Genomic DNA, 288,358 nt, shown 5'->3' with positions numbered 1-288,358 from the left:
AGCACAAACGCAATTGCCAGACTGAAAGACAGGCAACACATGTCGCACAATACCTTTATGTCGAGACTGTTTTAAGTTAATACGCCTGATGTACTGTTGCTGGGAATCAAAATCAAGTGGCAAGAATTTAACTTTCCGGCCAACGCAACAGTTTTGAAGCAGTAGGCTGTCAAGATTCCTCTTCCGCCCGCTTTGCCACACTATCACTGAAAGAAAAACCTACCTAAAAACAAAACACTTTGTGGCCCACAAAATGAATATCAATAGCATAGTTATTTTTATGTTATTATTATCAATACTCTTTCTTATAAGCTACAAAATGTTTACCAAATGCATTGTAGTTTCATACTTTGGGGTCATTATTCCTTTCTTTTTGATTCATTTGGCTGCAATAATACGAATTGGTCACAACTATTTTTCTCTGTGCTGGCATACGCATATGTGGGAGTTAGTTTTTTATAGATTAGCCGCTGGCCATGTCGGCCATAACAAGTGGCCCAATAAAGGCACACTCCACCGTTCGTTTCCAGGACTAAAAGCTGCGAGATTCTCAAGCTCAGTCGACGACTCAATGTTTAAATGTTTCGAATTGCCGACAAGGGATTTGGCATCATGGCATTCACGCCCAGATAAGCGCCAGTAGTGGGCCTTATCTTTAAGGATACTCGCATTTTCCCGCCTGGCCCCATTTTCCGTGAGTGGACGCCGAGATTTATTACAAGCCATTTCTCTCGTACAGGACCGGGATCGCACAATTAAAGCCCGTTTTTGCTTTTATTTTTCCGCCTCCGCCACTCAAATAGTTAGTGAAATACTTTCGAGTTGTTGGCCGTCGGGTTGGGTATGCAAATTATTTGCCTTTAATGTGTGCTGAGAACTCTGGCAAAGTTGCTCTCAATTTAGTCATTAGGCTTTGGGCCAAAACTTTTGATTTCTCTGCGAGTGTTGGGGAAAAACCATTTTTATTTTCCAGTTCCTTTTTACTCTGCGAGTATTAATGTAAGCAGTCAACTTAAAATATAATTAAGTCGAGCTTGAGCCTCGGATGACAAAGCAAACACATGGCCAAAGGAAAATGCCTCAGAGTGCAAGAAAATTCGCATAGTATGCGAAAGTGGAAAGAAAATAAAAGAGCTCGAGTACAAAGGAACTTGCAGCATGTGAAAGCCGGAAAAACAGCAAACAGGAAATGGGGTCGACTTTTGGATACTGAGTGCAAAAGTTCAACATTTAATTTGAGGCTACCAATTGTTTAAAATGTGTCTTCCTATTCTAAAAAGTGTGCCATTCATTGTTTTTGCCTCATCCTGGGTGAGCTTAGCTGTGAAGGAAAGTGTGAAGAATAAATGATGCTAAAGCCAGCCGCGGAATAACTTTGCAGTTTAGTGAAGTTCGCGCCATGAGAGACATAATTATGCGATTTAACACTTTAGTGCTGGCAAAGTGGAACGACCAGGCCTGCGGCAGCCTCGGTCCTCGTCCACGTCCTTGTCATCTCATCAACCTCATCCTTGCTGGCTGCCCGAGAACAAAAGGAAGCTGATGCCAACAAGAAAAGGAAATTTGTGCTAAAAGTGCACTTGCAGTAAAAGTGAGATGCGGATAACAGGGCGACCACAACGCGATTTAATGAAGCTGCAAGCTACAAGTAAATCCTGGGCTGTGGGATGAGACAGTGGGGCCGGCCAATGCAAACTGATTGCAGAAAATGGCTCATTTGCCGGGAAATCAAATCGCTTCATTTCTAAGTGGATAAACACACAAATGATGGCAAATAGCCATGAATGCATACCATCGTCAACAGCCGCCGGAAAGGTACTCCGGTGACCTGGTCAAAACGCTGAACGAATGAGCGAAATTGAATGAAAATTATGCTGCCACTCGACTCACTGGGCTTCTGGGCCCTGTCCGTGCCTTCTGCTAGATGAAAAATAATTTTATAAAATAACTTGGCCCTTTTTTGCAGATCACTGAGCTTTCTGCCCCCGAAAAGCAGGGTAGGAGGATTGCTAAACAAAATTGAATTGTATTCTGACAGACGCCGGCCCTCAAGGCTCTATTTTGTTTGCGTTCTTTTTATTTTTTGGCAACCAAATAAAATGGACGCATTTCAAACAGAATTATTAAACATCTCCTTAAGTTTGCGTGGCTTACTTTCCGCGGTAGGCAGTTGATTACTTTTTAGTTAACTCCTTCTAATTTAAGGTTATGTTCTTTCAAACCCATTTAATTGTATTCAAGACGTAAAAAAGTTGAAAATCAATTTTAAATATTTTTATAAAGTTCGAAGACATCCCAACAATACAATAAAATGGTAATTCGAAATAAACAAACTTTTACACTCACACAAAAGTAATGCAATACATTGAGGATACGTTGGAAAAAGAGGAAAGGACTCGAAATGCTTACAAATTTTCATGGGGCAACCAGAATCACCGCAGGCATCGTAAAAATGAACATTTGAAGAGCCGAAAGATGTTGAAATGTGCAAACATAAAACTGCCACCAATTGATTGAGATGTAATCAAAAAGGCGACCCAAACAAAAAGCAAAGGGATGAGAGTTTTTTTTTTTTGAAAAGCGACAAATGTGTAAGGGCATAAAAATCATTGCCGAAACGGAAAAGGAACGAAAAATCAAATTACGCATACGCAGTGCAGGCCAAAAGGAAATGCCCTTGCTGGGTTTTCCAACCCACAAGCCTCGTTCCGTTATGGAAATTCGCCGGGAAAGCATATGGGGCAACTTACTAATGCTAACTGGGGTTAAATTTGACTGCCTCTGTGCCACATACATCAACGCAAACATAAATTACTCGCCATATATGCGCATGACTGATTTGCGACTCATGTCTGGCCTTTGATGCTGCTGCCCGCAAAGTTTTAGCATTCATATTTTATTAGCCACAAGTCAGTAAGTTTGTGTTCTAAACAATTTATTAATCAAATGGTCCAGCAAACTATGCTCCATCCACAAAAAACCAGGCCAAAGTAACGTCACCAGAACTGAATGCGAATCTGAAACCGAAACCGAAACTGAAACCAAAACCAAAAGTCCAGCCATCTCCGACTCGTGTGTATATTTAATTTATGTGCCCTGTATGTGTGACAAATTGTGTGCCGTAGGCCAAGTTTCGGATTTTGTTATTTGCCTTTCTGCTCTCGCAGGGATATTGCCGCCAAATAGAGTTGCCAGTACTTAGGACGCAAATATGGCTAAAAGGTTGAAACATTTCAACGAAATCCTACGAAACTACGCACTTCTATAATAGGATTTTCTCTACTTGACTATAACTTTTTATCTTCAATTTTTAGACAACATACAAGACCATTATAATGAAGAACATATATTTATATGGCATACTCGGCATGATCATTTTTCGAAATCATATTAATTAAAATATTAAGTTAATAATATTCAGACATCAACTTTTAATGAAACCCGGAATAGTTCGGATGATACTGAACTAAAATATCCGATTTTAAACTGTCTGAAACGACACCTAAAACGACATCACTGGCGTCTGGTGGCACTTTCCCTTGTCCTGTTCCCGACTCGTCCTTCCACCACACTGCTCGTCATCTTGTCTGGATCCCCGCAAAAGTGTTACAAATTTATGACATTCTCCTTTTGCATTCGTCGACCCCTTAAAGCAACTCGCACCCAATGGCTAAATCCAAAGCCAAACAGCTTCGAAAAAGGTCAACAGAATGCTCGAGGTTAGAGACGCTGGCCGAAAAAGCAAAAAATAAAAGGAAGTAGTAAAAATGTTGTTTTCTCCTTCGTTTTACGGTTTTGGGTTGGACATTTACAAAAAATCCTAAAAAACTGTGGAGATGCTGGAAACTGTAATGGGAGGGAACGAAACCAAGACACTAATGTCGCTCATCTTTTATTAATATTTCTTTGAGATTTTTATGCTGCTGTTTTCTTGCCGCAGGGTGAGCCGTAGCTTGCGGTCTAGCAGACAGTTGAATGAACTACAAGAAAAGTAAATCCAGCCAATATTTTCTCAAATTAGATCAAATAAACAAATATCAAGTTTCTGCAGCTTGCAAACTTTTCAATGAGTTTAATACACCCACGAAAATTTCTTTCTTTATTTTCGCATTTTCCACGTTTTAGTGTGCTGAAAATCAATAAGCTTTATACTGCGCCTTCAAGTGACATAAAGCATTCGCAAAACCGGAGGAGTATGAACCCTGAGGCACTTGATTTGTTACATAAGGCGTGTGGCTTACTTTTACTGTCATACTTTCTTTTACGCTGGAAAATTTCTTCACAGGAAAAATTCTTCTCAAGTCAAATCTGCGATGACTTCCTCCCTGTTCCTTCCTGCTAGCCAAGAAAGTGATTTAGCGGAAATTGTTTTTTAATGCAGCAGACATTCCTAAACTATTTAACCTGAAGTGGCAGAGTCACTCTCTCCGAGGCAAAAAATGTCAACCATTTATCAATGGATAATCAATAGACCTTAAACCATTTTTTCGTTTCGGGCTGGGTCGATGCCGATGGGTAAATTTTATAGTTTAGCAGGCAGAAATTCGGTGTTGTGCCCGAAATAACTGCGTGGCATGCGATAAGGCTATATGTATATCCTCTTCGGGGAGAGGAAAACGCTTTCCCACGAGTTCACCCATGTCCGCACATTTGCCTAATCATCCGCTGCAGCGGATGGCGTTTTTATTCGTTTCCATGACTGGCAGACGAACCGAGAGTGACTGACAGATAGGTGAAAGTTGAAAGGGGCGATATGTTCGTATATAGTGCCTGACATTCATTAGCAACTGGCATGATGTCATTACGTGTCAACTTGCCGTTTAACCCCAGTATTGATTTTGTAGCCAAATATTATTTGTTTTTAGCTGCATTCACTGGGCTTCCAAATAGTTTTATACCCTACACACGCATCAAATTTAAGCCAAGCTCCAAAATGTTCAGAAGCGCCGCCAGCAACATTTCAATGTAAATTTAATTTGCCCGAGTGGAGATTATTAATTTGTGCACATGGCCCGGGTGCGTATAAAATCCTTTGCATTTTGCACAACCATAAACTTGGGCAAATAACTTAGTAATCATCATCAGCAGCACTTGCAGGATCATCAGCATTTTACCGGGGCATTATAATTACATAAGGATGCGCCTTTGTGGCTGTGTATGTGCGTCTGCTCTTTACAAAGGAATAAAAAAATACTAAAAACAGGACTCGTTGGCAGTGAAAACGCGCAGACAGCTTACCTTTTCGTTCTGTTTATGACAGCTCCCAGTCAGCACACACCGACTTTATATATATACATACATACGGGAAACACTTACAAGTTTTACGATTTTCAAATGATGTACGTACAAATTCATAGAATTTTATATTACCCAGCGCAGCCAACCCAATCGCAGGCCACTCCATCTGCGTGTAACTCGATTTTAGTTGTTTGGTTGTTTTCAGAGAAAACTCTGTTTGTGGCAGCCAGTCATATTTCATTATTTGCCGCTGAGTTTTCCGCACACTCGCATTAATCAAAAATTGCAAACGAACAGTTGGAATATATGATACGGTTGCCTTTCGAATGTGGGCATTAAAAACTGTTGCACAACTCATTTGAGACTATAATGAATATGGTTGTGTTTTGGCTACCACTATATTAGAAATATATTAGATTCGTATATCCCTCTTTGCCAGGTCGTCAACCAGCATGACAAGCTCATTATAATCGCATGCCGATGCCCCGAAAAACTTTTTAATTTAGTTAGGAAAGAAAATAATATACAAAGAAAAAGCCATCATCATCATCTTCGGCAGAAGTCTTTTCCAGCTGGCTGCAAATGTATTCGTGTAGGAATAACTTTTCCTGCCTACTTTTCCGCACTTTTATTCGCCCACTAAATGCAAATTTGTATAATTTGATTTTGTTACAATTCGCAAGATCCACGAAAAAGCTCTACCTTTTTGATCCGTTTTTATTTCCCCAAAGAAAATTCCGTTATAGCCGCAAAATTAATCAAGCAAAAACACAGAGAGCGAAAAATGGATTTTTAGAAAATGTTTTCTTAAATGGCATATTTCCATTTCGCAAAGAAATTCATGCGAAGCATACGGTATTTATGAAATTGTATGTTCCGTTTTATGGGGCCATCAAAAGGGCGTTCAATTTCAAAAATTGAAGAATAATTGCGACGAAAGTGGATCAGAGCGGCAAAGGCGGGCGAAAAATCTTTGCTGATTATTGACACTAATTGGTCTTTGGCTTGAACAGCAAGACGCTCAATTTAGCTACTAATTAAACGAGATGGAGAATGCGTAAACTAGAGCATAAATTAAAGGCTCCTCTTAGTAAAGATGCCATCGCATTGTATCCAGGAGATAAGAGAATATGAAAAATAATGCCAAAGAACAGGACTATAGTCCTAATATAATTATGTTGTAAGTGCTAATCAGCTGAAGATAGTTTACCTATTGATATACTACTAATTTCATATTAATTAATTAATCATACTAATTTCATATTTATTCCATATCCAATTACTCACCTTTGCTATAGTAACGATGTCCTGCAAAGAAAAAGAAAAACACTCATTAATAAACTTGTTTCCAGGCCACTTTGGACCTATTTCAATTAGCAGAAGAGCTCTGCGTAGAAAACATTTTTATATTTCAAAGTGAGCCCTCTTGGCCAATGCTCAAGTGATGCTCCAGGGATCTTGGCACATATAACATACAACATTTACATTCTAAGGCCAATGAGAGCAGTTTCACCTTGACAACGCCTTAAATTCAATGGCAAATGTCAATCTTTTCAGTCGTGTAACCTTTACTAAATATAGTAGAGCTTAAACAGCCTACGGAAAGGTGTCATTGAGTGAGTGGGACATGCATTTACAAAAGCAACATTAATTCCAAAGACATACCAGCTACGGATGCCGTAGTACGGAAGGAATTTGTTTGCTAAGGCTTTTGGGGATATATCTAATTTTGGCATACTTGTGGCAAGGAAAGATAATTTTCCAATTACCAACAGGAAAATGTTATGTAAGTCCTTATTTAAACTTTTATGAAAACTACTTCGCTTCTATATATGTAGATAGATATGTTTTATATTAATAAATAGAAACCAGAAGGTAAAATATGAAACTCTAGTGGATTTTATAGCCTTCGATATTTTATTAAATTCATTCATTTATTTTGTATCATTAAATAGTAACACAAGCAAGTGTATCTAATAGTAGCGAGGCTGGAATTTTGCGTTTGCTCGCGTTTTATATTTGAAATAATATCATGGTTGCAAACTCTTTAGGTGCGCTGCGTTACTACGCGGACTAACGTCCATAGTGAAATGGAAGATGTGGTATACTTTTAGGCAGTTTTTGTATCACTATTTCGGTGATAGTTTTTTGCTAATTTCGTTTGGGATCTTTTTCATAAAGTTCATAAAGCAATTCATAAAAGCATATGGGTTTGTTTCATTTTGAGACCCCTGATATGTGTTTTAAAGCGCAGGCATTTATCATGTGAAAATAGCAAAATTAGCCGAGCGACTAACTGACTGCCCAGTGCTATTCTCCCTTTGTGGGCGTGGCTTCACTTCGCATAGCCGCCAGAGGGCGTGCCAGTATAAATGGCCTTCACTAAAACTAGAACCAAACTAAAACACAGGGTTAAAATGGCATCACAACGACATTGACGCATCAAGCGAAAGCCCTTGGCTATAGTATCCACACGAAGGATTTAAGAGCGAGCTAGATTAAGGCTAGAAGAGGGCGTGTCTGGCAATAAAGATTTATGCTGACACCTCTGGCTAAGGTCAACACCAAGGGCCGTCTGACGAAATGCAATTGGGCTTTAATGCAGCTGCAAATGCAGCAAGCATTCCATTAAAATTATGACAGTCATCAAAATGCCGCCGCTGCACAAACTATCATTAAGCAGCAGGAGGGATGCGAGTTTAATTTTTATTGGACGCTGCACTGCGCTGGGAAAATTTAATTAGGAAGCCAGTATTCTAGGCTAAGGACTCTGGGCCAAGAGCTCGAGGAGAGAATCAAGCCAAGCTGCCGAGAGTTAATCAGTTTTGCTAACTTCATTTGAGCAACTAACGGCAGGCAACTTTTGTGCAAGGTGGGTGGCATCCTGCTGCTGAAGTTGGTCTTAAAGCTTACACCCTGCCAGCCAATTACACGCACTGCAATCATTTACAAAACTTTCCCACCACTAGACGTACTTAATCGTGAGTTTGCAGACTAGTGCTGGAAAAAGCTAAAGCTAAATTATTCATTTTTAGTATATGGAGAAAAATTCAACTAATGTCAAAGTTACTTTATTTAAATTTTAGCAAAAAAAGCCAATGATAAAAAAAAAATTGTTAAATGGGTTGTTATAAAGTTTTAATAAAAACGAGTAATATATGAAAATATCAGCGTATTCTTAACATTAAGAATTAATGTCAGCTATGAAAAAGCCAAATTGACATCACAGTAGCGTTTCCACTAGAGGTTGGCTAAAAGTTGGCTAGACAAATGTTGCACTTGCATTTCCTGCCCGTCCGAGAGGAGATTTATTGCCGGGACAAAAGAGGAATTAAAAGGCCAACTATGGAGCACACATTAACCCACATTTCAATGGGGATTTATGGCTAGCCAAATAGGCCTGAAAATAATGCAGAGTGAAAGGTATGTTCGATTAGCTTTCAGAGATATCCATGCATAACTAATTTAGTTTATTATCCGATCAACATGCGCGTGTATGTCAAAATACAAATATTTATCTCCTGCACATTTAATATGTTTTGGCCTCTGTCAATTGTATTCGATTAATGTCTCTGAGTCAACATTGCATCAGGTGTTTGCAATTTTTATGAGCCCCGTTTTTGGGTCACTCAATGGCCGTCAATCAAAGGCAGGTACTTGACCACCAATCAATTCGCCCATAAATCAGGGCTCTGTGTAGAGTCTAAACAATTACAAAACAATTAAATTGTCACACCGAACTGTGAAGAGCAAACCAAGTCAAGGTTAGTGAAGAGGGGAAAAACAGTGCTCGAAGGAAAAGCGCTATCTGCTTGGCTCCTTTCAACTCGGCGCTTTTCCTCTTTCTTCTGGACATCCGACTGCTGCTCAGTCGACACGTTTCCGGTCCAGTGTCCGTGCACTGTCACAAATTTTATGTCCTTTATTTTTAAGACATTTACGTTTTAACGTACTCTCTATGTAGAGGAGCTTTATAATTAAATTAGTTAATCTGGAATAAAATCAAAGACGAACGAAACAGGAATATAATAAGCGATAGTAGCAGAATTCCTCAAAAACATTTTTTTGTGACATTATCTAAAGTAAATCTTTTTCCCCAGTGAAACCATTCCGACTGGAGGAGGAAATGGAAAAAGTGCACAACTCGAACACAATATAAACTTCATTGGGCACCAAGGCCAAATCGAACTGGCCAGCTCAACGTCTGTTTTCATTATTTATTTGCAGCAAATTAAGCCCGGGCCCTCGAATAAAAAAGGGCGAGCAAACAAACAGCGAAAGGAAGAGCCGAACTAGCAGGGCAAGTCAAGTCAAGTGTCAGCATAAATGAAATTTCCCACCACAAACTTCCGGGAAAGCGAGGAGCAGGGTGGTCGGCGGATTCATCCCTCTGTTAACAATGCATGTGCATAACAAAGGGCAAATGTCGAACTGAACTTTTCACGGTTTCACTTTCCCATTTTCCCTTTCCATGCGGAATTTGGACCTCGGACATCGACACACTTGGCTGGCGCCATTAAGGTGCAACAAAATGTGCATACGGGAAGTGCTTCCAGCAGGTTTACTTTGCACTCGAACCCTGTTATTTCGCACAATTCAATTGCACAGTCATTTCCGGTTTCGTCGAACACCCCCAGAAAAGCCATTCGAAGCCACTTCGATTGGGGTTACTCCTTGTGAGACGATTTCCGTATTGAAGGGGTAAAAAACGCGTTCCTTATGAAGGTGTTCCCACAATTGGTAAATGTACAGGATATTGCATTGATAGCTGTCTTTATGACGTTTATTTATTTTTAACCTGGATAAGCTCGGTGCATTTCGCCAGCGGAATATTATAGTGTATTGTAACAGCATTTCAAATTGGCAAAGGGTTACCCCTTTACTGTTCGATTAAGGATAGAACCCAATGAAATTTTTAAAGACTGCCCTATTGGGATTTCTAGCATGGTCAAATGGAAAATTATACGTTTTATTTAAATGAACTCCACAGTTCCAGCAAGTCAATTCCTTTGACTTGCAACTTTATTTAGAACCCTTTATTCTCCGACAGAATTTTTTTAATTGGAAGCGTTAACCAACTGTCCTCCCCTTAACCACTGCACTTATCCCACTTCCCCTGTGCCACCACCATTTTGTGGTGGCACACAAATGAGCCGCATCATTTCCGCTGTTCCCTTCGCTTTGAAGCTGAGCACAATGTTGAAACATTCAGGGACTACTGCAGATAACAGAGTATAGTTGGGGTAGGAAAAAACTACGATTTTACCAAGTTCTAGTGAAGCGTTACATTTGCGGGGTTCCGTTCGCTTGAGCTTCAATCGCCGGGTTTTTGCCTTTTTTCTGCTGCTTTTGTGCTAACTTTTTTAATGAACTTGTTGATGTTGCGTGAGTACGTTGCTGTTCTTGCTGATTTCATTGTACTTGCTGTACGTTTTTTCCATTTTTTGCTGCCGCAGCCGGTTGTCTGTCAAATCATTTGCTCAACTGCGGCGGGATGTTCAGTGCGTTTAAATGGCTTTTGAACTCAAACACTTGACACTTAATTAGTGGTCAGCAATTACACTTCTTAATTTATCTGCTGAAGCGAAACCAAGTCAAGGTTAATTTCCATGATATTATTAGATTACTTGGTGACCTAAGAAATCCCCATCTCCCCCCAACATCGTTTTATTCCCAAGTATGTAGTTCACTCTGGTTATAATATATGATGGGTTCATATCCTATTTTTATCATGTCAACTAAAAATCTCCACTTCCCTAATTCCAACAGTTTTGGGGGTGGGTGGGTTCTTGTAATTCGCGGCTTGCAATATTTCCACATCTTTAAGCTTTCAACTGCCTTAGCATTTATTCATCCAGTGAGTGGCTGGAACGCCCCTGTAAGGTCGTGAAATATGCAACACCCTCTTGGCTCTACATTTTCGGCAGCCCATGAAGCACCCACTCCTCGACTACCGACGACTGTATTATGAATAATTAATTAAAATTTAATTAAAGCTGTCTAACTTGGCACAGGTCTCCCCTTCGTTGTAAGAACTAATGCGGCCTGCGGGCTGCCAGGTCGAGCTAATAAATCAAGAGCGCGTTAACGAAACTGATATGCCATCTCTACCAACAAAAAAGAAACAAGTACGTAGGAGTTGAAAGTCCCTTGATGAGAGGGTAAGACAAAACTTGGTGGCCAGCCAGGCGTTAAAAGCGCAAGCGACGGGCAAACTGGAAATGTAACAATTAATGTCATCAGCTTGCAATAACAACAACGGTAACAGCAGTCAAATAAACAATGGCCACGAGTGGTTAACAATGCCAAACAACGTGGCCAACTACAAAATGGTCCAGTGGTCACCCAGCATGGCCAAATAGCAGATAGAGGGATATAGGGGGCGAGATAGTGGCTTATGCGGCATGTGTGCTGTTTGCATGTTGTTTGACCAGGGCGGCAATGCAGGCTGCATAACTTGTTGACTTGTTCTGACTAATTGTCAGGCGAGAGCGAGTATCAGAGGCAAATAAAATCAAGCTGAATAACCCAGAAGAGTCAATCAATCCACTCGAGGAAAATTATATAAGTTTTTGCGCAGAAAAACTATAGTAGTCCCAATATAAGGGTTCATTGGGCCACACTGTTAACTTCCTGAAGGCAAAGCCGTCTCCCTAAGATTCTCTCAATTCCAGAATTTCATCGATACTATATAAACGACATTCCACAGCACTCGCACACATAAATTACTGACCCATCTTATTGTTTCTCAGGGATTCCACGCAGAGACCCAAAATACCCGAGTTAAATGACCGAAACTGTGCCACATTTTCTACTCATTTTCCCAAGCAACTAGCATATAAAAACGAGGCTAACTCTTAGCACTAATTAAGTCAAAACCTTAGCATTTGCCTTGGGGCAGGTGCTTGTGGACCAAAAAGGATTCATCTTGGGAGCTGTGAGAAGGATGTGTATTAATAGGAAACCCTTGTTGCGAAGGCTTCGGGGCACATAAAAATGTCATATGTCAACTACAGGTTGCCTTGTCAGCACTCATTAAGCTCTTAACCTCATTCGAGCCAACGCACACAGCCACACTTGGCCCTCTCACACGGACTCAGACATACAGCCCCACTCATACACACACACAGGGGCACTCAACATCCTGGACAAATGCAAGTGAGCGCTTTATTACCAATGTCGACACGGCTGTACGGTAGAAAGCAAAACTGGCAGGACAACAGAGTTTCCAGGACTATTGTCTCGCTTGAAAACCGGGTTCATTGGCCGGGTATCAGTACTCATTTTTCTGGGAAATTATGAATGTGCAGGGCTCGCGTAATTGGCTTTTTTCTTTCGCTGCCTTTCAAATTATTAAACTCGACTTGTGTTGGGCCCTTTCGCATTTCCTTGGACCGAAAGTATGAAATCAAATTAATTACGGAGACGACGAGGGCTGATAGAATAAGTACTCAGAAGGATACTCCGCTTCCTCATGCACATGCATGAAATTTTCTTTTAATAATTAATGCTTCTGCTTCCATCTTCTCCTTTTGTGCCAGTGCCATTCATTTCAAGGCATTTCCCAGGCGATTCTTATCTGGCCTCTTTATCATTATCAACTTCATCAGTTAGTTAGATAGGCAGTGGGCGAAGACAGGATGGGTAAACAACTCGAATGGGGCATATTCGCAGGGAAGATACTATGAGTCATACATAGGATATTAAATACCATATATCATCCTTAAAATCCCAGTTTTACTGATTATCTCAATATTAAAAAAAAAAAAAAAAAAAAAACATGCTGCATACTTTAAGCTTGGGCCTTATATTTTTTTGTCCGCTTCTGTGCATATGTCTCCAGAATTCTTTATAGGAAACGAATGTTTGCCTGGTAATAATTTGATTTCTCCGCCTCTGTTTGATTAAGAATGTCTAACACACACCCTGGACCTACCCACACATTCAGGAAAAATACGTTGGCAGTCGTAGTTTTAGCTTGCAGTCATTTTGGGCTTAGATATTGGATTTCAGTTCGCATTTCTTTCATTCCTTCACATATCGAATTTTCCGCCTTTGAAACATGGTCAGCATATTGTTAAACAAGCCTCCATTGGCCCGTCGACTTCCTTGCCTTCGTGCCTTTGGCAATTTTGGGGGGACCGATATATTTGGCAGCTTTCATTACAAATAATTTCCCCCAACGAAACACAGTTGCATTGAAGTTGGCATGGACGTTGCGAAATAAATTTATGAAAAGGGAATTTTTTTTCTCTCTAGATGTGATAGTATGATAAATGGCACAGAATGAGTGCAACTGTCAAAGCACTGAAATCTGTCACGAAAGTCAAAACAAGTTGGGGAAAATCAAATATTTGCGACAGAAACTTACCCTCCTCTGTGTGGGTTTATTGAACTTTCAACTTGGTCGTCGTCTGTCTGCAATATAAAGTTGAATATATGTTGATTAATATGCATTAATCAAGGCGAATTAAGCGTATTTAATGTTGACAAAATCTTAATCAGGGGCAAGTTATCTCTCTACTTAATTAAGCAAGTAGCAATTCAATTAGTTGTGCTGGCAAAGTTAAGGGCAAAATCACGTGGGAAAAGGATCGGCGTGTAACCAGTACACAGGTGTGCTAATAAAGACACACATACTTACATATATACATATACTCGGCGAGTTTGAGGAGGGGTCTTGGTGAGCCGCAAAATCAGAAATGTTAATTAAAATCACTGAGCGTTGAGGCTAGGCGACAGGCATGCTAAGCAGCCCCAAATGTCTGTAGGGAATTTGGTGACTCTGGGGAAAAGGGAGCAGAAAAGCCGGAAAACCCTGACCACAACGGTGAAGGAAAGACAAATGTTGCAGATAGCAATCTGACTGGGTTTATTAAATGTGGTGTAAAGATGCCAAATTAAAACAAATTAATTTGGAAGAAGGTAAGGATTGAATTGGGAGAGACGATCATGAAAAATAGTTCAGTGTTATCTATTGTTCATATTGAAAAATAATATCCTATATTTAGAGATATTTACCAAATATTGCTAAGTACATTTTTAAAATTTTATCATCTATTTAAAATGATACTGAAAATTTGTTAGGGAAATTTTCGTTTTGAGCTTTTAAAATTATTTTTAAATAACCGGATCAATTTGTCTGGAAACGTTAGTTGTATTCATCTTTTTCGGGACATCAAAGCTGCAAAATACTGTGCACTGTTGCCAAAAATAAAGGCAAAAAGACAACAAAACTGAATTGCATTTAAAATTCGTAATGGACGTACCGGAAATACAGAATTCCGATCAGGAAGCACGGGGGTCAGGAAATGAAGTAAAAAAGTGCCGCAAACGAAAGCACGAAAAGCCAAAGCAAAGCTTACAGCTTGCATAAAAAAAACCGAAGGTTACAGAATAAACAAAAGAGCTGAATATAAGTATTGTATATTGAAAAAATGCAACGCAAAGGACGCGAATAGAATGGACGACCTTCCCTTTGATCATAAATTGGGCACAATAAATTAAAAATAAATAAAAAGGCGGAAGCGGCCACCTCAGGACCAAGACAATTAAAGTTAGGAATAAAACGTAATGCACCTGGGAAATGACTTTTAATTTTCCAGCGAGCCGCTCAAACCATTGGCTTTCAATTTGGTCTAGTTGAAATTGCTCGATGATTTGAGTTCCGGCCTCCGCAACATGACTCCCGACAACAAGTTGCACTTAAACGTATGCTAACTTTCATTAAAAGCCACTTAACTAGTGCGAGGACAACGGAGACCACACCATAGCACCATCGGACCATGGGACCCCCCCTGCCCACCACTTGACCAACTAACCACTTGACCCACATGACCCACTGTGGCAACAACAAAAGCGAGCGATGGCACGTGGATACTGTGAGTCCGTCCTCTAGGATTCCTGTTAGTTGGCTTAGAGGACTTAGAAGTAGGGCGTGTCTGCCGCCCCTGAAAGAGGATGTGGCCCACTCCGGCACATCGTTAGTCATATTTTTTTCACCAGGCACTGCAAACTTTTTGGCAAACAGGAAGCTCGGAAAGAGATATTTTTAATTAAATTAAATAACAGTGCGTACTGGGAGAGCGAATGGCGGGCGACTTGTGGTTTTTGGGACGAAATGCAAAAGTCAAAACTGCTGCATACTTATGTGGTCAAAAGTTTTAACCAGATTAGAGATTTTATTTAAAATCTTAAAAGCGAAACGTCCGAAGGGTCTGTGCCACAGAAAGTTGGTGCAAATATTGTAGTACTACAGGGATTACTTTAGCAAATTGAAAGCTTCGCTTTATTCAAAATATTCCTGCATTTCAAACACATTTGTGACTAATTGTCGAGCAGTTTAAAAGTTTCTGCAGCAGAAGTTCCTCTCTCAGCCGATTAAGTGTACTTATCAAAGGCACATTGACTCACATATGTATGCTGTCCACATTTCGATTTTTGTTATCAACGTTCGCTTATTTCTATTTCATTAGCTGCTATTTTTCTTTAATTTTTCGCCGCCAAACAAACAAACAAAAATACCACAAAAAAAAAACAGTCAAAGTTGAAAAATGGCTACGCCGGGAAAAAACTGAAAAATAAAGGCCATGAGCAAAAAGGAAGAATGGGGGCACTGCAGACAAAACTTGAAAACTTTTGGTGATTCTTTCTCGCTTTTTTTTTGTCCAACTGTTTTCTTTTAATGCCGAGGCGTGAAAACAAAACTTTTTTTGCCTCTCACTAGGCACTTTCAATAGGAGACACTAATAGTCTGAAATTGAAATGGATTTTCGAGCTTGTGCAAATATGTTGTGCAGTAAAAACAAACAAAATCGAAAAAGTTCACCAAAGAACACCGTATGCATCAAAATTAGCAATAGATTTGATACAAGCGAAACTGGGTCAAATGAATCTTACCAGCTATTAAAAGTGACATATTTTGAGTCTTTCCAATCAGAAAATAAGTCACAATGAAGTTATTTAAAGCTAATTTATAATCTAGCTTTAAATAATTTCATTGTGACCTATTTTCTTTAAAACAAAAATAGAGCCAATAACAAAAAAAGTTAAAATATTTAGATAATTCTGCGATATGCCTTTTATAAAAATGTACGATTATTTTTACAACAACGATATGCAAATTGAATGAAATTGAACAGCCAAATGATAATGCCGTTTTATAAACCATTTGCCTTGTTTGTTTTATTCGACTAATATATATTTGTACAATCTATTAGGTATTTAATTAAATATGCGCTTTCAAGCGTTATAAAAAACTGAAACTGTTGAATTTACGGAGTGCCGGGCAAACATGCAAATCAAATGCTAATCAGCGACTTCCCATGAAATTCAATTTTGATATATGGTATCTATTACAAATGACTCCCAAACCAATTTTGCTTGCTTGTTTGTGTGACCCAAATAGAAGTTTCCCCAAAATTCAGCGCTCAATTTCCGCAAACAAACAATCGAACAAAAGCCAACTGTGAATGTGAATATGCAGCACAGAGCTCTGCGAGCCAGAAGTTTTGTGCATTTTGTGTCTGTTCTTGTCCAGCGCAGTGGAATTTCGCCTCCGGCTGGGATAATTAAAATTAGTAATTGAAAAGGTCCGACAGATCCACGGCGGAGGGGTATTTTACACCTTGCGCAACTCCAAAACCCCGGGCAATCTATCAAGCTCGCCTGCCAGCGCGCCAAATTCAATTTTCCGCAGCAAAAAGTTGCTAATATTTAGCAAGAGCCCTTCGATCGATGCGTTTATGGATTACTCCGCAGCCAGACAGCTGAAGCCGTAAACAGAAATTGATTGTATATTTCAACTATTGCGAAAATGTTAGCACATCTCGGCCACAACTCACTTTCCATAAATTAAATTCAATACATTTTTTCATTCTATGCAGATTTTTGCCAGCATCTCTGGTTGCCAGCAAAGGCAGTCGAAGGAAAAATATCAACGAGATCGAGCCAAAAAGTGTCTGGGTATTTGGGTCAGAAATGAATTAGAAAGTGCTGACTAACTGAAATGAATGGCTTCGATGCGATTTGGTCTACATAAATATTGTACCAAAGCTCGTCTGCCGGTAAACTTTTGTGGTCAACGGGTCGGCTAATCGATATTAAGTTGAAATTCGAGTCCGACGTGTGGTCCCCACATCAAATGTATGGCAATCTTTGATTTTTGGTCTCCGCAGCGGCAACGATTTTCAACATTAATTGAATTCAGTTCCTGGCAAATTCTGTTTTCCTTCTGTACGGGTTCCTTGGAAATTTAGCACTTGTGGTGAGTGCGGTGAGCAAAGGATGGCAAACAACGCGGCCAAAAATGTCCAAAGAATTACATTTTTGAAGTGTTGCCAAGGACTCAAGGACAGCGATGCCGCAAAATAATTTAGGGCACGTAAATATTTGGCACTGCAATAATTAAAAAATTAAATGACATTTATTTTAGAATTTAATTATGAGAATTAGTAGCTTGAAAACCGAGGGTATTAAATTGTGAGCTGCTTAGGACAAAATTTTTATGAAATAAATAAAAAACTTAAATGCTTTTTATTAAGAAACATTCCTTTTTTAAATAAAAAATTGAAACTCTCTCAGCGGAAATTCACAGACTAGTCTAGCCTGCAGTAGTAGTGCCTAATTCGCATTAACTTTGGTGTAGCGCAGTTTCGTTTTCCTGGTCGAAATTTTCCGGCTTTGGTGCTGTGCACTCGAGCACTTTGTCGGCTGCCTCATAAATCTTGAGTGAAAATTTTCGTTTGGACCATAAAAAATTAACAATGCGTAAAGGGGCAGGCCGAAGTTACGAAGAGGACTTCTGTGAGGTTTTAGCTTAGCCACGATTCCAGGGAAGGCTGGCCAAGTATGTCCCTGCTGCACTTGAGAGCCACAAGCACCCATACACACGCAGAGCCACATGCACACACACATTGCACCCGCACACTTCGGTATGCTAGTGTGTGCATGGGCAGCCATAAAGGTTTTGTGGCCCAGTTGGGCAGACTCCTTGGCTGACAGCCCCTCATATACGCCTCATCGCCCTCAGAAGTGCACAGAAAACATGAGATCTACTAGGGAGAGGAACTGATTTTAGAATCCAACTCATTAAAACGAATTGCTTCTCAGACTAAATGTTTAACATATCATCAACATTATGTTTCAGCGCTATATATTATTTAAATAGTTTAAAAATTTTGAAATAAGTGGGGTCGAACATATTTTTTATGTTTATATAACACATAACAATGTAACTTACTTCGAAATAAGACACATTAATTCACAAATTAATAACAATAATAAACATTTTTTCTTCCGGTGCCGTATCGGGTTTGGGTCCGATATTTGCGGTCAGTTCTTCGACCGTGCATTACGGAAGCCGGAACATGAGATTTCTCTCCACTCGTGTTTAATTTTGTATGAACTGGCCTTGGAGTGAATTGGATCCTGGGATGCCGCCTTTGAGTGTCTATCTGGATGTCAGTCAGTCCATTGCTCGTAAGTGCATTGGGGAGCCTCGCCTGTGCGCTCCGCAAGAAGTCCTTAATTGTGAATATGTGTTAATGTATTCCCTTTAGCACGTTAACATTTTATTTTGCCATTTTAAATACTCCCAATCTGGCTTTAAGTCCAGTAAAAGGCGAGGAATGGGAAAGGAACCTTGTCCAACGTGACACTGAACACGTTTTAATGCTGAGCAGCTTCTGGCCCCAGTCCTCATAGCTTATGCCCATAGATAAGCGACGGCAGGACCTCCTTCTTTGCTCCCTCTTTTCGTCCTTGCGGTTGCTCCGGACGTTTTTGTTTTTCCTTTTTTGTCCTGCGGTTTGTAGGAGAAATTTTTTGGTGGCGAGTGGGAAGTATACCCTCTTAATGCTGCTGGCCATTTAAGCAAATTATGAAATTTTCATAATTCTGTATTGTAATTGCTTAAAGCTTAGGCGAAATTAAAAGCGAAAAGTTTTCGAAAGAAAAATGTTAACGGCAGATTAATAATATATCTGAAGACCAAGCGGTACCTATAACTTTATATTTGCATTATTTTTGAGTTTTTGCTCTTTACTTTCTGAGTGGGCTCCTTGTTTTAGTCAATTTCCCATCAATCTGAGCCTAATCTCCTGGGAAACCACAGCAAAGAAATAGCTCAGTGATGGCAAAATCCTTTTGTTTAATAACCGCAATCGGGGCTACACACATTGCGACCGACCAGGCTTTATTTATATTTAATTGTGCTGACCACATTGTTGGCACGTTACACCTCAAATTGTAATTATATCCATGATGGACTCGTCCACTCAGTGCACGTGCCATTAATTATGAAAATATTGCCGAAACACTTCTGGGTGAAAAGACGCTTTTCCAGCCACCTCTCTCTTTCTCGCTTTATCCATTTCCTCACATCTCAGTAAACAAATACAACAAGGACATGGCTTTTCCTTTGCTGGCACTTGCATTAAATTTAAAGTATTTACCACAATATTTTCGCTACACTTGCCTCAAATTGTATTCTCAGTTCGCCATTTGTAACAATGCGGACTCACACACACACACACACACATATCAAGAATGCCTGAGTGAGTGTGTGTATACTTTATAAAATGTATTGTGTTTTTGGAGTTTTCGTCTGGGCTGGAAAACTCTGCTTTAGGTCCTGTGTGGCTTTCTCCGGTTTTTTGTATGGTTCATGTTTGTGGGATTTCACGGTAGCCAAAGTGTGATTTTTACTGAATTCCACAGAAAGAAGAGGTCTATTAGTTTTACATGATAACGAGTCCCTAAATAAATAAGCTAAAAATGTTAACGCATAGAAATACTTGGAAGAAAATAACTTGATGAAATACGGGAATATGAAAGCACTCGCAAGTTTTCAAAAAGTTGTTCAAATCGTTTCTAACTTTATTTCTAATTATAATTTTTCTTCTTTGGTTTTCTTAAATATCACAGTGCGTGGTTAGTTTATCATGTTGACTCTTATTTAAATACTTCAGAGAAACGTACACTTGATAGATATACAGCTTAATGTTCCACGTAATTAATTCAATTCCAGCTCTTATTTTACTCTGCCTTTTCTCCTTGCCAGCCAAGTGCATGTAATATTTACTGAACCAAATTAAGGACATGAAAAATTCTTGCCAAATTTAGCACGAGCCTGGTTGGAAACTGAAATTGAATAACTTCGAGGGTGGTTAGTGGGTGAAAAATGTCTTAATGAAAATTAGGTAGCCAGACGATATTTTTCGTGGGCCAACTGGCAAACTGATTTGGGTCTGACTTCTTAAGACGCCAGGACACGTAGGCAGCGGCAGCCGCAGGACATTCAAGGCAGTTAAACTTTTGGCCACCGAATAGGCTCCCAAAAACGTGCAATTATTCAAAGTACGAAAAGAGTTTTCGCATTAAACGTGTAACTTTTGCTGGAATTTGGAACGAGATGCAAGAAAATTGTTCATAAGTTGGAGACAACTTTCCGTTCACTTCTTGCGGCTGAAACGAGCCGAAGGAAACATTTTCATTTTCATTCCAGTCAGCATCTAATTTATTGCCGCAATTTGCCTAGCTGCCGTTGTTTCTGCATATTAATTTAACATAAACGGCTCACAACCATCACCAAATTGCCTCCAAAATGATTACACGACACTCAGCCTTGTTATCCTTGATATCCTTGCTGAATTTCCGACGACGTTCTGGATTTGGCAACGCGGCGCTGAAGATCAACATCAAATTACCCTAATCAAATTGTCATTACGCATATTTTAAGTAAATGAGTGCGTGAATTTAGATCAAATTAGCAGGCGTCTGCAACTGGCTGACATTCAATTTACATGTGATTTTCGGGGGTACATTTTTTACGAGCTTCCCAAACAGGAAAAGTTAATGTGGCTGATTTATTTTAAATTTACAGTCGAAGGCAAATAACAAACTATAAAATATCGGATGATAATGTTTTCGAAAACTTTAGGATAGTTTATAATTTCAGCAATTTTATGGATTTTGCCGGGCTATAATATTTTTGAACTGAAATATAATCCGTTTCCTGTCATGGGCTTTAGATTAAAGTTCAACAAAACCACGATCACAATGTACGTACGCCAAGTTAATTATTTCTCCTGCCACAAGTGCACCCTTCACTCTTCACTGAAACATGCGGTGAAATATATCCTTCACTGCCAACTTCCAAAGCCCAGTTTTGTTGAGTAGCGGAAATTAATCAGGAACGGGTTAACCGCTTGGCAGTGGAGGCGCTTAAAGGCTTCCTACCACTGGGATGCTCGGCAAACAAAATAAAGCTTAGTTAGCAAGCAGTTTAGAAAAGTTGCTAGGAAAAAATAAGTAAATATAGAGCGGAGCATATAAACTACTAACAAGACATAAATGGACGAAGAATAAGCAAGGATAACTGAAAAGTTTCTTCTACGGAGAGGGAGCATTGTGGAATAGCAGCGCATGCAGAGAACAAAAAGTTCTGGCAAAACACCTCAAGAATCGTAGGGATGGGGTGAACTTTCCACTGAACTGAAGCTGAACTTTTATTTGTTTGACTCGTGAGCAACAAACTTTGCCACCATCGTCATTTCACCCGTGCAACTAGTCTTTTGTTTCTTCGTAATTTTTTCTTTATATGTAGCTGTAAGTCAGTGATGCTAAATGTTGCATTTCAAGAAAACAAATGAAGCTTTGTAGACTAAAAATCCAGCTAAACAAATAATTATTCTATGCAAATATCAAATATTATTTTTCTCCAGCTTAGTTATAAATTACAAAAGAATCTTTATTGATTTACCCTTTTGGTGCTACATATATATTAAAAATATCAGTTTAAAAATCTCTTTCTCTGAAACTGTGTGGCACTTGCGTTTAGAGTTATTATTTAAAATAGCCAGAATGGGCTGAAAAATAGCCATGTTCGCAAAACTCAACAAGGGGCAACCCCAAGTGGCACCCAAACGAGCAGAAGAACCGCTCGCCGAGTGCACTTCAAATTACTCGAATGATACTTGATGGTTGCAATCAGCAAAGAACCCCAACCGGCAAGCAGACTTCATTATTTTGATAGCAATTAGCAAATTGAGTTCTATAATATTTCTGTTGTCCACTGCACAGCTCTCCCTTTGAGTTGTTTTAATTTTATTGTTGTGTCGTGTGTGGCGAAATGTTGTCAAGCAATTAGTGCAGCACGACTGGGTTTTTCCGCTTTCGCCGGGGAACACTCTGCGTATGCTTGATATAGGAGCAACCACGTAGGTGAATCCTTTTGGGGTCTCGCTTTTTGTGCGAGCACTTGGCATTGTAATTAACTTGGTGCATCCCAAAAATATCTGACCTCGGGGGAAACTTCAGCAAACGGCTCTTTTTAGTTGAATACCGAGCAGCTGGTAAAACACGGATTCGCTGACACCAGCTTTCGGGTGTGAAAACATTTGACAAACACCCACGTTCAAATAAGCGATATAAGAGTTGAATAAAATATATGCTGCATAATACGGGAATAAAATAAAATGTGGTCGAGAAAAGGTATTATTTACAAAATGAAAGCTTAAGAACATGTAATGGCTTAGAAATACACTTTATAATACATTATTTTTGTATGCTATTGAATGTCACCCATATAAAGTCCTTAATCTTAATAAAGTTTATAAGGCTTATAAAAATACAAAAAATGAATTGTACACTTTTATCCAACCAAACAGATTTAAATTGGATAGTTTCCGTGCAAAACACACAGCGGAGAGTTTTTTGCAACTCCCCTAACTAAGTTCCTAACTAAGTTAGCTTTACATATGGCAACGTTTAAGCGCGGTTTAGCTAAGCCTATGCCATCTGCCCATCTACACCCTCTTTAACGGCTCAATTATGTCTGCAATTGTTATGTTCCTGATCCATTTAACCTCATAGCCGGCGAAATGAACTGGAAACAAAATTTCTGAGCCCCTGATTTGTCGCCTCGTCGTTTCGCACACACACTCACACGCGAATCCCGGCGATAATCCAGATGATAATATTATAAATATGAGGGGAAATATGATACTTTAAGCTACAATACAGTGTTTTTTATGTTTATTTGGCAACGCTTACATAACCGGGCTACAATCCAATGACAAAGCGAGTTGAAAGTTTCGCCCCACATTGATCCATATTGACAACTTTTGGCGGGTCGCGGAATATAAATAAAAATGCCAAGCTATTCGCATACTTTTACACTCGGTTGCCCATTGCGTCGTGGTGTGTGGTCCCAAGTTCCAAGGATTGGGAGAAAGGAGATTTGTTTTCGGATTCGTTGCCGAAACAGTTTATTTTTATTGCCGCGCGGCGCGACTTCGATGCCATATCGATGGCGATGCCGCTCCGCAAGAGGCAAATGCACCCATTTGTCATTTGGACAACGAGCTGACAACAGTTCAGTGCCACTTGTCACTGCTGAGCCGCGGAAAAAAGCGCCGACAGCAGAAATCCCGGTGGCAGTGGCTCTTTAAAATATACACAAACCAAAAGGGAGCTGGATCCCAAGCACCCATTTCATCAAATTATGAAACCTTTTTTTTGCGTAATGGACTGAACACACAAAGTGCTTTTAATTAAGCATCGATATGTGCCTAAATGCGAAATGGCCTTACATATTTAATTAAAAGGAAATGGTATCCCGCTGCCATCTTCAAAGAGACTTTGTCCTCGTTTTTAATTGCGCATTTCATGCATTTTAATGCGACTGGCCACATAAAAGACAGCTCCCATAACCCGAAAGGAAATGTAATGAGCTCAAAACCAAAAAGAGAAATTTACACAAGCCAGGCAAAAATAAATAATATAAAAATGCAAACAAATTAAGAGCAAGGCAAACACATAAATTTTATATGGTTTTCAGCCGAAAAGATCTCTCTGCCAGCACATTGATATGGAATTAAACTCTTGGGCTGCTAATCAAATGTAAGCACATTTAATGTTTAAATAAACAGAAATGAGTTGATCTGGCGCAAATAGAACAGACGTAATGAAAAGGACTAGAGGCTGAAAGGACCAAAGCTGGCCTAAGCCTCAGACCCAACATTTTTCTTTGATTAAGTCCCGCATAAATATTTATGTGCAGCAGCAACAAAAATGCGCATTCATTCCGAACAAAGTGGTATTTAATTGAGAAGTAAAATATAAGAAGCACGTGGTGGCAACGGAATAAGGATGGTGATTTCCATTCGAATACGAGATATCCTGTGAAAAATAATTTCTTTACTGAAAATGTCTGAAATTAAAAAAAAAACCTAATGGAAATTAATTTGAATTGCCTGTTAAATTAACTAAAAAATCTTTCTGAATTCAAAATCCAATAACTGCGTTATTAAACGCATTTCAATCATCAACTCTTTAATTCGCCTCTTATTTCATGATCATAAAATTGTAAAATAAACTTCAATATGGAAGCAAACACATGCGATGTGCGATACTTCTGTTCCCGACGAGGACGCCACTTGAAAAAAATACCATAAATTGTGTTATTGAGTTAGCAGTGGGGCTCTCATCACCGAAAAAACTGAAACAAAACACAAATACGGACCATGAGAGCCACTTTCAGACTTGGCAAACAAAACAAAGTCACCGAAGACCGAGAATTTGTGTGTATTTTGGTGGGGATATTTTTGTTCCTTCGTTTTATTTCTTTTGAAGTGCCACACAACGAAAACGAAGCACACAGCTTAGAGTATCTCTGCTACTTTGGGGCATAATTCCCTTTAAAAACTTTAACGATTTTTAAATAATTTTTTATTGTCGAGAAATTCGCTGGGGTATGATTGGCATTCAAGAAGTTTTAAGTGCCAACATCGCGACTGTGCCTCGCAAACTTTATTTGCGTCTTAGTTTAATTTCTGAGTTTATTCGGTTTGTTTGCAAAGTTGTATAAACGGTTTCGTCCATAAACCAAACTCAGTGAGACCAACGACAAAACAATTCATTTGCCATCATTAAATTAGCGACATAATTCCATTAAAGCCAGGGTTGCGGCAATATTGGCAATTTATCCTATGAATACCCGTGCAAAAAACATGGACTTCAAGGACACTCCCGACATTTTTTGTCAAGTTAATCCCATTGTTCGCCAATATTGCATGGCAATATTTTTAAGCCGCATTTATGCGTTCGTTAATATTTAATTTGCATTCATAAATTTGCATAGGTCACCATTTCACTTCGGCCAAAACCAAAGGAAAATAAACTTTTGCGTTTGTTTTGCAGCATTGTGCAGTGAAAAAGCAGCGAAGTAAATGGCGCTAGGCAAATAAACTGGAACTGGGATTGAATTGTCACAGCTGCAATTTTTCAAATGCCAAATCAAAACAGAAAACCAATTACTTTCGATGATTAATTACCACGTTCTGAGGAACAAGTGCTGCAGACCGCAGAATGATTTTGATTGCGAACTGGGCTAACAGTTCGTTTGATTTATGATGCGATCAACCCTTTGCTGACAAGTCCCCGATGTGACGTGGCACTCATCCCAAATTCCCAAAGGACCCCCAACCCAAAGTTTCCTGAACTTGGTCCTGCGACATGGAAATCACCTTAAAATTCATAAGTTAGTCCGGAAGGGGGACCAGACAGCAAAATTTACTGACGATTCCTGGGGGCTCCAGGCAGAAACCGCAAGTAAAACAGCAGCTGCATGTCATTAACTATATGGGCACCCCGGCGTAATCCTCACCACTTGGCGCCGCGCAACATGGCGGATGCGTAACGCGACCAACTTTTCAGCGCTTCATTTCTCGAACATTTAGAACACCCAATTTTTGAGTATATGACACCTTTCCGCCGACACTGCGTTTTATTTAACATTTTTTGCCTATTTTTTTTTTTTTTTGTCCTCAAAGCTGCAGATTATGCGCACAAAAAGCGAAAGTTTATGTATGAAATTATGCAAACCAGACCAGCAGACGATAATGATGGTGGTTTGAAATCCTGCGGCTGATGATGATTATTTTCCACAGTCAGGACTCTTTAACCCCGTCAAGGCCGTCGCGAAAGTGAAAAAAGAGTTGCGCTTTGTTCAAAATAAAAGTGTTTTTTTTTTTTTTTGTATTTAATGATTAAAATTAAAAGTGAATTGTTGTTATATGGCTGCATGGAAAATTCATATTTTAATTACAATTTGCTTCGGCCGTAAGTGACCCAAATTTAAATGTATAAAGAAAGAAAGGGTTCCTTTCAACCCTTTGGCAGCCGACAGTGTCCTCAGCTGCATGCCTGGTTGCATAATTATGATTCCAAACTGGTTCGCTGACCAGCAAGAAAAAGCATATGAAAGGGAAAAACCCTAAAAGTCGAAAACCCAAGTTACTTGAGCATGACGAATGGCTTTGTTGAGTTTACCACTTTTTCAGGAGATTTTATTAAAAATTCCTTAGACACAGGTGCTGTTTGCAAAAGTTTTCAATTCTCCTTCTGCCAAATAAGGGAATGGATGGTTTTATTTCTTTGCCGTACTCTGTGTCCTGAACGCTGGTGAAACCTGTTGTCGAGGATTAAATATTAATGGCACCCATTAATATCATCTTTGGCCATCCAAAACCAATAAAATTTCCCTAATGTCGCGATATTTATTGGCGCTAATTTATGCTCGAGCGAGAGGAGCCCAAAATCGATAACACCTCTGTAATTACTCATTGATTTATTCTACTCAGCTATTAAAGTACGTATTTTCAGCTTCTAGGAAAGTTAATTTTTTCGCGGAAACCGTTTTAAGCGAAACCCTCTAAGAGCGGAAGTATACGCGATCCGATATGTTCGCGAGTCCACAGGTAGTGTTTGTCTTGCGGTTTCTGATTGGCAAGACATCCGAGCAGGTGTAAATTAATCTTTGCTCAGAGGTAACTACTCGTGTGCCTTCAACAGAAAAATAAACAGCAATATTCGTGGCCAGTGGGAAAGTTTTTAAATCGATTTATAAAATGGCTTTAGTAGTTGTACTTTACTAGAACTATGCTGTTTGTCGTGATTCATTATTATATACATAGGTATGTACATTCATATTTATTAGCAATGAGATCTTATTTATATAACTATAAATATGTACAAAAATTGATTATTTAATTTAAAAAAATGGCCAAAGTCGGTGTTTAAATAAATTTATTTATTATGAGAAAATAAATATTATTTTCCATCCGTAGTTTTTTAACCTGACGCGTGTAAATTTAAAAATAAATAAAATAAATATGCCTCAGCAAAAGTTTTTTTTTTCTAAAAATAACAGTTTGAAATTTATTATTAAGTGCGATATTATGGAAGCTACTGATTCAGGTTTGACCTCTTTCTCCTCTTTTTCACAGCAATAAATTACGCATAAAATTAATTCCAGGTAATGTTATAAAAACAAAGTAAACAAAATCCAGGGATCCTTCGTCAAACTTACCCAATGCACAACGGCATGTAAATCGAAAATTACCAGAAATTGTCACTTTACATCACGCCTGCTGCAGGACCTATAAATCATGCTGCACACACACTTATGCACGGGCGACACAGGAGCCACAATCTGGTCTAGTATTTTGGCAGCACAGATCCTTTCGGGTATGAGTGTGCGAGTGAATATTCAAATCAGTTGCTGGCTGCCAATAAATCAAACTTGCCACACATCTCACTCACTGAGCGCACACACACAAACACACGTCCACCCACACTCTTAAATTGAGTCGGGATATTTGAATGGTCCCGTGTATTTAGCAAATGAACCGTACTTTCTGTTCTGTTTAACTTTTTGGCAAACCGCACTAACCAAATATTACAGACTTTAGCACGGCAAAGCGATCGGCGAACGGGAATCAAGCTAAATGCCAGATGAATGGCACTGTCATTACGACTTTTGCAACTCTCGGGCTGCCATTAACTCGCCCGATAATTTAGTTAGGGTTAGGGCCTACAGGATTGGGTCCTGATGTGCTGCCAAGTCTTATCGGCCAGATCTGCGGCAGAGTAATCCTACGTATGAACTACGCTAAAAGCACTGGGCAGATTAAGCCGAATCGAACTGCAATCCGCACTCTGCGCGAGCCAAACGTACACTGAAGTCGGCCGAAAGCGCGCTGAAAGTTAAATCGGAAGTCGAGAACGCGGCTGGAGCTTCCAACGGCTCGAGACAATCCGAGCGGCACTTGCAACATGTTGCAAGTTCGTGTGTGACTTCGGGAATTCTATGTTGTTGAGTCCGGACTTTCGATCTTTGAATTTCATTCTTTGCAGGGAGTTACTACTATCTTTAGCATATTATTTAATTTTATGTTAGCATTTAATATACAAACGAGAGAGAGAGTGCTATTGTAGAGATCACTGATTTTAGATACCCCTTACTCAGCTAGTGGGAATGCGAAAATTCATCATTTTACTGGGGATCGATGGATATTGGGGAATAAAATATGAAAACATTTAAAAATTGTTCCAAGGTGTGGGCATGACCGGTTTTGGCAGCTTTAGGGCGTTATAGTGGGCGTTGCAAAAAGTTTTTGGCAAATCGATAGAAATTTACAAAACTAACAATATTATGAAAAAAATTTCAAAAATGGTTCAAAAGTGTGGGCGTGACAGTTTTGGGTGCTCTGTGGTTAGAGTGGGCATGGTAACCAGGGTAACAAACTTGCGCCTATTCTATGTAATCAAATGGAAATTCCTTCTACGTGTTTCAACTAATCTAGAATACCCTTTTACTCTACGAGTAACGGGTATAAACAGCAGTTCTTAAGGTGACAATCCTAAGCAAATATCAATTTGGAAATCATTGGAATCGGACAATGATTGTTGGCGCGTGCTTTTTATCGCAGTGTGACCCTAGGCACATAAAATACTGGTAACGTGACCTGGAACTTTCAAGATTTTTTGTTATGGACTTATATGTTCAAACAGCTTCTTGTGAAGAGAATATAATTCGTGAAGAAAAAGCAAGGAAACGGGTCAATCTGAATTTGTAAAAAGTTAAAAACTTAAACCTTAAAAAGCAGAAGATTTCAAATGGGGGACTGCAGCGACCCAGACTCTTCTAGTGAATGGGAGCAGGACCCTGGGGTTATATCCATACCAGAATTAAGATACGGCTCAAATTTGACCCCTCGCCAAAGTTCCCTGGTAAGTTCACCCAGCTCCAGAATCCATTGGTTATACACTTTATGGAACAGGCGGGACTTCCAATGGGAAATTCTGGAGTATCACAGCAAATCCATAACACCGGGCCTATTCCCGTACTCGGGCCCTCCGGAGTTAGTTCCTACTTACGGAGCTGTTCCCCTGTAAGTTATGGCTCTAGCCAGATCCAAAATTCATTGCTTATATTATAACTTCATTTAATAGGGACGGGTTCCAAAGGAGAATTACGGAGACTCGGTCTCTTCTATCGACAGAAACCCATACATGGTAAGTTCTTGTTCGTTCATCTCGATCCGGAATCCATAGGTTTTAATAGAACTTTATTGTGCAGTTCCGTCGTTCAATGGAGTATCCCAGCGACACAGAGTCAAGTGAAACCAGCAGTAGCTCCGATAGCAACATGAGCTCCAACGAACCATCAACATCAATGGGATATACATAACTCAGATTCTAACGAGAATTCTCCTACGAACATACGGATCAAATCAGATACCGAGGAGTCCACGAAATCAGTCATGCCCTACAACTGCCCTGTGTGGCTGGAAGACGTCCGCGAGAAGAAACCAGTGTCCACCAATTGTGGCCACATTTTCTGCAAAGCGTGCATTGTGAGAGCTGTCGACATGGGGAGGATATGCCCATTGTGCGGAGTTGATGAGCCCAAATTCCATCGTATTTTCTTGTAAGACGTGATATTCACACCTAAAGACACTGTTGCTCCATTATAACAACGCAAACATAAATCTTATACCAGGCAAAATACTCAAGAAATACAATGCAATCGAAAACTTTCAGCTCAGAAACTAAAACTCAAATACAGCAGACAACTTTGGCCATAAAACATGGCGCAAGGACACACTTATACTCGCCGGAAACCCCGGAAAAATGGAAGGCAAGCAATGAAAATTCCGACCTACCGCAATAAATTCCGCGGAAAAACAGAGCAAGCGATGCCAAAATAAGAGTGAAATGGCCAGCTCACACACACACACTCACATATATGAATGTAAATGAAGTGGAATCACCACCTCAGAAAAACTCAGGGACACCTCAGACACGACGCTGTAAATCGCGCTTATCCAAAACACAACATGGCATCAGGAGGCATTGGAGATTCAGTTTCATTTTCATTCAAAGATTGAATAATAAAAGGGGGTGTGCATTCCATCCCTACCCCAACAACCTATGACCTGACACAATGCTCTACATTCTATGTTTTTGTTCGAGTTGCGCGTTCGAATCGCGACTGCGCAATAATCCTGATGTCCCAAACAGCTGTTCTAGGCAAGACCCTTACCTAGGACAACATTTGCATCCTTATGGCTGCACACCGAATAACTGGAGGCTGGTCCATCCATGTTTACATTGAGGTAATCCAGGTTGGATATATTCGGTGTTGAGCTATATCACAAAGCAGTTCTTTTTGTACTTTAATTCATTTTATTATTGAACAGCTCATAATAAAAATTCTTTATGTAAACGAGAGGAGCTTGGTTGGTTTAGCCCCGGCCAAGGCAAAATGGAATTCGAACAGCAACATATTTCTCCAGCAGTGTTTTTCAGAAGCTTGATCTTTAAATTGGCTTGTTACCGCTTGCTGCCGTATCAATGCCTATGATAGCGGTTGAAGTCCATAATCTTCAGTGGGCGCTTCACCAACCGCAAGGACACGAGCTGCATCCACCACAAGGACCACAAGGACCACAGCAAGGACTACAGCAACCTCCACAGGGACCACATCCGCAATAGGGAGTTCCTCCCATCAAGGGAGCCAGGCAGCCGGGTGGGCAGGGTCCAACGTAGAAGGGATCGAAGCTGCAGCAAAGCATCAGAACCATCTTGAAAGTTTGGATTTGGTCAAGGACACTTGAATCACTTCTAAAATCTGCAGGTGGGGCTCAAAAGGTACGGCTGCAAACATAAAAAACGGGTTTTGTTATTAACAGAACATTACCAAATATTTAAAAATTACTCGTGGGAACAACAAATTTTTTACAAATTTCTGTATAAATTGTAGATCTTTTTTTGTTCAATTTTAACGAACTAGAACGTACCTGGAATCTTTTTTCTGCTGAAGAAATACGTTGAAGTTAGTCCTTGGCTACGAATTTAGAATTTTTGTTCAATTTTTCATATTTTTTTTTTGTGTTTTATTTCACGAAAGAGATGTGTTCAGTCCAAGCTGTTCAAAATGAATGAGGTCTCTAGGTTTCGAATCACAGAAAGCCCACAAATTGAGTGAAGTTTATTTCCAAGGCCAACTCGAAAATACTAAAAATTTTCTTTTATATTCTGGTAGCTTTAATTGCTGACCAGATCCTACTCCTCTTCGGGTAATTCTGCCGCTGGCGGTGTTTCAGCTTTTACTGCTACCGGCTCCGAGTCATTTTCATCCTTTTCGTCTTCCTTCGGTGAGCCCTCTGAATTATGTTCACTGCCAAACTTTGGAAGCAATGGCCCTACAAAGGCACACGCCTTGCCTCCAATACTTTGCACCACGGAGCAGGCGCCATCCATGCGATCGCCCTCTACTAGAGGAGTTTCCCCCTCGACGGCGGACAGCTGATCCGCCACTGGACCACCGCGTCTCACAAGGTCAGCGATCGGATCACGGGTTTGGTTTAACACCCTGCCACCCACTTGAGTCACCGAACGGGAAACTACCATAAACAGGGCCACTATGCCCGCAACTCCAATGGCCGTGTGAACCATTTCCATATCTTGGACAAAGGAGCAGGATCTTCTGGAGGATCAGGAGGGTCGATATTGGATTTTTCGGTCGACCACGATGACAACTAATTCTGGGGCTACTCTCCAACCATCGCCGAGATGGTATTGTAGGTCGAACGGGCCAAGTTTCGAATACTTCGCGAAATTTCATTTATCAGGTCGTTGATGTCATCCGAACTGACCACCGGCTCCTGGTCGACATGGTGCTCCGGCGTTGAATCGTTTACAATCAAGATTATTTTACGGACGGGCTGAATCATGCCGGATACATCGATCACGGGCTCCGACACATGGTGATCAACCAGAAATGCCTGATGCATGATGATCACCAATTGGCGGATAACTGGCACCACGCGATCGAGGACGTTGATTGCCATTGGGGCCAGTACGTGGTGTACCACGTGATCGACAGACGAAGACATGACCACTGTTGAGGGTCAAACCAAGAGACTTAAATTTTGAATTTAGAAAACTATTTTCACACAAATTGCGACCTGATAAAATAAAAATGCCAGGAGTTTCAATTAAAAATCTAAGCCATTTCGATTGGAATATTTATATTATTTCCCCAGCAATATTCAACAGTTTGGTGATGATGAATCAATTTTATTATTTCTCTACATAGATGTGTGCGAGGTAAATTGGTGTGCAGTTTCGAAGTTCATCCGGATTTGTTCCCGCCATTATTCTTGCATTTTACCCAGGTATTCGTGTCGTCAATAGCTGCTATAGCAACGACTGTGCCAGCCACCGGGGGTGTATCCTTTGTAAATGTCAAAGTCGCACGGACACACTGCACATCTCGGATAGGGGCCAATGTAGAAAGGGTTTATGGCCGGAGTCCAAGGACGACTTAAGTAAACCATTTTGAGCACTCGAAAGAAGTCTGTAAATCGTATTTTATAAATACATTTTGCACATTTCCTCTTTCGAAACTCACCAGAAATGGAAGAGAAAAATGAGAAATTTAAACAAATGTTTGACCGAAACAACACGTTTGGTGTTTGAAATTTGAATAAAGAAATATACGTATGATCGCCTATGGGTTATTTTGTTGACATTTAAATCCAGAATGCTGGTTTAAGTTTATTTGACTTCATTTTATATTTAGATAGAAATGAATTAATTTTGTTTGTATTTTTTATCCACAGTTATTTTGTGCTAAAATAGAAAATAGCTTGTGATTTGATTTTATTATATATTATTATTTTTATTATTTAAAGATATACATTTTATTATTTTTTTGTTTTTTAATGTTATGTTACAATATGATAGATTTATGACGGTTCGATTTCCAGGCGATAATGATCTGCATGGGTTGAGCTGAAGATGTTAGAATATAATAGCAGCACATGTGTTCAGCACATCTCCACAGGACTCCTGGTTCATTTTTGGAAGCTCCTTGCAGCTCTGCCTTTTTCCCCACTACTTCTGCTCCTGGGGCTTTGGGTCTTTTTGGGCTTTCTGGTCCAGTGGTGGCCTCGCCGCGTCCTTGTTGGACTGTGGGGCGGGATTGCATCGCGGTAGTTGGGACTCCGGGCAAACTCCGCACTCCGGAACCGTGCAGTGGCCCTCCTCCAAGCAATCGGGGTCACAGCAGGGTGGATCGGGTCCAATGTAGCCCGGATTAAATATGCAAGGCATGCTGCAGCACCTCCACTGAAAACGAAGGTCGAGGCAGATGGCAGTGGCAAATTGGGTCCTACTTTATAGATTTTGTGAATTTACATAGATGCTAACTGGGTGCAATTTTCGGGCCGAGTGAGGCTCATAAATGTTCTCATTTCCATTGGTATTGAAACACAATGGAACGGGTAACTAGATGCCCGAGTTGCGCAAATCTCTAAACAAAGCTAGTTAATTTCGAATTAGCATCGATGCGAATGGCTCCCGAAATCCAAATCAAAGCCCAATCGCCCCTAAAATCACCGGCTAGTGCGTGCAGAACGCTTATAATTATTTCATAATCGGGCAACACTTCAGTTTTATGGTGACAAAAGCCTACGGAAAGACAACTGCAACTGCAGGCCATCGAAACTAGGCCACAAATGGCTGCAGGCACAAATATGGAATTTAAGTTGAAATTAATGAATAATTAAGCTGCGTTGGGCAGACGCTCGCAGCGGAAGTACAGCATTTGCATAGCTAACACAATGAACTACATACGGCCGGACAAGACTTGGCCGTTCATAAATTAGATATGCAAATGTAAATGCGAATGGAAAACTAACGGCAATTCCTTTGTCAATTAATCAATCAATCAACGCAGCCGCTCGTTGCGATCCAGAAAGCGATGCGGAAATCACTTGTCCCACATACCTCTGCCCCCGCCCAGAAACTAAATCCATCCCATTGCCCCCTGGCCACCCCATCTAGCTGCATCTGGCTGCATCTCCATTCATCTACATCACGCATGCCAATTTGCTGCAGCACGGTTTTTGATTGCCCGCTAAGTTCCGAGCGTTGTAAGCCCCCATCGATGCTTATCCCCCGGTTTTAAGGCGATGGCAGAGTCATTAGCATCAAAGGGCCACGGTGACATGACCAGCGCTCCTGGCAGCTCATCTGCACTCTGGTCTTTGCCGTGACCCAAAGAATTTAAACCGATGTTCTTAAACTTTGGTTAATTTGTGGGCTTTCAGCTTGGAAAATATAAAAAGTTGTACAAGCACACAAAATACCGACAATGAAACCGAAAAGGAGTGCGATATACAGCATAATTTTCGTCAACACTTTAAGCTTAACATTTTTTAGTGAAAATATAAATGAATTTTCGCGTTCGACCCACTGTGCAACGTAGCGGCGTTCAATGTCGCCGGCTGCAGCCATCAAAGTCGTGTGCACTATTTGTGTAATTTATATTCAAAGCGCAACGCGGTGCGGCGAGTGCGTGTGTAGGTGGGTGGGGGAAATGGGCGGTAAGTGGGTGTTGGGGCGGAGTGCTAGGGGGACGGTCCGCTTGGTGGTTTTGGGACCGGTCAGTCCGAGCAAACGAGCTCTCCCCCGGGCGGCGGCACTTCCAGTGCCACTGAACTAAGTGCAGTCGCGCGAACTGCTTTTAAGTGGCATAAGCAGAAGAACCCAATCTCTCGATCACCAATGAAGTTAAATATATTTGCTTACACATTTTATTGCTTATTAGGCAATTTCTATAATTGATAAATTAATAGATTAAAACTAAAGTGCAAAATCAATTCATTTTTAAGAAATTCGAATGAGAAGCTCCTGTAACAACACATTACTCTCAGTGTAGCTCTTAGATAGAACCCATCCAAGCTGCGACATTGTCTATCCGACTTCCGTTTGTCGGACGTAGGTTCTATTACTTCTTGGACTCCGTTTCTGGTTTTAATAACTCAAGTTCGAGCCCAAGTAGGCACACTTGTGCCGTCGTAACTGTTTGAGAAATGTATTGGAGGCCTGACAAAGTGACCGGAAGATGATACTGCAATAAAAAATGAGCACCCACGCAGCGACATGGAACACCATAGAGTGTTTGGCTTGGAAATAGAAAACTAAGTGCTGGAAATGAACATGAACCATGTTTTATATGCTCTGTGAGTTGTTGGATTTTCACTACTCGTAGTTTTTCTTCTTTTTTTTTGTTAGCCATTTATTTACAAATGAACAATATTTATGGCCTCTTTTTAAAAGAGTTGCGCGGTCTGTGTATATATATATTTTGGGTTCCAATGCGATGGGGCCAGACTTCCGTCACAGCCAAAACATGGAAACGATCTGTTCATACTGAACATGCATAGTTGTGTCTATTATTTTGTGGTTTTATTTCGGTTTTATGCGCGGAGCATACCAAACATCTAATTTGCCAGCAATTATGGACTGTCAAATTCGATTGTCCACTGATATGTTTTCGATGGTCGCGGAAAGTGTGAACTGAAGAACAATTAATGAATTTATAGTTTTGTGGTTCCCGAATGAAGTTTAAATGAATATCATTTTGGGTTCGGTTGACGTATTTGTCTAAGCTCATTACAATTTAGTTTTGTTATGCTCACCTAAAAATGAGGGTTCAAACTTAATTTAAACTCTAAAAAGAGACTAGCTTGGATATAAATTCCTATATGTTAAACAGGCAAAATATCAATGGATAAGAAATCTAGATCTTCGAAAGCCAACTGGATTTATGACTGTATAAGTAGCTAAAATTATTTCCAGCCTCTTATGACTTCTAGCAAGTTGCAATTAGTGTTGTCACGGGAAGAATTTATGAGGAGCAATTGCAGAGGCTAAAACAGGAACCCTTAACGACGGCACTTAAGCGATCATAACTTTGCCCATGATAAATCGAACTGGAATAGCCTGCAGAGATTCCAGACTCTGGCCATGCAAAGCAACTGGCCGAGTGGACAAAGGCGGTAACAAAGGCGAGGAAGTGGCCAAAAGAACCTCGAGCAGCTGCTGCCGCTGAAAGACGAGACCGCTGAATGAATTGGGCTGTCGTTGTCTTGGCAATCAGCGCTACCGGGCATAGAAAGTTAACACACCCGAAACCGGCTTCGGTTTCAGTCGATGCAGCCAGTTGAATTTGCCAGTTCATGCACTGCAAAAATCTACTCTCTTCTATAAATACCTATATATAGAACATCTACGCATAAAAATCCATTTAATAAAAGGCTAAATCAGTCTTAAGGCGTACTGAAGAAATTTAAAAATTAAATTAAAAAAAAAGTCTACATTTTTATCACTAGTTCATCTCAGTGCTCCAAAGTTGCTGCTTGCCAGTCACAAGTGGCAGGTTGCCAGTTGTCGCTGCCGCAAGAAACTTGCCTCCATAATGCGTCGGATGTGAGTTCCTGGGGTAGCAGGAGGAGCAAGTGGTGGAGAGGGGCTTCTAAGCGTTTAGCTTGGCTTTTGCCTCGGTTCGCTGGCCCCGCGGAGCGCATCCAACTTCGAATTGCCGCAATTGCGTGTCGACCACAATCTTAACCAGCTGAAGAAGCGCCTGAAGGAGGCGAAAAACTTTGAGCCAACAAGGATACACTGAAAAAGAAAATATTTAAAATTACATTTTTCGAAAGATGTTAGAAAAACGAATATTGTCATTGTGGAAAACCAAAATTATTCTGTTTACTCTTATTATAATATTAAAAAATTTGCATCACAAATTCTCTTTCTTTCTAAAATTACCTTTAATTTAAAAGAAATGTGCGCTCGCAGCGTCAACTTGAGACGTTAAGGGAAACGGGGTGCTGGCTCAGGTTCCGTCCCTACTTGAAGCTGTTTTCTATATTCCCCTGCCTGCCGCTGTCTGTTTCCTTTTTGCTTTTAATGAATAAGTTGGAACACCTGCTCGCCGTTCGTCTCCTGTCGAGGTCTCAGTCCGTCCGAGTGTCTTGGAGCTCTGGTTCTGCTGCTCAAGTGTGACGGCGCTTGTGTGTTCTATCTCTGGATCGGACTTGGTCATTGTTAATACCCCTTGACCAAGGGTGCATTCGGCTGACAAGTAAACTGAGCAAATTCGTGCTCTGTTGCGATGGAAAATATTGTGCATGCATTAAAGTAAAATTTTAAAAAGAGAGGATTAAGATCAAAATATTTTAAAATAACTAAATAATAAAATTCAAAGATAAAGCAGCACACATAACAGTCAAAATGCAATAATTTTGTTGTCAGACTAATTCTAGATAATTTTTCTTGTGAGTCGTAAGAATCGTAACATTATTATTCTCGCGGAACTGGCTTGTCTGCATTTGATGCTTTAATTATCCAGTTGTTTGCCGAGAAAAGTAAATAGAGTCAGCCAAAGCTGAAGCTCAAACCAAAGACTCAAGGCTTAAGTCAATAAATAACCTGTTTGAATATCATTACGCATAAATCTGAGCCAACGCATGGCCCCTGTAATCTTCATTCATTAAATCGGGCTCACCTGAAATCGAGAGCCGAGACATTGACACCCGAGGAAAAGGAAGTATGGGGGGGAATGGGAGTCAATGCCACGACAAGTGCCGGCCACGTCAAGTGGCAAAATTAAAACCAATTTCCCAGGGACTCTGCCGTATCACTTGCTCATCAGGAAAAAATAAGAGAACGCAGAAGTGAAGAGTCCTCCACACACGAGTGCTGCTGTTGGTGCAATGACGTTGGAAGGGAAACAATGCGAAAGGAGGCCCAAGCGCACAACGAGATAATTGTAATGAAGAAATTCGCAGCATAATTGATGGAGGAGGGGCTCCGTAATTCGCAGTAGCCCGGGAAGTTCACATACTTGAGCACTGATGATGCATCGACAGTAGTGTAGGCCCATCACCCCCATCAACCCATAACCCCACGGCCCCACCCACATTTTCAGCAGCCCTGAATGCAAATTGCATTTCTCGTTCGAGAGCTAAAAGTAATTTCGATTGCAATTCTTTCTTTGCCACTGGCTGCCGTTGTAAGTGAATTTTATATGAAGGTAGCTCGATTTATATGGCATTACGTAAGATTCAATTTTCCAAAGCTCGTGCAGTGAGAAAAAATTAAAGGCTAATGTGTACACATTCCCGATTTATTGGCTGCGAAACACCGTTTCTATAAACATTAATTACGCTGGGCAAACAAAATATGAGCTAATAATTTTAGTCATACAAAGTAATCGCAAAAAAGTCAGTTTGGCTTTTAAACTTTGTTTAATAAATAAACAAGCTGATATAAATAATATATTTGTTATTTGCTTTCAAAAGTGTGAGATTAATTAAGTTTGATGTATTTTTTTTTTGTAAACACACGCAATTGTAATTTCAACTTGTTAATAAGGCTTTCCAAGATATTTAGTAATTGAAGGATGTGCCAGTGGTAATTAAAGAGGCGTGCAGCTAATTCAATGTCGGAAATCAAAGCACTTTTACTGTCGCACTCTCCTTGGACAATTATGTGGCACGACATGAGCCCACGGCTCAGCAAGTTTTGTGGCAAATAATTTTCTTCTGCCTGCAGTTTTCATCAGTATTTTTTCTATATATAAGTACTACTTGTATTTATATTTGAGTTCCTTTTTGCTGCCACTGCAGACATTTTTAATAAGTTGCCTGGCAGCCGTTGCACGTCTCACTTCGGCAACAACAAACAGTGCATCTGCCAAGTTGAAAATGAAATTCGTGGCACGAATAGATTTCCAAACATATATGAGAACGAAAGAGAGAGCACGTCGGCAATGACAGAAATTCGAAAATGAAGCAATTTACTTGTATACAATCCCCCGTCCTCGGACAGTTGTCAGCGATCTGGGAACGCGAATCGGAATGGGAAAGTGGAAAATGGGGCAGCACTGGCCAGTTGGCGGGCTTATTAAGTGGTTGCCCCAGCCGGACAACCACCCTTCGTGGTTGGATAATTGGCAAGCATAGTTCAGGCCCTCACTGGATACCAGCTTAAATACCAGCTTTAATGGCCTGCAAACTGAGTTCAATTATCGAGTGTATGTTGGTTATAGTTGCATACAAGTAGGAGAAAGTAATAGATTATAATCATCACTTATTTATCAGCAAGTCAGTGGAAACTATTTTATATTTTCCGGACAGAGCAGAGCCGATTTAACTATTTTCAGTACAATTAGAGAGCAATTTATGCAGGGTTATGGATTTTAGGTTATGGATCCAATAAACCAAAACGATAGAAGACGGCTTCCCCCCACGCCACTAAAACTAACCTAACATGTTGGGCCTTTCCTATTTGGTGACTATTAAAGTTGATGGCATCCAGTTGAAAATTTTGTCACCAAGAGAACAGAAGTGAACCCTTTAGACCGCCACGAGCCAAACTTGTTGAAAGTTTCGGCTGCATGGCCCAAGAAACCAATAAAGAAAACTAAGGGAAAAGTGTCGCAAAAGCTGCCATAGACCTACTGCTATATACATCTGCACCATATACACTATATATACCTTGGGCAATATGGCAGAAGGTTGGCTTAATGGCTCGATGCTGGGGACCGGGCCTTTAAGGATGACACAAATAATGAAAGCGCGACGCTAATACTACGTGCAAAATGGTTCTGGCTGCACACGCTGCGTATACGTTACGTTGGCGGGCTTATGCAATGCAATTTTCATTTACATAAATTTTGATGTTGTCTCTGCGAATTGCTCGGTGTGCGGGCGTGTTGGTACCCGAAAAATTAAACAACACAAGTTTAGCTGGCAAACTTTTACCCCGCACACAGTCTTTTATGTCAATTTGCTGGGAAATTACCTTTTTGTTAATAGTGGAAGACGCGAACTTCCCGGCGGAGCAAACATTAAAAGTAATTCAAATGTTGTAGCGCCACAAACACTGCAAGCAGCTTAGTGTAGAGCAACAATAAATGCTTATTTAACTAATTTTCCAACACGTATGCAAATATTTACAATGCAACAGCTGCATATTTAGAGAGGGCCGACTTCAAAATTTGTTCAGACAATACTTGATGATATAATAGATTCCCCCAAAAAATGTCCAAATTACGATAAAGTCGTAATCAGATTTTCCATTAGTCAGCTAGTGAGAGTGCGGAAAGAAATTTTAAAATTATTGTTAAATATTTTTGTCGGTTGGCCAGAAAAATTGCAAAATCTTCTAAATTCTAAACATTTTGGGAACACAGCTTTTTGCGATTTTCATGTATACCATCGGAGCATAAATGGATGAAAACGAATGTTTGACCAAAGCTTTTAAAGTGACCAAAGCTTATTCATTAATAATTTAGAAAGCCCTTTAAACAGTATTATAGTAACCCACATATCCCATAGGCAACCCTCGCTTTTGTGACTTGCCTGGTAAGTTGGGATGTCTGGCAAACGACTGCCATTAAAGCCTGTTGTTTAGTTTTTAGCTACTTCCCACGTGAGTTTCCCATTTTCACAGCGCCCACCTCAACAGAAGCCGGAAAACCGCGTGTCGGCTGCGGGTGTGAAAAATAAGAAGAAACCTTTTGGGTGGTGGGGAAAACTTTGCGTCTGACACTTGGGGGTAACACTTAAACGTTTTGCTTTTATGGACACTTTTGAGCTGATTAATTGCCAGCTTCGACTTAATGCCTAATTAGCGTTTGTTTGTCCGCCGATCAACTGAAGACCCGCCATCAACACCTGACATGGGCGCGAAATTTCACACTTTCGATGAGGAAATGCAAACAGCGAACGAGGCACTTAATTAATCCTTGCTTACTCACAGAAGGAAATTATATTAAAGCTGGCCGAGCGGAGAAATAATCGAATATTTCGATTGATGCATTTTTTCAGCACATAAAAGCCATGCTTGATGGGGAATTTGTGTGTTTAAGCTTCTGGCAGGACTTCGCTTAAGCCTCCTCTTTGATCGCGTATACGCCATGTTGTGCCTTTGTAAATAACTGAAGCCTATTAAATGTCTTCGCTGGACACATTTAATTAACAGACACGAACAACTTATAATTGCCACTCACTGAACGTTGCAGTGAGGTAATTGTTTCTTTTCAAGACTGAAATACTGAAAGGAATACTGACTGAGTGAGTGACCGCCTGCCGTTGCGTGCGAATATAAATATTTTGCAGGCAGGAATATTAATTACCGCAACACGCGATTTTCCACCGCTCTCGAAAGGCAACATGCCATTAAGGGTTTCTGGCTGCCAGGGAGTGCGAAAATGCATCGAACACACTTCGAGTGGGAAATGCGCTTGTCAGTTTATGTCGGAGAATAATTATAAAGTCACACCGACAGGCTCGACCTTTGCATTTTTAAAAACCAATTCGATCCCTTCGTCCAGGGTCACTAATCAACAGAAGCTATTTATGGACAGCCTCCGCTTGTTCCGGATTTCCAGGCCAAGGACAAAGAAACTTGGCCAAATTGGCCAAAAAACAGCGAAACACACAGACATTAGAATGTATCCAACTAAATGTCAAAAAATGGCCAAGCTTACGTATTAATTATAGTTTGCTTGGCCTCATATATATTTATTGTTTATTGCAGTCTACTTCCAGGCGTCGGTTGTCGAATAAAATTTAATCAAAGCAGCCCCACTCCGTAGTGCAAACTTTGCTGTTTGCTTTAATAATTTTAATTAAAAAGAGGGCTCTTTTGCAAATAAGGAGACGGGCCAAAAGGACCGCAATCAAATGGCCAAGTGTCCAATTCGCGGCTCATTGCCATGAAAGGACTCTCGTCGTTTGAGGACATGCACTGTTGACTGCAGAGGACCCGAATCGAAATCAAAATCAAAACTAATTAAAAACCGCAACCACTCGAATGCAAACACGTCGTCTCTGTCTATGACTATGCCCAAAATCCATATGTTTCTGGCGTATTTGTGCGGATTTCTAACCCCATAGCTAATGAAGCGTTCGTGTTGATTATAAAAAGGCAACCTTGATTGCCATGCACAATAGTAGAAAACGCACAGAGTTTTATCCAAATGAAAGTGTTTAATTAAAAGGCTCTGCTAATTAGCATGTGGTCAGATATCCCGTCCATAAAGTGGGCTTAATGCTAAAATCGGCTTCAAACTAATTATTGCCTCGATAGCGATACAAAGATAAAAAATATATTCAAATATTTATTAAGGATTGAGAGCAGCCAACCGAAATATATATGAAGTTAATATTTTATAAAAAATAAAATCATAATAAATTTATTTTAAGCATTGTCTGTATTTATACCATTCTCCTTTTTAATATTATAAAGAGGAGTTGTTGAGGAGTTTGAGCTCACGGAAATGTGAAATGTAGCCACTTATAATTAAGTCTTTCTTTTTGAACGTTCGGGTATAGAAAAAAAGAGGTTTTGCATAAGTTGGCCCGATATTCGCCGCCAAAATTCCAATAAACATATTGTGCGCTAATACCAGCCCAAATCGACGGGTTGCCAATCGGGCCCATTTCAATGCCAATTTCCCTTTCATGCACAACTTGGCAGAGCTTATTGCTTTTCACTCTTCATTGCGCATAAATTTAGCATGTACATGTACGCACGAGGCCAGGGACCTTTTCCCGGCTCCCCAGTGTTTTTTTTTTTTTGGACTCAGTTTGCTTTATTCTATTTTATGAGATTTTTTCTACACTCATTAGAGCTACACCAACTTCAGCCCCAAATGCAGGTAATCTGCATACAAAGCGCCAGCTCAGCTGCATTGCACACTTTCTGGCGGCGAACACGTTGCACACAAGGAGATATTGCCATAATAGAGACAGAGAAAAAATAGCGGGAAAAACGGGGAGAAAGCGGAAAATGTTGAGGGGAAACCATAACAGCGTTTAAGGCAAACTAAATGAGACCCACGTGTGCCGGCGCTTTTCCCATCGCTTTTCCACTTTTCCCACTGCGGCAAGGTAAAGCATTGCAAACGGAAATAATTCAAGTGCAATGCAAATCATGGCCCACCACGCTCAGGTAATTGTGTGCTTACCCAATGAGGAGCGGTAGCAGGAAGTCCTGGCAATGGCAATGCCAATGCCAGGAGCAGAGCAGTCCGCACGGAAAACGGAAGACGCGCAAACTGACAGACGGACAAGCAGACAGACAAAAGGACGGATGCATGGAGGAAGCGCTCTCCCCGGAGAAAGTGTTTAATCGAAAGGAGCAAACACATTGCTGGGCTTGAATCCAGTAGTGTGCCAGGCCAAAAGAACTGCATGCAACATAATGTAATTTTTAAAGTTACATGAGAAATTGATCATTAAGGTATTAAAATAAATATGATGAGTGCAAATTTTCATTAAAGCAATATGTAAATTTCACCTTTAAAGTAGTCTTACTTTGAATGGGCACTTGAAACACAATCGTTTTTGCTTCAATCGCATTGCAATCATCAATTGGGCTGCCTGCGTGCCCTTCATTGACTTGGCATAATAAATCGACAAAAATCCGAATGCATCGCTCAAATATTGGAGCGTTTATATATGCGATCCGAGGGCCCCCGACTTCCGCAGACCAACCTTATCTGAACGCTGCAGTTGGAGACGAGCAAACTTTGTTCCATTTAATTCAATTCAATCCTTGAGAGTTCAACGAGTGCGAGGGAAGAAAACGAAAACGGCGAAGGAGCGAGCATTTATTTGGAAAATAAATAAATAGACAGGCCAAGGGACGGGTGATGGTGGGGAGCCAAGAGATAGTGAAGTATAAACAAACCGACAGCCGGACAAACAAACTTTTCCGAGAGCATAAAAATGGTGTAAAAAGTACTGCGCCAAGGAAAATCGAAAATGCGCCACATTTGCCCAGCCAGAACATCTATCAAATTTTGCGTTTATTTTCACCCATTCAGGGAAATCAAATGAAATGTGTGAACCAAAGCAGATAAAACTACTGAAGAAATGCATATACGTGTATAAAATGTAGTTGAAATCCTATTTCCATGTCCGTGTATCCTTTGGCTCGGTGGCAGGTCCTTTTCTTAAGTGGATTCCAATGGCAGCTTTTTGGCTTTCGGTGATTTGCAAAAGGGGTCTCTGAATAATCGCCGAACTGACCTTTGAAATGGGAACCAGTCATAGTTGAATACGCTAAATCTCAGCAGACCAAAAAGTATCATTGTCAGATGATTTCATTTTATTTCATTTAATTTCCTCTCAGTGCTCATCATTTACAATAATGTCTACGTAAAATTAACATAAATTTGCGATTTTCCAGTAGCTTAGGCGAGTTTTTCACAACAATCAGTGCTGTGGCATAGAGTCAGGAAAACAAATAAAAAGACAAAGGAAAAGCTGCAAAGTAGGATGAATAAAATAAACGCGAAATATGCTAAAGTTGACAAGGCCCTAGCCTTTTTGCGTCTTGGCGGCGTCTGAAGAATGGAAACACCCTCAAGCTGTCAGGATTTATGTTCTTAAGGTAAAGTGACCTGGCCAAAATTGAATCGGTAATCGGAAAGTGCAACGTCTTTAATGAGAAAAGCCGTTAAACCGAATCCTAGGGCAACAATTGAAATTCAATTTATCAGCGCCTTGGAGCAGATTCCAAATAAAACCCCTGAAGCATCTTTTCGCCAATTGAAAACCAATTTCAATCGAAGAATATTCAGACAGCTAAGTGACAAATTTGTTTACGTTTAAGCATGTGGAAAATGCAAAACTCAAGCTCAATCCTCATATCAAAATTGTTTGCCGTAGCCCAACTTTAAGTGCTTAACGGCAAGCTCAATAAATTTCTCAACTTACAGCAAAATAAGTTTTGCCAAGAGCTGGGAAAGTTTCCTTGTTTTTTTTTTTATCCCCTTTCGAAAGAGAAAATAATTTTGAGTGTGCTAGAAACAGAATTACCAAATTTGCCTCTCCGGCAAACAAACGAAAAACGTGAGGATCTGGAAATCACTCTATACTCCTATACTCCTATACTATATAGTACACATACAGCTAGCAGTTATATGTAACTACATTGTAACGACTGCCCTGGGAATCCCCCTACGTACCATAATCTTCATGTCTGTTTGCAACTGTTTGCGCTGACAGCTCGGGTTGGTTTTCTGGGCTGTTTTTTTGGGTTGGGTTCCTTCTCGGGATTGCGTTAGGATGCACTCCCCCTTTGTTCGCTTGCAGCGTGAAAATTGCACAAGATTGCATGTGCTCCTGCTCCGAAAATATTTATATTTATAATATTTTTTGCAGCTGTCATTTGGCCATGTATCTGCTGTGTGTTTGGGTCTGTGTTTTTTATTCGTGTTTTTGGGCTAACACAAATTACGGTTTGCGGAGAGTGGCTGAGTGGCGGAATCGCCTGCGGTTGGCAGGGGCTAATAAATCAGAAAATATAATATTCTATGTGTGCCATATGAAGTCCAAAGTAGGCCAGTGTGGGAGTAACTTAATTGGAGTTTTAAAGCGGCTTGATAACTGGTGAGCTGCTTTAAAACAAGCTCTAAGATCTTGAGCACTAACACCAGTCGTATAAGTTATTTCACCTCTACTTTTACCTATAAAAATGCTTCCAAATTACATCCTCCAGCTCAAAGGATCTTCGTAGCCATCAAAGAACACTGCTTTCAATTTACGAATAACCGTTCAATCATCGCGGCTAATCAAGTGTTTCAAACAGGGAGCGAACGCCAAATGGAAATTGTTGCCTCCGGTGGCCAGCTTTTCGTTCCAGCTTCCCCCCTGGCAGGAGGTCCCATAAATCACTTGCAAATTACCAGGGAATCGGGAAATCCCGGGAATGAGGAGGAGGCGGTGGCCAAGAGAATCCATCCAGGCCACAGCCATTTCTCAGTGCCTATAATAAGCAAGTGAATGCGAATGTGGCTATGAATGTGACTGTGAATGCACAATTATGGCTGCTTCGTTGGTCGTAAAACAAGAAGGGATCCGCTGCCCTTTGACCCGCCCCCTAGCCATCCCTGAATCCACCTTCTTTCACTCTGTTCCCCCCACATTTCCCAACCCTGACGACTTTGTCATGGTTGCCTTTGCCTCCAGTTGCACAGGCAAAGTCAGCGGCAGCGACATCAATAAAATAAACACTGACAGTGGGTGATTGTGGGTGGTGGGTAGGTGTGGGCTGTGGGTCGGTGGGTTGGCAATCACTGGGTGGTGCTGGCCGGGAAGCCCGAACAGGCTGGGCCAACACAATTGAACACGCGACATTTGGCCAATGCTTGCTGTTTGCTATCCACGATGTTGTCTTCACTCTCGTCGTCTCCACTTTGACTTTTATCTATTGACATAATATTTTTTTATGCTCTTGCAGCTGGGGGCGCCGGGTTTTTGGGGGCGTGTCAAGTATTGGCGACGGTGGCTCACTGAAATAAGTTTGTACTTAAGCTCAGACAATATATATTATACCAAACAATCATAATTCATTTCAGTAATCAGTGCAATGGCAAGAACATTAAATAGAAATATAGCTTAGAAAATGTTTAGAGTGTATAAATATAAATATGACCCCCATTTTGGCCAGTGCAACGCTTTGGTTTTCGCACTTCAGTCACCAAGTCACTCAACGAGTCCTCTAATCCAATGGCTTAGTGTCGTCGAGGCTTGCTTAGATTTAAGAGTCACATTTGCAGCATAGTAAACGTGAAGATCCGATGTCATTAGGCTTAGAAAAGGAGATGGAAAATAGATTAAAGTGACTGAGGGATGAATTTCAAAGTGGGTTTCAATCCTATTTCCCCACATATATATGTATATGCAAAAAGAAGGCAACTGCAATGTAAAAACTGCACACACTACAATTTTTAGAGTGCTGCAAACTTCTATTGTTCCATCTTTTTTAGAACTTAGGATCTGTACCTGGGCTCGTTTTGATTGCACCCCTTAGAAATAACGAGGTGCCCACGTGCTCCCATTCTCGGGCATCTCCGGACCATTCTTTCGAATAGCTGTGCTTTTTATAACCCACACATCCGGCGAGAGCTGGGGATATCTCAGGGCATGTCCGTTTATGCAAGTGTTAAATAAAGTATCCGCCGGCCATTGTAGTTTATGCCCAGTTCACCCGAGCCGCTGACATTTATTGCTTGTTTCAAAACGGGTTAGGAAGCTGGGAAGGGAGCAAAAGAACCGAATGACAACATTTATTACGGCCCGGGCACATAAAACACGACCAGCGGAGTTTATAGTTGAGCCGGTATCTGCCTTTCAGTCCAAAGGATAATGATAAACGGCCTTTTCAGGTAAAATACTAATTAGGTTACCAATTTTGCATCACCGCACTCAGAAAAGTAATACTCTTGCTTGTATCTACAAAAATTAGAAAATAACTTAATAATCATTAGGTTTATAAAGGCTGTACGACAGAAGTTAGTTCATTTTTCGAATAACCTTTAAAGCTAAAGATTATTTATTTTTGTCAGAATGAAATGAAAACTTGGGTTCATTAAAAGTTATACAAGCTTTTTCTGGTTATTAATATTAACAAAACGCCTCAAACGTGCATTGTTATATTTCGTTCTTGTGGCCAAGCAAATATTTGGCTAAAACTTTATTTTTCAATTTCATGTAGCACTGGCTAACAAGGGTATTTAAATTTGATTTATTTAGTTATGTATTTTTATGCAGAGAACTTTTGCAAAGAAACCATTTTATCGCACCGGTGGGATTTGTAATCCACACAAGCGTTATAAGTACTCCCTCCCTCCACAGATCTCCGTTCCAATCCCAAATCCTGGAAAATATCTTGAAAGGAAATCGAAAGAGGGAGAAAAGAAATAAAGGGTTTTAGGGACTTTTGGTCCTATCCTCGCAGCATTTCAAATTAAAAGCACTCGCCGCGTTTTATTGCTGTGCCTGCATTTTTCTGTACTTTTCCTGCTGCCGGTTTCTCGTGTTGGACATACAAATTTGAATGTCCATTTGGCCTTATTTCACACTTTCTTGTTTATTATTGCTGCTGTTGGCCGGGTCGAAAGCATGAAGCGGGAAAAATTCAAGTATTTGAACCTTTTTTCACTCCACGCCTTCTATGCCCAAATAATGCTGTTGCCATTGATTTATGCAGGGACTTTTGTTAACTCTTTTTGGTGTCTGCTCCTGTCCTTTATTCGACTTAAATGCCAACTTAATTGTTGTGCCAATGTCCAGAATGGAGGCAATTTACTTATTTAATGTTCTCCTTTTTGGGGGCGAGACCCAACCTTGCATGTCAGCAATAAAAAAAGTTAAAAAAATCTAAACATTCCATTAGGGCACTTAATTTAGCGCAAAATGATTAGCGACTAGCAATTTTCATGGTAGTAAGGGTTGGAGTTTTTCAAGCGCGTTAAAATTGACTGAAAATTTAAGTAAACAAAAGGCGCACTAATTAAAAACGTGTAGGCAAATTAGAAAATAAATAAGTCAACAGCATTTATTTGATGGTCTTAATTTGGTAAACCGCAAGTGTTTGTTCTAAAAGGGGTGTTTTCGTTTCGGATAACGTAGTAAACTGTGTAATGCTCTAAACAAATGAAGTACTTAAAGAGCTTGTTGATTTCTCACACCTGAGTACTGTTCATGCAGTTCTTGGCAGTCCTTATTGGCCACATTCCTCCAGTTGCCTTGATCCATGTGATACAGTCTCACCACACCGCCGGAAAAGATATCTGTCATGGTAGCATGATATACTGAGAGGAAGGCCAGGTCGTAGGCCTCGGTATCACTGAGATCCAAGCGGTAGTCAGAGTCCAGAATTCCCAGGGCAATCGGGGCTCCACTGCCCACGGCGAAAAGCTTTCCATGGAGCCGCAGGCCGTTGGAGTCCACGTATACCAAACTGGGTCCTTCGGGCGCCCAACCGGCCAACATCATTCCCATGCAGATACCCATTCCCTTGTATTCCGTAGCCACGTTGCAGATATATTTGGCAGCAGATCGCACCGGAAGTCTCTCCTTATAGCGGAGCTCGTGCAGTCGGCACTCCCTGGTCAAAGCTCGATCCCAGTATGTGCAATCCGCTGCACCACCTGCCATGGTACCCATCATATACTGGTTCACCTGCATGACTTTATGCATGCTGTGGGATCCAATAAAATTTCCCGCCGTGGCTCTGGAATCCACACACAGGATGATGCCTCCTTGGTAAACAAAACCCACCGTGGTGGTTCCGTGGTCAAAATCCATCTGCACTTCACTTACTGCATTCAGCTTATTCACACTTTCCCGTGGATTTTCAAATGGCGGAGCCATTATGGCGAGGGGATTATCCATGTTACTCGATGCGAGTCTGATTTCATCAACTGTTTGCTTCAAGGTGCGAGATCCAAAGCTCTTCATAAATGGCATCTTATCCATACCACAAATACTTTCCAATGCCATGTTGGAGAAACAGAAGCTGACGTTTGTACAAATGGTTATATTTGAAGTTTAAATGTTGTTGGTTACACTTTAAGTATGTTGAAATCTTTTATTTCTGACTTATATTTCCTGGCACCCATGAAGCTTAAAAAACAAATTCTTTATTTGCAATCGAAAGGAAGTATCTGAACAAGCCCAAGTAGCAGCAGTTCTCCAAGGAAATCGTGAACACGAAAAAAACAGCAAAATTAAACGATATGCATAAAAATATGACAAATATCCAGCAATATATTTACGCAACCACCTAAACGGAACTCAATAAAAAGCATGCCAACAATTTTGTATTTACAATATCCTCGTGATAAATTCATGTTGCTAGATTGTATTTTTTTCGGTCGGTTTTGGCAGCATTTACCCATGTGCAGATTAAAAATATGTTAGCCATGGGTTTTATGAGTTTTTCGCATTTTATGAGGTTCCCAGGATATGACCAAGAAATGGAAGCCGAAAATTGAATATTAAATAACCTCAAGCAATAAACAGAATTACACGGCGTGTGAATGTTGTGTAGTTGGATGTGTGAATTGTTTATGATATTAATATCCGTTTGTATGTGCAATCATTTAAAAAGGATTACACGATTAGCATTTGACGGCGGACATTTATAAACGCTTGAGGCGATGCGGAAATTGTCGTTTATATTAATTTTCATTGGCTAAAATCTTAAATGGCTGCCAATGCGGATTATGTGATAGCCGGCGTTGAAGAGGAAACGTATCCAAATGTAAGAACATATTACAGCTTAAGGTAGGAATTTAAGGTACAATTTTTAAATTTAAACATGCCGTAATAGGAAAATATTAATATAAAAATTCAGACTGAAATTATGGTTGATTTTTATACCTTTGCATGGAGAGAAGGAGAAGTTTAAGTTTGACTTTGGAAAAAATGGAGAAAGTATTGTGTAGAGTATATTTTTCTTCTTTTGCAGGTTCTATTGGATCGCCCGGTTCTGAACACTATATAGCGTCTATTGAAATAATCGAAAAATAAATGAACGTAAAGAGGTCTTCGTTGTTTTTAAACATAATATTTTTATTTGTTATACCACCAGTTTTCAGCGAATCTTGTCTTCAGTATTCTTTATTCTTATGAAACTATTTTTTCTGTACGCGTCAAGGAAAACAACATTAAACTCCTAGGAGCCCGAAAATCCCAGAGTCATCCATTAACCAAATTGTTGGGGTAATCAATTTTAATGTTCGACCTGACCGTAGGACCACAAAATGCTCAACAATTGAAATGTGTGCAGCCTGTCAAAGGTTAAAGGCGATTTGTTGTATTGCCAAATTTGCTCTTGACCAACGGCAAAGGCGACAAAAGTGGGTGGACCCCTATGAAGACCACATTGTCAATCAGGAATTCCTTAAACACAGCAATGCTCCGCACCGTTTAGCCCCTTCCTCAGCGATTCTCTGGGTTATTTGCCAAAGTCGAAATGGCAAACACTTGGTCTAGTCCTCCGAATTGAGTTTGTATTTGGGTTTGGGCCTACCCACCTGATCCAAGCCGGCTGCTGTGTCGAAATTTATGTATTGCAGTTGACTTATTGGGGTCACTACATCCCACTTCGGACCCCGATCCCACCGAACTGGGCTGATTCGCTTTGATTTGGCCAGAATGCCCCTGAGCTGGCAACTGTGTGTGTCGAAGCTGCGTTTTGTATTCGGTTTTGGCCAGCTCCGGGGAAGTACCCTGTTTAATGAGAACTAATTATGTTTAATTATTCATTTGGGACGGTGACATTTTGGACTTGGAGAGGAGGAGCTCTTCTTTCTCAGCATGTGACAGCAGAAGAAATACGAACAAACTCAATAAATTTGTTAAAACACTTGGATAATATAATTTTTAAAATTTAATTTATTGAAGAATTATTTGTTGTGACGCGTATATTGGATATTTGGGAGTTTTCATAATATTCATATCATCCAAAAGAAAGATATAACGGTTAATATTATTAATCTTCTATAATAATAATATATAACCAAGTTCATGAAATATTAGTTTGTGTTATAATTTACAATATTATATAAAGCATCATTATGGGTATTTTACAAAATTGTAAATTTATAAAGAATATAAATATATATATATATATATATATATATTATATATATATATTCCGTACCGGAATGCTCATTATATTATTTCATATTTTGCCCCGAATAGGTTTTATTTTTGGTTATTATAGATTTCATATCATCAGTCACAGCTAAATCAAAAGAATCGTCGGAATTTTTAACATCATTGCACAGGTGGATTGTAACCATCGCGAAAGGTGTATCTGAAATATATGATTTTTTTCTTTCTGTTCCGGACTCAATTTCTATTTTAATGGTACTACTATTTCCTTTTTTAGAAATACTCTTTGATGGACTTTCTGTACAGTTTTTCTCATTCACGGTGTTTTCAAAATTATAGTCTCGTAAAACGTTAGGAAGCTTATATAAGTACTCATCATTTATAATTGTATCCCCTGCATTATCGTTCAGATTTTGTGATTTAGAATAGGAAAGATTATAATCACCATTTGAATGATTTACGTTCAGATTAATATTAGTGGGAACGCCACCAGTTGTATTATCTTCTTCTGTAGAGTCAAATAAAATATCATTAATAGGAGGACAGGAAACCAAGTCATTTTCACATTTTGGCTTGCACATCCCTTCAGAGGATTCATTATGTTTCATCATTTTTTCTGGTGCAGATTCCTTTTGGCCGCTCAAAGTTTTCATACCACCACTCATGTATTGATCTAGACACTCCTTTGAATCACACTCTAATGATTGGGTCCCATTTAAATCTTTCGGAAACCGAAATCCACGTTGAATACTATTGGAATTTTGCTCTGAATTGAGTTTTGAGCCACCTGACTCATTTTCTGTACGGATTTCAATAGGTTGTGTTCCAGATGTTTCTTCTTCAGCCTCTAATGTGTTTTCTTTTCTCTCAAAATCTATACTAGAAATGGTGACTTTATTGGCAGGATTTATAGAAAAATTTAAATGAAGGCAATAATTCTCCCTATAGTTAATTTCACCGGTATAATCTGCATTCGATTCGATTTTTTTTGTATTACTTTCGCTCGAGTTAACTTGACCTGAAAATTTATCACTCAATTCGCTAAGGTCAGATTGCATTTCAGCTAACCCATTTTTAGTGCCACCGGTTTTATTTGCATTATATTCAAGCAATCTGACTTCAATATTTCTTATATCCTTCAAATCGACTATCGTCGGTTCTTTTTTGTTTGTGTCTAGTGTAGGCAATTCGTGGTATTCTATTTTCGAAATATCTGTAGTAGGAGCGATCACTTTCGGAGAATTCCGAGTTCTTTGATTGCTGGTTGGGTAATTAGTCGTCTCAGCTGCTATGTTTCCCTCTCCAAATCTTTCCAGGAGCTCATAGATTTCTTTCCTAATACCATCAACTATTGTATCTGGCAAGACTTCAGAATTAAGGCTCATAAGTTTACTTAGCATACCAAGAACTTCATCTTTAAAGTTATTTATTAAAGCAGTGTCCTCTTCTGCTGTCACCATAAATGCATTTAAGTCCGGTTCACTAGGATTCACGAGTTCCGTAAGGTTATTAGGTGTCTTTACCAAATCACCATTCACTTCGGTCTGTTCCTCAGTTCCCATTGCGATTTGAGGTAGTGCCTTCTCCCCTTTGCTTAAATATTTTTGCGTCCAGTAGAGCTGTTCTTGTTGACAACTCACATAATTCTGATCAAGGACGATTTTCTTTATTGATCCTTCTAGGCCTGCTATATTCATTTGAATCCACTCCAAGGCCTCGGGCAATGTAAAGCTCTTCAGGTGGCAGCTGTTTTTTATTTTTATGCACTTCGATTGGGTTGGCGTGTACGCGATAGTCAAAAAAATTTCATTTTCGTCATTCCTAACATCAAAAGTAGTCTCGGCCCTGTTGTCTTTCACCGTTTCTTGAACTTTTTCCATAGCCTTTTCCCAAAGCTTAATCTGGTTTTGTTCTTTTAAATGGCTCATTTCCAGAATGTTCGACCAGTTATCATAGTCCCTTTTCATATTTGCTATCTCACTGTGGAGCTTCCAGACTTTATCTGCACTTGACTCCATTTCTGATATTCTGGCTGTAAAATACATTTTATTATTCATTGGTATTGTTATTTCTTACCGAATATACTTTTTATTTTTTATTTTTTTCTGGAATTAAATATGTTCTGATAGGCTACAAATCTTGATTAAGCACTTCAACTTGCTTGTTAAACGTATAACTCAAACGCTTCTTTGATCGTTTTTTTTCTTGACATGCTTTTAAAAAAGGCCCTACTCGATAAGTATCGATAATTATGAAAATTTATCAACAACGTAAAGAATACATCACGTATGGATTTCAATAGACAACTTGTGAAAAACTCCCGAACTTTAACATCACCACCACGGTATCAGAAACTTGATAGTTTGCCCACCTTTAAGAAAGAGGTATGTAATACATACTATGTATGTCCCACAAGAACGCTCCAAAGTATGCGGCAACAATTCATCGCCAGAACAAGGCTTTTAATCAAGGCAAGGACTCAGCCTCGCTTACAGGCGAGTTTGTATGTAGCACATGAATGTTAACATCTTCCTGCACATATATTCGCTCCTCGGAGACAGAGGCAACCTAATCACATGCGTAGCTGCCATTTCCGTTGCATATTTACAGGGGCCGTCTCCTTGGACCGCCCAATGATATATAACTGCGATTCGCAGGCTGTAAATTTTGACTTTCAATGCGAGCAGGGAATTTGACATTTACTAATTGCCGGATTATGCGCCTGAAGAGCCTCGTGAAGAGGCAAGGACTCGAAATGCATTCCTCAATCGAAAAACTCGCATTCAGTGTAAACTGAATGGCAAACATCACGCAAATGAAACGGGTTAAGCCGCTCTTCACTTTCCTGCCGAAGATAGTATAGCCAGAAAACTCGACTTAGTTCTATTTCCGCTCGAGCGGAGGAAATCCAGCATCTGTCATCGGCATATCGACGGCATTAATTAATCAACGTTATGCATGTCAATCGAGAAGTGTGCCAGCCATCTCTTCTAATGCTCGCTGGCATTTTGCTCCTTTTTTCTTCCGACCAGAATATCACTTTCGCAAATTGAAGTCGCCTTTCCTGTTTCTCGATTTCTGTTGTTGCATGTGTGGCATGCTTCATAACAAGTCATGCATATTCATTGTTTACAGACGCACAAGCACCCACAAACATAAACAATCACTTGGCAATTTTACCTGATTTCTTTTCAAAAACATCGAACCACTCCACCCCAATTAGTTTCCACTTCTCTTCCTGGTTTATTTTCCATTGGACTTGGCATTGTTTGGGGCGGGGTATTTGGAAATCAGCTCTAATGCACAAACCATCTAGGGCTAGTCCGATATCTATTGCTTGCCATTTGTGCAATTAACCGAAAGTTTTTGAAAATGGAAAACTCGGAAATCAGAAAGTTTAGATGGATTGATTCAATCTTGTGGCAAGCATTTTGTGATTGATTTTTGAGTTTTGGCAAAACAGAACATTTTGAGTCATTCAAAACACTCACCATAATTTATACCACCTTATAATTCTCCACAAGTATCTAAAAGCTAACGCCTTTTTATTGGCAATTTGCCTACCAATGCATACGCATTCTCCTGCTTTCAATTTATATTTATTTATCAGGTTGAACATTCATAAATTCGATGTTGTAGGGCCCATAACAATCATAATCTTCGATATAATTTCCACTTTATGGTTGCCCAGCTGCTGAGCGATAAAAATGTGCACATTGATATGCTTTTATGGTAGCAAACAATAAAATAAGGCAAGTAAACAAATAAACAATGTATGGAACATCAGAGAGCAATTTCAATGCAAAGAGACTCATACACATAATCACATGCTAGGCTTTCTTCCCATTTCCTTACTCGCTCGAATGCAAAAGCCTACAATGTGTTGACAGTTTATAGACAAAAGGTTGGTCGGAAAGGCTGGCAAGAATAACTTGTATTTTGACAAAATCCATAAACCATAAATTCCTGGCCAAACCAGCACTTAAATTGCCACATCCCCCAAAGGAAATTCCTCCATTGTCTTTGTCAGTAGATTTGTGCCAAGTCCCCAAAAGAAAACTGTCTCGTAATCGCAGGCAATAAAAAAACAGAAACACATAAAATATTATCGAGTACAGTAGAGCGAGTAGTTGGCAACCCTGGGAGCCACATAAAAATCCCTCAAGACCATAAATCGCCATCAGCCAGAAACCATCACGACTATTAGGTTAAATCAACCCAAAGACACGAGCCGAAATCAGCATTGGGTAAATTTAGTGCCCACTTTTGGGTATTTATCATGCAATAGTCGTTCCCATTCAATGAAATGTCCAATTAAGGGGCTTGTTCTGTGATTTCTTATATATAGCTTAAGCTTAAATGATCTGCAGATCATAAATTCGGAATGATCTTAACCTCTCCTCATACCTAAAGTTTGTCTTTCATTTTGTTTATGCACTTTTAAATAAAGTTAAAGAAAAGAAAAAAAAATAAAAAAAATTATATGGAAATGTAATGTTAAAAGACAAACAAATCATACAGTTAACTTGCTTAAATTACTGAAATGTGTAACAGCATTTCAAGTGTTGACAAATGTAACAGTATGAGATTTCCACAAAAAGGAGTACTATTTTGAACGGAAAAATAGGGTTTTCATGCACTTTCCCCTGAAACTAAGTTTGCTTCCAAAGAAAAGAGAGTCAGAAAAGTGAAGGGAATGATGAAAGGAAGAAGCTGGCAAACATTTCGTCGCTTTCAGCTTCAAACACATGCAGACAGCTTAAGCGCTTGATGCTTGGCCTTTCCTGAGAACCACCCGTTATCCAGAGTAGCACCCGGACCACCCAGACTGCATCGGTTATTAAATTTGCGTGGAACATCCCTTCAGCACTGAGCAGGTTGAGCCTTCGCATGGGATGTGCGGTAGCCTAGCTCATAGTTTACGGAGTTAGTTGGCCTAACTAAGTTTTGCACCAATTCGAAAAGTTTAGGCCCAACTTGGATCCCCAGCTCACCGAAAATGCGATTAGAATCTATAGAACTTTGGCCCAAGTAGAAAAGAGGATAAAGAAAATAAATGGCCGACAATTGAATGTTTAATAAATTGATATGCAATCAAGATTAGACTATTAAAAAATAATGTAATTTTTAAAAATGCTTAAACAGAAATATAATCAAAAGTAACACCTATAATAAAGTCATAAAATATTGCTTACTACCAGAGATAGTAGAAATTTATTGCGTCATTGAACATGCTCGAAGTCAGTTTAATCGTTTTGATTATTTATTGCAAAAAGTAAAGTTTTTCTGAGTAGAATTCGAGATTCTTGTTGTGACATACTACCACCTCAAACCGATCACAATACAAAATGTTGAGCTGTCACAGGCTTGAAAAGTCGCAGGGTTGACTCCTGTCGAATCTGGACATGTCCTGAGATGTGAGTCCATCCCCATTTTCGTCCTGGCTGTCTGGAGAATGGCATTTGAGCACGCCCGCACAATTCAATTAATGGGCATTCAAATTATATAAACCTGCTAAGGCATTTTTAGTGCAGCCGGCCAGTCGTGTGCTCCGTTTCATTAGCAGCCGCCCCGAGTGGATTGAGGTAATGCCAGGGGATGCATGAAAACTAGGCAGGAGCTAGTGCAAAGCACCTAACATCCCCTTACCCTCCCCTCACAAGACCCATGACAACTACAGCACGTGTCGCATGGCCAAAGGAAAACAACAGGTGCGAGGAGAAAAACCCAACAACATCCTTAGTAACAGAAACCAGTGCACTGAAGAAAACTAGACACGCTATGCCTGTCACTCGCTTGTGACAGCCATATCTCAATGGAAATGTGGCAACTCAAAGTTAATACGGACAAGCAGACATGGCAAAATGGACTCGGCTAATGATTTTGATCAATATTATATTATAAGAAATGCAAAGCTAGTTCATTCTTCTTTTCTTACTATTATTGTAAAAGTGTATTAATATTTACAAAAACGTCTAAATCTTCCCGCAGTGTAAAACTCACCACCCCTGGGGCAACATTGAACGAGTTGCCAATGGCAACCGAAAAGAATAACAAATAGTTAGGCTTTGGAAAAAGTGAAAGAGTTTCGTTGAAAACTGAAAGTTAACAGAACGCGTTGAAGGCTGAAAACCCAATTTAAGATGACCCAGCGCACAAAATTTATAATAAATACTTCCGGTGAGCAATGGAGTGTTTAAACCACTTCGGCTGGCATAAAATATATATCTTTACTATCGCATTTCCTCAGTCGAATACTTTTCCGCCCGTTTACCGGGCTCGGAACTGGATGAGCAGACGGCCATGATTCTGGAGTTTCTGGAACAGGAGGAGCTGACGGTCATATCGGCGGTGCACAGCAGATCCGATGGCAGAATACGATTCCATCATCGCATTCCCAATGAGGAACTCTGCCTGCTCTTTTACAAGGTGCCGCAGGTGGGACATCATCACAAGGAGGGTGGCAGTGAGCCCCTGCTGGGCATTTTAACATTAGAAGGGGGCATGGTCAAGTCCATTTACAATTCCGTTTCTCGGGTATTCTCGCCCTCCGCCAACTCAGCCCGGGTAAGTCTAGAGTCTGGATGCAATGATGATGTGTGTTCGCCAGTGTTTTATAGTGCAGTCTGGTGTAATATTCTACCTGGCTAATTCCCTCACTCGGCTTAACTTGGCCTGCTCTCCATTTCGCTCTCTACAATCTTAATCGCATTTGGGCATAATTCAATTCAGTATGCAATTTCATTTTGTCAATTATACTTTGCCCTGGCCTCCCATCCAATTTCTTTTTTCCAATAGCTTTATGTTCATCGTGACCTCTGCCTTACACTCTAATATTTAAATATTTCTGCAGCGCAGCGAATATGGACCAGAGTTGAGCGGCATTCTGGAGAACTTGCACCAGAATTTGGGATCCAGCTTGGGATTACCACAGAGCGGTAGGTTTCTTAAAGCAAGCTTACCTAATATTTAAGTGAACAAATTAGGAGAAGATATCCTTAAAATGATTTTTTTCTAATTTCCCCAGGCATTACGAGTCTGCGAGACGAGATCAAATATTGGCAGCAGAAGCTTGGCCAAAAGTCAAGTTCTCGATTAGACCGCGAGGCTGCGCAAGTGTTCATTGGTGTTTTGGAAAATATGGAAAAACAAATCAGGTAATGATGAATATAAAGTCACACTCAAATGTGTTCAAGAGTTCCATTGCAGTAACATAGACGGGGCCAATCCGAGTGGCACCATTGAGGAGTTCCTCGACCATGCCCACACCAATCTGGACGAATTGTGGCGACTTCCTTACAACTATCCCCAGCAGCGGATGACGGACCTCTTGGACATCATTGGCAAGCGACTATTGGAGGTCTGCCTAACACAATTGCTGGCCGAAGACGTCTGGAGCTTGAATTCCAGTCATGTTAACAACCTTATGAGTCAGAGCATCGACACTGTGGACGCTTGGATACAGCTCTGCGACTCCCTCACCCGCCTATTTTGGCCAAACTACGTAAAGCACCCGTGGCTTGGAGACTCGCATGTGCCCAAGCGAGGACAGCAATTTAAAGAGCGGCTTAGTGAGATCCGGAGCATCAAACAGCTTTACAAACAGATTGCCACCTTGCTCGAAGATACCGAGCTGCAGGAAATGTTTCAGGAACAGGCTCCATTCACGGGTAGGTTTTAATTAAATATTTCGATTGCGTATTAAATACTTTTGTTTTTTAGAATTTAACATATTTGACACATCCTCTTTGGGGCAGAATAAATGGCACAAAGCTCTGCAGCACTTTGAACAGGTTCTGCAGCCAATTGACGAGCGAATCGCCGCTGCCCTCAAGAGCCAGTTGCATAACCACCTGAGTAATCCACGGCAGGTGATCTTCATCTTCTCCAAATACGAAACTCTCATCCAGAGACCTGCTGTCCTGGAACTGTTGACCATCGAAAGGGAGCAGTTTTTGCAGTCGCTGCACATCCTCTTGCAGGATCTACGCAAGGCGATGGTGGATTCAAATATGGAACCGGATACTGGTCACCTGTCAGTGATATGTAACGAGTGCCGCTGGTTGAAGGTGGTTCAACATCAGATCCAGGAGATCGAGAAGGTTAGCCATTTGATAAGTGGACGGGAGGGTTTCGACAAGATCAACAAGGCAGTGCTGGAAATCAAGGAGGAAACCGAATCCCTGCTACGTACTAACTTCGAAATCTGGTCAGGACAGTGCTCCACTGCTGTCAAAAGCGGGGAGCTAAGGTGGGTCCCTCAATTTTGTTAATCGTAAATGGTCCAGAAGCCAGAATTGATTTACTATCATTTTAGACTTCGTGACGATCAGGCCGTGGTGAAGTTTGAAAAAGAGGGTCGTCAACTGATGCGGGTAACCTTCAATCCAAAGCTGGTGACTTTCTGCCAGGATGTGCGCGAATTTGAGAATCTAGGCTACAATGTTCCACTCGAACTGCGAGCAGCTGCCACTCATGCAGCCAAATATATGTGCTATGCGCGCCGATTGCAGCAGATCGCCACTTTCCATAACACGATCGGCGATCGGATGATCCCCTGCCAACGGCCCATTATGTTGAAGAATGCTCTGGAGCTGCAGCGTTTGGTCCAAAGCGAAACGGTCGCCTGGCAGGACGAGTCCTCCGTTCAGCGATATGTGGATATACTACAGGTAGCCGTTTCTAAACTATCCTCGGATAATACACTCCTGGTGGGATATCACGAGCAGGCCAAGAGATCGGTAGGTTCTTAATAAAAATGTAGGAATCATCCTCCCTTACCACCGTTTTTTATAGGTTTTGAAACTTATGTCCACCGATCTCTTTACACAAAACCAAATTTGGAAGGACGAACTGCGTCATCTCCGTGAACTAGTGGCCACTTTGGAGCGTCAAGGATACACCCACTTGGATGCCTTCAAGCTGCACTGGGATCACCAGTTGTACAAAGTTTTGGAATACCAGTACATCTTGGGGTTGCTCGACATGAACAACAAGCTACCAGACATACATGTAAAGCTCGTCTTGCGACAGAGAGAACTAGTCTTCAGTCCACCGGAAGAGGAAATTCGGGAGTTGTACTTTAGTCAGCTGAGGCGCTTCATAGAGAGGCCTTGTAATTTCCACGGACTATCTGAACACAGCCAGGAGCTTTTCAAATCCATGGTCACAGTAAACCGCCACCACTTTGGACCACTTTATCAAAGGGCTACAGAATTGTTCGACAAGTTGGAGGACTTCAAGACCATTTGGTTGCCCTGGATTGCCTTGGGATGTGTGGATGTGGATCAGCTCTGTGGGATTCATTTAAACGAGGCCGGGGACTGGGATCGTAACTTCAGATCCTGCAAACATTTCAGTCAACAGTTGGCGAAGCTTCAACAGGCAGAGGAATCCATCGATTGCATAGTCATCAATGTCCTGCCTTTAAGATCGGATATAGAATATATTAGCAGACATTATTGGGAGTCTCTGGCGAATAGCCTGCGCACTGCTATTCTGACGGATGTGAGTTTGATCCAGGAATTCCTACAGAGTGCCCTGCAGTTCCTGCAAAATGTGCCCATGGATGAGGGTAGCATTAGTCAATCGGGAATGAAGTACGAGAAGATAATGAGTGAGTTGCCGCAGATCGAGAAAACTTTGGTGGCGGTGCGAGCAAAGGATTCCTGTCTGGCGGGCTGGTGCAAGGAAAGGGTCACAGCTCTGTCGGGAATCCTACTGCAATGGGAACAGTTGCAGCCTCTGCTCGAGAATCATGCAGTGATCCTTCAGCGACAAGTGGATATGATCAAAAACCAGGCCGAGACACAATTACAAAACCTGAAGAACGAGGCAGAGAAATTTCTACTCAGATGGGAGTCCACAATATCCGAATTGGAGGCCAACGAGCACTCCACTCTGGACGTTTTCAAAGAGCGCAGACTCCATTGGCAACAATTGCAGGAGAAGAAGACCAAACTGTTGGAGGAGTGTTCCAAATTTAACATGGAATTTCCAGCAGAGATGCTTAGCCCCTTCATAGAAATCGAAGAGCAATTGGAGCAGCAATCGAAACAGTGGCAGGTCTACGACAGTTTTCTTACCGAACTGCAGCCAATTCTTCAGGAGGAATGGGCAATCTACAGGCGACGTCCTTACGTGCTGAACGAATTTATTGGCAAATGGGAAGGATCGGTTCATGCCTCGATTGATTTGCCATCGAAGAGAATCCGTCAGCAGGTGGAGCAGCTTCAATCGGCCATACCAATTTTGCAGCAACTGCAATTGGATTCCTTGAGTGAACGCCACTGGGCTAGGATATTTCAGCTGCTCAATCACAAGGAAACCAAACCACTACATTCCATACTCCTCCAGGATATCCTACAGGACTTTGATGTCCTGCAATCGGCTGCTCAAGAGATCAGTAGTATAGTTCGACAGGCTTCGAGTGAACAGATTGTTAGACAGGCTTTGATTGAACTCGATCAGTGGTCTGTCACGGCCCAATTAAAATTGATCATTAGGACAGATGCCTCCGGTCAGAGTGTCTCCTTAATAAAGGACTACCAGGAGGTTCTCAACAAGATAGGGGACAACCAGTCCCTTTTGCAATCAGCCAAGAACTCAGCTGCCTTTGAGAGCTTCTCGGATCAGGCTGAACTCTGGGAGAGTCGCCTAAATACGCTGGATGCCCTGCTAAGTAGCTTAAATCATTCTCAGAGACGGTAAGTCACGTCATGATCCTTAAATATTTATTACAAGTTCCTATGTATTCTAGTTGGGTTTATTTGGAACCAGTCTTTGGATCTGGAACCCTGCAACATGAACAGGCACTATTTAAACGCATCGACAAGGACTTTCGTTTCGTTATGCGGGAAATCGAGATGGATCCGCGGGTCACTTCGCTGACGAAGATAAACAACATCACCACCATTGTCAATGCACTGGAGACCCAACTGGCCAGGTGCCAGCAGAACTTGATGAGCTATATAACGGTGAGTGGCTTACGCAATCCCACAAATAGCTCATCCATCATGATGCATAATCCTCTACGCAGGATAAACGCAACTCCTTTCCCCGGTTCTACTTTCTGGGCGACGATGATCTACTCGAGCTCCTCGGACAGGCCAGCAAGGATGCGGAGGTCATCCAGCGGCACATCCGTAAACTGTTCCCCGGTTGCCACAGTCTCAGCATCCGCCAGGTGGGCCCAAATCCAGCAACATCCTCCGATGTCAATCAGTACAGTATTACATCCGTGCACAGTGCTGAGGGCGATGAGCTCAAGCTAAGTCAGCCCGTCGAGATGAAGGGCGACATCGAGGTGAGTAGCTTGGCCAAAAGCGATAATAATTTAATATTTATCATAAGTATATGTACTTAAATATATTATTTGCAGCGCTGGCTGAATCAACTGGTGACTGTAGTTCAGGATACTCTGAGAGATCAAATTTACGAGTGCTACACCGGCACCACCGGCGGAAGTGATAATCTCGACGAGAAAATCCTGAACAAGTATGCCAGCCAGGTGTTGGCCACAGCCAGAGCCCTTCACTTCACCCGTCAAGCGGAGCAGGCCATTGGGGGCATGTCCTTGGGAAAACTAAAGCAGCAGTTAAAGGACGAAATCACCCACCTCGCTGCCCTGAAACACAAGTCCGAAAACGGAACGCTGATCAGCCTCAAACTAAGAGCCATTCTTTTGGACTTGGTGCACTACTCCGGTGTGACGGAGCAGCTCCAGAAACACAATGTGGTCCACACCAGCGATTGGCATTGGCTGTGTCAACTCAGATATTACCTGGGAAAAAAGGGCGGCACATCGTTCGAAGTTAATGCCAATCGACAAGTTTGCGTCCGCATGGTTTATGCCGAATTTGAATACGCCTACGAGTTCCTGGGGCAGGCCAGTAAGCTCGTCCACACACGGCTCACCCACCGCTGCTATCTCATCCTCACGCAGGCGATGCACATGGGCCTGGGCGGTAATCCCTTTGGCCCGGCTGGCACCGGAAAGACGGAGTGCGTCAAGGCCCTCGGGGCCATGCTGGGCCGCTTGGTGTTGGTTTTCAATTGCGACGAGGTGAGTGGGAGAGAGATTTACGGTTGTATCTTTTAGCTTTTAAAATAATGGCACGCGGCTTATGTTAAAGCTTGCCTTAAATTAAAAATATTGTACTTTTTCGTTTTGAAGAACTACCAAAATGTAAGTTTTTTACCAAACGAAAGATGTATACACTTTTTTTTGCCGAGTGCATGGTAATTCCCCTGCTATACATCATTATGCCATGGATTGTTTGCAGAATGTGGACACCGAGTCGATGAGCCTCATCCTCACCGGCCTGGCGCGCTGCGGGGCGTGGGGCTGCTTTGACGAGTTCAACCGGCTGCAGGAGGCCACTCTGTCGTCCATCTCCATGCTTATCCAGCCCATCCAGAGTGCCCTGAAGGAGCGGGCCAACAGCGTCCAGATTGGCGAGCGGCAGGTGAGCAGGATGAGTTATGGAAGGGTCGAAGTTGAAATTGGTGTGACAGGAGTTATGGCTTGATTGGTTGGTTTGACTCTCTGTTGAGTGGGTAGTTTCATAGTTTCTAAGAAACTGATATTTAATTTATAAAATATAAGTAAAGTTTAGGTTTCTATCTGTTAAAAGCCGTTAATCATGTCATATTTATATACGTAAGCTCACCACATTTACCTACCAAATTATTCTCAGATACAACTGAACCAGCACTGTGGGATCTTCGTCACTCTTAATCCCGCCGGAGCGGAGTACGGTGGTCGCCAAAAGCTGCCCGGGAACATCCAGGCTCTTTTCCGACCCATTGTTATGCAGCAGCCGGAGCCAGGTGAAATCGCCCGGGTTATGCTGTTCGTCGAGGGCTTTACCGAGGCCTCCGCCATCGCATCCCGCATCGTGGAGTTGTTTGAACTGAGCGGCAAGATGCTGTCTGCCCAGCGGCATTACGACTGGGGACTGCGGGAGCTGAAGACGGTGCTCATGGTGTGCGGAGAAGGTTTAAGGGATCAATTAACCAGCGAGGATAACAACCAGTCCAGCGCTAACTTGGAGATGTCGGTGGTGGTTCGTTGTCTGCGTTCATCCACCATGTCCAAGCTGGCCCCCCACGATGTCAATAGATTTGAGATGCTGCTCCGGAATGTTTTCCCGGAGATTGGCAGCTCGCCGGCGCCAGAAACTCAGCTCCATCAATCTCTATCCGCCGCCTTTGCGCAATTGGGGCTCTGTCGAAGCGAAAGGCAAATTGAAAAAGCCTTGCAACTGCACGAGCAGCTGCATAAACGGATGGGAGTGGTGTTGGTGGGACCGCCAGGATGTGGCAAGTCCACCATCATATCCCTCCTTAAACAGGCTCTGTGTGGAAACCAGCTTAAAGTGCACACCATCAGTCCAAAGTCAATGAGTCGGATTCAATTGCTGGGACGTCTGGATGCCGATACTCGTCAGTGGCAGGACGGAGTACTGACCCACACAGCGGTGGCGGTCAATCAAGAGCCATCTCAAGTCCACTCATGGATCGTTTGCGACGGCAGCATCGATCCCGAATGGATAGAGGCACTGAACTCGGTGTTGGACGATAACAAGTAAGTGCATTTAATCTCCACTTTTTCAACACATTCACACAATTGTTTGAGGGAAAATATAAAACATTCTAGGCATACGCATAATTTAGACTTGAAAAATATCTTATATCTCCTTTTAAAACAACCCTTTTTAAACAGCTGAATTCCATTTTCAGCAATCCTTTGCTTTTTATATTTTGCTCTTTTCTGCGCATAAATTCGTAATCATTATTTTGCGGCTGGCCATAGTATATCATTATATCATATAGGTATACAGTTATCGTTAATTCGTATTGTAGATCGTATCATCCTAAACTTGCAAGTATTGTGTCTCCTATCACTTAGCTAAACAATATACGTATAGATCTAAAAAACAGAGAAATGCTTGAAACGATGACGACATAAAAAGTTATGACGGGGAAGCCCTTAAGCACTTAAGAAACGTAATGCGGATTGCGTAACGCAACATAATACGTATCGGCATTTTTAAAATGGCGTCTACTTAACATACTTTAAAATAAACATGGGTGTGTGTTCAGTGCGAGTGTGTGCGTATGAGGTTTTGGCACACATCCCTTGGAGTTGTGACAAAATAGGAATAAGAGTTGTTGTAGACAAACCAATAATCTACCAACCTAAAATGAATGAGGAATTACAGGAAAATTTTAAGTTTTGGCACCTGCTCTAAAGCTCAAGGTGCATTTTATCACAATGTGTTTTTATTCCAAAGATACAAAATAAATTATTTTTGACGACAATGTAAATAGGATTTAAAATGGCAATTTGCATATAATTCGAACAAAAAGTAGGGTAGATTTGCTGTGTCCTACTGATAAAACTGAATTGTTTTGAGAAAAATACTTTTCTTTCTACACTAAAAAATAACCTAACAAGTTTCACTTTGGAAGTATGAATTTCTTGACAAAAACAAGAGAGGATGCTATAGTCGAGTTATTCGACTATCAGATACCCGTTACTCAGGATATGGATAGATATTGGGGAATGGAACGAGAAACATTTTAAAAATATTTAAAAGTTTGGGCGTTACCGGTTTGGCGGCTTTAGGACGTTGTAGTGGGCGTGGCAAAAAGTTTTTTGGCAAGTCGAGAGAAATTTACATTCTAACAGAATTATTAAAAAATATCCAAAAAAGTTCACAAGAATTGCACGCTTAACTTCAACCGTCAAGCTTTTATAGTTCCTGATATCTCGACGTTCATAATGAAAGACGGACATGGCCAAATCAACTCTGCAATTGATTCTGATCAAGAACATATATACTTTGTGGTCGAAAACGCCTGTTGCATACTTTTCAACAAATCTAGTATAGCCTCTCTACGAGTAACGGGTATAATGAGAATAGTTTCTATTGCATTTTCAGCACCACATAGCTCTCCGCTTGAATGCTTTTTAGATTCGTAATTACAAATACCATTTTGTACTCGAGCAATTATGGCAACGTAATACATTTAGGCAAATGAAATTGCAAATCACATAGCTAATTCGATCACAACTCCAGGTGTGTGTGCCTTCAAACTTTCGGATGCGTTTAGCTGGCTAGAGGGTTGAGCTTAAAACTACAGGCGAGAATCGCTCACTGCGGAGCATGTTGCAGTTGCTGTGGCGGCGCAGGTTGCTGTTGTTGCTGGTGAGTTGTAGGTGGCGGGGGCGGCAGGGGCGGCAAGGTCAGCGAGGGGGGCGGCGGCGGAGGCGGCAGTGAGCGCATGTGTTGCATGTGCGCCTGTGGGGCCATATGCTGGAACATGTTGCAGTGCTGTTGCTGCTGCAGATGATGTTGCTGCTGCTGCTGCTGTGGCTGCTGCTGGTGCTGATGGGCGCTGAAAAGATGCTGCTGCTGCGGCGGTGGCTGGGCGGGATTTACATCGGGACCTGTCTGGAGAACTATCTCCGGTTCGAGACTAATGACCATTTCTGAATCATCCTGTTGCTGCTGCTGTTGGGGATTCCTCAGCGAGGCCAGTGCCGCCGCCTGAGCGGCAGCCATAGCCGAGGCGGAGATATCCTGTCCATACTCTTGCTTGATGCCATTTGGTGGACCTGCATACAGAGTAGCACTGAGGTTCTGATGCAGGATGGGATGACAAAGCTGCGGCATCAGCGTCACTCCAGCGATAGGTAAAGCGGGGTGACCAAAGCTGCGTGGCGGGTAGAGTTGCTGCAACTTATTCAGCTGCTGCAGGTGTGAGGCATGGGCGGGGGGCGTGGCCAGTTGAGTGAGTTGGCTAGACATCATTCGGTTTCGCTGATGCGCGAGCTGGTGACTCAATTGCTGCTCTTGCAGATGCGTGGGCGGAGGCTGCTGATGCTGCTGCTGTTGCTGTTGCTGTGGCACCTGCTGATGTTGCTGCAACTGTTGCTGCTGCTGTTGCTGCAGCTGTGGCGTGGGTTGCTGCTGGCCTGGGGGCGGCACTGGTGACACACCCACTTCGGGCTTAACCACAGGCACTGGCGGTATCATGGCTGCGAATTCCGGCGGCAGCTGCGTCGGATCCGTGACAAGCAAGCCCTTCTTTCGATCCTTTCGGATCTTATCCCTTAGCTTTTCCAGCTGCCTGAAGGCCTCGTTGGCCCTACGAGCCTTCTTCCTATCCCTGTCACGTTCCTGCTCCAGCCTTCTGTACTCCGGATTCATTCGCTTGATTCGTTTCCTTTCTCGATCCCGCTCCCTTTGGATAATTTTCAGTCGCAGCTCCTCATCGGGGGTCAACTGTAGACGTATATAGAAACAGAATGGGGGAAAACTTATTAAAGCACAGTGTTTTAGGTCACAGAAACTGTGGGAGTTTGTCTGGTTGGAAGGTTCAAGAAGTGTCAACGGTCCTGGGATCTTCTAAGCCCCTACCCCCTAATCACTCAAGCCATGTGAGTGTGTGTGTGTCGTGTGAATCGAGTGTTCGAGTGTGGGATTATGTTTATAGATAAAATAGAATATTGGAAAAATGCTACGTTAGCACGTCGTGCCTTCTTGCGGAATCGATCGCGCTCGCGTTCCATTCGCCGGTACTCGGGATTGAGACGCTTAATCCGCTTCCTCTCGCGATCCCGCTCCCGCATGATGAACTTGTGGCGGGCCTCCTCCTCGGGGGTCATCAGCTGAAATTACAGAGAGAGTGGTTGGTTGGCAAACGGCAGTCAGCAGAAGGGGTCGTGTCTCGATCTGAGTCTGAATCTCGGGCAGTGTTCTTGTGTGGCTAAGCGTGGTCTTATGCGGTAGTTTGATCTCCTCTCATTTTGTCTTGAAACCATGGTATTCCACATGAGAATAACTTCTTGAATTAAAATTGTTGTCTTGCAGGCTACTAACTTTACCATCGGGCTGGAGGATTCAGTTCGGGAGCAATGTCAACTTTATTTTCGAAACAGATGATGTGAGGCATGCGTCACCAGCAACGATTTCCAGAATGGGTATTGTCAATATGAGGTGGGTTTTGATTTTTAACTTATGAAGAACTGTTTGTAATTTCTTTGCCGATTTATGATAGTTACGACTACTACCCGGCTGATGGGATTCTTAAACATGAGCTGTCAAAAGAACCCTATGGCGACCTATTGCAAAGTTATGTGGACGGCAACTTTCAATATGCTGTGAGCTGGATCGAAAGCCAACTTTTATTAACGTGAGTTACTCAATTTATATTAAAACTTCTGGAGTTACAAATTAGCATTTTCGGCAGTCATCTACCTGGTATAAATCGGGCCCACCTTTTGCGCTCCCTGCTACTACAACTTCATGGTTCTCAATCTCTAGAGGAATATGGAGCAGCCACTCTTCGAGCTCTTTTCGGTTACATCCCCAACGATCGACAGCGGGAGTTTGCCCAACTGATTCTAAAACACGCGAATCTTTACGTTGCCAATCCTAACTACGCCGAATTGACTCACTATGAAAGCAGCAGAAATTCGCTAGAGCAATATCCGTTGGATGCAATAGAGACACCAGAAAAGGGGTCCCAGCTAATAATGACATCGTACATGAAATCCTATTTGGACATTCTAGAAACCCTGTTGAAAACTCAGGGAACTCGTTTAGCGCCCTTTATGCTCATTGGCCCAAGTGGTTCCGGCAAAACGCTGCTCCTTCAAAGAGCCGTGCTGGAGAACTCCGGCTATCAGTTGGCCACCATCAATTGCTCTACTCAACTGACTCCTAGGTATATTTTGCACACATTAAAGACGCACTGCGTCACAGTGAGTGGAATCAAGGGAAGAGAGTACCGACCAAAGCAAGCGAGGTTAGTGCTGTTTATGAAGAACTTGGACCTTTGCCAGCAGGATTCTTGGGGAGCTTGCGAAGTTGTGGAACTGCTACTCCAACTAGCTCAACGAGGAGGCTTTTACGCCGAAAATCTTGAATGGATTGGTGTAAGCGGTCTGCAAATATGCGCCTCTGTTGGCGGAAACGCCGGCAAAATCGCACCGCGCTACTTTGCCATCAATCAGTTTGTGCGAGTTTCCCGACCCACCAGCCAGGACATGCTAGAAATCGTCCAGCGGCGATTGGAGCCTCTTTTGGAAGAGCACTTCAGGGGATCGGAAAATCGAGGAAGGTCCGGGGTCAATTTGCAGCACGTCAGCGAGAGTCTAATGGACTGCTTTGAGAAGGTTTGCACCCCCACATCCTATCCATTTGGGAATTCATCATCGCAGGACCTGCTAATTGACTTTACCCTCTTTTAGCTGCAAGCGACGTTCACCAACGTGGGGGGTAGACAGGCACACTACCAGTTCAGCCCCAAATGCATCATGAAGCTGCTGGATGCCCTTGTCTTTTATCCTGCCAGTGATTTCAATGAGGTAAGTTTTGAAGTGAGAAAAACAAAAAGACTAATTCATTTAAATAAAATATTTTGTAAGCTCCTAGAAGTTGATTAGGCCTTTTAAATTTGAAATCTTACAACTTGTATCTATCAATCTTAAACCAGAATTTTTATAGTCCGATCATTTCTTAAGATAAAACATTTTTCTCAGTTTAAGGCTAATCAGATTGACAACTTCTGTCCGCTTTCAGGCTCTATACTGCGAGCTATTAGGCATGTTTCGCGACAGATTGATTAGCGAAGAGCATGTCCAGCAATTCGAGGGCATACTTAAGCAAACGATGCGCAAATACTACGGCAAGGATGTAAGTCGCAGTAGGATTTGCCAAATTAAAATCAAGCTAATGTACTGAATCCTTTCAGAAGGTATTTTTCGTACCTAAATCTCCAAAGTCACGGGGTCATCTACACTGTCTAACCCATGACGAATGGATGGAAGAGGTTCAGCGGCAAGTTACTATTTGCAGTAAGTACTAATCCTTATATCCTCGCTGGAGTCATGATATTGTTAGCCTAAGTTCTGCTCACGCATCACTTGAAGTTGCCTGCTCGTAATTCCACGGTTTCAAGACAAGAGGAGGAGATGGGTGATAGTTTGGGGTAATCGGGGATAACTACACTGGGCCTGGGCGTCAGCTTGCGGAACCGATCCCGTTCTCGTTCCATCTGCCTGTACTCGGGATTCATGCGTTTGATCCGTTTCCGCTCGCGATCCCGCTCCCTCATGATGAACTTTTGCCGCGCCTCCTCCTCAGGGGTCATCCACTGAAAGTACACAGAATCATCGCAATTCGTCTGAGAATCAGTTCTATACAAAAAGTAATTTAGTAGCAATTCAACGTCAATTATGTCTAATAAGAGAGAGCTTAGCAATATAATATTTGTTCTGTTAAATATTAAAGCTTCTAACTAAAATACGATTATAAATAGCAAAGCTACAGAAAACCATTGTTTTATAACTCCGTTAGATACCGAAAACTACAGCATCACGGCACCAATCACGGAGGAACTTTTAAGTCACGTAGCTCGAATAACACGGGTACTTTCACGAACCGATGCGCACATGCTCATTTTGGGACAATCTGGAGGACGTCATCTGGATGCCATATTCACAGCAGCCACTTTTCAGGAGGCCAAGGTGGTTACTCTGCAAGGAGGACCGTCCTACGATATCGCCGACTTCTACAATGACCTTAAGGTGGTAATGCAGACGGCTGCCCTGGAGCAGCAAATGAGCTATCTGCTCATCGAGCACTGTTGGCTAAGTTATGTTCCAGATATATTGAAACCCATAGAAGCTCTGCTTGAAGGAAGTGAAATCCTAGAGCTTTTTGGCGATGATCTGGAGACGGTGGCGAGCACTTTAAAACAGGCGGCACAGCTCGAGGGATACCAGGAATCCATGGGGACATACTTCCTAAAGCGTAAGTACATCTACATCAATTGAATTACCCAGTTCTAGATGTGATTCTCAATCTAATCCCTTTTAAGGTGCCCGTGAGTATCTCCACATCATTATAGTCTTGGATCCCAGTAGTGCCAAGGTGCAGGACTACTTCAACAATTTTCCTGCTTTGCATCGTGAGATGGATTTGCTCTACGTGAGAGGAGAATCCAGAGAAACTATTGCCATTCTGCCCAAGCAATATATTGAGTTGCTAAATGAGTCGATTGCTGGCGGAGGAAGTGGGCGTGGCAAGGTACCGACTTGCAGTCATTTTGCAGATATATCAGATGAACTGCCTTCGGAGGAAACATCGCAAAGATATTACCAACTCATCCGTACGTACTTCCACATGTACAACAATGCAGCCAATGAAATCGATCAGAGATTGGGCAAATTGCAAATGGGAGTTGATAAATTGGCCTCTGCCCACGCCTTGGTTGATACCCTAAAATCCAATGCAGCAGCTCAGGAACAGGCTTTGGGTGAAAAGCGACAACTAGCCAACGAAGCCCTGGAGATGATTTCCTTCACTATGAGAAATGCCAATGAACAGAAGTCCAGCATGTTGGAACTCAAACAACAAACACAAAAGAGCAGCGAGCAATTAAAGATTCGACAAAAGGAAATCCAACAGGAACTGGCAGAAGTAGAACCAATATTGGCAGAAGCCAGTAATGCAGTGGGTCAAATCAAATCGGAAGCCTTATCCGAAATCAGATCCCTGAGAGCTCCACCGGAAGCTGTGAGGGATATTTTAGAGGGCGTACTCCGACTAATGGGCATTCGAGATACTTCTTGGAACAGCATGAAGACTTTTCTCGCCAAGAGAGGTGTTAAGGAGGACATCCGATCTTTGGATCCAGCTCGGATTAGTCCCGAAAATTGTGAAGCTGTTGAAAGACTGCTCCTGGCCAAGGGAGATTCATACGAAGCCAAAAACGCCAAGCGCGCTTCTGCAGCAGCTGCTCCTTTAGCTGCTTGGGTGCAGGCTAGTGTACGTTATTCCAGGGTGATCCAGAGCATCAAGCCTCTCGAAAGGGAACAGAATGAATTGCAGAAAAACCTCAATGCAGCTGAGGATGAAATGCAAGAGTTGGCCAGTGGACTGGATGATGTGGATAAGCGGGTCAAGCAGTTGTCGGCCAAATTGCAGACGTACACACAAGAAGCAGCAGTTCTGGAGCTGAAACTCCAAGAGGCAAGTGGAACCTTGCAGGCTGCAGAGCTGTTGGTGGAAAAACTTAGTGCAGAATACACCACCTGGAGCCATCAGTTGACGGAGCTCAAAAAGGCTCACAAAACACTGGACGCAAAGACTTTGTTAATAGCCATAGCTATCAATTACTGTGCGGGTTTAGGCTTGGAACAGAGATGGTAAGTTAACGGCGAGCTTTTATCTCCATTTTAAATGTTATTATGTTCTCCTACTCACAGCTCCTCCCTCAAACGTCTGGCGGCAGATTTTCACTTGCCCTCAGACTTCGATCTCCGGGGATCACTGCTCACGGAGCAGCAACAGATTATTTGGGAGAGTCAGGGCTTGGCGAGGGATGCCCAAATTATTGAAAGCGCTGCCCTGCTCAGGGAAATGCTTTCTCTGCCCTATGGAGCCTGTCCAATTCCACTGCTTTTGGATCCCACACAAACAGCAGCCGCGTGGTTAACGGCCCATCTCAAAGGAAGTGGAAGACCATGCGAGTTGACCACACATGGAAACGACAGGCTGCCCTATCAGCTAGAGCTAGCTGTTCGTTTTGGAAAGACTCTTTTGGTCACTGACTGCGAGCAACTACGTCCTCCTGTTTTGCAACTTCTGCAGGGTCATGTTTATGTGAGGTTCAATAAGCGGCAACTAGCCATAGGTTCAAAGTTAGTGGATCTTCACGAGAGTTTCCAGTTGGTTTTGATAAGCAAATCTCATCGTTTGGATTTGCCAGAAGAACAAAGGAGTCAACTTAATGTTCTGAGATTTACTGTCACGGCGGCTGGTTTAGCCGATCAATTAATGTCAAAAGCCATTGTCTTAAAAAATGGGGAGTTGGAGCAACAGAGGATAGAGTTGCTACAAAAAGAAGGACATCTCCTGAAGCAGCGAATGGAAATGCAAGATAAACTACTGGAGCAACTATCAAAATCAGAAGGCGACATTCTTAAGAACGAGCAACTTTTGGAAAGCTTAAACGAGATCAAACAAGGCAGTGCCCAAATAGATGAGGCCCTCAAGCAGAGTGGACAAATTAGGGATACCTTACTAGCTCAGTTTGGTTCCTTGAGAGAACTCAGTTCCAGGGCAGCAACATTTTATGCAGGCCTCATCCAGGGCTATGAATTATCCGCTCTGGTTTACATTGAACTATTTTTGGGAGCTCTTTCCAAAAGTCAGCGAGATGAGTCCAAGGTCTACGATTTTCTTGTTCGAAGTGTTTATATGAATTTAGCTAGAGCTACTTCCAGAGATAGCCAGCTATCCTTATCCCTGTGGGTTTGCCATCAGGCATATCCCGATAGATTAAACCCCAAGGAGTGGGAGCTGTTTGTGAACAATTTCATGGGCAGCTCTGATGGCAGTATGCTGCTAAGTCAGCTTGGAAAACTGCCCGACTGCATGCCAAAGGAAGCGCAATTAAAGCTGGCTATGTTACTCCAATTGTTGCCAGATTTGCGAAGCAAACTCCAGTTGGAGAAGGACTATATCTGGCGCGGATTCATTGAGGCTCAAGCGGACGATGTGCTACGTAAGTTGTAGAAATAATTTAGTTAATTTCATCTTATTCAGATTTATTTTCGAACTTACAGCTGCGTTGGGATCCAGCTTTCAGCGTGTGCTTATTGCTCAGATTTTCCGGCCCGACTTGATGCTTCACCAACTGCGAAAAGTGAGCAGCGATCTGTTGGGAATTTCCCCAGATGCCTCCACCCAACCTTCTGTGGAGCAGTTGCTGCAGCAGAGCAGCTGTGATCGCCCGATTTTGATGGTTAGTCATGCGGAAAATGATCCAACAACTGAGTTGAGAAAGTGGGCCAATCAAAAGTACAGAGAAATGGCGATTGGAAAGGGTGCTGAGAAAAGAGTTCTCTCCGAAATGCGAGAGGCTGCCATAGATGGCCACTGGTTATGTGTTAAGAATGTCCATTTGGTGCCAGAATTTCTAACCCAAATGGAATGGGAATTGAGTGAAATTCAGAAATCGAAAGACTTTCGATTGTGGCTGCTGTGCGAATCAACCGAGGGATTTTCCGAAGCTGCCATTTATAAATGCCTAAAAGTACGTTATGAGCAGCCTAAGGGACTAAAGCAGATTGTGATGCGTTTGCTCCAGAACTTCGCTGCTGAACAAGATCAAAAGCTTAAAAACCAGCCAAAGAGCCTCAAGATGAGACTGGTTTATTTTGTCCTAACAGCTGTGCTTCAACAAAGGCGACAGTTCATACCACAAGGTTGGTCAAAATACTATGAATTCGGTGAGGCAGATCTAAAAGCGGCTCTGGGTATCCTAAAAATGATGGATCAGCAACTAAATTCAGGAAAATGCGATTGGTTGCTGCTGCAACGTCTCAGTGAAGCCCTCGCTTTCGGCGGCAGAGTAAATAATCAGAGGGATCTGGAGATACTCAGAAGCTATCTGAGCCAGTTTTGTTCAGCGGACGTCTTAAGCAGTCGTTGGTCACCTCTTGGATTATCCGTATCCATACCAACTAGCGGTCAACTGCAGGACTACTACGCTGCATTGGAGAAATTTCCTGAAGCAGATGAGCCCAGTATGTACGGTTTGGCCAACCAGGCACAACAGCAACGCGAAATTGAGCAAGCTAAAAGAGTGATAAAGGAACTCAGGGCATTGCATTACGGCAGACGATCTGCTAAAGATTCTGGAGGAGCAGGAGAGTCTAAGGGAAGCGATCAGCTCACAGGTCGTCAGAAGCTGGAACAGCAAATTAAGCCCCTACTGAATCTATGGAGGAAGCTGGCGGCTTCGTGTACCATTATCCAGACTTTGAAGGAGGCAAAAACTGATGTGGGTGAATCTCCCTGGGCACTTTTTGTGCTGGCTGAACTGAAACTAGGGGCGGATCTGTACGGCATAGTTCACCAGACTTTGTCCCAGATGCATGCCTGGCTTAAGGATTCGCAGGAGGTGGATGGCAGCACTCTGAGAACTCTGGCAGAACAGCAGGTAAGAAACTGGAGTACAGTAACTAAACTTGAAAATGCATAATGAACTGAAATTCATAGATTCCTGCCAGTTGGCTTAAACTATGGCCTGGACCTGGCAGCCACAGTGCCGTTGACTTTTTAAGAGCATTAATCGTTCGAGCCCAGGCTGCCGAACTTCGATTCCGGGAGCAAATGCATCTGGATTTTGTCGAGGATATCAATTTCGTTCAGGTGTTTAACTGTGAGAATCTGTTGGCCTGTTTAAAGCTGCTGCAGTCTCGGAAACTGGCAGTTTCCACCGAACGTCTGGAGTTGCAAACTTGCGGCTCCTCAAACTTGGAAAGTGATTCTTCGGACATAATACTCAAGCTGGCGCCTCTAAAGGTGAGTAAGAATTAATATCATTACGCGATAATGTTTTAAGCATCAAATTCAGCAGTGCACTTACTCATGATTCAAGGGTTTATGTCTTAGTCGCTAAAGAATATACATATTTCGAAGGAGTAGGGGAAAACTTAACTAATCTCAGAATAATCAGCCAAGAGAACATTGACCAATTCCAATTAAATATGCCATACTTATGATATAGATGGCGCCTTGGTTAAGTTGGTGATAATCATTAAATATCCTCAGCCCTTGCAAAAAATACATAATTAGCATTCAGAAGCGTTATAGTAAATACAATAAACATTGAGATATAATTTTGGGATACATTTTGCTAAGTTGCTATATCAGATACAATCGGGTGCACAAGTAGTTGTAGAAACAGTCACAATACTCTGTTACGGATTACCTGCATAGTAGATATCAGTGCTAGCCCTGAATTGATTCCCCAATCCAAAAACCAAAAAATCCCAAAAGATACTTATTTATCTTTCGGGACGAAGACTGATGACATCTTCTCTCCCTCTTGCCCGATTGCTTCTTGTCTTTGTTCCTCACCTTCCCCATTTTGGCCATAAAATGTGTCTCCATCGCCGTCTCCATTCTGGCCGTTTCCATGGCTTCCGTATCCGTAATCCTGCGCCTCCTGTGTTCCGCTGCGCCGTCGCCGTTCAATGCATCGAAATTAAGCTGGAAATGTGCACTGGATGCCCGTTCTTTTCAGTTTTCTCACGCCGCTTTTTTTGTTTTCATTTGATTGACATTCCGGTACAAGAGGGGGAATTAGAGATGGCACCCTGTGCGATGCCTATCGATAAGCAGGTCAGAGCACAAACTTACATTTTACTTGCCCTCTGGGTTTTTACATCTGCTTATTCGATTCCAATCGATAATTATCGCTGTTCAGTTACTGTGAGGTTTGGAAGCTGACTATGGCGGGTGCACTCGCTATGTTTTGATTGGTGTACTTGCTAGAACTAACACTGTAAAAAAATATAACTATTTATTTTTATATAACTTTTAAGACGTGGAGTGTCAACCTTGCAAATGATGTAACTACTCTTTAGTTTTTTTGTTATTCTTAAAAATGGTTTAGGGAATGGTAGTAATAATCGCACTTACTTATGGTTTTGCCATCTGCGCATATTTAATATGAATATATTTAACTTCTTCATTTGTAACTAAACTTAGCTTGAATGGTACCACTTATTTTCCATTGCAGATTGATGGCGCCCAGAGTGGAATGGAAAAATCGAACCCCTTCTACATCAAGTACAAAATAAAAGAGGATGCCAGTCTTGCGACTACTAGTTCCTCGAAATACGGCAAAAATTCCCTATATCCCATGCACAATGCAGAATCGAAGCCGAAACTGCCTTTATATTCACGGAGCAGTCGGGACAAACTGATTTGCCACCTAAATGTTGATATTGTGACCGGAACTGCGGAACAAATTCTCTTGGCCGGAACTGCGGTGATAGTCGAAGATTATTAAGCACCACTCAATATTATTTTATAGCAATATATACAAAATATATTGTAGAGAAGCAAAAAATTTAATCACCTTCTCAAATATCAAATAAAATTAAACCAAACTCTTTTAACATTAGTTTCCTGCCCTTGACACGCTGCCATTTGGGTCCCAACTAATTCTTAGTAAATATTTAAACAACTAACAATTAGGCAGCCACAGGCAAACATCAAAATGGGCCATTAAACATTTAAGGCGAGGACTCAGTTTCCGAAGAGCTAATTGATTTCCATATGTTTCAGTGTCTGTGTTTATTCGGGGATGCCCCTAAAAATTAATTTGCCACCGCCGAAGGGATTTCATTGCGTCCTGTGTCCTTCATAATCTGCTTATATTAAACTAATTGCCGTAAATTTCAACAACAAACTGCCATAAATGTCGGGCATACTTTTAGTTGCTAAGACATCCTCGACATCCCCCGGGCCCAAAACCATTTTAGCGTCAAAAACTTGTCTTAACTTTAATTAAGTGGCATTATGTTCAATTAGGCAAAAGTTTCCAATATGCAAATTAACACAATTTGAGTGTAAAGTGCCTCCCCGTGCCGAGAAGGGGGCGTGGCAGCCGGCTTCTGTGGCATATAAATTGCCCTCCGCACAAATCAAAGTGCCTCGAATCGGTGGGCGTGGCAGTCTGTTAACACATTTTGCAAATTTAGCTATGCAGACTTCTCAGATTTTGTTGTACGCCTTTCCCAACTTGTTGTGCTGTCGGCTATTGAGAATAATTAATTTATTACGCTTCAAATGGCAATTTAGTTGGGGATTAAGGAATTAGGCAGCGCGATAAGGCTGAAAAGGGAAATGAGTAAGGATATAAAGTGAATGTGTATATCAAAAGATACATAAACTCCGCTCCGAACTTCAAATCCAATTAGCTATAAGGAGGAACAGTTTAGAGACCTCCTTCTTATGCATTTCGGCTACATAAAGACCGATTTCCAAAATATTCGCAAGCCGCAACCACATTAATGAGGCCCTTAAACTATTTCACCCGCCGCAATGTTGGATTACCAACTTAACCAAATAATTCATCGCATTTAATGTTAAAAGCTTGTGGTTTTGGTTGATTCCAATTCGCATTGAATAATCCCCACAAAGTTGCAGCTTAATTATGTGCCCCGCCCCAAAATCCCCCAAAACTTGCATTGCCGATTAAATTTCGAATGTCCAATTTGCAGTTGATGGGCAGGCGAATCCGTACTTTACACTCAATTGCACAAATTGATATCCTCCTTTGGCTGCTTCAGTGTTTAGTGTTTGACAAATGTCGGGGCCAAGCGGCCACATCCTTGTAATCCTTGCCAGCCTACAAGCAACGGCGTCGCCATCTAATTGCAGCCGCCTTCAATGAGCTGGGATTAGAAACTAATTAAAGTATAAGGCTAATGTGACATCTGCATGTGTTTTCCGCCCATTTCCTGGTACATACACACACGAATATGTCCCCACATCTGCCATAAATGTAAGCCCACCAAATGTGATTAATCAGTTTGCACTCATGCCGCACTTTTGACATTGCAGCTGGGCTTTGCCCTTTGTCAGAGAGTCTTCTTTGACTTTGGCTCCTCTTCGGTGGCAACTAATGACCCGGGCTGCCATTTAAATGGCAATCCCCCTTTACCATTCACTTGAATGCTTTTGAATGACCACTTACTCCATTTATTGGGTGCTCCTTTGAGGGGCTTACTTGGTTTTATGACTATTTGGAAACAAAACTGGCCAATGAGACAGAAATGGGACTTATAAAAAGTAGTATGCTATTTCTGAATATTTGACGTGATAAATCAGTTGGTTTTGGTACATTTTGCATATGTCCATATTTTATTTGGTTGTACCTCTTTCACAGATAAAATAAAGTTTAAGCTGTTCTCTCTGTTCTCTCCCTTTTTTTTAACAAAGGGTAGTTTCGCAATATAAAGCTATGCAAAAGTAATATTATTAAAATGTTGTGTACACTTTGAAGTTTCAATTGAATTTGGCAATAAGGTTCAGAGCTCTATGGCAAAGTTCCCGCCTTTCCATCGAATTTTTTATTTCAATAAGAAAAGCTTTGGCCTCTTCTTTCTTCCCTGCAATTTGATACATTCACTCCTATTTATTTGAGGGTAATCCCCATTTATCTCACCTTGCCTACAGGGCAGAGAAAAAGCGAAACATAGAGAATATTTCATGCATAATGCGGCGATAAAGGGGAGAGGGCAGCAGTGAAAGGATGTAGAGTCAACAAAATGCAGATAACGCGATGGCAGCTGTGACTTTCCTTCGTTTTTAAACAGGCTTCGCTGTCAGCGGCGGCATTTCCGGTTCCGTTTTGCCGCTCGCTGACTAGCGCCACCTGGCGGCCGCTGCTGTCGCTCTCTCTTTATGCATATTTTGAACGTGATAGAAGGTTTTTTTTCGTTTTTAGCATTGGGTTGGCAAATAAATAGCATTTTTGTTTCGGCAGCCGCATTTCATATTTGTATTCGGGCACTTGCACTTCTTTGCCCTTTTTTTTTTGTCTTTTGCTTAACCATGGAGCCGTTTTTCTTGTTGCAGTAGCTGCTCTTACCATAGTTTTGTATTTATTTGCGTGTAAATTCAGTCACGTTCGCTGAAATAAAAAGGGTAAAACGCGGGTGAAACACGCTGCAATCAGCGTTTTATGCATTCCAGCCGGGGAGTTGGGAAGTCCTATTCAAAAGGCCGTTGCTTTTGGTGGCTTTTTTGCCAGTCTCTTTATGTTCACCCCCTCCTCCCTCTGCCGCACAAATGTGCATAATTTTAGTTAAATTTTTGGCATTTTATGCATGGAAACGTTTCTGGGTTAATTTACGTGGGGCATTCGATAATTGCGTCGCCCCGAACGAACCCCCTTAAATAAAATTGAATTAAGAGCTAAATGAAATGGAATTTATGTCCCACGTGTGCTGTGGAACTCGGTGTCACCGTTGTCCAGGCAACAGGTGCACCGCCTTTCACGAGCATTGGAATTCCAAAAAATAATGCACCACCATAAACTAGGACATGCGGAGGATGCGGAGCTGCCATTGACAGTAAAAATTTAATTGAATAAATTAATTGATTAAACGTTTCGGAAATCCAGAATTAATCTAAAAATACGGGAATAAATTACGCAATCATTAAATTTGCCGAACTGTTGCTTGCGTAGAACAGTCGTGATATGTCATGATTTACATATACATATATATATGTATATAAAGTTTGATCTGTTAAATCTTATTGTACACTTTTAACCAAACCATAATTTGTTGCTGCCCCAGAGGTCAAGCTCTAATTAGTTTTCCAATTGATCAAGCTGCATTGGGTAGCCTCAAAACTTCAGAGTTAAAATAAAACTACATGAATCGAGAACGAATTTAATGGAATGAAACTTTTATGACTGCCACCATCGCTGCATATGAATGTCAGAACAATTAGGCAACAGTTATCTGTCCATTACACCAAGAAACTCTCCGGATAGATAGGACTCCATCCCCTTGCTGGTACCCCTTCGGCATGTCGTCATAAATTTTGCGGCCCCAGGCATTAAACAAACTAGCACAAAACTCATTTGGTAAACAGGCAGGATATGCAGGATGTGCGCAATGGGTGTTTGTCTGTGTGGAGTATCTGTGAGCGGGATTAGGCCAGTGTGCGTGCACTTTCAACACACTGCAAGTGTTGCAGTTGTGAATCTTGAAAGTTTTCGGCCCGGTTTGTCCAAAAACTTTTCGTTACCGCTGCCTGCTGGTTATGTTGCCATGGATTTTGCTGGGAATTTGCAGATACTTTTTTTCAAGGGACTTTGCATACAGGGAGGTCCTTAGCCTTGGCAGCGACTTTGGGCCGCAAAGTTATGGTCGGAACACATCAAAAGCCACGTTGCCCCAGGTTTTTGCCCCTTTTTGCGCCCCTGCTAAGAACAAAGTGTTCCGGGAAAGGCTGCGAAAACTGTGAAATCTGCGAAAATGTGTTAATTAACCGACTGCGAGCGTGTGCTTTGTTTTGGGAAAATTACCACTTGTATGCGCCAAACGAAAGACATCTAATTAGCCTGCTCATGATTAAGTGTGAATCTAATGATATCAAAGGCCCAGAGGGTTTATTTGGATGCGAAATTTGATATTTACTAAGGAAGTTATAAACAACTAAAGATACTCAATACAATAATCAATAATCAATATAAATGTGGGTGGGAAATTAACACTGAGAATTTACTTCCTTAACTTGCAGACTGCCGGTAGGTGGAGCTAGAGTGCACTCTCAAAAAACATGGCTTTACTGCTTTTATTTCATCATGTTATTGAGGTGAGTTCCAGTACAGGGTATCAATAGTGCGTAAACGTCTAGATGTAAACATTAAATTAAAAGGAATATTTTAGAAAAAATATTTAATTTTTATGTTTAAGGAGTTCAATCTAGTAAAAGAATGTTTGTTTGTTTAAGCCTTAACAATAATGAAATAAAAACACATACGAAATGTTTTCTAAATTATTAAGGGTGCCAGCACTGTTCAAATTTCCTCATGTGGAAAAAATCATTTAAAATGACATTTAACTGGCTAAAAGCCACTCATATATACTCCACAAAGACAGTTTAATTGGTTCAGCGCTTCGTAAATTGAGAACCGCATTTAATAGTTCATTAATCCAAATTGTGAACTCTCCACAATTAATGATGGTTGCTTTGGGATCCGTTGGTCCCTCCCATATGGCTCCCATATCCCACATTCCACCTATTTGATTTCATTTGTTATTATCATCAAGTCGAGTTCATTGGGGATGTGTGGGTTTTGGTCTCAATTTGCGTCTGCTTCTGATTTCTTGTTTGGCTAATTTATGCGCTTCGCTGGATAATAAATTTTATATTTACGTTAAACACAAACAAAAACCAACTGAAAGTCACATCAGGCTAACCATATGCTGACTCCCATTCTCCGGGATTTTTCTGCCCCCGACAATATGTCATTTGTTCCTAAACTCACCAGCGTCCTTCGCTCTTTGCCCACCTCCTCCTGCTGTATAAATATATGGTATATAGCCCCTGCATTGTTGTTGTCTTGATTCCAAACCATTTGTTATCGAATTTGTTTGTGCTTATTTCGTATGCCAAACGGCACAAGAGTCCTGTTCTGATTCACAGGACTGGCGGGCTGGGGCTCTCCATGGGGCGACATGTGTCCTTGTGGGCTCTGCACGAGCTTCTCCATCACATCAGATCGAGTCGCATCGCATTGGCCAGATATATGCATGTTAATTTTCTGTGATTCAATAGGTTCCCATTGAGTTATGGAGACACTAGGTAGGGGAAATCCTCCAGGGATGAGCATTCTTTTGCATTTGTTTTTGGGGCTCACTCGATGGTTGGATAAATGCAAACGAATTAACTTTAAATGGCTCGAAATTATACAAACACATTTTAAGCTGGTAAAAGAAAGTAGAAAAAACAGTAAAGTATAAATTATAAATGGCTTATTTAAGTTTTATTATTATTATATTATTATTAAGTTTTAAGCAAAAATATATATATATATATGTTAATCAATAGGCACTGTTTTGTATGTAACTTCTTTAAATATTCTTTGTAAAGTCAATTGGACCTAATAATTACTGTTAAAAACAATAATTTTTGCCTGTTAACTTGGAAATATTCTCCTAAGCAAATTTTACTCTCAAAGTTTCATTTAACATTTCTCCAAAGCTGATATCCAACTTCTCTGGGATTTCTTCATTACACAAATTAAGCAAACTTGTTCCGCACAACTTGAAAATTTCGGGACGAAATTCATTTACAAGTAACTTCAATTGATTTCTCTTGTCACATTTCCCTTGAAAGCCTCTGCCATCCTGTCCCTCGGCACGAAATTATGTTTAACATGCTTTCAAAGGAAATTCTTATAAATGTTTATGCATTTCCGCTGCGCATCCACAAACTGCTTCGATATAGCAGAAGCTTATTGAAAACTTTTACAAACTGTTGCCCGATTCCTCAGGGGCATTTTATCTTCATGCCAACCCAGGCCAACCGACTTTGTCCGGGGTCATGGGGTTGAGGTCGAGCTGGGGGGTTGGAGGCTTATTCCGAGTGGTTTTTGTATAAAAGCTGTTCGTCGGTGGTGCACAAAATGTTGAGATTTTTCATGTTTCCTCGCCTTTTGGGGGCGGCAATTGGTCGGAGTACTCTTCTTATTGACTACTTATTCAGATACATGAACTGACCCTCATAAGCCTAATTTAATTCATCAGATGAGTTTCTTGGAAATCACAGAAATGATTTTCACTTGTAAAGTGGAACTATGTATTAGCATAGCAAGCTAAAAGAAATGCATTTCAATTTTTGTAAACTCCTCTTCAGCCGTTTCATAGAAAAATAGACCGACATAAACTATTTTCATACATTTGCATTAACATGCAACATATGCTGCATGCAGCATACATCAAAAGCTGCATATTAATTTTCCTCAGTATTTTTATGTTATTGTGTCCAGCTGGCTAAAACATTTTTGTTTTTATTAATTTTCACTTCAAGTTGCAGGATATGGTGCTCCCCAGTTTTCTCCTTTCCTGTGTCCCAACAATGCAAACTTTTGCTTAAAACAAACAGGCAACGTCACGTGATGGACGGTCAACAACTTTGGGAGCAACAAGACAAACAACATTGGAGTTGACGGTCGGCTTGATATGTAAATCATATAGCCAGATGTGCTCAACATTTGCAGGGCCGTGTTCCCATGTTGATAAATCATAATATGCCCACTGAGCGTTCTTCTGTGCAAATGTATAATGCTTTACATGGCAATTTCTAAATTTATTAAGCATTATTTCACGTTTGTTGGCATTGCAGTTTGAGTAATGAGTACGTTATATATACTATGGGAATTTTTAAATGCAAAGGATAGGAATTTGTTCAAAATGCTTGGTATACAATATATTTGTTTGGCCTATCACTATGGCCAGAATAGGTCCAACTTTCACAGCTTTAGACTGGCTTATAATTTTACATTACATTAGAATTTAAATTAGCTTGTTGTATTCGTCTTACTTGCTTCTTTGCCTTCTTTGTGTCCTTTTATGAACTGTCCATTGAAAGTTTCGGCGCGAAGACAGATTGTTTTCGATGTCGATGAGGTCGATGATCTGCGTTGGATATTCACTTGACTTTCCTTCGCTTTCGGATGCACTAAAAGTAGTGAACTTGGTGCTTAATTTTTTATTCGTGACTCGGACGTCTTGAAAGCTTTAAAATGCACCAACCTGGTTGGTCCAGCTGCGCATCCTTTTTAGGTCCTGCTCCTGTTCCGCCGCACAGTCGAAAATCCGAGATCCGACGCTTTATGTTTGCGTTAACGTGTGCAAAATCTGATGGTTGGCACTAACTTGCGGATTTAGGTGTTGAAAATTATGTGTAAAATGTGTCACAGTTAAGCTCCGCCATGTTCGGGGCCAAATTTGGTAGAAGGGGCGGCCAAGTGGGTGGGCGTGGCGGCCAGGCTACGTGGCGAGTGCTAAATGTCGCCCAAGGCCAGGCCATGCCACTCCGACCCCCTAAACTCCCGCTTGCAAATTTTCCCATTTTCCCGACTGCGCATCCAGCAGGTCACATTTTCGAGTCATAGTTTTCAGCGCTTCCATCGCTGCATATGCAGATGAGCGGGACACACTCACACACAAAAGACAGAGGAAGATCGGGAAAAACTAGGGGGGCTTGGGGTCTGGGGGGTGGGGCCCGGGATTGGATGGCAGAGCGTGTGCATTATACAAATGAGTTTATGCAATTTTCGACTCAACTTGAACTTTCCGCAGTTTTTGGCCAACTTTCGGAATAAACTTTCGTTTCAGATTTAATCGTTCGACTAAAAAAATTATTTAAGAAATTTGATTAATTAAAATAACATTTTCTACAATTTTGCAAAGTTTCTTGATTAACACTGCGCTTAATATATTGCCAAAAAATAAATTTGAAACTTTCTGGGCCATGTGCAAAACTAATTTCGCAAATTTAAAGCTGGCTTTATGGCTGTTTTAATTAATTGGAAACTCCAATAAGTGGCCACACAGCTTGAATTTTAAGTTAATTAAGTTATTTTATATCATATTTAATATTTGTGTCCGAGTAAAAGTTTGCAGCCAGGATACTTTCTCTTCAAGCTTCCGCTTATAGTTCATCCCGTTTCACCTGCCTTGACTTACATATTCATGTAATATCATTTATCCATCAAAGCCTGTGCGTGTGTCATTAGGCTGCACATACCAATTTGGCCTCGAACCCTTAAGACCTGCCAGGCACTTGAATCTGATCCACCGCATTCTGTGCATCCTGTGTGTCCTGCGCATCCTGCACAACAGGCTTTGACCCGGGCGGGCTGGGCTTATTCTTAATTAAAATATTTATTAAGCACTTTTGGCGCAGGCAGCAAATTAATACCAAGACCCCTGCCATGTGTCAGAAGGGAGCCAGAGTCACGGAAAAAACCAATATACAAAACGATGTTGTGAGCACAGTAAATAACTTTATATTTTCATATATCTGTACTGAAATAATATAAGATCTTTATATAAAGAGCTGTAAAAATAACTGGAACTCAAGAAAACATGCGGGTCAACTTGTTCTATAATGTTAAGCAATTAAAGAGCCTCGCCTTTCAACACATTTCGCTCTGTGCAGAAATCCGCAGCTTGGGCATTTTTACAGGACCCCTTATCCTGGCCGGATCCACCCATTTTACCCACCGCATTGCTGTTGCAACAGCAGCGTCAACATTGCAGTTGCCGGCTGCCAAGTTTGGCCAACTAGGCAGAAGCGACACGGCCAGAACGGGCAACAATCCAGTTGCCAGTTGCCAGAATAGGCCTTGGAAAAATGCAACTGCCAGCTGGTTTAACCCTTTGCCATGGCAGATCCCTCTCAACCACGCCCGTGCCATACCGCTCCCTGCGACAGCAACAAAGTCTGGAAAAGCGTGGAAAATCTAAAATATTTATGCGGCCCGGCTGGCGGCATCCATCTTCCTACAGTCGCTTCCTGCTTGTTGTTCATCAAAAAGTTCCAGTGGGCAAGGGGCGCGGAGGAGTAGCGGGGGAAAAGTCAGACGAACTCAATGAAAAATTGAAAAACTATTAAATTTGTAAATATAAGCAAATAAGAAGTTTCATCTGACTAGCTGGAATTGTAAGTAAGGCAAGTCAGAAGTAGGCTATCTCGACGACTAGATACCCAAGGATGATGGTGATAGCAACTGTTTCGAGATGATACAGTGGCTCCACCTAGCGGAGGCTATATTAATTGCTCAATATTAAGAAATAATTGTTGGCATGTATCTATGGAAAATGGAACAATATATTTAGGCATGTGACAGATGTTATCAGAACGTGTGCTTGTTAACTAACCACCTCTTTTAAAAAATCTAGTATAGCCAGTTACCGTTTGTTTAATAGGTAAAATAACTATAGTACGGTACACTCCAAAAAAGATTTACGAACTTTAATAGCTAAAAACTGCTTTTAAAGAATTAATTACAAGTGAATATGAAAGTATTTTGGAACAAAAGTTCTAGCTGGCTTAGCTCTAAAATTCATCAAAATTAAAATGCTAATATTTTTCGTTTTTTATTTATATTTTGGTACTGCATCCTGTTTATTTATTCTGGAAGCTCGTTCTTGGGACGCATAATTTTACGAACCAGGTAAGATGACAAATAACTTATATAAGTTTAATAAAATGGGGCTTTAAAGACAACCCAATATTTAATTAGTTCATATTAATTGACCAGTCAATTTCTCAGCTTAAGCGCATTAAAGATAATTGCAATTTGTATTATGTAAATTGGCGGCGCAAAAAGTAAAAGTGGAAAATAGGCCGAAGGCAAAGAAGAGCGAATAATTCGGTTTGAAAAAACAGTTAATAAATTTAAAAAAATTAAAATTTTATTTTTAATTTTAATTTTTTTCATAATTGTGATAATTGTTTTCCACTTGATCGAGCATAAATGCATTTACATCAGCATAAATGTACATCATTAAGTCGCCAATTTTCCCAATCTACTCATTCAATTCACACTTCTTTTGCTCGCAGCATATAAGAAAACTATTATTTGAAAATATCCTACTTATATGGCTTTAAAATTTATTGCATTTGAGTGTTGCCTATTGGCTTTGGTCATTGCTCCATAATTGGTTTAAATGATTTCGTAAAATTTTAATGTAAATTGAAAATCTAATGCACACTCCTATTATAGTTTAAAAATAGATGCACTGCGAATCTTTTTTTACCAGTTGAATCCATTTGAGCCTGAATAAATTTGATATCTCACAAGCCATTTGATTTGCCAAGAATATGCAGAACAGACCGTGAAGTTCGTTCCCCCGTCACAGTCATTTAGAATTGTACCCAAAATTGGGTCGGCTTTTGAGTATCTGAAGCGTTTGGCAGCGAAGAGGGCTGGGCAATTGAAACGGCCTACCGACCTGGCCTACACCCATACACGTGCAACTGGGAGGGTGGCTCACACGGATAGGAAACCGCACGGTCCCTACACGGTAATTATCTAACAAGATTACGCAAAATGTTCCTACCCGGCGATGGAAACGGAAACAACGACAGCCGTTGCACCGGCAGGACTCGTGGTGGGAAAACGGGGGAAAATGGGGTGGGGGTGTTGAGTTGGGGCTGGGGAGAGTTGGGCGAGGCAAGAAGGCGAGGCAACAACGCCCGCTGACAGTGGACAGAATGCAAAATGTTGTTAAGTCGCTGGCAAAACGCTCCGATGCACAAGTGGACTGTTGGGTTGGTGGTTATGGCTGCAAGGGCGCAGCGTTCCAACAGAACCGGATTGCAGCAGGCGGAGGCGTTGGATTACGGCTCTTAATCCTGCGAATTTCTCGCTTTTGCAACTGGCTTAAAGAGAAAGTGTGTCAGTCTCAGGTGTCCTTGCATCTGCTGACGAATGCCGCTCCCAGTCGGTCGGATCAGCCACAGATGCTGAAATCATTTGCAATCCCCATCATGAGTTGAATGTTTGGCACGCATCACCCAGGGGAAGTTGAATTGGAACTGAACTAATTGCGTCTGAATTAATACACAGGTGATACAAAGCCAATTAAATGGGAATTTCCTAACTGGTTTTGACAGAAAACGATAATTCTAGATTTTCAAAAGTCATTTCAAAGGGTAACAAAAGAGATTAAAGTTGATTTTTAATTGTGACTCTCAACCATGAGTTTAAAACCATGTTTTTTCTCTCGCCATACTTAATCTACATATTTTTAATTTTGTTTCTCATCGAAGTAAATATTTCATGTGGGTCCTGTGTGACTTTTAAAAGTTTAAAAACACTTTCCTTGTTGCCGGCTGAATTTTTTGTTCAATCCAATTTTTATGCACTCCAGATGCACGTTGAGTTCACAGACTGCCGTCGATATTTTTTGTATATTGTTGAGGGATTTTATTTGTTTATTTGCTTTTTGCCCAACCGAGGTCTGTATCTGTGGGTGTTTTTCTGGGTGCGGAAAACGCGCATCAAATGCAAATTTGTCGCATCCGTTGTTTGCCCTTTTTATTCATTTTGGCTGCTGTGCTCCACTGTTCTCCATTTGTTTGCCATGTGTCTGCGTCTGGGGATAATCTCATCTTTACTTGGAGCAAGTGCACCTGCACACGAACGGATTACTCGCAAGTACTTGCGTGTATTTGGAATATGTATATTACTACCCCAAAGTCAAACAAGTGCAAATGCGAGTTGTAAACAAGGCACTGCAAATATATATTTCATTGCTAGCAGTGACTTAAAATGGGGAAGTCCTTGTGTTTCCGTTTCTTACATAATATTCCAGTGCAGATAGAAAAGTACTTCTCCTTACATAATAATTAAATACTGTGAGTTATTTCTAATAAATTCTTATTCCCACTCGAAGTATCATCCATTCGAGCCAATTGGCGGCCCACAGAAGTTGGCCAATATTGACACGATCAGCGTTGGATTCCCCACATTGGTTTGTCGGGCTGCTGATTTGGTGTTTGGTAGCGAATTTCCAAATGTTTTTGTGTTATATTTCTGCGGCAGCGATTTGCGGTGGCCGTGCAAATGTTTTGTTATCTAACGCTGCTTTTAATTGATTTTCCATGTGCGGTCTGTAGTTTTCTAATGGCTGTAATGAACTCCAATTAATTTCGGCCACTGCCACTGTGAGGCACCGCCACAAAAAACATTAGCGGAAAAATTGAATTAAATTCAGTTTTGAGTACGGTATGAATATGAATTTGCGCTTTGGTAATTCGATATTTTGAAAACTCACTTTAATAAAACGTTATTTTGCTCTAGATTGATTGAAGTGTAATGAATTTTTACACAACCGATTGGGATTAATTTTTGCTTTTACGCATGCTTTTTGCAGCTTAAGCCAGTACAGTAAATGCAGGTAATTCCGCTTATAAACTCCCTTCTGCCCTTTCAGATGCCCCCAGTATTCATGTGCTGCCAAAGGAGGGGAAACTAAATCAAGGTAATCTTGACAAAACCGCTTGAGAAGAAACCAAGTCAAGGCCAAAAGCTTTTCAAGTGGTGCGAAGCATCAGCGAGGGCAAACCACATCAAAATCAAGTCAAAACCTAGACAAACACACTTGTTAGCTTATCATGTTACCCATGTTAAGCGTATTAATGGCAGAGAAGACGGCGACAACGATGACAACAACGACAATAAAAGGGCGTCAGCCAGGCAAACAAACAAGCAAACAAACATCGAGGATGAAGTAAAATATTAATAGCCAGCTACTAAAATAGCACGAGCCTGAATCCAACACAAAGAATCAGCATGGGGGCCACCAAGGAGCCAACGAGTTTTGAGGTCTCCCGAAACCGGAGGACAGTGGGTGGCTGGGCTGCTGGTGGTTAAGCCACTTGGTAAGTCCTGGCTCAGACAGAACTTGGTGAGCAGCCAACCATGATGCCATCGCCCACATGCCTGTTTGTGGAACTCTGGCTTAACCTCAGAATTGTGTGCGGATGGCTGTTAATGTTTCATCTGGGCTGAAACCAGACTGCGTAATTATTACTATAATTTATGCGGAAATAGTTTGTTTCGAAATTGAGAAGTACATCTGTATGTACCCGCGAACTCCTGGGAAGGCCAACTTTGTTTGTCAAAATAATCTTAAATGATAATGATATTAAAGTTAAGTAGAAAACTAAAAAAGTAGAAGTGGTTTCTCAAATTTCATATAGTCGAATTATTCGAAGTTTGTGTAAAAATCACGTTTTGATTTGCAACCCGTGAGCTTTGTTTATTTAACTTTTTCCAACTGGCATGGTACGTGGCTCTTTCTAAACATTTTCCATAACTTTTTCAACCATGTTGTTATCGCACGCTCCTTTGTTTGCGATTTTAAGTATGCATGGGTATAAATTGCCATTCATTGACAACACAAGCGTTAAGCCAGGGGGCGTGGCCATTTGTCATGTTAAACGTTAAACACAAAAACCAAACAACGGGCCAGACTATGCCATATATTGACATATTGCCGGGCTTTAGTTTCCTGTTTTTGATACGACGGACTGACTGGCCACCAAGCGACCGCGCCATAAAAATAATCAACATAAATTGTGAAGAGCCAAACACTGATGGGGGAAACAACAATAACAATAAAAATAATAAAGCAAAACAATGCCAGAATATTTATGGCCACTGCGAGAGAAGAAGAGGTCCTGCGAGCGAGAAAAAAAGAAAAGATTGTTATGTGCCCAAATGACTGTGAAAAAAAGCTCCCCTCTGTCTAAATACACTTTTGACTGCGTCTGGCGGCGTAAGCAAATCAACCAACCAGCACTGGGCCAAATGGTGCACTGGGAATAGGCATCAGCAAATATGGCTCACACAGATACAATGGGCTCACACAGTTACAGATACAGATACAAATACCCGCCCACCACACAAGCATCGCAATGCATCGTTAGCCCTAATGCTTGGTTACCAACAACAGTTTGGGCCCGATCTCCACGCCATGTGGTTCACCATAAATTTTCCACATTTTCGTTGCGATATTTATTTATAGAGCAGTTATCTTGGGACAGCTAAATAATTGTGCTGAGTTCTAATGATGAAAATATTCAATTTTAATGTTTTGTGCGCATAAATCCGTTCAGCTTTGCATGTCTTTCATTGTCATTGAGAGTGCTCTGATGAACTGCAGAATGAATTAGTTATAACTATATAATATTTTGCATAATTAGGCACTAAGACATTATTTATTTATTTTGAATGGGTACAGGGCAAGTACCATATATCGATTAAAGAACAGCTTTAAATGGATATTATTTTCGTTTATAATTGATTCTCTTTGAATTCAAGTGATCTGTGAAAACAATGAATTAATTCCAGACAAATTTAATCATATTCAAATATTTGCCTAAGCTTGTTTGACCTGAATCGAGATTCAGCGAAGGTCCTGTTCTACTGGATCCTTATCTGCTGAGCTGTTAAACATGCAAAGTCACTTTGTTGAGATTGTGTGTGTGCGTGGGAGTGTGCTTATATGTGCAAACAAATTAAGGCAAAAGCCAAATATACGGAATATGCAAATGTTGCCGCTCTTAATGTTTGTTGCCACTTCAGCAATGGGATGGGGAATTTTTTCTTGCGGTTTTTATTTTGATTTCAGTTACATTTTTTATTTTGTTGTTCGCTGGTTGGCAACCTAAAAGTTTCTCTATGTAAATAAGAAATTTATTTTTATGTATGCGCGAGCCTAAAGTTGTAAAATTGTTTGTTGCCGCTGCCATTCGCTCGGCTTTTCCCGCTTTTCTCGAGCTCCTTCATCTTTTGTGGGCCGGTGCTTTATGGCCGGGTTTCTTAATTTAGTAGTTGGCTCTGAAGACGTAACTGTACATTTGGGAGTTGGCCCTCTGTTCTCTTGTTGCAATATCTTATGATTGCCGGCTGGATAATGTCTATAATTCCACTGCTCTTCTCAGCTGCTTAAGCTTTGCAGTTTAATTTACATTTTTATGTTGCCTGATTTGAGTGGCATAAGTGAGTTGTTGGAAACGCTGGCAATGAAAGCGTTGTGCAAAGTGACTGTCAAGATGATGTGCAAAGAGCCTCTTTGAAATATTATGGCGTTCTTATGATTTTGGGTCGATATAGAACACAATTCAGACCGTTTTTAATGAATGCAATACGCTTTATCGTAAAAACTGTAATTATGTTATCATGAATTATTGCTTTTCGCTTTTCAGCCAGCGCTTGGAGATATTCCGTTTCGTAATAACAATGTACAAAGTTAAGCACAAAAATATAAATAGCAATTTAATATCATCCTCCATTATGCATTAACATGCATTTCATGCCTAACCCACATATGCCGGAAACGATAAAATTTTGTTGCCTACTTTTTGGGGCAACTTGCACGCAAATTTTCGCCCGTCGATGCAAACAGGAAACGACGAAAAAAATAATAATTTACAGGAAATCAATATGTAAACGGGCGAAACATACTGAAAAGCACAATCAGGGGTAAAGGAGAGACAATTGGCACTTCATCACTTAAGCACCTGAAAGGCATTTTTCACTTTCAATTTCGGCGCAATGCCCCATAAAATCAAGAAAAACGCTGATAGCACGCACACAAGTGCCACCCGACCAATACATGGACAGGGTCTGTCAATCGAGCAGCTGCTGTGCAATTTACACGCACGGCATCCAAATTGACAACCGGCTGACAAGAACAACACAGCAACAGAAACAAATTCAAATACGCGGGCAACTGAGGAGACAGCCAGCGAGAATTGTCAAGCGTTGTACGTGTGCACTTTGGTCGCAATCATAAAAAACAATTGAAATGTAAAATATAACATTTGTTTTCCCTTTTTTTTCATACGCTCTGTGAGGCGGGCTATATGACAGCCAATATAAGAACTGTTTCGAAAGCTTTTGCCATTGCCAGATATATAAAATGAAGCCCCAAGAAAAATAGAATTTTGTAGTATGCATAAACTAACAAAATATTTGCAGAAAACAGTATTGATAAAAAAAAAACCAAGCTTTTATACTATTTATGTGTTAAGAGAATTTGGAGAAGAAGCTCAATTCTATTGTTTTATCCATTTTAATTAGTTTTGCTTGTTAAATATTAAAAGTGAGAGTGAGACATTTATGCTTTTTAAGAGAAACCCCCTATTCGTATTACATTCCATACAAAGCTTGGTCCATAGCAACTCCAAATCACCTGGCACCAAAAGATTCCGTGGCGTTGTTGTAGCTATCGATGCTTTCAGGAATCGCGCGTTGATTGCGTATACGACGAGTCAGCCAAATGCACACACAGCAATTTCTGTTGTAAATTGTTCACATTTCTCACACAGGTTCAAACAAAAACAACGACGAGGGAGCACAGAAGCAGGAGCGGAAAATATAAAAGTATAAAGGCAGGCCAAAATCGTCTTCGTCATATTTTCAGCCCAAGGCTGGCAAACAAATTTCGGTCACAGCCCTTTGTCTACACCTCCTGTACTTTTTGCCATCTCCGCCCCCGACTTCTTCCGTTTCTTTCTTTTTTGGCCGCCTGAAGGGTTTGAGTGAAAAGGAAGTTGCGGCGACATGTTGTCAATAAATTGACAGCAATTGAAGGTTTATAAAACACTTTTTGGCCTTTTCCTTACGAGACGTTGGGTGAGTGTGTAACAAATATTTGACGAAAAAAAAACAGAGCCAAAAGCAATAAATTGTACGGTTAAAGCGATTTCGTGCACCTTTTTTCGCTTTCGAGTAATTGGAAATTTATTGAGTTTTTCCCAACCAACTTTAAAGTCTCTTTAAAAATTTTTTGGGGACGCCGAACTTCCTTTTCCCCTACTTCTGGCGACCAAATCCAATTTTCCAAGAATTAGCCTCTTGCTTGAAATTAGAGTTTGATGCTTGGCGTAAATCAAAGAGAAGCCAGCTTCGCTTCAACCAAAAAATCTCCCCCTGGTGCCACACACTCACGTTGTAATAAGTTTCCCTCGAAATTAACATGTCACCGCCGAGAGACATTTGTGGTCACAGAATGGCTGTTTAACAGTGGTCAGAGTGGGACCCATGTGGATTCTATGTTTGAGTTTTTAGCTTACAAAGCTGAGTTTCGAAAAGTATTTGTGCCCGCCCCTTCTGTTGGCCCACAGAAATGTTATCCATTCGAAAACGTTTCTCCTTCCGAATTTAAAAGATTTCCCCTTTTCTGTGCAGCGGCAACATGTGGCCCATCAGCATTTTGATTGACATTATGGTAGTTTTACAGTCATCACTTGAACTTGGTAAACTTTGCGAATATTTGATTTTAATTTGAAGTGCTCCATGTGGGTACTTTGTTGCAAGTAGTGGTTATAAGTTGAAGCTAGGAAGAGTTACACACTGTGTATGGCTTATTGCAAGAGGGCAAGTCCTTTATAGGCAGGCTGATGAAAAATTAAAAAGTAATAACAATCTTAAATTGTGTTAATGAAGAGCAGTCACCTATTTTACTGCTTGGGTAGAACAAAAGTTAATTGATGGAAATTCCTCATTAAGTAATTGAACATACATAGAACCTGGTAATTGGCAATTAATGTTGCATGTGTGCAGAAAATAATTTTTTCGATCACTAATTGGCAGACAAACAATAGCAAAAATGGCAAATAATATGAAAAAAAAAAACTTGAGAGCGTGGAGTCAATTTGGATGATTAATTAAACACATAAATGACTCTGCAAATTTGCCTTTTCAGTTTTAATCCATAATGAATGGAATTCAAGAGCGAGAGTGTTGTACACACATGAAATTTTGATATGTGTGGTGGGTTTGGGGAAACCATACAAAGCGATCAATGTCCTGAATATAACATGAGGCACGAGGTTGTTTTGAGGCTTTCGGGCTACGAAATTGGATTCGAAACCTAAGTGGCTGCCTGCTGGTTTGCCTCCGCCTCTGCCAAATCGATGCGAATCAGAGCCACTTCAAATTACACCTGTCCCAGACTTTCGGCTAATCCGCAGGCCAGACAAACAGACACACCTAACATGGCGAATTATTGGCAAGTCGAGCAAATACAACGGTTTCTTGCCTATGGACAGTAATCTAAGCAATTGTGTTGCTCTATTTGCATGCCACACTCACACGCATTCACCTGCCGAGTATCTATATATGCGCAGGTTGTTTGTTATATTTGCTAAACGCTTGCTACAAGTACAGACACACAGCGGGAGTCAAGGGGCAGTTACAGATGGTAGAGTTTCAGGAGAGGTCCCCACCCGCCGCAAGTCATTTACATAAATATCATTTGGGAGACCTGGAAGAGAAAAGGTTGTTTAAATTCCAAAATGCGAATTCGGCGATATATTTGATAGATTTTACTATTGTGGGGGATCTATTTTCAAGGGTTTTCACCTGTTATCTGGACTTGAATGCAATCTTAATCTGCTAGGTTAGACTTTATCCGTTTAAAAAAGATAGGAATAATTTGTTAAATAATATTATTATTTAAATAACCAATAAATACATTTTTTTTACATACATATTTGTGATTTATTAGAAAAACCATTATCTACGGAACTAAAAGGAAAACAATGAATCATTTGTGTGCGGATGTGAATGCCAGTAGAATATAGAGAACAGTTTTTGTTTAATTTTTTGTGCTGAAATAAAAAAAAAAAATAATTGTATTTGTTATAGGCTGTAGTATGATTTATATGATTCTGTTTTTGGGTCATTTGTAAAAAGTATAAGCTTAACAGGTATATATATTGTGAATAGACCTCCTGGAACAACCTTTATTATTCTTAAAGCTTGTGATGCCCAAGTTTTGGCTAGTGGAAATTGCCAAAACTCCGTTCCCCCTGCGTTTTACACTTTCTCTCTCCAGGAATTTAGGACAGGACACGGTGGAGCTTTTGGTCCTTTCCGTTGTCGCCCAGTGGTTTTGTTTGGTTTGTTGTTTAGTTGTCTCTGGCTGCAGCTCCTGTTTGTCATTTGTTTGCAGATTTTAGTGTAGATTCTGTGGCTTCTTTGGCGCTGGCTTAGTTTATTTATTGTTCCCACACCAGGTCTCGGGAGGTCGAAAGGAAAATATGTCAAGGTGTGCCGCAGGAGAACCGAGCTCCTTTTGCCACCCTCACCACCCTGCAATTCAAGCCCGAACTTTCTATCATCCCCATTAAGCTTGAGTAATGTTTGCAACGGCATTGCGGCTGGTGTTGGCTCAATTTTTTGGAGACATTGTAAATAATGAAGACTTTAAGCTGGGTGAAATTAGTGCTGTATTGCTCTTTGTGTGGCCCCCTGTTTGTCCGTCGAAATTAACTAAACGAGGGCGTGGTGTCAGCAAGAGAAAACTCGGTCTAATGAGCGTGGTAAAACACATGTCAGCAAAACAAAGCCGCTTTGTTTATGGCTTATTAATGCAGAATATATTTGACTTGATTATTTTTGCATAATTACAAAGAAAAAGTGTCGGCTTCTTCTGGCTGATTATAATTACGCATTTGCTCCATGAATATTTATAACAAACTTGTTGAGTCCGAAAAGACAAAGAAATGCGTGTGGTAAATTGGTATCGAATTTTTAAACTGATAGCTTTATTTTAATTTTTTAAACACGTGTCCGTTCCCTTCAAATCAGGGAAAATTAAATACTTTGGAATATTTTTTGAGGTTCAAATCAGGGAAATTTATATATTTTGGAAGAATTTTTGATGTAATACCCTTTTTCCATCAAGGAGGACGTAATCCTCTGTTACACTTTTCTTGCATTTACATTTTAAATGAACATTGCTTTCCCCCAAAGAAGTATTTTTGTTACATGGCTTAATTTTATTTTCCCTCAAATAAGCAGCAAAACTATATATTAAGTTTATTTACCAGCTACTCTTAGAGTTAAAGGGTATACCAAAATCGTTAAAAGAATATGTAACACCTCTGTATGATATAGCTCCAGAGGTTTTACATATAGAAACAAATATATACAGATTGTACTTTTTTTCAGTGTCTACAGATATGGCAAAAAATTCTGCTAAATTATCCCACGTACTCCCACTAGCCAAATAACAGGGATCTGATAGTCGAGGAAATCGACTGTATAGTTTCCTCTTGTTATACTTTATTTTGTTGATATTTATTTTGATTGTACGTAGTCTCGCTGCTTTTGTTGCGGCTGCCCATCAACCCCTTTTACTGCTTCGTATTTAATTTTGTTTATGCACAACTCGAACACATATTTGAGATTTCTTTGGCTTGGAGAGCAGTTCCCCCATATCTGGCACTATTCAGCCGGCAGTCCTGGCTGTTGTCCTGTCATTGTCCTGGCTGCTAGAGAGCTTTTCCCTCCAGCACTACTACTACAACAAATGCCTGTCGTTGTCGCTTTCCCATGTCGACGTTTATTTATGCAAATTTAATTTCCATACTAAACGCTCTTTGTGTGTAAGCGGGGTGAATGCGAGTGTGTGTCTGCTCGAAAAATGCACTTCGCCTTGCCCATTTTGGCCTGATTTTACTTACTCTTGTTGGGTGCGAAAAGCTGCAGCTTCAGCTCCTGTGGGTGGCGAAGTATTTTTCCGTTATTGCTTTTTATCAGCCTTGATAAGTGAGAGGGCTGTCGCTATTTCCCCACTAGTCCGCCACTCCGAGAAATTTTATTACACTGCGGCGCTAAAATTGTTTGCTTGCTAATAGAAAATGATTTTTTTACGCCCAGCCACGCTCTTCATTTGCATGCCTTGGGCCAAGGGAGCAATGTCCTTAATTAAGTGGCAGCACGACGCGCAGGAAGGAGCAGGATTCTGGCAGGAGTCGCAGGCAGGAGTAAGCGGCTTGTCATATGTGCTTGTTCGGTTGAGTGCCTCAGCCATCAGAAAGTTAATTTAAAATTTTCAGCATAAACCTCCCAGTAAGTTTTCCATTTTCTATAGTTTTTCGTTTTTTTTCTGTTTTTTTTTTTCGGTTATGCCAGGACCTTGTCAGAAATCGGTTTTATGTAAATGCCGGTCCGTGGCAGATAAAATTTTTTTTGTATTTACTCTTCCTGGTAGGTTGAGTTATTGGCAAGCGCATAGGGGTGTTTTGGCATTGAAGCTCATTTCGGGATAATTCCACTCACCCACATACGTACATATTGACCATGGGAAAAAAGTGTCCTTTGCTTTGGATTTCCTCTTATCCTATGTGCATTTTTTATGGACCACCAAAATGATTCTATTCGTGTGTGGTTATGACTTCATTATACGTACCATTTTTTGGCCTCCGTTTTATTCACTCGTTATTGTGATCTCTAAGGAATTTTTAGTCAGGCTGGTTTTCTTTGTATGAAAACAAAATTATTGAAAACATTTTAAATTCACTTTGTGTTCATCTGTGGTCAAATTGAATTCGCAGATATAGTAAGGTCGTTTTGCATCAACTCCCGCTGCAGAAAATAATTAATGAATTAATCAAATAGTTTAACAAATACTTTACTCAACATTTTGAAAATGTGCTTATAAATACGTTGTTTCGTCCGAAGTTTTTTCTTGTGGACTTAAACATATGCATTCCAGTGACAAAATGTATGAAATAATTTAAAAGCCCAGCTTTATACAAAAAATTGTTCTCAGCAAGAATTAATTTAATATTCCATCAAAAATGTCTCTCATTTAATTGATTATATTACGGGGACAGCACTCAAAAGGGCTGAATCACATTGAACTTTCGACCAGCTCTTGACCTCCCAGGTCGGACTGGGCCAAAACACATGTAGATCCAGGGCCCAGACGACAGACAGCCAAGGTCTGACTCTCGCAGCATGTGGCCTGCTTTACGGGGCATAGGGGATACAAATTTTTTGGCTACTGCCGAATTGCTGGCTGAATGGCTTTGCAGGGAACTAAAGGACTGCGTGTAGCATTCGTGGAATTGGGTAAATAAGAATCGCAGGGACGTCAAGTGGCGGTGTGAGCTTTTGGCTGGCGGGCAACTTGAAAGTTATCAACGCGCCACTTTTCGGCGCTTGAATTAATTTTGCTGTTTTTTTTTATTTTTTGGGGCATCTAGAGAGAGTGAGGTGTCGGAGCGGATGTCCTGCCATAACGCAAAGCAAACCGGAAGAGCCAGCAGCCGCTGCTGTTTGTCGTTGAAAGGAGCTCGGCTAAAAGGATTCCGCCGCAATTTGTTTGATGTTTGCTACGTGTTTTCAAATATGTTCCGCATCTTCAGCTACCCTCCCGTCCTCGTTGGTTGGCGACATTCGGTGCCGGCCAATTGCAGCAGCAACGAATGCTGTAAAATATTTCATAGAAAATTCCTCAAATTTTCCCAGGCAGACTTCTTTTTATGCGACTGCGGAGGATGCTATAAGAAATGAGCATCCCATGGCGTCTGAACATTTGTTTTTGTGTGCTGATGTTTGTCTAATAATAAACTGCTTCCCCTTGCAATAAAATATGTGTTTTCTTTTCGTTTCCGTTTGCCACTGTCAATAAGAGGAATATGTGCGAATTCAAATAAATAAACGGAAAAATGTTTGATATATCAGCTTATACGAAATGTTTAAATTTTTCCAAGCTTTACGATTGAAAAAGTTTTACTAAGCCCTTGGGTAAATTAGCACAAAATCCCGCCATGCCAGTTAATTTATTACAAATGTATCAAACCAAACCACGCGTTGGTGTAGAGAAATTACAACCAAACCCATAACCGAAAAAGCTAGCAAAGTATAATGCTTCCGGTTCGCACTTGCGGCAAATAAATGGTGTGAAATTTACATAAAAAAAAAGTAAATGCAAATGTAAAAAAGGCACACACGCAGGAAGCGGAAATGAAGTTTATGGCTGCCCGTCTCTGTATCGGTGTAAATGTGAGGGGTGTCGGCAGGAAGTAGTAAAATCCCTAATAGAAATGAGGCGTGGCAGGGCAAGGAAAACCGCACAAAACTAATTTCCCCAAGGCGCGCTGCAAGAAAAACAAGCATCTCAAATGGGAGTAACACGCCCCGGAGCAGCAAAAAAAACACCAACAGCTCATTGAAGCAGACAAGATTAGCGAGGTTTTCCGGATTTTTGCGCATTGGGAGATCTAATGGGGCGTGTTTCTATATAGGCGATATATGAATGGTTTTCCCTCATTTACTTCTCTTCAGGCCTTCATGCTTCTCAGATGTTTGAAAAAACTCAACTGTAGAGATCAACTACAAAACTGATCCGGAATATTATTATTACTATTGAATATTATTTCACTTTCTCTGTGCAACTTTAATTGAGTAAATTGAAATTATAAAAATCTTTTTAATTGTATACCATATTGAATAGTCCATAAACAAATATTATATTATTTTTAAATATAATTATTTTTGGTCAGTCCATTTAGAACTCAATCTATTTAATGTAGTTGTTGAACCAAATTGCTTTAATTCAGCCACTGAAAATTTGTTAGCCTTTATATGAGTATGAGGCTCAATTTTTAGTTTGCTACAATATATATAAAATACAAGTTAAATCCAACTCTCCCTGGTGCTTTTTAAGCCGCAAGAACTTTTTGCAATTGTTACATGTTCTCCAACGAGTGTTTATTTTCGCCCCTCGCCACTTTTTCACGCCTCAAAAAGTGCGACAAAGTATAAAAAATGTGGCAGTCGCACAAAGGATACAGTTCGGGTGCACAACATGTGTGCCGTGTGTACAACTGGAACCGTACAAATATATATATATATATATCAATTAGCAACAATCCATCACCGACTTTTCTATCGCTCCTGCCTTTTTATTTCGTAACCCCGCTCTTTGCGCTGCCTTCTCCTTACTTAAGTGTTATTAAAGCCGACGACTGACGACTGTTTGCCTCTTAGGCATAATTGTTGCTTTACTTAGCCCGCCCACTTGGGCCTCCCACACCCACAACCCACCACCCACGGTACCCGCACTCACAGGCCTTAACACCCGTCACCCTCGGAAGCTGCACCTTTTACGCTTTTGCCTGTAGTTTATTTCATTTGTCTGCCACTCGGCAGCATTTTCACTTATTTCTTTGACTTACATTTGCTTTTCCTTATTTTCCCTCAATTTTTTGTTTCGCATTTATGACTTTTGCCTTTTAGTGGCCTCTTAAGATGCCCAAAGTGTTCGGCAGCCCACGATGCGTATGAGTAATGAGGAGGAATGCCGCACGATATTACTCATCCGCCCGTTATTCTCCTGTCGCTAATAATAAACACCTCTGGGGTCCTATCAAATATGTGCATTAAATGAAGAGCGGAAGTATGTACTCGGATTGCTTGACAAATGAGTGGAACTTAGTGGTCCAAAAAGTTTTTACCACCTAATTAATGTGATTCCAGGTGATTACATCTCTGGCGCAATAAGCATGGGAAAATGTGCCAATTAAGCTGCTGAAAATACATTTCAATTATGGCTTTCAATAGGCCATCTTATATATGTACATACGTGCAATCGGCTGTTTGTTTTGGGATACATATCGTGCTAATGCCAGTCACGTCATCTACATGTCGGGGGCTTATCAAGGTCCCAGGCTGTTGGCCAGGGACTTAAGTCTGCTGGGCCCGTACTTTGAATATTTGTGGGTTCTCCCCCGCCTCATAGTCGAATAATGTTGCCACTGCAAATTAATTTCTCAAGAGCTCAAGAGCACATGTGACGAGAAGGCAAACACGAATATTCCCTTTTCTAAACACTAGCTACGCAAACAATATCGTGTATATTTACTTGTACATATTTTGTAAATGCGACCGGCAGAGAGTCTCAGGCATTACGTCGTCGCTTGTTAAATCTGTTCAATCTGGGCGTGCGATGACATGTGTTTGCGTCTAGTCCTTGGTCCTTGTTCTTGTTTTTGCAGCAGGCCGACAGCTTAGTTATGGCTGAAATTTGCATTATATTAAAAACTCACAAGATAATTCTGGCTGTTGGTGTGGAAGCGCTGGTTCACCTCAACCGAAGTAAATCTCCTTTAGCTAATTATCAGCACCAAACATATCGAATCCTTTCTGTTTTTGTTCAATGACATGCTTTAATCATTTTTAAAAAGAGGAAAGAAGAAATTATACTAAACATTCTTTTGCTGCGTCTTTTTGCACTTTCAGTACTTTCAAATGCAAGTCAAGTAGTGAGAAATAATGTTAATATTGCAAACCAAATTAATTTTTCAATCATTTTCCCAATTTGTCTAAATGAAAATAAAGCAGCTTATAAGGAGAAAGCAAAAATGAGGAATATTCTTCAATACTTTCTATTTCTCGATTTCTGGGGATCCAAAATACGCATCGAAGCGTTTATTTATTTCATTTTCCATTGAGCACTTACGTATTGCCAGCAATTTTTCTGCATCAAATGAAATTGAAGTTCCGCTGCCCTGGGTCCTGCCAAAGTCCTTGCCACGCCCACCGATCAAGGCTATCAATATCCTGGCGTAAAAGCGGAAGAAAAGCGAGTGCGATTCGAGGCGAGGCAATCAACAAAAAATACATTTACCCCGGCATTTGCCCACCATTTTCCCTGCCGTTTTCCCTCATGAAATTTCTCATGCTTCATTGCAGAAGCATAAGGGGGAAAATTTCCGGGGGGAGCAGTCAAAACATTTGTTCATTTCCGTTTCACGACAATATTCATATTAGCGGCAAATTTCTGTGCCTTCAATTGGAGATTTTCGCTCAATAAACATGCCTGGGCATTGGTCCATGATGATTGCTCTGCCCTCAATTTTCCCTGGCTTTTTGTTTGTTTTAATTTCGGGGCTGGGAGGCGGGAAATGAATTTGAAATCCAAACATTACCATTCATACACGTTATTATTTATTAGGCATTTGTGCTGATGTTTTTATATTTATAGCATTGGGACGAGATTTATTTTTATTGCCAAGTTATTACGCATATCGGTATGATAATAAATATTCCAGCCCAGAGAAAAGGCAACAGCAAAATGCTGGCGATGCTCAAGTGAAAGCTGTATTGAAGCGTGCCATTTCCACAGGATTCAAGTATACTAGATTAAATTTAATGCATATATTTTGCTTACACTTTGGCAATTTTACCATTTCCTTTCCTTTCTTTTCATTTTATTTCATTTTTTGGGGTAAGCCCCTTGAATTAGTCAGGGTAATTTTGTTGCCAATTCGAGAGCTCTTCCCAAAGGCAGTCCTAGAGTCTGTTGTTCATCTGTATATATTTATATCCCAGTCTATATAAGTATTCCTGTATACTCATGCATTTCAAAGAGTTATTGCAGCTCTGTGCATCTTGGTTGGCTTTTGGGTGTCATCGAACTTGGAGAGTGTTTTCGCATTTGCGAGGTAAATGTTCCATAAATTTAAAGGACATAAAATTCCATGCTGTCGTCTGGTTGTCGCTTGTGGCATTAGCTGGATGAAACATTTGCACCACAAAAATTATGGCAGTTTAAATAGACGTGCTGAGTTTACACTTTTAATAAATTAAAATTTCAAAGGCCACCTATGACATCAGCAACGACTTAAGCACTCAACTTGGCAATAATAAGGCTGTATTTGAACTACAAATTTATTTGTATTAATGCTCGAGAAGATTCTTGTAAATGACATGTATATTAATACTAAACTATTGTGAGGTGTTTGTTTATTTATATTTGATTTCTTTAGCTGATCAACCCAGTAAACTTTAATTACTAAATGTTTCGCTCTACGATTTTGGTTAACAAATATGGTTGCTTATCGACCGTTTTGTCAGTAGTGCACTATGTTTTAATTAACTTGTGACCAAATACGAGACGACTACACTGATTGTCTTCCATACATAATGTAATTAATCAACGACAAAAGCCCCGATTGACGTAACCAATTCACTTGATTTCTCATTTCGTGCCGCAGAAAGTGCATTTGCGGGCTTCAGTAAGCCTGGAACCCAGTTTCCGGATCCAGATGCCTCGGAACCAAGAGGCCAACTAAATTTCAATTAGGTTTAAATGTAAGCACAGTAAATTGCGCAAGTGTCCACGTGGGCAATCTATTTGCATTAGTCTGCGAATGAGAATGTACGGTATTAATGCGTAATTATGCTAACAAGTCAAAGGCCCGATCTCTGACCCCGAGCCCTGATTCCAGTGCGGCTAAATCTGTTTAATTATAAAAGATTAACCAGCCGGTGTCTGACAGCCAAATTCGCAGTTGCTCACCATGGGTATTTAATTGAAATGCCTCACACAAAGTCAATCAAAATCCAAAAACAATACTGTTGCCGGCCGGAAGTTTGTTTTCGGCAACTAATCCCGATGATTCACGAAAATGCGCGTGAAAGTGTTGGAATCCTCAGAATGTCCTGTTCTCGCACAAAATTTCACTGCCCATCACCATTCCGCAGCACTTATGTATGTGTGTGTATACACACTCGCACACCTACAGTGCTCAAGGCACATAATTCATTGTGGCCCTGCTGTTGTTGTCTGGTGTGTGTCAATATTGGCGAAGGGAAATGGAAAGCGTTCGCAGTGTATATATTTGTAATAGCGAGGAGTGCGTGAGCGGAAGCTGACAATCCTCATAAAGGATAATCAGGATCAAGTCTTTACAATTTAAGCGGGTTAATGCAGCATTAATATCCTATCATCCAAACATTTGAATTCTTAGAAATAATAATTGAATTTGTATTATTTAAATTAAATTTTATATTAAAAAACCATAATAATGCGATTTAGACACTCTTACTCTTACGGATTGCCATTCTCCTCTATTTTTTAGCCTGGGTCCATCGCTATTTCGTAATGGTGACAGCCTGTGCCGCACCATCTTGTTGCGTGAGTGTCGACTGGGCGCGATATGCGTGCGGAATTCAATAAAAATTCTAATGGTTTTCTGATGATAATCTCATGACTGTGAAAATCAAACAGCCAAGCGTTTCCCGGGCAATATTTGCACTTTGGTCTGCGATTGGGTTTGGTTTGGTTTCGGTTTAGGTTTCGGTTTCCTGTCGCCTCGCTCGACTCGTATATTCCTAAATATTTGCCACGCTCCACGCTGTCAACTTGGTAGCTTCGATTGAATTCCTTTATCCGCCGTACCGTTTTGGGCTCCAGCTCCACTTCATGCTTCGTTAACTGGGAATTCCTGCCAGTCGTGGTGGCATACGTTTCAGTCTGTCTCCTTTTGTTCGGGCGCACACCTTTTTTCCGTGCCGAAGCCCACATATTTGTTAATACCTATAGCCCCGCCTGCCAGGGCTGCATAAGATTGGATTTAATCCTATTTGCCGCATTTGCTGCTTGGTTAGTTTTTTTATTTCGCTAGCAGCCGTCTAGCGCACCCTTCCATGCCATTGATTCAGCAGTTGCACTTTGACATTCTGATTGGCATTGACTTTGCTTTCCTTTCCTTTGTTTTAAGCTTCGATTTATCTTCACCCCTCGTTTGCATGGGGAAATTAAAAATAATATACACAGCTTAAGCTTAAAGTTGATTTGGGGCTTACGTTGCGTTTGAGCAACTATTTTTGTGTTTTCGTCTGTCTGTATTTTTAATCTAGCCGAATAGCCGCCGGTTGCAGACGTCTAGATGGATCTGAATAAAATTCAGACAATATTACAAATTTAATGAAAGACAAACACATGCTGACTTTTTTGTTTACGTTGCTAGTAACATTAAATGCAATTATCAGGCGCTATTTAAATTTCAACGTGATTCCTGAGCTCCTGTGTATATTTTTGCGTTCGATTTTATTATTCTTAGTCTACCCATTGGCAAACTGTTCACATCTTGATATTTCTATTTGCATCTTGCAGCTTTGTCAAACGGCTCAAAACATTTTCTTCATTTTGCAGAGCATCCGCTGGCACAGTTTTCCTTTGAGCACAGTTGCCCCGATATCCGGAAAACTTTCACTGGAGTCCTTGCCAATCGCATGTCCCGTCTGCGGTTGAAAGCAGCCGTTGGCGTTGGCGATAAGTCCACATAAAAGTCATTAAACTTGTACTCGCCACTTTTTTTTTTGGGTGTGGCCGTGAAAGCGCAGGCTAAAGTCAACTTTTATTCACATGGTCGCCGTAAATTCGATTCAATTTCTTGGCACTAAACGCGCCAGATTGTCTGTGTGTGAGTTCATTTCCGGTTCCGGAGTTTGCGTGCAAATGGCTCAACAAATTAGCGACAAAACTTTACGGACGCCACAACACAGGGCAATTAAAAATACAAGTAAAACGGCAGCAGCAATAATTACAACATACTTTTGTGGCCCCTTCTCCACTTCAGCGGTGGGTCAGACAGCAATACTGCCGCATCAGTAGAGTAATAACAGTTTGGTTCCCGAATCGTGGAAGAGCTGGAGTCGCTCTTCATATTCAATTAAACTTTATGCAGCTTTTAATTTTAATTAGGGCCAATTAAGAGGAAATTCCTGCTGCTTGCCGTTTTCTTTCCATTCAGTTTTATCCCTATTTATCTCCTATTTTAACCGAAAATGTGCACACGCACACACAAAACAAATTGTCCTGTGTTTTCCTGTTGGCTCTTGGCATCTTAAGCGGTGTTCTTTTAACGTATAATTGCTGTGCGAAACTACACATTTTTCACAGAGTTTTCCTCCTCACTCTCGGTTGCGGTGAGACCAAAACCGAGCGAAAAAACAGACAAAAGTAGTTTCGGTAGCTTAGCAAAGCGACAAAGGCGTAATACATCTAAAAAAAAAATGGTCGACAAAATTAACAAGTGGGGTTAAAAACGAATTTAAAATGCTCTACATGCTTTGCAATAATATTAGATTTTATATATTTAATCACATTACTTAATCATTAACTAAAAACAGATAAAAATGTCATATCTTTGTACTTTTCTATCGGCCTAAAATGATGAATGGTTATTCTTAAAGTTTAATTATTTGTATCATTTGTGCCCCAAACATTAGGAATATCAAAGCGATTAATCTATTTTATCGGATTATCAGGATCATTCATCTGTGGCATAGTCCTTTCGGCCTTGCATCATCGAGCTGCTGGGGGCCAGGACTCGAATTCACATTTTGTCATGCGTTTGCGTGAGTGTGCGTCTGTGTTTGTCTATATTTTATGTGTGCGGTGTGTTTTGCCTGCGAGTGCACAAAGTTAAATGGTTTTTTCATATACTATCAAAGAGCCTCTGTCTCTTTCGCCTACTCTACGTCCCTCTCTCTCTGTTTTGCCGCTTGTGTGTGTGCCTGCCAAACGGCATTTGGTTTTCAGTTTTTGCCAGCGGGCACAGATAACTAAATACGAATGAGTCCAAATGCGAAAATAAATTAAGTATTTAATAAACTGATGAGCTCGATTTTTTCCATTGCTTGTTATAAAAATACAGGTTTTATAAATAATGAACTTTTCACGGATGTGTGATTAAATACAGGGCGCAATTTCATGGATTTTATTTGACATATAATTCTTGTATGTATACAAGAATTAGTAGACGTCCACTCTTTATTTTAGAAGTTTAATTTTAAATTATATAGGAATTAAAGGAATTTGTGGGACTTTTCTTTAAATAATATTCGCTTCACTCTTTCAACAGAATCGAGTGAACAGCTAAAGTATACATTGAGTATACGACGCGTTGGTCCAGGTCAAAGAGCCCCTGGTGAAGAGTTCATCACGAACTTTCGCCGCGACCGCCTCATTGTGATGCATTCGTTTCCTGCCAAATCAACTGTCAAATAGTGAACGGTACTTTTGATTATCAGCCATTTTGCATACCACCCACCCGCTCAGCCACCTTTCGATTTTCCCCACGGGGAAATGCGTGTGCCGTGTGTTTGTGCGCGTACCTTGGTTTGCCTTGGTACATTTAAATTTCCATTTGAAATTGGCAGCAGTTGGGCGGGGTGAAAAGAGGTTACGGAGGAACAGACAGCTGTTACAATATTATTGACTCATATCGCATGCACGGCACAAGCTCACGACGAGCTCTCCAGGATACCGGATACACTGTCATACCAAAGTTGATTATACGCCAAATTTCTTCCAAATCAACTATATAATATATAGATATGAAATATAATTTCAGAAATATGCAGGAAACAATTAAAGATATGTATATGTGACTAGAAAAATCAGATGTTAATGAATACTCCTGGTATTTTTTATAAAACAAAAGCATGAGTTCGAATAAAATACAGAACCGCTATAATATTGGGACTAAAATAAGTAATTTAATTTTTAAATAAAATCGGCATATATATCCCGCATAAACGTTTAAGCCACGGCGAGCAAGCTGTTCCCTACCTTGGCTTCTGATTTGCCATCGACCCGAAACTTGAGGGTTGAGTTTTGGGTGCGGCGAACTTGGCATAAAATTAAGTGCTCCATTTTAATTGAATTGATGTCGGTCGAGGAGCCAAGAACGTGTTCCAGCCTTCTGTGGAAGGTAGCTTTTGACAATCTTGTGTCAATAAATGGCCGGGTGCTTCAGCCGCATATGCTGCCAATTCTGGGATTCTGAATACCTTTTGACTTTGCTTTTTATGCTCTCCAGTCTCAGACTGTTTTATTTCGGTTCAGGTAATCATCGGGGATCTCGACAGGCACGTCTTCGTTGTGAGTTCCTTTTTTCTATATTTTTTTGTCTCGAGGTGGCAACATCTGTTTGATAATGTCTGCCAAATGTTTATCACTATGTTCGTTTTCTTGTTGTACTCTGCTCTGTTTATGCCCTTCATGAATGCATAAAGCGAGATTTTTCTTAAGTTTGGGGGCAGGGAAGGGTCTATAAAAGTTTCCAAATTCCACATTTGAAAGACAAAGCTCATGAATAAGTTTACAGACTTGAATATATAGCGATGTTATGGTCATAAGACTGGCCTAGTTTGAAAAGGCTGAAAACGTTTCAAGGAAAAATTACTCGAGCAACTAGCCAATAAAATGTATTGGTCAGAGCAATAATTCTTAAGCAAATCTCAGATTTCATGCCTTCAATTAAAATTAAATACATGACTGTTTAAAGTTGAACTAATATTTAATAATGTTTTTATTTCTCTTCAGTGCAATTTACAGTTTATCCCTCCCACAGCATTGATGACCAAACATAAATAGTCAACAGGTTAAAAAGCATGAATCAGTGCCCGATGACTCTGCACTGGGAAGGTGTCGTTTAATTTCCAATTTTCAGCATCGATGCCGGCAAAAAGTTGACTTTCATTTTGCCATCGAACCCTGCGTTAATCGCTGGTGTCATGTGGTGCCCCAGTTCCGATCCAACGATACGTTACGATGCGTTCAAGTGGCGTTTGTTAAGTACAACACGCTTGACATCATTATCGCGACTGTCAACAGAAGATGCTCAGCCCGAATCTGTTGATTATGTTGTTGCTGCCGTCGTCGAGGAGGCTGTGAAGTTTGCCCTCTGATTGACAACTTTCGGTGGGTTCAAAGGTCCCCGAAACTTTGCCTCCCCTTTGTCAATTGTCACTCGAATCCAATTTAACACAGACATACTCGCACGTTGGCTGCCTGAACGGAGTCGTAAACAGCGTTTTAAACAGCCACGCACCGTGCTGCCGAAAAAGGCATCAACATCATTGGCATCGTCATCGTTATCTGACAGTTTGCGTTCGACAAAAGTGTCAAGGCGTTAACGGAGCTTGCCGCTGCCTTCCACTTGGCGGTGGCAACCCTGGCAACTGTCACAACTTTTTGCATCATGTCACGCACCCTAAATGACAATCCAAAGTTTCGGGAAATATTTAGCTTAACTTTTCGTTAAAAATGGCCCTCTCTTTAAAGAGATCTATTGATAGTTCTGATGGATTGCCCGTTACTGCATTCGAGCTCTGGCAATCAAATAAAACAGCTTAATAATTGTTTGTGTAAGACTTAAACCATTTAAATTTTTAGCATTTGTTCGCTCTACAAAAGGACATAGACAACAATTGTAAAAGCTTTTACATTTGAATGTGTTCCTTGATTATGTATTTGTCTCCCTGAAATAATGAAATACTTCGAAATCTTTAAACAATATTTGCGTTTGATTTGCGAAAGTTTACCCATCTAAATAAACACAAAAAGTTGAACACGGGTTTCTTTGACTTGTGGTTCGCAAATGTTATGCAATTTCATTTTCGGCTTTAACATACCAAATAAAATGTTTTCCCACCCAGATTAAATAACAAAATCTTTTCTCGGATGAAACTCCCCCGAGCAAGCCGCAAAAGGTAAATGAAATGTGCAATCTGTGCAAATTGGAAAATCAAAAAACTTCAGGAATCTGTTGTAGCAGCAAAAGTGTTGTTAGTCTTCCAAAAAATAAGTCCATTTCCCCGTACATAAATATTCATTCATATTATTAAATATTTTTTGGCTTACCCCAGTAAGAAAACAGGATTACGAGCCCGAAAAAGAAATGCACAGAACTCAAATTTCAGGAAACATATTCCCTCTCTGGCTAATAATAATAACGTTTACCTCTTCTGCCTTAAATAAAAGGCTAAGCCTTATGTTCCAGTGGCATTTAACAAAAAATAAAAACATTTCGAGATGAATGCATAGAGATCGAGAGAAATGTTTGCTGTGTGAGAAGCCCAATGGGAGTCGTATTGAAAAATGTGTCAGCATCTATACTGAAAATTTGCATTTGGCAACGAGTTGGTCAAACTAACACCTGGCATTGCAAAGTGTATGGGAAAAATATTTTTTTTTTATAAAATTCCCAAAATTGCTTTACACGTGTGTGCTTGTTTGTATGAAGGCGACTTGTCATGAGCAGTTGGAATAGTTTGCACATTTCCATAAAATATAATTAAAGGCAACTCACCGGAGACACAAGACTGCCAGATTTTTGTGTAAAATTTCCTAACTCCGGAGATTTCTTGCATATTTTGCGGTGTTGTCTCAACATATTTAGTCTGGCTTTCAACGCAATTATCGTTACGATTATTGTGCAAATGCGTCAGTCAAGCATTTTCCCAAAAATAATTGCATATTTTATTGTAACTACTGTTTGCAGCTGACAAATGCCTTCTGTGCTTGTTTAATTGTAACTACATCTAATTGGAAGCATCAACACTTGTTTTGTGCAGGCATCTTAATTAAAACGCAGCTATACACTCGTATGTACGAGTAAGTACATACATACTACCGCATTGGGTCTGCTACTGAAGTTTGAATGACTGCCAGCGGAGCTGTGGGAGAAATCGAGTATACGCCCTTTGAAAAATTTATCTGACATTTTCGCTCGCTTTCGAGAGGAAAGCTCCGCCAACAGGCAAGAGCCAAAAAAGAATTCACGCTCGATTTGAAGCTCATCCCGGCTGTCTATCAGCAACAGCAGGCACACGCAGAAAAGAGTTGTTGACTTAACTTAACTCGCTTACAATATGAATTTCAATTCCCATTTATGAAATCATTAGAACGTATCTTACTTTAAAACTAGTTACTTTAAGAGTGGATTTAGTAGTGTTGAGTGGCTAGGACTTTAGATTAAGTGAAAAGTGAAGTGCAGTCTCTCACACTGCACATTCAATTTCATGTTACCAACAAGCTGGGCAATATAGAATCTTTAAGTTGTAATAGTAATATATACTTTATGCTTACTTAGCACAATTTTTCTCAAGTGCAATCCTCCGAGTGGCTCCACGAAAGCGACAGTTGAAGGGGTCCCATCTCAATGAACATACCCCTAGTCCCTGCACCACACTCATTAGATCTGTCCATTGACATTGGTACGAGATGTCCTCCTCTTGGGCTGACAACCCGTTTTAGAGTTCTCTGATATTTCGTCACTTGGGAGCCCCAGAGTCCGGGAACCCAGTTTGTTTTTACATAAACGGAGCGCGGGCGAGCGAGCAAGGCCCTGGAATTTTCTGGCTTTTCCGGTGTTATGAGAGTCATAGTCATTCTGCTTCACATCGCCCTCCCCTCCCCATCTTCCATTTGCCCGAATGGATTGGGGAGATGTTTGCCGGAGATGTTGCCCCAGGCCAGAAAACAGGACATGGCCCAAACAATGGTTAACCAATTTAGTGGAAAGTGTGGGCGCCGGGTGTCTGAGCGTCTGTTTTGTGGTTAAGATCCGGCTATTGTTCGCAATTGATTTTAAATTAGCTTCATTTGCAGTTCGCTGTGCTGGCTTAAAAGGACTATTAAAGGTAGCTTTAAATGTTGTGGAAAGGAAAAGGCTTAAATCAGAGTAGTCCTGTATGTAGCCGGATATACGCAATGAATTTATGTGTGATTTAACAACAAAAGTCAGTTCTTTTTAGGGCTTATTAAAAATACATACGCAATTATTTAAGAATCAATTTCCAATAGTTTCCTTTGTTCGCTTTCCTTTTAAAATTTCAAATATTCTTTTTAGTTATTTAATCCATTTGTTATTATCACATCTGGCCTTAAAAGGAGCCTTTCCTTCGTGTTGGCTTTTAGATATTTCTGCTTATCATATAACCGGATTACGGGAATTATGCATTCAAAGTGCAGAATGACGCCTGGCAATGACCGGGATGAAAGCTAAAAGTGCGAAACGAAACAAAAGGCGATGTACGAACGAGAATTGCATATAAATGCAGCGGGATGCAGGTCACATCTTAAAGTACTGCTTAGTTTAATGCGTTTCCCCGGATAGCTCGACAGTCCCGAAGTGAGTTGAGCAGAGTTGGCTTACTTCCGGCGAATTGCGACCGTTTTATTTGGAAATATTTTCGCCAAGCCAACTGCTGTCTGTCGCTCAATCCGTTGCTATCTCTCTTACACGAAGAAAAATGTGTTTTCAACTCAAAATTTGTATATCTTTTAAAGGGTTTGTTTTTGTAGGAGAACTTTATGATGACCTAAAGGTCATTTCTTACTGCCAAAAAACAGATTAGGCTAAAATTCAAAATGTATAGTTTATTAGCTCGTTGAAAAGAGATTATAATTTTCACAGTATATTTGGTTAGCTTGTGTTTGTTTTTCTTCGGTTGGTTGTCAAATGCTGGCCAACAACTATGGAGCTATCCATGGAGTTGCAGTGGCAGGGACAGGGGGCCAACTGACAAATGTGCTGGGTTGGACATACAATAGATTTGCAGGGCTATCTCTGTAAAATGATTCGTCTCCGCTTGGGGGAAATTTAATTTCCCGACTCAGTGGGAGCTGGAAAAATTATTGACCCAAGTTTTTGGCATAAATTCTTGAAGTGTCGCGAATAATTTGAGCTTTCTTCAATTTCGCCTAAGTGCCCTGCCAAGTTGGGGATTTCCCATCGCACTTCTGAGTGCTATTAGTGCATTCATTCATGCAGCTCGGAATTGATGTCAGGTTCTTTGACTTACGATGGTCCGCAGCGGGCTCTTTGGCGCATTGCCTTTATGAAACTCATAATTCCTGTTTGCACCCACTTCTTCCTTGCCTTCGGCCATTTTTGGCATTTTTTTCTCTTTCCACTTAAAGTGATGAAAGTGAAAAAGCCTCTTTTTTCAGAATGGGGATTTAAAATGTAGAGGTAACTTCTCGGTCGGCAGTCACTGTAGACTCTGGAGATTGCTTTGAAACTTTTTATTACATTTTTACAAGTACCAATCATTATTTAAATTATAGGTAACATTTTGGGTATTGGCAAGTAAATGATAATCTAATTTATAACTTTTATGCTCTTTATATAAAAATAATAATAAATAAAAATAAGAAAGGTACTCCTTGAGCCATAAAAAAGTATTTAACCGTTTCCGAAATTATAATGTTCGTCTGTCCGTATAAATTTTCCCCATTCCCACTAAAATAAGGGGTAACTGCCAGTCGAGAAATCGACTATACCGTTCTCTGGTGTTTTTGTTTATTTCCCATAAACATTTTCTAGTAGTGGACCAAGGAAACGCCTATTGAACATTTGCCAGTTGTTAAATTAGAATATTACCAGTTTTGGCACGCGGCCGCAGCCTTTGCATAATTTAATTATGCCAACTCTCATGCATATTTAATGTAAAAGCTTTTTAACGCCTTACTTATTTATGTATTTTGAACATTGGAAATTTATTCTTTGTTATTGAAAGCAGTCAGGGAAAGCTTCAACAATATTATTGGGCTGCGAGTGTTTTTCAAATCCCACTCTTAGTTGGATACCAATTAGAAGCACTTTTTGGGCAGAGCTTCTGTTTATGCTTGGCGCACTAATTGCTGAAAATAAGTTTTTGGTCGTATTTCCAAACTGACGGCAGATCTGCGGGGATCGTGTTCGAATCGATTTTCAATTTGGCAGTATTGAATTGTGGCCTGCAGTGGCAACTTGACAGCGAATTTCCCGACTGCGGTCTGTCGTTTAGATAGGCCGACCATTTTCCCAGGGAAAATTGATAAACAGAAGAACGCCATGCCGCCCAACACAGACATCGCCATCTGCATCTGTTGGCGTTCATTTAAAAAGTGTTCGCAGGCCAATATTGATAGCGTTTCCCATGCGAGGGCGAAGCGGCCTCTATTGCTTCAATTACTGGCAAAAAAAGGAAAATGTGGGGAAATGCCAGCCTTGTTTGGCAACTATGGTCTATGGTCAGTGGTCCAGTATGGGTACGTTGCTTTTCGGATGCCTTTACTAGTTTTTTCCCCCTATTGCACCACCCCCTACAAATCAATAGGCGTGGGTGGGCGTGGCCACTTTAAGGCAAACATCCATTGATGTCCTGAATGTTCTTTGCTACACAAAACAATTTTAAGTTCACAATAATATTGTTGAAAAAACAACATACTGTTTGTACGTAATTCAATAATAATGCAATTAACAAGAAAATATTTTAGGAATTTCATTTCGAAAAATTAATTAATTTTATAATTTAATTTCAATTCGAATGTTTTCCCGCGCAGAATAAATATTATTAATAATAACTCTAGTTGGTTTGCCTGTTATACTTCTCTTAATACCCTCGGCAGTTAACGAATAACCAAAAACCCAAGGGAGCAGCCCAATTAATTACCACAAAATATATTCCAGTGGGTGGCAATAAAATTAAACATAATTACAACAATCGCCCTCAGCCAATACTATCGATGGATAAAATGTACATGCAAAAACATGGATGCAGTGCACACAAATAGGCAAACAGCCATGTGGCGGCAGAAACGATATAATTTCGCACAGTAAAGAAAATATTCTCGTTAGCTTTTGCACAGAAATCGAGTGCCCATTGTGAATCGTTGGCAAAAACTAAACTACAAATATAAACAAAGCATATACAATTTACTGGCCTCCCAACACAGATTCCCAGAAATAAGAGGGCAAACGTTGATTTTTATTAGCAAACGCGTGTTGTACCAGTCGTACGTGCCTCGAATTAGTTTTTTGCGATTTGAATAAAATGGTTTTGAATAAATTCGAATACCACACCCCAAACACACACACAAGTACATAACAACGAATCCATGCAATTGTTAACTGGGGAATGGATATTCAGCAAGGGGCAAACGACATTCAATTGTCCCTGGAGGCAATTTTGTAATTAGACAATCGCAAAAACCCATCGATGAATGTAAAGTGGAATAACCGTGCTTGTGAATGTTGATGAATGGTACTTTAAATCCAATTGAATTATAGACTTATACGAGAGGAGTTAATAGAAACTTGTTTCAAACTAGGCACGTACGTATACAACACCATTTTACACAGTAATAAATATATTTTAAAAATATGCACTTCAGTTTCAGGACTATCATGTACTTATTAATTTATTAAAAATTATTAAAATATTGCAGTGCTATTATTAATCACTCTTTAGCCTTTAGCAATTATTACACATTTGTTTGCCTATATTTAGGTAATTAATGATTTCATAATCTTTTAGAATAAATTAGTATTTATTATTTTCCATCAGATGTCAAATTACACAAATCAACCTTCTGTATATGTACGCCAATTAACTGAGCCACGATTAGCTGACTCCTTCCACAAATTAGACGTAATAATCGCACTGGCGTGACCGGGTCAAAGGTTAGGGCAGTATCGAGTGGGCACATAAAAGTCGTGCATTAAATGAAACACACTCGTAAAATGGGAGCGTTGCGCCAATACAATAATAAATCTACGTGCACATCTGTATGTGTGTGCATGTATTGGCATTTAGGTGAGCGTTAACAAGCCAAGGACTTGTATAATATTTTCTAATTTCTCAATTTCCCGCACATTGACATCCGGAACTAATAAAAATAAATCGCACTTTGATATCCGCTGCGCATTGCGTTCGTTCATTTGGCTTCTTTTTCCTTTTCCCACCCATTTTTTCAATAATCGTTATACCCACACTCATAAAGGTACACAGAAAGAAAATAAAATGTTTTATCCACTATTTATATAGGTCTCTAAAAATATTACTAAATTCAGAATATATGGTTAGTGTTGGTTTTTTGCATATATGGCATTTAAATATGGACTCAATTGAGCTACAACCAAAATGCTTAATTTGATTCAAAGTTTGCATAGGTTTTTGTGCAGTGCACTCACACATATAACCGCCTGTCTACACAGGGAAAGCCCTATCGGATGTCAGTGTTGTGGCCCACTAACATTTTTATATCATTTTTCGTATTTCTTTTTCATTGTTTTCCCGCTGCCCACACTTTTTTGGCCTGGCGAGTAAGCGCCAACAATAAATAAATGCGCTCGCATTCCCATAGACTCGCACAGATACTTTTGCTCACACACGGACAGCGATACAGTTACAGGAAATTTATAGATCTAACCGGATGTGCGTCTCTCTGGTGACAGAAACAGCGAGATAGGAGACATAGTTGGAGAGCGGGTCCCATATCTGGTACATACTGTATATACATATAACACTTTCTGTGTGTGTCTATTACATGTACAAATAGCAACAAAATGACCAACTAAATAAATAGTTTTCCAACCGCACGGAGGCAGGCGGAACAGGCCAACAGGAATGTGGTAGCAAGCACCACTCCCGTTTCGTAGAACTCGCTTCTAGGGCTTTACCATGACCAATTAGATTGCAGCTATAATATTTGCAGCAAACATGAGCGAATATATGGTTTTACAAAAGGTATATTGGTGTGATTGAAGAGCGCCGAATTCAAATAGAGTCCTGGCAGACACTCGGCCATGTATCCTGTTGCCCTTTTAGGTTAGTAATTGCATTGCACCTGTATCTAACACAATTTCCCAGGCCCGCCCTCTGATCACATCCCCTTGGATTGGAAAATAGAGACAAGTCTGCGTTTCTGCTTTTCTGCTGATTTCCTGCTGCTGGCACTGTAAATCCTGCCGGAGGATAGTATGGGTATATATATCACTGGCCTTACTACATAAACGACTCAGAGAAAGACGAGGCAAGGCAAGCGTATTATTGCTTCAGTCTTGCTTGCTGTATTTATATCTATTTTCGAGTAGTGCACACTTCGGGAAAACTTTAATTTATGGTTAATAATCAAAATTATCATCATAATCAGAAAACAAGACATAAAACCCGCTGTGATTCCTTTTATTTGTAAGCTTTCCTAAGAGAGATAGTTTTCTTAGTTCAATAGTGCCATCACTCGAATATTGTTAAATGGCTTATATTGGCTATTTTGGCCTTAATGTTTTCTGCAGTGCAGAACAATAAAATATCTCAAGTTGGTGATGAGAAGCGCAGCGCAGAGCCATGCGAGCCTGAGATACTCGTACATAAAGCTGCGTGCAGCAGGAAGAAGCAGGTCAGCAAATGCAACAAAGCTGCTTATCGCTTAACGCTCGGTGTAATGCGTTTAAACATGATGATTGATTCTGGGCAAGTGCCACTCCCCCGCCCCAAAGGTCTTCTAAGCCATTAGCTGCAACTAAGTGCAGATACCGATAGAAAAGTGAACAAAAGTTCCTTGGTCAAACTTTGAGGGGGTTCGGCCTGTTTCGGGGTTATCCAAGAACAGCCTAGGCTGAACGGCGGGAAATCCCCTTTCGCTAACGCCCCTTATAACAGATTTTCCTCCTGCCGACGCCATTGTTCCACTCATTTTATGTTGTTGCCTGCGTTTTATTGACTGAAGTGTGGCCTGCTATGGCAATGGCGGCCATTGTGCCCTAAACTAAAACAAAGTACTGTTAGAAGCACTTTCTCTTCTCACGCTGTCAATGTATTAGTGTGCGAGTACGATTGTGTGTGTGCCAGTGCCTGTGTGTGTGTGTGTACTGGTTATGGCGCGTTATATGCGTGCGTGTTACTGCGCAAAGATGCCCCATAAATTTCGCGCGTTTTCGCCTTCAATTTTTTCGCCTTGCGCTTTGTTTTTAATTTTTTTCTCTTGCTATTTTTAGTGTTATTTTTTATGACAGAACGAGAATGGCACAATTATTTTTGCAGCTGAAAGTTTTTGTGCACCACACTTGTGTGCATGTGTGTGTGTGTGAGTGAGGGGCGATCTATTTCTAAATTTAATGACTTTGGCAGCTCTCGACCACTAAATCAAACTGTTATTGCTCGCTCCTATTTCTTTTTGTCACCTAAATTAATTTTACGATGTCTGATGTGGCAAGTGGTTGCAGACAGTTTTTACATTTTAGTAAGGGACAAAAACTTTCAAGACTTTTTGCAGCTGATACCAGCTAATTAGCTGAAAAGGCTTTTGCCATCGAAAGAATAAAAGGCTGCTCGAAATAAAAATGCAGACAAAGAGAAAAGCGGAAGAAATTTCCGCTGTGAATAAATTCAAGGGGAACCCCAAGTGAGAAAGTCGTAAATTTTTTCATTAATATAGACCCACGAAAGTGTGCAACTGTGAACCGAGAGGAATAAATGTTGCAGACATGCACGTTTTACCAACACTTACGAGTACACAATAGTGCTCTGCAATGGTTTAAATACTTCGAAATTCAAATAAATAAATATTTACATTTAAAGTAATGTTTGCATGTCTTTTAACATTTTTCAGATGAAGTTTACTTTTCTTTCAGTTCCATTTAATCAAGCTGCCACTACAGTAACTTCCAGTGGAACATTTCGATTGTATTGAATCTTCAAGCAGTCACCATTTAACATACTCAAGCTTACCTTCCCTTACCAACAACAGAGCCCCCAAAACAGTGGGGGCATCAGAGTGGCTTATTTACCTGGTCCAGGCTCCAGCACTTCGGCACACAGTATTTATGGCCCGGTGCTGTAGTCAAATATTATTCCACGCACTCGAACTCACGCACGAGCCGAGGGGCAAAAGGAGAGAGGGACATTGCAGTGGTGGCCGGATCGGTGGGAAAACGTGGCTTTGTTTGCATATTTTTTGGCTAGCACTTAACGCCGTGGCAGAAACGCAGAGCCGACCACAATGCCCAGGTTCAACATGCCATCCCACCAAACTGCGGCTGAACAGTCCGCCGTATTCCCGATCCCGGCCAGAGGCTTATCCCGGGCTCTATGGCTGTATGGCTCTCTGGTTCTGGGGTCAGTTGGACTGGCACTTCATGTACATGCATTTTTCCATTTCCACATTTAAAACGCCGCATTTCCCTCTTTGGTTTCTGTTTTTTTGCAAATTGTTAATGCTTTTGTTTTTCCCATTTCCATCGCGACGATGTCGCGGCTCAGGTAACGTTAACACTTGTTTAAAAATTTGTTATTGGATTTCTTTTGTTCGCATTGTTTATTTATTGTGGCAGTCCGCGGAGCGGGGAGTGACAAAAGGGACAGATAGTGTGGGCCGGAAAATGGGTGCCAGGAAACCCGGAGATGGCTGACAAGTTGGCCCCGCATAGGTCACGATTTCCCCATCTCAGTTTGTCCTATCAATTTTTTCGTTCGCCGTCCGGTAGCGCCTTTGTCACTTTTCATTGGGCTTATCGGATTGCGAGTAATATTCCTGGCAAATTGAATATAATTGCTCTTAAGCTGAAAAGCGCATTAACCAAATTGAATATCAGCGTCTCGTTGAGGTATCACAATTTATTTTTAATACCATATGCGCAAACAGAGAGCCCGCAAACAAAAGTTTCACTTTGATTGGGCGTGTTTAATTGGAAATATTTAAGCAATGAAAAAAGTGGGAGTATAAAATATAATTCGCATTGGATTTCATTAAGCGGCATTAAAGTAATCTATTCAAAAAGCTTGCGTCGAAAAACCTTGTGCTTATAAGGAAAGTCCTTGCAATTTAGGGTGCTTGTCTTACATATTCTAATATTTCCCCAAGTTAACTAGTTTTCCACTTTGGAAGAACTCCGAATTCCCATTTAGCAGATGTGTTCTTTGCCTGCCGTCGACAATAAAACATTTTATAATTCACCTTCTTCGTATTAGGCTAATTAACTTTCCGACAACTTTGTTTTGCTCATTTCATAATTGAAAGGACAAAATTTGTTACTTTGTCTTTGTTCACATGTGGAATAGGAACAAGAGTCTCGTTTACGTTGGCCAGTAAGTAAATTAAGTTAATTAGAAGTAAATGAAATATGGGAAAAGTTGGCATTCAAATGCTCCAAGTGCCCTCGCCAGGTTCGTGTCCTTGATGCCGAAACAAAATACATATTTGGGCATTAAATTTCAGGGGGTCACGTTTTACACTTCAACAACATCGCCCCCCGTTAAATACGCTGGCTGTGACAATTGCGTAAAATTGTTGAATTAAGGGCTAGCCAATGTCTGGTCTGTGTTTTGGTTTTCCGCCAGGTCCTGGCCCCAGTGTCCTGGGAAAACGGGGACGGGGACGGCGGCGCGGAACAGCTGCGCGTAATTTTAATGGGGAAATTCGTTTGTGCCCACAATTTGGAGACACGCGGCGGTTGAAAGATTGGCGAACTCTTACACCGGCAGCACTTAATGTAATGTAATTTAAATGCTCTCCGTTAATTATGCAAGAAATTTGCCACGGCTTTTGAAATGGTTTATATCAGTTTAAAGCACACTTTGATGTCGCGATTTGCCAAGAACTTTAGTTGGCTAATTTTCCGCTGGCTCTGGTTTCGGTTGGCTAATTAATGTTCGTGCGCCCCAAATTCAATTAGTTAAATTTTCCAAGTATGTCAAGTACGTGGCTGGTTTTCGCCAAAGAACCATTTATCAAAGACACTTTACACATTTTTGCTGTGCTATTTCGATTATTTTCTTTTGTCACCCTAAGCTCATAGATTGAGACATTCCGCATTAAAAATTAAGCTAATTTCCGCAGCGCCATTAGGGAAATGTCACGACCAAATTTAGACCACTTTGATTCTGGATGAACATTTGATCTTAACATATAATTTGATTTGCTTTGTCGAGTATGAATATTTGCTATTTTTACAATCTTTTTGAAGCGATTTTTCATGTTGCCGTAAATCAATGAATTTGAAATTGAAAGGAGGGAGGAATATTACATATATTTATGTGAGAACAACTTTTTGCTTTATAAAGAAGTCATGAGTGTCTACAAGTAACAGAAAACAGCTGCAGAAAACGATTTAATTTGACTGTAAAGTATTAATTTGTATATATGAGTAAAAGTAAAATTGTTTTTTTTATTGTTTAAAGAAAAATTTAATAACTTAGTTCTATTTTTGGTTTGCTTCCATTATTAAATTTTTTTCCTTTGACTACTATTGTCTCGCAATAAAGTGCCATTAAGTTAGTCCCAAAAATGCAATACAAAGGTCTCCAGCTGAAAACAGCATCCTATTGTCTTTTCATAAATAAAGAACATAAAGTTCAGGTGTGCGGCTCTATGAAAAGGAAAATCTGCATAAACCAAAAGGGCATTTAGAAGCGGTGGCCAGGTCCGCTGTAGAAATTCAAAGCAAATTTCCAACACTCCAGAGGGCGTTCTCCTAGCCGTTTGGCAGTTTTATAAGACGGCCTTAAAATCACGTTAATGATATTTACAAGGGCGGTGCTGCGGAATTTGCAAGTGGAACGGCAGACTCAATTCGGCCTTTTGACCAGAGACGCTTCCGTTTCCGCCCCCTCGACCATGGTGTTAACTGTGTGAATTTCCCGGAATTTCCCGGCCAACGCAAGTCATTTGCATAACAAAGTCCGATGAGCAGACGCACACACACACACATACATCTGGTATTTACAACATTTAAATTAGACATTAAATTTGAAAGATGGGCTGCCAGGGAACTTTGCCCATTTCTCTCTCAGGTGTTTTCTTCTTTATTTAGCCTTACGATGTCCGCTTTTTATACTTTTCTGCCAAATTTATTTAAGCTGCAGATAATTTTTGGTCTCTTGATTTACTTATTTACTTCGCTTTTATGGCACTCAAATGACAATCCGCCCGTTGTTGTTGCGTGTAATTTGGCCAGTGTCGAGTGTTTTCTTTGGGGTCGATTACGGCGATAAGCGTAATTCCTTTTTTTTTGCCAGAGTACAAGCAGTCTATATATTAACTTATTGGCAATTACAGAAGAAGAAAGCAACTGGAGAGTCAGCAAATTTAGAAATCGTAAATATGTTCCGGGAGTTCTAGTTTAGTGCGAACATAATTCAGCGTGATTTATGGGTATTGAATTCGAACTGCTTTTCGTTTTTCATTTTTTGCTCTTTAAATATAAATATATATTAACTTTTCAAATTATTTTAGACCAAAGGAGATCAAAGGATATTTTCTGAAATATCTATTAAATTGCGTTGAGTTTGTATTATGCATGACTTAAATTCTCGAAGGTATTAATTGTGTTTATCAAGAATTCTTAAGAGGGTAATATTCGCATCCGTGGTATCGTTTTACAAATAATTACCAAAATCTAAAGGAAACAGCTTTCGTGTTTTCATACTGGTATAAAGCAAAACCAGCTGTGGATTGTGTTCAAAATATGCCCACTTATGGCCATTAGGACTAAAAGCGTATGAAAATACAGGGACCGAAAGCGCAAATGAATTCTCATACAAAAAGTTTATCGTTTCGGTCTGTTTTGGGGGAACCCCGGGCTAGATTCATAGATAGAGCTATGCCATATAGGCGAAGGGGAAGAGGATGAAGAAGGGAGTGCTAAGGAAATCAGCACATTTGGTTTTAACGACTCTGCTCCCCACCATTTTTTCCTCATACCAACAAGGAATATGCTCGAGTGCTGGCATATCTTTTACTCTGTTTGTCCATTTTTTCTTTTTTTCCCCAGCCAGCTTGTTATTGTTGCTTTTTGCTTTTTAATGCGCATTTGTAGTAGTCAGTGGTGGTCGTTCAGCACTACAAAGTGTCACAGGACGAGACGCTAACATCCCTCTCAAGAGGTAATATTCTATTCTACGAAATGTTGACTCCAGATTTAATCAAAACATATACAGATTTGAAGCTTTGCATTGTAGACAAATAAAAAGATGACATTTTCTAGCGTAATATTTCTAGATTTCATTTAATATGCATATCCATTCGCATTCATAAGGCAATCAATCTTCGGCTATCCTTCGCCAGGCAGCCAATTCGGCTCCTTTTCTGGCCCGCTTGCCAGTGCGGCGATGGCGGTGTCCTGTGAATTCAAGCAGCTGAGCAACTGAGCAGCTCCTGAAATATGCAGACAGATGAGCCGGCAACAACCATCACCCACGACAGCAACAATGGCAATGCGATGATGGCAAACTGTTATTATGCAAACAAATTACATGGCGGATATTTCACTGTGGGAAAATAAACGTCTCGAATATATTAAAAATCTGAGAAATACTTTATATGACTGTAAAATTCTTCACTGCGGCTAGATTAAAATAATTGGTAAAGTACAAAAAGTAATATGATCGTCATAATATGCATAAATAAACTATAAATGAACCAAAAACTATTTTGTAACTCTCAAAAAGTGAATAAAGGACCAAATTATCCTTGGGAATATAACTCTTAGCTTGTTTTTCCGCCAGTGTAGACTTAAGTAGACCACAACTACAGCTCTCCTGGGTTTCTATGCGTAGTTGAGCAGTTATTATTTGGCCATTTCGACTGATGCTTCGTTTATTGCCAAATGTAATTAAAATATCCAATTAGTGCAGGAAGCGATCTGCATATATGGGCCCTGCGGCCAGAACTTTTATGAGCTCCGTTCCCTGTTGGCCACATAACTAATGACCAAGAGGACAGCCCCGAGTTCGGGCGGCAACATAAATTCCCTTTTGGGTAAAATTAATAAAAATGATTGCAGTCGCCTGTCCCCCTGCTACGTAAAATGAATGAATGGCGCATGCCAGCTGTTGGCCAAACACGCTTTTGATTGCCAACAACGCCCAGGAACTACAAACCAACATTGTTGTAAGCTGGAGCCAGGCCCAAAACAAAACATCAGGAAGGGAGCTAGTGGGAAAAAATGGAACCCGTCTTTCATCAGAGCGTGCATAACAAGCAGCTCGGCTCAAACTAAAGCTGGACAGTCAGACAGTCATGGGGAATGGACCAAAACCATGGCAAAGAAATGGGCCAGGATGCCACCACCACTGTCCTGTCGCTCACTTGGCTCATATGGTGAGCGATAGGGATGGGCTTGGAAAACCATTTCGGATGTCCTTGGCGTCGCTTTCCTTGTGTCATGCCACTGCAAAATGACAAACAGTTCGCGGGATGTGATGCAAACCCAAAGCAAACGTGAGAAATAAGACAGGATCAGAAGGACATGAGATTGGGCTATAAAATACCTATTCATTTTTTTTCCCAAGGCAAAGTCCACGAAATTAAATTACAATTTTTCGTTTATTTGAAAACTGTTCTGGGGTTAAAAATAAATTAAATATGAACGAAAAGTGTCGTTTAAACTTTAGTATATTCGTTTAATTACATTAAATTAAACTAAATACTTATTTTACAATTTATTACATTTTCAGAAAATGCAAGTGTTTTCTCATTTTAATATTATCCACATTAAAAAGAACATTCACAGGCAAATAAGCCCAGGGCATCCAAAAAATTCCATTCTGAAGCCTGTCTCCAGTAAAGACCACTCCGTTTGACAGGCAGTGAGAAATCCTTAAACTCAGCTGCTGCTTAAAGCGCCTTTTAATCCAACATGGTGCTCAACAATGGCTTTTTTAGCCACCACCCGCGAAAAGCCACTAAAGCAACCACAGTGGTTATAAGCACTTCACATCTAATCAATTATGCCATCTGCACATATCGTTTTAGCTCTTAGAAAAGCACATTGGCGAATGCCCACATAACATTTAAATATGCATGAAGATTTTAAAGCACAGCGCCAAGGATCAGCTATTCAGCGAGGGAAAAGAGAGATAAAATATAGCCGTACAGCCAAATGAAATTGTAAGGAAAGCAGCACGACCAGCGTGAAATAAACAAGGCAGAAATGGAGGACAAAATGTTCAGAAGGAAGCCCAAAACAGGGACAGGACACTCCAGCTGCAGAGCAATCGGGATCCGAATACGAATCCGATTCAGACTCCGACGTAGAATCAGCAACAGAAACGGCATCCTGGATACGGAGAAGAATCAGAATCAGAATCAGAAACAGGAACCAGAGCCCACATTGCATGGCTGATGGTGTGCTAATTCCGTTAGCAATTTCACTTGCCAGCGCAAAGTGCGCAAAACACGAAAACAAAAATCATGGAAATTTCGGTGGGAGTCGCCGTGGAAATGCTCTTTATAAGTCAGTCTAGCATAGACATTTAGGCTCTGGAAAATTAAAAGGATTCGAATAAAAAATAGTACAGCTTTATTTGCAAGGGCTGTTCGATAGATAATAAGAGCATAAAATAAATCATATTATATTATCCAAATAAATCAATATTATGTAAATTTAATTCATAGATTTTGAACGTTTTTGATTTTTAACAATTGAATTAAGCTAAATGGGAGCACAGCTGAATTCATTCGATTTAATAATAAATATTTCATGTGGAAGGATTAAGATATGATATCCTTTATACACCACCTGTTTTGCCGAGACATTTTTCTCTAGCTGAGTCAAATAAACGTAATGAAGTAGTCAAATTTTTGGCTCTCCGAAAAATCAACTGCAAACGCACATATGCGTGGAGCTCTTGGAACAAAAACTCACTTTTCCGAGAAAACAGAGCAAACATCCGGTGTCTGACGGTAGAGAACCAAACAAATCTTACGCTGCAATGAAAAACGAGGCGAAACTGCTTAACGGCTGCCGTTTTCTGCTGCCATTCGTCCTGTCAAATGTGCAAAGGAAAAAAACCGGGGGATAACAACAAGGAAGCTGGAAGAAACGAATGAAATGGCCAAGCAAATTGTATTAGTGCGGGAGTGTGTTGGCCACATTGCAACAGATTAACGTGCTTTACTTGGCTTAAACATTAGCAAACAGAGGAGGGGGTAGTACAGCCATGATGGTCGAGGAGGAAAATGGGCGAAACCTTTGCCCCAAAAGTGGACGCCGCACAAAAGTAACGTTAATTGCATTGAGGGCACACATATGTGGTCCCAGCTGCCCCTGCACTGCCCTCCTTTGACATCCACAAAAAAATTTTAAATAAAGGAAACCACGCACACACTCACTTGTTTGCTTTATTTCCTCTGGCTGGTTGCTTGTTTAATGTATTTATTTACATTAATTGGATTTCAATGTGTAACAAGCAGATACATCCGATATAAATTGGATACCAGAGCCGGAGAAAAGGCGTCCTCAAAGGCTCAAAGGAAAACTCAAAGGACTCAGGACTTAAAGGCCAGCAGTATGGGCAAATCTGAGAAAAAAATGGTAATTTTTTGCCGAAGTTCAAATTTACACGGGACGCAGATTTTAACTTGATTTCGAAATTCAATTAATATGTACAATAGGGAATAAGTCAAATCAATTGATAAATAAATAAATATTTAGTTAAGGCTTTTAATCTCTTCAGTTTTAAATGCATATTAAAGTGGTGTGGATGGGTGGTGCAGAAGATAAGCTTAAAAATCAATATAATACATGGGCTATCCACTCAATGACGAGATTAGAACTAATGGTCTAAAATAATTAAGCAGCCTCTGCAAACTGGCTAAATCACTGGGTCATTGTGGGCTTAGTAGAACGGATGATGTTGCCCTGCCAACCGTGTTAGATGGAGTGTGTGTCCTGTGTGTGAGTGTGTGGAGGGCGGGGACAGGATCTCCTGCTAAAAGGATATGTTGGACTTACCCTAAGTACGGGTAAGCCGCAGCCAAGTGCAGTGGCGACACTAATAAATGAACCCTATTCGGGGCCATGACAATGGAGAATATGGAGGGTACGGTGGCAAGCTCAAGCATATTGAGCGTAAAACCAGAAGATTTAAAGGTACATGCACAAAGATGATACTACTTAGACATATGTCTTTCGCCCGGCTCCCTCACAATTTATGGTAGCAAGAAGGGCAGCCAGCGAACCATCATCAAAACCGACCAGTGCAAGCCTTTCGCTCTCCATCCATCATGTTGGCAGCTTTTGCATAGACCAAGTCGAGTCCTTCGGCAGGAAAAGAAGCATCCAGGAGCTGGGCCAAAGGGGAAAGGCCGAGAGAAAGCCATTTCATTGTGCCAAGTGGCTGTTTATGATGTTTTTGCTTCCCGGAAGTTATCAGTTGCCCTGACCCAGGACCACAGTCTCAGTCTCAGTCTTTGGACCAGGACCATACCAAATCCACGACCGAAAGTCAACTCTGGGTGTTGCCTTAAAATGTTGTTAGTTTGACATTTTCTTGCCTCACTCCTTGCCATTTTATTGCAGGCTGCTGGGAAACTTGCACTCTAACAAGGGGTATTTAAGCTGCTAAAAACCTAAGTAAAAACTTGTATAATAATATACAGTCTGAAAAGTGGCTTTAAGACGAGCCCTTTTGAAGTTTGGATGCTCTAATATTTAAAACTTTATAAAATGAAATAATCTTATTAAATTTATCAATATTGCAGAAGAAAGAAAACGTTGAAAAACATATTTTCATGAAAAGCTACTTACAGAGTCTCAGCTTTCTATGTGCCGAATTGTATTTAACTGCAACGATAGTACATGAGATATGTTTGTGCATTTCAAGAGCATACGAAAGGGTTTATGGGTATTTGAAGAGAATATGAGCTCCGGTGCTTGCTCTTAAGCCGTATAGCATTTCTTTTTGGCCACCCTCAGGGCTTAGCCAACAAATGGTTTTCTTAAATTGTTTGCCATTTTCCATTTTTGGTCCCCCCAGTGCAGTTGTTATTGTAACTCTTAGTGCGGCCGTTGAAAGCTTCCTTAAATAAATTTTTTGCAGTTTACAGTTTCCGCATTTTGGTGTTGAAGACGAGCCTCGGCCGTACAGAATAACAAGCTGATGGCCAAAAAAAGAAGCATCCGCCTGTTGTCCTGCCCAAAGCCAATCATCAGCTGGCTTGCCTATTTGAGCAAGGCCCAGACCCCAAGCTTCCTGCTCTCGTTCGCTTTACCAATGTTAATAATCTTATTTTGTGCCTCAATGGACTTTTCTGTTCCTTTCTCCCTGGGCCATGGCCCTTTGTTCGCAGACGAGTGCAAAAAGCACAGCAAGAGCCAAATATGCATGGCATTTTATTGCATACCTTAAATGCAATTTTTGTAGCACAATTTTTGGCGCTGCTTTTTGGTAACTTGCCTGAATGGCGAAAAAACTTATCCACTGATTTTTGTGCCCTTCTGCTGGCCAATTTTTTCCGCTTGCACTGCGACTGCCGTTGGCCCAAACAGCAGCCTTTGCCATTTTTATCATTCCGCGAAAAGTTGCAGCAACATTTGTCCTTTGCCATTCCCAGTTGCCCGAGTCGAAAGGCTCTGAGCCCTTTGCCATGTCATTGGGCCACATTTTGCGCTTGGAAATAAAAGCCAGTTAACGGCAATCGCTTCGAATGACTTCTTGTTTACACTTGATATTCCATGTTATTTTTGAGGAATCGCTTAAACTTTTTTGAAAATAACTCATACGTATGTTTAATATAGTGATATTGTATTTCATCGAATTATTTATGAATTATTATGGTAACTAAAAATGAACAATTATGTTGTATTATAATTCTAACAAATATTTAATTATACCTTTTTTTACATGTTTCATTGAAACTAATCCTACAGTAGTCAAAAGGTATTATGGAATCAAACAGAATTATACAAATGATAAACCGGAAATCAAACCCCAAAAAAGGAAACAAGGTGACTAAAGTCTTTTTACTAGACGATGAAAGCATAATAGACGAAAGCGGAAGGGAATACAAACAGGATCGAAAACTGGATGGTATCATATTACTTAGGTTTAACCTGGGGCCGGGCGAATGTGTGGCGGAAAAAATTATTCTCGAGGAATAACAAAACTCAAACAAATTACCAGGAGCGTAAACCAACATGGAACGGAACTAAAGCGGACCAAAAGTAGTAAAAGAGGGAGTCGAATAAATAAATAAATAAAATCAGGAGCCAGTCCTGATTTCGTTAGGGGTCCTTTTCCGTTTCGACTGCTCCTGCTCCAAGTCCGATTTCCGGGCCCCTGCTGCAAATGAAACCCAGCCAGGCGAAACTCAAACAATAAATGGCATAGATAATGCCCTAAAATATTCAATTAGTTTATGGCCACGTTCGCCATTTACGTGTGCTCCACGGTTGCTCTGGGCCTGGTCAAACTGAAAAACTTCAGCTGCAGAACATTTCCAAAAAATTAGAGATGTTTCGACCGTCGTTTTTGTACCTTTTTGATATATTGTGTGGGTTTTTTGTTCTGTTTCTTCTATTTTTTTTATTCACGTACTCCGCAGACCTTTTAATGGGCAGCCGTAAAATGAGAGGCGGAGAACAAGAGAAAAATGTTGCATTAAAATATTTTTATTGCCTGCTGAAGTGCAAAAGGAAAATTTGCAGAATTAAAGGGCATGGCAAAAATTGAAAATAAAAATTAGATAATGGTCGAAAAGGGAAGACATCATATAACTTTTACGGGTCATAAACTCAGGTTCTTAGTGTGAAATGCTTCTGATAATGATACGCTTTAAAAACACCAAATATTACTATTACTGTGGTATAGAAAGCTCGTTCGATAATGAAGGACTATACGCAAGTGGAATAATAAATTATGGAAGAAAATTGGTCACATTATTTAACTACGTGTTCATTGTAATCTTAAGAAACTTGCTATCTTAAGAAACATCAGAATGCATTTCACACACTTTCACACACTACACTTTCTTTAAATCCCTGTTTCTCAACATCGCCTTTGATCTCTTGTCACATCTCAAAAGATTCTCATGTGTCAAGTGGATTCGCCTACTAATCACTCGGCCAGATACAATTCGCAATCACCGAACGAATGGGGCTCCAATCCCCCCACTCACTCACTTATTACTCACGCATGACTGCTGTCGAAGACAAATTTGGGTTTAGCTTGCACATTCGCCAAAGCCCTGACAAATTAATGCACATTTGCGATAGCATCTTCAATTCAAATCACGCGACATGTCGCGGACTTGGCGGCAGACAGATGCCATTGAAAATCAAATGGCAACTCATTTGACGCAGCCCCAGATGTTTTCACCTTTCCATCAAGACAACGGGTGCGATGGCGTTGTCGCCGTCATTTTTGGTCGACATTGTTTTGGGCACACTTTGGGCAAAACACTCATTTGCATGGCTCCAAGTCTGCGAATCCACACGTCCACGTCGCAGTCTTGCAAATGCGCAACAATTCGCTCAAGTGTAAATAAAGCCAAGAACATCGCGATTGGGAGTACGAGTCTGGCGAGGATGAACCTTATCCTTTTTGGCACAGCTCGTCCCAATGGCGTCTGCGGCATTGACAAAACACCTGCACGAGCGCCTGGCAACGGGGCAGGTGAATGCTATTCTGGCTCCACGACTGCAGTCGACTGCTGCAACTTTTTATGCTAAGATGCTGCAATGGAAGAGGAGGATTTCTAGTCCTCGCTGCGTATAAGTAAAACGGGAATTACGGGAATGCCATAGCTTAAAGCCGCCTCTGAAATGTTAATAAACCTAGAGATGTTATCCATAGTCAAGCTTACCATTTGCATATTCTACCAGATTTAATTTAAAAGAAGGCGATATGGGTAGCGAAGATTATCCCACCTGATTCGCAAACGTAAAAATTCAAATAACTTAAATTTGTTATTTTTTTAAGTATCTATACATACTTAAATATTATTTATAAAGCAATGACCTGCTCTTTAGATAATATATTTAAGTGATTAAAAAAGAAAATGGAGATGTTTCTCGTCTTAATATGATGGGAACTCAAGAACTTCCTTAGACGAAATGGTGTCGTATTAGCACTCGTAGAATACTAAGTGAAAATACACATATCTAGAAAAACAGAAGCTAGTTGAATGTACTTACAGATTTCCTATTGTGCTTCCCTAAAAAGGCTGAATATGGATATTCATTATAGCATTTCCAACAGCAAGCAAAAGTAGGAGCATCCCACCTTCATCTCTGACGTTGGGGACTTGTTCGCCTTTCTGGCAACTATTGTCGCCTGCCACGCCCCCATCGCAGACTCAGACAATCGCATGACATGTATAAATGCAGAATGGCATAGCGGCACTGTCTGTGCACTTCTGTATCTGAATCTGCAGTTGTGTCTGGCTGTCTCTCTTTTTGCGAGTGTCTGTGCTCATGGCGAGGTGAATGCATTTGGCGCACACGTGCTTTCTGGCATTACCACCTCGAACTCCCCAGTTGCTCGTATTTTGAGGATCCCCATCTCCCCACTATATAATGTATTTGCGCCTGGGCCCAAGCGGCAACGATTCTAAAGGACGCCGCTATTGTGGAGGTCCTTGGGTGGGCTGGGCAACACGTTGCCACCGGAGAGATAATAAGGCTGACGTAAATTAGTTAGCCATTTTGAGTTATGAATGCGCATTTCAGCGGATTGCTTTGCCATTGCTGGAGTACTGCGAAATGGATCGGAATAATTTCCACTAAGCTTTTTCTCATTTATGAAAGTTATAAGAGATTCTTGGACGGCAAAAGGTTTTAGATGCCCAAAGGGTTTATTGTTGGCATAGCACCGGAAATAATCTGTTTAAACTCATTTGCAATCTAAACTTACTAATTAGACAGATCGCATTATTCCTAATAATGGTATTAGGTATATTTACTATTTTTTTACTTTGAAATGTCAACTAGGCTAACTATTTATTTATCAACTGAACTTTTGTGTTTCAAACGAAATCACCTTGACTTCCCTATCCCAAACAACTTGTCTGTCCAAATGGCACTGCTACATATTTTATCCCAAGAAATACGATGTACGCATAATTAAGCATTTCATGGTGCAAACAAGCACACTCAGAGTCTGGTGACTAATATGCCCAATCATAAAACTAATCCTCATGGCAGAGGAAAAACCTCATTAAAATAACGCATACGCAACGTTGTGTGTTGACAGACGGGAGTCCATAAAACAGGCAAGCCCAGAGGCCATGGTTAATGTGTCTGCCGGCCCGAAACCAACCCAGGTTTTTGCGGCCAAGAAGTCTAACCAAGCGAAATTAACATAAATGAATTTGCAGTTGTCCGTAGGGGAACCCCATACCACAACGATTGCCCTTCAAGTGCGAGAAATGCCCAGACAAATGGCCAAATCACACTGACCTGCAGTTTAATGTGGCGAGACGTGTGTGCATGCGGGGCTCTCATGGGTTTTGGGGCTCGGGCCCGAATTAAAGATGAATGAAAACTTGTGGCAACACGATATAAATCATTTATGCCACGCTAAGTCCAGAGCCAGGGCCTGAAATGAGTCTGGAGCCAAAGGTGACAGGCATATTAAGTAACGCACTGGGCTTGGGCCTTCGATTCACTGGCTTTAAGGCGACGACGAGGCACTAACCTACAGCAATATGAATGCGAAAAGTGTGTCAGCCGAACAAATAAGTTCGAGAGAGAGGAATCATTTCAGGACATGCGCAGTGCTGTATGCGATCCACAAACAATTCGAACTTTGGGCCTTAACTGTTAACATTGACCAAGAAATTATTCGGAATGGCCAACGACGGCAGCATCCCAGAAAATTCAGTCAAGCGGCGTTGCTGTTACCGAGCACAACACACATTATCCTCGACTTTCGTTGGGAGCCCTGAGTCCTTCGCTGAAAATCGCGTGAATTCGTCGTGATTTACCGGCACATTGCCTGTTTATTTTTCCGCAATTGGTGCTGGGTCGATTGTCTATTATTGACAGTCCTGTCAGTCGAAATCGAGTCAAAACGGGCCGAGGGGAGCAGAAAGGGCCAATAAAGTGTGTGTTAAGTGCTTGACTTGTTGCCATAGTTTTGGTGTCCTTATCTTATATATATAAATATATATATTCGAGGTGGCAAAATGAGTTGCTAATTATCCTAAGGTGTGGCTAAGAAAATATATCAGCATCACGTGGTAAAATTAAATGTATAAGCTAACTTCTACCAAAAATCAAAATTTACATCAATCAAAATCAAATACATAATAATAAAAAATCAAAGAGTTTTAGAGTGAAATACATAAAAAGCATATATATTGTTTCTGTCAAACGAAGCGAAATCCACTACAAACACTGTAAAAGTATATGAATCAAACAACTACCATAAAACACAGAATACAAGGAGATTTTTTAACACAGTAGAGGATCGTACTTCAATGGTATCCAATAAATTGTCATACAAAAAGTATAAAAAAATTCCATATTAAGCGATTAAATAAAAAATCGGATGACACAAAAAACACAGTATCGCATAAAAAAAATCAGAATCCATCAGTGAACGGTGACAAAAAAGTTCATAATAGAATTGTGCATAATTCATAATTCATTTTCAATGCAATGCAGAACAACTGATTCAAATTAATCCAAATTAGATAAAGTAAACAGGAATAACATATGCTTATTAAATCACTGATAAAAACTTCATTTAATCGAGATTCGTTTGACCTAAATCCATGTTAATCGGGAAATATAGCAGTTTGATCAAAGTGCAAATGGCAAGAAGCAGCGGAAATTTTATTGACAACACAGTGCCGGAATGCACATAAAATAAAACAAATATCAAATTGCAATGTTTTAAACGGCAAGCGGCCATAATTCGAATATATAAATGCATTAAAGTGCTCCTGCAAAATTGTATAACTCTGTGCAGTCGCGTTTTTGTATTGTTGTCGCTTAATTGAGCATGCATTAAAATAATAGGCAATATAAATAATCTCGTCATAAATATAAGAGAATGCTTACATAATTTAGGCTTTTGAAACATTTAAAGCCACGAAGTAAAAAAGCGTATATCTGTCTATTTGTGTTTCCATGTGTGTGTGGCAGTGACAGTGCGGATGAAATAAATGCTTTAATTAAATACACGGCATAAACAATCGGCCAGCTCGGATTACCATTGGGAGTACGCAGAAAAAAAGATTCAGCTGGTAAGCTTAGACTCGCAATAATTGCATTTATTTCTCGTTCGATTCAGGCGGCGATGAAAATTGAGCAAAATAACAAAGTCCGTTTTTTATTTAAAATTAATTGACTATTCAACCACGAAACAGGTATAAATAACCTGCGGGTGACCACTGATTGAACTTTATCAATTGATCCAATTTGTGATATTGAGTTGTTCGTAATTCCCAGCTCATCCACATATACACATTGAAATGCAGTTCAATTTAATACAAAAGAAAACTCTTGCGGAAAGACAAAACGAAAAGTCCTAGTCCTAGTTCACTGGTTAATAAATTATTCATTGATTGCGAAACTTATTGATGCTGAATTAATGGGGAAAAACAACAAAATAAAAGTCTCAAGCGGAAGGAAAGTCAGTCACATTTAATGTGATTTTTATTGATTTCCCTTTGGCATATAAAGCGAAATTAATTGATTTCTAATGTTGACAAAAGTAAAGTAAACAGAACACTTGACAACCTTCCCCCTCTGCACCGTCACCCGATCACCTACACCCCGCGCATTTCCTGAGTTTTACCTCCTTTTTCTATTCTTACCTCCCCCAATCTTGGTTGTCAAAGTTTACTTTGAGTGTTGATTTTGGGGACGAAATAGCAAGCAAGTCTCCATCAGTAGAGGAGGACTTTGTGTTGCTATTGCATGTAATTAATTTTCCAGCTCGGAGCTGCCGCGAGTTTCCCTGGCAACCAAAAAAGAACCCGGCGCAACTATCCTATAATTAATTTAAATGTAGCTTAAAATGTTTTGACATTTTTCGAAACACTTAATACTCGCCCCCGGCATAAATTTTCATTGGCGCTTTGGCGTTTAAAAGTCAAATGTCACATTGTTTTCTTTATAATTGTAGGCCATGAATTTTAAACATAATTCCGCTAATGGTCACTATGAATATTGTTTCATGATTAACCACAGCAGATGAACTTGTTGGTTTTTATTAAGTAGTTCTTAAAAATTTCACACTTCTTTCTTAAAAATGGGACTGCTTGTTTAATGCAGATAACAATATTTCGTGCATACATACTTTCTTAAATGAAAAAGAGCAGATTTTCATTACACGCAATAGCAGAGTTTCCGCCCTCTTAAGATTATCATTTTAAGTCTAACTAAGCGACGGCTTGTTGCACTAACAGTCACAGCTGCATTTGCCCACCGCGATCCCATTGCCATCCTTTTCTTGCCACAAGCTGGGACGTGCCCAAGTGCATGACAAATACGGTGAGGTAAGCCGAGGCATGCACTAACGGAGGCAGACGTGGCAGGAGATACTTTAAGCCATGGCCATTATCAAGACTGCGCCGCCAACTGAGTGTGTTTGGCAGCTTTATCGGGGCCTAATGCCTATGTATAATGCTAAAATTAGAACGACGTAAACAATTTGTAAGTCATGTGTAAACATCATAAGTTACTAGGCGCATTCGTTCGCTCGCTCGTTCCAATTATAAGCACTTAATGTATCACCGGGGAGGATCCATACGCCACGTAGGCCCAACGTGCATATATTACGCATACGCCACGTTCGCCGGCAATAAAAACAAACAAAATAAACACGGAACGGAAGGCAAGCTGTCTGAGTCCTGCTACCCCGAGTTAGTTAAACAGCAGCCAAGTAATTAGATTTTTCCACATGAAGCAGATAGGCAAAGAAAGAGCGAGAGGGAAGAGCGTGCAAGCGGGATGGCGCATCGAGCCAAGTAGTGTGCAAATACGAGTAGTTTCAAGTGCAAACAAAGGGCCTGCTGCCATACAATTCAATTATAAAAAAATCCGGGGCGGAAGCGAAAGCAGCCACATTCAGAGAAAACTTTCAGCGGAAAACTTAATGCATTTAACGCGTGCGGGGCAAGCAAATGGATTAGTGAGCAGATGAAACTTTTGTTATTCTCGTTAAAATCCCGACATATCCACCAGCCACCCACCAAAACCAGCCCACCTGCCATAAAGTTTGGCGTTGTCACATACCTTTATATATATTTTGCCATATGCCACATGCCAAAATCTCTCTTGAGCAAAAGGAAAACAAAAATAACCCAACTGCAGCCCTTTGGGTATTTTCCGAGTTTGTTTGTGTATTTGCGTTGCCCTCCGAAAAGTTGTGCTTGAATCTCACATTACACGTTCGCTAGATGTGTGCTTTTTGCCATTTTTTGCTTTTTATCGCGCCACAGCCAAAAACACGTGACTGCAGAGACAGGTGGCAAGTGGGCAGAAAAAAGTGGAAGCATAACTTTGACTGTGCCCCAATTGACGTTGGGCAAAAAGAGAGTGACAAAAGAATTAATAAACTTTACCGGCATTGTTTAATTACCCGAGAGTAGTTAAAGCTTTGGTATGCAAAACCGTAATTACAAGAAGGATGATTTTTTGATCAGCCAAAGTAAGCTGTTCTAAGCTGATTCGGCTTTTGGATTAAAAAACTGGTTAAAAATAACAGAAGAGAGTAGAATTATTCAAACGGCACATAAATAATTTGTGGGATGTATGAACCAACCTAGAATTTCAATTGCTTGTAATTTTCATTGTGCTTGGAATACTCTGTGCTTTATAAATGTATACTTTTTTTATTAAGTTCATTTTTCGAACTGTAACTAAAATTTCTATTATGTGAAAGACATAACTACTCCCAAATAAGTTTATGTTTTAGCTAACATCATCGGTAACTCATTATACCCGACTCACATAATAAAAGACAACAAAGTCGCTGCTGCGGGCGGAATGATGTTAACCTCATCGATGTTTTGAATATCAGGACTTGTGTTCTTGTTGCATATATGTATGTATATGTCTTTAGAAAATGCATAAACCTGCATTCGCCGCAGGTGTAAGCTTGTGTGCCTGCCTGGCTGGGTAAATTTTAAAGTCCAATTTATGCATATTTTAAATAATACGGACTCTGTGCACACGCAAAGTTTATGCGACCACAGAGCATCCAAGTTTATAGTATGCCTGCGAATAGGTGAATCGCCGGCAAGCTTTGTGTTTTGGCTTACTCGCAGACTGCAGGCTCCGAGCTCCTTTTTTGAGCAGATACTCGCATATTCCACTTGTGTGCATACCAGATAAAATAGCTGTATATAAATCATGTCACGGCCAAGATAAAGGCGAAAATAGTCTCTTTCTGAAGGAAAAAGTTGACCCGAGGTTTCTCAAGAGATCGGGTCTTTCTTGATTCGGAACAGAATGCATTTATAATGGTCGAGTGCAGTGAGTACGCAAATATAATTGAATTACCTTAAGTGATTTTTCTTCCAGACATCGGTCGGGACTTGCAGATAAATATCATGTATATATATTATTTTCGGTTGGACTCACATGCTTTACCGGCAGGCTTTTGACCTCTCAATATTATTTGGGAATAAATCTATTGCATTTATTCTACAATTTGTTTTATTTTTGAAGTTTTTTTCTTTATTTTATTTGAGAAGATTTTTCGGTAAAAGAAAAATGACTGGGCAAACGAAAATATTTTTTCTTGCTTTCCTCGCATAAACTATTTTAAACTATTTAAGTTAAATTTCTCTATTCAGTAGCTTTCCAACGGTGCCTTAAAAATATATAAATTGCTTTGACAAATCATTACAACGCTTATATAATATCAACTAAATAAAATAAATAAAAATCAATTTCCAGGTACTCAATAATTTTTTTGTCGGTTCACTGGGAAAGTGCCTTCATAATTCCCCCAGTGGGCATAACCACTTTGGACTTTCACTCGTTTTCCGATCCCTAACAAGTTTTCCCCAAGAATGACGCTAATCCCCAAGTAATTGTCTGCTTAGCGCTTACTGCCAATTTATTGAGATTTTTGTTTTTCCCTTTTCCATTCTCACCTGTCGCACGTAGTTAAGTGTGTCGATACTTCTGGCCCTTCCTGTGAATTTCGTAGGAGTTGCCTGGCAATCCCCCGCACACATAGTTATCACGTCGCAAACTTTGCGCACTTCATTTTTATCATGCGATTTTATTTATTTTGATTTCGCCACGAAGAAAGTTTCCGGCCAACGTCTAATGATGTTAACTGCTAACGGCTTATCCGGTGAGAGAATCGGCCCAGGACTGAATAACTTTGACAGGTCGTCCCCTTTGGATGACTGCCACGGACATAAGGTTACAGGATTAAGACCGTAGTGGCCTGGTTTCAGCTCGGGTCTCCTCCGATGCTCCACTCTTAATTAATACCGGGCATGTGCTGAAATCAACAATTTTCTCTGGCCGAAAATTGTTCGTATGAGAGGGGTCATCCGACGCAATGAACTGTCTCTTCCGTGCACTTAATACATATAGTTTTCTTTCCTGTATGCTGGCCGTCTTGTGGCCAAGGATATGCACCTACCCCGAGTACAATTTCAATTTTCTCGTTCTACCAAAGGACGGGAGTGCAATTATTTTTGCGTTACTTTTGCACCCACTTCACACTGCGTGCGGATATGCACGTATATATATTCGCATAACTGGATATATGTCGCTTACTGCACTGCAGCTCCGGGGGCCCATTGATGGCCATAAATTTTTAAACAACAGAAATTACAATTACTGACCACCGGCAAAGGGAAATGCGATGGGCCAGCGGACAGAAACAGCAGCGGGGTAAATTGTGAAGGATGCATAATGAAAGCAATCCATATTAAAAATATAAATCACGCAGTGCGACAAGGATGCGGAAGATGGGACTGTGGTGGACTGGGTGGGGAGGGGGAGGGACATATGCCTTGTGTGCCTGGGAACAATAATAATATGCCCAGCTGTCAGTCGATTCGCCTGCGGCAGAAGCCCGGCCAAATAATTAATTGGCTGCATTATGACGCTCAAAGACTGGCTCCTGGGTGAAAGTGGGCAAAAGTGCCCGGGGCATTTAAAGTGACGGTCCAAGGGGCAACCGAGCCGCACTTTCAATGCCACTTCCACCTGTCAATGGCAGTCATTCATTGCTGTCATCGGCCATTCCATTCCAGGGCATAATTTTCAACTTGTTGTGGTCGCCCAATTGCCGTTCATTAAGAGCGCGTAATTGTGGGCACACAGTGGTTTGGTTAGCGCTATCTTATCCGCATTCACTGGATATGGGCACAATGCCATACGAGAAGGTCTTCCAGAGCCGCCAGGATGCTCTCGAGAGGTTTTTAATTTGCCTCAATCAATTACAACAAATATAGTGCTGACTGATGAAAGATCATATTTATTTATACTTTCGAATTATTTCCAATTAACTCCTACAGATGAAATTATGAAATTATACAGATGAAATGAAATATGAATATGAAATGAATTAATATTTTTAATATTTTCCTGTTTAGTTCTTTCAAATACTAAACATAATAATTCCGAAAATTAATTTGTGAATCGAATTCAATTAAAAGGGTTTTATTTTTAAGCCAATTGTATTTAAATGTAAAACAAATTTTATGTGAAAGTTTCCTCTAGTGCTCACCATATATTTTATTGATTGCAAAAGAACACATTTATTTCAGTTTTTTGTTTATATTCTGCCTTCTAGCATCTTGGCCATTGAGCCATAGCTATTTATTTTTCTAATGGCTCAAGATAGCCCTGCAGTTGCCTTGGAATGCACAACATTTTAGACCCAAGTACGAGTCAAGTCGAGACCCAGGAGCAGAAGGAGGATCCAGGGCCAAGAATATTAGCCTGCATTCCGAGCAGCTGTTGTGTCAGTGTCGCCGGGTGGTATCCTTGTTTTTATAAGCTCTCTTGCATGTAATCAGTTAAGGATATTCATGGACATGACTATGATTTTAGTGCACACACATACAAAAAGAAAAGCACAATGGCATGTATGTATTCTACACAGAAAAATATAAGTTTTCTCGGCGAAACATCAAGCTTAATGCCTCATGTGAGATGATCACATGACATTCTAATTTTGCTATCAGCATTATTATAAAGGTTCTTACCATATTAATTTGCTTTTGCAAAGAACTCGATCGACTCAATAATCGTTTTCATTAGCAATTGCAGAAGTTACATTTCTCCCAATGTACACATGGTCGGCAGAGATTTGTACATGGGCTGGCGCCAAGTCGCAGCACGAAGCCTTTCAATAGAAAAAAGAAAGCCCGAGCTAAAAAACAAAAATCCAAAGAACGCTGCAATGCCATGCAAATCCTGCTGAGCAACACAACTCAACATGATGGCCAAGGAGCCGGCCACTCGTGTCCCCTGCGCACTTCCCATTTTCCGTCAACAACTTGCTTGTCCTGCTGGTCCAGCTGTATGGCGATATATGTGGCTGCCCGGCTTAAAGCCCATAATCAGGCGATTTGCAGGCATTAGAGATGGTGAATGGATGGTGGCGGGGGCGGCAGTGTATCCTGCTCTTCGAGGACTCAAGGCAGCCTGTTGTCGTACGTCAGCTTTTGTCTATGGTTGATCATTTGCTAGGCAGTGGATTTGGCCCCTAATACTCTTGAAAATGTCCCCGACAGTTGTGCTCACTAGATTCTCATGTGGAGCTGCTTAAGGTGCGATTACTCGTGCCGAGAAACAAGAAGCCTCTCAAAAGCTAAATTGGTAACTCTACTTATCTAAGAAACGAAGAAAAAAAATCTGCGAAAAAATGTTTCCTATATATTCCTAAGAAATATTTTTTTAAGCTTTACTATATGTTTACAACTATTAATGCACCGTAATTTCCGTTTTCTGGACATATATAAACCCTTTACCAGTGTTCTGGGTGGACTACTTATTTTTCGATTGGCATAAAAAGTTGCCTTCAATTAGCTTGAACAATCTGAAAATGCGCTTATGCTGGATTGTTACTTAACAGCTGTTATATCCTTTGCTTTTACCCATCCCCATCGACCATGAACTATTTCTTATCGAGGAACGTAATCTAAGGTAGACCAAAAAAGTGAGTAAATGGCCATCTATCTTCGGGCCTTTTGCAAATCCGTATTCCATCTTTGCCAGGCTTCAAGCACACGCACTTCTTTTGCACTTCGTTGCTCCATCTCTTCTCTTACACCTAGAGAAATTCCTTATTTAACAACTTAGAATAAATATAAATAATAAAACTTATAAAAAAAATTTAATTTAAAATAATGAGATATGTTTAGTTTCAACAATGTTGAAGTGTGGGAGTATATATACACTTTATGTATATCTTTCACCCCCTCCTTTTTTTCCTTGGTCCACTACAAAGGAACAGGACTTTTTTATAGCTCTTCAGTACAGATGCTGACATCCCTTGACTGCAGCCCGGCTTTCATTACGACGATTCTGCTCAGCATTTCCATTTCTATTGCCATTGCCACTGCCACTGCGCTTATTTTCTTGTTACACTTGCTCCAAGAATTATTGCCTTTGCATATTCACTCCGTGCTGTGTGTGGGACTGCGCTTTTTTTTCATGCTCCTTGGCACTTTTTGCCGGAATTCTTTCCACAAAAATGACAGCTGACACTTGCGTTTAACCGCACAGATTTGCTTTTAGTACGCTCTCGTGTCGTCCCCAGTCGAATCCTTTATCCCCTCCTGCGATTGCGGTCCATCTGTGTGTACGTTCGTCTGAAGCCAAGTTGTAATTGTCGTTTGTATTACCAGCAAACGACGACTTGAGGCGTTGTGATTGCGGTTTCCTCCTGCTCTGGATACTCCACCAAGCAATCAAATGCAGCTCCACTTGTAGCCCCATCTACCTCCCTTTGTGGTTTTGCCAAAATCGTCGTAAAAAATTGAATTCCATTAACGTAGCTGGGTTTGTGGGCTTTACACTCGAATGCGCTTACAGTTGGGGAGTATTGACTGTTCTTCGGGAATTAACGAAACATTTGCATTCCCAATTCGGGGTTTTGAAAAAGGTACAAAACATTTTATGTCAGCTACTCTTTTATGCATTTTTTTAACATTTCCTTTATTATGTATTTGATGAAATGGTTTCTAATATACATTAAAAGGATACTGATAAACTTAACATATTTCGCGCTAAGCCCGCGGCAAAACAAAATCTTTTATGAAAAATTTATTAAAATTTATAAAATTTTTTATTGTTAATGTGTATTGCGACCTTTTGATTCACTTTCAGTTGAGATTGGAATAAGGGAGAGGTTGTTTTTAATATACTTACATGTTTGCTTACCTTGCCAGCAAGCCAAACAGTTTTCATTCGCCCTCTCAACAGAATCATATTCTTCATAACTGTATCCATCGGACCAAAACAACATTTAAGTCTGCACTCCTATCAATCCCGTTTCCATGGTCCTGAAAAATATTTCCGATGTTTTATACATGATGAATTTTTGTAACTACCACGCCCCAATCTCGAAGTATCCCTTTCTGTGGGCTACGGGATTGCCGAACAATATTAGCAATATATGGAAGGCACCATTGATTTTTGAAGTATGGGTTTCAAGCACAGTTAGTTGCAAAGTATTGCATAACAAGGAGAGCTTACTCTTCCCATTTTTTTGGAAATGTTAAAATGATTTTTCTGTTCAGATAGATTAAGCCGTATATAAAATTTGAAGTCCCTCTTATATTAAACATATTTAGGAAAAAGTAAATAATTATGTCACATGTAAAGTAAGCTTCGAATTCGTCGGTATTAGAAGTCAATTTTTTGGTAATTGTGGAAGTTTTAGAACTTCGTCTGGTTTTATTTTCTTAAATAATTTAAGCAGATGTAAAATTTTAAAATCTATATTTCTCTGCTCTGAAATCTAAATAAAAATGGAAATCTTTCCAATCATCCACTCGATAATATGGCCAAAAGACGTGCATAAAGTTCGAGGGTAAATGGCTTAGAAAATGTTCGCCAACAATTGCCATAAATAAAAGTCACTCGGGCCGCATAAATAAAGTATCGAACAGCAAGAAGGACGCAGGTCCATTGACGATGACAAAGCTGACAATACGCAAATAAGATTTGGCTCAAAAATTTATTTAATTTCATTTTATTGGATGAAAGTCAAAGGCGACGAAAGTCTCAGACAGAGCCGGACGAAGAGGAAAAATCTCGCCGTCGGGAAGGAAGTGGAAAATGTTTACCATCCAGCAGCGGATCCGTAGTCGAATCATTAATCTTTTTGCGCTGAATCAGCTCAAAGAGCTTTGGCCTCTTTTTGGCGAGACGAGTCGAGCGGGCTGAATGAACAAAGCAACCATTTTGATGCCAAAACATTGGGCCAGAGTTCAGCGGCAGTATGAATCTTGGCCATTTGCAAATGAGTCGCCAGCATAATGACCATGGAGCTATTTGCTCGACAACAAATTGCCAACAATTTCGCACACTCCATTGACTTTGGCCTTTCCTCTTTGGCTTGTTCAATTTTCATTAATTTACTTATAATTATTTGCCGACATTTTCATATTGACTCTGACCGGTCATTTGTTCGGCCTTCGCGCAGTCCGGTCTAAGAACACAAGTCAAATTAAAAATTTAAACTCGGGCACGGGGACATGGAAATTGCTTCTGTGCTCTTCGCATCCCATGGCGGCAATAAAAAAAAAACAGATAGCAATGAGAAAAATGCGCCTGTTAACTTGTTCATTACCCTAATGGAGAGTTTTTCCCATGCATTCTCCTCCTTAATATTCCTTTTCTTTCACATTCGGTATCCCTTTGGACCTTTTTGCTTTGCGAAGGACTCCTTTTCTCGAAATCTTGTCCTCCTTCGGTTCGTTGCCCCAACATCGTGTCCTTTTTGTTCCATTTATGTGGAGTGGAAGAGGCAACAGTGAAGCAGGCTGGAGTGCCGCCTTAATAGAGTGAAATTCCGCACTGTTATATATTTCATTTAAATGACATTTTAATTAATGTCAACAATTTTGCCATTGTGGCGAGTCGACGCTCTCATTATGATATCCTGAGAATTCGCTTTCGCTTACCATCACTTCCAACATTTTTTCACTGTCTGCCGCTTTAATGTAATTATTTCTAATTAGATATTTTAATTATGCGTAAGTCGTTGAGGGTCTTCTCAGGGGCTCTTGCTCATTAAGAAATTTTGTTGCTGCGAAAGCCAGTTTTTAAGTTTTCTCCAACGATTATAGCACTGTAAATTGCTTAAAAATATGCTGTACTTATAAAAACAAACAAATAGCCTTATACTTTGCTCGATTCATTGGAATTCAGATTCATTCGAAATGAAAGCTATAAGTGTGAATCTGTGGTGTATTTTCCTGAAGTCATGCGCGTGGTTGCTAGTTAGCTAATCATATTTTATTCAACATTTATTTAACCCTTTTAAATGATATTTAATTCAGAGGCAGCAGGTCAACCGATTTAATATCTCCATAATGACAGTTTTTCTAGTGTCAATCCGATAGGCAAAATGAACAAAGTCGAGAGAGGATGGCAAATAAAAACGTCAAAGCAAAGTCAGCTACTAATCACAGCTTAATGTCGGCTTTAATCCCAAACAAAGTCACTGCTGACAGTCGAATGTTTACCAGGCCGAAATCTTAAGCTCACCAAAATATAAACATACACAATGACCCTATATATAAAATTACCCACGAGAGACCAGAAAAATTCGAAGGGGCAAAGAAATGAAGTCCCTGACTTATTTTTCCGTAGGCCAAAAAAAAGGGCACAACTTTTAGTTACAATAAATTATATGCAACAGTTTAAAAAAGGCAAAAGAGTTAACGATGTTGTGAGCAGTGGAAACAGCGAACTCCGAGCATTTTTTGTTGCCAAATAAAGCACTTGAGGGAATTGCACATAAAACGACTGACGGATGACAGGGGAACGGAAAAGGGTTAAGGCCTTCATTGGCATGTGGCGAAGAAATCTTTTCATTTGGGAGATGCCAAATATTTGCAGGTAAAAAATAGACGACGGAAAAGGGACAAATCCCAATATGCCAGGCACTTTATTGCAATCCCTTTAAACAAGTTTTCCGAGATCCTTTCCTTTTTCTACATACTTGCTTGGACGCCTTCACGTGCGAATGCGGCAAACAAATGTGTAAGACTTTTCCAGCAAACACTCGAAGTTGTGTGCGCCCTCGGAATCTTCCCCTTTTTTTGAATCCTTTCTATTTCGGCAAATAAAATATGGAATTACTTAACGGCCATGTCAGAGCGCAGACATTGTCTGCGTCTGTCTATTTGCTGGCGGTTGCCTTTGTGCTGGATTTTATTTGTTCTGATGTGATTTGTTTAGCTCAGCAGTCCCATATGTCAGGTTGTCTTTAAATTCTCGTCGAGAGTTCCCTTCTCCGACTTTCAGTTTGGGGGATTATGCGAAAGTAAGTGCTACATGTGTCTCTGAGTCGGGGCTTTAAAAGTAATTTTCCTTGTTTGTCCAAATTGTTTTTACACTTTAAGCAAGCAGCTGCGTGTGATTGATATTTTCACATCAACCAATTTTTAGCAGCACAGTGATTGGATCCTTACATTAAATATATCACAATAAACCTGACCTACTCGCTTTCTTAGATATTCTAGCACAGGGAGGATGATGATAGGTTTTTAGAGTCCATACAATTCGGAAGTTCTATCTTTAAGAAAACACTGATAGCTGCCGATATACTATGCAATACCATACTATTTCGTGTATTCTTTCAAAAGCTAAAGCTTTTGCTTTTTGAGCACCACATTTTCGTGTTAAGATTCCATCTTGTCTGACAAAATTTTGAACTCTTCATGAAGCTGCGGCATATAAATAAAATTTTCATGAGAAGGCAGTGTTTGTGGAGAAGGGTTGCTGGTGGGTGAAAAAAAACTCATCAGGAATTCAGGATGCGTGGTCTTATGAAAACTTCATGCCTCCGTGATGACACTCATTGTCTTGAGTAAAAAGTGTGGCAAATGACACGAGCGAAGAATGGGTGGATGAGGCCTGAAAATTTTGGCTTTTATAAAATTGCCAGAGCACCCACACACGTTTAAGTCGCGGTCTTTTGTCCCGCAGTCCCCCGAATGCTTTTTAAACATTTGCTACACACATTTTGCTCGAGCGGCAAATGACTTTCAAGCTGTCATTTCCTCCGGATTTCGCTCCGCATCTTCCGCCAGGTGTCCCCTGTGTCTCTCAGTGCATAAAAAGTTTTCTAATGAAAAATTCAGCTGCTCAGTTAAAGTTTTCGCTTATGAAAATGCAGCTTCCAGTCGAGAAGTGACCAGATAACAGCGAGATGGAAATGGAAATGGAGCATTCGAGAATAACTCCCCGGAATTGGATGCGGATGGCTTAAGCTGCACAAACTGCACCTCGAATTGCGAAATGAAAAGTAATCAAATTCTTGTTGCTAGTTTGCAGACTGGTGAAAAGGTTGAGACAAGTTTTTACTGAACTCTAACAAGTTCTGAATCGTGAAGGTGACGCTTTTCCATAAAGGTGAACAGGAGAACTAATAAACTTGAACTACTGAATAGAATTGTTACAACTTATTTAATTAGAGTTCCTCCAGTTTGTTGTTTCCAGCTTTTCCAGTTTTCTTTAGGGTTATTTTGCTAAATATATTAGGCACAGTAAATTGGCTGTATTGCTAATCCTACTGCGGGCAATGTTCTTCAGTATATACGTAAACTTTATGTACATTAAAACATTTTTTCAAAATAATTCAAGCACGAGACTTAACTCCTCTTTAAAATCATATGCCCGATTCAGCTCAAAATTAATTTTGTTCTAGTTAAGAGATGGAAATTTCATTAAAGTTCACGCCACCGCCATCCGCATAATTTATAAAGTGTCGAGCTGAAAACTGCCCACCGAGCAGCTTCAACAGCAGTTGCCATCTAGGAACCCAGTATCCGACCATCCAACCGACCAACCAACTAACAAATCCGTCCATTTATCCATTGAAGGTCCGGCTGCGGCCATAACAAGGCGTGACTTACAGCGTACTTGAAGGGCCAGAATGAAGCAATTTTAATTTGCTGCTCTTGGCTGGATAGTAAAACATCAGCAGTGGCAACAAGATGGAGAAGAAAACCGGAAAGAAAGGGACTCTCCGAGCCACCCGCCCAAAGTTCTTGCAGTCCGAAATGCAGTGGGTGGATCCCAAAGTGTTGCGCTTCATAAATAAAAAGGGGGAATTTCCCGGCCAGAGGATGTGGTGCTGGATGAGCGGCAAACTTATAGCTCTGTTGGCCAGTGTAAAAGCATATTTTCTGCTTTTAATTGCAATATATTCTTTTAGACAAAATGACTGATGATGGTAAAGTTGGCGCTCCTTCTCCCTCACTCGCTCGCTGGATATTTTCTTCGCACAACCAGCAAAAATATATTGCCATGAAATTTGCAGATGGCACAGGAAACGGAAACCCAGCGGAGACAGGGATGTCTCCACACTGGCAAACTCCGTTTGACTGCTAAATGAACAAGGGAAACTCGTTCTCCGCTTTCTCTCAATTTCCCCACCCACCACCACCGCCCCACAGATTACACTTTCATACAGCTTCGAGGCACTCGGAGCATTGCGGTTCCTGGTCACTGCGGTTCTTGCTGTTATATTTTATGACGCAACTGCGAGAAATCGCTTTGCTTAGCCAAACATGAAATTTGTATCTCTTGAATAACATGCTATAGCTCGATAAGTAAAAATCAATCGGTTCAAATGATTAAAAATAAGGTGTCTAATAGTATGCATTTGTTCTTCGTACTTTTCCATGGTCTCTAAATGAATTGTTGCCTAGTTGTGGGCATCCCAGCTTTGGTTTTTCCAGTGCAGCCTCCCCAAATCCTTTCTTCGACTTAGCGAAGCAAATAACTATGAGATAAAAGGAGAAAAAGGGTTGGAAAATAGGGGAAGAATTTCTAAAAGCAGCGGATCCACAGAGGCCTTTGTCTTAGCCATCGCGACCGCCATTTTGATGATGAATAAATGAAGGCCTTTGTGTTTTTGGACGTGGCCAAGCTGAATTTACCACATTCATTTACTCGACATGCACTTATCCAGTTGAATGTAATAATTTACGTCTCCTGCAGTACTTTAAGCCTAATATGTCAGTTAATAAATTTAATATGTATGAATGTCTAGTTTATTCGATTTGGTTGCAAGGTTTCGGAAGCAGCGTTCTTTTTGACAGTTTTTCCCTTATTCCTTATTAATTTAATTTTCAATGGATTCAGATTCTTCCCTTCCAATTTTGATATTTCCGCTGACCTGCAAAACTGGCAAATCGCTGAGAAAACTCATAATTTTTTCCCTGACCTGCTGTGAAGGCAACGTAAATTTTATTATTGGCAATGCCAACTGCACGGACCACCAACTACAACAAAGTTTCCGGCAAAAGTTTTAGTTTTTTTTCGCGCCCTATCAGCCGATTTAACACCGCCTCGAATCCCCCCTCAAACAGATGATTAATGAAGCTTTGAAAATTTGAGTGCAAATTTAATCAAGCGCACAAGCAAATCGAAACATTCGACGAAAAAAGTGGCCAACTTATGATAAGCTCCAAATTGGCGCAATATGCTCAGGAAAAGAGAATAGGGAATGAAATTATGTAAATAGGAAGGGAAGAACAAAAGAACATCGAGCTTAGAAAATAAATTATGCAATAAGTAGGATTCTGGCGCCCTGTGATTTATTATTCGATTTTTGACGTGTGTTTGTTATAGCGGAGTGGGTGGCTGAATAATGAATTACCCTATGCAAATTGTATGATTTGCAAAAAATGGGTGAATAATGATTGAATTTTACAATGTCAAAACAAAAAGAGGTTAAATATCCAACAAAGTAATTTTTACATTGACAGTGTTAGCTACAGTTATTAATTGAAATCTATATTAATGTTTAAATTATTCTTTAAATTTCAGTTGTCCCATGACCCTTTGTCTCCAAAGATTCTAAATGTGAGTAACTTTGACTTAAAAATGTATGCATGCAGTAAAAGTTATTATTAATAATAACACTTTTATTTACAAAGCCCCCATCTCTAAAAATTGAAATAATTTGCTGAACATAATCAACTCATAATTTTAGTAAATAGACTTTACTTCGCAGAAAAAATCAGAAACTTGCTTGTATGCGTTAGTTGACTTCCTCAAACCCTCTTCAAAAATACTATCTTCTCTTAACCTGCAATCCGGTTTAGACATTTACGTAACCCTCTTCGGCGGCACGTGTTTCAAAATATGGCCAGGACACAAGCACTCGTACATTTTCAGCCTTAAAGACAACTTCATTCATCATGCTGTCCGTTTTGTATATAAATTTCATTAAACTTTTCGGGGAGTCCCAATAATCAAGTGGCCATTTTATGCGTATTTGTTCTCTGACGTATTCATGAGCGCCAACTAACGCCATCAATTTGCGAAAAGTCCTACCAGCTCGAAAATATTACCACCGTGACAGACGAGGGCCTAACTTTTGGCATTTCTTGGTCCCGACCTGAACACTTGACAGGACCTGCTGTCCCGATGGAACGGTTCGTGGCCCAATTATTATCATAATGCCAAATGAAGATGACAACATTGACAGCATGTTGGTTGTGGGGCCAAGTTTTAATGATGCTGCTGAATTCGCCGGCTGAGGGCCAATTAATCACTGCCGCCCAGTGTCTCCGTTTGAGTGTCACTTAATTTTTTATGGTACTCCGGCCTGACTTAGCGTCAAACGATTCACGTTCAATTGTTTTATGCCGTCTGCGCTTTGAGGTTACGAGTGGTTCCTATAAAGTGTTTTCCTCCTCGGCACGCAAACCGCATTCTCCCGCCTCCGAGCGAATTGTTGTCGAGACTTTCGAGCCATTTTGAGTGCCTGGCCAGAAAGTTTTCTCTCTTGCCCGAGAATGAAACCGTCAATTTGCCGCAAATATACGTACATCTATAGGAGGGGATCTGACGGGGGGTATACCAACTACGAGAAGTTTTTAATGGCCATTGAGGCCAGTTTATGCAGCTGCCACTCCCATTCAGCATTTACCAAACATCCACCGGCGGCCCTCAATCCAACCTCCCTTATGGTTTGTTGCTATTATTAAATTAGTTGCGGGAGAATTGTGGTAATTAGGGTAAAATTTAATGGCTCTTTGAACTCGTCGGAAATTTGGAATATGTATAGCCAACATCATGTGCTTCCTATATTCAGCTACTCCCGTTTGCAAACATTTAATTATTTAAATTAGGTTAATTTCGAAAACTAATTGTGTGTTATAAAGAATTATGTATATATTGTACATCATATAGGTTGCAAAAATACAACAAAAATTTCTGATTTTGAGCTAAATATGGTCCGCTTTGATTGAACTTTGTTTATAGGCTTAATTCAGAAGACAGCAATACAATATGATAATAGCGATCTAATTAGGGCGCTTAACTGCATCGATTGGCTGCCAGAGTACGATTATTCGCACAGGGAATTACACCCGCCATTTGCCTGGCTCCATCTCAATATCTCCACACGAGACACGGATACATCACAGTACAGCAGAAATCTCACCAGGTGCATATTCCTCTTGCTGCCGCCACCTACAACCACCGGGGTGCCGCCAATCTGGTCGTGCATGATGCTGAATCTTATTCGAGGCATCACCAGCGGTATCAGCATCATTTATTTATCCGTGGCACAGCGTAGCATGGATGCATAATGGCCATGACGACATCTGCTGGATTCACGCGGTGTTAATAACACGTCAACATTCGGGGCGTATACTTCATGTATGCGATGCGAGTGTGCAGGGGTGCACGGAAAGGAGCATCAAGTATACGCCATGCTGGCACCTTACACAATGCTGCCTGTGGAAGAGGAACGTCATTTGACAGCCGCTGCAGCTAAACGCATTTAATGGCCAACGTTGTCTGCAGCGCTCTGCGTCTTGCAAATTGCAATTAATTAATTGAAGTGCCGGCGGTGCTGCACCCACATCCACGCTCACCCATTAACGTCTCCACAATGCCAGGCAGCAAAATGCTTAAATGGCTGTCACGTCTGCCACTCGAGAAACAGCGAAAGAGCCAACCATGAGATCTTCTGTCTTATTTATGAGTCCTAATAGCGAACCAGCCCGCACAAGTGTGGCATGCATTCGTTACAGGTGAAGTAGCAGTTTACCACGTGAAATTGAAAAGTCTAGCAATGAGTGTCATATCAACGCAAATTTAATTCCATATTGAGTTGAAGCTTCGTTTCATTCAATCCTTACGTCCGTCAGTTATTAAAGATAATTTGATGAATCAATGGAAAAATTCGCAAAATAAGCAGCTATAATGATTGTAAGTGCAGGTAATGTAAAATTGACATTAATTAAATTTCATCTTCAACAATTTTTCGAAAGAAGAAAACAGGGAAAAGGGAAATATCCAGAGAATAAGCTTAAAAGCCGCGCAGTAAATGGCATTTCAAGCGTATGCCTGAATAATACTCAATTATTATATGGCCGGGATAAAGATTGTCGAAGCCCTTTACAATAACCAATTGAAATCAAAGTGACAGAAAATATTACATGTAATACGCCTTGAAAGTGCATTTTTGAAATGCCTCCGACACGCGTTTCCCTTAATTAAGAAGCAAGGAACATTTACTTCCTCACCAATACACACTAGTGGGTACGTGTTTTACACACACGTATGTTGGGCGGGTCCCAAAAACAATATTTATTGTAATTTAATTGTAATGATAAAAAGAATGGAAAGGTACACGCGAATAGCAAATAAAAAACAAAATCGAGGCGGTGAATCAAATTAAAATTGCACCCACATTTAAAATTCATTGGAAATATTTTGTAACAACAATAATAATGCTGCGTGTATCTCGCAAACGACTGGCTGAATTGAACGGATATCCACGGTATATATACATATAAAATACAAATACCATATACACACGTTTGATATGAAACAACAAACCAAACTGTCGTGGGCGGAATGGCAAACACATTGAAATCCCCAAAAGCTGGGGTAAATTTATTGATAAAATGTGCTGTGGCTCCATCAAGGTTAAACGATTGGATTGAACAAATATAACCATAAAACCATTTTTTTTTTCAATTTCCTCCCAAACGAACTAGAAATTTAATCGCTTTTATAATCCACAATAAAAGGCTTCCGAAATACCAATTAAATGCTTAAATTTCAAATCAAAATATAAATAAATTTCCAATTACAAATAATACCTAATAACTATTCAATACTAATAACAAACTTAAATTAAAATGTTGACCAAAGCGTTGCCAAAAAAAATTAACAATTTATGCCATATTTCTGACTATTTTAATTTTATAAAATTAAAAATCAAACTTTTGTGATCTCAAACAACGAAAACAGGATTTCTTTATCACACTGTTCCTATACTACTATACTATTATATCCATTGTCACATTTTGACTAAACTTAAATCCCAATTAAATCTAATGTATACCAAATACCAAATACTTCATCAAAAACTTCTAACCAAAGTTAGTATAACCTCTCCACGTGTATAAAATGAAACTTTGTACTTCAGATTGTGTTGTAGCCTTCGAAAATTCTACTATTTCAATTAACCATATGTCTATGATTGTATAAATCAATGTATTATTTGAAACATTAAACTCATTCTTGGTCAAACCAGCAATAAACATTTTCTCATCTGGGACTCCTATAATCGAAAGTCAATTAGTTGCATCACTTATTTCATCAGTATAATTTTCAATAATTGTTTGCTGAAAGGAAATCCGAATATAATCAGATTACTGGCGCCGTCTTAAGCAAGTTTTGCAGCAAACAGAGGCAGCTCATGATTCCGTTCATTTGGCCCATTAAATTCTTGCCAGGAACATAGGCACATACTGTGGACATTTGATTAAATGCCCATTTCTGGCACACGCTTATAAATACACATACATCTATCAGGGATAATGAATTCAATTAATTTACTCCTGCCAAAATTCCAGGATTATATACACACGAGATAGGCTCTCATATGAGGACCACCGCCTCATCCAAAACTCTATCCTCGATGTCTGGGCATCATTATGATGAGTGATTGTTGCTGCTGCGAGTGTCTGCGTGTGTCGAACATTTTTCTCTGCCTTATACTTATATACTTATATTCTTTTTGCCAATTTTTTCCCATTTGTGGCGATTTTTCCCTTTGTTCGTCGCACGTTACTGCGGTTTTATTAATGTGTGCTAAATGTGCCGTCTACTTATAATATACGAGCTACTCACTCATACATACACTTATGTGCACCAGACGCGAATGGCTTATTTTTATGGAGTTTCATGAACTCGAGACACCGCATCCCTAAGTGATTTGTTTGCCAAGGCCATCGGTGTGAAGTGTATGTTTATATAACTCAAGTGCCAACGATTTTCGTCCTATTATTCATTGGGACAATAGGCTGATGGCTATTTATTATTGTGTACATAGGGATTGCGGCCACCACAAGGACTGAATAAATTGGCACAAGCGGAAGGGATGGCCTATTTTGGCTAATTGAAGCTGAAAAATGGTCGCAGCCAAATCAAATCCTGCCCATTGATTTCCATTTTGATTTTCAATTGAGCCAATCTAATCGAATGCATTTTAAAAGGACAACTTTTTGGAAACCATTTTCGGTTGCCCAATGCATCCTCGATTTATATTCACAAATCAGCAGCGGGCGACATTTGAAAAGCCAATTTCATCCGCATCGTAACGCAAATTTTCCGCCTGGAGCCAAACTAATACATAATTAGTTCAATTTCCGTTGTTGTCGATGACAGCGAGGCATTTTCAAAATTTCCCCCTAGCTCTGCGCACTGCAGTCGTCTGGCTGCATGGAAAATTCCACTAACGCTGCATTTTGTGGAAAATTTCGCATGAAAGTATATACATATATAGACTCGGGAAATTTATTCAATTAAAAGTTTGTGGTCAATGGTCCATTGAGGTTTAATGACCAATATTCCTTCGCCAACTGTCCTTAAAGGGCTGCTGTAAAAATGCATTTAAAGCAAATAAAAAGTTTTGGGCCATAGAGACGCTAAAAACAACTAAACATAATGCGTCTCTTTGACAATTAATGAATTTCGTATTATTTGTTTCCTGCACGCGAACGAGAAAAACGGGAAGAGATGGCAAATGGAAAACCTGTGTCCCATGTCCTGTGTATTGTTCGGCGTCTTCATATCTTAGCTTTTGCCAACTGGCAACTTTCAGCCAGCCGAGTGGCAAATAAAGTATCGCCGCCACATCTTGGAGACGCTTTCGGGATGGGGGCATCTGGCGCAGAGCTGCAAAATTTTCGCTTCTGTCTGCCAAGTTAAATGTAATTGTAATTTTTAATTTTAAGTGCTCTGCCAGGGACCGAAAATAATAGAATGCGGGAAAATGTCTGGTGCGCCAGCATTACAAATGTTAATTGCGCAACACATAACTCATACTCTGCTTTATGCTGTGAAAAGCGGGAAAGGCATTTTCCTATGCATGGCTGGCCGGAATTTCTCGTTATAAGTGTAGCCCGTGGAAATATTTGTTTTCCATGCCAGGTGAAATGATGCTCTGCATCTGGATTTTTCAACCAGCAGCTATTTTATAACTAAAGGATATTAAAGTGTGCCTGGGCGCCTTTAAACGTACCAATTTAAATGTTTTAAAATAATTATTAACAACAATAAAAATAGATATGAAAATAAACTGCGATTGGCATCAGTTTTTCCTTTGGAAGTATATTTTTGCCACTTAAAAAATACGGCTCTGGTTAAAGCCATTTTTCAGTGTCCTTTTAGAGGTTGCACCTGCTTTTGAATGAAATCGATGCCTGTCAAAGGGAGTTTGGTGCAAAATGCTTGCGACAGTCGACGGGGCAATATAAACTGTCCGCTCCTGTGTCCACACCACCCCTCCTCTCCCCTTGCCCTTTGGCGCCCCAGCACTTATGCCTTTTGTGCGATACTTATGGCAGTGCAACTGATGATAAAGGGGGCCGAGTTGGCCATCGGCTGCTTGCAGCTTCTGCTGCTGGGCAAAGCATAAATTCGGCGCTTAACGTTGCCCACATGGATGTGATGCTGGTTTTTCCCGCCGCCAGCGGGCGCAAAATTCCCCTTTGTCACTTTCAAACCCCAACCCCCCCCTTTCCACTTTTGAATCCGCCCGCACTGACCATTGTCCTCGCACTCGCAGCAATTGCAATTGTTTTCTATGGTGCCTGCATCGATGATATGGTCATGACTTGGTGTTCAGTTATCTTAGCCGTTTGCTCTCTTGTTTCCCATCCCGCCTTCCTTCGATTTTCCCCCACCGTTCTGGTTTTAATTTTCACCCTCACAGCAGAGATGGTTGCGATTTTAATCAGCATCGAATCGTTGATTGCCGGCCAGTTGGACTGCCTGTTGTTTTTACTGCGCACTTGCAGTTGATTATCGCCTTCGCACTTGGCCAACCACTGAATCGAGAAGAGCTTTATGGCCTGCTCATTAATAATCACTGATACGGTCAGTTGTGTATGCTTAGAGACTTTAAACCTGTGCCCCATATACGGGTACTTTGCATAGTTGTGAGCCACTTTAAGGCACTAATAATGTGGGAGTGAGTCGATATGAAAAAAGTCAAGAAAAGAAGTGAAACATACCTATACCATTTTACCATTAACTTATATCATTGCTGTTAGGAAACTTAATATAAATCGAAAATCGATTTGTAAAAATCATTAATTTTGACTGTTGTCACAGCTTGCGATAATTGCCGCCATGTTTTCGATCCTTTTGGGGCAATGTTTTTATTGATGCCAAAATCACAGGGACCAGTTTGCATGGCGACAGGGCCTAAGCCCATATCAAATCACAGCAGTGACAACATTTCACGGAAATATAAAAAAACACACACACACGCGCAAATGGGAGGCAGAACAAACAGATAACAAATTAAAAATCTGGCGAGTTTGCTTACATTGTGTGGCCGGAACTTTGAATAGCAGGATGGGGCATATGGTCAGAAATATTTTGCTGGTTACATAATTATTTTGGTTTGGCCTCTGGCGGATGTGGTCGCTTAACTGCCGGGACATCCGAAACTGACTGCAAAATGCAGTTGATGGAAATTTATTCAGCCCCCGTGGCATCAAATCCTCTGTTTTTCCCCCAAATGTTGGTAGCAGCGAAAAATTCAATAAAAGTCCGGTTCGTTTGCCCTCCTCCCCTCCTTGTGTTGGCCTGGTCAATTTTTCTAGCTAATGATTTGGTTTCCGCTCTGCCGAATGTGTATGTGCCTGACCCACTGCGGTTTTTCCAGTGCCTACATGTGTGTGTGTGCGTTAAATTTATGGCTTGCCAAGTGGTTAATTGTGAATGCGCATTCGCGGCTTGGGCGTTGAAATGTGGATGCGGTGGTGGCTTAGAAGTGAAATGGGCTGCGATTGAAAAGATGTAAATTGCATTTAAACCCCAAATCCTGTGAAGAAACCGCCAGAATGGTCCTTTAGTGCGTTCCGCAAATGAGAATATAGAAAGTAAGAAATGCTTACAAGCTTTGGTACTTTTGGAATTTGTACAGAAACTGTGGAAATCAAAAACTCGTTTATAACATGGCAAACTGCGTTTTGTTTTTGGCCATCCAAGGCGCTTCCCAATCTCACAGCAAAGTTCAAGTTGTGTACACTTCAACTATCAACCATTACTACTAAAGTCCAAAACTAATGAGCTTTCCCAAAACACGTTGTTTTGCATACATTTTGCCACTTTACTACTGTTTCCCCCGAGTAGTGAATTCTGGCATTTGTGCGGCTCAAAGTTAATGGACAGAGGGTGCAATGGATGGAAAGGGTGCTGCGTGTTTGGCAGCAAATCGAGCAAATATTCCGGTTCGATCCAGAACCGCCACCTAATGAGAAATCCTATTAAGTACAAATGTAATCCTCTAACTAATTTCGCAAGCACGCCGGGAGCAGCACGCACAAATTTGGGAGCTCCCATGGCGAGTGGTGGCCTCCACTTCCAGGAACATTCACCCGGGGAAATGAGACGATGACAATGGCTAACAGTCAACTGGCTAGTGCGCAGAAAAAAAGTTTAAAACAAAACATATATTTTTTTTAATAGCAAAACATTTTAAAAGAATTTTATATATATTTTGTTTTATAATAAGTAAGAGTCGTGAATAACAATTTTATTTTATAAACCTCGATTATTTTACTAAAAAAAAAAAAAAATTGTCTCCAAAAGGATGAAATTTTTTAAATGTCAAAAAAAGGAAATAAAATTTTTTGTCTGTGTCAAAACCGAAAATTTGCACAGGCGATTGAATCAATTAAAAGTTTGCCACAGAAGTACGAGTTGCAACACCAGCTACAAAACTGCATAGGGCATACGGTAAGAAGTTGAATGAGCAGTGGGGGTCTCCATGGAACCGAAACATTCTCGACAAATTTACCCAAAAATTAACAACAAATCTCAGAGGGAAGAGCGCGGCACCGAGCCCAAACTTCAGCTTGTGTGATAGGTAAAGTGCACAAGTTGTGGCAAATAATTTGAGCGCACTTTATTGACCAATATGTGTAGCAGTTGCCAGTGGCAAAATGCGAAAATGCGGAAAATGCTAGGGCGGACAGCCAGTCAATTGATGTGGCTCTTGGTGATATGGCAAACTTTTCCGGCAACCCATTGGGACAAGTTTTCGTCCACAGCGGAGGAAGCCGGCGCAGAAGTGACTGAGTCCTGCCAAACTTCAAAGAGCTTGGAGAGCGCGAAATTGGCATTTTTAATTGCTCTACACAGTTGGCAGAGTCATTAAGTCGTGCAACTGGCTAATCTGTTTAAAGAATCCAAAAAATTTATCAGATCATGTTTCTTGTGGAGAGAGTGAAGGCATTGGGAGGATCTTAATACTTGTTTTACAAATGTCAATATGAATATGTAAATCCCAATTGCCCCACAGATTTTTCGCTGTGTAAAGCCCATAGAAATTGATTGGCTCACATGTAAATAAAATCCCGGGCACTGGCAAAGTGTCAGCTTAAATGTAATTGTTTGGAATTTTAATGAAATTGAAAGATTCCATGCTGATGCAGCTTCAGCATAAAATAAGAAGTAATTGGCAAGCAATAAAAAAGAAGGCTAAGAAACCCGAGAAGACTTGGCTACAATGCAGTGGCAAGTGAGTGTGCAAGTGGGCAAAATGGAAAATGCGAAATGGGAAACTTCACATGAGCTGGCAGCCCTCGAATCTATTTGCACTAAGTGTTCGTTAGAAAATGTTTGCATAGCAGCACTCAACGTCATTCAAAACACATGTAGAATCGTCGGAGACCCTTGAAGAGAGTGAGAGAGCTCCTTGGGCATGAAAATTGCGTGGGAAATGGGGAAAATTCGGAACAGGCAGGGGAAGGGGAAGTGCGAGGCCTTGACTGTGCGATCTGAGTGAAGGAAATCAAAGAAAATCAATAAAAGGCAAATTGTCGTAGGAAAACAGAAATGTGCATCATTTTCACTTTATGCAAATTGCAAAATGTGTGATGAAGTCGACGGCTCTGCCGGCTCTGCTTGTCCCGTTCCACACTTTTTCCAGCTTTTCCGCCATTTCATTCCTTCTGCAATCATCATGAATGAATACAAATACAAGTAAATGGGTGTGCACCCGGCCCCGGAGCCCGCACCCCGACCACACCCCCATTTTCCACTGTTTGTCATGTGCAAATGCAATGGCTGACAAAAGGCATTTGCATATTTAATGTTATTACGTTATTTTGCATGGCACACAAAAATTTATGTTTGCATGCGACAAAACTCTCAGACATTTTCATACACCCAGACTCGTCGTATTGCGAATGCGCATATTCGTTATATTTCCCACAAATTTCACAATAATTCCCTTACAACTTTTGGGAAGCCAGAATGGTAGTGAGTCGAGTAAAATCTCGTGCCACACTTGTGCGCCATCGTCATCACCATAAATAATACAATTATTGTCTGCTGTCAGTTTAAATTTACGCCAATTTCGAGGCTTGGCTAGTGAAGTAAATATCGCAAATGCACAGCGACGAGAAAAAAAGTTTGATGATTGTTGAGTAATGAAATTCCATTACAAACACATTTCAGATTACAGTGCCTGTTGGCTGCTTTTTCCTGTCTTCCACATCATCAACGCCATTATCCAAGTAGTGGGTAGTGTTGTCTATTTCCGATTTTTATTGTCTTTTATTTTGGAAATAATAAAGACTATGGGTAATTGCAAATGCTATTAAAGCTTCCTCGTCATTTAGTTGGACCAATCTCTTGTAGAATTGATAACCATGGAAGCCCACTTATAACAAACAATTGTCTCAATTAAATTTGTATCATAAACACCAGAGACGATTTGTAAAGATAGTGGCACCAGGATTACTTGCACTGAATATAATTTCCGGTTAAAATTTTATTAAATTCATAACTTGCAATACAATTAAGTAAAGCCTGCCGATATTGGAGCTTGCAATAAATTTTCTTTTGCACAACGATTTTCGTCTCAATATTCCCAAATCGAATTTATTACAGCATGCTTTCTTGGGAATTTACCCGCATAGCATTTTCTTTTGAAAAATATCACCTACGAGCAGTCGCAATTTATGATTTTAAATTCCATATAATCATAATCAAAGTTTAAAGCTTAATGTAGAAGCGCACACACAGACATAAGTGAGTCCCACATAAAAAGGGCGCCTCAAAGGACTCAACGGGCCCGAGTTACCAAGTGCGACTTCGGTCACTTGGCTTTGTCAGCCAGGAAACCAAGGGGCAAGTCAGCCTACAAGCTTGGCGACAGGATGTGTGAAACAAGGACACGAGTAGAGGCAGACCGAAGGGATAGGATGGGTGCAACTGGGACTGGTTCTAGCGTCTTCTGGCCGGCAATCATGGCAACCGCAAATCATCATAGATATTTCGAAAATTTCATTACATTGTTAGGTTGTGCTGGGCGATTTGGTAAAGGTGGCAGGATTTCTTCCGCCTCCATCCTGCACGACCTACCACACACCACGCCCACTGACCCATCTGGGAAATCTCGCTGTTATACACTACACTTGGAAAAATACCTATTCCATTTGCTTAAGATAACTTGTTAAATAATATACAATGTAGTATATTATATTGAATTTAATGTTTATTTCTTGTGTAAATGTATAACATATTTTAAAAATAATTTACCCTATTGTAAAATATATATTGCTCAGTGCATTTGTGCACTTGGCTGAATGTTATCTGCCATACCAAATGATGTCACTGAATGGTTAGATGAGGTGTGCTTGTATGAGTCCCTGTATTATATAACTCCCCACCTCCCACCAACTCGCACACACACTCACACAGACGCACGCATAACAGTTAATGACGGCTCTGAAAATTCCCAGGAAGAGCAGGAAAAGCACAAGTTTCCCAACAGAGCCGGGCCGCCTCTCATTTCCACATTTTCCCCCAAACCAGCATTTTTCGTGCCGTTTTTCTTGTTGTTTGTATGTTTTTTTCCGGTTTCCCCGTGTCCTGCCACTCCCCATCCGCCCCTTTTTCCGCTTGTACCAACCATTCTCGTCTATTGTCTCATTGTCTGTGCGCTCATGTATGATTTTTTATTATAAATAAGCTTGTAGGCATGTGTCAGCTAGAAGGGAAAAGCCCTGTGCGCCAACTAAACTCTGGCCGTAATCTGAAATGGTAAGCAACAGCAATGTCTGGCAATCATGGTGTAACTGCCAGCAAACAACAAAAACAGAAAGAAGCGCAAATGAAACGGGAAAATGTGTTGTGACATTAAAATTTAAGATTTAGGGAATACATCTTCCGGAATTTCATTAGACGAACGCTGCCAATTGCGTTTAAAATAAATCGACTGAAGTAAGCTACAATGAATATATCTATAAGTAATGATGTAGAGCTGACAAGGGAATAAATTATGTGTGGGGAAAACCGAGTTGTGTCTTAGCAAAAGGAATAATAAATACGTTTCAAATACATGTGAAAATGGAATTTAAAATATATATTGATGTCAGTTAGCTTTTAATCACCACGCTTATGTAATTCTTATGTTATGAAACGATTTACTTAATAACCATTTCCTTTTTTTATTTACAGAACTCGAATATTGCTCAAATGCTTCCTGCCAGCAATCAAAATGGTACGTAAAAATCTCGCAATTGTTTTTAGAACGACATAAGCTCGTTTAATAATTCCCATTCAGACAATCTCCTTTAATTTATTTATGAGAATGTCTTGGAGTCTCCTCGCACTGTTAAAACAAATCGTCTTCTGCCGAGCAATTCAAAATGGCCACCCATAAATACTTTGAACAATTGCCGTCGGCCAGGTTGATTGTTATCTCAGCGCAAATCTGGGTAATTCAATCAAAAATAAAGACACACAATCCAGGAACACACACATGCTGCATTTGTCTATCAAAAGCAATTTCATCTAACTTACAAATTTTCAAGAAAGCTGGAAGGGTAACCTTTGGCTGGCCCAGAATATACACATCTAAATTGCAAACAAATCGAAAGCCGCAGACGTTGTGGGTGTGGATGAATATCTCAATTGCAGAGGAAGCTAAAGGGAAAATCCAGGAATCGGGTGCTGAAAAAGAATATACATTGCCTTGGGCTTATTTGTCGATTGTGCGGCAATGCAACACTTTTTTCTCAATCCCCAGGTTTAAATGAATAATGGGCAACAAGGGGCAACAACGTTTGCCATTCGCCATTCGCCAACTACGCTCCACTCCTGCCAAGCCAATTTCAATTCTCTTCGCCAGCCACTCGAATCCTTCCTGGAAGCTGTGGCTGCGTCATTTCCATCAGTTGATTGCCATTATGTTGTTAAGGTGAAAAGCGCTGGGACATTGTTGTTTTTGTTGCTGCCGGTGTGGCAGGAATATTGCGACACTTGCAACAGCACACAAACAAACAAAGTGCAATGCTGTTATTGTTCTGCTGTTGAGTGGAAAATGAGTTTACACTTAAGTAAATCACTTTTGCGCTTTCATATTGACAAATGAAATTAACCCCGGAGACAGCCTTCTCCCCGAAGCACGCACACGTAAGACATTGCGTATACGCAATATCTGGCATGGCCTGCTTTCCTGCATTGTTAACTTGTTTATTAGTGAGTCGGACATCCCTTCGACCTGATTCGGTAAAACCGAACCGGTCATAAAGCAAATTTGATTTCGAATTGGCAGCACAAGCCTCAGAATTAAGGTGTGGGCCAGGAAAAAAGGTCAGAGGTTGCAGGGCTCACTCAATTTGCTGGCTAATTTAATATGCAGGCTGCAGAAAAACCTACCGAAAAGTAAAATAAAGGCACACCAAACACATTCAGCTCTCGTAATTGGATTTTGCAAAGTTATTGTCTACAGGCCGGCAGCCCCTTTCTTTATCCTTCCCTTCCATCTCGCAGTCGCTGCATTTGAAATATCGAAAAAGTTTCTGTATAGGAAAGGGTTTCCAGTCCTGAGTATGAGATATGCATGCTAAGTCACGGCTGACCAGGCATACGAAAGTTTAAATGACTTTTGCTTACTCTTCAGCCCAGTAAGAAAAGTACCCTCACTCTCCAGATGTGTGACACAATAACTTTACGCTTGTAATCTTAGTTTAATTAAAAAAAAAGAATAAAACACAACTGTAAGATGGCTACGACTTGTCCACTATTGCAGAAAACTATTTCAATTTACAACGTTGCACATCGGTAACTTTTCAGATTTCTTTACTTCTATTCCGAACACGCTTCATTTTTCGCCGTGTATGTGTGCGAATTATTTTCAGGTTTTCGACATGTAAAAACTTTTTCCTGTCTGCTGTCCGGCAATTTTTGTACTTCAATTATTTAGTTAATTTAACTGACTTGGGATCCTTTAGCATTTTACCTAAATAAGATGCAACAAAAGTTAAATAATATTTGCGGATGTGAAAGGGCAACTAAAGCATATCTTGTTACAAACCTGAACTCTTCTCGTACTTAGCATAACTTGTCATGTGCAGAAAATTACTTTCACGTCAACAAGAAGACGAATTTCCTACCGAAAGTTCTTTTATTTTTGTTTCGAAAACTTGTGTTCAGCGCACACAGGGCAAATTCCTTAAACTTTTCCGTTATACGCATATCAGGAAAAGAAGGGATTTTCCGTGACTTTTACGAAGAATTTTTATGAGTTCCCGCAAATACACCGCAATGATTGTCGCTCACAAAATCATTACAAGGTGATGACATTTTTTCAGAAATGCAATGCTTAACAGGAATCCTTGTCTATCCTTCTAAAAGCGAAGAAATGAACTTTGTGTTAATATAATCTGCATATAACATGTTTTAAAAAAGCTGTATCAAAATGAATTACTTTGTTAAAACACCTTACTTTTTAGATTAAAGAGCGTATATAAACATTCGGTCTAACTTCTTTCCACTGATGGAATTCTAGCTGTAACCAAACACATGCATAATGTTCATAATGAAAATGTGCAAGAGCAGGCATAAGTTGAAGTTTTTGCCATGCTCTCAAAATAGTTTTCCATCCATTTTCCACCTTAACCACTGACATTCTTCCCGTTACATTCTCCCACCCGCGTAATCTTTCTCTCAGAGCTTTGAACCTACACCTTCCGCTGTAACTCAAAACTGTTTGCTGCCAGTTTGATACCGTGTGTGCGTTATTTTCTGCTATCTTCTTCCTGTTGTTAAGTTCTCCCAGCCAACTTGTGTGTAAAGTAGGTTAAGAACTAAAATTGAGGCAAGTGAAAATTTTAATGCCACATAACTGCGGAAATTGTTGAAAAAATCAATTTACTACGGCAGACCGTACGGCATCACATTATGCTGATGCCCATTGTAATCTCCTTCGAGTTCTCACGAGCCACAACCCACACAACTCGCATAACAATGCCAAGTGATAGTAAAAATCAAATATTATAGTCACAAGGCAAGGGCTCCGAGAGCAGGATAACACTTTTCCGACCAGGACCGAAACAATCTGGCTAACACAGAAGTCAATATGCGTCTTGCTTGCTGCATTTCTCAAGTTGGATAATATTGCGGTCGGCTTTGCATAAGGGAGAATGTGCCACAAAAAGGGGAGAATCAAATGCACTCAAAAAAGCTGTAGGTTTTTACATAAATATATATATGTGTGTTTTACATGAGAATATAAATAATTTAAATACAAATGATCATTTACTTGAGTAAAATCCCTTTTTTCTTCCATCTTCTTGATATTTGGCAAGTGTAATTTCTGTACAAATATTTTTCTGTGAGTGCTGAAAGAGGAAATTCGCCGGCAACAATCTGCAACGTCTTAGTTTTTAGCCGACTGTTGCCCTCTTTTGACTGTTAATCGGCTGCAAAAACAAAATGTACTCGAGTGGTAAAAGTTCCCAGCATCGCCATCCAACTGTGAATGCAAAAAAGAGCATCCTGGCCAGGAAAAAGGAGCTGCAAACGGAGTGCAGGATCAGGCGGCAAAACCGTTGCTGACTGGAAGATGCCCTAATGCGGTTGCCACACATCACTTGTTCCCCTGGTCGACTGGCAGTTGTTGTTCCTGCTGTTGCAAATTGTGGCCCAGAGTGCCTAATAGCAATTCAATTTGTTCCAAAACGTAAGCTTCAAAGTGGCAAGAACTTGGCGATGCAAGAGATTGAACCGAGCTCTTGAACTCTAAGGTGGCTTGCGGCTGTATAAGGAATCAGAAGGCATTGGAAATTGAGGGAATTTGGTGAAAGGAACTTCAAACTACAGCCTTTTTATGAAAACAATATTATTAATTGCCATTACAAAATTGTATTCCAATATTACCTGTTGGATAGAGACTTCTAATCAGGCTTTAATTAGGTGCATATTCAAAATATGTTTTCAATTTGAAAGTATTATAAGTTATATTATAATCTGCAACAAAGGTAGGATTTCAAATTAATTAATTAGTTTTGAAAATTAAATTAAAGACTATATAATGAGAGAATTAAACGGCAATCAATTCAGCATTGACGTTTTAAATTTAGCATTTCGGTGAAAGTGAAAACAATTACGACAATCAAAATAGAAAACACGAGCACGCAACTGCAATCAGATCTGCAAAAATGTTTCAACTAAATCGCAGGGGCGATTCACCTCAAAAGGCGTTGAGCTGCTCTAGGATATATGTACAGACGAGCTGAAGGGATAAATGAGCGAAAAGCTATTAGGACCTGCCGTAAATTCAACAGTTTATTGGCTCCTTCGCCCAAAGTGCAGGCAAAATATTTGGCTCTCCTTAATTGAAAATGCACATGGCCAGGAGGAGATGGCGCCCGGCAAAAACACCCATGCAACCTCATCTCTGTCTGGAGCATTTCTAATGAGCACTTAACAATTACATACCTCCTGAGTACGTTGGCTGGGCTTGGGAATTCTTTTCCATTGACTGTCTTTCTTGCTCGTACTTGAACAAAGTTTAGCACATACTTTGCTCTACTTTATTTCCCAATGTCCTTTTAATCAAAAGCCAACTTGACCGGGCCAACAACAAAGACATCCCATCGACTGCGACTTGCACAACGAGCATTCATCATCGAACAGTGAGCAGCAATCGATTTAGTTGGTGGACTGGCCAGGACTCGCAGGGAATAGCCAGGACTCATTTTTCCAGGAGCCGAAGAATTTACCTTGCCAAGTGCTCTTCAAGGTGCACTCATTTAATTGAGTGACCCAAAAATGAACGAGCTGCATGTTTAATTTCTCGCTCTTGTGCCTCTCGAGCACTGATTGAGATCCCAGGGCAGTCGATTGCTCTTTAAATATTTAAAGAAATTCCACTGTGAAAGGGACGAAGCGCTGTCGGCCAGGAGTCACCAAAGGCACTTAAGTGGCAATGGCAGGAATGCTGGGATGTTGACTCTAGCATTAGGGGATTGCGAGTTGAGCAATAACTGCACTTGCTTCATGGTAATAATTGCAAGGAGCATTGTGTGCGACACATTCCATGAAAAGCCCTTTCATCTTTGACTTGATAGCCACCCATAATGTCAGCTAAATCACGATTAAGGATCACGAGCAAGAAGTTCGCACAAAAGTAAATCCGAGGCTTTAAGCTTTAGCATTTCCATAGTGATTCGCTGCAGGACATTACATCCTGTAAGCAATTTGGACATATTTGGGTGGCCATCGTTTCGCAGTTTCGACTGCTTCTTTTGGCTAATACCAACATGGTGCTCTTCGTAAACAAGGCGATTGCATGTTTCCAGCGAATTAATAAACCAGTACTCCACGGCCATCCATGGGTAGCACTCATCCAAGCCCCCAGTTCCCGAGGGCAGCCGACCACTTTCAGTCCCTCCCAGAAACGCACATTAATGCGAGTACATAAAACGAAACTGTGATTTTCCTCATTTCCGCCAAGGTTTCCTCCACTTTTTATACATCATGATTTTATGCGGCTCGAAGGTTAATGATATGGATAGAGGGTTGGGTAGACTCAGAGTGCTTCAGCTAATTATGCGCATGTGAAAGGAGGTGGAGGTGGGGTTTTTGGGGTGTCATGATCCGGCCACATTAGTTGTATTATTCTAATTAGGCGACGGACAAATTAATCGGGCAGCGAAAAAACCAAAGAAGTGTGGGGAACACACTCGACGGGTTGGCTGAGCGCGGGGAAAAGCACTTTGGAAAATGGTCAGACATTAGCACCACCAGCTGGTTTTCTCTTATTTTTTTCTTCCTTCAGGTGTAATTGCAAGCAATTTTCCCTCACATTTCTTCGGCGATTATTGCGATCTTTATTTGACCCTTAATGTTCGATTGTATTGCTCGCGTTTTTATAACAATCAACTAGCTTTACCTCTTTCGCCCTTAAAAGCACTTAATTTTTAATAATCAGCAGTTAAATGTTGGGACTCGGAACACACATTGCATTTTCACTCTATTTATCTACATGCAATCAATATGATATATTATGACCGGAGTGTAAAATGCTGTTCGGTAATTAATAATAAATTGAATGGCGATACAGAGAAACGCTAAGAACATAAAAGCTAGTCGAATATTTGATATTTCAACATGTATGCTTTGTTCAGCATATGTTGTATTTTTGCATTGTTTACATTGTATTCTTCCCTAAACCCTACAGTTCATTTAGTAGTTCTTATCTGATCGAGAGCAGATACAATCCCTTGGCTTGTCGAAAAAAAAATAATTAATTAAAGTCAAAGCCCAGAGTATTTCCCGCACTCAGCCAGTATCGCTCCTTTGAGTGTATCTTGAGATACAAGTACCAGGGCATAAATCAAATCAAGAGGAAGGTTATCACGTTGATCACGTAATTGATTATGTAAGCTGTGCAGTGGGTGAGTCCTTGGGTGCGGTATATTTGCCGTATATATAGGGGAAATGCTCGTTTTTGTTCCACCAAGTGATTTCGCAATTAACAAGGAAAAAGTTTGCTGTCATTTGGGGGGCCAAGCGAGTGGATGTCGGAAAAGAGGAACACGCAATCCCCCAGCACGTGGGCATTAAAAGTCCGGACTACGGACTGAGGACTCTGGACTACGGGTCCAGTTCGGTCGGATGGCATTTGGACTGCCGGAGTTTGGCATTGTTGATGCTGCCTCTCCTTTGGGACGTGACAATAAAGCGCCGAACCGTTAAACTATTGTGCGCCATAAGGATTAATGTCATTTACATAATTTGCTCATGTGTGAGTGTGAGCGATGGATGGTGGTGGGGATGGGCCTGAAAACCCCTAAAACAGGAGGACACGCGTTTCGGTTTTTTTGGCATTTCAGCATTTTGGCCACTCGCACGAACAGCTGCTGCAACATGATTGAGCTTTCAAATTGCTCGACCACGCTCAATCGTTAGATACCCAAGGTCTTACACTTGGCGAAATTCTGTATTGAATTTGTCAGGTATTTGCTCTTACTTTCATACCTTACAATCATTGCTTTCAAGAATATTCTTAGATGTCTAATGCCCGGAATCTGCATATATTTTACATTCACATTTTTTAACATAGTATTTATACTCAGTGTAGCCAGCAAAAATGATAAAGAGCAAGGCCACCGAAACATAGCATCCAAAATGGCTGACAGACATCGTAGATTTGTTTAATTTGTTCTGCATTTAGCCGGACAACTCATCGAGTTTCCACTGCTCCCAATCACATTGCTCAACTATTCTTAGTCAGAGTCCGCACCTGTCATTTGGTTTTCGGGCATATTGCTCCGTGGTCATAATTATCCATCTGACTTGTGTTCATCCATGTGCGATGTCAGGGCATTGGTTCGAAATTTTTCGACAATTACCGGACAACCGCTGTGAACAGAGTCGAATGGTTGTCCATCATCTAGTTGTACAACTCGCATTTATAGGACCAAAATAGTCGGGGCGTTGCCCGGGGAAATGGCAAGAACATAAAAACTTTGCTCCACACTGTCAACCCACAATGGAGTCCCTTTGCCACGCACGAGAGCAGGATAGTTGCGTTTTTGGAAAACATGAGGGGGGTCCTCGTGAGTTGCATCATCCCCACAGTTTTGTCATATCACAGTGGCGACAATTGCATTGGAAATTGGATTAAGCACATGTCACAAGGAAATCAAGAGCAGCTGCCTGCGAAATATGAGGGAAAAAAGTTCGGAACAACCCACTGAAGATTGTCAATAGAAGTAATATTTATTAAATGTATAATAGAAATAAAAGTATTGAAAATCATGCAATCTAGCTTAAACGAACTAAACTTAAATCTTATTTTTTCGTCAGTGTCTAAAATAATAAAACAATATTACCTTTAACTGAAGCTTAACTTTAGTTTTTGCTTTATAAATAGTATAATATATATAGAGTATATTTTCTTAGGCGACTTGAAGCAACATATGTCGCTCGTAAAAAATGCTTCCCATGTGCTGAACAGACAGTGACTATTGCATCACGGCACCACCCACTAAGAAACCACCCGGCACCACAATCATAAAGAATCATGGAGAGAAATTGTTGAGCACAGTCGTCATATCTGGCCATAACTCATGCTTTGTCCCCTTGTTCCTCGAATCTGTCCGGAGTCCTTGCCACGCCCCCTTATCTGCTGCCACGCCCCCTCCATCCGGCCCCTTCCCCGCCTTAATCTGTAGTCGCATTTGGATTCTGCTTTGCGTTTGGCACTGGTTTCGTTGACGTTACGTGACGCTGGAGTTTTGGCCTGGTTGGCCAATGACAATGACATCGTCATTTCTTTCGCAGAAACATGAGATGCTGCTCCTCATCGTAGTCTAGTCCGTTTTTTCCCAGCTCCTGTCGATCCAAAAATGTGTATATATGTATATATATATCTATGAACCGCATGGAGATGATACGTGGAATTCGAAAAGCGCGTGCCATGGCTTACACGTGTCAGTGGTCATGTCAATTGTCCGAATGAAGTGCAAGTTTAGTTCGTCCCATGTGAAAATTTGAGACACTCACCATACGGATACTGAATTGTAAGGTCCTGGCATTGATTTCCAACTGTTGATGAGCTCAATCAACACGTTTTCGGATGAGCTGCCCGATTGGAGTTTATCTTAGCATTTTAACTCTTAGTCAGTATGGTCAACAAACACTAAGAATGGTTAAATATATACAACATTATTAACTTACCCAGGAAAACTTTGCTATGAACAAGTTCTCTTTATATGGCTGCATGCAAAGTTCCTACAACTTAAGTAAGCTGCTGAAATTTGGGTTAAATAGAGCTTGCCACTAATTAGGCAACTAACTAGATCCTATGGTGATGAGACGCCAATAAGGTCACAGTTGATGCTAATCACGATGATGCAGCAGCTTCCTCTGGGAAATTGAGCACTACAGCGAACACGTTGAGCATTAATAACTTGTGATTTATAGCAGGAGATTAACTTTCGCCCATCTCACGCCTGCATAAAATGGTGTTAAATTGCTACCAGTTCGATGAAAGTTTTGCCGAAAGTGTCCGTGGGTGTGTGTTGCAAGAAAAGTTTCCGTCTCTAATTCGCAGGGATGGGAAAAGTACGAGTATTTGATAAATGGTCTATGTGATTGCCGGATAAATTTGCCTAAAGAGTTTAGCTTGCACCGACAGACTTGTGAATTAGCCAGACTAGCGAAAGAGAGCAGTTTAAATCAAACTTTCTCCATCCCCTTCATATATTAATGTAAATAGTTTACCACATTGGTCGATTAATTCTCAGATTCTCCCCCTTTATTCCATGTAGCACAGTTGAGAGTAAGCCCCCTTAAAGCGACAAACACTTGACATAATAACTGGCAGCATTTGCATCTATTCCGAAACATAATGACAATGTCGGTCTGCGACCCTTCAGCGATTTCTAAACTGTCTTTTGTTGTGCCAAGCTCACAAAAAAGAAATAGCTGGAAAACGAGGAAAAATGGGGAAGCGTGCATGGAGTGCAAGATAAGTCCCTGTTTTATCCATTCCCCTTCGCACTCTGCTCATTGTGAAAACGCCACAATGCACAATTTTTACGCGCTCTACTTCATAAATTAAATAGCAGTCTTTCTCAGCAAGTGCGTGAGTGTGTATGTGTGTGTGTGCCATTCCACACATGCAAACTGGGAAATCACACACACAGGCCACCGTATTGTCTTTTGCGGTTGCTAGAAAACAAAACGTGGAGAAAAGTGATTCATGCCACAAAAGAGACAAGCTCCAAAAAAAATTAAAACAAGACCAGACGAGGCCCAAACTCAAATGAGAGAAAGTTTATTGCAAAAAAACCCCTTTTACTAACACAACCATCATCATTATGCAGTTCTCAAGGATTATTTAAATCGAAGCAACGGGTTTTGGATCATAAAGAGCTCTTACTACTGCAACTTTTAGGTTCAACATTTGGAGTCCATAAAGTTGATTTCTTGGGGTAATGAGTCATAATGGGGCATAAACGGAGCCAACATGGCAACAATAAACGGAAATAAAGCTCTCCTGTTTTATTTGCGTGACTTCGGTGAGCTGGGAGCAAATTTGCCGGCTTTATTTAATATTTTAATTATGAAAAGGCTACTGTTTAACTCATTTGCTCTTTTGCCTGTTTGGCTTGCAAATATGCACATCGTGTTTTAAATATGGGCGAAAAAATGTGTCACACAATTATTCAATTTCGCTTTTATGTGCTCCGCATTTATTGCATTTTTAATCGCACTTAATATTTCAGTTGGTCGCGCCTCGTCGTGTCTCCTCTCGTTTGTTGTTATTTTCTTCTGTACAATATTTATTATGCCAATAATTTGTACTATGTTGGCCTTTGACTGCTTTTATAATTAATCATCGATGCTGGGCAGAATTTAAATACCAGAAAGTGTGATCTTGTTAAGCTGGCCACTTTCTTTTATTTAAATTACAATATGAAGAGTGATTCAAAATGTATATATTAAATTTATCAGGTCAATTTAATTGATAATAATCTAGTCCTTTTCAGAGACGAAAAAGAAAGTGTGTTTAATTTTTGATCTCATCCCTACTCCAAGGATACTTAAAGCATTAGTATCTTCTTGTCCTGCTTTTGTGTAGCCGAATACGCAAATCTAATCTTCATGTTTCTTCCTTCTACTCTTTTGCAGGGCTGGCAACAACTTAAGCTGGATTCAATGGGAAGCACAAAATCGCAATAATTGACAAATCCAGTTAAAAACTGCCCGGTTCCCCAAAAGAAAACACAAAACCAACAGTAAAAATAAATTAAAGTGCAGGCCAAACAAGCAAGGCGAGAAACAACGGAGACTGAGTCCTCAAATTGCCCCAGAAAATTGCATAAAATTGCAGCTAGCCAACAGGAAGTGGAGAAGTGACAGGGAGAGATACTACGGCGATAACCAAAGGACACAGACGGGATTAATCCGAACGGGGTCAGTCATTTACTGCACGATTGCCAACCCCGACCAAAAGAACTGAAAGTTTAATTGCCTCTGTTATTCGGAAAGGAACGAGAAAGCAGGAAAAGCGGGAAAATCTGGAAAAGCAGGAGAAGCAGTCGAGGCGAATGCAACAATTAAAATCAAAAAGTTTCGGACAAGATGCTGCTGCCTACGCCGTGGCGACAACAAATCCCAACTGCTGAGCGCATCCATCGACAGCCTTTCCGAGCCTAAGATCCTGTGGAGCACCAAGGATACGGACTGCAGAATCCTTCGAGCGAAAGAAACGGACTGAGCGTGATAGAGAGTGAGAAAGTAGGAGAAAACCGGCTGGCGAGTGGCGGGGCTTTTAAATCGCCTGCTTCTAATTTGAATGGACTCAGCCGCATTCGACATTCAAATGCATATTTGGAAACTTTTGTTAATTGGTAAGTGCCAGTCCGTGTTATTTTATGCTTGATGAAAACGAAAACTTGACCAGTCTCGCTGATAACTTTTGCAGACCCAAATTAAACTGCACTTGAAAAATAATTGACAAAAGGGCATTCAAAGAAAGTTTTTTAAGATTATTTGTAAAATGTGAATATTAGAATAAAAAACACAACTTGACTTTATTTAAAAATTTCAACAAATTTCGCAAAGTGTATAGCAGACAAGCAGTAAAAGCACACTATATTCAAACTTTTAACGCGTTTTATGTAATGAAATGGATAATAATGATAGAAAAATACTCTAAGAAACGAGGATCCGGCTTAGGGATTATATTTGTATAAGAAGTCTAAAACATTTCACCCCTTCGAAATGCTTCCCAAATTTACTACTGCCCTCAGTGAGGGCAAGGCACAAAAAACAGGAGATAGGCAACCCTTTTGAATAAAGGGTTAAAAGTTGCCGCTCTCATATTTCTGTTTTTTATTTTTCCTTCGCCTTTCCACTTTTTCCGTTCATATTTAACTTGGCCAAAGAGTTCTTTCCCGGCGAGTGGAACAATTTTTTTTGCCACCCCGCCTCTTCGTGAGCATTTCAGCAAGGCTGGTTTAAATAGTACTTTCACCTACTTTCTTCCGAGTTAAAGTTGTTGAGGGTTAACCCACGAGAGTAGACTCTCCTCTAGGGCAGCCAGAGAGCTTTTTAATTATAAAACTGCATCTCGGGGGAGAATCTGCGGCGTTTTGTTAATTTGTATTTTTGAAGTTTATTAGAAAACAGAACTATTGCGTGCAGAACTGGCTGGAAAAGTGCCAGATGCTCAGCGGTTTTGAAATTCACTTGGTGCACGGAGGAACATTTTAATATGAAATTGCTAGTGAATTGAGAAATCGGAGAGCATGCTTTTATTAATTATCATCCTTTGCATTTTAATTTACATTACTTTTGCTTCAGCACTTAAAGTATCTTTTGACTTGTATATCAATTCGAACTTACATAGTTCACCCGCACCCCAATTGAAAATTAATTTTAAGCGTTTGGTTGAAACTTTTGGCTGTGATTGCCATCCAATCGCTTCGCCATATTAACAGGCAATCAACTTTGATTAATATCGAGCACAAAGCCCTTGCCGCTCGATTCAAGTTCAATTTCAATTTGCAACCCGCATCCCACTGCCGAAGCAATTGCATTTTTCCCTTAAAGTTTGGAACTTTGACATGAGGACTTGCTGCACTTAATAAAGTTATTTATCTAGACCAGACTCTGCAGTTTAGCTCGAGGTAAGGACCATGTGCGTTGAGGTGATTGATGGCATCGATAAGTTCTTATAAATTGCAACCGCTTGCGGCGGACATCCAAGTCACTTTCTTAGCCATGTATATACACATATATAACGGACAGATAAGCCGGCCTTAAGCTTTGACATCCCTGCAGTTACTCCAAATTGCGCATACTAAAATTTGCATGAGCTGGTGGAAAAAAAGAATAGTAATCTCGCTGCTGGAAATTCCATTGCATAATTACGCCGTCGCCACTGATTTCGACCCCAATTAAAAGTCAACTGCACTTGAGACTTACTTTGGCTGACCACACGCCGCCAGCGGGAAAAAAATCAGAGTAATGCAGAAATAAAACTGCTGAAACTTTTGCACCAAATACTTAATGAGTGGCTCATAAAAATTCTCATATATATGCAAGTTAAGTTTCAAAGCGGGCGAGGTCGAAAAACACAAATGTCAGACGCAAACAGAAACCTCAACAATTAAACTTTGACTGGACGGACGACTTTACAAACTGGCAAACCAAACTGTTTTATAATGTATAAAGGTTTTCTGGCAATTGCCAAAACATAATCACTGCGAATTGCACAAACAACTCGGCCAGCAGACTTATTCAAGTGAACATATGGCCAGGATCCGACTTTTGCAAACCGAATGGGAGCCTTTGTGGTCCAGACGTGTGGTTAACTTGGAAAGTAATATTTAAAAAAGTACAAGAGTAGACGGAAAGAAGGAGATTTCAGCATACTTCAAATGCCCTAAATAATTAGAAGAAGCATTTATGGTAAAATGAAAGATAACTAATCTTTTAGATATTCTATTTTTAAAAATTTATTTTCTAATCCCGTCTTGACTTTTTTCGAAAAATTATGTCAAATAGGCTTAAGCAAGTAAGCTGTGGGGAAATTAAAGTTAAACTCTCCATAAAAGCTTTATGGCAGGACTCAAGGAATAATAGTAACGTCTTATAAAAGCTTTTCAATTACTCAACAAAGCAAAATCCAGGAGTCTTTTCGAAGAGCTTTATGGCGCCTGTGGTACTTATACTGTATAAAACCAGGCTTTCTGGCAAATCTTTTATAGAAAACTTATAGCATTGAGTTGTACGATATCTAGTGTTTCTTATTTTAGGTACTTTCATGGCCATAATACTGAAGGTCGAGTAGTCGAGTTTCGAGATGGGCTTAAAAAGTTGTGAAAGGACATTTTAGCAACATCAGAAAGCTTTCGCATGAATATTTGAGTACAACAGATTTTCGGAATATTACACTTAAGTAGCAAAGTAAGCTAAGTCCCACTATTAATTTAAAACGGAGATATTAAAGAGTGTTCTCTCATTTATAGCAGAACTGTAACTGTTATACCGGAAGCTTAAGAGAAAAATATAACCAAAGAGATTCTTGATAGTCATTTGGAAATCAAATAGTAATATATTGTTAAGGTGACTAGATACTAACCAACACTCCATTGAAAATAAATGAAACATCAAGAAAATGTCAAGTGAGCTTAAAACTTCACATTCGCACTTCGCACTTAAACAGCATTATTCAATTTAGACGTCAGAAATGTCATCCGTAATAGAGACAAACTCATAAGGCAAGAAAGTCGGAGAGAACTGCGGCAATAATACAAACAAATTAGAAATTACGATGCGACAGAAACGACATCAGAGGGGCAAGAGGACGAAGCCGTCTAACCCGCAAAACCATTCAGAATGTTAGCACCGAAGATAAGAGCAGCTACTACAAGTGCGACTGTGGATCTGACTGGGAGGACAAACTACAACCGGAGGGGAAAGCCAGCTTAAAACTATAATTTGTAGGTTGTTGCAGTCTGGCAAAGCCACAAACACACTCCATACTCATGTGTGCGTGTTGAACAGTGAAAAAAATACGCAAGTGTTGCAGTGCGACTTTCAATTCTTCTTAAACAATATTAAAACATTATGGGATTCACAGATCCTTGATGAAAAGCTACAAATTAAGCACACCCTTAAATTTCTTATAGGACTAACAGGAAAACATCGAATGTGTGGTTGGGAAATTATGTTAGGTGTATAAATATTTGCACATTTTAAATGTGAACCCACATATTCCCTGTGTATTCACATGAGAGCCTGGTGTTTTTATTATTGTGGCTTCATTTGCAATGCACAAAGAGAGCGGGATGGTGGAGCGGGAGCGAGGGAGACAGAGGAAGGCCAATGCGTGGCAAGTTAGCGACCGCATCTAAAATGAAAAATCTCAAGCCCGAGCTACACAAGGCAGCAACATTTTGGGAAAAACAGGCGAGCTACGATCCCAAGAAGGGACAACACTTGTGGCTTTTCCACTCACACTTATACTCACACGAGCAGTTGTTGCGGGTGCTAAAATGGCCACAGCCACAATTTGTGTTGACACGAAGTAAATGTTGACACTTGACATAGACAAATACAAATACATGCGGACATACACCATCACGCACACATTCGAACGGAGTACGGAGAAAGGGAGAGAAAGTGAAAAAAGAGTTGCTAGCTAACCCGTTAGGAGTTTGTTTTATGCTTCCGCACACTTGACATTACACTGCCATTTTCGTGGGCGGAAAATTGCGCGCGCGAGAAGTACATTGAATTGGCGCTCGTGGGAAATCTCGAAATTTCCCGGGTCGCGCCGGCCCGACAGTGACAGGTGCGGCTGTCCCCAACGCACGAAGGTTGGGCCGTACTCACAGCAGTAGGCACAGCTCCAAGGGTCCAGGGATTGCCCGCCGTCGACGATCTTCAGGGCCATGGGGCAGGACAGGGTGAGAGTAGGAATCAACTTTCTCTTCACTATTTTCTCTTCCTTCCGTGTTGTTGTGGAGGCTGACAAGTGCCAGTCACGTCAGCTGATCACGCAGTCAGCTGGGATAGCAGTGCTGGTAAACGGCAAAAGCTCCCAGGTCTGGCAGCGCTGGTCGGCTGCACGAGCCCCCTGGCATAGGTGGCGCTTTCTACCCAGTGCACTCACTGACGAAAGTTGGCAGCTACGGAAGCCACCAAACGATCTGTTCTCCGGGCGTAGCATACATATATGGGCGGCCAACGGTTATCCTTGGCAACATCCCATGGAATCCCGGAGACAGCACCATGAATCGAGCAGGAGAGGCAGAAGATTAGTGTTAAAAGTCAAGGAGCAGACCAATAGCCAACCCCCCCCCGCGTAGGCGGCACACTTTAAAATCGGGGCTCTGGCGACCGAGCTGGAGCGGTATATCTCCCACCGCAGCAACCTTTTTCTGCCCTGCTCACAACACCACCCCCACCCAAAGCCCACGGCGCGTCTGACCCAAATTGGGCGGCTACGTGGCCTGTGCCTGTACTCTTGGCAGCCGGGCATCAGCAAAACTAAAACCCATTCTGCGTCTGTGCCAAGTTGGCCGGCAGAATGGTCTGCGTCTGCGCCGCATCGGCCGGCAGTGTACCTAAAACCTGGCGAGAGGTATAAAGCCGCAAACCTGGCAGTAGGAATAAAATGCAACAAAAAATCAGAATGTCTGGAAAAAACAATATTACTCCAGGTGGCAGCCACATATGTGGAAATCCACCCTCGGCTAATCCCGAGGCTAGGGCACGGATTCTGGAGGCCCTACCCAACATTCCCCCCATCCCCGCCCCGACGGCGGCACACTTGGCCGTCGGAACAAGCAATGCAACAAGTGCAAGCAAAGAAGAGGAGAGCTTGGCGTTTGGAAAAAGGTCAAAGGTTTTAAGGACCCCACCCCAAAACCCGAGCGATGGCACCCCCAAGAGACCATTGGAGGCGACATCACCCCCTACCAGAGCTCAACTAGCAAAGCGGGTCAAGACCCCCCAGCTAGAAATCGAGGAGATGGGAGAAATCCTGGACGACCTTCTGACGAAGGTCAACCTCAACGGGGTGAGGAGCATTAATCTGGCAATGAAGAACTCATTCGCCAGATTGAAGGAGCTCCAATTAAAGCTGCGCACTAGGCTGCCGGAGGCGGAGAAAACGAAGGCCGGACGTACGGCAAAAGCAGATGCTAGCCAACAGACCACCCCTAAGCTCCCATCCGGCCTCGAAGAACCGTGCAACGCTAAGGGCAGCCCTAAGCCAAAGGATCGCACGGCGCTGTCTGCGAAGAGAGCCCAGCGACCCGACCACCAGAAGGCTGCGGGACCCAAGCGCCCACCAAGGGCTCCGCCCCAAGCCACTGTAGCGGGAAAGAAGTCGCAACCAAACTTGCAGCAACCGCCCGGACCGCGCAAGAAGAGACCGCCGAGGGAGAGACCAGATGCGCTGGTTATCACCCCCACAGCTGGCTTACCTTACAGCGAAGTGCTGTCCCTGGTCACAAGAGGGCAGGACGCTAGGCTCAGGGCCATCGGGGAAAACGTAGCAAGGGTGAAGAGGACGGCCAAAGGCGAACTGCTCCTCGAACTACGTGCCTCAGCCCAAGACCTGACGCAGAAGCTCAAGATGGACATGGGAGCGGTGCTAGGTGACCGCGCCAGCCTTCGCGCGTTAACACAAACCAAGGTATTTGTGATTCGCGACCTCGACGAGCTCACCACGGAAGACGAGTTGAAGAGTGCCTTGGAGGCCCAGGCAGAGGTCCCTGCAGCAGTCGTGGCTATCAAGAGCCTTCGGCAATCGCAGTACGGAGGGAAGACTGCGGTGATAGCAGTCCCAGCCAATCTGACGGACCCGCTGATCAAACGTGGCAAGCTGAGGGTAGGATGGTCCCAATGCTTGATCAAGGAGCTGGAGCCACGCCAAAGATGCTTCAGATGCCTGGAAGAAGGCCACATAGCGGCCCACTGCAGAAGCACCGTGGACAGAAGCCAGTGCTGCTTCAGATGCGGGACCGCGGGACACAAAGCCGCCGAGTGCCCTAACGAAGCTAAGTGCTTCTTGTGCGCAGACAGAGGTAGCCAAGCGACCAACCACCAAATGGGCACCCGGAAGTGCCCATTGGCGGGTAAAGGAGCACCAAAGGCACTGCAATGATGCGGCTGATTCAGCTAAACCTGAATCACTGCACGGCAGCCCAAGACCTGCTAGTGCAGACGGTGCGTGAACGCAGAGTGGAGCTCGCTCTACTTAGCGAGCCCTACCGAACGCCGGCTAGCCCAGACTGGGCCTTCGACCGCACCAAGAAAGCAGCGATCTGGAGGTGCAGCAGAGAAACCCAGCAAATAACCGATGTTCTTTCGGACATCGGATTTGTTAGGGCCAGGGTAGGCAGATGGTGGGTGTACAGCGTATACCTAGCCCCCAGCCTGACCCTAATCGCATTCAGCCGGGCACTGGACAGACTGGCAGCGGATGCTAGAGGCCGCACCCAGGTCCTAATAGCGGGCGACTTCAACGCATGGTCAGAGAGCTGGGGCAGCTCAACCACCAATGCGAGAGGCAGGATGGTGCTGGAGGCTTTCGCGACGTTGGACCTGGCTCTTCTTAACCATGGAAACCGGCACACGTTCAGGCGCGCCGGACTGGGCTCTGTGGTGGACCTCACCTTCACTAGCGGCTCGTCGTACAGGCTAGCGAGGTGGAGACTCAGCGAGGACTACACTGGCAGCGACCATCTGGCCATCATCTGCGACCTGGGAAGCCCACCCTCGTCCCAAGCCCAGACACCAGCCCAGGCCAGGATTAAATACAAGACGGACTCTCTGGACACGCAGGTGTTTCGAGAGCAGTTCCTACCCATGGCGAGCAGACAAGGAGCCGAGCTGACGGCAGTGGAGCTGATGAGACGGCTGAAGGCCGCGTGCGACGCCAGCATGCAATCGAGCAGGCCGCACAGCCGACAAAGAGCCCCTGTCTACTGGTGGAACCAGGAGATAGAGACGGCTCGTCGTGAGTGCCTCTCCGCCAGACGTCGCTACCAACGCGCGAGAGGTGCGGAGTCCTTTGCCGAACGCCAATCCGAATACAGAGCCCGCAGAAAAACGCTTAAGTTAGCCATAAGGGAGAGCAAGCGCAAATGCTTCCTCGACCTATGCGACTCTGCCGACAGCGACCCATGGGGAAGTGCCTACAAGGTGGTGGTCAAGAAGGCGTACACCAGGACTCCTAAGCTACTGGACCTAGCGATGCTCCGCAGTGTAGCGGAACACCTGTTCCCTGTGATGGATGGGTTACGCCCAGCCGACCCAGCCACAGGGGACCACGTCGATTCCGACGCCACGGTCAGCAGTGACGAGATCCTGGAGCTGGCAAAACTGCTGAAGGACGGCAAGGCCCCCGGACCCGACGGCATTCCGAACAGGGCGCTTCGGCTTGCTCTCCAACTCCAGCCAGACTCGTTTGCGAAGGCATTCACCAAATGCCTGGAGGAAGGAGTTTTCCCGAGTTGCTGGAAAATCCAAAAGCTGCTTCTCCTCCCAAAACCAGGGAAACCACCCGAGGAGCCTTCATCGTTCCGGCCAATATGCCTCATCGATGGAACTGGCAAGCTCCTGGAGAAACTGGTGTGTATTCGGCTTGAGAGGGCTATCGCCGACGCGGGTGACCTCTCACGGTCCCAGTTCGGATTCAGGAAAGCGCGGTCCACCGTCGACGCTGTCAACAGAGTGGTCGAAGTAGCGGCCCAAGCAATCGACGGCACCAGATGGAAGGGTGGCAGCAAAGAGTACTGCCTCATGGTCACTCTAGACATCAGGAACGCCTTCAACACAGCGAGATGGGACCGGATCCTAGAAGCACTAATTGGCTTCAGCGTCCCAGCCTACCTAGTCAGGATCATACGCAGCTATTTTTCTGATCGGGTCTTACTGTGCGAGTCGTCGGAAGGCGTCTTCAGGCACCAGGTCACCGGTGGAGTCCCACAAGGCTCGGTCCTCGGCCCGCTTCTGTGGAACACCATGTACGACGGGATACTTCGTCTACCGCTGGTCGGGAGGAGCGAGATCGTAGGCTTCGCGGACGACGTGGCCTTGCTCGTTGTTGACAAGTATCCCGGCAAGGCCGAAGAAAGCTGCAACCAAAACATCAGGGCCATCGAACATTGGCTCAGTTCAATGGGGCTAGAGCTGGCGCCGGAGAAGACTGAGGCTGTCCTGATTAGCTCAAGGAAAGCGGTGGAGACGGCCACCGTCGAAGTAGGCTGTACCAAGGTGTCCTCCTCTCGGGCAATCAAGTATCTGGGAGTCATGATAGACACCAGGCTTTCGTTCCGGGAACACCTTGCCTACGCTAACTCTAAAGCAGCAGGAGTAAATCGGGCGCTTTCAAACATAATGTTGAACTCCCGAGGCCCAAAACAGGCGAGCAGAAGGCTACTGACGAGCGTCACCCGAGCGACCATGCTATATGCCGCCCCGGTGTGGGCAAAAGCGCTTGGTACCGAAAGCTACGCCCAGGGCCTAAATGCTACCCACAGACTTTCGGCCTTACGTGTCTGCTGCGCCTTCAGAACAGTGTCCAACGCGGCGGCTTTGGTGATCGCAGGGATACCGCCTCTGGACCTGTTAGCGAAGGAAAACGAAGTGGTCTTCAACCAAACCCACGGTCGAAGACTCTCCCCCGGCGTCAAGAAGGCAATTCGAGCTGAAGCAAGGCAGCACACCCTGGAGTCATGGCAGCACAGGTGGACCAACGAGCCCAAGGGTCGTTGGACGCAGCAGCTGATACCCAACCTCAAGCCGTGGCTAGAGCGGAAGCACGGCGACATTACGTTCCACCTAACGCAGCTGATCAGCGGGCACGGTTGCTTTCGCAGCTACCTGATGCGCTTTGGACACGAGGATGCGGATGACTGTCCATGGTGTGGAGGTGGTCGGAGCGAAACAGCTGAGCACGTTCTCTTCTCGTGCGGTAAATACACTAGGGAACGGAGCTCCCTGGAAACCGTACTTGGCGGCAGACTGAATGCGGACAACCTAGTCCCATTCATGCTGCAGGGGGAGGCGGAATGGCAAGCGGTCAACAGCTTCGCCGCAGCGATAACCACCGAGCTCAGAAGAGCCGAGAGAGCCAGGAGGGTCCACGAGTGAGCAAATCCTGATCGTCCTCGCGAAGCAATGCTTCACGGCCATACCGCGGGGAGTCCTGGATTTGTCCTCTTAAATGTTATATGTTGTATAGTATATAGTTTAGAATAAGGATTCAATAAACGAATTAAAAAAAAAAAAAAAAACACTGCCATTGCACATCCTCCCCCAACGCCCGTTTTGTCCCATTTCTCGTCCGGTTCCTCCCTTTTTTGGCTCTCTTGTATCGTTTTTGTAGAGGATAGCAAGGTTATTTGGAAAGTCGAGAGCAAAGGAGCTCAGAAAAATAATCAAATTACTAGGTCTGCTGATCACTTGAATTTAATTGCATTTTGCTCTACGCGAAATGGCCACACTAAGTCAGATGTTCTTTGTTGCATACATTTGATACAAGGTCACACTGGATATTGTAAGTACATGTTGCTTGCATTTTAATTTGAATAAGCTAAAATTTCCTACGAAAACAATCAAAAAACCATCCTACGGTTTCGCATAGTTTTAAAGCCTAATAAAAGGGTTGAATACTTTTCCAAAATATCTAAGCCCTTCTTTGCATATTGGAAACTTAAAATCCTCTTCTAGGGTATTTCCAAGATGACTTTGACCCTCTCCAGATTGCTTATTTGGATAGGAATCGCTGCCCAGGCCCTCCCACCACTTTTGTGTCGTTCGTGCCTTTATTCAATTTTACGTTGACTGACTCACTCCAACACCCATACCCACACCCACAACCAATATTTTCCCTACCACGATCCCTCCACGTAGCCTTTAGTTGCCACTACTCGACCAACCCCCGCACTCGCCCTATGAAAGCCCCATAAGAACCCCCACATACCCCCAGGCACCCTGTTCGTGACACTCTCTGATAGCAAATTATTACAGTCTGATGAGTTCGTCCTGCTGATGAATGAATGCCGAGCCAATAAATTGTGCTTTGGGCCAGAGATACTGGACCATTTTTTGTTTTGCCTGCCCCGCCCCGTTTTATTCATTTTTGTGGGGGGTGAGAGATGAGAATCTTGTTATATTCGAAGTATGGGTCACATCAATTTGTTTGCTTTATTTAAGTTTCTGTTTTGATAAAAATTGTTTGCATACTCTGGCAAGTCAGCTGCCTGGGCTCTCATGTTTGAATGTTTGTCCATGCATTATGGACTCCTCAGTTAGGGGACAATATTTTCACAGGATCCAGGAATGCCGGCCGTGGGGATTCTTTTCACTTTCCTAACACAACTTAATTAAATATATGTACCTTTTCCGAATTAACCACGTGCATAACTAAGGACCAAAGGCAGAATTCAAGCCGAAACCAAGGACCGCAAATGAGCGAGCTGGCGGTTGTGCCAAAATATGTTCAAAGAAATTAATTGCGCCTGTGAAAAGAGCAGCCTGCTCAAGGCACATACCTGCGTATCCTTATTGGTCCTATAATGCGGTAAGTGGGCAAATGCATTCCAGCTGCTTGATGCTGCGACCCCACCGCAATCCCTGCAAAATAAACTACCTTGCGGTTCAAAGTTGATGCCCGGAAACTTTTCGGAATGCCTCGCGTCCGCAAGTTAATTAAAGTGCTTTATATCCTGTTGAGGAATCCGTGCACTTGGCAGTTTATCTTCAGTTTCCTGACTTTCTGGCCATCGAAATGGTTTACTCCTCTCCCTAACATGTGGGTAGCACCGTATTTGTATCTCTACTCTTCGAAACCGCAAAGCAATCTCAGGTGCTCTCTGCTCTATGAAATATGGTTAGGATTAGTAGGAGTAATTACGAAAGTAAAATTTCAGTAATCGGCTACAATGCTGGTTAATTTCGAAACAGTCCATATCTCATGGTATTTAACACATTCACTAAGGGAATTCACAGCAGAATTCCGCAGCATATTTCCCAGACAATTGATTGATTAATTCGACGGGGGCATAATTTGCGGTGACATTAAATTGAAATGAATCGATTCAAAGTAAAGTGTCATGGTTCAGCCGGCAAACAGGACGCAATGCAATGCAAACTTTAATGCGACAATTTGCAGCTGCCACAAAGACGCCGTGAACAAGGGAATCAGCTGGAGAGATGAGGGGAAAATCGTGGGCGAGAAGGCAATGGCGAACTGGCAGAGCAAAGTTGCAGCTGGGAATGCTGGAAAAGCTGGGATAGCGAAGCGGAAGCAAAACTTGCCGGCAACTTGCTGACTTCTCTGAATGAAAATGAAGTTGGAAAACCAGCGAGAGATCCAGAGCTTTGTTGGAATATGCCGTAATGATTGCAAGAGTTTTTGATTGTGACAAGGCGCACGCACACTAAAATAAGTCGGGTCATATATACAGACGCCTAAACGATGATAAATGTCCAGGCAGGCGACACGAATTTGTCAGGACCCCAAAAATAGTTGCTGATTAAGATCTTCCCTGCCACTTTCTGGGTGGCAGCGTGCAGTGGCATATAAACTGTGAATTAACTGGCTTCTCGGCGGGCGGCAACATTTGTCTTTGATATTAAAATAGCCCCTGGCTAAGGGTGTTAAAATTAAATAAATATTTATGCATGGCCCAAATCAAAATTCGGAATATGACAAGTAGCAGCTGTCAAAGTAACTGCAAAGGATTTTATTGTTACCGCCGTAGCTTCAGGATGCTCATGTTCTTCTACCTGCTTGTCCTCTGCGGAGGAAGTGGCAGATGACTTCCTCTGGCTGAACCATATCCGGTGCTTTCTATTTTTGCTTCATTCTTTGGACTGGGCTTTTCTCGGAGCGTGCTTCTTGATGCACTGAAAATTTGAAGTTAAGATATATTTTTAGACGTCAAAAAGTTTGAGAACAATCACTAGCTTTTTAATGCACTTATATATTATTTATATATTAATATTGATAACATAACATACTTTTATATTTTTATAACCAATTATTAAATTTAATTTTTGAATAACTTTGTGTGCTGTATACTGCCTTGCTTTAGTAACTCTCACTTCATTTCCTTTCCCTTGTCTACTTCCCACAAGCCCTCGAGTATTTAGCTGGCACTTATTTAATTTTCATGTAAAGTTGATGGTTGCTGAAAAAGTTTCCCCCGCCTTTGTTTAGCAAAAGTTAAAGTTAAACTGTCTTCAGCTTGAAAGCCAAGCAGTTTGCCAGCGTATTAGAAATTCCAGTACGCAAAGTTGGTGTTCGCTGGTGTTTTTTTGTGTGCTTCTGGCAGCGGCTTCCTTTGACACGAGAAGGTGGATCCTTTGGCTCTCGTCCCTGGTGAAGATTCCTATGCTTCTTCATTTACTTGTGGCTTGCCACCATTGGAGCCAAGTTTTCATTCTGCTTGCATAATTGAATTCCTTTTGGGGGTCAACAAGTTGATAAGAGAGCTTAAATGCGAGCATTAATGGTCAAGATTATGAGATTGCAGGCAAATCAAATCCAATTGAATTTAAATTTTAGGTACGTACCATAAGCCTAAATATGAACGAAATTAAAATGATATATATTTGTTTTTTACTTAAGCAACCCTTTCCTTATTTGTGAGCTTGAGGAAGCTCATATTACATTACACATTCAAATAGTAAATTCACGTAACAGTTGGCACAATAAAATATGATATTAATGTTGTTTTTGGGTGTCTAAATATTAAAATAATAGCAAACGCAATTATCCCTTCTATCTAATAAGAAGAAAAACGTAGCCCAAGCCAGCTGGCATTTCGCTTGTTAATTTATATCCAGCTTGACTGAAATTTACAGTATTATTTATGCCCCTACCATGTTTGTCCATCAAAATATTAGCATACATATTTTCTAAATTTGCTATGCCCCCAACATGCCAGTTGCAAGCTTTTGCCCGTGTTGCACGTCACATTTGCATTTGCTTTTAATTTTCTCACTGCATATTTACATAGTTTCGCTGCATTTGAAAAGCGTGCCTGATTAGGCGCTTCATTTGGTATTTTCGATAATAAATAGTGCAATTTTAGGGCCATGGCTTATGGCAATTTATGCACCTCATTATCATAGAACGATGAAAAGGTATAAAAAGCGCAGACACTTTTTCTCACAATTTGTCACGTTTTTCTCGAGGGTAGGGCAGCCCCTTTTTCCTTATCAAGGCCGTCTTTAGCTGCTAACGAGTGTCAGCTGCGGCGGCGAAATCTTTGAAATTCATGTTGGGCATGATAACGATGTCACAAAGCGCCGCCTGCCAGGATATTTGCCTTGACGAGCGTGTGTCAAGCTGGGTGAAATCCTTTGGCACTGGCAAATCGAATTTGGTCTCCTGCGGATTAAGCTTTGAGCCAAGAAATGGCGAATTGTGGCCGAGTTTCCTGGGTTCACTGCACCCGCACACCACAGCCACCGTCTATGAGGAAGCAGAGTCCTTTATTTCAATTCACTAATGCATAAACGCGGAGCGGCTAAATGTCTTAAAATATACAGCGGCAATTTGTCAGAGTGTGCGTACGCAAGAGACAAATAAACAACAATTCATTTGTACGGAAAAGAATAGATGCGAGCGGAGTGCACTCACAAAATTAAATAAAAATAATTACAAAGAAACTCTCATGCACTCAAAAATCATTTATATTAATATCATCTTAACTATCTCTTCAATATTTAACTAACATGAATGCACCAAATGCTAAAGCATTGCATTTATTTAAACATTGCTAGAATAGAAAATGCCCAATCTGATTTATTCGAGTGTCGCATATCAACGCACTCACTCATGCAGTTAGTGTGTCACCGTGCAAACCCTGGTAACCCTGGAATAGTGCACTCTGTGGCCAACTGTACTCGTTCTTTCGCATCATTCATATGAGGATTCATGCCATTGGCATTTATCTTCGTTCTGAACTGGGCATTGTTCCTACTTATTTGTGTGGGCAGTCCCCTGTCTTTTGTAGGTTGATTTGTACAGAAAATAGATGGTCAGACAAGACATGTTAATGCGTTGGACAGTTGACAATCTACCTGGGAGTGGCTTAACCCTGCAGGCATTGGCGTATTGACCGCATCTTTGGCCATTTTGTAATAGTTACACTCGTTCCAGAGCCCAGTGCTATTGTCATTAGGAAAACGCATTTCAATGGTAAGTACATGTCTGTGACCGTGCAATGACAGCCCAGGGCTTGAACATGCTGCCTCTACGGTTTTTTTCCATCATATCGCCTGCCACATTTTCCCATCCAGCTCCAGCTCGGTAAAGTTAATTGAAATTTAGAGCTCTCGAAATTAACTTTTCAATTATGCCTCCGCAATCGAATTCTGCACAGAGTCGCAGCCCATGGCTGCTTTTAATGTTTGCCAGTGCTGCACTGGCGAGTTTATAGCATGTTAAATGTGTTTTATGTTGACAGTGTGGTCGCTCTTTCTGCTTTCAAGCACTAAGAGAATTTTTTGGGGAAAGGAAAGTGTTTGTTAGGACTTGAATAGACATAAGATGTTATATAGATTTATTGAATTCTGCTAACAATAAGTCATCTGTTTTGCTTTATAAAACGAGAGGAATTTCTTAAAAGACTTCTCAAGATATTTTCGAGAATCGTATTGTTTTGAACATATTTTTTGTCAGTGTTTCCTAAGTGATCGCAGCCAAGTCCATTACCATCCGAACTGCTTTCTGTGTATGCGGTGCTGTTCTGTTTCGTTGTTGGTGGACAACATGTTGACAACAATAACAACGAGTGCATACATGCCTCGTTGCAGAAATTATAGACATAAAAGCTATGTGCCAGCCATCCTGCCCAGGCATACATCCGGCTAAAATATCGTTCTACTCGGCCAGAGCTGACATGACAGTAACTTCAGCTGCAATGCCCACAACGGCAACAGCAACAGCAAAGCAACAAATGCAACGACAACAACATCCAGAAGACCGGCAACAACACAAACTGTTGCACTGTCTTTGGTTGCAGAATGACATTCATAGGTGGTTCGAGAAGGGGCAACATTTTGGACCAAGCTGGGCCATAAAAACTGCATTTATGCATGTGACGTGTTGCTCGCTCCGACACGCCAGCAATTTGGCACAGAAAACCGGGGTACAACGGGGCAGAAATTTGCGGGGATAAACGGAAGCGAAGTTTTTGGGTTCTGCATCGGAGATTTTCCTGTCATTGACCACCACAACGAGCGGTTCAGTAGCGAACAAAATAAAAAATCCAGCTGACATTTTAAATGGAATGACAGGTGGGTGGCAAAGTGGTTCTTCCAGCTCCTTGTAGTACAACTCATTAAGCGGATCTGCTCAGTCCAATAATACAGCATATCATAAAGTAGCTGCGATGCACAGTTTTCAGTTTTCTATATTGCAATATATTTGTTTGTTTAACCGAATTTATAATCCCTCAATGGTGTTTCAATTAGTTTTAAGCGTCTATTATTATTTTTGTGTTACTCTTGATTTTTTGTAGCACTGAAGTACGGCAACAACTCCCAATAAATCCTCTTAATGGGAAAACAGCAAAACAAATCCCAAACCCCATCCTTCTCCCCATGCTAAGTGTTTTCCCCGTTCAGATTAAAGACCTCTAAAAAAATGACGAAAAAAGTGAAAACCCACTCCAGCTGCAGAGCACTTGAAGTGGACGTGGACTGCATCAATGCAGGACGTGTAGATCGGGTGAACCATATACAAATTTCTGCACTTTTTGGGGTCAACGGGATAATGCCGATGGGCGTGGCAGATGCCCCTAACGCACATGTGCCAGTAATTTACATGCCTGTCTATTTGCCGGCGCTTGGAGGTCGCTGGCTGTCAGGACACTGGTGAGAATGACAGATGGATGTGGAGGGAGGTGGGTGGGCTGTGAAAAGCAAAGGGAAAAGCTGGGCAAAATTCCGAAAGAGAGAGAAAGAGCGGCAAAAAATTGGACATGTAAAATTCGCAAGAAAGACGCCCATTGCCAATGCAAAAGGCAACCTTCAAAACAGTTGCATGCATTTTTCAATTTTAGAATGACGAGGCGATGGTTTATACGCCACACCCCCTTTATCCACCCTTTTTCGCTTTTCCCTTTTTCCATTTTCCATTTTCCAGCCACATCCCACTTTTTTGCCTCCCTGCATGCAGGCGTTGGTTTTTCTGCTGGCTTAAAATTTCACCGCATGACATTCATCATAGAGCAGGACCATTGCGGCCCCCAGCTGTGTGGGATGGGTTAAGGCTGCCACTGCTTTTTCTCTCCGTGTATGTGTGTGCTTTAGATATTTGGGTTTGTTTTTGTACTGAGCAAGGGAGCCAGAGTGTGTGTGTAGCCAAAACAAACATTGCAAAATTTATGTCGTCTCATAAATTTGTAGCATAATTCTGGAACTGCTGCTCTGCAGCCGCCACTCGAAAATGTTTCGCTGCAATTTTGTGCTTCTGGCCAAGAGCAACCCAACACGATCCGCTTCGACCCGGATTTGCCTTTTGGACCAACTTGGTTTGGCCTTTGAGCCGTTTGCCTGGTTTCTTTTCTCTGTTTGTTGGTCTAACGAACCGCGTAAATGCAATTTCTCGACTTTCTTTTTTGTTTTGTTGCTGGATAAATCAAACATTGCAAAGAACTTTAAATTGAAGCTTATAAGCCCATAAAGCCACTGAGCGAGGTAGAAGAAATTTGAATATTTTCATGGCTTTAATAAAATATAGTTAAAATATATGGCTTTCCAGATAACAATTTATTTTAATATTATTCTGGGAATATTTCATTTAACTAAGAAAACTAACAGAATATTTTACTAACAAATATATATGATTTTTTTGAGTGCACCTAACCTCAAATCAAACCGCAAGCTCAGCTATCGAGTCAAATGAATAATTGGCAATAATTTGACGGGTTCAAAGGCTGCAACCGGCTGAAAGTTCAATAAATTGTGTGAAATATTCATATCTCCTGTGACAGCTGCAATGGCAATAAAAGTTCAGCGAAGTATCGATGGCTGAAAAGTAGCCACAAGGGCATTTCACAAGGCTGTCAACAAATGCCATTCGTCCAAAACTTTCGGCATGCTAATCAAGGCATTCAAACCCACGGAATCCGCATAATCGGGCTGGAACTTGGGAGCTGCCGTCATCAATTATTCCCGGCTTCGGGGAATTTAGGACTTAAGTCGCTCTGTGTGCATCTCGCATAAATCAGATATTAAATTATTTGCACTGTTGGTGGCTTAATGGCAAGAGTCACAGCTTGCGGAGTGTAATGCGCTTACGTGGAATTAGGTTAATACCCGAAGACTAGCTCAGCAGATTGCGCATACGCAACGTATGCTGCCAGTCGCATTGGTAGTTAAACGACTCTTTGGCCATGTCACTCAGACGGACCCTCTGACTTATGCATATGCAAGCAAGCGGGACCAAAGAAACCAGGTGAGCACGATAAACCGACAGGGAACCAAAAGCCAGGAGCTAGAGACCAAATCTCATGCCAGCGACAGCTCAGAAATGCAAGGGAAAACTTTCCCGAGGCTGTGCAGCAAGTAAATGCACGAATTAGTTATACGAGAAAAGTGATTTCTCAGCTGCACTCAAAACAATAACTTAGTGCAATTATTTATATTATGTACATATTTATGTATATAATCTTGTCATGCACAAAATTTATGTTTGCACTAAGAAAGTAAAGAAGTAAATATTCTGTTTGCATCATTAAATATTTTCCTTAAATGTGAACTAAATATTCATTTTCAATTACACACACAATTGTCGTAAACCAAACATGAGCAAACAAATTACACATTTTTGTACCCTCTGTTAGGACTTTTAAACGGTGGCTTTCACCTTTGTGGACTTATCCAAATGAAGTAGTAACTCTGATTAAGCCCGATTATGGTGGATGATAGTTCACTATTTCATACCAGCTTCCGACAAATTTACTTCCCCCAGCAAATGTTGCCGAAATCTGACCGCAAACATTTTTGCAACTTTCGCCTGGAAAATAAACTGAACTTTTGGTACGACCAAAATTGCGGCTCCAGCAATTATTCTTGCAGCTCTTTCGGCAAACAAAGGCCAACAGAAAAACAGGAGGCACGGGATCTCCTGTACCTGGCCAAAGAAACGGGCTGGCAGGAGTGAAAGCCACCTTCGTTTCAGCAAAACATCCTTCCTGAGTGACTTTCCTTTGCCGCTTAGTTGACTTGCAAAATGGCTGAAATTTCAGCAGGCAGCCAAGCGGGCCCAATTTGACCTACATGCATGGCAAAGAGGAGGAAAAGGCCGAAAAGGTGGACAACAGATTTTAATAATTCATTGAAATCAGCGAAACTAAAGCATTTTAAAGCCCCTTTTTAAGCTGACTTAGCTTATTGAATTTACATTTTATCTATCTGAGGTTCGCCTTCCGGCACTAATGCCCAGATTTGTAAATTTATAAATTCCAAACAAAAAAAAACCATTATACGTTCTGGAATTATGTTGAGCAATTTGTGGCTGCATTTTGGAGGGAGCAACTTAAGCTTTGTCATTAATTTAGCTTTGAGGTCGCCGGCCTGGTCAGCAGATTTTCAGTAGACCGCAAAAAATGGCTTTAAATCCATTTTATGGCCATGGTCATTAACCAAAATATGTCTGTCATGTGAGGCAAATGGTAACGATGATTCGCATACGGCACATGAAACATTTTTGGGGCACGCTCTTTTAATTTAATGGCAGACTCATTTGCCTCGAGGTAAAAGTGTAACTATCGGCCGTTGAAATGATTTTTTTTCCAGAGGAAATCACACATACGCCGGGTAAACACATACATTTATAGAATTGGGCTAGAAAACTTTTTTGGGCCCTCAACTTTGCTCATTTAAATGCTTATTAAATATGCCTGGTTAGGTTTTTAGCAGAGCCCGTTTGCTACAAGGGTCTGAAAGGCTAGAATTCGAAAGCCGAATACCTCACCAAATAAAATCAATCTTAAAATCAAATACTTTATAACTAATTAATACTCTAAATATATTATGGCTATAAATAAAATAGCAATATTGCGAATGAAACGTAACATTTTTTATAGGTTTTCTTTTGGACTACGATATTTTTTCGTATTTATGACCACAAAAAGGTTTATTTCGAGTTCCAGAATTTGTTTGCCAATGGTTCTAAAACGCAAACGCTAAAACTAAAACCAATATGCCATTTAATGCCATCGGCGTCGGAGGAACGAACCCAAAACTATCCGGGCACAGTGGTAAAAATATAATCAAAATAGAAATTGTTGATTTTTCGTTTCGTTGTGCATACTAACGAGTTTTAAAACTTTAACCCACCAACCGAGCGACGCACTTCCACATACACATTAACGTTAAACCATTCCCGCCCCTTGACACATTTACCCCCAGCGCATTCGATTTCATTTTGCATTTGTGGCCCTTGTCGTAGCCTTTTTTTGTGCCGCTGCCAACTGGCGGCCCTTGTAATTTCCGCTGCGTGTTTTCCTTTTTTTTTTTTGCCTCGTTTTTCCAATGTTGTTACCCTTTTTACTTTCGCTTTCACTCTTTCGACACGGCGAGCAGGCTTCCCAGAGCCATTAAGCTCCTTGAATGCCCGAATGTCCTGGCTGCTCCTGTCGCTAAACTGCTAAATGTCGCATAATTATCGTATTTCACTGCGCGTTTTTTCGGGGATTTTTCGGTCCTCCCTCTTGTATATGTCTCTCATTATTGTCTGCTCCTGTTTTTTGGTAAATCCTCTTTGAGAAATACACATATTTTATCGCTTTGAATTTGACAAGATATTTGCGGCATAAAACGGAATGGGTTTTTATTCATTTCGGGCGGAAAAATATGTTTGTTAACGTCTTTATAATGAGAATTATATTTTGCAGCTAATTAGAAAGGTTTTCCATGGAAGGACTAAGGTAAAAGGACTCTGACTCCCTGAGTACTGTGTCCTGTATTCATGTGAGTTCCTAAGCATCCTTATATGTCTGCGCCACTTTTCATTATATATTTGTTGGGCACACATTATCTTTGGGCCATTAAGAACTTTCCGCCCACTCCAATTAATGTTGACAATAACAATTAAAATCATTTGAACCATTCCAGCTCACTTGGGCCAACGTTTATACCATGTATTTCCACTGCCGTAGCCATAAACTATTTGCACAAAACTTTTCTCTTCGCGGCATCGTTAAAAGGACAACCAGTGGAGCTTCAAGTGTCCCTTTTCTAGACTCTCGCAAAGCCGCAGAAACTTTCGAAAGTCCTGCACTAATCGTTAGATACACACACACACACACACACACACACACACACATTTACTGCAAAGGGAATATAAGTGTTCTGAAAATCGTAGACAACTTTTTAGGTGCACAAAACACAATACACAAGTTTTTGTTAAAATTATTTTTGGCTCCCCATGCAGCAAGTATTGTTTTCCCGCCCACGTTTTCCTCTTGGCGGCGCCTCTCCCACACTTTTTTCCTTGCCCCTATTTATGTCTTGGCTTTTTTTTACGATGTAGGCAGGCGCAGGACAACATTTTATTATTTTGTATCGTCTTACATCCGTTTACACTCTTCTGTATCTTCTGTATTTTACGTGGCCCAGCGAGCCTAAAAGTTTTTCAAACAATTCCACCCAGCTGAGTTTAAAAATAATTGCTTCTTTGCTGTGTGCGCTCGGGTTTCTCCTTCATCCCTCTAGTCGCTTTAGTCTAAACGTTTTATTGTTTTATAAATACTTAATATGCGTTGTAATTACTTTCAAGCATCTTATCAACGTTTGTTATCCCCGGCTTATAGTCGTTCACCGGGTCCTTTGTGCGAAAACTAAAATTGTGCCCGAATTGTGTGCGGTTTCATTAAAGGGATTCGACTCGCTTTCAGCCATTCTTCCATTTCAACTCTGTGGCATCACACAAATGGTCAGTGAACATGTGTGGGGAATGCTTGTGGGGTCGGCTAAGTGTGAATTTAATTAGAATTTTACTACAAAGCCATGCAGACAGCTTTTGAAGTGGGTTAATGTCATTGACGCGCTTCCCAGAAGAACGCCAATTCGGAACACCAGGAGCTGAGTGTGTGTTGACCATAATGTCTCCATTTCATGGCCAATAAACAACTGAACCAAGCCTCCCCAGCTCCCGAACTCGATGTGTTGCCAAGTGCGAAAACATTGCAGGAGTTTCAATTCATATAAATAAGCACATGCATGTACATATACATATGTATTATGTATAAAAGATGGCCTGGCAGCGCACAGCGTCACAGTATTTGCAATAAGCCAACAAAACGTAGAAAAGGCGACAAATGCCAACAATGGGGTAAAAAGTGGCCAAATAAAATCCATAAATCGCCAGACAATGAAACAGACACGACGGTGAAAGCGGGGGAAATGTAATAAAAATACAAGTCACAAAGCAAGAGGGTCCTGGCAACCAAACGTGGACTTCATTTCTGCAGAAAAATGCAATGCAAAGAGAAAAAGAAAACTGCATTTTGTTGTGGAAATTTTTCGGACTTTATTCCGTCGTCCATCTCGTTTTTAATAAAATGTGCCAAGCCCAACTCAAGTCAGGTCGGTTCAGCCGGCTTAGACTCAAAAGCGAGCTAAGCTCGCTCAACTGTAGTTATTGCTATTCTGCTCCTGGTCAGATCCCCAGATTCCCCGACCACCACACTACCAGAGCCAGCAATATCAAGAGCTGTCGAATCTGGGCGAAAGGACAGCACATCCCAGTGCACACACACTCGCCCAGCACTTGACCACATTTGAAAAGAGTTATGAATATTACAACAAGGTCTGCAGGAGAAACGTTGCTTGGGGTTCCCCTATTTTTATGACCCCAATGTGCTTGTGTGTATGTTGCGCTGAAATTGTTATTTTTCTTATTTATTTCAATTTATGAGATTTTTATATGCGCACTTTTGTGGCCTCAGTTTTCATGCAGCCAGTCGGGCAAAGTATATTGCCTTCTAAATAAGTTTTTTTTAATCAAATTTATTTATAAACAACAGCTCAAAGGAAGTCGGTAAAATCTGCAGCACATAAGGTTCAATCTAAATGAAACCTTTGGTTTATAGCACTCTTCGTCTATCTATCTGCATTTATTTCCATATTCGTTTCCATGTTTTCCAGTCTTTTATTCGAAACTGTCTTAACCAATATATTTCGGATATTTTAGGACATTTTTACAGACATACAGACTTTAATTAGTAAAATACGAAAGCAACTGCCATTTTTTTGCAGTTTAAATAAAGTTCTAAGCCTTAACTTTTAATGAAGTAATCCAGTCGATTTTTATGTTGACTTCCCCAATGAACTAAAAATAAATGCGGGCCAAGTACTGCAAGAGATTCGAGCAAATGAAACCTTAACAAATTATCGCATCCATTACTTGGCAACCTTCTGAAACCATTCGAAGATTAGGAATCCCAACCGCCATTGCCACTAATTCAATTTCAAGGAACACGCGAAAAAGACAAAACTGAAATATCGGATGGGGCGAACTATATATATATATATATATATATGTACTTTGCTCTGGAAAACTAGTTTGAAGAGACTACAACTCGGTCACGAACTGCCATAAAAAGCGCAGTGAAAATGGGAAAGCTGGAAAATGGGGAAAAAAAAGAGGTGGGGGTCATATCGGGGAGCGGTGCTGAAAGACTACCGAGAGTGTGTATTGGAGTTGATATTTGCGCATCAGTGAGCACATTGAACTGTCAATGCCAGAAAAAGGAGCAGGCGAAGAATAAGTTCGCTGGAAAATGAGGAGGAAATGGGGAAGCGCGTCTCCATTGCCAATTTATCAATTGCAGTTGGCAATTGACAAAGACGAACCCGACCACTAATGCAGCCATTGCCTTTTTGACCCGAGGGTTGAGTGCTCCACTGGGGAACTGCCTCATCATCACGTGCGTGTTGAAAAAGTAATTACATCGTGGACTGCCAACTATAAATAACAAAGGGGGCTGCGAAGCAATGACACAGTTTTTATTGCAACTTTAAAGTGTCATTTTGGGGCATAAATATTCCCCACAAAAAGATCGCTCCTTCTACGACTGTTCCAGCCTCTTCGGTTTCCTTAGCCTGCATAAATCAACGTAAATGAATGCTATTTAGTTGATGGCACAGGCCAGGAAATGCGCCGCTTAGCCGAACACACTCGCAAGGATGCACACGCAGCTCCTTAAAAATATACACCTAGAGAAATATGGTACAGAAATATAATCTGAGTAAAGCACATTCATAAATTTAATGCAAATAACATTTTGTTTATTATTTACAATATATCTGAAGTATTGTTAAAGGGAATATTAGGCTTAATATTCATTCGGTATTAAATTTGTGTAGTAGTTGTAATGAGTTTGTATCTCCGAAATATAAATCCATGATATTTTAGGGGACTTAACGCAAGTGCATATATATTTTGAATAGTGCACACAACTCTGTCGGCAGTCTCCAACTGGTTGCAGTTACAAATGCAGTCAGTGGCTGGCATTTTCCACATGCATTTCTCAAACGTTCAAATGTGTACGGAAACCGAGGCCAAGTGCAGGCGGAGCTCTAATGTTGCCAACCGAAGAAAGATGGCCCAGAGAGTGAAGTGCTGAAGCCAAAGGGGCTGGCATCTGTGTGTGTTTTTGTGTATGTCTGTGTTTGGCACTTCCGTTTGATATTAGCCCGCTCTCTTCTACGAATTTAGTCAACATCCACAAACATTGGCGAAGGCACTGGCCCAGCCCCACGGTGGCTTTTCTGGGGGTTAATGCATTTCTGCGGTTTTGGCCAGACTTGAGGGGATGCGTTCGGAGAGCATTTTGTTGCGTCTTGAGTAACTGAAGATGTTTGGCCTGGCAGCCAAATGCGAGGCATACAGACATATTTTGCATACTTTGGGGCTAAATCAGCTACGTCCATAAATGCACTGCGGAAATGCATAATATAACTCTAACTGCCTTGTCGAAGATGCTTGGTAGGATCGTTGCTAAAATCGAATTCCAACACCGAAGGCGATTTAGATATATATCAGAATACGGGATTATTTCAGCATTAAGGTCATCAGATGCCAGTTCACTAAGGTGGACTGTTGGGTATTTGACGAAAAAATAAATCGTATTTGCTTAAATCAAGTTTTTTAATCATTTAAGTATAATATATAAATATATTCATATAGGTGGTCGGACTATAAAGCACATGTTGTTTATTTAACAGCATTAAGCCTGTTCAAATTTTCAACAAAAATACTTTATTTTCCTGCCTTAATTAATGCTTAAATTGTGATAATAAAATATGTTTATCTATTATTTTTTTGGCAAGTGAATGGAAATCCTTGAATTGCATTTACATAACCGTGAGTGAGGTAAAAAAATATTTACAAAACATGCAACTTGCACTTTTTGCTTGCATTATAACATAAAGACAAATTCGCAATGCAAATAAACAAAGTGGAGGGTGGAAATTAAATAAATAAGTTGCTGAATTTTTTCGTCACTCCATAGAGGGTTTCGAGATTTTTCAACAGGCGATACTCGGGTTCAGGGATAATGCCTTTGACAGGGGCGAACACTCAGGTTGGGGCGTCGACAACATTGTTTTATTAAATACAAAGTAATGGTCCTGCCACCCACACATGTCCGCATACCCACATACATGCACCTAGCCACTCGCACACGGATTTACACACACACTCATGCCGACATGGCCGCACTCTGACTCCGGAACGGCTTAAATCATTTTCCAACTTTCCTCGCTTTTTTTCGTCCTTTTTTTCATACATCCTTGGTCTTTTATTTTTGTTGGGAGGCACTTAAATTATGCAACAATCGCTACGCACACGTACACATGTTCATCCTCTCAGCCGCACATACAGCACCATGAGTTATGGTGACATTGCCCAAGTTGCGAAATGTAATGCTTCAACTGCCAGTTCAGCCCCAAAAATGCCGTTGACTAGTGTCAGCTGCAGCATTAATTGAAAATTCTTCGCAATTTCTGATCGCTCTCAATGTGATTACCGTGTACATAGGTAATTTAATTAGCCATCCATTCGGATTTATCCTTGCGTTCGCCTTTGACAATTGTTGGAAGTAGCTTAACATGGGAAGAGAATGTGGCTTATGTTGGGATAAAGAGAGAACTTAACGTAATGAAAAATAAAATGTACTTGTTCTGTAAGCTGGTGCGAATTTAAGAGAGGCACTCTTTTAAAAAAATAACATAAATGTTAAGGCTTATAGTTTACCAAAGAGTAACCGAACAGGAAGTCTTTTGATTTTCATAGAAATGGATAGTAACATTATCAGAACTGTACACATACTCGGCAAAATATACGCAAGCCCGTTAAATATTTGTTATATTCTTTTTATTTATTTTTAAGTTTTCTATGCATGGCAAACATTAAATGCGTAAGATTTTTAAAAAATATTGCCTACTTTTGGGGTCATGCCAACATGGTTGTTCTGACTTGTTGAGTTAACAGAGCTAATGCTTCGGCATCCGTGCTGTTAACTAGCAATGGCGACCGGCAAGAGAAAATGTCCTTTTATTGGCGAAAGCCGGCTACTGGCAACCTACTAACCTAGTGAGGCCTCTCCCACAATCGCTTGTTATCACATTAGGAAAGGTCCTTTGAATAGCAGTAAGTTCCACTGTAAATGCTACTGTACAGAGAGAATTCTGTACACTGCAGCATCCCGACACCGAAGTCGCAGGACACATTTTCAGTACATTTTGAGTTGTTGACGGCGGTGTGCGTGTTCTTCGGCATCCGAGAGCCCGATAAAATATGTGTGTGCGCTTTCCGAGTGGCTGAGTTGTGAAAAGCATGAAAAATTACACCCAAATGTAAAGTGCCTCCTTGCTTGGCAGCAGTTCCTTCAACAGAAATAAAAACGAGAGATAAATTATTTTAATGTGATATGATAGCCGAGAATTTACTCGCGTCGCTGATAACGCACGAATTTCCGCGGCAATCAATTTTAGTCGAAATAATAATGAAAGAAATTAAATTGAAATATCCGCGCTAGAATGTGGCATCGTTTAAATGCCAGTTTATCACAATCGGTGCGTGCGTGTGTCTGCTTTAATTAATATCCATCCCAGCCGCGTGCTCTTGTAATGATTAATGGAATATGGAATCAATTAACTCGAATGGTTAAAGAATGGTGTCAAACTATCCGCGGAATTTACACGCACGTTCGCAATAATTAAGCAGTGCTTTTTCGCGGCAAAATGGTGTGAAAAGTTTTGAAAAAGAATTCGCAAAACTTTCGCGGTGCGCTCACGTGAAATAAAATATTTGTGTGTAATCAGGAATTTAATTAAAAGTAATAAAACTAATGGCACGCTGCACGAGTGCGCTACAATTTGCGAAAGCAACGGGGAATAAAACAAGAATAATTAAACTGTTGATGGCCGGCACCGTAAAAGCGTTTTAAAATAGTTGTTTAATACAATATCATGGTATAACACACTTAACGAGCACAGTATATTAGCCTAAATTCGGTTTTGGTATTCAATAATAGAAGATAATGGAAAAACGATACAAAAAATTAGGCTTTACCCCACCTAACAGCAATTTCCGCGCTAATAACTGGATCATGTGTATATTAATTAAATATACGAATGTTCCTATTTATGAATACAAACAAGGTTCTCGATTATTAGTTTCGAGTTTGTCATCGTCTAAATCACCATTAATTGTGGTGCAATGACACCAACAACAAATCCATAAACATCGTGTTAATTATATCTAAAATGTGTGACTTCCATGGAGTGCATTTCATACCACCGCCCGTCATAAAATGGGCTATCAATGCCAATAAGCTCTCTTGTATAATGAACTGATAGATAAACAAATCTGTTTCAAAGCCAACTCAAACAAATCCATACGACTGCACTCGAATATATTTAGTTTATAACTAATTGCGCGCATAACGCAAACAATTATGGACAGTACAGCAGCAATGTCACCACATCGCATTCGGGCCACAAATCTAAAAACACTAAGCGGCTTATGAGGCATTCATGTTATGTACACACAGTGTCAATCCCGAGAAAATGGATGCCCATCAGAAACATGATTAATCTCAATTTATGACATCATCATCAGAGGACGAGGCTGAAAATCAGTGCTGAAAAAAAATCAGTCGCTCTCGGCGAGTCTCTAACGATCAAGCTGGCAATTAATCAATCAATCAAATTATCAATCAACACTTTACGGTGAAGTGAAGCAGGAGCTTCGCAAACTAAGCCATAATTGACATTTATGGCTGATGGGCTTAAGCCCAACTAACCCCAACCGTATAGCATGCATGCGTGAATATCAGGATGCTGCCATCCTGATTCACGGACAATATGATTTATGCAGCAGCATAATTAGTGTCCTGGATATACAGCATTCGGTTGGCCATGCACCCCTGTCATCGTTGCTATTATCCTGCTGCCCTAATCACATTTCGCATAATGTGTAACTTAATAAAATAATAATATTTCCGAAATTATACTTTTGCTAATTAGTTGCATAAATCAAGCCATAAACCGGATGAACGTCCTCCATCCTGGTCCACCTCCTTGTTCCCCTCCTAATTGATTTGAGTTGTAGACACGATTTTTGCATTTATCCCCTCTAATTAAATGGCACTACATATGCCGGGTTTATATCGCCATAAACGTTACCAAAGCCAGAGTGCGCGGCGAAAGTGGTCCGAATCTCGGCTATTTCACACCTCGGCTTTCACCTGACTTTCACTTGAACTCTTACTTCCGATTCGCCGGCTGCAAGTGATATGTTTGCCGCTCTTAATTTATCATCTGGGGTTCATTTGCCGTAAGTGAGTCTGCGGTGTCATTATTTTTTGTGGCTTTCGGGACTCGAGCTGAGCCCTACATGCCATCACATAAAAAGCGATGCTTGGCATTATGATTAGGGTACGTGCGTCAGCATTGTCCGGATAATGGAAGCGGAGGCTCAGAAAACGTTAAGCCAGGTTAGGGAAGCAATTGTGGCTGCGGCCCGGATAACTTGTCCGCCTCGGGACCAAATTTCACTCGCAGCGAAATCATACGGTAATCCAAAGCCAACAGACATAAATCGCCCTGATTGCCTTCAATCTTGTCGAAGGTCCTTGAACTGCTTGCTTCCTCTTACTTTGCTGGGCATTCGAAGATGGGGATTAATGGTTCAGCCCAAAAATTGATGATAAATTTGGGCAATGCATCAATGATAAGTAACTGATGTAAATCGCAATAAGATATACGAATATCCAGGTCACAGTAAATTTATCTCGCATGAGAAACGAAATGATATTAACTTAAATTATTACTATATAGGAATGTCCTCCTCTGCTTATTGCCGTATAAAATATTGTTTTGAACTGAAGAAAAATTGCAGTCAATATGTATTTGAGTTTTAGCACTCATCCCACCCTCACTGTTTATAGCCCAACCCAAAACCCAAAGAAAGTGCAGCAATAAAATAAAATTATTATATTTGCCGGCTCTGTTGAGCGGCAGATAAAATAGTTGCAACTCCCAGCGCTGCGACAGAAATTGGCCATATATCCCGGGGATGTGAAATCGAGCCATTACACAAGCCAAAAGCCGCGGGTCTGCGATTCCGCCAAATGTCTCCCGATATGTGGGCGGGAATTGAAATGGGTCTGAAGGGTAGGGGCGGGGACGGCAGTCAGCCATGTGAGCAATTTGGTAGCCCCGCCGAATCCGAGGCCCTGGGCCACCGAAAGGAACAGATTTGCAGCCAGCGACGGGGAATCGAATCAGGGACCCGCAGCTCACAGCCAGATAAGCAGCTGTGATTTATTGCATCTAATTGCTCACGAGCCGATCCGCGAACGTGCCCCAATAACAATTGCTGGCTTCACACCTCAGCGAATTCGAGTCGGATGCCCCAATGTCCAAATTGCTTCAAAACGCCATCGGAATGTTATCAATGAGCACATACATTTTGTGGTCGACGGCTCCTGCCAGCCGCCAATCAATTTAAACTAAAGTGGTTACGCTTCATCAAAACCACTTTCCCTGGGCATTTTGCGAAAATATCAAAACTGTCACTGTTTATGATATTAAAGCAGAGAATTTGTTCATTCGAAGACAATTCTTTAAAGTTACAAGTATAAGTAAATATAAAGATTATAGGCATATAAGCCTATAAGTAAATATAAGTCTATAAAGGTAAACTTAAGATACAAAAAATTGGTTCAATCAAATCGATCAAACAATTCTGAGTACTATTTCTAATAACCAGAAAGGAAAAGCAAAGTTGAAAGCATTGAAATAAGCCGATTCGCGAAGTAACAAAGCAAAAGTAAAAGGTTCATGCAATTTTGATCAGCAGAAAAAATGTAAGATGAAATAAAGCATAATTCGAGCAGCATCCTCAGAAAAATCTGTTATTCTTTTGCAACTATCAAGGGACATTAAAAGTTCAAGAAGGGAGACTTCTAAAAGAAATCGATGTGGTCAAGGGAAGAAAAACGTAAAAATCCCATCATGAAATTTGCATGCAACGTGAGAAGAACTGCAGGTTTTTCTTTCTGACTCAGTTTAGCAACAATAGATGCCGAGTGTGGAGCACTTTTCATTAAATTTATAACAGACACACATGCAATAAAATTTTCCACTCACTTGAAGGCTAGCTAATTTATTCGAAAATGTTTGAGCAGCGCAAATAAACGAGCGACGCCACATGACAACAATTTAATGAATTTCACTGTGGCAGCGGCAGAGCAGGCTAATTAAATAACCACGCCCACTTCAGCTCACCTCGAGCGTAATCTTTGCCCTGCCACGCCCCCTGCGGATATTTCCACCCACTGACCTGCCAGGGAATGGATAACTTTATAACTCGGGCTAACTTATTTTTTGCCACTCGAACGCTTTGCTTTGGCTTCGAGCACCTGGCCAAACGGCCAAACTGGCTCGTAACGAGCGATGTCCAGTAGGATATTTAAACTTTAATGGGGGTTAATTTTTGGCGAAAACAGTTTTCAATTGTTTTGAAAAAGTACCGAAATTAATATAACAGGGGGCAGAGGTAAGTTAAGTAAAATCAACTTCATGCAAAATGTCAACTAGCTAAAAATCTTAGACCGGGAAAAAGTTCATACTTAAATATAACCCCATTTAGTTGTGCAAAAGAATTTATTAAATCGAGATAATTTGTTAATTCACATCTAATTATTAAAATGTCTTAAAAGAACCCATCTGTTGCGCTGTTTTTCTATGAACAATCAAATTCCTCAACCTGACAGCCCATTAAGCACCGCCTGTCTGTAACAAATTCATCCCTTAAGCTCAAAAAACATTTCTAATTAACTTTTAAGCTACAGAGCAGTGCGAAAGCAGATACATTCAATTTTCACAGCTGAAATTTAAGCTATTCAAATTGTACTTTGTACATAAACATATACGTAAAGATTTTAAAAGTTGCTCAACTTCGTGTTGTTGCTAAAACTTTGCCACTGAACTTTGCTCAAGCATCTATTGCAAATATTACATAAAAAAAAGGAAAGGAAGGCAAATGAAAGTTTTTCTGTGTAACGTAAAAATTGCTCACTTTGTTTTCCGGTGAACCAAAAAATAAAGTTGCTAAAATAAAATTTAATTTCAACCTCTTGCTCGTTGTCGTCGTGCAACTGGAAAATAAAAACGAAATGGATAGAGAGAAGTGGGTCAATAAAATGCAAGTAATGCATAAATTTGCAGCAGAAACTGGAACTCGCAACTGAAAAGCGGGAATTGTGCTATGCCCCCAAGGAAAACGGGGCAGCATTAAAATAAATAAAAATTAATTGGTATGTTACCAGCCGTTGGTTGGTAGTGAGAAAACACCGACTAAATGGACGGACTGGAGCAAGGTGCTGGGCATTCGGGAAACTCAACTGGAGTCCACACAGTTGGGCAGCTGAGTCAACTCTACTCGGCCAAAAGTGGGCTATGCATATGCATAAGGGGCGTGGCAAACAGATACAGGCGGCAAGTGGAGGGACTTTCTCCACCCCACCAGTTCAAGTGTATTAACACAGCAAATAAAGAAAATATTACAAGAAAGTAAAGCGAGGCAAAAGCCTTACTCTTCAAACGGCAACATTTTCGCAGGGTTTTCCCTTTCAACAATAATCCTGAAGACCGCAGGGAAAGGCAAATAAAACGTGACGGGCTTTATTATGTTTCATAAGAAAAGCAAGACGTGACGAGATTTTCCCGAATAGGCAGAATGTTAATTGAGTGAAAGCCAGTATGGGATACCTTCGCTAAGAACCTGCCGAGTGTATTAAGTGTATCAGAGATTGGGCATTATCATTATAGAAACATGAAACTCTTCGTTATTTTCAGACATTCTGCATAAATTAAATGCTTGCCTCTGCGAAGACTGTCTTAAATTGCTTGAGATATATTAACCAAGTCTACCCGTTAGAAATTTTTTAATCATACTTGCGGTTGCTCAGATTTAAGCCAATACTTGCCGCCTTTGACTTGGTTTACCAGCTGGTCTTTGAACTTTGACAAACTTCTTAAAAGTAATCTTGTGTACTTATGGCAACATTCTTTTCAAGTTTTTTTTTCGTGCACGAACTTTAAGCTACCTTTAAACCTGGGAAAATGAAATTTCTAAACTTATGACTTGGCCAACTTTGGCAGGAAACACAAAAAAACCCTGGGCAATTCCGAATTGTGCATAGAACTCGTTCATCAAATCATTTTATGGTAACTACGGAGCAGATTTTGTTACTCTAGGTAGTAAGAAGTGAATTGCATCCCCGGAAAATATCAAAACTAGCAAGTATAAAATGCAAGGCAGTTGCAGCAGCATTTTCCCAGGCATCGAAAAATCATGGGGTCGGGGGGAGAAAAAGTTGGGGAAATGGGTCACACGGCTGAGTGCATTTTTGGCGCGTCAAAGATGTCGATGTGCAGCAAAAGCAGCTGGCAGGGAGATTTCCACCGGCTTGACAGCAGGCAAAGGAAAAAGGAAAAGCATTGGGGAAAATTGTGTCCTGTTTAGGCGTGCCTGCCTATGAAATATGCTAATGATCAACTTGAGACATGTTCAAATGATTGTCACTACTTCGGCTCCGTGTTGTTTGGCCTCTGAATTCTTCCTTTAAAACAGCAAACTTATCCACATTTCTTTTTAAAGGCAGAACAGCTCTGGCGGGAAATCCGGAAAAGGCCCCCAAACGCAGCCCTCTGCTAATTAGTCAGTTGCTGCTCGCTTTATTACTGGCTTCATATTTTTTCAGTCCGCCACTTCTTCTCGAGAATAATTCTTTTTCTTTTCTTTTATTTTGGTTGACTGTTGCCACTGGCAACGTTTTGGCACTTTTGTCTGGCTGCGCAAATTGCTGGCAAATTAATTCTTATAAATTTAATTAGTTCTGCATACTGGTCAGATTACCCTCTGGTAATTTAATAAGCTCGCAACGATTGAGCTGAATTTTTCCTATGAGTGTGAGAATAAATTCGCGAATAAATTTAAAGAAATTCGGAAATGACACAGGGCATGACAGATGACTTGGGATTAATATGGACAAACAACTGGATGACATCCCAACCTTTCGCAAATTTTATTTTGCCGTTTTAATTGCGAGTTTTTAGCGCTGCCACTTTTTTTGTCTACGAGCTAACCAAGGCGCAACAGCGGAAAGGACTTTTCCACACACCCATGTCCTCAAGAGGAAAGTCTGGAATATGGGCAGAAAAAGTTAACAGGAACAGCAAGGAAAATACACCGAAAGAAACTATTTGTGAATTTCTTTAGATAACTCTAATTTTTCTCGTTACTCCATTTTCTTTTTATTGCTAAAAACTGATTAATATACTGAATTTAAAGTACTATTTGTTAAGATTCAGCCCTTTTAACGTCGCAGCAATTATTTCCTAGAGTAATTCTTTTGATAATTTTTTAATTACTGCATGTGCCGTATTTTTGCTAAATGTATCTTGCACTAGGAGTGCTTTCCTCAGCTCCCTTCCATTTCCCACCGTGAACTGTGAGCGGGGAGTGTGTGATTGTAGCCAATGCAAGGACGAGTGCACAGGATCCTGCATTAGGTTCCTGCACGGTTCAGTGCTTCAAACTTAATCCTTGCTCTGCTTGCGCCTCTTGCTCCCCGCGGCTTCGCTTTTCCGGCTCCACCGCCGATTTCCCAGCTGTATGTGTGAATCGTTAGTGTATAATTTTAAAGTTGGATTAAGCTAAGGAGACGAGGGCAAGCAGGAGCAACAAGGATGCGCACGGAAAGGAATGTGATGGCAAAATCAGGTCAACTGTATGTGGCACTTTTACAGCTTATTACGGCAAAGGAAATGCCACCGCCCACCGCCCTTTTCTGAGCACTATCTGTTTGTCACCCTGCAGCCTTTTATGGAGCTACATTATCGCATAATGTAATCATTGGCCCAAATGATGGCATGTCCTCAAGACAAATTCTTTGTTATATTAGCCTTGGCAAGCCGCGCTAAAGGCACGTCCTTGCAGTTCGTCCATAAAACGAGCAAAACGGAAAGGGAGAGTGGGTCCAATAAAATAATAAAAGTAAGTTTAGTTAAAGGCAGTGCAAATAACAACACCTCAGTGGCAACAGCTTGTATCTCAGGGCTATAAAAAGGCCATTAATTGGCTTTTCACAACAGGGAAAGACACTGAAAGAGAGGACAAAATGGAGTGGAAAATAAATACGAAATCAACTGCATTTAGTCAGCTATCTTTAATCTACTTCAGACGTGCAATTTAATTAATTTCCATCGATTCGATAGTCCTCGACTGACTGGAAAAGTTGCGGGCACTTAAAACTAAAACAATAGAAATCATTCTTGGCTCAGATGGCTGTGCACTTTCCAGCGAAGCAATGCAGTGGGAAAATGCCAAGTGAAACTAATGAGTTTCCGCTAAAGTTTAAGTGATTTGCGGTCAGCTTTAGCTGCTTCACTTTTCGCAGTGATTCATTTTCTGAGCCCCACTTTTCCCTCTCAAGAGCCCAATAATGCAGTTTTATGAGTTCTCAGTCTTTTATTTATTCACATACTTTGGGCCATCTCTTTCGAGAATTATTTGTATATCTTTCTCTTTAGGAAGCGAAATTTGCATATTTATGGGACAGTTTTGTAGAGCGAAATAAATCTGCGGGCCATAATGCAAAATTAGGTCCGTCCGGTTGTAAAAGAGCCCCTTTTGGTCCCAGTTAACCAAGTATCTGGCTTATTGATCTATCTCAACGAATATATTAACAACAGAAATTTGTTTACATTGCGACGGCAATTTGATGTTCCAACCAAGATTATGCCCCGGAAAAAGAAGCCAAGTTATTTATTGTGTTTTTCTTGTTGAGCATGAAATCCCAATCCTTTTGTGGCCCGGGCAACTTTTTAATGATCCAAATGCTCGATTGCTTGGGTAACAAACAGCAATTTGTCAGGGCAATATAATGCGAAACTTTTGTTCCACAATAATTGATTTACTTTGCCTCCCTGTCGTCAATCAATTGCCGTGGCGAGCACTCATACGCCACGTGGTACCGGGCTGAAGCGCCGACATAACGAGCAAACAACAGCAAACTCTCTTTGGCATCGGCATTACATGCTCCGCTGCTGATAACGGTATAGCTATAGCTCATGCGTCTGTGTCCATGTGCGTGAGTGTGCGTGAGTGCTTGAGTGTGTGCTGTGAACACATTAGGGGCGTGGTCGGACGCCCTGATTGATGTCACTTTAGCTGTCTGTCCGACTCGCGATGCCATCGATGATGGAAGCCCTGGATTCTCGAGCATTTTGCAAGCGCTCCAGAAGTGCGATCTTCGAATTGAGTGATGGGCTACCGAAACTCCTCGGAGTTGAGTGGATAGGAAAGGACATTGGCACAAATTGGGCAGATTCCCGAAATAGCAATTCCTAGCCAAATAGTTTACTAGTTGGGTAGTAGTATTGAAATTAAATAATAATGTACAGAGTTTCAAGGATATGTGAGCACAATGTTACTGACCCTTGAAATTCATTGTAAAGCTCCTAGTTTCTATTGGATTTATAATTTATTTAAATATGTTCATAAAATATGTTACTGCACTCTTTGTTTTACCAATTTCAGCATTTGTATAAAGATTTTTTTAAATACTTTATCAAAATCACCCTTTTTAAGGAGATTTTCCGCGTCATTTATTTGCCACACCCGCTATCCCTAAGTAGAAAATAATAATTCCACATGAGACCCGCACAATTGCGCCATTTAGATGAGTTCCAGATCCTCCGTTCGAGTGAGAGGGTATACGAAAGTTTTTCGGCACGTGACAAAGGGCTGGGAAGTTGGGAAAATGAGGGAAATGGTAGGCGTGGCTGATGCGTCTTTGGCTTCTCGCCTTCCGTCTCGCGATTCCGTCAGCCGCAAAATGGCAGGCAGAAATAATGAGGCTTACATTTATGAAATTTATGCGTGACACCCACTTGAATGCGAAAGCGAAAATGAGTTTGTCTTTTGGCAAAAGGCAGTACCAGAAGCGAGTGTCTTTAACGCTTATCAGCGGGTCGCCAAGGAGCGTGAACTCCCCTAATATTGCGCCTTTGTCATTTTTAATCTTAATAAAAGAAAGTTTTTGGACAAAAGTGCCGGGCGAGGCGTTTTTATTGCGCCACTAACAAAAGTCGTGCGAACAAAATGTTTATGTCACATGACAAAATCGTAGGGAAGAACAGTAAGGGGCGCGTCATTATTATCAATGCATGTTGACGAGGGGATGGGCGTTGTGGGATGGCCAAAGTTTGCGCACAACTTTCACATGAAATAAAATCAAAATATCATAAACACTTGAGCTGGGGGCGTGTGTCTGGCCTGGCCAGATATATATTTATTTATTTTTATGCTCGTCGACAAATGCCATTAGATAAATAATACCAAATAGAATTGGCCAAGGAAAAAACTTTTTCCCGGTCGTTTTCAGTTTTTCTTTCTGGTCCCGGCAAAGCAAATAAATAGAGCCAATAAAAGCCTTGAAAATTGATGAGCTTTTCTATTTCCACTGAAACTTTTCTGACACCCTGGCCTTGAGAATGCCCCAAATGAAAAGTTTAAGAACTGAAAATGCCGAAAATAAAATCAATTTATCTCCCATCGCGCTTACTTTCGATCTGCTGGAAACCAAACATTTTCTACTATTTCAAAGCGTTATTGCCCCGCTCTTAATCCGGTTTCGAATTAGTCCATGTGTATATGCATACATTTCACTGCCTCCGTCACTCTAATCCCATCAAAAAAAGCAATACTTTTTCTGCCATTTGACTGAACTATAACGCTATAACACCAAGTAACGTGAGGGTGTGTGTGGGCATGGGTATGGGAATAAAATATACACTGCAATTTTTATTGACTGTCGCACTGAAAATGAAACTGCAAAAAAGAAAAAATCCAGCGCAAATCAAATAAACATTCCGCATAAAATAAATTCCGGGGCATATCAAACAGCGCCACCCCAAAACTGAGTCCGAGCAAATAGAAAACAAATTGCATGTGCAAAGGGTGTGGCTGGTGGTCGTGATATTTTATTTTCGGTGGAGCGGTGGTGAAGCGATTGCACTGCAGAGGAAAAAAGCAAATGCTGGAAATCAAATAAATCAAATGCTCGTAAATAAATCATTTGAATTTATTTTCATTTGGCCAAAAACGAAATGTTGACAAAATAAAAGCACATAAATACTCAACGCCCGAAAACACGTCGATTTCACATTTACCCAGCCCATTCAAGGAGCACACACACACACACAGGCATATACAGCATATTCCTGGCGTGAGCAACAAGAGTCCTGCTGACTGACATCGGACAGGCGGATGAAAGTGGCGAAACTAAGGACGCAGGGATCTCGTGAGCCTGTCACGAGCCAACAAAAGCTAAAATGTTATTTTCACACTACCCAGCTTTGCAGCTGGGCTCCTGGGCTCCTTGGCTCCACTGGTGTCCTGTTTCCGTTTGTGTGCCCTCCACTTGCGGTTAGTTATTTCATCCCCGAGTGCTCCGCCAGCACAGCAATTGTCCTTTCGCCACACTGAAACACATATAAACGGCGGTCGTATTGCTGCTTTTATGGTATTTCTTTTTATTAGTCACCAACTGTCGATTGTTGTATATCCATGACAACATGACACGTCTGCCGCAATAGAGTATCTTTATAATAAGACGATTATGGCTCACTAAGCCGACCTACGGATGTGGGGAGTTGTTTGGCTGCTTGAATGGCACGTTATTGATCTTAAGTGGAATTCCGTTTCTGGGAAATCTTCAATAGATAGCTCTCCGAATTTAAAGCACATTAGCGAAGAATATTTAATAAGTCTGTAAACATAACAAAAAAGCCTCTTCCTCCGCAACTAATTAAAATTTGGAGCAATTTCTGAGATATTTTGGTAACCCATCTATACAGAGTTCAGAATAATTCAGAGTCTTGACCGATCCCCACTCAATATCCACTGCGGGCGAAAGTTTAAGACAAATTAACAAGGCGGGCCCTCAGCTACTCTACAAATTGCAGCTTTCAACAGGATGCCCTGATGAAGGTGGCGCCGGAAAATCCTCTAAGCCCGGGAATTGCTTATGCCAAACGTCAGGCGGAGAACTACTGGAACAAGAGTTTCTGAGTTGCTGAGTTTCTGCTTCCTGTTCCCTGCGGTCGGATGTCTTCAGCTGCAGCTCTACATCTTAAATGAATGCCGGGGGAGTTGGGAGTCGGGACCAACTGCAAAAGTTGGCCACCACAAAACAAAGAAAGCTAGCAAATTAATTACATTTTATTTGGGTTCCGCTGGCCCGGGAACGATTGATTATTTCGTGTGCGCATATTTGCTGCTTCATTTGTTTGCCAGCCCGGGAAACTTGAGCCAAAGTCCCATTTTCCCGAGCAGTTTCACCATCCACCACTACCTCAATCCTTACCAAATCCGTCTTACAGTGTCTCGCTAATTGAATTGTTAAGCGCATTTGATGCGCTTGCCAAGTTGCTCTTTAAGGATGCAATTTTGCTGGGAGCTGCTCGTCGGCGAGCGTGCAAACACTCGAGTGGATGGAATGGATGTTTGTCTGCAACAGGCAGCAATCTGCTGGCTGGGGTTTTCCCCGGAAACGCTGCTTATAATTGTTTCCCCCGCCCCGCACAGGCACTTTTCCATCTGCCGACGACCGCCTTCATTCACTTTGTTGTTCTGCAACTGTGAACAGCATCAACAACAATAAGGACATACATATGTTGCCTGCTTGTTCTGGCTTCGCTGTTTTTACAACTTCAAGTTTTCATGTTTTTCCATTTATATGGTTTTTTTACTTCTTTTATGCGTTTTTATTTTTTATTATTCCGCTCCTCCGCTTTTTTTTAAACTTGGTTCGCCAGATGTTGGCTTTGGCTTTGGCGTGGCTATGTGGGTCACTCACTTTTTGCGTTGTTAACTCATTTGAATTGCACGTCAACAATTGTGAAAACAAAGGGAAAACTTTTGCCATTTGTTCGGCCAACAACAAACAGCATTCGACAGCACCAACGCTTACAACAACAAGTGCAATAAAAGCAACAAATTTGTCGGGGGTTCCCAGAATGCAAAAGCGCTTTGGGACTTGAGTTCTATCTGCTAATTCCTTAGATCATCCCCTGGAGCTGCGTAGACACATACATATTTTAATTTTTAGAAAAACTTTCCAATTGCGACAATCAAGTGCACTTTGTGTTGCATTAAACAATGCTTAATTCGCTGGATTAAGTCCCTCTTGTGGAAAGCCATTGTGATTGTAATGTTTTTACTAGGAAAATAACATTTAAATCAAATTGATATAAAGTAATTAGTTATTTTCATTTTAATTGCATTTTTCTTGTACGAGTGCTTAAACAAAAATTAAAATGAATAAAACTTGAATTCAAAAAATAATGTCTGCTTTATTATCCCTCTTCGATGTTCAGTTATTGAAAGTTGCTCTTTTAAACAAAATATAGAAAGGATTGTAACTTTTGCCGTTTTAGCATTTTTAAATTTCACACATGTGCGTTTGCACCTATTTTCTTCTTTTTCTCTTAGAAGTGCAATATTGTGCTTTAAAGTGTGGCTTTTTCAAAAACCAAATGTCGGCATTTCTTCTCAACTCAGCAGGTGGTCGACAAGTTGTGGCAGCTGCTTTTCATAAATAAACGAGTTGATTTCCTGTGGTCTCCATAAACTTGTCATTCCACATCCATTTGGTAGATATCACATTTCTTTCGTTGCTCCTGCCACTTTCTGGCAAGTGAACTCTGCTAATTTACTTGGCTGGCTTCCTTCCCCTGGCCACAAAATCCACCGTCTTTGGTGGAGGCTTGTGGGATCGGGCAAGTTTATATTCATTAAACTTCCGCCACATTTTGCGCTTTATATTTTGGCGCTTTCAAATGTCGGCCCGGGACACTCACTCGACTGAAGTATACCCCTCTTGCTGCCCCGTCGCCCGGAAGAGTGTGCGGTTAGTTTTGGCCGGAAAGTTTATGCTTTTGTATTTCCGGCGGGGCTGGGCAACAGTTTTACCCGCTTCCTCTTCGTTATTTTTCTTTTCTGCTTTGGCCGACTTCATCTTGGGCCGGAAAAGTGCAATTTTGAAATTTGTGCTGCATTGAGGCTTTCTTTTCTTCGGTCCGTTTGAAAGAAAAGTTAAGAAATGAGCATGTTTAACTTTTTGGCAGGCAAAGGAGCATAAGACAGCCGGCCAAAACAAGAAAAACTCTTGTTTGCCGACTTCAATTTTCCATCTCCCGTTTTTATTCGATGCAAGGCAGCAGCTGCCGTTTGAGCAGGAGCTTGCATAAATTTGCATAAATTGTGTTAAAGGCGGATTATAGAGCTGGCAAAATGACTTAAAGACGGCAAGTCTGACGCTAATTTCCCTGACCTCAATTTTTCCCCAGCTTGGGTGCTGCTCAGCAAATCGCTGTGAAACCGGTATATGTTGGCGATGCGGACAAAAACAAACTCAAGTCTCAAGAATATTTATTATGGATTTAACTTTACTCATAAATCTTATGTACATTGTTGATTGTTCCTAAAATATTTAATATAAAATGACATTTTCCTTTTGATGGTGTTATTAGGTGCACATTCATTTTTCCCAGTGCCTGCTCTATATTTTTATTCATATTTGAGCGTGCCAGTTGGCTGGCAATTGATTTGGCCAGCTTTCGCCGGCTTACGGGCTTATGACAAAACCACCAATAGCCCATCAAAGTCCAAGCAGGCTATTTGTATGCGGTGCTCGGCGCCAGAGCGAAGCAATTGAGTCACTAATTACTTTGCCTTGGCTTTAATCGTTTCGCAACGCAGAAGTGGATGCTTCTCCGCCGGCCAGCTGTCCATTAAAAGTCCCTTTCCAAGTGGGCCAAATTGTTAAAGTACATTTTGCGGGAGTTGGGGCGGTGAAACGAGGCTTCGCCATTACCCCTTATAGCATAAACAATTAAATATTTAGGAGCCTGTCCACGCCTCCGGATAAAGGTCAAGGCTGTGGCCAGGACTAAAAAGCTCCTTGGGCGGATTTTGGGCAGCTTTAGCTGCGTTAATTGGCCCGCCTTGGCCGGCTTTTGTTTGGTCTAGGCCCAAGTTAGCTAATGGCCAACTGTTTGAGCAGCGTTTGAGAATTTCCTAGGCAAGTTTGGCAATTCTAATTGCTCGCCTGGAGCTCTACCGAAACTAGAGCATATCCTTGGCAGCAGCTTGGACCTCTAAATAACGAATCTGTTACAATAAAAGTAATGAGCAACAATTTATGGGATTAAACGCTTACTTTGGATAGAATTAACTTCGGTCTTATGCAAATAATACAGATTCATGGAATACTCTAGTTTATAAATGTGAATAAAAAATACTATTAATCAAACTAAATGTTGCATATAATAATGTTTACTTTTCTTAAGTAGCTTAAGAGGAATTTCTTCATTCACTGATTCAATGGCAAACTTAACTTGACCTGTCAATCAATCATAATCATACAACTTTTCAAGTTCTTAGGACCCATAATAATGTTATCAAAATCGTAATTATTCTTTACATAACTAGTTAACCTCACCCAACCTTGTCAGTCATTAAAAGTTACTTTCATATTTTTGGGAAACAAAACTTTATGTTAACCAAATCTAATTAAGTGGCCACGAAAACGACCGCAACTGCTGGAAAAGCTTGCTTAGAGTTTTTGACAATGTGACAAGCTTTTAATAGCTACGGATTATGTTGGCAATGGGGATAATGGCAAAATGTGTGTGTGCGAGACATTGTTGCTGACTTAAATAAACAAACAATTTTAATTGCCATGCCAAGGACAAATTTAACCAGTTTAATAAGCAAAACGAAAGCTTAAAAACTCCGCTTAAAAATTTGGAGAAACTCAAACAATTTCATTCAAGGTCGCGGCGCGATGCGATATTTTTAATTTATGTAAAATATTTTTGGTGGCTTGTGCTTCTAGCTAGTCGCTGAGTGCAAAATGATAGCTTGAGTTGTACAAACGAAATATTAATGCCAACTACTATGAAACACGCGCAGCGTTTTGATTTGTGTGAACGCCATAAAAGTGCACAGCGCAAATTGCAAAAATACCTCAAAGGCAACAACCACCGCAGCAACTCATTAAAACTAGTGCAAATCAACAAAGGGAGCTGGAAAACCGGAGAGCTCGAGAATCGCGAGCTGGCATAGGCAAACTTATCATTTTAATCACAGGAAATTGCGGAAAGGTGTCGCTGCAGCAGAACGAAAGGAAAACACCTGGCCAGCCAAATCGACGAAAATTAATTGCTCAGCGCTTTGCGACTTTCAGCAGTTTGTTCACTTACAGCCGCCGAAATAGCTTCTGCTGCCATTGAAACTGCGTAGTTATGGTCGATCCATTAAAAATCTTTTGGGTTTTGACAAATAGCACCTATTTGGGTAAGTGTGTACGGCCATTTGAATACCCTCTAACTGAGATCTTTTGTGTAGCTACTTATAAGTGCACATGATTACTTACCCATGCGTCCCAGCGTCGTTATGGCAATGTAAATGGTCTTGTGAAAATTTCATGAAGTGTAATTTGTTGCGGAGGCGAGAGTGAAGGAGTCTGAGATTCTGGGTCTGCACGTGTGTACGTGAGGGATCCTGGCTAACGACGCCTCCGGGGATGTGGCTGCCCCTCGTCTTAAATATGCAGTTATGTTTCCCCCTCTTTCCGGCGCAATTTTCTTAGTTGATTCCCTCTCGACGTAATGAGGAATGTAGCCAACACTACGGGCAGGCTAGAAATAAAAAACAAACATATTTTGCAATGTTTCTGTCATGTATTATATTAACAAAAATGTCTTGGATCTTAAAATAATAGCACCTATAAATTATTATGAATATTCAACAAGCGTACTTGTATGTACGCTACTTACCTTCAACTTAGGGATAACACAGCGTTAATGTACCGATTCATAATTAGGTTGACCTAAAGTAGGGAGACTTTCGTTTTGAAAAGGGGTAGTAATAATCTAGTTTTTAGGCCAGGAAACTCAAATTAGATAGACAGACTGCCAGACTACACTCCCACGCGTTCTTTAATATACGACTTTTCAGACTCAATCGAAACTTTAAATTAATTCCTGATTAGAATGACTTTTAATATTGACGCACACGAGCCGTGACACGGCACACATGTCGTATACGCAACACATCTTCACTGATAAAAGCGCAATTTCTGCGAACCAGCTTTTTAATTGCGGCTTTTGGTGCTGTTCCACCATTAACCCTGTCATCACAGCCCAGTGAAAACCACCCACAAACCACCCACAAACCACTCGTCGGATGTGGGTCGTAATTAACACGCCGGTGCACCGCGGTGGACCGTCCTGTTTCTTAATGAACAGCGGCGATGAGAGCGATGAAAACGAGGCCCATAAACAAGGTCTCCACCTCACCTTGTCCTCCTGTCCTCCTGCCCGAGAACTCATTATGACTGGCAAAATATTTGTCAACTCATCAGAGCTGTGGTGGGGGTCTGGGAATAGCGCCATATTTTTTTTATATCGGTACACCGAACTGTCTACACTTTTCCCCCTGCTTTTACGGACTATTTTGTTTTGCTGTTTGTCGCTTTGTTTGTCACTGTCCGCCGCGCACACTTTTTAATTAGTCCTGGCTGAAAGGAAACTCACAGGAATTTTAATGCGCAACGCAATGCAGGAGGCGAATGCCAAAAAAATCTTCTAAGCATTTCATAAGTTTAATTAACAATTTTTTGTGTGTTGGTTAACTCGCGAAAAGCCCAGGGGATAAAGCTGAAGTGCAGGTCACTTCCGGCATCGGATGTCGGTAACGATGATCATCATCATCGGGCCGGCTAATGAATACAAATATTCCGCGCTCTTGGACCCGGTTTTAATTGAAATTTCAGCACAACAAAGAGGCCCAAGCCAAAGGGCCCGAAAAGATTCGAGCTGGCCATCATCAAAGTTAATGAGCTGCACGTTACTGGATACAAAAAATGAGAATTGAATACATGGCCGGCTGGGTCCAAGGGTATTATTTGAATTTCGTGGGGTTCAACGAGTTCATTTAACGGATTTAATTTTACTTTGTTTTAGATGGAGATGAGGCTGTGCAAAGGGTTTCCCCTCGTGAGATTTGTTTTAATGCTTACACAGCAAGGGGTCAAAATGGATGAGCCTAACAACATTTTATGGTCTTATCGATTTACTATTCGTTGTACTAATTATTTATTATGTTTTATTTATGGAAACATTTATACAGAATGTCAAGTGTCAGCAGCAGTTGTGTGCAAGATCACAGTGCGTTGACGGCAGCAATAAATTAATGGTAGAACTAATTATAAAACTGCCGCGTCCCAATCACTTATGTCAGAAGTCAAATGAGTTGCCATTATGCAAATGCTCAACTGACAAACGCAGCGCAAAAAACCCGAACCCTTGGCTTTCATCATACATCAACATAATGGACGTGTAAAAACTGTCAGACAGTTTAAACTTTTAGCACATTACATATCACGCATACGCACTGTTAACATACTTCCTCTTCCGCCTGCCAACACTTGGGGCATTAAACTAATAATAACTTTTACACGCACAATTGGGTGGTATTTTCCGGCCTTCACGGCGCGCCATCGATCTCTGTTGATATTTGTTTTAGTTGGGATAACCGAAAACTTTTTTGCATATTACACAGAAAACTAAGGGGAAAACTTAATCTAACGTACATGAGTAAACACAACATAAGATTATCATACACTTGCTGCAAATTTATTGCGCGTTGCTTGTGTGTGTTAACTAAGCTCCGTTTAACGCCTAGAGGATTAAAATATTGCCGCAAAAACATTATGGTTATTTATTCGCACTCTACTTCTGCACATTTTCGGCCGTGTTTATTTATCTGTCTGTTTGTTTTGTTGTCAAACGTTTCGCCCTGAAAACTAATTAGCAAATTAAAACTTGTAATTTATTTATTTGCGGCATAACTTTGAGGGCGTTTGTTTAACTAGATTTTCCACAAAAGTAAACCATGCCAAAGGGCATAAAGTACGGCCTCGGTCACCAATAAGACAATTTCGGGTTTCTTTGTATGCCAACACACTTTGATGTTTGTGGCTGAATCTTAATCAGTTAAATTACCCGAATTTTTGATGAGTTGTGAAGTTTGAAAATTAAAGCACTTATTGCAAAATATAATCAATTTAAATATCATAAAGTACCGAAATAATTTCTTTAAGTCCATATAAAAATATGAAAAATTGATCTATCGAAAAGCTTGTATTAAATTCACATGCAAGGATTGGCGTTCAAAAAATACCACCCAAAAAGGGATAAGCTTTCAGTTGTCAAAGGAAAAGAGCCCCACATTTTCCCCACCTTCTTGTCAGTTTTAATGTGATGCGCTTTGTTGCCTTCTGGAAAATGTAGCTTCCTTTTTTGCTTTACAAAAACTACTTTGACTATTTCTGACTTTGCGAGAGTCTGCGTCTGTGTATCTGTGTGTTTTCCATGGCTGATTTGAACAGCTCTGACATTTGACGCCACTTTGCACACATTTTCCCTTCTCCCCTTTTTTATTTCTTTTGCTTTACTGAACAAAAAACCAAAAAAAAGGAAAAACAAAAAAGAATTCTAAAGCAGCATATAAAATAGAGAAATGTTTACGGGGTTGCGAAAGAGAGAAAAAAAAACAAAAATAGTGCCAGCTGCCAGTCATTCATGGACTGACATATGGCTCACCAGCAGGTGGGCGGCGATGCGGCAGGGGGCGTGGCCGGGCTTGTTAGTGTGCCAGTTATGCGACCATAAATAGCTGACGGCAGCTCACCTGCCACTGCCCTCGGCCACGCCCCTTACGCCTCACGCCTCCGCCTGCACGTTAATAGCTTAAAGTCAGCCCTTTTGACTGCCCCTCTGCCAAGCGATGGAAAAATGCGGGAAAGTGTGGGGAAATGGGCGAAAAGTGGAAAAGCGAGAGCATGCTACCTGGCTGATGACTTGGGCGCAGCCCACTTTGCTGCTCAATTTAACGCCAACAAAAAGGCAGCCACTTTAACCAAACACCAGGCATTGCTTTTCTGCGCGGCACATCAAGGAGCTGAGAAATGTGATGACACAAAGTTAATACAGATACAGATTAGAAAAATATCTTGAGCTAATCTGATCTGATTTAAAATTTATCGCTTACTGATCAAACCTGATATTGGTTATGAGAAATTAATTGTTGTTTAATATTTTATGTGACTATTATTAAACCTTCAAATTTTATGTGAAACTAAAGTATTTTCTCTTTTTAAGCCTAACACAAAGAAAACCTATACAAGGTTGTAAATTAGTAAATAAAGTTGTCACTGAACCACTGATATGAACATTCTTTTTACGTTACATTTATTTTTTTTTTTTTAGATTTTTTTTAGTTGCAGTCCATTTGCAGGCAACCCCTTTAGTTTACTGAGCCATAATGCCTGAGTGCCAAAAAATTAAGTCAAGATACCTGGGGGCGAAGGGGGGCGAAAAAACACAGCGAAATGCAATTTCAACTGCCAGAAATGTTTGCTCATCGTGTTTGCGTGTGTGTTTGTATTTATTCAGTATATTTTAGCAACACGCATCGGGGTCCTTGGAGTTTTCTTCCTAAACGCTTTCCACTCAACTCGCTTTTCCTTCTTTTTAGGGTCTTATTTATACGAGCCTTTGGCCTGGGCTGATGCCCAAAAAAAAAAAACAGAGTGTGAGTGTGTGCGTATTTATTTTGCTCATTTCTCATTTCCTTTCATTTTCTGGGCCAAAGAGGGACTAACACATAATAGCTAGACTTACCTGCAACCTAAGTAAAGCAAAGAACTAAATTCTAAATTAGATTCTATTTGTCTTAGCCCATACTTGAGTATGAAAGAGCTGAAAGGCGAGGAGTTCATTTATTTTTTTATTTTTATTTCCATGAAAAGAATTTCAAGTTTGACTTTAGCATTCAAACGAATGAATGACGTGTGTGAGCGGAGAATTTGTAGGAGCGCTGCCATAAACACACTTCACAGAAAAAGGGTGAAAGCTCATTGCATTTCGAATTTTCCGTCGAATATTTAATTGGTTTCTCAAACTTCTCAGTCCCGCAACTTTTGACAAAATTCAATTAAGTTACTTGCAGAGCAAACAAAGCCAAAACAAATTAAACGTTCAACAGATTCTGTAATGCAGTGCTTAGGCAAGTCAAATATCGAAAGTTTACTCAACACTTCCGCTTGGTCACCAAAAATTGTATTTCCAATTTATGTCATCTGCAAAACAAGCGTAAAAATATGTATGTGCTTTTTGTTTGCGCAAGGGATAAATAAATTGCACTCTTGCGAAAACGTACATTTCTTGCTAAAACTTGGAAATTTCGAAAGCATCTTTAACAACTATTAAAGAATATAAGTGTTGAGTGCATTTCACAGAATGCTTTTGCAGCCGAAAGGATTGCCCCGGCAACTGTCGTCTTTTCAATATTTCGTATACGCAACGTGCGCCTGCTGGCCATTTTAATTCTTCCATCTCCACACTGCAGCTCTGCACTTTTATGTTGTGGGACTGGCCGTTCACTCTGGCTGTTAACGAGCATTTATTCTTGGCGAATGTATACATTTTATTGTTCTCATATTTATGCCGAAGTTGTGCAAGCATTTCGTGTTTTTTGTAAAAACAGATTATTGCTTCCGGCATGTGGGAACCGATACAAAAACAAGGCGAAGGACCTTTCAAGTCATTCTCAGGCTCTTGGGAAAATTGAACGCTTATACCACTTTGTTAGTTAGGTTGGCAAAGACGCATCTCGAAAATATTTTAGTAGTCCAATAAAGTGGAACTTAATTATTTATGGAAAACTTAAGAGCTTAAAAGGATTCCTTTGTTAATGACCCGACTTTTACATGAAATTCATATTTTTCGGGAAACAATTGTCAAGCTCACCAAAGTTAAAAAACTTTCTCTGTGGGGATTGCTAAAATCCACGCTTATTTGTGAAGTGCAATTTCCTTCCGTATTTGCCTTGAGCTCTCCTAGTCGAATAAAACTCATTAACGCACGTTCCCGTTCCGAAAACTAAACTACACAACTATCCAGAAAGTTTTGTTTGGCAAGACATTAGCAGGAAATAAGCAAATAAAGTGAGGCAAACAAACGTAGCTGCGCTTGCCGAAGGGAGAGCCGGAAAATCCCTCAATTCGCAGTGCACTTTGTGAAAACTTATTTTGCTTTCGACTGGAAAAAGGGGACACAAACTTTTCACTTTGAGTAGATTGTTTTGTGATTTCTGCTGGCTTTTAGTTGCGCACATATTTCTAGGTTCAGTATATTTGACTGAGGCTTTATCTGGTGTAGCAAGGGGATAACATGCCAATAGCTGAGAAATTTGGAAAATCAAAAACTGTGCACCACAACAAAGTAATGTACCATGTACCATCAAAATTATTTTTTCGTTGTAAAGCCCATTTTTTCATACTAGATTATTTCAGTATGCTAATACATTTTTGTTAGTTGTTTACCGTACGATCAGGACAACCGTTATGTGCTTCTAGACCGACCGAGCAAATAAACACAAGAACGTAGTGGTGTAGTTGACGGTTTAATTGAAACTTAGTAATAGGAATTTCACAATGACTTCTTAAGCTATAATTGAGCGTTGCCAGATCAAAACATATAAAGCTTATTTAAATTATAACGTAATTTCAACACTTCCTCTTAAGCTATATATATGTGATGTAAAACGAAAATTAATTTAATCCAAGCAACTTAGCAAAAATCTGTTGCTTTTGCTTACACAAGCCTTTCGTTAGTACATCTGCAACATTTTTATCAGTGGGTACATATTCAAGAATTATTTCATTACATTCTACTTTTTCACGAACAAAATGATACTTAATATCTATGTGCTTAGTGCGTTTATGGTGTACTGGATTCTTCGCAATATGATGAGAACTTATGTTGTCGCCACATATGGTTATTGGTCCATCTAATGACCATCCAATCTCTAAAAGCAAACGGCGAAGATACACCGCTTCTTTTACAGCCGTGGATAAAGCAACGTACTCTGCTTCTGTGCTGCTCATGGCGACGACGCTCTGCTTAGCTGAAGTCCATGAAAACGCACTGCCTCCAAGGAAGAATGCATACCCACTGTATGATTTGCGATCTGACAGGTCGTTTGCCCAGTATGCGTCGGCGAAGCCCATTACCTGTTCGCCGGACTTGCTGTATGTGATTTTGAGATCAACCGTGGCTGAAAGGTATCTCAAAACATGTTTCGCTGCAGTCTCGTCTTCACTGTGTGGATCAGTATTTCTTTGCGACAGCTTGCTCACTGTATGCAAAATGTCTGGTCGGCTCAAGACTGCTAAATACATAAGGGAACCGATTAATGATTGAAATTGTGTTATATTTACCTTGACACAATTCTCATTTCTACAACCCATCTTATAACCAGGGTCTAGCGGCGTAGCTGCGGGACGACAATTTTGCATGCCATATTCATCCAATAGGTTTATGATGAACTGCTTCTGGCATAGCGAAACCCTCTTGTACTTTCTCGTTGGATTTCCATGCCAAGGAAATAATTTAGTTGGCCGCCATCATGTATCATCACAACCTTGAGCAACAAGTCTTGATTTAAAATTTTGTATATTTCCCTCTTTATCCTTTTTGACGCGAAAGACGCACTTGGATCCTATGGCCTTCTGTCCTGGAGGTAAATCACACAATGTCCATGTGTTATTTGAAATGAGAGCATCATATTCTTTCTGCATTGACGTCTTCCAGTCTTGGGCATGCTCGCCCCGTAAAGCGTCTCCAACGCACTGTGGCGTCTCAATGTTTTCAATGTAATTGAGGCTGTTGTATTGTTTTCTGGGTCTACCGGACTTACCACTGCGAATAATTTTTGGTCTGCCGGGTCCACGTGTAGGTGCGTTGCTTTCTTGCTCTTGTACGTCTGGTACGATCTCCTCCTCAGTGAGAATTTGCTTTTCATCGCTTGCGCTTACAAACTCCTCCTCCTCTTCACCGGAGTCATAGCTGTCGTAAGACTTACTGCTCTGCTCGACCACCATGGGCATAGCCGGCCGCTGCTGCTCTGGTACTTGGATGATTGACTCAAGGTGAATGATGTTTGTAGCGAAGTCATTATTTTGTTCCGAAATAGTGCATTTTTCAGATTCAGTGTTATCAAACTCACCCTCTACAAATTTGACATCACGACGTGCAACAATGATACGTTTGATTTGAACAATTTGAATTTATCAAACACTTCGTTCTTCACATGCATAAAATATATAAATATTTTCCTTGAATTGTCGTCTATGAACGTGACGAAATACTTGTTGCCGCCTAAAGAACTAACATTCACTGGCCCGCAAACGTCACTGTGAACTAGATCCAGTACACTTTGCGTAGCTCTCTCGCTATTCTGTGGGAATGGCAATACGTGTATTTTTGCCATATTGCATATGTCGCAATTTATATTCACCGACATATTTTTAACGTCCATGCCAATTACTAGCTCTTTTTCCTTAATTTCTTTTAAACATTGAAAATTTAAATGACCAAACCGATTGTGCCATGTTGCCATGCGAGAAGAATCATTCAAGAAATGAACCGCTCTCATCATCACTTCACCTTGTTTGTTTTTTATCACCGCCGCCTTTTTATCAAAGGTAGTTATGTTTTCGTACTCCGCGGACTTGCTCACTGATAAAAAATTCATATGCAATGATGGAACGTAAATTACATCTCGTAATTCAATGTTTACATTTTGTGATTTAAGCATAACAGTCCCGATGCCGCTCGATTTCACGAACTTATCAGCTGCTAGCATAATCGATGTTTCCTTATTAATGAAAGATGTAAACAATCCCTTGTCACACACATATGCGACGTGGCACCACTATCAACACACCATATGTTTTTCCTTTGAGTGGTAGCACTAATATGCATCAAGCAGTTTGATTTCTCCTTGCTTTCCCCTAGTTTTTTATGCCTCTCTTTGTTCGGGCATTCTCGTGTTCGGTGACCGAATTTTTCGCAAATGTAGCATTTGCCCTTGAAACTATGTTTTTCAAGGTTATTTTCTTCGCGTTGTTTTTGCTTTGCAGTTCCATGTAATTTTGTATGTACATACACGGCTTGGACAGAACCTTCGCGATCGTCCCTCTCTTGCTTGCGCGCTCCTTCTTCCAGAAGCTTCACTTTTACCGTTTCGAACGTCGGCAGCGTGTCGCGTGTTTCGATCGCTACAACGAAATTTTCCCACGAATTTGGTAAACTGGATAACAACATGATGCTTTTTAATTCATCATTAATAGTTATGTCCATCTCAGCTAATTTGTTGACTGTTTCAGCAAATTTATTGACATATTGAACAACGTTATCCCCTTCTAGCATTCTCAGCCTTGATAGTTTTTGATATAACTGCACTTTTCTGATCGGGCCACCTGGCAAATGTACATCACAAAATTTTTTCCATGCGTCTGCTGCTGTTGTGCATGCCTTTATATGCATTAACTGCATTGCTTTTAAATTTAAAAACAAACTTGCCAGGGCCTTTTGATCGAGCATATTCCATCTTTCGGAATCTTCAGAGCCATCTTCTGGCTTTACATATTGGCCACAAACGACTTTCCATAGATCTGCTGTTATAAGCACACTACGCATTAAAATGCTCCATACGTCGTAATTGTCGTCGCCTAATTTTTCTATTTGAATTGACACACTCATTTTGTCGAATTCCGCAAATTAGTTTTTATTTATTTCGAGTTTCAACCGGACGCGTGTTAGTCCATTTAATTACTTTGAATTATTCAAACCGAAAACTTAGCTTGCTGAAGGCCCATAACCAACTGTTAGTTGTTTACCGTACGATCAGGACAACCGTTATGTGCTTCTAGACCGACCGAGCAAATAAACACAAGAACGTAGTGGTGTAGTTGACGGTTTAATTGAAACTGAGTAATAGGAATTTCACAATGACTTCTTAAGCTATAATTGAGCGTTGCCAGATCAAAACATATAAAGCTTATTTAAATTATACCTAATTTCAAACATTTTCCTTAAAATTTTTGTATAAAAACATTATTATGTTTGCTTCAATTTTAGGTAGTAACGAATTTATAGCTCAGCCCAGTTATTTTCGGTGTATAGTAAATTTGGTGATATACGTATGTGGGGTGGGAGTACTACCCTCTTTTATGCCTGCCACGTTTCGAACATAAACGAATAAGTATACGACTTCCTCGACCGCAAAAGGAGGCACGCGCGCAATTTGTCAATCAATAAATTTGCAATAATTAATGCTGCTTATTGGCATTTCATACACTAAGAGCATGCAACCGAGCAATCTATTTACACAGTATGAGTATCTATATCATGGCTGGCTTTCTTTTTCTTTCTCATTTGCAGTTACAAAATTTGTACGCATTGGTATTGCCGACAAAAACGATTCACCGCCGTATTTCGATAGATTTCTGTACGAGACTGAAATCGATGAAAATGCCGATTTGCAGAGCACTGTCCTCACTGTCAACGCCAAGGATCACAATGAGTGTGAGTAACAACAATCCAAGCACTACACATAAACAATAAACCGTCCCTTCATCAGGCTTAATGTGATTTCGTCCTTCTATTGAAATTAGGTTTTTGCTCGAGGGAGTATATTCGTACTTAATCGCCTGAGCAAAAGAATATAAATTGCAAGAACTACCAATTGATTTCATTAAGTGTTTCTTTAATTGTAATTGACCGGGGGCCATACGCTCATATCATGTCCAACGATTTGCATTTGAAAGACATTAAGACGTAGACAGCTGCTTCAGGGAGAAAGTCCATCAAGAATGTCAGTGAGCTTTGGCTACATACATGTATACGCAGGAATTATTCGAGCAATTAAGGACATGAAACTAGTAATTTATTCAGAGCACGGCAATCATTGCCTTTATTGGTTTGCCTCATTACGTTTTCAATTTAACAAAATTTTGGTTCAAATTAAAATACTTGACAAGGTCAATTGAGGCATTATTTCTTTATTTTTGAAACCACTGATTCAGTCTGTAAATTAGAGCACATCAATTGCAGCATTTCAGTTAAATTGCGAAATAAACAACTTTTCGGAATATATAAAATAAATAAATTAGGCAAGAAATAAATAAATAAATAAATATCTGAAGTCCCCAATCTATTTACCTTTTTACTTATCGCAAACTAAAGTAAAAGCAAAAAGGCAGTCATTGGAGAATAATTGGTTGCCTGATATTGTCAATTCATGCGATTGCCACATTTTCAGTCGGCTTGAGTCATGAATCCTATGACTTCCTTCCTTCCTTAAGCCACAAAAAATTATACGAAAAAATACTCGTGCATAGGGGGGCGTCATAAACATTTGGCAAAAACCAATTGGGCAATTTCCCTCATGGGGCCGCAGAAAATTTATGCATAAATATTAAACAGGCGTTCCAGAATATTTTTCCCTTCCTCGCAGTCATAATAGACATTTACAACATTTATTTGTTGTAATACATAGCAATGTTTGTTTGTGTGTGCAGCCATTGTTAAATATTATTAGGCATCGGCCATGTACCGCAAATATTTACGAAACATTACAAAAATATAAAAGCCCAGTAAGGCCAAAGATACAGCTCATAGTCATGCATAAATCCATAAAATACAAAGACAAACACAAGCGGAGAGCAAGTGAGCATCTAATATGAATATTTGTATATCTGTCTATTGATTCCCATGCGGAAATTATTATTGTTAATACGGCTAGGGACGGGAAAGTTCTTCGTCTGCGGCAGATACGATTTGCAGCACGAAAAACATTCAAAATCTCATTGAAAGCGTTTAACAACTTTCTCCCTACCGACGGCAGAGGCAAACTCGTGGGTAGAACTTTGTCTTCACTTGGATCAGTCTCCCCAACAGCAACAGCTCTCAAAGGACATCCGAGAAGACTGCGAGTCCTTGTTGTCGCCGTCGCGACGACTGCGAAAAAAGCATTAACCCGAATTGGAAAAAACCAGAGCAGAAACAACAAAAGCACACTGATACAAATCCTTGTTATGCATGCAAAATACATGGTATTGTATATCTAGAAGAAATAAATGCTAGAGATTACAATGTAATTGTTATACCTACCGGTTACTGAATAAAATATCTAAATTCTATTGTATCATTACAAATCAACACGAAAAGAAAACGTAAGTGCATTGTTATATCTGCGTTTTTTAATTACCAAAATATTCACCTAAAATAATATAATATGTGTAACTTATACGTAGATGTTGTAATTTAAATTCAAAGGTTGCCCCAGCAACGGAACCCAGTGTAATCCCTCCAGAAAAGGGAAACAGAGCCGGCGAACGGAAAAATAAATGGGCACACGAAAATTTTGAACTACTCGCTGAAGGAAGAGGATTTTAGCTGTGTGTGTGTGAGTTGCATAGAATATGAATTGAAGGCTGAGACCAACAAAACAGGGTCAGGACAAATCTCTTATGCGACTCCTTGCGTTGCCATGTTTGTGTCAACTTGGAAATACGAATGGAGCTGTAAAACTTTTGTGCCATTGCGTGCCACATTGCGAATTTATGAGCGAAAAGATTATTTATTTGAATGTGCGCGAGTGGTTGCCATGTGTTGGCCAAATGTTGTCACATTCGAACCAGTTCGAAGAGTTCTAGGCGGCCAAACGAAGCTCATTTATTTCCCTGGCTTTCCCATCACTTTAAGAACTCGTTTTTAAAGACCCACCCAAGAGCTGGCTGGGAGGAAAACCAGGAGTCGCACAACCTTTCAGTGTGTGCCATAAAAACACTTATCCGACACCCCAACCTTCAAATAAAAAGGAAAGAACAAAAAATGAGCACACGAAGACCTAGAAAGATCAAAAAACCATCGCAAAAAACGAGAATGTTTTTCCCTCCCCTTTTTAAAATGACTTTTCATGCTAAATAAGTACACAAACAACATCGCAAAGGTTGCGAAGGACGAGCAGGGATACTTTTACTGCCTTTTCTGCTCCCATGTGAGCCTGGGTCTCTGGTGTCTGTATATTAATTTATTATCATTATCAGTGATTTAAAAATGGCGTCATGACATCGTAAGTTGTAAACGTCATTGTCTAAGACTGGGGTCTACTTAACACGACTCGCCTGAGCTACTCCTGTTGTTCATGTTGTTGTTATTGTCTATGGTTTGAAAAAATTTAAAAACAAAAATAAATAGGTTCTTGATGGAGATATTTCATATATTCGCGTTCTAGCGTTAAAGTGTAAACAGAATATATAATTAATGTTTCAAGAGAGGGCGGCCAGAGAAGTTTTTTAATAAATATAACACTGGTTAAATATAATTTTATTGGATTGGCTAGCGTAAATAGATTTTGTATACTTTTGTAAAAAGAAATGGGAAAATGACTTTACAACATAGCACAGTAAGCGTGGCAGTTTGCCTGTCGAATTGGAAGTGAACAGAACAAATCGGAAAAAAAATTAAAAGCCAAAAAATAAACATGAGTCCCATAACGCGAAAGCGTTCACTACCTTTGGATGAGGAATCTCAGCATATCGGTCCGACAAATCGATGTGGGAGCAACTGCATCAAAAATAAGTTAACAAAATGGTCCCTCCAAAGTATTCCAGGCGTCAATAGCATTTCGCAGAAGCGATCGTTTCCTTGGGAGGACAACTCGCCTGATATATTTCCCGCAAAGCGATTACGAAATCATATCATAAAAAATAATTTGACAATTATTAGCGAATCAGAGGTCCCGAAAGAGTTTTTGATGGGATTGCCAGTATTACTTGATAGTGACTTTAGTGATTCGGAGGAATGTCGCCCAAAATCGGAGAAACAGATGGCCAAACCGGAAACTGAAGATGACCGAAATCTGTTTACCTATCAGCAATTGAAATCTATGTGCTGGGGAATGATGAAACAATGCGAAGATCGGGTAGTGCTGGAATATGAAATAGCATTGACTCAAAAAATGGCAGAGCAGTATGATACATTTATCAAGTTCAACCACGACCAATTGCTGCGAGAATGTGAACATGGGGCTAGTTATTTGTCTTAGTCAAGACAGTTTGTTGTGTTACTGTTTTATTAATTTGTTTTAAAAATTGTTTACGTGAGTTTAGCAAGAATAAAAAAATATCTCTTCGCTTATATATTGTATTTATAGTGTGTATACGAGTATATATTGCTGTCATAAAGAAATATCTTAAATGGCTTGAATTAATGTAGAAATCTGTTTAAGAACCATTCGGAAACTCACTGATCAGCTCTCCAACTAATTCCTTAATTGTGCTGAAAGCTATTATGGCCCACAAACAGCAAAAGTGGCCAACTTTTAATGCCTCAAAACTCCAGCTTCCTGACATCCTGCTCATCCAGTTCCCTTCCCCCGCTCAGCTAGTCGAGCAGGTTAAGCGATTTACGCGTCGCTAATTTACGCTAATGTTTGCCTTTCACATTTCCGCATAAATGCACAGACAATGTGGCAACGTCAGCCCCGACTCCTGTTTTCCACACTTTTCCCCTCACGCACCCCTCTTGCTCCCTCCAGACGTGTCCTGGTTGTCACATATGAGAGCATTTCCATATTCCGCCAGCAAAGACAACACTTTTGCAGGCTGTTTAAACATGAAATAAGTAAATTATATGGCATCTTGCTGTGCCTGGCATTCTTATGAAACATTGGGGCCTTGTCCTTGGGCTAACTCTCGTGGGGAAAAATGTTTTTTAATGAACTTAATTATTTCAGCTACCTCCGTGGCTGCCATTTTGTTTCTCTTTGACTTTGTTCATTGTTTTTTAATCTTGAGGCAGTCAAAATTTTGGTTGGAAGCCTCCCCTTTGTAGGCTCTTCAAATTCTCCTCACGAAATTCGATAACATAAAGAATTATCCATTGATAAGAATTTAAATAAAAAAATAGTGAGAGATTTTTATATACCCAAATTTCAAATACCAAAACCGAAAACTTAATTCTTTAAAAAAATTTCGTTAACGCAGCTCTTTCGACTGACGATCCTATTAAGTATTCAGAATCTTATTTTACTTAAATTGGATTAATTTTCATTACGCATACGCCGAGTGATCCGCGAGTACTTTGTACACCAATTGAATTACCCCCTTGAGTTAAATTTAATCTTTTTTAACGCCATGCTCTCATTATCTCTTTGCAGCGACGAATATTCGATACCAGATCACAGGCGGTAACATAGGCAATGCATTTGCCGTACAGAACACCACCGGTGTCATTTACGTGGCAAGTCCACTTGACTACGAAACGAGGCCAAGGGTAAGTAGTCGACTACTCTGGGACTTCCACAACTGCTGAAAGTCTGGGTTTTGCTGCAAAGCTGGGAAAAATGCAACAATTTTAACAGATTTTAGGACTTATTTTAGTAACACAAGCTAACTAGCTTAAAAAGTAAAATATACTTTTTAGTAGGATTCACAAGAATTTTTTTTTATTCAAAAACTATTCAAATGATTTATTGATGCCACATTGTTTTAGTTTGTGTATCCACTTGTCTACAAGTTGCCGCACATTTTTCTTAGTCCTAGTTTCTTCTACTAGGTCCTAACTTTCTGTTGCATGCATAATTTATGTATTTTTCCGCTTTGGCGATGAACAACAAAAAAGGAAAATATGTAAAAATATGCAAAACTTTTCAGGGGGTTCGCCAAACTTTCGACCAGGCAAGTCAAGGCGTATAAAAAAATTAATCCAGAAAAAAACGGAAAATTCGCTTACATGCAGCATTTCTATCTCAAAAAACTTCTCGGCTACAGAGGATATATATAGACAGCTGGCGTTACATTTCCCATTGCGCATTTTTAACGTGATTGCTAACGCACTGATCCATCACTGAGAAAAATCAGTAATGCGTTCTTGCTGCCTCCGAAAAGAAATCCAATCCAAGCAAAATGGATACCAAAAAAATGTCAAATATTATTAATTTACGCAGATTGTAGTGTTTGTGTAATATATTTATCTATGGACATTAATATATTGGTGCTCTTTAGATAAGTAACTATTAAAATAACTATCAAAAAAATTTTCTGTGTGGAAGAAAGGCAGTCACACATAGAAATTCGCAAGCACCCTGCCCCGCGTAGTCATCACCTATACGCAACTTGTTTTGGCACCCCAAACAGGACAGAAAATCCGTGTAGCTGTCAATATCCAGCCATGCAACAAGCAGTGGCAGTGCCACAATGGCCAAAACAACCAGCCACAGCGTCCGGAACATGTGTTGCCAATTTCGTATTTGGTACTCCTTCTTTTCACTTTGTTTTGTTTTACTCGTGGAAAAAAACTTCGCAGACCATTCATGCGAATTTGGCTTTTGTTGTTCAAATTTCAACACAACAGTGGCAGGCTGGTAATTGAAATAATTGAGCTTTGCTGATGGTCATTGCCTACCTTCTTATTTCACGAAAAGTGTCCGTTCCATATAACCATAAATGCGTTTTTAGCTATTGAAACGTTAAAGCTAGATTATGCGAGGTGCTAGTGATATTTGAAATTCATTTAAATTAATAAATTGCTTATTTAGTTATGCCTGGCTTGACGTAAGCTTTATAATGTTAAAATGGGGTATTAGTCATTTCTAAATTTGAAATGAAATATAAGCATTATCACAGTTGTGCTACAATAATTTAATAATTATTAATTTGAAATATTTTATTTTGCAGTACGAACTGCGCCTGGAGGCAACTCGTAATCGCAAAAATAACTACACTACCGTTGTGATCAACGTTCGCGATGTCAACGATAATCCACCGGTATTCGATCGTCAAACATATCGTACACAAATCACTGAGGAAGACGATCGCAATCTGCCCAAACGCATTCTGCAGGTTAGTTTACAGCCGAAAATCCATTGCCTACTTTTCAGGGCAACACTTATCGCCTTATTGACTTCACGCAATTTAAATATAAATACCAGTGGCTGCGTAAGCCATACATTCAATACGTTAAATTTGCATAAAGTGCCAAAAACTGAGCAATAAAAATGTGGAAAAGAAAAACAGGCCGAGGGCAAACACAATAGGCTGGGAAACTCAAGTGGCGACTGAGAAAAAGGAATACAGGCGGGGAAAAGGTTGGCAGAAAACTCTGCACTCGTGTGGGGAAATTCAGCCGTAAATATGCATAAATACTCATTCATTAATAACAACGTGATAGTTTCGCAGCGGCAGTAAAATGCGTACACAAGCGCAAATACATACATCAACCTCATGAGTACGCACACAGACCACTCACACACATATTTTCACAAGCGACTTTTATTCAAGCCATCATTTACCAACATAAAGGCCAGTGAGCAGAGAGTCGACTTTATGGCCACATCAACATTTGAATACACTCTAACGGGTGCATGAAGTAAAGCGCCACTTATAGATTATCGAACGAGTAAAATGGCAGAATTGTGAGGCCTTATCACTTAAGTTCTATGATTATTTTTCCAAAGAAATAAATCAAAGATGGTCAAATACGCTCTGCACAAATGAATCAATGTCGTTGCGTAGTTTATTACGTCCGAAATTATTATTTTTATTAAGGCAGCTTTATTAATAACCGATAGTGACATTTGAATGATTTATTACGCGCACTTATTTTCAAGAGCATTTCATTAATGCCAACTTTTCCATATTTCTTTAACATTAAATACAAATTAAAATTGCACAGCTCAGCGGTCATGCCCAAACCAATAAACAAGAAACGATGAAAAACAAGGCGAATTTTTAATTACACATTTATGGCGGGCCAAAGTGCGACCGGAGGAGCATTGTCACGGCAGGTCCCATTATGGAGGATATGTATATGTTTTTTGTACATATATTATATGCGGCCGTTGTACAGATACAAGGTGAATGGAATGCGTTTGCTGTCGCCGACACCTTCGGACTCAAATTGATTTCTGTGCTTGGAAAATGAAATGCAAATATTTTTTATATAAAGTGCAGCTCTGGCGAGGATTCTGTGTTTGAGTTTTGGCTGGCAAGGCATTTCAATTACGCCCATAAGTGTAGGCGGCGGGTGGGTGGGGATGTGTGGGCGTGTGGTTGCGTCCTGGCGAAAGGACAATGGCGCACGCTGCTCGAAGGATCGCTTCCGCGTCCGAAATGGGCGGGGCAGTAATAATGGGCACAATGATGGCACGTAGACAACTCTTTTGTCATATCAAATTGTGTTGAACATTTAACGTAAATTGTCGCATTGTGAATGTGCAGCGGATGGGAGCTGAAAATGGGAATGGGTGGAAATGGCAGGCACTTAACACGTGACGATGATTTAATGGGCCAAGGACCCAGTGGATATTGCTACAAGTTTGGTTGTAATTCAACTGAAACTCGGTTTTCTTTCATTAAAATAGAAAATGGGTTGCACACACGCATAACTTTGGTTTTGTTTCCACAATTTGCACAGACAATCCACCCAGATACTCCACTTTGCGCACACGACAAAGGCAGAGAGATAAGATTCAAACTGAACAAGGCAATTATTGCTTTTAATTGACACGACAACTGTTTGAAGGATCTACAATCCTGTTGTTCTCCCCATAGGTAAAAAAGCTAGCATTTGTTTCGCAGAGAGAAAAGTTAGTTAATTGAACACGTTGGTTTTGTAAGCTCGTTTTGCCTTTTTAAGGGGATTTTAAGCTTAAGAAATGCAATATTTAAATTGCATTAGCTGCTTACATCACACAAATTTCTTCGAGTGTATTTCTTTTACCCATAATCCTTACTTTGCTTTTCTGCTTGTTGTTTAGAAGCGATTACAAGAAGTTGTAAAGTTTCGTTCTACATGTTAGCGGCTAAGGAAAATGCAGTCACTTGATTCTAATACCTATTATTTCTAAATGGACAGGGCCAATTAAAATTCTTAAGCAATTTTCGAGTGTATTAATTTTGCTATAGACGAGGAAAGCTTTTTAGTACTATTCCATTTAGTTGATTTTATTCAATTGCTCAATCCCCTAGAAAACTCAATCAAAGTCGATAACCATTTTGCCTATGATCAAATATTCCAAGAAAATGGTCCTAAATGCTGATTTAATTTAGCAATCACAAAGCGAAAACGAAACAAAATAAAAAAAAAAAAATAAGACAAGAGAATAAGCCGAAATCCGATTGAATAATTACATAAATCTCGGTTATATTAGCATTTCATTTCTTTTTTGCCAGAAAATATTTTGCTGCCATCGGGAGAGGGTCCCACAAAAAAATGTGCCAAAAATAGTAGAGCAAAAAATCGAAGCATAAATTTACAAGCAATCTGACGGGCTAAAAGAAAAACACCTACCACGCCCACCGTCCAGATTTTCCAGCCCCCACCGGTCTTTTCCCGATTCGACTTTCACATTCCCCTTTATTGGACATTTAAAGCATTTGGCGCATTTGCATATTTGATTTATAGCCACCAATTTTATAAGCAGCGTCCAGTTCGGAATCCACCCGAATCTGAATCCCTATCCCCACCGTATAATGCAGTTCTTGTTACTAACCGTTCCCTTTTAATTTTCCATTTCATTGCAGGTCACAGCCACCGATGGCGATGTAGATAGACCAATAAATATTGTATATTTCCTGACTGGCCAGGGCATCGACCCCGATAATCCAGCGAATAGTAAATTTGATATAAATCGCACGACGGGCGATATTTTTGTTCTCAAGGTAAGTTCACCTCACGGGTCTTTTTTAAACAGATTCCAATTTCGAGAGTCCCCTCGTAAAACGAGCGTAATAAAAAAAATTTCGCGACGGCCCTCTTAACAGCAAACCGTGCAAATGGCGCGCAAATCGAAAAAAGCCGGAACAAAAACGGGGAAATAACTTTTTCCTTTGTGACCAAGCTGGGGGGTACCTACTACGTACTCCATAAGCCCCGGGAGCCTACTTTTTTTGACAAGGGGCTTCCCCTTGGCCGTTTACAATTGAGCCACAGTTTACGTTCGCACAATGGCGCAGTTTATATTGTGTGACGAGTGAAGAGCTAAAAAAAATGAGAGGGTCGCCGCGATATGAAACTGAATATACCCTAAATAAATGCTCGTGGTATGACATTGTAATCTTTGCCGTCACTAAGGGAGAGTTTTGACCAAGTTCAGGGTAACATAACGCTTTTAATGGGCATTTTAAAACATTTGCATTCGAACGTACATGTTTGGCACAGGATCCACATTTTAAGCTTTAAGCTTCTTTAAATTCGAATGGAAATGAACAAATAGAAACTCACAATAAGCGTTAAGCGTTTTGACAGCCCTTTTAAGTTTTTTTCACTAGACACTCGGGAAAAGATTGAAACGTTTTCAATATTTACCACTCTTCCTCGCTTTTCAATTGTTGTCATCCCCTTCCACGCTGGGTTGTGCGACTTTTGTAAATTATAAAGCTCTTCACGCGGTTCGGTGGCGTATGATTAATTTAAAACTGTGTCAAACCACACACACAGCCATCCACACAAACGCCACACCCAATGGTGCATGAACGAACAAAAAGTAATGTCATTTAGATGCAAAAAACTGCCACCGTCGGTTGTCAGATACATAGACTCCAATTAATTTCATACAAAGTCCATAAAAACAAACGAGTCAAAGTGGCGCGAAACGCATTGTTTCAGTGTTGTTAACCCAAACATGGTAGTGTTAGCTCTATTAAAATAACTTCATTTAATTGACCGCTGTAAAATAATTAAAATGCTTAATAACTTTGAGATCATTTTAATCATGTAATTTTAAATAAGCAAGTACCACAATCGCAATGCCAATATGTTCTACACTCTGACTTGGTGTTCAATTCTTATATTATCCTAGTTCGTATCTTAACCTGAAAGGACATTCTAGTAACAGAAAAGATACACTTAATATAGCCAAACATGAAACTAATATCTTATATTGATTTCTTTTAAATTCAAGAATCTAGCTGGAAAATATGTGCCAACACTATTGGGCATCCCGAAGCCGTTCAAAGTACGAGCCACAAAAAACCCCACTCCGATTCGCATTCTGCATAAAATGTTCAAATGTTGCCGCTGGCGGTTCGCTTTATTTGTTTTATTGCTGGCGGATGGGGCAGTTCACTGATGCGATAGGGTTAGGCTAGTGGGCTAGTTGGGCTAGTGGGCGGTGGGCGGGGCAGCGACAGCATGTGTCATTTGCGGTTTTGACGCTCTACAACCGACCACATGTAAATGACGTTCGTCGTTCGTAATTGGTGCGCGGTTGGCTGGCATAAAATTGTGTGTAAAATCAAGCGGCAAAATGGGCTTGGAAAAAAAGAGTTCAGTTTGGAGGGATCCGAGGTCCTTCGATTGGCGGATGCCACTTGCCGCCGAATGGCTGACGGCTTTTAATTTGTAATTGCGATTGCATTACGTGTCACGTGGCAGTAAAGCCAATTTTTTCCTGTTTTAATTGAGCGAGCAGGGTTTTAAAGTTTATTTGCCGACAGCTGAGAGAATGTCAATCAAATGCGTTGTCTGGTTAGCTACTAAAAAAGTGAAATGAAATCTGGGCCACATAGAAGTACATACAAAAACAAAGAGGAGCATACACCTAAATTTATTGACCAGCATAATGTATTATACGCATTACTTAAAAATATGTCTGAAGGGCTAAAGCATCACGATTGCAAATGTATATAATACATTGAACTTCACAAGACGTTACAACCGATTTACTTACAAGTATACTCTGCCTCGTTCTATGAGCTTTTTGACCACTTAAATATGATCGTAGAAATAACATATGAAGATTTTCTTGTGTCCTCAGAATAAATACAAGTCTTAGCTTTCATTTACTTCAATAAGACTACAGAATTAATTCATCGTAAAAGCAAATTGTCCTTCAAACCGACCACACATACCAGCACATTGAATACATTTCAAGTGTGTACTATATGCATTAGCTGAGTAAGCAATGTTTAAGGGTAATTTGAATAGGGGCCAAAGCCAGACCAAGACCAAATGGTTGACAGGGCCAACACACTGGCACACAAACGCAAAGCACAACAAACGAATGCTAAGGGGAATTTTCATCGAATGTATGGCTTTTATTTGGTCATTGGCAATGCAATTTCGTGTGGATAACTCATTTAATGAGAAATCTAATAACAGACTTCTGTGCGTAAGACCACCTACAATCGCAAAGCCACCAAAGCCAGATTAGGAGCAAACAACAAGCGATGGCCAACGGCTCAAGGGTTTCCAAGGTCTCCGACTGTGGCTGTGGCTCAGTTACAATTTACCAAGGGGCATAAAATAATTTGCAAACAAACAAACAGCTGCCAAATCAAATCTCCTTTCGATACACTCCAAGAAATCGGTTAGCCTTGAGTTAGCTAAAAAATGTTCTATATGTAAAAGTGTGCTTACTTAATTAAGCGAATTAAAGGGAATTAAGAAAATATGGTTGTCATGCGATAAATTTTGGACATCGAATTGGTACTTATTTCCAAATCCAGTTAATAAATAATTCGTGTGTACTTCCATTCCACAGCCCCTGGACCGAGATCAGCCCAATGGGAGGCCACAGTGGCGTTTCACAGTATTTGCCCAGGACGAGGGCGGCGAGGGGCTGGTAGGCTATGCGGACATACAGGTGAACCTAAAGGACATCAACGACAATGCGCCGCAGTTTCCGCAGGGCATCTACTTTGGTAACGTGACCGAGAACGGCACCGCCGGCAGTTCGGTGATGACCATGTCCGCCGTCGACTACGACGATCCCAACGAGAGCACCAATGCCAAGCTAATCTACTCGATTGAGAAGAACGTCATCGAGGAGGAGACGGGGGCGCCCATCTTTGAAATCGAGCCGGAGACGGGACTCATCAAAACGGCTGTCTGTTGTCTGGACAGGGAGCGAACGCCCGACTACTCGATTCAGGTGGTGGCCATGGATGGCGGTGGACTTAAAGGTGAGTGGGTCACGTGGCCGGGTGATTGGTCTCGCTCCTTTGGGTCTTGGTACCAGTTCTCAGAAGTGTTGGATGACCAGAGGACAGCATTTATTGATTCGCTTAAACCTTATCCGATACTTATAAGATGTCTCTATATAAAAAAGCAAAGGACTTGAAAATACGATACAAGCTATTAGACAAATAAGACAATCTTGGTACTAAAGGATATTAAATACAGTCTAGATTGGTTGAAAAATAAATTAAAATATAAATTTGGTAAGGAATAGGTATATGGTATTTGTACACATTTTTATCGAACTAAGATTTGAGATAACCATAATTCATCCTTTAGACCACCAATTTACCAAATACTGAAAAGTTAATCAAATGTTCCCCAGTAATTTGCCCATTTGTCTTCCACTGCATCTATCTGTTATTGACGCACAACTGACGCACTTCGTCCGACTTGTTTGCTGTCCAATTTCGCAGGTACTGGCACCGCCTCCATTCGCGTCAAGGACCTCAACGACATGCCACCGCAGTTCACCAAGGACGAGTGGGTTACGGAGGTGGACGAAACGAATGGCACTTACATACCAGAGACGCCCATTCTCACGGTGACGGTTCAGGATGAGGACGAAACGAACACGTTCCAATACAAGGTGGTGCCAAACAGTGGTTTCGGGGCGGATAAATTTGCGATGGTTCGCAATGGCGATGGAACGGGCTCGTTGAAAATCATTCAGCCCTTGGACTACGAGGATCCGCTGCAAAGTAGTGGATTCCGGTTCCGCATCCAGGTCAATGATAAAGGCGACGATGGACCCGGTGGAAGTGACAAGTACCACGTGGCCTATTCCTGGGTGGTGGTGAAGCTGCGAGATATTAACGACAATGTGCCAAAATTCGATAGGGAGCACATAGAGGTATCCATCTATGAGGATACGAAAGTGGGAACGATTCTCGAGCAATTTAAGGCCACGGATGCCGACCAGGGCGGTCACTCCAAAGTCGCATACAAAATAGTACGTTCCACAAATCGCAAGAGACAATTTGCCATTAGTGATAGAGGAGCAGTGAGCATACAAAGACCTCTGGATCGGGAAACTCAGGATCGACACCATATTCAGATTTTAGCCATTGACGATGGCAGTCCTGCTCGAACTGCAACCGCAACTCTAACCGTGATAGTCAAGGATGTCAATGATAATGCGCCGACTTTTGCCCAGGCCTATAAGCCCACTCTACCAGAGAATGTGTCTGGTAAAAAAATTCTTGAGGTGGCAGCCAAGGACCCTGATGATCGACTAAGGGGCAATGGAGGACCCTTTACATTTCGATTGGATCCTTTGGCCAGTGATGAAATAAGAGCGGGCTTTAAAGTGGAGTATGACCGAAGTAAGTACTTGAAAGCATATATATATAAAAAAAACGAAATTTTTTTGATTATTTCAATTGCAATCTAAAACTTCTGGCCTTAATAAAAAACAACGGTTAAATGTGAATTTAATAGCACGTGTATTTAAGATAGCCTAGGGCAAATCGCTTTGCATTATTAATGACGCAAAAAATGTTTAAACGCTCACTAAGCCCAACATCTGTCGAATTAGCGCCACAAAAAATCGAATGGGAAATAATCGCTAGCACTTAAAAAATTAAAATACAAAGTACAGCGTATATTTAATGCATATGCCTGATTAAAAATGTATTCAATGAGATATGTTGCAGCAATTTATACCAATTACGCATCTCATTTAAGTAATTATGCAAATTAATATCAAGCGAATAGGCAGCCTAACTTTTTATTTATTTAGAGTTTGCATTTGTTTATGGACCAATAATTAATTCAGCATCTGAAAATCAATTATATACTTAAACACCCCAAAGGCTTTTGGGTCAAATCATTTATTGGAGAGACACTTGAAACTCAAACACGTGCCAGGTCAGCAAAAAATTAAAAAAATAGTAATAAAAACACATCAATGAGGAAGGTTCCTAAAGCAGAGGGACACACAGATACCAACGTGAATTGTGCCCTGAAATTCAAACTGGCAGAGCAGAAAAACTGGTCGAGAAAATTGAAAAACTTGCTGTCAATGTCAGCGACAGCATTCAAGTGACACCTCAAATTTTCTTTCATTTGATCGATTTTATTGGGGTGCTCTCGAGAGTTTTCCTTTTTTTTTTAATGTTTTTTGTTCAGGACTCGGGTTTTTGTTTCAAATAACTTCCAATAATGGCTTCACAAAAAGTATAGGGCAATTTTCATTTTACAAAAGAGGAGAGCAGAGAAAAAAATTGAAAATCAAGATTGAGAGAGTTGCTTTCTGTGTCAACCTGACTTAATAATACACTAAGCCCTATTTATTTAACTATAAAGATAATTAAGTGCTAGACGTTTTTTTTAATTTTTTATTCCGTCAAGGAATTCCTAGAGTAAAGGAAGTATAAATTGAAACGAAAGGAAAATATGCTTGCTTCTTAAGCCAGACTAAAACGACATCTCAAGCCTTTCTCGGAATTAATTTTATCTTTTGTTTTAATAAAACAGCAACCTTATACCTTAAGCCTACGTTTTGTTAACAACTTTTCCGATTGACTGGAAACAAAACCTTTTAAGAATATTATAAAGGAAAAATATTTGTACACAGATTCAATTTACTTCGTGGATTTTTCCATTCATGTGCGTATTAGGCTTAAGAAAGGCATAGAAAAAATTGCAAAAACCATAATACGAGTATTAAGTTAGAACTTCAGTTTCGTGCATATGCTCCTACCTTAGGGAAAACCCATGAAAGGAAAACTCCAAATCGCAATGAAAACAAAGCCGTCCGGACATGGTCAACTGCACCAACCGAGATGAAGCCTCGAGGCTGAGTCCTGTCCACAGTTCCATCGCTTTCAGTTTCTCTGATTCTGTGGCACATTTTGACCAATTTCTCTATCTCTCAGTTGGCTTTTACAGTGTTTTTTCTGTTTTTTGGTTACTAACTTTGTGGCACAAACAATGCTGATGATGCTGATTGTCTGGAACATAATTCAATCACCATTACTATGCAAACACAGTTTGGCTTAGCGTTTGATTTCGACTTTGATTGTGTGGCGATTGCCTCGAATGAATCGAATTGAATGGAGTGCCGACGAGCGGAGGGAAAATTGCAAAAGTGGTTCAGTTTTGAATTGCAAGTTGTTTGATTTTATCGTTTTCTGGTTAGTTTGGGAAATGCAGTGGAGTAGAACCGCGGTTTCCGATCTGCCGAATTTTGGAAACTGATTCGCTTTAATCTTCAACTGCCACGCAATTTATACCCATCAATTTAGTTACATTATTAGATACGCTTTGATAACTTCTGTTGCTACTAAAAACACAATTAATTTAAATTATCCTTTCAGGAGGTGACAATGGAAATGGTGTGGCCATCATCTCATCCCTTCGTCCCTTTGATCGCGAGGTGCAAAAGAGCTATGCCATTCCCATCGAGATCAAGGATAATGGAGCTCCCGCCATGACGGGCACCAGTACTCTAACCGTTACCATCGGCGATGTAAATGATAATAAAATGCAGCCCGGCAGCAAATCCGTGTTGGTATATAACTACCAAGGACAATCACAGGATACGCCGATAGGCAGGGTCTATGTCAATGATCCCGATGACTGGGATGTGCCGGATAAGAAGTACTACTGGGAGGTTCAGGAGCACCAAAGATTTAAGCTGGATACGGATACTGGAATTTTAACCATGAGAGCGGGAACGAGAAGAGGTCGTTACCAGTTGCGGTTCAAGGTCTACGATCGTGAGCATGGTCAGGAGGATATTCCTGCCAATCTCAGCGTTACAGTACGCGACATTACAGCAGAGGCCGTTCAGCAGGCGGGTTCCATGAGATTGTCGCACATAACCGATGAGGATTTCGTTAGAACTTGGAACCCGGTTAAGAATCAAGTAGAGCCCTCCAAGCTGGAGAGATTTCGCAACAAGCTGGCCGAATTGTTATACACCGATAGAGACAATGTCGACGTATTCAGTGTGCAACTTAAGGAAGGTTCTCCTTATCCTCTAACCGATGTTCACTTTGCAGCCCGATCTGCAACTCAGCAACCATATTTCAAAGCAGTCCGCCTGAATGGCGTGGTGCAAATGCATCGTGAGGAGATTGAAAAAGACGTGGGCCTGAACATAACCATGGTCAATATAAATGAGTGCTTGCATGAAGGTAAAGGGAAGTGTGGCTCCAATTCCTGTACCTCCAAAGTGGAGTTGGGCAAAAAACCGTATACGGTTAGTGTAAACCGCACAGCTTTGGTGGGCGTTCGTTTGGACATCAGTGCTCAATGCGTTTGCCGGGCGAGGAACTTCACATACCAGGATCACAATTGCAAGACCCACCTTTGTTATAATGGCGGTCGGTGTGTGGAAACCCGAAATGGTCCGAAATGCGTGGCCTGTCCGGTGGGCTACAATGGCCCGCGATGTCAGCAATCCACGAGAAGTTTTCGTGGCAATGGCTGGGCATGGTATCCTCCATTACAACTCTGCCAGGAATCGCATCTCAGCTTGGAGTTTATCACTCGCGTTGCCGACGGCTTGATACTCTACAATGGACCCATTGTCCCTCCAAAGTCGGAGGAAACCGTGATCAGCGACTTTATAGCGCTGGAACTGGAGCAGGGCTATCCGCGGCTACTCATTGATTTCGGCTCCGGAACTTTGGAGCTGAGGGTGAAGACCAAGAAAACCCTGGATGATGGTGTCTGGCATCGGTTGGATATTTTTTGGGACTCCGAAAATGTCCGGATGGTTGTGGACTTTTGTCGCACTGCCTTGGTGTCCGAAATGGAGGATGGCACTCCGCCGGAATTCGATGATAACGCCTGCCAGGCGAGAGGACAAATTCCGCCCTTCGCTGAGTCCCTAAATCTGAATCAACCCCTTCAGTTGGGCGGACTCTATAGACAGCACTTCGATCAAACCCTGTACAATTGGCAGTATGCCTTCAGCTCAAAGGGCTTTGATGGTTGTATACGCAACGTTATACACAACTCAGAGCACTATGATTTGGCTTTTCCGGCTTTGGCCAGGAATAGTTTTCCCGCCTGTCCGCAAACCGACGAAGTTTGCCTGAAAACCGAACACACAGCTCGTTGTTGGGAGCATGGAAACTGTGTGGCCAGCTTGGTTCAGGCCAAGTGCCATTGCCAGCCGGGTTGGATGGGTCCTGGCTGTAATGTACCCACCATTCCTACGACTTTCAAGGCCCAGAGCTATGTGAAATTCGCCCTCAGCTTTGAGCCCGACAGATTTTCCACCCAGTTGCAGCTGAGATTTCGAACTCGAGAGCAGGGAGGCGAACTTTTCCGGGTTAGTGATCAACACCACAGGGAGTACGCCATCCTGGAACTTCGAAGGGGCCACCTGCAGTTCCGCTACAATCTGAACTCCATGAGAAACGAGGAGCAGCTGCTGACCCTAACCGCAATCGCAGTGAACGATGGCCAGTGGCATGTGATTCGCATTAGTCGATATGGATCGGCAGCTCTAATGGAACTGGATGGCGGGGAGTCGCGGCGCTACAACGAGTCCTTTCACTTCACAGGGCATCAGTGGCTGAGCATCGACAAGCAGGAGGGTGTTTATGCGGGCGGCAAGGCCGAGTATACGGGAATCAAGACCTTTGAGGTGCAGTCCGATTTCCAGAAAAGCTGCTTGGACGACATCAGGTAAGCTCAAATGCTGATTAGAGCCAATTGCGTAGCAGGGATACTCTTTCCAAAGGGGTAATACAAAATATGTATTTTCGATTAAAAAAATAAAATATATTCACCTCAAACAAAAATACAGATTGTTAAGTAAATAAACCAATTTAAGAATAGAAAACAAGCTCCAATAAAATAAAAAATACTACACAGACTATTTTGAATTGAAACACAAATTGTAAAGTAGAATTGGTTAAACTAAGAGCGAAGGGGTATTCACTTAAAGCACGATAAAAAGAAGCACACGGGAATAGGAATCCAATAAATATATGGTACTCCTTAGCATCTTAACATCTGTTAACCAAAGATAAAGGAAAAGGACACACTTTTATAGCCCATCGATTGCCGGCATTCATGCGTAGTTTTCCCATTTTTTCCCCTCTCCCGACCAACAACAGGCTGGATGGAAAGCACTTGCCCCTGCCGCCCGCCATGAATGGCACCCAATGGGGCCAGGCGACGATGGCCCGCAACCTGGAGCGCAACTGCCCCTCGAACAGGCCGTGCTCGAATGTCATCTGCCCCGATCCCTTTGACTGCGTCGACTTGTGGAACGAATACGAGTGCACGTAAGTATAGCTCTTGCAGTGGCAAATCCTGGGCATTCGCTTTGTGAACGGTGCACAGTAATTTATTGGGCTTCCAATTTAATTATAGTTCACTTTGTTCGCCTTTGAAAGCAGGCCAAAAGTAGTAATTAAATCGCAGCAATATCAATTACAAATAAAATAACTATTTATTGGACAATAGAATATCGAATTTACCTAATTACCTTGCAGACTTTTAGTTTTGTTTGACTTGTGAGTCCTGTGCAAGGGCAGCATAACTTTGGGTACTGAATGCCATTAGGGTGAAAGCAACCTGGAGTGCTATAGATGTATATCTATTTATTTCCGAGTAAGACTCCCTGCCATTTTCCTACTGCAGGCACACAGACAATGCCAAACAGCAAATTGACTTCGAATGCAAAACAAATAATATCAATTGTCATTGCCTGTCTGTCTGCCTTCGCTCATGCAACACAGGCACCGCAAGGAATGGAAATATGCACTAAGGAAAATGCAGCCAGAACAATATGAACAAATATAAAAGATATTGAATAAATACAAAATCTATAAGGAACTAATTTAATAACTAAGAAAGAATATGAAAGACTACTTTTAAATGTTTTATTGTGTCTTCTACGGAATAAGTTCAATATTTTGTAGAAGTCCTTTCTATCAAAGTATCCAAGTTCCTAAGCTTAAAAAATCTTTCCATCATGTTCATTGAGCCCGGTTCGACTATATTGTTTGAAAAAATGTGTATTTTCCGAGTGTTTGCACATGGAAATTTTCCCATTTTCCCGACTGGCGGGTTGGTAGGAAATCTGGGGCACGACTCGTGATCCTGGAGCTTCTGCTCCGCAACACCTCATCGATGATGGCTCGCTGTGGTGGTGGAGGTGTGGGAGCTGGTGAATGTGGCGATGAAAGTGGCAGTTCCCTCGCCGAGAGCAGAGCACATTTTCCACATCATTAGTTTTGCGGAGTGACTCCATTTGAGAGCCGACGACAGCGGCGAGGACACTCAATCTGGCACTGCATCATGTCCTGTTCGCTCCTCCGCCATTCGGGGGAGAAGACTAAGCACCCCAGCTGTGAGCTTCTCGCTCCATTTGCTTTCGGGAACAGGAACATCTGGGCCTGCTGCTTTTTAACACGTGTTCGCCAGGATAGCAGCCTTGCGGTCTTTTATTTTTGATTTTTCAGGAGAAACGAAGAAATTTAAATAGTGTCACACGCCTCGGCTTCAGGTGGCGACGTGTCATAAATTATGCTTACTTTAGCCTCAATTTCGTTGCCAGTTGTGGGCAGCAGTTCACGCAGTGCTCTGCTGGAATTTGTGTCACTCACTCAGGACACTAAGATGTCGGACAAGGAGCTGTCCTCAATTGGAATACGAAATGACTTCAATTTAAATGTGCACAATGTGTGCGAGGGGCGCTTAAAGCTTTAATTTCCCCATCGCTGAGTTGTCCAGGGATTCCAGTCCAACCAAAACTTCACGCCCTTAATGCGCTTTGGAAAATATTTGAGAGGGCCCCCGCTCATGGGGGAAATTATTCTATCCCTTGGTTGCACAACTTTGTGTGAAAATAAAAAGTTTTATTTCGGGGAGAGATGCGCAGAACAAAAGCGCACTTTACAATGTTCCGCTTAAAATTTCCGAAAGCCTTTTTTTTATACAAAAAATGGTTTCAAAATTTTACTGACTTTAAATACACATATGTACAACTTATTCTTATTCTTAGTATTACACTAATTTTTAATTGAAAATGTGGTACAAAAAAACTTAAATTTGTTTATTTTATTGTATTATAATTTAGTTTTTTTTTTTTCTTAATTGGTATTTTTTTCGCTATTAAAAAAAGGACAAAAAAAGGATTGCCGAAAAAGGAGTGGCAAATGCATTGTATTTTTAAAATGTTTTTTTTTTTCCAAATCTGAGAAGAAAGTAGCAGAGAAATCTTTCGAAAGCATACAATTTCCATCCCATCCTAGTGTTTTGTTATTTAGTCGAGAGTTTGGAAAAAGAAGGAGGGAAATCTCTGTGGCATACGTTTTGCCCTCCGTTGCAGTAATCGCCTCTGAATTCGTAATAACTCTCCCGTCCGTCGAATTTTTCGTTTCAGTTGCAGCGAGGGTCGCATCATGTCCTCGGACACCAAGGGATGTGTGGACCGCAACGAGTGCCTGGACCTGCCCTGTCTGAACGGAGCCACCTGCATCAATCTGGAGCCCCGGCTCCGCTACCGATGCATTTGCCCGGAGGGCTACTGGGGCGAAAACTGCGAGCTGGTGCAGGAGGGACAGCGCCTGAAGCTGAGCATGGGCGCCCTGGGGGCCATATTCGTTTGCCTGATTATCATACTGAGTAAGTAGTGGGGTGAGGGGTAAGATGAGGGGTGACCGCAAGTGAAGACTAAATGCCCCGTGCCACCCCAAAGCCCCACCCACTGAGTCGCTAAGCGGCTCGCCGAATTTTCCCATTCATGTGTGACAATTAAGCGGCTTAAGCAGCAACATTTTTGCTTGGCCCCCAACCCAAAAACTCATACCCTTCTTCCTTGTTAATTCAGTTTGCTGGGGGAAGCCCGTCTTCCAAAAAAAATATATAACAAGAACCGAAAAAAATACAACGACACTGACATCTGTTTGGACAGTCGCGGCCGAGTGGGGTTAAAAAAATAAAAAGGTAAGGGGTTAACATGGGAGGCAGCCATGCATTTTCAACAACATAAAGTGGCAACAAATCTTGTATTCGTTGCTTTATTTTTGCAACACTTTTTTATGCCCAGACAGGGGCAATTTGTTGGTTTAGCTGGCAAAAAAGGAGCATGAAAATATTTGCATAGTGGCTAATTAAGCTTGGCAAAAAGTGCAGGAAAGTTTCGTGCTGCCTGAGGAGCTTGTAGAAATTTTCCAGGAAATTTCAAAGACGTAAACAAAAAGCAATTTTCTATATATAATCCCTATTCTAACAGATACGCATTAATTGGTGTCCTAAACTAAAAAATCATCCATTGATAAACAATTCAAACCATTTATTTAAATACGCAATTATTTGCAATTACAAACTCATAATCCAATTAATTAAATATTTTTTTAGTCTAAGCCTAGGCACAAAAAAACTAAAACTATAGCTTTTAGCTGGCTTTTAAACGCGGCCTAAGCCAATTAGGACCATTTTATTGCTCGAAAAAATCGCAGAGAATAGAATAAAATTTCAGAAAACTCGTGGCCACTTAATGGATTTTGCGAACGAGTGTTAAGTGGCTTTGGCCATTTGGTTATTTTTGCCACTCCGCATTTCACAGATTCCCAGGCCAATGCAAATGCGTTTTCTCGCACGCAATGCACGACAATCTATTTTCGTTTCGCCAGCTCGTCTGGGATTTGAAGGGATTTTCAATTAGCGCCACACTTTGGGCCCTGTTTCGGATGGCTTTTATCCACACATATATTTCGGTGAATTCTGGCAAACGCCGTAGGCCATTTACTTTGGGCCACATTTAAAAGTGACGCTGATTTATCCGGCCACGTTTGGGCCAACTTTAATGAGTACTTGCGCCAAAGTTGCAGCTGGGTACAATCCTGGCAACAACAAAAGGCCAGGGCCGAGCTAATTAGTCGCTGCTAAGGCAGATAATTACACAGTTCGCTGCGGGCGGGAAAACAAAGGCCTAAAGTGGCCATAAAACCGCTAAACCGCAAAATAGGCGCAATAAATAAACGACGAGCCGTCGCACAGAAGTACTTTCATCTGCGGCGCGTCCTTTCAATTTTTTTTTATGATGTGAAAATATCTGAGGAGCCGAAGACATAAAATCTGACAGCCGCAGTCCTGTCCTAGCCAGTTTGTGTTGATTCGCCGTAAAGTGGCGTAAAGTTCCGGACTTCCGGTGTTGGGGGAGAGTAGGGGTGGTGGTAAAACAAACTAAATAATTATCCAGCATTATTTACAGTCGACGCTTTTTCATGTCCTGTTCGTGCGCAGGAGCTCAGGATGCTCCAGTGTAATCTGTGAATCGCTGAACTGTATTTTAGCATAAAGTTTCAAGTGTCCGAGTGGAGCAAGTGTACTGGGGAACTGAACTACAAGCTTGATGAGCTGACCTGGTCAGCAAGTTCAGGCCGGGCAGCAACAAGATATTACCCGGTCCTTGGTCCTTTTACAGTTAAGTGCAAACAAAGGCCGTTAAAGAGCTTTCGGTCCTGCCAAGGCTTTTGTTCATCTTGCAGGATATTTTTGGCTTTGTTTTTGCTAGTTTTTATGTAGGTTAGACGATGCTGCCCCCTCTTCCTGCTCCTCCGGCTGTTGTGCAGCACTTTTTCGGGCTCTTGGTCTTGTTTTATTTTTCTTGTCGGAGGTAATGTTGATTAAAGGTTGATGAATGAACAGTTGGCCCTGGCCTGCTTAGCAAAACACAGTGCCATCTATACCAAACTTCAACCTTTAAAATGGGTTTTCATAAGGTATTTTTGGTGCAAATTAAAGGAGCAGATCGGTCAGCTTGATAATTAAGTTTAGTGCTTTGTTGGGCAGGTGGATTTTGCAGCACGTTTCGAGGGGAAATTAAATTCATAACTTTCCTTGGCCAAAAAATATTTATTTAGCACGTTTTAACGTTGGCGTACCAATTTAATTGTGTTTATAATTGCTGCTTGGTCTTCTAAGAGAAATTAAATTTTGAAAACAGGTGGACGCTTTTTGTTTCATCTTGCTTCTTAGTTCCCTACACCCAACTGCGAATTTATATCCACGGCTGCCAAAACAAGTAAAAATTGTCCTGGCTCATGATCAAACTTTATGAAATTTTCTCTGATTTGCGAAAGTTTCGAAAACAGATTCGGTGTGCTTCGCTTTTGGACGAATTATCGAAGATTTCTGTTGGCTCTTTCTGGATGGGGTGGCACATTAATAGCAAAACTTGAGCGGCAAGATAATTTAGAAAGTTTTGTCGCTCCTTTCTGCGGCCAGAGACAAATTTAATGCACTTCAAGCCATGGCCAAGAACTGGTAGTAAACTATTTTCGGTTCAATTCGGTGCTCGGTTGTGGCTTTGGGTTTTGCGTCCTGCTGCTGTTGCAACTTTATGCTGTAATTGTTGCATTAAACTTTCCAGCTCACACAGAACGACTTGAATCGGGGTGTATGGTAGTGGGTGTTCCGATGGATGGATAACATAGTGGCTCCCCACTTTGACAGTCATTTGCAGCTAAGCGGATTACAAGTCGGCCAAAAACATTCGCATTCCAAATGCACATTTCGAATGACTCCGAGTCGCTGTAGCATGAAAACTTTTTAAGTTCGGTGTCCTTTCTTCGTTTGCCTTTATACTTTAGTTTGCTTAAGTAGCATAAAGTTATTAATAAGTTCCCTCCACTCAACCACTGCAACATATTCTCGGAAACTAACGAGCTCTCTCCTTCTGTTTGTCGGGTAAACAGGACTTTTGCTCAGAAGAAATACAAAAAACATGAAATACAAAACTTCCGCAAGCCGTAGCTTATATTCCCTTACAGTGAATTCCTTGTATATCAAATACATCGAAACTACGCTTTCTTTTTTATTATTTTTAATTTATTTTCCGACTGCATACATCCCAAATTATACATTTTACAGATTCAGCATGTTTTCACTTCCAATAGAAAGGAGACCTTTGTGAAAGTTTCACGTAGACAGATTTAAAACTTAGGAGCTAGTTTGCTTAGAATTGAACGAGCATCGACTAGCTGTTGATACTGATCAGAAATATATATGCGCGAATGCTCTCTTCACTGCGTTGCAAGTATCTGACTGAAATTAAAATGCCCATTGCAAGAGTATAAAAAGACGACCGCAAAAAGAGAAACTCACTCGTAGACTTGCATTTTATCATTTGCGCTTCAGTTGACAGGAATATTAACTGGGCTCCGGCACTGTGGGGTTAAGCAAACAGCTAAGTAAAAATAATTAAAACTCTGGCACGACTTCTCCAAAATGACAAGCCAGCCAAGGATGTTTCCTTGGGATTGCCCAACCCCGTTTTTTGGTTTTTAATGCCCCAGCACTTCTTCTGCGCTAAGCGGATTCATTAGTTGCAATAACTGCCAGCTGACTTTCGCAGAGACAGGCACAAAGTTCATTTATAAGGAGAGAGCATAAAGCATTTCTCTACTGCCGAGTTGATTTCCTGTAATTGATGGCAGTGGATGCGGCCTTGGGATCATTATCTGCTTAAATGTCTGATGCTTTATTTGTTTGCAATTTTCCGGGAACACAATCTTGTTAAGGTCTGCTAAATTTCATTTAAAGCGAAACCTTTTATTGTTTAATTAATTTAATCAAAACCAGAGCTGTCATCCTTTTCACACACTTGCAGTAGTATATTGATATCAGTCAGTCAAAGAAATAGTTACAATTTATATAATATAAATAGAAATTGAAAGATAAATTAAGCCTTCGTTGGTTTTAATCATGGGGAGCTTTGGCAATATATCATTTCGGTTTTAATTCGATTAAAATCGGACGACTATATAATAGTTTTTATAAAAACTTTTACAATATTAATTTAAAAAAAGAAAAAGAATATCATATTTTTTATCATTACTGCAAGGGTATATAAACTTCGGCTGGCCGAAGCTAGCTACCTTTTCTGTTAAAAATATTTTTTTATAAATGTTCATGTAATGTTTGGGATGGTTACAAAAGCATCCCAACGCTTTCATATTCAAAAAGTTTAAGCATCCTTTTTTATTTTCTGCATAAAGCTGAAGTGTGGAAACGCGAAAGCAAAAAAAGACAACAATTTTTCCTACATTTAATTACCTTCATTAAATGAAAATGAAGCTGTTGTTGTGGCACTGACAGTTAACAGACACCCAACAGACTACCATTCTTGCTTTAGGTTTTTGTTGCACAATTCCGGCTCATTTTTCTATTGCGAAAAAAAGTAAAACATAAAACATAAAAAGGACAAACAGGAGAAAAACAATAATAGGTGGTGTTCAGAAATGTTTAGTTAAGATGAGGCAGATAAAAGAAACTATGAGGAAAGAAGACTAAATACTTTAAATGATAATATAACTACCCAGCTCAAAATTGAATTAAATATTAGACAAGATTCTTGAAAAGATGAAAAGATTTTACTCATTATTCTATAGATATAAAATCGTGACACCAACTGACTAACTCTAAAACTCCATTTAATTTCTAGTTATATTAAGATAATTGTGATACTTTTGCTAGTGTGATAGGGGAATCTCTTCGCAGTAAGAATCTTCTAATTAACCTATGTTCTCTACTTACCTTCCAGTTCTCGCACTGATCTTCGTGTTATATAGTCGCAAACGCAAGACGACCAAGAAGAAGAAGCGCTCCGGACCCGAGAAGGATGTCCGCGAGACGGTAATCAGCTACGAGGACGAGGGCGGCGGCGAGGACGACATGACGGCCTTCGACATAACGCCACTGCAAATACCAATCAGCGCACAGGGAGGACCGCCGGACATCGCCGCCTGCAAGATGCCCATAATCTGTGAGTAAACGGGGCACAGAGAGTGCCCGAATCCCGGCTGGGACATGGCCAAGTAATTGGGCGGTTGTTTGCACTTAGATCCCGTGATGACGCTGCTGCCACCTGGCCAGGAGCTGAACGTGGCCTATCTGATGGAGGAGCGGAAGCAGCGCATCGACAAGGACAACAACGCACCGCCCTTCGACGACCTGCGGAACTTCACCTTCGAGGGCAGCGGCAGCATCGCCGAGTCGCTGAGTTCGCTGGCCTCTGGTAAGGACCTCTTATGTTTTCAGCACTTTAAGTAAATCCAGAGAAAGCATTTGGAGTCTTTTAAACGGAAAAAGCCGAAACTCAACAATTCTAGTTCAAGGAACTTTGAATACTTCACCATGTTCTTGTATTGAAACGATACCAGCTTGTATGGTTTATAAGAAGATTTTTATATTTTAATTTTTTAAAGAGAAATCTTGGTTAAATACGAACCATTTTACTTGAATGTTCTACCTTGGCAAAAATTTAAATCGAAATTGTCCCTTGACTCCCGTCTGCCATTAAATTATCTAAAATCACCTTGAGTACGAATTAGATTTCGGAGTTCAATCAAATATCGTAATTTTACGGCCATTTCCGACACATCCTCTGCCCCACCTTCCGCAGAAATCGCTTAAACTCACTGCTCTCCCTTGTGCAATTCCAGGCACCGATGATGAGAATCAAGACTTTAACTATCTACAGAACTGGGGTCCACGTTTCAATGCCCTGGCCGCTATGTACGTGCACGATAAGGCGAAAGCCAGCAGCCAGCTGCCGTCGGATGGCGGAGGAGGATCTGGAGATGGACCTGGAGCCTCATCATCGTCGCCGTTGGGAGGCGGTGGCGCAGGAGGTGGATCTGGGATTCCAGGCAATGTCCTTGCAGTCGTCGCAACGGGAAGTGGAGCAGGTCCTGGAGGCGGCGGCGGTAGCAGTGGGTTGATGCCACTGCCCGAGGTCGACAAAGTTGTATTATAAAAATAAATAGTTAAGTTGTAGTTAAAATGATGTTTCAGCTGTAAGCACGATGATGGGGGAAATCCTCAAACCGAAACAGGTGTTTTGTGTGTTCGTGTGTCTGGTTAGGATTAAATGTATGTACATGTGGCTAACTGTGGAATTTAAGACTAACTTAAGGTTTTAGGTGTTTCTCACATATACGATGCTAGCTGGTCCTCGGAGAAGAGGCACTTCATTTACTATTTTGCTCAAACTCCTCAGTTGAGTTCGTTTGGTTACCTTTTCACTAATTAATCGGGAAAAATGTAATAAAAATTATACGCTCTGTTATATTTCACTATTTATGACTGTGTATATCTGTTAAATGGTTAAAGATGATTAATTGATGTATTAACTTATTTATAGTGTATCCACTAAGTTTTGAAAACTTAAAGAATCCACTGGAACGCTTTGGCGTATAACTTTCCCTGGCCACCTTCTTTCAAACATCTTTCTGTGTCTTCCTTTCAAAGCTCATCTTCTCGATGACATTCAACTGAACCAACTGAGAAATCAATGAATAGTTCTACGAATTATATTACTATATATGAGTACACTAAGCATACTACAATGAAAAAGAGTTTATAAAACTTGCTATACATTAGTTAAAGACCATGTACTATAAATACGCCGTTAACTCTCTACCACGTAAGTTGAACCAAACTAAACCGGAATTCGGCCAACTCCCAGAAAATGTGGAGCGTTGCAACATTTGTGTGCCGCCGACTGGGGAACGTGTCCGATTGCCACCAGGAGCCAGGTGGCACCTGAAAACCGGGAAAGTCGGGAAAGTCGGGCTGGGAAAACAGCGCTGAAAGCTGCGACCGAACCCACGCAGCCACAAAAGTTTGCAGAACGAGGAGGAAATTTAATAAAAGTACGAAAATCATAACTAACTTTGGTGAAAATTAAAGGTAAATGGGGGAAGCTCTACTGTAACATAATTTTGTACATATTAAATTCTGTAATTCTACGACTAAATTAATGGCTACTATAGCATAGAAATGAAAACGAAACGAAACAAAACAGAACAACTAATAGACTAATTAACAACAATTAAACCTACATTTAATTACCGACAAACGGAAGCCGAAACCAAATACGAGTGTTGATCAAACCAATTTCATATTTCTGCATTTACTAGCAACTACACAACCGTACAGAAAATGAAAATATTAATGATAATATTGTAATATGTATTAAAGTATGAGTCATAAACGAAACAAATGGTTAATTACATTTACGTTAGTTAATGGACAATTTGTTAGTAGCTAGCATTTAAGCATAATTTTTTAAAAATCAATAAAGCCCCAAAAAAATATGTGTATCAAGCTCCGTACGGTCTAATTTCCATGCCAATATCGCCTGCACTTCTCGCCAGGACTTCTGGATGCCAGCCAACCCGGCAATCCGCTTGTTGACACTGCCTAATGATGCTTGGTGCCTCCACTTCCGGCCCAGACATTGCGGCATTTGGTGTCCTAAACGCGCCGCTAAGTCCCGGCAAAGGTGTCCAAATGGAAGCCGCAGAAAGGAAGCCACTTAGGGCGCCTCCTCCGAAAGGCAAAGTTCAACGGAGCGTTTGACAGGGCAACATGGATTGCCTCTTACAGAAAACCAGAAGCTGTCAGCCAGCTGGATGAACCTCCGCCAGTTTTGGGGGCAATCTCTTTTAGGCCGTAAAAAATGTTGAGCAGTGACCTTTGAAATTTTTCGGTTCAGGTCGCCTGCCCTCTTCTATTTTATACCCCATCCGTGGATTTTCCATGGGGGAAAACACTTCACGGTGCATAATAAATGAGTCAGGCTGAGCCGTCGATATGAAATATGGTCACCAGACCTCAAATATCCTTGCTCCACCGCCATCCCAGTTGGCTTTCCTTATGGCGGGATAAATTGATGGTTTATATTGACAGTGTTAAAAATCACTGTAAGTTAAAAATCGTGTTTTACTCACTACAGTGATTACTGGGATGGCCGTAACTCTGCCAGGACTCAAATTTGTTCCTCTAAGTTAAACTTACTGTAACCTTTATTCGCTTTCAATGAGTTATTAATGAAATATAGAATATATATTGATTGCAAATGTAGCAGCAACCGCTAGTCAATAGTTCAAGTGCAGGGATGTGAGCTGCCTGGAAACGAGCTAATTAGATGCATTAACACCAAGGTTGGTCTTTCCGAGCGGAATTCGCAGCCTGAGGCATCAACAATAGTACAACACAGATGCGCAAACAGGACTTGTGGATGTAAACACAGGTTACTGGCTAATTTGGGTAAAGTTTAAATCCCGTTTCCAGCAACTAAGCCTGCTTGTTTAAGCAACAATGGGAAAGAATCTATCCAGTTTCAAATTCAAAGGAACAACAGTGTAATATAATATCTACCGATGCTTTAAGTGCCCATTAGTAGAGTAACTAATTATCAAATACAATCAATTACGAGCATTTCATGATGAACGGTGTAAAATCCTGTTTAGTGCATGTTCAATTAGTTGTACTGCACTGCAATATAGAAACGGATCTATCAAAAATGTTTAGATAAAAGTATTTATCTTATTATAGGTAAATTAGTAGTTTATCAACCTTTGAATCTTCATACGTTTTACAAAAAGAGGAAAGTCCTTCCTATTCGCCAGCATTCTATTTTTAAGCAACATATTTATTAATATTATTTAAACCCAATTTAGGACGATTTTACTTTAAAAAGCTACACTTCAGGATATTATGCAAATAATTGGAATATGAAGCGGAACGGAAGCCCAACTGCATTATTTGTATCCAAAATGAATGCTAATTACATTGATTTTCGCCTGATTTGCCGCATGAACTTGCATATTCCGCGCTGAACAGAATAAATTATTAATAAATATCATGCAATTTGCTTAATTATTTTTGGCCCCAATTTGCTTGCGTCTGAAAATATTTGTGGATTACCTTTTAGCCCGCAAAATGCCGAGAATGCCGCCCCGCCCCCACCGGCATCCTCCTTTTTGAGCATTTGAAAATTTTCATTCCATTTCCATGCGCTGGCCATTACTTAACGAAAATAGCCGAGAACATTAGCCTGGATGTTGTTATTATTTTTAATTGAATATTGGTTGAGCGGGATGTGAACTTTGGACTTTGAGCGAATGCATTAAAGGTATTTACCTCGTCATTTGGCCAACAATAATGGCCGTCGCAAATGCGCAGCACGGTTAGTGGAGCTCCCAAATGAATATTTTCTGAAATTCAGAATAAATAAGCACATTATCATGCAGCTCAATTACACGTTAGAACATTTATTGAAACGGAAATAGGTAAGATATAAGTCAATTCAATAATGGGAATATGGAATAATTATTTAAAGTTGGCAAAGAGCAAGGGAGTTTTGTGTTCAGAGAAATAAGGGATATACATTATTATATTTTTTATTTATATAACAATAAACAAATACTTGAGTGACAGAAAGATGGAAACGGTCGCTTTAGGAAAAAATTCAATTTGAAATTTTGTTACAAAAATGAAATGCATTTTTAAATATTTGCTTTCCTCGGCGCACTTAGCTTTTGACAGTTATCAAGTGCGTAGCGTCATCTATATAACAAAATGTTCATCAACACACAGCGCGCGACTGTTTCTGCCACTATTTATTTTTATATAGCGCCACCTATGTGCCATACAATTGGACTAACAGTTTCGGACTCCGCTTATCTGGCAACATCATGACTTATTGCCGAATTCAAATTTTAAAAAGGAAAATTCATATTACTCACATTGAATGCAAAATAAAAAGTCTTCAAACGACTTTTTTTTTTGATTTGTTCGTTCTACACCAATTTGGAAAATATTTATCTGTTCTATTCTTTAAGGTTGTATGTTCAATAATTTTACTTAGTGATTTTCCGGGGTACAAAAAAATATTAAATTTACGATTGATTTGTGTACTAAAATTCTAACACAAATATAGTACAATTTCTGCCGATTTTTTTTAAAGTAACCTTCAAGTTAACGGTCTTAAACTTCGAAGTAATTCCAAATACATACGTACAATACATTTCTCGTCGTAGCAGCAAACTACATTAATATTGACACCGCGGACACCGAAGCTAATCAAGCCACTTCATTGAAGAAAACAATTGTTAAAGAAACGGGAAAAAGGCGGGAAAGAGGCCAGAAAAAAGCGATTCTCACGCCCAAATAGGCCGGCAACTAAATAAAAAAGTAAAGCTGCTTCCTCATCGAGTAGTTAGCTCCCCACGGAGTTGTTCTTCGGACTTCACTCGCTGCTAATGCGAAACAAACGAAGCGCAGAAATTCGAGGGGAGCAGCCGTGGACCACACGTCGAGTGTAACAATCAATCACCCAATTAATAATTCAACGTGGAAGAGAAATACCTGGCAGAGCTGTCAAAACTACCAGAAAGCTCGAAAACATCGAAATAAATACGTTTAATCAGTGGGAAATTAAATTTAATTAGCGTGGCCCAGAGCGAACTGCAAAGAAGAAGTAGGCCGACGGCGGCGTGTGTTGCCAGTTTTATTTATTTCTAGTTAAATAAATCAATTTAAATTACTAAATTGTCACCGCGGCTTTGACAGGCAGCAGCTTAAAAGGAAACAAGAAGGTAAAAAACTGTGAAATGTAAATAATTCAATCGCGAGTCGAGGGTATAATACGCTTTTATATCAGTTTTCAATTAAATACCATTTTCATACTCTGAGTAGAAATAGCCACAACTAGACATCGGTGGTCAGAAAAGGCTTAATGTGTATATTGCTGTAATTAAAAGTATCAACGATAAATTAAAGCAAAAGAGAACGATATTTTCCATTTCCTCGACTATCAGATACTCGTTACTCAGCGGGCTCCAAAATTTGTTTGGAATGTCGATGGAAATTGGCAAGAAAGAGTTTTAAATCTAGCTTGCACCGCTCCAAAGACTTTCGACGTTCATGCGGACAGACAGACGGAAATTTGTATACTCTATAAGGACGATAAAGCTTCCTTCTACTTTTACAAAGTTTAAACTAATCTTATATATCTTTTGTACAATTTTTTATATTATTTTTAAAGCCTTATTCAATAATAACTACCGCTTGAAGTTACAAAACCCGCGTTTAAATGGGTTCGAAATATATATTATTTTAATTGCAAGTATAAATCACTATACAAAACGAGTAAACCCTCTCATCCCTAACTTCAAACTGTCGAGTGTTGAAACTCGTTTTTAATGACAACTGAAAAATGGCGATAATTTCGTGTCGAAGAGAAGTAGCTGCAAGTTGGCATATGCCCCGATACATATTTAATTAATGATGTTTTTAATCAATGTACAATTTGTTAATAATTAAAATAGACATCTCTAACAAGCAACTTTAATCTTATTTTAATATGTGTTAACCGATTTTTTCCGCTCCCAGCTGCTCTGTGGCTGAAAATCAATAATGAGCCTCCAACTGGAGACTGAGTTCGTTGTAGAATATTTTCGGTTCAGCTCTGGATAAAGTGTTTGAGTTTTATACTTTTCTGTGATGGCTTGTCGTTGACCTTTGCCAAATGACCGGCAAATGCCGTTCGTTCTTGATGCTTTTTTGTGGATAAGGCCCTCTTGAAACTCTTAAAGTGGTTTCACATTTCAATCGTTTTTGAAAATGGCTTTAAGCTGAAAAGAAGAAAGCTACATCGTAAATATTTAGGAAGTCTGGTCCCTATTTATAACAAAAAGAAATAGTTAAAGTGATCCTAATCTATCTTACTATTTTAACATTTTAAATTCTATCTTAAGAGGTTAATAGGTTTTATACCTACATATGTAATCATGCTGAAAGTTTTTGGCTTAAGCTTAATATATATACTCTTATGAAAAAAATATAAACTCTAATAAAATAATAAAATGTGCCAGACCAACATCGCTAAAATTTTTAGACGAACTTCAAATGAAATATAAAGAGGATACTTGCTAATATTTTCACCTAGTCGAGGAAACTTTGGTCCAATCAAGGCTAGTCAGTTGACCTCCTTGCACATTCCATCCATTTGTCTCCCACAAATTTCATGGGGAAAGCCATGAAACTCTGGTCCCCTTTTCACATTTTCCCCCTCCCCGCCTAAATACCCTTTTAATTTTTGTTGTTGCTGTTGCCCAGATGCTCCTGCGTTTGAACAAACTTTTGGAACTGACACTTTTATCGGACTCGTGGCCAAAATGCAGCCAAAAGCATTTCAGTTTTTTGCTGCCATATTTTCTAGCCCGTTTTGTCAAAAACTTTTGTGTTTGGAAGAGGACGCGTCAGTTTTAATGAATGACGAACGGAGGGACACTGAAAAATATTCCACAGGCTTTGTTAGTTTTGGATATTAACAAAGATTAATATTAACTTATTATTAACAAAGATATAATATGTTCAAAAACAAGACTGTCATATTCATTGATGAAACGAACACAAATTAAAAGTATAGATTCTTGGATAATTGATGTTATATTTCAATTGATCAAATTGACTATTTCAAATTGGTATTTGAGTCGTCCAATTTCTCTCAGTGTAAAGCCCAGAGACGTCGGGCTAACTGACTGACTGACTGACTGAATCCCGGGACCGAACCGCATTGGATCCCCTGGTTTTCGGGCTTCAAGCGGAACTGTCCGCAACACACCTTACGCACGTCTTTCCAACTAATTTCTCCGCGCTCCTCCAACTTTCTCGCCGCGTTTAGACCAAGTTTTCGGCCCAGCCAGAAGTTTATTAACTGAACTCCTCCTCGCGTTTCGATTCTCCCCATAACCGCGATTCTAAACGGCTCTCACACAAATTTCGTGGTGTGGTCATGGGGCAACTGGTGGTACTCCGCCATTGGGGGGGTCTCCAACTTGGCAACTTGGGAGCACTTTGAAAAGCGTGGCATTGTTGCTGCTGCGGCCTCTTGTGTTGCTGCTGTTGCGCTTGTTGTTGCTGCTTTTTATGGTTTTTATGGTTGTTGTAGCAATATATTTTTGCTGTTCTTCGGTGGGTTTTTTGTCATAAATCGGTTGATTTTGCTAATGCTGTCACCGGTGGTGCTGTGGGAAAACGTTTTGCAGATTTGTGTAAACTTGTCGTGATTGATGCGTATTACAAAATATTGTTGAAAGGAAAGGTATCGTTCTATCCTCAAAAGTTACCCACAAATTTACATTTATTTTCAATTGCTCCTTTTTTTACCAGTGTGTTAGTTCATCATTCGCTAAATGGTATTACCTGCAAAGTGCGTTTATCACGTGCTGTGTTTGGCGGTTTTATGCCTTTTTTGGACGCCACCTCCTTATTTTTCTTAGCTGTTTTTAAAACAGGTCTGCAAACAAGGGTAAAATGCGCATCCTCATTTTAAAGTCAATATCTTTTGATTGTTTCAATGAAAAACGTGCAGGGCTTAAAAAATTAATTACATACCACTGTCTTACGAAAATGACGCTGAGTAAGCGAGTTTTGCGAAAGATTAAAAATTAAGCTCCCTTTAAATTCAACACATATAATGAGATAAGGTCCAAAGTTAGTGTGTGGAGTTTATATTCAGTATCTTTTCTTATTACATTTCCAAATCGATCTTAAACTTTCAGCGAACAATAAGCAAATACTGCATTGATTAATGACCTGGTAGCCAAAAAAAAATCTAGGAGACCATTTATCAGAGCCAAATGGTGAATAAAATCTTCGCAGTAATTCAATACCTTTTGCTTCCTTTTTGGGGGTTTTGGCCAACATTGGCACATAATCCGTCATAAAGTGGAAAATCAAGTAACCAAGTGATTAAGTCATGAATCGAACGGGGACGAGTAGCTGCGGTAGGGGGTATTCAAACAGCATTTGTAACGAAAATCAAATCGAAAATTATTCAATAGGCTTTGGCCAAAGACGTCTCGAGTGGCCATCAGAATCGGATTGGCTTGGAATCGAATTGGATTGCCTTCGATTGGATTTTTTTACTATTTTTTTAGTCGGACTCCGTTTGCTCCACAAATGCATTTTAGATGTTTGCCCACTGGGACGACGGCTTTCCGTTGAGGGCGACAAGATTTACATAAATAAGTGCGCACCAAAAGCGGGATAAGAAATCGTTGATTTTCCCCTATCGACACACTCACATATTTATTCACCATCGAGGTTTCATTTTTATTTTTTGGGCGTTTGATTGCCTTTTTTGGGTGCCCATTTAGACAAACCGCAACGAATTTTCTCACTTTTATCGCATTTTAATTAAAAGCTGCCGAAGGTTCGATTTGAACCAAAGCAAAACTGGATTGAAAGAAATATGTACATATATATTTTAACGGAGCCAAAGAATTCGGAAAAAGTGGAATCATATCTGAGATATTTATGAACACATAAATATGTCTAATTATTTGGATAGAGGCGCGGATTTGGTATATGTTTAATATTAATAGAAAATTAGTCGAAAAACGAAACGAAACCAGAACGCCGTGCATTCATATTAAATATGCAGTGCTGTGTTTTTATATTTTTTTTAAATATTTTGAAAATTTAAATAAAACTTTTAAGCTTCAGTAGGAATTATATTTATTGAGAAGTAACCGTTTCCCTTTTACAAAACACACCTATAATCATAATTCATAATTATTTGCTCGAATCGATCTAAGATCTTTTTTGAGATGCAAATAATGTGTTAACACTTCGAGAAATAGACATTCAAAAAGAAGTCTAGTATTTCGGCTATAAGCCCCTCAACTTAGCCGACTTAAGCATCCGGTGGCAGCTTGTTAGCCCGTTCTTAATCATTGCCCACTGGCCCGTTGACCATTTAGCTCTCAACGACTTCCGTTACGCTTGAAAGGAATTCTTATTTATTTGTTTTCATTTCCCCCTCCGTTGCCAACATTTTATTTTACCATTTTGCGCTTGCTTTGTCAGCGATTTCAAAGAGATGATTATCTAAGAGCTTTCTGCCTGTCGGCGGCTTTGTCTCGTCGACTACAGACGACTACATATATATCTGGATCCCGACTTTTGTTGTTGCCCGACATCAATATCTCAGCGTCGATCGCCTTTCATATTTGTCACACATTTTCGAACTGGAAAACTGGTTCCTCCTCATGCATGACATTCGTTGTCTGTGGGTCACTTCATTTTTAACTGCAGCATTTTAGTGCACTTGCCGATGTGCTGTCTCTCTCCTTCGGGATCTGCCCTCTCTGTCATCTTCACTTGCACATTTCGATGTGACAGCTTTTTACCCAAGCGTTTTTTAATAGCCCCGTTTTCGCCTCATCATGTGGCTAATGACCAACAGCTGACCGCATAGTAGCGCAAATGTTTCAAGGTTGCTTACGATAAGATAACGGTGCCAAGTCCGGTCTTATGAGTTCAGCGTGAGAACAAACATGGGCACTTGCTTAGAAAAGTTTGATTTATGGGATCAGCAGATCATTCGAAACCAATTTCAGCTCGCTTCCATGGTAATTATCAAAAATGTGCGAACATAATTAAACAAATACGAAGAATATCCAAGCTAAGCGATAAAGAACATGGATTTTCCCAAAGTATATTTAAGAAATCATTTACAAAAATGGCATAGATAAACTTTCGTTGAGTAGGCCTCACTAGAATCGGCATGCTTTGTTCTCAACTTTCTGGATTCTATAGTTTATGGAAAAGTCGATGTTCAGACAGACGGACTGGAGGACAGTGGTGAACGATGAGGATATCGTGAATTTAATACAGAAAGATGGTACGTTGAAATTGTTGATTTGAGACCTTTAAGTAAAACGTGCATATTAATCAAAAATTATTAAGGTTTGAACTTAGCCGTTAAAGGTCTTTTAAGATAACCGATAGATATGGTATTCAATGTACTGTTTTAGAGGCCTTGAGTTTTAAATTATTTTACTAGTTGGGAGTCGGTTTCCGGGATTAGCTGTCCGCCAGTTTCTATCGCTATGCCAATTTGGCCACTTCCACTCGGACTCCTTCCAATAACGTTTTCTTTCAAGTATAGTCGAGATAATCGCCTACAGCGTTCTCTTTTATTTTTTCTAGTGTATATGCAAAAGCCGGGTGTTCATTCAAAACATAAACAAAAGCGTTCATTTTACCGGCACCACGGATGAACTCGCTCCCGTCAGCGCTCCCCTACTCTCTTCGTCCATCCATCTCTTTCTGTCTCGCGGTGGAGCACAAAACAAGAATAACAACCTAGACGCTCTTTCGAGGCAGAAGACATGTACATCAGCATCGCCGATGATCGTGGGTTGCTTTTATGCCTCGCTTTTCAGTTCGATTTGAACACGCGAGCGGGAAGCTTCGTTGAAGGCGAACGAACGAGCGGTCGGAAAAGCCGTTTTTATTGGCGGGAGAGCGCGTGAAAAGCGCACGCTGTTTAAAAAAAGAAGAGTGTGTGTTGACGAAGGAGTTAAACAAAAAAGGTGCGGAAAATTGAGGAACGGTCGCGGATGTACACAGAATATGGGCATAAATTGGGGCTCGGAGATATAAGAAAAGCCTAAACAGAATAGTTTAAACTCTTCATAAGTAACTTACAAATATTTAAATTTTAAATAATATAACTTGTTACTTAAATATAATAAAATTTTTAAAACCATTATAATAATGATTAAAGTGATCGTTTTGCATTTAAAGAGTTCTAACAAATTTGCATAGTATTTTCTTTTTTAAATGAATAATACAATTAATCCTGAGTATTATTCCCGGTGTGTCTGCGCCGTTTGCTTACATTAAAGTTTCCCCATTTTCGATGCCTTTAAATCTATGTTTAGAGCCCAGTGCGTTTTCCTTTTCATTTTGGAGCCCCAATCCCGTTACCGTACATTTGCATCTCGCCCTAGCATTTCCGTTGCGTGTGCAAAAATCGACAGAGGAAAACAAGAGCAGCAGAATGCTAATGTGCAGTGATGTGAGAAAATAGAGAAGGAAAAATATTGTATATTTTTAAATATTCGCCCTCAAGGCGGGCCCAGCAATACAGGCAACCGAAAATAATAAGAACTGAAAATAAGACCAGCCCTTTGGAGATTTGCCCCCTGCTAAAAGTGCGTTGCATGTGTTTCTAATAATGAAGTGTTTATTTTGGGCGCCCGCAAGTGAAATGCATTTGAAATGCCACAGCGATTGAGCAGCGACTCGAAATCAAGAGATAAATAAAATTCGGAAATTCGAAGTGTTTGTATATTCGTTGTGCTTTTTTATGCCCGCCTTCCATTTTTTGGATTGGATTATTTCCCTTGGCGGTAAGCATTCTCTATCAGATATCTTCAATAGCGGCAAACAAATTGTGATTTATGCATTTGTTGTGAAATATTTTCGCCGCCTGTGCAATCTTCTCGGTTGCTCGTCGGCGTAAAAGTATCTTTTATTTAATGGCTACAATCTCCCAGTTTTCGCCTTCTTTTTCTGTACTTTCGGAGATTTTATCTTCTTTGATGTAATTTCAGTAATTTGGTTTAATGTTTTAACAGTTCGTTTCAAGTCAAATGGCTGCAGGCTACACTTCCAGATACTTTTACTATATTTCTGGTGTGCTATCCAGATTAAATGGGGAATGCAGATGGGCTAGATTTATTTAGAAATATAGTCTTATATTTTGTGGACTTTGAGATTGAGATTGATTAATATTGACTCATCATTTATTTTTTACATTTCTGTTAATAAATTTAAAAAATGTGTTAGATTGTATTTGTTTTTTGCAGTCAGCATTTGTGTCACTTTTGCGTATTCATCACTTTAATTCAAATCTTTTTGTCACACACATCTACAATTTCTTTTGCTCCAAAAAGAAACTTTATCCGTGAAGCAAAATCTCCTACTTGATGCATTCCTTAGCTTAGTAGCTATTTTTCTTTTGACAGTCACTGAAATGTCAACTTCTGGCCACGTTCAACCAGAGACAATAACAAACAACGCCTTGGAGGGAAACTTTTAAACAAGGCCCACAAATCATATTAGACATCAGCGCCAGCAGCATAACAGTAAAACTAGGCTCTGCCACGCCCCCACGCCCCTACGCCCACCGCCTTGGAGAAGGGTAAAGTGCATAGGGACAAGCCGAAACCCCAGAAACTATTTTGCACACATAAATCTGACTTATGGCACCCACTTGCAAACACACACCCACTCAGTGCGTGGGAGGCAGCTCGAAAGGGGCGTGGCAAGGCCCCTTAGCTACACAGGAAAAAATACGAAACACCTACGCAATTTGGCATATATGAGAGGCAATCGAATAACATCAAGGTGCTAAATGTTTTACACATATAGGGGTTATTATAATAAATGCTTGAAAATCGAACTATCTAAAGCTGAATTTCTTAATCGCTCTTTTAGATACATATTTAAATAACATTTTATACTATTATATTTTCATTTTCTGATAGATTTTATAAAATTAAATATTGTATTCTTTTATAAATCAAAATTTTTTCAAAATAAGATTTGTCTGATATTTTAAATGCATATATGCTAGTGTGACTATAATTTCTGTCCCAACTTGAGTTGGCCAGATTTTTTCTCAGTCCATGTAGCCATTCCATTCCGAGTGCCTCCTTGTTGATGATGTGTCTCTGTTAACAGACCGCGAGCGCTTTTGAAAATGAAAAATGCTGATAACTGCAACAAATCACTGACTCAATCCGACGCTCGGCGCAAATTGCAAGTATGCGCGCTCGTTCATAAAAACATCATTTATGAGGGGGAGTCCACTGGGCTAAGAGCACCTTTTGTCTAAGCCCGGGCCCAAAAAGTAGCGCCTAATGATGAATGCAATTGCCGCAATTTGCTATTACTATTATGGCCAGCAAAAACAGGAAAATGTTTGCCAGCGCAAATTTGGTGGATGGGGAAAAAATGGGGGGGAGCTTTGGAGAAGCTGCAACTCGTAAAATGAAAAGCGTTTTTCGGTGTTTGCATTTGCCAGCTTAATGCTCGAGAGGCAATCGAGGAATTTAACCTTTTGCTAGAGCGAAAATCGTATTTGTTGTTATACACTTGTCTCGAATTGTAATTTCGCGGCTTTAAAATGGGTTAAAATGGATGGGGTCGCAGTTTTAGCAGCTAGTGGTTGTCATCTTTCAGTTAATCGCAATAAAAGAAAAAAACTATTTAAGAAACTATTTAAAATTCAAGAATATATTTTTAAATTAGTTTTAAATTGGTCAATATTCATGTGAGTCTTACCTGTACTTCAATGGCATACGTAATTGGCATATCGAAAGAACTACTACTTTCAAGCAAGTCTCCTTAATAATCGATTGTCATGAGTGTTTACTATTTTTAATCCGATACATAGTTGCATAATTCCGGCTTAAACCGTTTCTCCCCATGACAGTTTTTCTTTTGAATGCGAATGTCATTATTTAATGGCAAGGGCATTCGAGATTCGAGCACTCGCTTTGCTATATTTTGGATTACTGTCTCTGGAATTGACAGACGAAAAATACGGCGAAAATGGTTAACCGAAATGGAATGATATACGAAATAAAGCTGGATCTGAAAAGCTGGATAGCGGAAGACGATGATGAAGATGCGCGCGAAAAACGTGACGAGCGATTTGTGGGTTGAATTTTATACAACCTTTATTCGTAGAAAACAGCACCAACAAATGACAGTGGGAAATGTGCCTTCGATGAAATACGGTTGGCAGAAGCGGCTTTCAAAAGTTTTTAAGTCTATTCAATACAGAATGCAATCCAAATGTCAAGTAAGCGAAGATGAAATGGGTGAAAATGAGGGAGAACAAGTGGCAGACAAGATAACTTAAAATATTGCACTGCAGATATTTTAACAATATTGACAGTTTGAAATTTTTGACATTAATGGCCGCGCTAACTTTTTCCGCAAGGTTCCAGCTGCCTTTATTCCAAAATGGAACCGAAAAGCATATTCAGATTACGTATATTTCACTTCAGATACTTTATCCGTACTATCGCACTATATTGCAACCCACAATCGGATGATTCTCAGTGCCCCATCTTCTTATTTTCCAGTCCCTCTTTCGCTGTCTTCCAGTGTCTGGCATTTGCTAAATTTTTATTTGTTCCCACAGTTTGTCGTTTGGCATAAATACATCGTTAGCGGCAGTTTCAGCTTTGGCTTCAGCCTTAACTTCATCTCGAGCTCAGCTCTGCAGCTTCACCTCGAGATCTTTGTGGAAATAGAGGAGGAGAACTGGCAGGAAGCTGCAGACAAAAAGCCGCATAGACGGAGACAAAAACTCGGGCCATAGTCGCAGTCTTAGACGCTGTCTTAGTCGTAATAGTAGTTATTGCCTTACATGCACGTTTAATGTTCTTTGGAGGCGGTGCGACAGCTAAACTAAAGCAAATCCGAGTCCTAAGAAAAGCAAAAGCAGGTGGAAAACGTAGGCGAACTGTGAGATACTCTTTACGTGAACGAGCATAAATTAGGCTAGGTTTTATATTTCCAATAAACTTAAACTGAATGTCTTTTGCTTTTGAGAAGCTCATGTGTATGCATAATCTATAATAACTTTACATACTAGTTATAAAGTGAGGTTATTAATAAATTTAAATGTAATCTTCATGTATTATGGGATGTACAGTAGTTATTTTAAAATTATATATAAATGGCAGCCTAATTGAATCATTATAAAGTTAAAATGAACTGAAACTGAAATTATTCAATTAAATTTAGTAGTCGTAAACTTATTTGAGGCACATAGTCAAGTTGGGGTGGAATGTTGAAGTGTCTCCCGTTTTATAGGGTATTCTAAACGTAAGCCCCTATATGTCGTGCCCCTGTAACCCCGCTTTCTTCGCCCCCGCTGGAGTCTACTGCCCTGAACTCTGGGGGCACTCCGACCCCTCTGCATCCCACTGGAATGGCAAGAGAAGTGTCTGTGAAATGGTGCACAAGTGAAAACAACAAATGGGTCGCCTTGTCGGAGCATCTCCGAAGTGGCTTCCAACTCGGGCTCACGTTTTTGTTTTTTATTTCGCCGTCGATTAGCTGCCCCCCCGTACAGTCTTACCCCCCTACGGCGGCCATGTAAAGTTTTTCTGCACAATTGCTCATCACGTTGAGCTGCCGCAGCTTGAGTTCTCCCCTCGTTCTTTGAGAATGAGGAATTGTCGCCGATTGTCACTTGTCCCTCGACATTTTTTTTTGCATTTGCTCTACTTATAAATCAACTGAATTCATAATTTTTGCAGGCGTCTTTTGCCGACTTTAATTAAGTTCAGCCAAAGGGGTTGGCTCCCCATCTTAGCCCTCGGCCACTCGAAAGAGGATGTGCCTGTTTATTTATTCGAAACTTTTTTCAGCAAGGCTCGGTCTCATGCTAAAATGTGTTTTCGAGTTTATTAAGCGGGTTGTGTCGAAAATCATCTGGAAATGTGAACAGCGAAGGTTGCGAATATGTTTACATATAGGTTGTGGAAGAAATAAACATCAGCTATAAACATAAGCGAATATTTATTTCTCATGATGATACAAACATTTTATAAATTTTAATTTCATATTCATTCTACCTAAAGCCAGCTCACAAGCATATCTGCACTTTTGCTAGAAACTAAACAATTATTGGCTTAACCGCAAATAATTATGTGTAAGCCAACACTTAATTACCCATTCAAAATCAGAGACTTTGCCATTCAATTCACCCAATAATGCCTACAATTATTCGGAAATCTCTCGTAGAATATTTCAATAATCCCAAAAGCCGAGATCTATTCAAACCCGCACCTCCTTGGGCATTCTCTCACAATCGGAGATGCCAAAGTCAATGCCAGAGCTAATTCGCCACGACTTATGAATAGCCGGTGAGGATGGGAATGGGGATGGGGATCTTGGGAGGAACTCGGTGGCGGGAGCACAAATTGATTTGGCTACCACTTAATGTCCCCCTTATCGAGTCGAAAAGTCCCCCCGAGGTGCTGCACGTTCGCTCGACTCCTCCATCTCCATCTCCATGGGCCAATAAACATATTAAAGACGTGCCACAAAAGCAATTACTTAGGCCGAAAGGTAGGAAGGCATGGATGTGCAGCGGATATATGCAAATGGACTGGCACATATGAGCAGGCCCGGCTAGTTTGTCAACCAATTTGAGAGGCCGGGCTCGTGAGAATCTTTTTCCTTTTTTTTTTCTTTATGGCCAATGGTAAGAGGGAAAAGGCCTAGTCACGCTCGAGTTTTGGCCCGAAGGGCCGAGTTGTGGCAAGTTAGTTATCTGTGCCCAAAAGAGACACAGACCGGTAAAGAATGCTTTTTGCCAGAGTCTAGAGCCGAGAGCACAGAATCCCCCATCCGGAGGGGGCGTGCAAATAAATCTTGGGGCAATTACCAGCCCCAGACGCCCAAAACGGGCCAAGGCTAAACGGGTTCACAAGTGTTTGGCCAGAATGCTGTGTGTGACCTTTTATGGCTGGACTGGAATTGCAGTCGAAGCTGAAGCTGAAACTGAGGCTGTGAATACTTTTTACCTCTGCATTGGAAAGAGGAACTCTACGCTGCACTGCCTGCGACTTAGACAATTTTTAAATTGTCTTCCTCCCGCTCCACTGCGTTTGGATTTATGGTCAAAAGATCTCAGACATGTTTTGCGCCAGGAGAGCACTTTAAAAACGCTAAACAGTTTCCTGGGAAGCACTAGCAAAATTATACACTCAAATTACGGCCATAGGGTGGACAAATGCGGTAAAGTACCCCAAATGTACATCTTTCTTTAAACTATAGGGTTTATACTTTACCAATTACTAGCTTGATCAAATAAAAATTATATAAATTACTTAAAGCTTATGCCCGTTTTATTAACAATAAATTTTATGGAAGTTGTATTACTTTTTTAAAGGAAAAGAATTTACCTGCAGGCATTTTTAAAAACATTTAGTTTAATAGTATTAATGGGAAATGATCTTGAACCTTAGCATTAATGGTTATTATTTTTATAATATTTATGTTTAACGGCATTATATGAATTGCATAATTTTTCTCACTGTGCAGCCCAGCATTCCGCCTGATTGAAGGCACGCCAAGCTATGCAGCACAAATTTACTATGGCCAAGTGGAGCTGGTCGATCTATGGGATCGAACGATCCTACGTTCCGATTCGATCTCATGGTCCTGGCCATTTATTTATTTATCTGAGCCTCTTTTCATGTCGTCAACTTGTTGTGACTTTGTTTGGCATACATAATAACATGAGGAACCGCAGCAACCACTTGGAGCACCCAATCGAGCCTCCATTGGGGCCAACACAGATCACTGACTGATCATCAATTCGCTGATTCTCCTTGGCTAAATGCTTAATGTCATTGGTGTGCTGTTGTTGGCTGCTTGTAGGTTGTTTGTTTGTTTGTTTGGTTGCCAGAGCCGAGCTTTATTTGTTTGGCATGTTTTATCTGCACCTTTCATGTTCGCATGTAATTTACTTTTGACTCGCCACGATCATCAGTCTTGGCCGACGAGAAGTTGCGTTGAACTGCTTTCTTAGTCAGTCTTTGTGCGCGTTTTTCAGTTAATTAGCTTTTGACTTGTCGCTGATTTGATTTGGCTTTGATTTGCGCTGGCAGCTTGACTCTGACTGATCTTCCTCACTATGCCGTCAATTGTTCATGTGAAAAGCACGAAACGGGCATTTTCCTAAGTGCTTAAATGGAAATTGAAGTGGAATTAGTTGCCTAACGAGTCGGGCAATTATCGGAAGACACTAAGCCGGCGTAGAAAAGTGTGACAGAGGGCCAGAGAAATAGATCGATCAATTAGGTAATTAGAGCTATAAGCGTTCAGTCCTATTCCTTCTTAAGTGAGTAACGATTCTACTCTTAGAAGCCACGAGAAAACCATTGGAATCAAAAGTGGTTGAAGTAGCTCAAGAACTTATGGAGCGATAGCTTCCAAGAAGCGAATAAAAATAAAACAGATCCGACAAGATAGAAAAACTTTATGAAGTACGGAAAAATTCCTAGAATGCTTGAGTATCCAAGTGGCCATTAATTGCTTGAGAATATCGATTATTTCGCTTGTGCTATTTATAAAAAAATGAAATAGACTGCTGGTAAAACGCTAACTATTTTGTGTCGAGATTGACTATGCACAAGAGTCCATTACCTATGGTAACCTTTTTACTTGCCCAAAACTATATTCAAAAAACCGGAATAAACCGTTTTGTCTTCACCTCCGCATCCAGTTAACCCAAAAATGCGGCAATTTAAAGATTTATATCACCAACTATCGCAGACAAAGACAAATTGCTACATTAAGCGATAACCGATCTAAGAGAAATAACAACAATTAATTCAATTTGCATTTTGTTTAAATAAACAAGCGTGGCCCGAAGAAAAGGGGAAACAAATTGTAAACGATAACAAAACAAAAATGGAATTTTTGCCATGCATATGCAAATTGAGAAAAAAGTAAAACCCAATACAAATTGAGGCAACGATAGGGATTGCCGATGGCGGAGCCTATCAAAGCCGAAACGAAATAGTTGTCGGCATGCGATTTTATTGACCATTTCAGATTCAATTAAGGGTAATTTAATTTCAATAATAACTAGATAGGCAAGCGGGGCCAGTCCCCCGAATGGACACAAAGTTACTCGCACACATGTATCTGTATCTTGGCCGCACATGTATCTGCTGGATATCGTGGATATCAACGTCATTGCGGTTCATACCGATGGCTTTTGATTTTGGCGTCTAGTTCTGGCCATAGTTACAGTTATGGGCACACGGTAATTTTCTTAAAAACTTTAAAAATTAAAATATCTTACTGAGTCAACAGGATTTGTCTGCCCTGAGCATAGCTGTAATATTCTTCGTAGAATAATTTAAGTTAATTAAAAATGTGTCTATGTATAATGTTTAAACTGGTTTTTGACTCTGATTTGAATGTTGCGTGCCTCAGACTCTGATGTTGCATGTACTACAATGACTTTATGTACAAATTCATACGGATTGTTTGATTGATACTAATGATCTTAATGAAACAGTTTTTGCCCCATTCGAGATTGAGGAAGTTGGTTTGAGTAATGAGTGAGCAATCTCTGTTTTTAAGAGGTAACCCAGTAGTGTGAATGTAATTTGAACCAGAATTAATTACACAGTTATGTCTAATAGCAAATTAAATTAAGAAGCACTTAGAGAAAAAATTCGTGCACATAAAAAATATTTCTTAGTTATTACAGCTGAAAATAATCTTTCTTTGCTTACATATACAAAAGTTCTAAAATATTTCTTAATGAAAAACCTAGATACCATTTTTCTTCATAAGAATATTTAATAATATTCAAATCCCACTCAAATTTTATCTGATAGAAGACCAAATAAATGTTTTACATCTCTAAAAACCCATCCACTGAAAGTAATTGACACACACTTCCCGCAGTCACCTGTCGAACCCTCTTTCCACCCAAAGCATTTTTTAATTTAACTGCCACCGGCTCAATTTCAGCTAATTTGCTCATCACTTGACCAAACACTCCATTTGGCCTACAGAAAAGTGACCCCAAAATTGGGCCACATTTTTGTTGTGGTCAACCGCCGGCCGTTGTTGGTTTTTGGATTTTTGTAGGTATTTAATTTGCTGTTTTGGTCGCGTGCAACGTCCGTCCGCTGGTAGTGACGTTTTTTTTTTCTTTATTTTGGGCCAAAACAAAAGGTGGCTCACGCAAATGTATTTCGATTTTTGTTTCTTTCGCTGCGTTTTGTTCGACATTTTGTTGTGGAATTTGAATTTGTTGGGCGCCAGTGCGTGTTGAATGCGTTTTACAAAAAAAAAACAAAAACAAAGAAAGAGAACTGAGAAAAAATTATGACAAAAACAGCAGCCGCCGTGAAAATTTTTGGCTTCGGCCATTGCCAAACACACAACGCACATTGTATCTATGTTAATTAATTAACAATTAATTAGGTGCACCAACCACGACATCGACCCCGTCGAATTGAATCGATGACGTCCCTAATGGTTAATGATGACTTTTTGAAATTTTTTCGGACCTCTGTTTTTTTTTTATCCACTGTTTTTATTTGGGTTTGGCCCCGTTTCCCCACACATTTCGGGTTCGTTGGGTTAGCGTGCCTAACCGATATGTTTGGCCAAGAAGGAATGGAAAGAAAAACAACCGAAAAAAAGGCAAAGAAGCCGCCGAAGTTGCCCCTGCCCCAAAAATATATTTATTTTTTTGAACTCATCTCGTGCGGGTGCTGCAAACCTTCCGTGTGTCGTTTTGTTATCGGTCGCGTTTATCAAATGCGAGACAGCTTTTTATTAGACAATCCCCGTTGCCCGACCCGATCCCACTTTTTGAGGCATATGAAATTGATTAATACAGCATGATAAATATTTTCAAATTCCGTTCAATTTCTTCGATATCTCTGAGCTGCCATTAAGCCCATGATCTATAGTTGTTCGATAAGTTTGTGTATGTCGCGGTGCAGCCTCCTCTGATAATGACGAGTGGAAGCGTATCAAAAGCAATTTCGGTCGAAAGTCTGTTGGTAATGGATAAATGTGAACCTTATCTCAAGGAAAAATGATTAAAAATTACGAATTAAAATGGAGGCAAATATTATCAGGGTCTCGGATTAATCTGGAGAACAAATCATGGGAAAGTAGAAAGCGTTGAATTTCAGATTTTCCAGTAAATTACAATCTAGGATAAAGTTGAATGAAATTAATAGTACAGCTTAATGGATTGTTGATACATCTGGCAGAAAAAGCAAAACAAACATGTTTTTGTTTTACTAATTATTAATAAGTTTAATATATTAATTCAATTAATGAAAACTTGACGCACTTGAAAAGGGTCACATTTTAATTAAAATATACTGATTTAGGGCTCAAAGAAAACACAAGCGCCTAAACCGAGCATTTAACAAGTGTAAAATCTTCGCATAAATCTGCTAATCTGTGTGCCTTGCCACCTCGAAAACAAATGGCTTAGAGAAGCGCCAGAATGGAGAATGAGTCAGAAGGGGAATGTTTTGGCCAAGCCCAGAGTTGAAAACAACTTCCGGCAGAAAGTAAACTTTCCCTTCCAGCAAAAAAGGGTTTTTTATCTATAGAAGGTTAACAAACTTCGCGCCCAGGCAATAAAATTCTGCAGGGCGAGGCATTTCCCATCCCTAAATCACCCAAAGCGTAATACAAATTGCTTGCATGTCTGAGCATTTTATGACAATGGACTTCTTCAGACTGTTAATTATTATGTGCGGAATGAGTTTGAAATCCCTGCGATTTATTTGGCCAAGCCCAGGCGACTCAGCCAGTCATTTGGAGCATAAATGACTGATTAATAATATGGTAAAAAGATGAATGCGTTTATTTGCAACAGATAAGCATATGTTTATAATAAATCAAAAGCAAAATTAATTAAATATAAGCTAGAGCATGGGTGGAAAAATCAGAGCATGAAATGGATATTTGCTGATTGATTGGATATTCGTTCTGTCGATGGATGTTGAAAAGCCCAATATCATTAAAAATATTTTTAATTTTATGCATGATCCCTGGCTACCTTGCATTCCTTAGAATGGGTCTAAAAAAAAAAATGAATAACAGATATAAAATGTATAATCACCATGTGAAATCCTTATAAAAGTGGTATTTGTACCAATGATGAAATATGACGCATCTGTGAAATGATAAATGACGTAAATGCAGCCCAAGGAATCATTTTTTATGTTAGTTGTTTTGATTTTTTCCCTTTTACGGAAGTCGGTACAAAAAATGCCGACATCATCGCCATCATTATTATAAACGACAGAAGTCACAGTAATGGTAACAACAAAAGTTTTTTGAGCAGCTACTTAAAGCTCTTGCTCAATATTATTTATGCATAAGTTCGGTAGAATTATTTCGATCATTTCTGTCACTCCAATTCATGAGCAATCGTTTGGGGGAAATGCTCTTCACTTCCTTATTTATTTATACAAAAGTTTTTGTTTATGAGGCTCTCTGGCATAAATGGAGCAAACCACTCACACAATGGTCACAGCTGGGGGTTTTTCGGGGGCGGAGAAAGGCATTTGGCCCCATATGATAAATGATGATGTACGCAAATTTGCTTATTGATGATCATGTGTGAAAATACTTAACAAGTTCCTTTTCAATTGCAGCTGAGAACCTTTGCGTTAATCGTTTAAATACACAGTTTTTTTTTGATTTTTTGTTCGCCTTTTAAGTTGGTAAGCCGCTTTAACCTAGTTGCCCTAGTCGTTAAGGTTACTTTCTGCTTTTAATGGCACTATAAAAACCATCCCTAATGACCCAATTCAGTAAGCAAATTAAACCACAGGATTTATGCTGATTTACACACGAAAACTCCTCCTGTTCGTACCATTTTTCAGCTTAAACCCTAACTATGGCCATAAAATAGCCCCAAGAAAGAACAAGGCATAAAAATGGACGAAGGGCGGGCGGCTCGAGGGAAATAAATCAATATTTAAATTTTATTAGCCGCATTCAACGGGGCGTGTTGGCCATGTTATCATCATCATCATCAAACTCTGGGCAATTGTAATTAATTGTTAATGGGGCTACATAAATATATATAATTTGCTTATTTTGTGCAGCAAATATTTGCTTAACCACTAATTTACACACAACACTGACCATGCGGGCCTCAAAGAGTTAACGTCGGCCAATGCCTGTGGCTTTAATGTATTTTTTAAATTTATAATGACAGGGCAGCCATAATGTAAGTAAACGAATATTCTCGGGGGGCTTTTAAATTCAGGAAAAAAGTCAATGAAAAAGTTATTAATGAAATATTAACATTTTATATGATTGATAAATACGCCTTGAGGGAATGAAAAATTAAATTTTTCATTTTCCAGTGACCATTTAAAAATATTTGACTTTAATGAAAATGTGTATGGCAAAGTAAAAAAATACATTTTATCGAGTCTCTTAATCTTCGGCAGTCTAGCCAATATCTTGTTAAAGTGAACGGTTCGTCCTTAGTTTTATTGACAAATTACTTTATCAAATGCTGATCAGGGGAGAAAAACAGAGAAAATAGTTCCCCCTTTGCTGGCGCTGAAAGAGGACGAAAGTGGGGAGTGCTAGATTCTCGATGGGCGGCAAAAGATAATGATTGTCTTGCTTGGATGCTCACTCAAGAGCTGTGGGTGGGTCGGTGGAAATGTTGGAAATGGTGGAAGTGGGGGGTAAATGGCACTCATACATAATGATTATGGGGCCACTTTTCTCATAAAAATTCTAGCGGCAGCCCCACGATAATGATGCTGATGGGTAGATGGAATGGGATGCGAAATGCCACTGATGATGTCAAAACAAGAAACAAATTGGGTTCGACCCGCAAACACTTGTCATGGATTGAATCATTGATATTTTCCCTGATTACACTCCACATCATAATCATTATATTTTATTATAGTAAACGGTTGGCTTTGTTTTATCAGCTGGGCACAAACATCCAAAGGCTAGCGATCTAATAACAAAGGCAAATAATCAGAGTAGACTCCTTCTTGATTTTCTTGGCATTTGTGTAAGAGTCGTTTGCCGGTATTTTATCTTTGAAATAAGATGCTTGCAAAGTTTTTCCGGTGTTTCTTTTACCCTTTTCCACAACTGCCCTCCAAGCCTGTTAAGGAGATTTGCTTAAATTGACTTTAATTTTATTAAACTAATTTGAGTGGGTACATCTTGAGCAAATTGAATTGAGTTAATTAAATGACAGAATTTAGATTGTGACACATTATTTATTTATACATCTTTTACAAGTACAAATTCAAAAGCAGCCCCTCAATTTTTTGGCTTGGCTGTTAAATCAAATGAATACTGTTTTTAAACTATTGTCACTCATAAAATATTCCGATGCTAAGGATTATACGCCACCAAAAACATATTTCATATTCAAATCTTTATGAGCATCAGCATTTTGCAGGCTTATTTCACATTTTTCGTTTTAATTATACTCTATCATTTGTTCAAAATAATCCATAATAAATATAGCAGTTTCGAAGCATTTTCGTTGATTCAAATATTTTCATCTGAACGATAATCGCCAAAATTAAGCCAATAATGTGCAAATATTTTTGTTTTACCCACCATTTAATGGCCTTGCCCAATCGATTTGCTGTTCAACTTTTCCCATTAATTTAAAATTAGTTTTCATTCGATGCCCAGTCTGGCTTTGATCACTTTGTTCCGTAAGCTGACCGCACGGGATTCGATTCAATTTACCCACTCCGAGCGCACAATGCAATATGTTTATCAGTTTATTGATTTTCGAGGGTGCAAACAAACAAACAGACGGACGGGGCAACTCCCCCTGGGGAAAAGTGGAAATGTGGAAATGGGGAAATGTGTGCACAACTTGCAGCTGGAAGCTGTGTGGAGCTGGCTGGCCAAGACTTATGTCAAATGGCACAAGATCAAATATCCTGTGGTTAAAATGCGATTCAGTGATAAATCGGACGCACATGTGACAGGGGGAGGAGGGGTGGGGGTTGGTATGTAGCACAAACAAATAAAGTTGGGGCACTGGGGCCAAGGGTTACCAAATGGGGTCGTTAGAATGCATACCCACCCATCAATTCGGTCGCCGTTTCCTCGGGAAAACTCCTACATTAGTCTCCTTCGGCTTGGATTTTCTCCCACCGCGGTTCATGTTCGTGTTGGTTGCGGTCGAAATTAAATTGCCATCTCCAACTTCCTTGTCCATTTTCATTTTTATGGGATCTGCGCTGCTGCAGCCCCCCATTCAAGGTTTTTGTTTCCAACTGCAGGTACGTGCAAAGTGCCGGTCCAAAACCAAAAACTGAAAAAAAACACAGGAAACTGGGTGGAGGGAAACAGTTTTTTCAACGCTAAATGGATAAATGGAATGGCCGGGTTAAGATAGCTTCAGGTTGATACTCGAGTATTCTCGGTTACCGTTGCGCTTAATGCATTTGATTTGCACTCGGCTGTGTCCCTTTCAGCCATCTTCCTCTTACCTGTCCGCCTGTCGTCTTTGTTTACTTGTTATCACCACGGGCAATGGAAGGTAGTGGTATATATTTCTAAAATCCTCGCTTTTAAAGCGATTTTTCTAATCTCTTAGTTTTATAAAAAAAAGTAGACTGAATTTGATAACATTTTGTGTTAGTTATATTTTTATGTAATATTAGATAATTTGCAACTCAACTATGAAAACCTATTTACAGGGCATGCACAAACTCATCGCAACTGACAGCAAACTTTCCCTTCCTGTGTGCTTCCCTCTTTTTTCATGCAATTTTGTAACTTAACTAGGGTTCATTCATTTAGCAATGTCAACAGTTGGCTGACCAGAGGCGTCTCCTTTGTTCGAATGCCCGAATGAATGAGCGAATGCCCGACTGACTAACTGAGTGATTGAATGGATGAGCGTTTGGGACTGGGCTTGGGTTCGTGTCAAGTGTCGCAGGCAGCGGAAATCCAAAACCCAGTCACTTCGCCGACTGTCGGCTACTACCGACTGCTGCTGGCCAACAAGATCAAACTAACTGGCTGAGTGACTGGAATGAATGGAAAAAAGGCGTGCGAAATCTGTGAGCAAAGAAAAATGATACCATCCAATCTAACTGAAATGGAATTGATAAATGATGAGGCGAATGTTGCAGGGCACCCAAGACACTTCGGCCCATCGATTGTTCGCCAGACCAGCGGCACGATGCTTTCATTAAATATTTACTGCCGGCTAATTGCAACTGGGATAAGAACTTTAAACGTGAATACAGTTATGCTTATATCAATAGCTATCTACAGGATTTAATCCTATATGAAGTAACAAGTAAAGTAGTAGTCTCTTAAATTGGTTTTAATGCGCAGTAATGATTTAGTAAAGTTTGATTTATATTTTAGTTACATATTCTGAATTCATCTATAAATTATAAACAGTGAGCTAAAGCTACTTTTATTTTGACCTCAACTGTATAACAACATACACATGTCTCTCTGATGAACTCCACTTGACTTTGAGCACCACGCAGGCCTGCAATTAATTTCACTTTCAATTTACTTTTAATTTTCCCCATTTAACGGCAATGTGTTGGGCGAGCTTGTAGGAAGCCGAATGCAAATTAATTTTAATTACCATCATTTAGATAATCAAATGAACTTGACCAGAAAAAGGGCCAGATGAAAAATTAAGCCAAGCTACCCCGAAGAGAACTTTAAGTTCAGGCGATACACTGGAAACCAATTAGACTGCACTTAATTATTTAAAACCCATTTTGAAATCAACAACTTCAGCTGCGAATTTTAGTAGCAACAGCTGCTGCTCACCTTTTTTTGTTCTAAATCTAGGAAACCTCACTTTAAACTAAGTCCAAAGGCTTAATAGAGTATTTTGCCATTATAGTCAGTGTTTCATTGTTTTGTATTAATGAAATTAAAGGCAGTTCAATCGGAACTTTCAATATGCAAGCGAACAAATGAAATGTGAAACTTTTGAATCTTCCCCGAGTCTCAAAGCGCATTTAAATCCACTTAAATAAATCCTCTGTGCTCCATTCTCTCATCCTCCATATAGATTGAATAAAATAAACTCTGGAAACTTTTGGCTAATGCCTGGCTTTTCCTCCGCTTTCCTCATTTTGTGGAGGGCTAAAACTTTTCCTCAAGTGAAAGGGGGAAAATAATAAACGCTCTCGTGTTTCCATTTTTCTGTGTGTTGAATTTTTGGCAATTTGCTCCGCCAAAGTTATTAATTATTTATTCAATGTACTTCCTCGTCGTCTCGATTTCGCATATACTCTCTGGATGGATCTCTAAAAGCTTTGTAAATAGTTTTTACTCAGCACTTTACATATATTGAACTGATGTCCTTTTTTGATTCCCTTCATGTGTCGGTGTTTGTTTTGTTCCTAACAACCATTTTATTGCTGGCCAGCACTTCTAGTTGCTGGTCTCTATGGCAAGTTTAAGTCAATCCTAGTTAATACTTGTTATTGCTCTGTTGTTCCACTGACCAAAGTTCCCTTCCAGTGTCTGGTTCGCTTCCTGTTTGCCCTTCCCTCCATTGACCAGTTGACTTCTCTTAACTCTGACATTTTCACAGATTTTTGGCTTCTGACCTTTGGCTAAGAACCTATCAGCCATGTCCTTTGCATTTGAAATCTTCTTGCATGAGCTGCTGACACTGACCAGAGATGATGCAATCCCAATAATAATGAAACATTTAAGGGCAAATGGAGGTATTAATTGTGGGCCATTGTGTTAGTAATAAAGCTGTATGAACTACACATTTACAGTAACAAAGGGTTTATTTAAATTTTATAAAAACGTAAAAGTATAATTTAATAACACAATATTCATGTTATTTATTTCAGAACTGTAACATTCCAGTGAAATATGTAACAACTGTTTATGCTTATTTTGGTGGCCTACAATATTGTAAGTATCTTACCAAATGTCTTAGTATCTTAAGTAACATTTTGTTATTGGAGCTTCATTTTAAAATGTAAATGTAGCTAGTTTAGTAGTTAACCATTTTTCATACTGCCAATGCTGTACTATTATCTCCGCATAATGGAACTTATATTTAGCATACATAAAGTATTCCTGCTCCTGCTCCGCAAATTCGTATCGTTTAACAATAAATAAGCAAACAAAAAGCAATAGAACAAAACCGAATGTGAATGACAATCAACCAACGAAATGTATTCGCCGAACTAATGGCCGAAACAAAAAACTTTCCAATTCATTTATGATCAATGCGGAATTTATTGAGCAATATTGCAATGGGCTTATGCCCCGCCGCAAAAACTAATTGCAAAAGTAAAAAAGGACAGACAGTAAATTAAAATGGTTAAATAACGCAGCAACGCAACGAGGAAGTGGAAGTGGAATATCTCCTGTTGTTTCACCCCAGATGAACGGCAGACACATAAATTACCAACAGACAAAGCGGACGTGCGCATTGTCTGACATTGAAAACAGCAAAAAGTGGGCAGTTCAAAAATATTTGGGGGCTGCAGCGTGCTCAAGTGTCGCAGCTCTAATTTGTTTTCGGTTTTTGGACCACTCTAATGGGGTTTTCGCATGCGGCGGACACAGCTGAAACCAAAACTGAAGCATAGAAGTGGGCACAGCTTAATTAGCAGAGTGAACCAGACACTTGAAACTTTCGGTTCTGGGTGGTCCTAAAGCCCCTGCAAATGCCATCAAGAACTCATTTCCGGCAGTGCGAAGGGCGAGTGAAACTTCCCACAGGATCGCCTGCAATTGCAACAAATTTGCAGCCATTAAATTATTAAATGGAGCGCAAACAAAACGCAGAGAAAAGGGCACAAGAATCTGAGGGGAAAAAACTTCTTACTGCCTAATCAAAAGTTGTCAACCACAAACTGCAATTCCCCTCTCTTGTTTTTAGTGTTGACTACACTTTTTTTTTAAGTGTAATAAAAAAAATTTAAGAAAAATAAAAGGCTTCGCAACTTATTTAAATCAGTAATAAGTCCCTTCACAAAATTAATATATTTTGTAATATATTTATTTATATGTTAAATGTTATATAACGATAGAATGACTATTCTATATTTATATCTGTTTTTTAATTTACATGAAATTAAGCAGCATGACAACTCTGTTTGCTTCCCTAGTTATTCTGTATTTCCCACATCTTGTTTTCCCCTCTAATTATGAGTGTTGTATATCTTTTGATTAACCTTGCCAGGACTTTGCAACGACATTCCAGCAGTAAAATGTATCCATAACTGCTAGTCTGCGTTCCGCATCTGCATCTGCATGTGGGTGCCCCTACTTTAGCTAGTTCTTTTGCCAGCTCGTTCATTCTAATTGAGTTTGTGAGGCCCTGACAGGAGGGGATGAACAAAAACCACTAGTAACTCCCGGTGCCTTAGGTTTTTGCAGTTGTATACCTCTCACTTGTCGGTCACATTGATGCATGGCTTTTTAATAGAAGGGGCAGCAGGAAAATGAAGATTAACTTCTTACTAGAGGGAAGGATTTATGGTTGGGAATTACAGAAAAAAGGGAACTCAAAAGTGGATGACAGTGAAGCGAAAATGCCTAGGGCTTTATGTAGAAAGCGAAAAGCTGTGTGGAAAGCACAGCTTTGCATTTGATTTACACGCAGTCTTTAAATGGCCTTAGTCAACACTAGAAAGTAGAACACGAGAGAATAGTCAAGTGACGCGACTATAAAATGGCCGTTATTCATTTAAGATGAAGATATGTATGAAAGCAGCTACGCGAGTTGAGTCTTTTAATAAAGGTTAGATTATATTCGAATTAATTATTCGACTGGTTGGTTACGTAGTTTTCACATATGTAAATAGGTAACATGTATATTTACACGTTTAAGAACAGTTAAATGAGTTTTAGGTGGCGTGGCAATGTCTTCATGCTTCAAGTTGGCCAGAAGTTATAGTTTCCGAGATCTCTTCGTTCATACTGATGGAGAGACAGAGGTGCGGAGCGGTAGACAGATCAGATATATGTATACCTTATGAGTCGGAAAAGCTATATGTGTACCCTTTTACCCTATGAGTAACGCACGACTATTAGTGCGCTGAAAAAATGTAGTTTGTACTAACATCCATTGGGAGATTATATTTAGTAAATTTCGTATCAGCTCTCACTTCGTAAACTTTATACCAACTTTACCAACACTTGAGTGCCTGGCCCTTGAGCAAAACCAATTTGATTACCATTTATATATAATGCTCCATAATGTAATATGATGTGTAAACAATAGGCCTGGCATTAGGACGGGCCTTGTTGCCACTTTTCTCCACCCAAATCAAGGCTTGGGAAAACTTTGACTAAGCCGCAATACAAACTCAAGATGCCGGCCAAAGATGAAAATCAATTTCCACAGCTAAACTGAATTTAGCAAAAAGATGGCCACAATACGATTCATATACCGACAGAAACTCATCGTTAGGGGTTGAGTTGAAGAGGAATAAGGAAAGAGACTTCTTCCTGTTTGGATGGTTTGCTGTCTTCTTCTTTTTCTTATATATATATATATATATATATATATATATTATACGTTGCTTTTGTTGTATTGGAAAAGTTTATCCGAAGCAAAAATCTATTAAGAAAGTTTTCCCACAACGCAGCAGTTTGGTTATGGTTTTGTTTTCTCGTCCTGGCTAGAAAACTGTAAAAGTTGCACTTGGCTTTATGAGTTAGTTGTGCTCTGGATTTGGATTCGAGTTCGGGTTCGTGTTCGGGGATAGAGGATAAGTGTTAGTGATAGGCCATGGAAACCTTGGGAACAACACTTCGGCATCCGTGTGCCTCCACTTGGCCCAAAGTTCAGTCGGCTGTGCTGCTGCCTGGTTGCCAAATTAGTTTTGCAGTGTACATTGACATAATTTTCCCACGAGCATGTTGCTCGCAATTTGTTTTCATAATTTTCCCTCTGGCATTCGCAGGACCCGCCATTGAGTTCTAATTAACAAAGTTGGCAGTGACAAAAGGCGTTTTGTAATTATAATTTCATTTCCACATTTCTAAAATTCTATTTGGCTGCTCTTCGAAGGCTGCTTTCTCCATCAATGCCAGACATATCAATTGTCGTTATTTGTTAGTGTCGCTCCCAACGGACCCCCAAAAACAGACACCCATCTCGGGGAAATTGGTGAATGTCTGGGAGATGCCCCTGAATGTCTGTGGAAAGTGCTTTGAAAAATTGCTTAATGCGCTCGCAGCATGGTGTAAGAGTTCGGGAAATAAAAGCACGAAAAATTGGCAAAGAAAACTTTGGATATTGCATTGCTTTTATTCGGATTTCTTTAAAGTTCTTCTCACTCGTTTTTATATCCCCGGCTTCCTGTCCAGAAGCTTTTGCTGATGCGTGTAAACTTTGGCATTTGTGCAAAATTTAACAGACAAGCTGGAAATGAAGAGGAAAATGTGAAAAGGGGAACTGAGAGCGAACAAGCCTTGAACTCAACTTGGGGCAAGATAGCTTCGCGAATTTTATGATATTTTTATTACCCTTAAAGTGGGAAGTAATGCATCATGAGGTGCACTTGTACTTATTCATTGCAAAATTAGGGGAAAAAATCCTCCCTTTATGCAGCGTATATTTGCTTTTCATTTAAACAAGTTCGTTAAAATCGAATTCTTATGTGCGTAACTTTACCATTTTTCCTTTTCAATTTATTTATAATATATATAGTGGGGTCGTTGCAAACGGAAGCCTTAAAGATCGTAGGCAATCGAATAAAATACTCTACAGCGAAATTCCTATAAACAACTAATGGAAGTGGCATTAACGAAATGTGCCATCAAATTGCAACACTTGAGCGAAACGGCCACCAAAACTGTGACAAAAGAGCCAAACAGTCAAGATCCCGCTTTGAGGACCCGAACTCATGGTCCCGCTCATGTCAAGAGAAAAACGCGGGGTGTGAGGAAATTGCAGGACGCGTACGTGACTCGAGTTGAGTGTTAAGCCACAGGAATGGGCCACGAAGTGCTGTGGAATCAGCAGGATGTCCGCATGTCCTGCGCCAGTGATGACTGATACTTTCTTGCTTGTGTTTGTTGTCTTAAAATTAATAAAATGTTTATATTATTAACTATAAATATTCACTTATTTTATGCTTTAAATATTGTTTTTAACTTAAATGTTTTTGTAAACTAATTATAATATAATTATAATCTTGGTTATTAAATAAAATCATCAATATGTGTAGCTATTTGTTGCGATTGATTAGTTTTATTCTTCATTCATCCATTTGGCATCACTGGCTCGCTTCTTTGAGTACTGGATGATGAAGGTCTGCTGATTTTCAGGACGCTGAGCTTGGTCCTTGGCGTTGAGACGAGATACAGGGATTCGGGCCATGTCAGCCGCCACCGTTCGACTGGTCAGAAATGTGTCTCAACTGGTAACAGGCTCACCCCTCATGGGCGAACACAAAGTACGGGGGATAATGCGGCTGCGAGTTGTTTGCGCAAAATGAAGATAAATGTTTTAATGCAAAGTTGAAAGGCTGAAGCCACACAGAATGACAAGTGAGCTGCAGCAAAATGTTGAAAACAATGCATTACTCGAGAATGTTGGGGGATAAACACATTTTTATTATACAATAAACTAATCAATATGCGGTAACCTTCTAAAATAAACCATATAACATTGAGGAATGGCTTCATATTAAATATATCCTCTATCTGCTCTAAATATATAATCCTTTTTACTTCCACGTTTATACAGCCTTAATATATTTCCCGCATTTCAAAGTTTTATCTCTAACTTTCCAATATGTAGTCCCTATAGAAATTCATCCCCTTCGATTAGTTCAATATGCACTTTTTGTAGTATCCCACGCGATCTAATTGCCCTTCCCTTAGGTGTCGTTGAAAGAACATAAATTAGGGACAAATTCATTGATATGGACACATATCAAGTGTCAGGGAGCGTCCGGGCAGGTCCTTTGGTGACTAATGAAGCGCTGACAAATGAAGCAAATGTCACAACAGTGCGACTTAAAACTGAAACTGTTGCACTACGAGTGGAGGCGACTGGAGAAGCGAAGTGGCAGATGTTGACGAAAGACAAACTACTGCGGCATTGATCACTGAGCTTGGGTTCTGTTTTTATTTTGGGGTTCCTGATCCCAGGCCCTATAATTACATTTAAAGCCGCAACCGCACAAAAAGATGCTGGTCGCGGCACAGCCAATAATGTCATCATCATTACACACCCGGACATGTTTCCCATATGGATGAGCGGGATTAAGCACTTTCTGATAGAGTCAAAACAATAAAAATTAAAAAAAAGCCAGAGCGTGTGCGCATGCGTGGCCCTTGTCATTTTACAATCCCCGATTCCATTCCCGTCGAGAGGTCAACTGATCCAACCGAAATTGAACCTTTTATGAGGGCGAGGGCGTCTCACTTTTGCTGCCCATATGTTCATCTTTGTTTTTCAAAAATTTCCAGGGGAATAACTCATAAAGCAAACATGTGCTGGCAATGTGTGGCCAAATGTTGGGACAGGCAAAAAGCAGGATGTAGGGAGCTGGGGATGATATCCCTCGAAACGCCAGAGACACGAGACAACTTGAGAACCTTTTAATTGGCGCGAGGTGAGATGCGACTCGCTTTCAATCCAATGCAATCCAATCAATTCCTATCGAGCACGCGATGCAATCAGGAGTGAAAAGCAATTATATGTTGTTGCCGCTTTTCGCCTCGATTTATGGAATTTTAATGAGTGAAATTATGCCCAAGGAACGCAGCAAGAGTGGCGAAAAATCCCGCTTCAATGTAAACATTTTCGGTTAGATTTGTTGTTTGCGTTGTTTGCCATCCCTGCGATAAAAACAACTCAACGCGCTATGAATATGAAATTTGTTGAAAATATTCAGCGAATGCATAGCGCCTCTAAATATGAATACAGAAAATAAAAAGAAATTGCGAAAAAATGAAACAAAATTAAAAGTTGATGGGTACTACGCTGGGTCCACAATGAATGTATTGTTTAGAGAGAGGGCTGGCAAGTTTTTTGGGTTGGATAAAATCAAAAAGTGTCTAGACGGGGATTTATGACCAGAAACATTTTGCTAATCCATTGAAAGTATTTTTGGCCTCTTAAACTCTTATAAAAACATGAAAAGTTAAGTAACTTCAAGACAGATTGCTGGAAGAACTTGAGGAATAGGTAGTTATAAAATAGCATTCTTTCGAGTCAATAGATTTCTTATTCCTATAAAGGCAAAAAGTGATTGAATCAAATTCTTTGAAATAAAACACGTCCAAACTGACTTTTTTCTGGCATTCCCCCCCTTTTGGAAAGCCGAAACATTTGTTTGGGATTCCGACGAAACCAAGCTTTTCCCGCACTTGGATCAAAACTTTTAACGCACATTTCGTGTAAGGTATCCAGCCACCGAGACTTAAGCCCATTATCCACCCGCCCGGGCCACCTGTCAACGGCATCGTCAACAAAATCACCAGCGTCATCACTTCGCCATCTTTTCGGGCTCTTCCAGTAGTCGCTTTAAATCCGACCCTCCTGCCTAATTAATTGGCCTTCTTTTTGAATTTGAAATTAAAACTGGCCCAATCCCTTTTGCTTGTGCTGCCTTTTTGGCCCTGTTCGCCCAGTTTTCCCGCCCATTTTCCGCACTTTTCACCCCACCCCGTTTTACGCATTACTGGCTGCTTAATTACAGAAATTCGTGGGGACCACCTAATCCGGGGTTTCGTTATCCCCATTCTAGCCTCCCCAGCCCAAGAAATGCAATTGCCAAATGTCTGCAAATTGTGCACCCCTTCTCTGTCTCGCTCTCTCGCACCTTCTCTCTCGTTTTGGTAGGGGCTGTGTTCCGTTTCCGCTGCGTTCCGCGACCACTCCTTGGATAAAATATCTCAAAGGTTCCACTCAGAATTCCGTTTGCTGGCTTCGCGTTCGGTGTGTTTTGAAATTGTAGCTCCGGCTTTTGTGTGAAATTTAATTCCGATTGGAAGCGCGTAACGGTAACGTGAGGTCCCTGCCTTGCATTTGTGTGTGTGTATGTGAGACTGTCGCTGTGTGCGTGAGTTGTAAACAACGCAGACTCTCCAAGACCGAAAAGGCCATTTTCGGGGGCACTTCTTCGTTTTTCCCGCATTTCCCACTTGACGTGTTCCCATTTCGCGGCTCTCAGGGTTTCCCCCTTTCCCCCACGATCATATGGCGCGCATTTTGCGTGCTTCCTTCCTGCTTCTTAAGTTTTTTGTTTTTCTTGAATATTTTTTGTTTTCTTCGCTTTTGGCCAACTTCCTGTTGCGTTCTTTACGAACTTCAGGGCGTTTATTGTGTGCATAACTGTCGGGCGCAACCTTAAATAATCGTATATTGCTGGCAAATAATTTCGTCGCCGTAGTGTGCAGTCAAATGCAAATTTCATTTTATTTTCTCATTCATGCAAAATGAGTATTTATGACTCTTGCCTTGCATTTGCCTCATGCCGTTTTGATTTACTCTAGATGACTTTATTTTTATGTTGGCTCCTTAAATTTGGGTGTGTCACGAGTTTCAGGGGAAGTGGGCGGAAATTTTCGGAAACTGTTGAGCGGAAGAATGAATTTGATTTGATACGGTACCTGATTCAGCTTGTCATAGTTTTCGTATAGAAAACAAAGGAATATAAAACTGAAATTACCTTAACATCGGTTAAATTGGTATAACACTAGTATACAGTCGAGTTGCTCTGCTATCAGATAGTCTTTACACATCGCACACTAGTTCCACCCATAACATTTTAAACAATTAAATTTCCATTTACATAAAATCATTTTTAAAGGTCTGAGCGTGACAGGTGTTTTCTGTTTGTTGAGGATATCAATGTTTTGTTTTGCGAATCACTAGAATCTGCATACATAATCCCATTCTAGCTCTAGCATAAAGAGAATATATATAGTTAAAAAGACTTATCCTTATGATATTTTTGTTATATTTATTAGGCAATCATAACCAAATTATACAAATCCCCGAAAACTTTTCCAACTTCTGCTGCAGTTTTTCACTTAGCATCTATGTACAAATCCAGCTTAATCGCCTACTTCACATCTGCCTGTAAGCTACTAAATAGCCTTCTCATGCTTTTAAGCCTCCCACTCAAATTACTTTACACTACAAAACCCTTATAAAGTTTACAAAAACCAAACCCGCAAACTTATTAAGTCCGAGCATCGCTTGCCCAAAAAATATCCTAGTAAATGTGTAAAAAAAAAACAATACGCACGTAGGGAGTGTAACGGAAACTCATGAAACTACAGGATATTACACAAATACAGATAAACAGCAACACCTATTGGCCATGGGTCGGAAAAAGGAGAGAGGCGGGGAAAAGTTGGTCCAGAGGTTAGCTATAAACGAAACGTAGGAAGCCAGGAAGTTCCAACTGTGGTTGAGGAGGAGATGGAATCTGTAGGCGCAGAGTTTTCGATGGGATGCAAAACATA

General features: G+C 40.6%; 14 protein-coding genes and 4 long non-coding RNA genes across 23 annotated transcripts in view; 6 read left to right on the top strand and 12 right to left on the bottom strand.

Annotated features, from left to right (window-relative positions):
* LOC6614520 (insulin-like growth factor-binding protein complex acid labile subunit) overlaps nt 1-28,258 on the bottom strand; it is a 49,225-nt gene extending 20,967 nt beyond the window's left edge. The window contains exons 1-3 of the mRNA XM_002038915.2: nt 27,611-28,258; nt 13,610-13,656; nt 6,526-6,546 (exon numbers count right to left, since the gene is read on the bottom strand). The gene's annotated coding sequence lies outside the window, so the exon portion shown is untranslated. The remainder of the gene's footprint in view (nt 1-6,525; nt 6,547-13,609; nt 13,657-27,610) is intronic.
* An 853-nt stretch (nt 28,259-29,111) lies between these two features.
* Nucleotides 29,112-30,080, top strand: LOC6614519 (E3 ubiquitin-protein ligase RNF4). The gene is given in 5 exon segments (XM_002038914.2): nt 29,112-29,313; nt 29,364-29,474; nt 29,536-29,598; nt 29,663-29,769; nt 29,771-30,080. Coding segments are annotated over 5 exon segments (642 nt in total). The 5' UTR covers nt 29,112-29,199; the 3' UTR covers nt 30,018-30,080.
* An 841-nt stretch (nt 30,081-30,921) lies between these two features.
* Nucleotides 30,922-31,504, bottom strand: LOC6614518 (male-specific sperm protein Mst84Db). The gene is made up of 2 exons (XM_002038913.2): nt 31,386-31,504; nt 30,922-31,242 (listed from the first exon to the last, which is right to left on the bottom strand). Exon 2 carries the CDS (start codon nt 31,167-31,169, stop codon nt 30,984-30,986), a length of 186 nt encoding a protein of 61 aa, XP_002038949.1. The 5' UTR covers nt 31,170-31,242; nt 31,386-31,504; the 3' UTR covers nt 30,922-30,983.
* On the bottom strand, nt 30,922-32,130 carry LOC116803598. The gene is made up of 2 exons (XM_032727583.1): nt 31,386-32,130; nt 30,922-31,242 (listed from the first exon to the last, which is right to left on the bottom strand). The coding sequence occupies exon 1, from the start codon at nt 32,047-32,049 to the stop codon at nt 31,651-31,653; it is 399 nt and encodes a 132-aa protein (XP_032583474.1). The 5' UTR covers nt 32,050-32,130; the 3' UTR covers nt 30,922-31,242; nt 31,386-31,650.
* LOC6614517 lies at nt 32,110-32,570 on the bottom strand. Its single transcript, XM_032727584.1, has one exon. It carries the CDS (start codon nt 32,481-32,483, stop codon nt 32,139-32,141), a length of 345 nt encoding a protein of 114 aa, XP_032583475.1. The 5' UTR covers nt 32,484-32,570; the 3' UTR covers nt 32,110-32,138.
* Nucleotides 32,571-32,641: 71 nt separating this feature from the next.
* On the bottom strand, nt 32,642-33,134 carry LOC116801441. Its single transcript, XM_032721027.1, has 2 exons — nt 33,002-33,134; nt 32,642-32,947 (listed from the first exon to the last, which is right to left on the bottom strand). Exon 2 carries the CDS (start codon nt 32,925-32,927, stop codon nt 32,778-32,780), a length of 150 nt encoding a protein of 49 aa, XP_032576918.1. The 5' UTR covers nt 32,928-32,947; nt 33,002-33,134; the 3' UTR covers nt 32,642-32,777.
* Nucleotides 33,135-33,245: 111 nt separating this feature from the next.
* Nucleotides 33,246-33,875, bottom strand: LOC6614516. Its single transcript, XM_002038911.2, has one exon. It carries the CDS (start codon nt 33,703-33,705, stop codon nt 33,487-33,489), a length of 219 nt encoding a protein of 72 aa, XP_002038947.1. The 5' UTR covers nt 33,706-33,875; the 3' UTR covers nt 33,246-33,486.
* Nucleotides 33,876-48,775: 14,900 nt separating this feature from the next.
* Nucleotides 48,776-49,867, bottom strand: LOC6614515 (proteasome subunit beta type-5). Its single transcript, XM_002038910.2, has one exon. It carries the CDS (start codon nt 49,746-49,748, stop codon nt 48,909-48,911), a length of 840 nt encoding a protein of 279 aa, XP_002038946.1. The 5' UTR covers nt 49,749-49,867; the 3' UTR covers nt 48,776-48,908.
* A 2,052-nt stretch (nt 49,868-51,919) lies between these two features.
* Nucleotides 51,920-54,109, bottom strand: LOC116803625. The gene is made up of 2 exons (XM_032727725.1): nt 53,955-54,109; nt 51,920-53,901 (listed from the first exon to the last, which is right to left on the bottom strand). Exon 2 carries the CDS (start codon nt 53,885-53,887, stop codon nt 51,932-51,934), a length of 1,956 nt encoding a protein of 651 aa, XP_032583616.1. The 5' UTR covers nt 53,888-53,901; nt 53,955-54,109; the 3' UTR covers nt 51,920-51,931.
* A 3,853-nt stretch (nt 54,110-57,962) lies between these two features.
* Nucleotides 57,963-77,856, top strand: LOC6614513 (cytoplasmic dynein 2 heavy chain 1). Its single transcript, XM_032718358.1, has 25 exons — nt 57,963-58,049; nt 58,120-58,436; nt 58,723-58,807; nt 58,897-59,026; nt 59,079-59,539; nt 59,592-60,120; nt 60,187-60,610; nt 60,666-62,575; nt 62,629-62,845; nt 62,908-63,174; nt 63,250-63,933; nt 64,154-64,336; nt 64,568-65,457; nt 68,753-68,878; nt 68,940-69,074; nt 69,132-70,059; nt 70,135-70,251; nt 70,466-70,579; nt 70,638-70,740; nt 71,243-71,698; nt 71,766-73,095; nt 73,156-74,456; nt 74,518-75,896; nt 75,956-76,261; nt 77,484-77,856. Exons 1-25 carry the CDS (start codon nt 58,013-58,015, stop codon nt 77,754-77,756), a joined length of 12,702 nt encoding a protein of 4,233 aa, XP_032574249.1. The 5' UTR covers nt 57,963-58,012; the 3' UTR covers nt 77,757-77,856.
* Nucleotides 65,601-77,058, bottom strand: LOC6614512 (putative mediator of RNA polymerase II transcription subunit 12). 5 transcript variants are annotated; one of them, XM_002038907.2, is made up of 4 exons: nt 76,820-77,057; nt 70,893-71,039; nt 68,404-68,550; nt 65,601-68,164 (listed from the first exon to the last, which is right to left on the bottom strand). In XM_002038907.2, exons 1-4 carry the CDS (start codon nt 76,877-76,879, stop codon nt 67,031-67,033), a joined length of 1,488 nt encoding a protein of 495 aa, XP_002038943.2. In that variant the 5' UTR covers nt 76,880-77,057; the 3' UTR covers nt 65,601-67,030. The 5 variants fall into 5 exon arrangements, with proteins under 5 accessions (XP_002038943.2, XP_032574259.1, XP_032574263.1 ...); XM_032718368.1 differs by having other exon boundaries at nt 68,419-68,550; XM_032718372.1 differs by lacking the exon at nt 76,820-77,057 and adding an exon at nt 73,974-74,059.
* Nucleotides 77,857-80,313: 2,457 nt separating the features above from the next.
* On the bottom strand, nt 80,314-85,565 carry LOC116803631. The gene is made up of 3 exons (XR_004363700.1): nt 85,030-85,565; nt 84,818-84,955; nt 80,314-83,199 (listed from the first exon to the last, which is right to left on the bottom strand). It is a non-coding gene; the product is annotated as an uncharacterized LOC116803631 (long non-coding RNA).
* A 1,759-nt stretch (nt 85,566-87,324) lies between these two features.
* Nucleotides 87,325-90,921, top strand: LOC116803637. The gene is made up of 3 exons (XR_004363706.1): nt 87,325-87,458; nt 88,011-88,311; nt 90,226-90,921. It is a non-coding gene; the product is annotated as an uncharacterized LOC116803637 (long non-coding RNA).
* Nucleotides 90,922-96,276: 5,355 nt separating this feature from the next.
* Nucleotides 96,277-102,609, bottom strand: LOC116803606. Its single transcript, XR_004363681.1, has 3 exons — nt 102,466-102,609; nt 98,276-99,179; nt 96,277-96,415 (listed from the first exon to the last, which is right to left on the bottom strand). It is a non-coding gene; the product is annotated as an uncharacterized LOC116803606 (long non-coding RNA).
* A 21,502-nt stretch (nt 102,610-124,111) lies between these two features.
* Nucleotides 124,112-124,231, top strand: LOC116803604. Its single transcript, XM_032727623.1, has one exon. The coding sequence runs from the start codon at nt 124,112-124,114 to the stop codon at nt 124,229-124,231; it is 120 nt and encodes a 39-aa protein (XP_032583514.1).
* A 10,510-nt stretch (nt 124,232-134,741) lies between these two features.
* On the top strand, nt 134,742-253,809 carry LOC6614509 (putative neural-cadherin 2). Of its 2 annotated transcripts, XM_032727620.1 has the most exons (16): nt 134,742-134,922; nt 149,678-149,713; nt 161,864-161,906; nt 172,337-173,058; nt 225,146-225,289; nt 229,929-230,044; nt 231,448-231,612; nt 234,295-234,432; nt 237,255-237,675; nt 238,147-239,055; nt 241,051-243,376; nt 243,811-243,981; nt 246,087-246,328; nt 251,253-251,474; nt 251,553-251,726; nt 252,154-253,809. In XM_032727620.1, the coding sequence occupies exons 4-16, from the start codon at nt 173,004-173,006 to the stop codon at nt 252,465-252,467; spliced, it is 5,397 nt and encodes a 1,798-aa protein (XP_032583511.1). In that variant the 5' UTR covers nt 134,742-134,922; nt 149,678-149,713; nt 161,864-161,906; nt 172,337-173,003; the 3' UTR covers nt 252,468-253,809. The 2 variants fall into 2 exon arrangements, with proteins under 2 accessions (XP_032583511.1, XP_032583512.1); XM_032727621.1 differs by lacking the exons at nt 134,742-134,922; nt 149,678-149,713; nt 161,864-161,906; nt 172,337-173,058 and adding exons at nt 198,920-199,063; nt 214,687-215,147.
* On the bottom strand, nt 169,393-172,377 carry LOC116803605. The gene is made up of 2 exons (XR_004363680.1): nt 170,204-172,377; nt 169,393-170,032 (listed from the first exon to the last, which is right to left on the bottom strand). It is a non-coding gene; the product is annotated as an uncharacterized LOC116803605 (long non-coding RNA).
* LOC116803603 lies at nt 228,198-228,873 on the top strand. Its single transcript, XM_032727622.1, has one exon. It carries the CDS (start codon nt 228,252-228,254, stop codon nt 228,813-228,815), a length of 564 nt encoding a protein of 187 aa, XP_032583513.1. The 5' UTR covers nt 228,198-228,251; the 3' UTR covers nt 228,816-228,873.
* Nucleotides 253,810-288,358: the final 34,549 nt, after the last annotated feature.

Source organism: Drosophila sechellia, chromosome 2L (assembly GCF_004382195.2).
Source record: "Drosophila sechellia strain sech25 chromosome 2L, ASM438219v1, whole genome shotgun sequence".
NCBI lineage: Eukaryota > Metazoa > Arthropoda > Insecta > Diptera > Drosophilidae > Drosophila > Drosophila sechellia.
This window is presented reverse-complemented; position numbering and strand designations above follow the sequence as displayed.

Bases quoted from the DNA above. Each gene is read 5' to 3' on its own strand.
- LOC6614518 (XM_002038913.2), bottom strand. From the start codon at position 31,169: ATGGTTCTGATGCTTTGCTGCAGCTTCGATCCCTTCTACGTTGGACCC.
- LOC116803598 (XM_032727583.1), bottom strand. From the start codon at position 32,049: ATGGAAATGGTTCACACGGCCATTGGAGTTGCGGGCATAGTGGCCCTG.
- LOC6614517 (XM_032727584.1), bottom strand. From the start codon at position 32,483: ATGTCTTCGTCTGTCGATCACGTGGTACACCACGTACTGGCCCCAATG.
- LOC116801441 (XM_032721027.1), bottom strand. From the start codon at position 32,927: ATGGTTTACTTAAGTCGTCCTTGGACTCCGGCCATAAACCCTTTCTAC.
- LOC6614516 (XM_002038911.2), bottom strand. From the start codon at position 33,705: ATGCCTTGCATATTTAATCCGGGCTACATTGGACCCGATCCACCCTGC.
- LOC6614515 (XM_002038910.2), bottom strand. From the start codon at position 49,748: ATGGCATTGGAAAGTATTTGTGGTATGGATAAGATGCCATTTATGAAG.
- LOC116803625 (XM_032727725.1), bottom strand. From the start codon at position 53,887: ATGGAGTCAAGTGCAGATAAAGTCTGGAAGCTCCACAGTGAGATAGCA.
- LOC6614513 (XM_032718358.1), top strand. From the start codon at position 58,013: ATGACCCAGCGCACAAAATTTATAATAAATACTTCCG. The intron at 59,540-59,591 runs GTAGGTTTTAAT...TTTGTTTTTTAG, and splicing joins GGAACAGGCTCCATTCACGG to AATTTAACATATTTGACACA. The intron at 70,580-70,637 runs GTAAGTCGCAGT...GAATCCTTTCAG, and splicing joins GCAAATACTACGGCAAGGAT to AAGGTATTTTTCGTACCTAA.
- LOC6614512 (XM_002038907.2), bottom strand. From the start codon at position 76,879: ATGGAAACGGCCAGAATGGAGACGGCGATGGAGACACATTTTATGGCC. The intron at 71,040-76,819 runs GTGAGGAACAAA...GTGTACTTTCAG, and splicing joins TTATGGCCAAAATGGGGAAG to TGGATGACCCCTGAGGAGGA. The intron at 68,165-68,403 runs GTAGCATTTTTC...ATACGTCTACAG, and splicing joins AGAAGGCACGACGTGCTAAC to TTGACCCCCGATGAGGAGCT.
- LOC116803604 (XM_032727623.1), top strand. From the start codon at position 124,112: ATGCAGACAGATGAGCCGGCAACAACCATCACCCACGACAGCAACAAT.
- LOC6614509 (XM_032727620.1), top strand. From the start codon at position 173,004: ATGGACTCAGCCGCATTCGACATTCAAATGCATATTTGGAAACTTTTG. The intron at 243,377-243,810 runs GTAAGCTCAAAT...GACCAACAACAG, and splicing joins AGCTGCTTGGACGACATCAG to GCTGGATGGAAAGCACTTGC. The intron at 251,475-251,552 runs GTGAGTAAACGG...GTTTGCACTTAG, and splicing joins CTGCAAGATGCCCATAATCT to ATCCCGTGATGACGCTGCTG.
- LOC116803603 (XM_032727622.1), top strand. From the start codon at position 228,252: ATGAGTCCCATAACGCGAAAGCGTTCACTACCTTTGGATGAGGAATCT.